This window comes from Diprion similis, chromosome 14 (assembly GCF_021155765.1).
Source record: "Diprion similis isolate iyDipSimi1 chromosome 14, iyDipSimi1.1, whole genome shotgun sequence".
Classification (NCBI taxonomy): Eukaryota; Metazoa; Arthropoda; class Insecta; order Hymenoptera; family Diprionidae; genus Diprion; species Diprion similis.
The window spans coordinates 10,623,253-10,838,534 of NC_060118.1; the positions used below are offsets into that span (position 1 = coordinate 10,623,253).

Genomic DNA, 215,282 nt, shown 5'->3' on the forward strand with positions numbered 1-215,282 from the left:
TTACACCGCACCAAATTGATTCCTTCCAATTTTACGACCTTCGCTCCACCCTCGCTGAGCGGGTCTCACGATCCAGAGATCCGTCTCAATCCCCGCGGTTTAATTTCCTCCTTCCACCGAATGGAATTCTTCATTCTTCCGAGCTTCGGTCCTGGCTCCAGATGGTCTCGGCCACCATCCGCAGCTGGTCCATCTGTCCGTTCCGCGGACTCTCGTCTCTTTGCGAATGTCATTTGTTTCTCCTCCTCAGCTGGCGGTAGAGCTGGGCACGGATGTATCCATTGTTTGTAAATGCGGCCTGTTTCCTCTCGAGACTGTTATGTCTCCGGCTACGATTCTGCTCCCGGCTTTGCAGCTCTGCGGTGCATTTCTACTGCGACGCATCAGGTTCGTTCTCCAAAGTGAGCCAGACTCCTTCCCCGATCACTCTTCCCCCCTCCCTCGCGTGCGCCTCCCGTTTTTTCCCATTTCTTTTTTTACTCTTCCAGTCGATGGTCTCCTCTTCCTTTTTCACTGCATTGTGTTTTTTCAGACCAGCAACGCTCCCAGCGAATGAGCCGACAATGAGCCGGCTGACAACCGAGAAACTCTCGAGTTTAACGAAAAGAATATGAGCGCTAGTGTAATCGGTGAGATTGAGATTCGGCCCAGATTGTGACGAGCGGATCTTCTAATCTTTGGACAGATCTCGATCGCGAGTTTATTATATGCAGTTGATTCGCAGAGCTGGAGTGAGAAAAATGTTAAGAGTAACGGTCGGAAATTACTCTTCAAAAGAAACGTCAGATCTGAAGTTAGGTTGGATTTCGTCGTATCGATAGTGAACGAAGCGGGCATTGGAGGCAAAATATAATGTAGTTGGGCAATACTTAACGGCTGTAAATTACATCGTATAGACAGACTTGGACTCGGACGTCTATACAGAGGTAGCTACAGTGGAGATTCATCTTTTATTGGGCTACCGCTGTAGCAGAAGCAGAAGCAGCAGCAGCGAGCAGCGAGCAGCCGCTTATCAAGATCGAGCAATAAGTAATCCCTTCGCAAGCGTTTCCCTAATGGTTCTGACAAATCGATTCCTATCATCGGTTGGTATTGCCCATGAGTCCCTCTGGGGATCGTGAGGATGGTCCACTAATCCAAGAATGAGACTATGCCCTGGAAGCCATAAATGCTAATTATCGCTCGACAAGCTGAGGTGCTTCGACCCCGAGTGGCTCGGAGATTCGTGTTCCAGTCTCAAGCTGTATCCGATTAGCCGGAGATTTTCATTTGAATAAACAATTTGAAAGTGAAATAGTATTATAAACGTAGTGTTCCAACGCCGTAGGCCGATCCCCCCGTCATTCAAGAGGAGGCTCTGTTGCTCTTGTACTTCCTCCAGCTCATGAATGAATTCCCCCAAACGAGTATGGCGGATGATCCAAAGATCCAGCTCTTTCCCTGATTCATCCAGCCGACAGTGGTCTTTCTATTGGTACCATAATAATGTGGGACCAATTTACGAGGTCATATCATCGCTGAAGTCCGAGGTGAACGACGCTTTGTTTTCCTCTGGCGCTGCTCTTCACCCTTGATACTTGGGTCATTTGCCCGCAGATGTGTTACGTATCGAGTAAGACGACGACGATGACGGAGCGACGATCCGGCGAGAATAGATCGAGCCTGATTGGACGCTTTGTGAAGACTCGCTCACGTCGAATCGTCCTGGAGTCAAGAGTGGTTACTCGTTATTACAAGAGGGACGTGGCACACCTGTCATTCCATCCGGTGAATGTGTGCACACACATCACTCGACCAACCACCAACCAACCAACCAACCACCCAGCCTGAACCAATGACAAAGGTTTGTATCAAGGAGTGTGGGTACGACTCTTTGTGCCCGCATGAAGAGAGGAGAATAAGCAGAAGACGGAGTAAAGGGTGGAGGGGGAAGAGGGGTTGGGGGGATCTGATGCCAGTGGCAAGAATCGATCGGCAGATAGGAGAATCGACGGAGTTAAAATTCAACGATGTTCGGAGGTAAAAACTGGTCGACGACGTTCGGAACGAAGCAAGCTGGATAAAATCCAGTCGTCGTCGCTCTTGAACAACGTATCGGAGAGATAAAAACAGCGCTACTGAAGCAGATTCGCAGCTCGAGTCAGAATTCAATAAAGGTTATACACCCCGTGCGTTCTGTAAACTGCGCATTATTTTCCTGCCTCGTTGTCCGAGAAGAAGAATGACAACGACTGGTTATTTTCTGGGTTTTGCTCACGCAGAAACCGAGCTAACTCGCTGCATTAACCCGCTACTTCATTCCATTGATTCTTTGCTCTGGATCGTCGGCTCAATTCATACGTGCGGGACGAATTTTTAGATTAAAAAAATTGAAATCGGATGTAGAATTCGTAGACTGGAAATGGAGTACAAAGTTTAAAACAAAGTACTGATTCGCTGGAGTCAAGGTACTATGGAGTCGATCGAGACATGAGAGCTGCTCAATTTAATGCACGTACAGCTTACGATCATAGTCAGTTAATGCCGATTACCGATCATCTCGCAATCGAACACTGTAACCACCGACCGCTGATCGTTGATCACTGATCACTGACCACCAGTCCATTACGCTTCGCAGTTATTCGAACGTGCCAATCCGCTGTTCAGTAGAGAAATTAGTCATTTGTTATGTGCCATGGCGATGTTCGGTCTACAGGGTGTCGAGAGAATTCCTAACGAATTGGCAACGCTGTCAGATGAAACTGAGAAGCATTGAGACTACAAAAAAAGGTGGCATCATTATGGTTTAGCAGTTTGCAGTCAATCCTCGGCATGTCTGCAAGCAAAAGGAATTCTAGTGACGTTATTGGTACCAAGAAAAAATGAACCTGAGGAGTAGAATTGCTGTGAGAAGGTTTCATCAATTCTCCCACTTGAGTTTGGTGAGTTTGGTCTCCTTATGTATAAGTCTCCACGTTTTGAAGCTAGTGGCATTCAGGTTTGGCAAATGGGTTTGTCAGTTCATAGTAATCCTTACATGCGAAGTTGAGGAGGAGGAGGAGGAGTGTAAAAAAGCGTTTCTTGAGGGTTTCGCAAGTCGCTTTTGGGCCGATCGTTATGGGCATGAACTCGGTGCCACCACCTACATTGAACGAGATTCGAGGAAATAAATACGCGAACGCGATCGCTAACAGGTTCAGCGAATAAAAATTGCATCACAGTTATATTTGGTCGACAGTACAGGCACAAGACGTGTCTCGAGGTGGTGTTCAGGGTCGAAGGAGGTTCTCCAGAGAAAGACTCACACCGAGTACACGTCTATATCCATAATCGCATAATCTATCGTGATCGCGAGATCCTGTAATTGAAATTATAACTCAGCAGTAGTGGAAAGAGATCTTAGTCATTCCCTCCTTCCATGGTCCTCCTCACATAGGCTTCGCAGCATCCACCATGATGCAGCACCATGCAGCATGTGCGTATGTATATGATCAATTACCCGATCCGAGGTAAGGATTTCAGGTTCGCGTAGGCGGCTTCATGGGAGAAAATTGTTCACCTCATGCAATATACATCCGTTGAAGTAACAGCCGTACAGGCGCGCCCACTTTTCCTCTTCTGCGGTCCAGCTCGGTTCCTTCTCCTTTTCTATTTTCTATCCCGCGTGTCGCTTTCCTGCATAAACATTCAACGAGTCACACACAAGAGCAAACGTTGTTGCTGGATCAGAGATTGCGGAAAATCACTTGTATTCCTCACGTCTTTCAACTCGGAGTAGGAAGTTGAGCAACCGATAAACCGCGCTACATACTCGGAATTAAATTAGAAAGTGAAATTGATCGGTGTTGGTCGTATGTCACCGATTTGTAACGCCGGACTGGTAAGAAAATTGGCGACGATTCTATCTCGATCGGTAGTGATCCAGAAAGACAATTGCGTATCAGCCAAAGATCCAAAGCCAAAATCCGTTAAATCCGGATTGAAGCTGATCAGGAAGGTCGTAAGATCCATGAAATCGCTTCCAACGTGTTTCTCCAGGGATTTTTCCTGACCCCGGTACTACGACCTGTAATTCGAGTAATTCGAGTCGCGCAATGGACTTCCAGGTCGATGACCAAGAGTGTCGATCTGCGATGAATCACTTCCCTTCCCCTCTCGCTTCTCCGCCTTACCTCGACTCGTTTTATTATGCAAATACTGAGTTTGGCCAGGTAAGGTTGCGTCTGGGTACGTCACTACGTCACACTCTCGCCTCGTCAATGGCCTTTCGCGGGGTCCCATATCCTGCACCACGTACATGGCCATTTAACAACCTCCGATCAATGGACCGCCGATCACGGTTCTCGAGGTTCCGTAGCAGCTTCCGATTTTCCAAGAATTTCGAGCCTCGATCTTCTTCCGACGAGCTGCGACTGGGTGTGGGAAGATCTACCATCGATATATGCTGAGAATCGAGCTGTGGGTGGAAGCTTATGGGCGTTTCATGCTTCAGTTTAAAGGACAAAACACATCGGAGGTCGTCGGTTCGCTTATACTCACACTTCTCTAACCGATCGTTTGGTCTTCGATATCGATTTACGTGAAGCCAGTGGTGTTTGATGATGAAAATTTCAATACTGTACCAACGGGATCATCGAAGTTGGTAAAAGAGTTTTAAATATTTCTGTTATCAGCATAGTCCAGGTTTATTAGCGTCGACAAAAACGAAGATCGGTTCGCGTACTTTAATGAATAGTAACAAATTTCTTAGTTTATATCTTTCTGCAGCGGATATAACCGATGCAACGTATTATGAGCTAATAGACGCTTGCGTGAATTAAATAAAGTGTTGCATCCACCGCAGAGATAAGCTCTAATGCATCGGCGGTTGAGATCGGGTATTAAAAAAAGTTGTGTAATTTATCGAAGTGATCGTATGGGAACATGAATACACGCATTAAACGTCAGTCATGTGCGTAGCTCCGCGTCTGAAACCGATGATGATGAGACTGGTAGCTACTTAAGCTTGGAATGATTGCCTTGCTGGAAGAGGTTGGTCTCAAGCTCAAGACTCGAAATAATTTCCAAGCACGAGTGAGTATGTGTGAGGAAAAAAAGGGAAAAGGTTATTGGAATAAAACATGCTCGTGAGCACGTAGGCAGGTATTAATAGGAAATTAAGACGGTCTTGACAAACAACTATCATCTGTTTGTTCTCGAAGAGTCGTAAGTTGGTATGCAAATTTAGGTGGAGAGGAAAGAGCAAAGAATAAATCGTGTTTCCTCTCTTTGAGAACGAAAGAAAAAGTTAAGGAAATTTCTCAATCTGTGTCTCCCGACCGACCGACACGACGTTCACGCACCCTGACTCTACTCATCAGAAATCCATTAGAGACTTTCGTGATCGTGACCACATATTCCGCCCACATAATCCTCGGCAGCCATGACCGAGGAATGAACCGCAGAGCTCTTCGAGTCACAGTCCGTATTTCCTAGGCTAGTTTCAACGAGCTTCCCCACGATATTTGCATAAGACACGAACTCTCCTATTCTAAAATGGTATTCTAATATGCATAACAGAGGAGCTATGGACTCCGGCACGCCGTTTTTATGATTAATCTCTTGCCCATCACCAGTCTTTTCACTATAACTCGAATACCGTAGAACCTCATACGTTAGGGTGGTTTAGAATCTTGTAATGCTGGTCGATAGAAGAAACATCGAATTTTTTTTAATGTAACCTTTTGGCCACAGTTTGGGCCCATATCAGGACAAATTTATTTATTTCATCAACCATCGGGTAAAGTTATTTAATATTTACAATGGACTTCGCAAGTAGAGAAATCTAGTGAAGAACTGTCTTCACTTTTTCCCTAATAACTTGATAAATATTAGATTTGGAAAAATTTTGAAAGAGATCTTTTTTGAAGAGCATTAAATTTCCCATAGAATAGTCAGAGGATATTTTTTTATAATTTTTAGTTCTAAAGTAATCAACACTTTTCTTAAAAACATTTTCAAACGCATGTATTTTTCAAGAAAAAAAAAAAATTTCCTCCTGGATGTGAATGATTTTGAAAGGGTGAAATTTCTTCCAGAGTGTAAACCGTGAAACCCATCGATGTGAAAAAGACTTTTACCGAAAATACCAGGGCGACTGTCTTTTACGGGGGATTTTGAGCCAGGCGTCAGGGCGAATGTTTGAGTCTAGCCGAGGGTGAGAGATTACGAAAAGATCGGTTCCGGGAAGGCTTGGCAAAATTTTCATTGTCCGACACGTTCCCCAGCAGGCTGGACCCTCTTCAAACTCGCTCGGTTGAATAAGTCGGAGCAAAACTGCATCACCAGAACTCCGTTGAGTGAAAATAAAATCGGCATGAAGATTTCCTGCCGCAACTGCGGTAGAGATAGATCGAGAATTCCATCGATCTCTCTGTATCTCGTCGCTCGATCGCATTGCCGGCGCACGCGTTCTCGTTAGGGAATTCCTTCAGGTTGAAACAGGCGCTTCATTTCCCCGATGAATGTGAGAGGCGAAGTTTTCCAAGGAAGATCGCGCAGGAGCCTTAGATGGAAGCTGGATCAGGAGCTGGATCTTGGAGGGTGGGAATCGGCGATTGAATCCATTTTTCGCTTTTCTCGAACGTTCTTCTCGTTCTTCGGACTTTGCGTCGAAACTGCGGTTGGATATTCATCAAGGTTGAGAGCCACTGATCCTTCAACGATGACACTGCGTAGGACTCAAGAGCTGAATAAAGTGCCAGCCGGCTAGGCTCTTGATGGAATGATTGAGGAAATCTCTTCGGGACCGCCACCGCCGTTTCAATATCAATTCCAATCTCGAAGCACGACGACGAATTGCTTCGGGACCACGATGCAATTTACCAATTTACATTCAAATCGGCCCCCGCGATTCCCTCCCTCTCTCTATCGCACTCTACCTATTTCCGATTACAAAGCGTTCCGATTATTCTGTCAAATCAGCCGAGACGAGCATTTAGACTTTCTTTTATTTTCTTTCTAAGGGAGGATTCCAGTGCAAGCGCTTTTTTTTTTTTTTTTTTTAACGTCTATAGAGAATTTTGGGATTCGGATTCTTGTAGTCAATAATATATAGAATTTTCAACGAACTTTGAAAAAAAATTTTATTCAAAAGTGAATCGAGAAGTTTAGAAGAGAAGAATTTTTTTTTCCTTTTTTTTTTTTTGGAAATTGCGGAACAAAATTGCGTTCCCCTTTCACCACGAGGTGTAAATCCTCACAGATTTTCAATCGACTCGATAATTCAATCGCGGGGATTGGAATAATCGTGCATAAAGCTATTAATACAGCTATTACTACAAATTTAAATACATATACATAATCAAGGTATGCAATTTGAGTGGTAATATCGACCGTTTATCACTTACCATGACCATTATCCGCGTGCCAAATCGCTGTGGCTGGATCAGGAGAGGTGGCAAAGAGGAATCTGCGCGATCGAGAGACTCTCAAGTCGCAGATAACGATCCGGTGAAATACTTATAGATTTATTACTCTCCGCTGTGAAGAAGAGAAATTGTTGAATGCTGCTGGCGCGAATCGAGCGTAAGTTTGCAGCGTTAATACCGTAAAAGTGTATTTTTTTTTTTTTTTGTGCTATTTTTCCAGCGAATATACAGAGGACGCTGGGAAGAATGCACCCTCAGTTTTAGAAAATGAGCAAAAACTGCGAAAAGAAGATAAATAAGAAAAACCATTCGACGCCAGATTGCGAAACTGCATCGAGCAACCGGTTTTTCTCCCTGCATGTATCGCATTTTTTTTTTTTTGTTTTTTTCTTTAAATGCACAAACTGCCGAACGCGGAATGCGAAATGGATTTTTCCTCTTTGGAAACTAAGAGGGGTTGAAATACCGAATTTGAAAAGTTCCGAAAGCGCCTGATTCAGAATTATTTACTGGCGAAACTTGATGTAATGAAATCAAACTTTGAAGACGGTTTGAAGTTCCGAAACGTAAAGTTCCGGTAGAGCTTAATTCTAAAAAATAAAGTTCCGATCGAGTAAAATTCCAAAAGTTGAAATATACACGCACAGCTTAGTTCACTCAACGAATGGGTGCAAAAAATGAGAAAAACCGAAAATCAGGATGATCAGGATTCTGGGCGTGAACATCCAATACAAAGTAAAATCAAACTGGTGAAATGTCACCAAGACAGAAATTTACAGAACTGAAAATCTTGCAAAAAAGTGATCTTTTTCAACTTTTTAGGAAAAAGGCCGCCATTTTGTCAATTTTGCAAATATCAAAAATCGTATTATTCATTCCAAAGCCATTACCATGCTGAATCTAAAACCGTTCAATTTTTTTGTTCGCGAAATCATCAACACCGTCGACCTACTTTTTTGCAGACTGATTTTCAACTACGATTTTCGTGTATAAAAAGTGTTAAAAATCGATAAAAAAATCCTTTTTCATATAATTCGAGAGTGTATTTATTAAGCCTAATAACATTCACAGTTAAAACTTATAAAAAAAAATTCTTGAAAAAACCCTTTTCTTGCTCGTCAGTTGTGTAGACCCCTTAAGTTCCACCGTCAAATAATTCTGGATTCGGTGCTTTCGGAAATTTTTTAATTCAAAATTTCAACCCGGCCTCTTCAAAACGATTCGAAGCGAGTGTCTATCCTCGTTGCATTAGTTGAAAGCTGGACCTGGGCCAGGACCGAGTGGCACGCCGACTCGGCCATACTTCATACTTGCTCAACGTTATTACGCAACTTGGAACTCCGACGTGACAAACTGTTGTATGCATATTACGCGTGCGGAGAACGTCGGGATCCGCGACGGCACGCGAGAAGCGGAAATAGATCCGCATCCGTGGAACAAAAGCAAAGCTCGCGCGTTTTCGACTGTGTGAATCGACGTAGGTATTTATATCGTCTTCAAATGTGAGTGTAAAATGTTATAACTTATGAAGAAGGTGGCGGCAGCAACGGGGCAGCACAAAATAAAAGGTAAAACGGCCGCTTCGTCAGGGTCGACGATTTGATTTCACGCTTCTCTGTTGTAAAAAGTCTCGAACGGTTTCGCAGACGGTTTAACCTCGACGTGATATACTGTCAACTTTTTCCTCAATAAACTGTTTGGAGAATGCCGAAAGCCCGGAATGAATTGGATCGACGTTTCGTTCTGGAAATGGGAAAAAAAAAAAAAAAACGGAGAAATTTATTAACGCAATCGCCTTGCGCGAATGACTGAGATTTTTGCAAGACCTTCGAGGAACCTCGTCATTCGAGTGTGAATTATTGTGTATATAAGGTATAATATATGTAAATGGTTTAGAATTGTATAGGTAGTATCAGATTTCTAAGCTACTCAGAACTTGGAGCAAATATAGTCACGTGCTATTACAGAGACGTGAGTAATTGACCGCACGGAAATTTTGAATACACGGTACAATGCTTCCGGAAAAAAAAGAAACTTGATTCCTTGAAAATGTTAAATCGTACTTCAAGTTAATCGTTATACAAATTTGATCAAAGAATTGAAATTCCGAACTTAATCTCACATCAAATGGCAAGCTGAAGGCAATTGGAAATTCAAAAAAGAGGAATCGAAGGCCAATCCAAGTTCTGATCGAATTCTGATCTAAATCCAAGAACTCGATTCAAATCCTGAACTGGACTGAAGGTATATGTATATAAGACTAATTCAAATCCTATTTTAACTGTGATATAAATTCGAATCCAAATTTCAAATTTCAATCCAAATCCAATCAAAATTCAGAAGCCTAACTCGAATCCTGAGCTCAAGCCAACTTGAAATTTTAGGCCTGAGTAAAATCCTAACGAAAAACAAAATTGGGCCGATCATTTCAAAGATGGAATCGAAGACCAATCCGAGTCCCAATCGAATGATGGAATAAGAATCCGAAGTAAGATTCCTAACCCTAATCCAAATCGAATGAAATTCGAAAGACAAATTGAAACTCTGAGATCCAATCCAAACAAAACACAAATGTATTGAAACGTATGATTTGAGATATTCGAGTGATTAAATGTAAGGCGCCAGGCATTAAAGTAACTTTTTGAGCATCTATACGTCGGTTGAATTATCGTGTAACACTCCTACCTTTACCGACCGAGCAAACTCGCCCTTTTCTCCCAATATTAAATAAACAAACGAACAAAGAGTTAAAATTTCGACGGTGCATCGCTCTTTTGTAGCTAAATTCAGGAAGGCTACTCCTGCTATTCCGGGAATCGTGAAAAAAGTGAGTTTGCTCGGTCGGTAAGTGCAGGGGTACGACGGATCCTTAAAGCGTAGAACTCAGAGGATTCGAGTCGCGGTCTGATTTGTAGCATAGAGAAGTTGCACAATGCGTATATAGGATTATAAACCCCGGTCACATTACAGCCTACGTGCTTCCTCCTCCTTCTCCTCGCGTCCCATCATCCGGTGACGTGTGTGGGAGGTGAAATTGCAGTAAATTGGTGCTAAAATCAGGAAATCGTAACTTAGCCGAGGACGACCAGCCGCAAGATCAGCTGACCTGATCCGTAATCGCGCTCCACACAGCTATTTATCCCCACAATCCTGCGCACGCATGTGCGCCAAGTTATCACCGAGTTCCGGTTACGCAAACGAGTAATAAGCATGTAAAGCCGCGTTCATTTAAGTCGCGAGTTCAAGCCGGAGATTTTTTTTCCCCCTTCTCTTCAAAAGCGCGAAATTATCCCTTCCGAGTCAGTCAACTCTCGTTATGAGAGCGGTCCAGGGGCTGTCGGATAAAAAGTATCGACGTGAAATCGCCTCTAATTAAATGAATATTATATGAACATAGACGTATGCGGTTTGAGCACCGAAAGTTGATGAATCGAAGATGAATTTTGATTTCTATCTCTTTTTTTTTTTGTAAAAAAAGAAGTATTCCAAGTCCGCGTTTGTTCGAATAAACCGCTTAATCACGCAGAATGCAAGGATGCGTCAGCACCTCGCTTAAAGTCACACAAACAAGAGACACGGTTATAAGTTATACACGCACAAACAAACTCGACGAGACGAGACGTCGTTTCAGATGTAGGTATATGTAAATATTATACCACTATGGTGGAGGCTAAATGCATAAGAGCAGCTGCGAAGCGCACGCGCGCTAAACGCTTGTCTTTCATTACTCATTATCTTACCCCGGACAATTGGCCCTTTTGTATATTCATCGCGCGCCACGTTGCTTGTATTTATTCAATATACGAACGGCTGAATCACTCTCAATATACATTTCAATTTATTTATATCCAACATGTATATATATATTATAAGTATGTATACATGTGTATATGGTAAAAACAATTGAAAGAAGAATAAAAAAAACACTCTTAAGTGCAACTAAAAGAAGAAAGGAAATAAATTTCTTTCGAAAACATCGACTTTCGAACTTACAGCGCGTTTTAATTATTCTTCAAGATTATAAAGTTTCACCTGTAATAACCCGAAAAAACTCGTATATTTTTCGATATCGTGTCCGCGCCAATTTTTTTTTTCTTTTTCTCCTCCCCTTTTCTGATCCCGATAGTTTTTAACTGTCAATATTTAAGGTGACGTTATACTCCTACCTTTACCGACCGAGTACACGCACCGTTTTTCTTTCTGTATTAAACAAAATAAACGAACGTCGAGTTTGCTCAGTCGGTAAAGGTAGGAGTACAACGTCACCTTAAGTTTTTACAAAACCGCGGAAAAAAAAAAGAAAAAAAAAAAAAAAGAAATGAATTTAATAAGAAGCAAAGGAAAAACAAAACAAAGTAAATATGAAATAACTATGTAAAGAAAGTGTAATTGATGATCAAATCATGATTCTGTGTCCGTGATCTAGGGCGCGAAGAGTTATTATAGCTCGAACTCGAGAGCGGAAGAGCTCGGTCAGCCGGTGACCGCAGGATGCGATAGCCTGTCGTATTGAAGGGAGATACGACACGGAGGTTTCATGTTTGCGCGTTTATACGTTCGAGGAAATACGGGGATTCCAGAGAGTCAGAATTGTACTCACTTGCCTCGGGATTATGAATCACGCGAATTAACTAACCGCGGCATAATTTAAAAAACATCGCTGATTAAATGGTTAGGTGGGGGGGGGGGGGGGGGGGGGGGGGGAATAGTTTTGCAAAGACGTAATATACGGTGTAAATTTCATCCTGCCATTTATGTATAATAATTCCGAATGATTTTTTTTCAAACTTTGCACAAACGCGTGGATTTTTTCCGATCGATTAATGGTTCTGCGAATGGATTTTCAAACTGAAACGAGGTACTAATTGACGGTAATTAACCGCTAACGGTTGCAATTAACTAAGAACGTGAAAAAGAAAATACCGTTAATTATGCAACTTCCTGTTGGATTCTTTCTAGTTTTTTTTTTTTTTTTTTTTTTTTTTGTCATCTCGTCCCTCGAGTACGCGGATCTTTTTCCTTACCGATCCTGAGACAAAAAATGTTGAGAATTATCAGACCATTTTTCGTATTCATTTCCCTGCAAAGGGAAAAACAAAAAAAATTTTGATTATTTGAGTAAAATTTTATATACCAATAAATTATCAAATATACTTGCAACGCGGAATAGCCGGCAGAAGAAGTGAGAAAACTGATCTAAAGATCATTGATCACACGGTGGAGTTGGTTTAATCGAATCGTAGGTAATAATAACGAGCTTAATTAAAATTAAATAACGAAAGCTGATGTACTTTGCGGTGTGAAGTCTGTTCAAATAGGTTCTAACGAGTAATCGAATAAATTTGAACGTTTGTGTGTGTAATCTGAAAACATGCTACGAAGATTGAAGAAAACTTCAGAGGGTGAAATTTAAATCAATCAACTAATTATCCGGGATTTAATTGCTTCGTTAAAATTTCATATATAGTTATAATAGGTATTATATTGTGTACATATAGACTCGAGCGTGATCTCGAGGAACGAGCACGTTGAGCCTAACTTTCTCTCTCCATCTCTCTCTCTCTCTCTCTCTTACAGTATTCCGACTTGTTTCACGCCACGTCTCGTTAGTTTCATCGTACAAATTAAATGCGACAAGCATTCAAGTACCTGCGCACGATAATCGTCGTACCTTCCAATTTCACGTTGATACGATAATGACACTTTATTATACCAAAGCGCAATGGGATTTATTTTTGACAAGGAATTTCAAGCAAATTTGTAAGAAGAAGAAAAAAAAAACACCATCAATTAAATATTAATAAACTTTTATAATATATAAAATATAATTTCAGTTTCAGTTGTCACTCCGGTAATAATAAAAGTTTACATCGTCGTTCAGGATATAAAAAAAAAAAAAAAAAAAAATTATCCGAGAAAACGAATCTCTGGGAAAAATGCATTTAATTTGCAAATTCCTCTTTTGCATTCGACTGAAGCGCGAGCCAAGGTCTTTGTGCGAATAATGCAAGTACGGACAGAGGCCATATCCTCGTCTCTTTATGTGCAACTAACTGTATAAAGCCAAGCCTACGCGAATCGGTATCCTGCAGGAAAATGACGTCGATTATGCCATGCGCGAGATGTGACGGGCGTCGGGGGGGGGGGGGGGGGGGGGGAGATAATAATGCAGCCATGTTATTGCATGCAAGTGTCGTTTGTGATCGTAGAGAAATGGCGAGCCGAGAGAAAACTACGTGTGATTGAAAGGCGAGCCAAATGCATAAATAATAAAGCTTCGTTTTTTGATTAAAAAAAAAAAAAAATATATATATATATACGTCATTTTGACAGTATTTTTATTAAACACAAATTGAATAATTATAGACGAATTTGTTACCACGATAATTCGCTTTTCGATTTTCACTCGACTATAATCCTCGGTAGAAAATATCGGGAGAGAATCGCCCTAATTGGGACCTTTGGAGGGTGAAGGAGAAGGACTTTGGCGAGTCCCTTGCGTAAGAATACTATTCGTTAGTCATGGTTAACGAGCCGTCGTGACGACGGAATCAATTTCACGCGTCGTCCATTCCTCCGCAGCTTCCAGCGCGTACAACGCCCTTTAAGAATGAAGAAGAAAAAAAGAGACGAAGAATTGAGGTAAAAAATTAGCCGGAAGGATCATCCTAGCGGTGAACCGTAATGAAAAAAACATTTAAAAAAAAATCTGCTCCATCATTTTTCGCTCGGAGTTCATCATCTCGAAAATATTTTCGTGTATATTAAATATAAATCTTTAATTTAATAGTTTCGACAGATCGTTGAACTGACTGTTTTTATTATTTTTTAGTATAAACTGCACATCGTTTCTCTTTTTTTTTTACGCAGTAATATGTGTATTATACGACTGTTCAATCATCGCTTGGTTGAATTTTTAGCTCTTAAAGATCGAATTTTACATACTTAAGAGTGAATTTCTAACGAACGAATGGTCCGTCGTTTGCTAAAATGTAATGCGCAGGCGCTAGAATTCGAAAGCAGTCGTTCGTCAGGGTGACCAACCGTTTTAAACGTAACCTAAAAAATTTTCGAGGTTGCGTAGATCGCGGCGAACCGTCATGTGACTTCAGTAGTTGGTAAGGTTACCGTAACGGTTCGTTCTGAGGAGGAAAAAACCGTTATTTCGAGATTTTGGAAGTGTTTAAAATTCACTAAACCATAATAAAATCAAAGATACTCATATTTAGGAATATAAGTTCCTCAAAAATCGTTGTAACAATAAGAGAATCGGTTTTTTTAACCCCATGTTTCGTTACGATACCGTTTCTAACTGCAACATCGCAGTTGGTCACCCTGACAAACAACTGCTTTCGGCTTCTAGCGCATGCGCATTAAATTTCAGACCACATTTGATGCGACGGTCCATTCAGTCCCTAGAAATTCACCCTGTATTACGTATGCTCGTGTAGAACCATGTAACCCATATAACCGCTATCCCATAACCGATTATATCTATATACACACGCTAAAAGATTTATAGACTCATTCTATCAGCCTTAATGGAGGTGGTGAAAACTGACAAAGAGAAAACGTTAAACTGGATTTTCTATTATAGTCATAGCCGGCACCTTCGCCGTTGGATGCCCTTCTTCTTTACAACTCTCTGCAGCCCATATCATCATTATCGCAAAAACTTTACTACCGGCCAGTCGTAATTCACTGGCCAATCAGACTAAACTATGAAAGGTAAAAAATCTTCCATCAATTTTTCACTCATCTACGTTCAATCAGTCGTTCTTTAAGATTATTTCAGAGATTCCCATTCTTTTTCTATCATCTCTCTTGTCGTTTATATCGCCGAGTTATATTACCGCAAGGAGAAAGTGGCCATGGAATACGGAAGAACGTATTACCAGGTAATAAAATTCGGCGACTAGATTAGACTGCGTAATAATTTTTTGATTCAGTGACGTTTCTCTTGGGTTGTTAGAATTTCAATTTGCGATCATGTCAGATCTCAGACGTTAAAATAAGTTCAAACTGTTAAAAAATGTCTCTCAAATATACATTGATGAGCCGTTTTTTATTGTCTGAAGAATATTTTTACGTAAAAAAATTTCTTTCGCCATTCTTAGTCCTCGTAAAATGGATCTTATAACGTTCGTTTCGATGATTTTTTGTTTTCTGTAACTGTTTGAGTAGTTACATCTCCAAGGCTACAAAAAACACGACAGACTCTCGATAAGAGCCCGTTTTCGGGGCTCCAGGGCTTAAGGGCTGCACCCAGTTTTATTTTCTTGAAAAAAATTTAAGAAACGTAGAAAACTCAACCCTCGTAAGCTCCTTGGATCCATTTAGCGTCCGCTTTAGCTTCGCCGGAATGAAATTATATACGAAAATGAAAAATGTTTACGAAGTTGCTCTCAACGAGTGGAACGCTCTTGATGGCGTCTCGATTTTATAAACAAACAGGAATGTAGACGCTTAAATCGGAGTGCAAGCTCGAGGTTAATTCTGTAACGTAGTAGTTGAATTTTCTGGGTGCTTTTAACCGACGCATCATGCGAATTATGCATCCGTTCGTTGAAGATTTTCAACTTTTCTCGCGCCCCGAAAATCGGACGTAAGCAGAGAAAATTCAAAACGACGAGAGGAAAAAGGAACGCGTTTTAAAAGGCTGAAAACTGTGTTAATACTCACACGTGTTGAAAAATCGTCAGCTTCAGCCTGCGACGTTTCAATGATGAAGTTAGGGTGCAGCCGACCCCGGCAACGGGATATTTATTTTTAACCTATTTCGAAATCTAAAAACAGGAGCTCAAACAATTCCGGAAGAAAGGAAACCGACGATTTATTATACCCAGAACGGAAACAGCACTTTTCTCTCGTTTTTTTTTTTTAATTAATCAATTTGTAGACGCATTTTCTACGAAATTTTCTCCCGAGAACGCAAAGTTTTGTTTCAAATACCAAAATTGATACCAGAATTGATTTTTCAATCTCCATAGAAAATGATTCTACTGTGTAGATCTAATTTCGCGATTGCCACAGAATCCATTGGATTGTTATGGAGCAAAACCTTTACTCAGTCCTTAAAAAAATATTTTATATTCTATGCGATGCATAAAATCAGCTTAAACTATTTGATTGTGAAAATAATATTGTTGCCAGAATCAAATTTTGGTCACTGGAAGAAATTTTTTTTTTTCAATTAGTTTCTGCGTAGAGGAAGTAAAACGAGCAAAATTTGTTGAACTGTAAAAGTTTTTGGATAATGAAATACGATATGAGTTTAGATCGAATCGAACCCACTATTGTCATAAACAATAATGAATTCCACCTTCTCACAGTCAGATTGTTTGTAATTACTGCACGGAAGTGCAGCAGTGATCCGAAAGAAGAAGAGCTTGCTTGAGGCAATCAAAGAGTAACGGAGGTGCTGGAAGTAAACAGTAAATGACGATAGTTAACATCAGTTTACGTAGAGTCTATAAATATGGCGATTCGGAAACCGGCGATCCAGCTGCCTGTTGAAATCCTCATGCAAGCATGATACGCCTACGATATATGAAGCATGTAACATACGGCTAGAAATACCTGAATAACAATTTCAAATCCTTGAATATTTTCATTTTTAGCATTTCGAATAAAATTAAAAAATCAAATTTTTCTCGCTTAAAATCTCTTCTTGAATATTTTTATCCTGGAAAAATTGCGATTGTTTGATGCTCGTCCGGTAGATGAAAACAAAAAAAAATCGTTCATACAAATTTTGCAACAATCAGAAAAAATATCGATAATTCTAATCGCTGATGATTGTATTTTATTTTTGTTATTTTCTTTTCCTTTTGTTCGGATTAAATTTCAATTTAATTTCACTAATTTTCTAGCAGCCTTGTTTAAAAAACGAAATTTTCTCTCCTCTGCAACAAGTTGTAACAAATTGATGTAGAAAAATGTCCCGCGTATCCTGTTACTACGTTTATTGTAAGTTTGTAACACAGCCATAAGATACGTATCAAAAGTAAAAGGAAGCGGAAATAGTTGGAGGAATTCACCCTCGAAGTTGAGGGCGCGATAATTCAAACATTACGGAGGTGTAATAAATTCAAAGACGCGATATCACGCGTGGCGCATAATATATATATGCGTATATATTATATATAGAATAAAGTTTACTCCTGAGAGAATTTAGACTTCCTGTACTGCTGCACTCGCTGTCCGAATTTAGAAAGCCCTCTTTCGGATAATCCAAACAATCGAAATTCTGATCTATATAGACGAATTTTAGTCGCCTTGAATTTGTTGATCAGGGATTCGGTTGAAGTTCTGAATTTGAAAATTTTTGAAAGCATCTAATTCCGAATTATTTTTAGCGGCAAAACTTGAGGGAAGAGATCGAACTTTTGCAAAAAAGAAAAAGTTTCCAATGAACGGCTCAGAGTTCTGAAATACGAGATACCGAAAATTCAAGTTACGATAGAGCAAAATTACAAAAAACTCAGTTTTCATAAAGTAAAATTTGGAAAATTAAAATATACTCACCACAGCGTAGTTTACTTAATGAGTGGGTATAAAAAATGAGAAAAACCAAGAATCGGAATGCAGATCTGAAAAACTTGGATCCCTTTGAATTTTGATGTGTCAGATTTTTAAATTTCCTCATTTTCGCAACTTTGATCATTGATGTTTTCGATGTTTCTCCCTTCGAAAATATTGTGAATTCTTCATTTTCTGAACTTCAAAAATTCAGAATTTCAACCCCGCCTCTTGGAGCCGCTGCGCTGATTCCGTGTTTCCGGGACACCCTGTAGAACGGGGGCGGGCATCGGGAACGAGAAAATATGGTGCAGCACGATACACACGCGAGTATGAAAGACTGCATTCTTTCGTTCCTTAGTCAGCACTGTGTGTGCAGTCCGTGGCGGTTTTTATCTGGGTCTGAGGCCCGATGCTTACGGACTCGAAAATGTTTCTTTCCCTCCCTCCTCAAAGTCCCTACGTGTCTCTCTGCACGCGTGCATGCCTGCCCTTATAGACTTAGACAAGGGTGCTTTTGTGGGGCACGAACCGCACGAAACGCACACACGAATATCTTCGTCTTCACTTTTATAACCGTCACAAAGCGGACGAACACTTCACCCCTTAACCATCCAGGACTAAATATTCCACTATATATATATATATATATATGTATTTTAGGGTGGCGCAAAAAAACCGATTATTTTTTTTTTTGTTGAGTCTCGTGTGACAAAATTTTAGTTTTTGATGTTTTGAGAGCCCACTCCAAAGGACAGTTAAAAAAAAATTTTTAAGAGGTGGCTCCAAATTTTAAAAAATGTCAAAAATCGTCAAAAAATTTAATTAAAAAAATTGTATATTCAGTATTTTGTTTGATTTTTAATTTATGTCGTGGTGTATTGTTATCGATTCTTTCTTACTGAATTGAAGAAAAAAAATGTGCGAAATTTTAATATGAATATTAAAAGGTCGCTCGAAAAGATCTAAAGAAATGCACCGAAAAATTGAAAAAAAATTATGAGCGACCTTTCAAAATTCAAATTTTGAACTGAAACTTATATTTTTTTTGTCTATAAAATTATACCATGACGATAAAAAAAATTTTAAAAAAAAAACCGATTGTTGACCATTTCTGACGTTTTAAAAAATGTGGAGCGACCTCTAAAAAATTTTTTTTGTCAACTGTCCTTTGGAGTGGGCTCTTAAAACATCAAAAACTAGCATTTTGTCACACGAGACTCGAAAAAAAAAAAAAAATAATCGGTTTTTTTACGCCACCCTAATATACATATATAGAATTCGTTAGTCACCGTAAAAATATCGTTCAAGATGACGAAAGAAAAAATCAAATTCCGAATTAATTAACACGCAATCAAAATTTTTCGAAAGAACGAAAAAAAGGTTTACCAGAAGATGAAAAAAAAATTCCGAAAAATTTTTCACGCGTAAAGAAATATTTCCACGTATCCCAAAAACTTCCGTGCATCCCGACTTTTCGGTGTAACGGATAATTTTAAAAGGTCTGTATCCCAGATGTGGGAGTCAAGAAAGAGGAGATTAGTTTTCTCTCTCTCTCTCTTTTTTTGTTGTTCTCTCTTTTTTTTTTTTTTTTTGCTTCGCTCTTAGTTTTTTCTTTTACACGCAGGCAGCAACTCCAAGGGGAAGTTTTTCCCTAAATATTTAACCAGCTGTTGCGATGAACCCTGACTCTAGCTGCTGCTGCTGCTGCCTGGCAAAGGTCTCTGGTGAACCGAAATTTGACCCCAAACTCGTGAGGCGAGTAAAGGGTGATGCAGAAGTGGGTATGTACTGTGTAGGTAGGTACGTTGTACACCATTAAACCGACGGCTTCAGTGTATAAGCCAACTTTAATAGCCCATCTCGTTCATGGGCGTTGAAAATAATCGGCATTATAATACGATCGAGAAGTGAAAATTTTTTAACTGAGTAAAACAGTCGCACGCTGGAGAAATTTTTCGTACACCAGTGTATTGAAAAAAATTATCAAACAAATAATAATTTTTTGTCGTAAGACTTGCTCGCGTTTTCCTAATTTTTTTTCAAGTAAATAATAATTCCAAGCTTACGAATATCTTGTTATTATTGTCTCGAATAAAAATTAAAGGAAGAAACCGAAGAAAAAAAAAAAAAAAAAAAAATGGTTATATTTTAGTTTTTTCAAAGTCTTCGTCTTTCTTACGATGTTGAATTATGAATTAATCCTTGTTTAAAAGTTCAAGATGGTGGATCCAATTCGGTGGACAAAAATTCTGATTCAGATTCGTAATCAGCGACCCGAAAACCCCCGGACAGAATTTCTTCTCTAGATTTTTATGCGAATTTGAAACTTTCGACAACCATAATTGATTCGCCATCTCGAATTCTTCAGATCCGATTTCAGATTCTTAACTTTGATCGGAAATGAATTATTTCTTTAATTTTCACGATTTATTTCAATCAACATATTTTTAACAATGATAATTCACACTGTTCGAATTGTCACTGCAATGCGTCATCTGGTAGAAAAAGATCAAACTAATGCAACCAGGCTGACAGCTGAGTGTTGACCATGTTTTTTCGAGTGTGAATAATAGAACAAGTATATTATTGATCACGTTTCATTAATTTACATGACATGAGTGATTTGAAGAGCTAAGAATTAGCATTTGCCTCCATTAAAATGAAAAACTGAGGTTATGTGGTGATAAAATGGCACGGAACACCAGGCTCTGACGTCACAATGACATTTTCCAATATCGCAACAATTACTCTCAAGTATTGAAGACCAATTAATTATACAATCCCGTCAGAAATATCAGAAACCCTCAAAGAAATAAGTTTTTACGTTATGGGCATTGAAAAGTCCACTTTTTGTGGCAGTTTTCGTTCCGTAAAGTGACGCTTTATACAGCAGCGAACAAAGTCGCGGAATAAAATCTTTATTCCGCAGTTTTGACGCGCAGTTCGAAGTGCGCATCCCAAACTGGCGAATAAAGTAGCTTCGTCGAACAGATCGCGACATAACCTCACTCTTCGTTTTGCTTTTCAATGCCCATAACGTAAAAAATATTGTACGTGGCATGCCCGTAAACCGTTTTTTGGCTCGGATAATTTCAGTACTCGCTTCCGGCTCGCTTCCGGCTCGCCTTTAGCTCGTCCTGAAATCTTTATCCTTGCCAAAAAAAAAGGCGGTTTACAGGCATGCAACATAAATAGCTATTTTAAAATTTATACCTACCACCATGACTCAGAGGGTCTTATTAAACACGTCGTTCGGAATCAGCGTGCCACTTTATTCCTCTCTGTAACACCTCGGCTCGGAAGGATTGAACAGGTGTTTTGTTAAAAATGGCGGAGACGCGCGGTTCGGATAATTACACAGTCGGAGCAATCAACGGCGCGTACAAATAGCTGCAGCCACGTGGATTTCTTCGGTGTTGGTTCACAGTCTACTTCTTCACTTGGCTGTCTCTGACCTTAAAATGTTAATTCTGACATTAGCGCGTCGTACGCGGACGGACACCGAAGTCTCGCTCTGTCGGCCATTTCTAGACGCGTTGTATACGCTTGGAATAATAATTTTAATTATTATTCACTCGGGCGCATTCGTATCGCCTGTGCAGCTGAAAACAAGCTGAATACAACAGCCGCGGAAATTTCTCTGCTCGTTAAATTATTTTTTTCTTTTCTCTTTTTTTTTTTTTTATTCTCTTCTAGCCTCTACACGGTAATTTAATTTTCTTACACGTTTTTCTTTTTTATCGTCAACTTTTAACAAATTGAATTATTGTACTTCTAGATTCGTGTATCTATAACACGATTATTTATATCAGTCTTGTTATTATTATTATTATTATTTTTATTAGTTGTTTGTTTTTTTTTTTTTTTTTTATTTTCTCTTCTTCCAGTTTTTGTGGCATGGAAATCGTTTTTGCGTCGTTTTAGATCCATTTTTTTTTGTTTTTCTAACGCCTGACCGAGTCGAGACGTAAAATCTTCCGACATTCAAGTGGAACGATAAATTGCGGTAAATGCAACGATGGTGGATATAAAATGGCGCATATATGTGCAGCCGCAGACGACAAAGGCTGCGGTCTAGGGAGAAGATATGTATTCCGATGCGCCACGAGGGTAATTCACATAACGTGTAATTCCTCCTACATGTATGTACATATATGTACATAATGCATATATATATATATATATATATATATATATATATACACATATATGTAGGTACAGTTGACTTTTAACGCAACGATGCAAAATACGAGAGACGGCGACGTCCGGGCGTTAAATAATTTACGTAATGTGTATATAGAATATACATTCACATACGTACATCATATATGTATTATGTGTATAGCTACGTGCAAAACGACGTGCAGCTTGTTCATGTATCGTACGAAAAACCGCGGTTACGACTTTGACCTGACATCGTAAAAAGCATTGCGTCGTCGCGAGTTTCGAGCGAGAAGAGTTAACTTGAAGGAGGAAAATAATGAAGAAGTGTTTTTTTGTTTTTTATGTCATAACCATTCATCGTTCACGACGTGGAAAATTAATGAAAATAATTTATTAGGTACATCTGTTTTACGTATTTTTCAACAAGTTTTATTAGAAGAAGAAGAAGAAGAGTAAAAATAAATAGATGAGAGAAAAAGGAAAATGGAGATAAAATTGTAAGGACCGTGAATGTCGTCGAGTCGTAAACGAAATTCCTTGGGCTAATTGCTGAATTTTTATTCGCGACACGAATGAAGAGTCCGAAGATCGCTGCATGGCTACGCATCCGGCCCAGGTACAACGTATTACGTGTATACCTATATACGTACAGGGACATCGTATCGTTGATGGTAAAACCGAAACTTTACGAGATTCGTATTTTTAGGCACATACCAATAAGCCCGAAATTCAACCTTGCGAGCCGGGTCAAGGATGGATTATTTAGGCATGTAAAAGGATGAGGAAGAGGAATCGTGACGATTCAGAAGCGAAAAGGTCGGGGAAACAGCTATTATTATTGCGAGTCTTTATTTCTTACGTTTACCCATTTAGGTATGTAATATATTAAACGTGGAGAAGATTTGGAATTGATATTAAATTTTGTTGAAGAGCAAAGTGATTGTTTCTTATTTTTTCTCGTCTGGTTCTTACTCTCGAGAGTAACGGTAAAAAATGACGATTACGTATTTCCTTTTATTCGTTTATTTATTTTCCTTGCGATCAAGTCTCGACCGAAGAAGGAATTCGTTTACATTTCTTCTTTGAATCTCAAGTACAAATAACCGGTCCGAGATAAACGTCAAAGAAACAACATTTGTCTGCACAGAGTATCAGATACTTACTCGCGTAATTATATGTATGAGTCTGAAAAACACAATTATAGATGAAATATGTTTAGCTAAACAGGCTTAGCAATGGCGATTGCATAATTCACTTGATATCGTGACGCAACGGTTACAAGTGAGGATTAAATTACTTAATTATTTAAAAAAAAACGAGATGAAAACCGAATCGTCACGATTTTGCGTAATCGACGTGTTAGAAAAGGATTAATTAATGAACCAAGTGTTATGATAGAAGATTGTTTTTTATTGCCTGATAAACATAACACTTATAACACTTTGGACCTAAGCCAGAAAAAAAAATATATTCTTACCAATAACACAGGTTTGCAAAAAAACATTTTTCTTCAGCTGAGTGGGAAGTTTTTTTTTTTTTTTTTGGTACGTATTACGTTTTCGAGTGTACTGACTCCAAAATTACTACCATTTTTTCATTCATTGCGTACCGTATTTTTGCAAAATGCGAATTGTTTGCATAAAAAAAAAGCATAACAGTAATGAACAAACAATAATGTCGTTACAACGAACTAAACAATGTTTTTTTTTATCAAATTAAACAAACAATTTCTTCATGGAATATACTCAACTTCATTGAGATTAAATGAAAGTAAGAAATCATTTTTGCATAGAATATTCATAATCAAGACTAGGATTCGGAATTTGAGTATTTTTCCATGCTTTAGTGAATAAAAAAAATCTACAAAAGTTTTTTGCTCGCTGACTTGCGTAATTCAATTTTTAATTCATATCACAATGTTAATGTATATATATATCATATATTATATACATATATTTGCAAAAACAACAGTCAATTTGGCATATCGAATCTATGACGTCATACTTATGTAGCTATATATCTTCTGGAGTAGGTATAAGTTCTGCGAATAGTCAATGGATCGTTGAGTGCAATTCGCGCAGCGTTGGAAGAGAGACTTTGAGGAGAATGAGAAGAAGGAGAAGGTTTGAGGTATGCGGCTGTTAGCCAGCTCTGCGTACCTCCTGCGTAATGGACCGTGTAGCTTACGTATATCAGGAACTAGGTAGCCTTGAGTAAGGATAGCCGACTGTGATGTTAAGCAGAAGTAAAAGAAGAGATGATAAGGCCGGACCTTGCGAATAGCGCAGATGCATCTTCGAATCTCTTGCGCACATTACGTGGGAGCTTGGAATAGATGTGGAAAGATGGAGAAACCGGGAGACACTGTTGGCCGTTAAATTCCATGCGAGCCAGAAGCAGACGGAACGAATCCATTTTACTGTCCGTCAAAACCGAAGCCACTCATGGGCCATTGGAACGACAGATATTTAGAAACGTATTATTGATGTTGTGGATGAAAAATACAGCCACAACCTTGGCTTAGGGTTTAAGGTGCTTATGAAGACCCGTTGTACACCTCGAAAACGCGGGGAAGCAAAACACCTATACCGTTCAAAGCGATCAGAGTGGAACTTGGGCAATTAATGCCTTATTTTGGCAAAAAGTGGAGCGTCTTTTTACTTTTTCAAAATTTTGGAAAAAATTTTACAGATTTATTACCACCCACAAAAATTGGCCAAATTTTCACAGGTGCACTTGATGGATCTAAGTATCCGGTATGATGCCACTCGGCGGTGATGAAACACACATTTTGAGTCCGGTCCCATGAGATTTGGTAGTGAAATGACGAAATGGCAGCTGATCTGGTTTTCGATAATGAAGAACACCGAAATCTCATTTTGGCGATATTTGTTACCGACATTACGCGCATGCCGGTAATGTATGCGTGTAATGTCGGTAAAAAATTACCGGCAGGCGTGAAAGATGATCGGGTACCGGTCTGATCAGCATGATCATTAATTGTGAATGACTCATAGGCACCAAAAATTGGCTATTTCGACACGTTTATACTGCACTTTTGGAAACCAATCAACAGAACTCAGAAAACACATGCAAAATAGCCTAGGACCAGCAGCAGAGAAATGGCGATGAAAATCTGCAGTTTTTCGGCTGTAACTTTGCAGGTGTTGCTCGCAGCGTATCGGGACTGCGATTAATCGATTCCTCTCGCAAAATCACGTCGGAATAGTACCCTAAAGAATTAATTGCAGCACTTTTCAAAGTCGTCGAAATTTTCGCCAAAAATGCAAAGGGGTTAGCCTTGGATTTTTTTTGGCCGGAAAATCTTTTGTCTGGGAATCGATCCGTATGACGCTTTTTAGACTAATTCGACGCCCAGGAACTCAGAAAACACATGAAAAATAGCGTAGGACCAGCAGCAGAGAAATGGCGATGAAAATCTGCAGTTTTTCGGCTGTAACTTTGCAGGTGTTGCTCGCAGCGTATCGGGACTGCGATTAATCGATTCCTCTTGCAAAATCACGTCGGAATAGTACCCTAAAGAATTAATTGCAGCACTTTTCAAAGTCGTCGAAATTTTCGCCAAAAATGCAAAGGGGTTAGCCTTGGATTTTTTTTGGCCGAAAAATCTTTTGTCTTGGAATCGATCCGTATGACGCTTTTTAGACTAATTCGACGCCCAGGAACTCAGAAAACACATGCAAAATAGTCTAGGACCAGCAGCAGAGGAATGGCGATGAAAATCTGCAGTTTTTCGGCTGTAACTTTGCAGGTGTTGCTCGCAGCGTATCGAGACTGCGATTAATCGATTTCTCTCGCAAAATCACGTCGGAATAGTACCCTAAAGAATTAATTGCAGCACTTTTCAAAGTCGTCGAAATTTTCGCCAAAAATGCAAAGGGGTTAGCCTTGGATTTTTTTTGGCCGAAAAATCTTTTGTCTGGGAATCGATCCGTATGACGATTTTAAGACTAATTCGACGTCCAGGAACTCAGAAAACACATGAAAAATAGCCTAGGACCAGCAGCGGAGAAATGACGATGAAAATCTGCAGTTTTTCGGCTGTAACTTTGCAGGTGTTGCTCGCAGCGTATCGGGACTGCGATTAATCGATTCCTCTCGCAAAATCACGTCGGAATAGTACCCTAAAGAATTAATTGCAGCACTTTTCAAAGTCGTCGAAATTTTCGCCAAAAATGCAAAGGGGTTAGCCTTGGATTTTTTTTGGCCGAAAAATCTTTTGTCTTGGAATCGATCCGTATGACGCTTTTTAGACTAATTCGACGCCCAGGAACTCAGAAAACACATGCAAAATAGTCTAGGACCAGCAGCAGAGGAATGGCGATGAAAATCTGCAGTTTTTCGGCTGTAACTTTGCAGGTGTTGCTCGCAGCGTATCGGGACTGCGATTAATCGAACCACCAACAAGAAAATAGTATGAAACACGGTATTTATAAACCGTCAAACATCGATAGGAAAAATTTTTTATTCTCGACGATGCCAGGTGTCGTTTGAGGACGTTCTACGAGTCGGAAAGCTGCGATATTAGTGCCACTTCGTAAGCAGTAGAACAATATGTATATGAGAATGCGATCACGTGACGTATGAGTGATGTTTGTCTTATTTCGGGGCGGTATTGTTTTAAACAAAGTAAATGACTCGTGTTAGCACAACTGTCTACGTTTCTGGAGCACTCAAATACCATGGAAACGAGCACGTTGACATCGAACGTCAGGTTTTTGGAACGTTGTTACTGAAAGTATCGAACTGTGATGAAAAAAGTGGTTTAAAAATTCGTGTGAATTCAACACAGGTGCAAAAGATGTTCAAAAATGAATCTAAAAAAAAAACTTGGTTCTCCATGTTTTCGATTAAATTGCCAATTTCCTTGACCATTGAACGCGCAAGTGTTCTGTCCAATGGAATAGCAATAATTGCAAGATCCTATGAACCTGTTTGAAAAGAACTTCAGCATTCCCTTTATAGTGGCAGTGAAAGTTTTCTAAACCGGGACCCGCCCACACAAACGTGTCTGGGGTTTTCGTGTTATACCTACGAGGCGATAAATCGGCATGGAAAAAGAACAAAAGGGAGAACCAAGTGAACCGCATATGTGTGCCATGGGACCGAGAATAATAGGGCCCACTGTTGGTTTCCACTAAATTCCTACGACAGAGAGAGAGAGAGAGAGAGAAAGAGAGAAAGTCGTCGACAGACACGTGCGCGCATGGAACACGTGGAAATGCTTAAACCCGAGGCGCATGTGAAGCTTGAGGTAAATATGTGCATACGGTGCAGTGTGCAATATATGTATACTCGAGGCAGTGCATCGAGGTCCGGGGACCATGACGAAGGACGAGAGGCCAAGGACATGCGGTGGCAAAAAGGTCACGGGATTCCAAGAATTTTATATCCTTTCAGGTCCTCTTATTCTAGCTTCCTATCTCACTTCTTTTTCTTTTTTTTTTTGCTTTTTTTCTCCTTTTTTTTCTTCCCCAACATGCACTGTCAGCCGAAACAATGCCGCCGCCATGCGGATGGGTTTCGGAGTCTGCATGGGCTGATCCTGCGGTGAAATTTAATCCTTAGAAAAATGAATGAGAGCTGAGCTGAGTGATCGTCGAGATCGTCTAGATCGTTCCTAAATCCCTCGCGGACCGAGGGACGAGGCTGGCTCATAAGTAGGTTCTTATCTAATTCACGGTCATTTATTTTCCTCGATATTTTTTCTCTTTCTTTTTTTTTTGCATCACGTTATAGATGCCGAAAATGTCACCCTGTGTATACAAATTTCAAAATAATTTACGTGTAGCTGATTTTAGACCAGATCTGTCTTTTTTTTTTTTTTTTCGAATTGGTGAGTTTGTAGAAAATCAATTATTTCAAAACACTTCAAAACGTAGGTACCGAAATTGAACGATTCATTTTTTGATCTTTGACGAATATTTATCGTACGGTTTTCGAAAAAAAGTTTTGCAAATTTTTAATACAAATTCTGAAGGCCTTAAGTGTTTCCATTTTTTACAATAGTTAAAAAACATCGTTAAAAGAAGGTATAAATTTAATTTGGCCACTCATATTTCTTATAACTTTACGATAATTTGATGTTTGTTCAACAATAAATTCATGTTACGGCCTCACTCAATTAAAACGAAAAAATGTAGTAAACTCGTATAAGGAAACAGATTGAACGTTAAAATAACCATAAAACGTAACACAGTTCACTGTAATTAGACCGAATAGGGTGACTCAAATTTTCACACTCAGGGTGGCGCAAATTTTTAGGAGAAAAATTCCATAACATTGCCAGGTCATCCAGGACCCAGTTTTCCCTGGAATTTTTCCAGCTATCAAAACCTAAATCGTTCAATTTATTAACTCTATAATATTCGGTTCAAATTCAATTCGATATGATATCCAAAAACGTTAGTTTGATCCAATTTCCTTTCCCAACAAAAAAAAAAAGAAAAAAGAAACTTGTTACCAGAAAAAATGATTTCCAATTCCCATGATATAAAAATAGATATTTTTAGTTTTTTCCATGAGAAAATTAAGAATTCCAGACTCATTCATTTTTCCATGTGTGTTGGCACCCTGCTGGGATACTCCTCACCAGCTGCTGTGTAAAAAATGAAATTTATCCGATTGCGATCAGACCTTGGATCATTACCACGACGACGACGACGACGACGACGATCCGAATCGAGTAGCTGGTAGGATAACATTGCAGCTGATTCGATTTGACGTTCGAGTTACATCGCGATAATGCACCGCAGGTGTCAAGGGCTGGTGTCAAGCAGGAGTTGATATCTCAAACGTGTTACACCGCAGGTACGTGACGATCGTTCTTCCTTCGATCCCGGAGGTGTAGGTATCCGATTGTCGGGTGGTCTGCGGTCGAGGTCTGAGATATTATGAAGGTAAAAGGAACGGGTGAGGTTTTATCAATGGGCGAGTTCCTCGCCGAGTGACTCGCGAGCCGAGAAAGGCTGACAAAGGGAAATGGATCGAGTGTCGGAACGGTAAACAGAAAGGTGGAATCATCCGCTGCAGACCTCGTCCTGCACGCCTATCGCTCTCACGAGATGGAAGAGCCTCGGCCGAAATCTTTCATGCTTCGCGATGCAACGTGTTCCAACGATGCCCAACAAAACGGTGAGAAAATACCAGACAGATTGCGCAACTAGTGTTCAAAGTAGCTGATTCACGCATCTTTTGCACTTTACTATTTTATTATTTTTTTCCAACTGAGGACGATAAATTTGATTTTTCCTATCCAAACGAGTGCGGAAAATAATTCATTTTCACACTAGTGCGGAAAATAGTACGTTCCAATCACTAGTGCGGGAATCGAATCGCAATATATTTTCTGCGCTATTACCGTCAGCAACTCGACTATTTTTTTTAATTTTTCCCGAGGACTAGTACTTAAAAGTTGATTTATACGCACTATAAAACTATTTTTGCAACAACTAAACTAAAAACACACCCTTCAGTAGCTGTGGAAAAGAATAGTCTGAGCTGCAGGTGCGATATGAAAAAGACGTATATGTATAGAAGTATGCCTAGATCAGTTCCCTGAACTTGAGATGCCTCTGATGTTAGTCACTGAAAGTATATATACATGTATATATAGCAGACGCGTGCTATCGAGCTTCTCTATAACTGCACTATTTCACTCAACCATATTAACGTTTCTGTTTCTGTTTCTGTTTCTTTTTTTTTCACTCCAGTTTTTTATCTCCCTCGCCGCATTGTTCAGACATATTTGTGACAACGGAATTCCGTTGGAATAGAATTTTTTCTTTTTCGTTTTTACACCAAAGTGTTTCCCGACCAGCAGTACGAAAAAATAAAATCGACGGGTTACATCGTCAGAATGAAACCTCACCCTTATCTCGCCTCGAAACTTTTCCAATTCTTTTGTCAAAAATTCTTATAGAAATATTCATTTTTACAGTAGTTTTTGTAGTTTGTGATAAAAAAAAAAAAAAAAAACAATATGGAGAAGGAAGGGAGGGGACACAAATTCCATCCGACTGTCGTCGCGTTGATATTTTACATTGAAGTAGCCGCGTTTTATGCAGAGGTGCAGGCGAGACCTCGACACGTTCCTTAAGACCCAGCATCTTTCGTTAACTGCTTTTAATTGCCGTGTAATTAAGATTAATGCAAAGGCATGCGGGTGCCGCGTATTATAGACGTAAATACCTTCACCCACACGTGTGTGTGTGTGTGTTTGTGTGTGCATAAACTATTTGTCTACATTAAATATATATATATATGTAATATTGGACCGCATCTCGCGTGATATCACTTCGACCGAATTGAACCGAACCGAAGCGTTGTATTAATTCTTAAGCCGAGAATGCAAAATGATGCATCGGGAGCGAAGAGAATTTTTATGATTAGAAAATGGAAAAATATTTTTCTTATTCTTCTTTGTTTTTCCCGTTGATCATCAGAACGGAACGAAATAACGCGATAAGCGATTCGAGCACGCTGCGATATGTTTAAAATTACGGGTAATTGTTAGAAAAATTGTCAGTTTTGACAGTAAAAATTTTTGCTGGTATAAATAATGCAGAATAATTGTATGTAATTGTGTTTTTAGGATTGTACGATTGTATATAAAAATAAATATACAATCTTACGAAAACTTTGAATCATTCTCAAAGCGGGATTAAAACATATTTTTATTTACTGCAAAAAGAATTTTGGAACAACAATTTGAAATTAGATTAGGCATCGATCTTGAAATCAAATCTCTACTGTAAAATCATCTATTTTTTTTTTCCGTGTTCAAATGAAAAATTCTTTTTCAAGTATCGTTGATGAAGCGAAAGAAATTTATCGTTTCAAAAATCGTTTTCAGTACTCTCGATAACTTCTAATCGAATTTTTTTACTTCGTCTGAGATTTTCGTGTTCCCGAAAGTGGAAATCACTCGTGAAAATCCAATTTGTAAAATAATTTCTGCGACAAATTTCTACGTTATGATATCGAATGATCGAATCAGGATCGAATTTATGCGGAATCGATAAGGTTTGAGTGACTAAACGATCGGCGCTGGAGGCTCGACGTTTGCCAAGGAACATCCCATCCCATCCCATCCCATTCCACATTGTGTGTATACACCTGCGTTACTTTAACTCTATGATCGGTTATGAGAGGGAAATAACAGAAGCATGACGAGGTAATAAACCGGCAAAGGACTCGAGGGCATGAGGATGCGCGTTCTGCCATCACAGCAACACAAGGATCACCGATGGTATCCGGATAGGCGGATACACCGGAGATGCTCGCGTAGTTTTTTGCTGTCGGACGGAGAAAAGAAAAGCAAAAAATGCAAAAGATCAAAGAAGAAATAAATAAACAAATAAATAAATAAGCAAAAAAGCAGACTCCAAATCGGAGCACAAAGAAGTGAAACGTAAAAAAAGAAAAAAAGGGGGACGAAAGGAAGTGAATGGATTTGGACTACGCGGATGATTATTACTTTTTTTTCTTTGTTTCTTTTTCATCTTCTTCTTCTTCTTCTTCTCCGAATTTCGTCTCCATTTTTGACGTTTATCGAATCTGTCATAATAATAATTATAACGATGACAGTAATTATAACGAGAATAATAATCAGAGTAGAAATTTCGAGAGAACGAGGTAAATGAAAGTGAAAAAGTCGATGCGAAGGCAAATTTGAGAGAAGAATTTAAAAAATGAAAATAAAATTAACGAAATAACGGGAGATAAATGCGGAGGAATGTTATGCCGAGGTATTGTGTTATGCACTCGTTGCATAAATGAGACATCACGTGTCTCCTCCTCACTCAATGCCTCGTACCACCACTACCACCACCACCACTACTACTACTACTACTTTCTCTGGATATTATTCGTCTGCTATTGACGATACGGTATATACACATGCATAGATATATGTTTATAAAGATAGGTATATAGGGCATGGACGTACATATACGCGTATGCCGAAGGGGCCAGTCAGTTGAATCGCATGCCGGTGAAATTGCTCCATTATTACTTTATCCATTCGCCTTTCGAAGCGCAACTCAATCTTATGTATTATATACATTAGGGTGGCGCAAAAAAACCGACTATTTTTATTTTTTTTTCTATTTTGAGTTTCGTGTGACAAAATGTTAGTTTTTGATGTTTTAAGAGCTCACTCCAAAGGACAGTTGAAAAAAAAAATTTTAAGAGGTCGCTCCAAATTTTTTAGAATGTGAAAAATCGTCAAAAAATTGAATTAAAAAAATTATATTTTCAGTATTTTGTTTGATTTTTAATTTATGTCGTGGTGTATTGATATCGATTCTTTCTTACTAAATTAAAGAAAAAAAATTTATGAAATTTTCATATGAATATTAAAAGGTCGCTCGAAAAGATCTAAAGAAATGCACCAAAAAATTGAAAAAAAATTATGAGCGACCTTTCAAAATTCAAATTTTGAACTGAAACTTTCGGAAACTTATTTTTTTTTTTTTGTTTTTAAAATTATACCGTAACGAGAAAAAATTAAAAAAAAAAATCGATTTTTGACGATTTCTGACGTTTTAAAAAATGTGGAGCGACCTCTTAAAATTTTTTTTTTAAACTGTCCTTTGGAGTGGGCTTTTATAACATCAAAACATCATTTTTAACAGGTAGTTGGTGCTGGGGAAATAGATTAATTTTTGTGAACTAGTTTCACCGCGAAGAAATAGTACATCTGTAATTTCAAAGAGCGTGTGGAAAGTATCATTTTACCAAATTCTGGATCGATTGATTATAATACGCTTATTCGAACAGGAAGGGGTTGAAATTCCGAAAAACCCTAATTCCGAATTATTTGATGATGAAACTTAACGTGAAAAATCAAACTTTGACGAAACATCAAAGTTTCGAAAAATAAACTTTCTTGTTTCTCAAAAATTTTCAGTTCTTTCCTTCAAGTTCCGCCACCAATTAATTCGGAAGTAGACGCTTTCAAAAGAACAAATATTCATCCCGTTAAATTCCAACGGCAGTTCGGAAGTTGTGTCTGGCTGTGTGGATCCTGAATCGATCCTAACTGCTACATAGCGGATTGAAAATAACGTCCGACTAATTAGAAATAATATCACAGGTTGTTCAACCGTCGATATAATGCCGTAGGGAAAGCTGATTTCACACGGCCAGACCGTCCCGAGCAACAAGTTAAACGGCGCTAATTACGAAGCGATAATTAATTATCGCTCTTTAATATATATATGTATACATGCAATATGTATACCTATATGTATTGTATGCACTTGATGCGCGCGGATAACTCGTCGCTAATTATCTCCTCCCTTCCCTCAATTTATTTTCCCTCAACGAGGGGCAGTCGCTGTAAAATTTCGCGACCTTTTCTGTATTATTGCATCGATCGTTGATCGATTATCGATCGCGAAAAGTCAAAATCAAGCGGCGTTTGATAATAATTTTAAGTAACGATTTTCCTTCAGACATCGTTATGGGAATGGGGGGCGGGGGAGGGGGGTGTCACTGCTAGTCTACGTTTCGATTTTCGGGATTTGCACCCCGTTGCTTCAGTCGCCATTTTGAATTTATTGAATAACTCATTTATTTTCAATTTCACACAGAAAACGGTAATCATCAAAGTAGTTTGGAATTAAAATTCTTACAATTTATCCCCGGGATCGATATTTTTCGATTAAGATCCGAAAAGTGGGGGTGAATTTTTTTTTCTTTCCAAATGAATTTTTTTTATTGTATTGAATATTTTATTGTCGAGGTTCAAAATTATTTTTCAGTGCATATAATACCGTAACCTAAAAATTGGTGGAAGGATTTTCTTCTAAAATTTTTTTAAGTCGTAATAAGATTTAAAAATCCGATTTTGGTACAAGATTTCACCGAAATCCCTTCTTAAAGGGTCTAAGGATGAATAAATCGGATCGTCCGAAGACCGAATGAACGGTTAGAAAAAGTAAAAAGCCGTTAATAAAGATCCCCAACGTTTTTATAAATTTCCATCCAGATGATGGGACTGATTCGTCCTTAATTAAACTGTTCCAAGTTTTCATGTTGAACGAGTGTTTCTTCTCGTACTTTACAACGAGGCTAAATTTAATCAGAAACGTTAAGGTAAATGAGTGACGAAATAGTGGGAATAAAAAAATCAACATTTTACACTTTAATGCTAAATTACAGCCGACTCATTCCAGCAGAATAAGATCGATCTGTTCATTGCCGTTACCAAATTTCTTATTTAAATACAATCGAACCGAATTTCTCGAATCGACCGAAACAGAATACGCCGTAAGACTTGCAAAAAACGGCGATTAATTCATCTCGGTCGTTTTTCTCTCTCTATCTCCTTTCCTCTCTCTCTCTCTCTCGTCTTCGTTACTCCACTTTCAAGCTTGCTCTTCGGCAACACCTTTTCGCTTCCGAATCCTTGCAGGATTCATTAATTAACTGGTTGCGTGCTAGTCTCGGTCTCTATCTACCCTATGAATATCCGTGTTGGAAGCTGGTTTTTTTTTTTAATTCTCATTTTCATTTCACTTTTCTTTAGTATACTTTGCCTATTTTTTTTTAAATTTCATTTTATATTATCCCAAGCCCTGAGTTATCTCTTCGTACTCTCCAATATAATTTAATTTCCTTTTTTTAGTTTCTATTTTATTGTAATGCTATGCCAACAATTGCTAGAAATTTGTCCAACACCGCTACGGACACAATATCTATTAATTTGTCTATCAGTCTATTTGCCTATCTGATTATTTTTCTATTGTCTATTCGTCTCTCTGTCCAGCTATCTACGTATCTATCTATCTATCTACCCATCTATCTATCTATCAGACTATTTGCCCTTCTGTTTATTTGTCTATCGTCTATCTGTGTACCCGTCAGTGGTCTGCATGTTTGTCTATCTGTGTATCCACCTTTTTAATCCATCTATCTGTCTATATATTTTTCTATCTATCTATCAATCTATTCATTCATGTCTATCTATCTATCTATCTATCTATCTATCTACGTCTATCTATGCTCGTGAATCGTAATCAATAACTGATTTAGATAGATTTTTAACAAAACAAGTTCCCCCCCCCCCCCCCTGCCTCCGCCCGTCTGTCGGCAAGTTGGGAATAGTATGTATGCATACCTATCAGTGAAGTTTGCGAATCATGCAGCGGTGATGTGATGCGACGTTGTTGTTGTTTTCCGACTAATGAGCCCTCGGTGAACAACTTCCCTCCGTCGCCCCCCCCCCCCCCGCCATTTTCTTTTACCTTTTTCTCTCCCCCCCCCCCTCCCCCCCAACCGTCCCTCCATCGCCTCACGCATCGTGTCGAGAGATGTAAGAGAGGCTCACACGCGTCGAACAGCTGTGTGTCGAGCCGCGTAGAATTCGGATCGGCTCGGAATCCTCGGCGCTGATCGTCGTCGTGTATGAGGGCGACTAGCTAGCAGCCGTTCGCTCCCTCCTCCGTTCCTCCGTTTCTTGCTTGTTGCTCGCCTGCCGCTTTAGTATCGCCGTGACCGTCGCGCGAGGCGAACGAACGAGCGAATCGCCGATCGAGCTACCTGAACGAGCTCACATTTACTTACAGCTCTCTGACGTTTCTTCTATATATGCGGTTTGTGAAGAAGAAGTGATTTAATACGCACGCACGCACGCCCACTTCGGAATACGCGAATATTCGAGCTTCCAGGTTAACGATTTCGAAACTCAAGTGCACATATCCAAACATGGAAGTCCCGGGTTTCTCGTGGAACTGAAATACTACGATGGGTTTTTTGTTTAAATAACAAGTCACGGATATCTGTCACCATTTGAGTGTTTTTCTTGAGAATTAACTATAGAATCGCGCTTCGATATTTGGAGATTTGTATACGGTACTTCGAAATCGATCGAAACATTCCCCCCTCACCGCAATTTTTGTTGTTCTTAGCCTTGTTTTTTCTGTGCTTCGTAGTGTTCGGTAACGATCTTCTTTTTTTTTTTTTTTTCTATCTCTCTCTCTCCAATGATAAAACAGATCAGGTGACAAAAGTACGTTGAGAAGAAACACGTGAAGTGAGTGGGTGCTTCTTCGATATATCGATCGGAGTGTTTTTTTTTTTTCCGACGCAACACAGCGTTACTCGGTTGTTTAAACCGCGGTTCAAGTGCGGACAAGTTCACACACGACACGTATTATATGTATCGTTTCTGATATTCTCCAATCACGAATTAAATCGCAATTCTACGGATATAGTGACACACACGATATATAACTAGTTAATGGATATTACCATCGGATTACACTGATTCATCGAGACTCTTCCGCTGCTGTTGGTTACTGGAAAACGTCATTCAGGTAAGAAGTTTATTTACTTGTTAGTCGGTCTGTGATACAACGTCGATTAACTCTCGGCAACTTCAGGTGGGTCGAAAAGTATTAAAAATAAAAAACGATTATCGTTATCGTCATCTGTTCATTGATACTCGCGCTGTTTTACCGATGAAGTAGGTATTTAAAAAAATCACTGGCAAATCAAGGATAATTATATTACACAATATACGGTATACAAAATTGATTTCATTATTATTATACGAAGCGATAATCTACGAACAAATCAATAAATATATCTTTTTGTTTAGCAGGCTGAAGTTAGTAACGAAAAATTGGGCTTACAGTTACTTTGAGATAGTTAAGTTTTCAAAATATTTCTTATAATTTAATGCATTTCACTATAAATGTATAAAGCTAATCATTGCAATAACGTTACTAATTTCAGCCGCATAGTTATTTGCCTTCTTCTTTTACGTATATATATATATATATATATATATATATATATATATATATATATGTATACGTAAATACCTACATGCGTAAGTACATACATCGAGGATAAACATACATCCATGGATGCATGGATACCAACAGAAAGAGACGAGAGAACGGCTTATCTTTTCCTCTCTCAACTTCTCTCTCTCTCTCTCTCTCTCTCTATCTCTTTTGTAAGCTCGTGTGATCGTAAAGTACTCCGACTTACTTTGGAGTCGTAACAACGTATATTCACGTACGCATAACAATAACACACGTTTAACATATAATTGTTGCTTCGTACGTTATATCATCGCGTTTTGTTGCAACCTTACAATGATGATTTATATTTTCAGATCCTTTTTTCTATTCATCGCGTTGGCACTACTTTTGTTACAAGCTTTGTTATTGCTTGGTAGGTACTAAATACTACTCCGGTATGTAATACTCTTTATCGAGCGCCAGTCATCATCGAGTGTGTTATCGTATATCGTTGAAGAACGGAAGTGACCGATCCACGTGGCTTCCTTACTCCCTCCTACCTACTTCCTTTATATTCCAATCGCGTTTAGCGTATTCCCCCGATGCTTGTATCAAGTTCGTGACGTTAAGGTGACGAAAAATGAGGGGAAAAAAGAATGTTTTTTTTTTTTTTTTTTTTTTTTAGCAATTTTAGTCCTTTTCTTTTTGTTTCTTTTTATTATTGTAATTTGTGATTTCGTTTCGTTTGTTAATTTCATTGAATAGAAATGAATGTTGCCAGTGCGTTTTTTTTTTTCAACGGTTTCTTGAATTTCTAATCGTTACATTAAAGTTACAATTTTCAACTCATTGAGATTCTGAATGTGATTCGTGATATTGACGATAAATTCTTATCATTTATTTTCAGATTAAAACTTGAATGATGATTGTTTTATGATTTGTGATTGGATCAATATTAACACTCTGTATGTTGTATTTCATTTTCAATCTCATAGATTCGATTTCTGAATCTAATTCCGAAATTGAGATATCTAAACGTCTTTGACTTGAAATTTGAATTGAAAATTTGGTTAAAAAGTTAAACAGTAGAGAAAAATGGTGATTTGAATTCCCACAGTTATATAGCTAAAATATTTGGATCGCATTTTTTTCAAGTTATTCAAAATTTCAAAATTTTCTAACTACCGTTATTATATCTTTAAAGCATACGATTAAACAGAAAAATATTCCAGACAAAAAACGTTTCAGTTTTACATAAACTCTTTGAAAAATTTTGTTTTGTAATTTTTCGAGTTGAAAAAATAACCATTTTCATTAAAAAATCGAGCCATCCAAAAAAAAAAAAAAATAAATAACCGTCCATTGTACACACTTCAGAATATATTCTGTGATTTTTCTTAGATAAATCGAAACTGATATACCGACCGAGAAAAATTATTTTTCCTGAAAATGGTCATTTTTTGAACTCGAAAAATTACAAAACAAAATTTTTCAAAGAGTTTAAGTAAAACTGAGACTTTTTTGGCTGTAAAATTTTTCTGCTTATCGTATGCTTTCAAGATTTAATAACGGTACTTGAAAAAATTTGGAAATTTTTACAAAGTCAAAATAATGCTATCCAAAAATTTTGAAAAAATTCAAACTACTCTTTTTCATATAATTAAATAGTTTGACAAGTAAATTTTAATTTTTTGAGAGGGTTTTGATCCTTTGAAACCGCATGGAATGCCTTATACCTATAGCGTAAATTATATAAATTTTTGTAAGTTAAGGCAACGAAATTGAAAAAATGTCTCATCTAATTGAATACGAGATAGTGTGTATTTAGTTTTTGATAAAGAACGTTCTGCTTGAATTCGTTGGTCGGTGTTGTTATATATATATATATATATATATATATATATATATAATACTCCCGCTCTCTTATCGGCGCTCTTTTTCCGTGAATGAACCTCGCTCAACTTCTTCGTCGTTTTCGTCGTCTTCGTCTTCTTTGCTCGACTTTCCACCGCAGTTCTAATCCGACCAACCGACTCCTACACTTTAAGCTCAGAGAGAGACTCGTCGAGTAAGAGATAAGTGCAGACGCCCCGCAGGCGACTCCTCCTCCATCTTTGTTTATTTATTTATTATCTCTGCTGTCGATGCTGCCTGTGGAAAGACTGCGAGACACGACTGACTTTAAAAATATTTCCTCATTTATTCAGGGTTTTTAATATTCATGAAAATTTTTTAATCAAGGAATTATAAGGGAATTACGATTTTACAAACAATTAGACACCCTGTATATAGATAAAAAATAAATTGAATTCAATATTTCGATCCTTTTTATCTATAATAAAATATATCACAGAATTATGTTTTTAAAAAATAATTTATCACAATTTTTTTTATCAATATTTATTTATTTATTTATTTATTTATAAATTGGTCCCGTCTTTTCTGCCTTGTCGTGGGAAAAAGCAGGAGAAGCACATCCTTTCTTGGATTGTCGGAGGCCAGCCTACCGCAGTCAGGCCACGTGGTGATTTACGCCCGTATTTATGACGCAACGTAAAATCATGCAAAACACGTCATCCTCGTCGAGTTTTGCCGTCTTTGCCGTTATAGCTCACAGCTCATTGTCAGCTAATCGTGAGCTCGGCGATGCGATGGGGGAAAATAGTCAGGCTAGATAGTAATAAGTTAGTTTTGCTCTATCCTGCTTGTCACTTTTTAAGACCAAATACCTCCGCCATCGTAATTCGTATTAGTCGTAATAACGAGTAAAAACTTGTTCCTTAATTGATTTTCGTAATGAATCTGGTATTTAAAGACCGTAAATTGTTTAAAACGAATATTTAATATAGTCGATAAAATTATTTTTTGTATACACATTTTGCAGGTATATTTAATCTTACAGATTTTACGAGGAAATAATTTATTTTATAAAAATAGTGCAAAATTGATGAATTTTGAGTTTGGTTTTCGTTCCTTGTTTGTTTTTTGTTTTTTTTTTCTTAAGAACAATCGATTTCACCGTTAATTTTCATTTGAATCGACAGGAAATTAACGACAAAAAAATTTACAACTCAGCTTGCCAGCTGCTTCGACTTACTCTTAGTTTTCAGCAATTATGCGATTTCGCATTTGTTTCGCACACGTGACTGCGTTAATCTAATCTCGCGATAAAAATATATGTATACGTTACAACGTCGATAATAATCGCGGGGAAAATCCGACCGTATTAACAATGTCAAGTTCTCTGTTAATTATTTTATCCGTCAATTGATACTCATCTCTTATATATATATATATATATATTATGTACATATGCCAAATCCTTTTATAACATATTATTATCGTCTCTTTTTTTCTTATCCGATTCTTTATCCTCTGATCAACACGTGAATTTCAATCTCTTAATTACTGCAAAACAAATTTTGAAACAGTGCGAGACAAGATTAAGAATTAAAAAAAAAAAAAAAAAAAAAAAAAAAAAACCTGGCACGAAAAATTTGACAAATCATTTTCACACGCGGACGAAACGCTAAATATTAATTCTTATATTAGCTTTGGTTAACAATAATCGAGATAATTTAAATGAGGAGAGAAACTGATAAAAAGAGATGAACAAAAAAAAAAAAAAAAAATCATTCCACGTTATTTCGGAGAAATATTCAGACAAAATTCCTGCTTCAAATTATTATATATATATACATATATATATGCACAAATAAATGTACTATGCATATATTTGTACACTTGAGGTACTCCTCCGCATCTCACCTCACGTCCATCCTTATCTTTCTTTATTCTTACCTACCTTGCCTTACCTTACCTTACTTAACCTTACCTTACCTCGCCTTGCTTCCTTCCTCCTTCCTTCCTTCCTTCCTTCCTTTCTGTTGGTCCTTTTTTGACACGGCGTCTGTGTCCTAAACTAACATCGAATCACCTCATCGCGTGTCTTTTTCTACTTTTCTACCCGAAGGCGGTGTGATATACACAACGATATTGCTGCCGGGTGCCTCCACTATGGAACTGCTGGTTCGTTGGAATTTTAAGCAGTTTCTGGTGACGGGTTTGAGGGGGTGAAGAAACGAGGAAGAGGAAAAATCGTTGGGAAGAAAATAATTGGAATTGAAAAATAATTGCGTCTAAATGTGAATAAGCTTTGGGGAAGGAAGGAGGGGGGGGGGGGGGGGGGGTAGCAAAACGGGATACCCTTAAAAGTTTATAAAAACATATTTTGTATTTCACAAGATTTTTTTTTAAACAGTCAAAAATTTCTTATACAAACATTATTGAGCATTGGTTCTTGTATTTTTTTAAATTATTGACAAAAAGGTTTTTTTTTCACACCTTTGCATCCAATAATTATGTGAAACGTTGATTTTTTTTTTTTTTTTTTTTTTTTTCTCGTTTTCTTGACCTAAATCACTTACAAGGAAATTTAATTTTATCAAATTCATTTTTATTTCAGAATTTTTTTTCATATATCTTTCCTTTTTGTTTTTGTCTTTTTTTTTTTTTTAACTTTATTAGGAGGCACCCCATCTTGCCCGAAAACAAAAATAATAATTTTCCTCTCCCTGACGGCTGAAAATTATTTTTATTTTCTTTAGTTACAGTTAAAAAAAATTTGCCCCCCCCCCCCCCCCTTCTCATTTCTCGACATTTGGAAATGCAATGTTGATTATTACCGGATTTTTTTCGCTATTTACGCGTAAATATTTATATATTAATTGTAGAAATCGTATCATTTGGAAATGGTTTTTTTTTTTTTTTTTTTTCAATAACTATATTTTTGCGCTACTGATTCTATCTAAGAATTCAGAATATGAACCTACGTCTCGTATTTGGAATAGAAGAAATTCTGTTTTGGTTTTTTTTTTTTTTTCATTTTTCAATTTTACTTCAGTAAAACGTAATTTACGTTACGATTACGTTGCTAACTTCAGTTTACTAGAACGAAGAAGTTTCGTCACGTTGAAGCTAGTGACGTAATGGCGACGCGATGGTTTACGTTGACGAGTATCGTTGTTTGGCAAATTTATCATTCATTCACAAGTTTCGAAAATTCGTTAATAAATAATTCACGACAAAAACTCATATTCTGAGAACTCGGCTACTCGGAAGACGTTCCAAAGTCTTCTATTTATAAATACAAATATTCACCGTTGCGACAACCTTCTTAACCTCAAACTCGTCTAGTTTTCTTGTTCGGGTTTGCGCGCTGTTCGTTTCTACCGCTGGTAATAGGTAACCTTGCAAGGCCTTGGTGCAGCCTCCCGTTGCAAGAAATAACCCGCTAGAATATAGTCTCAATGAAAGAAGAAGAAGAAGAAGAAGAAGACGACGAAGAAGAAGAAAAAGAAGAAGAAGAAACCGAATAAGTGGAAGAAGTGGAAGAAGCCAGCTTTGCGTGCCATGCAAGAGAGGATGGATGCTAAATGGACCTTTTCCTCCCTCCCTCCCTCCCTCCTTCCCTCCCTTCTCTCTTCTCTTTTCCTCTTCTATTTTCTTTTCTTCTCTTCTCTGCAGCGGATATAATATTGTACCTACCTACCTACCTACCTACCTACCTAGGTATATTATAGCAAGCCGCCGCCGCCGCTTTTGAGCCCGCGGTGCGTTTCTCTCTGTATTATAGGTACATATGTACATACGTGTGCATAGGTGCAAACCGGCTGAACCGTTAAACCGCCTCAATAATAAAATTGTCGGTATACGGCGACGTAATGTGGATAATGAGAAATTTTTTTTTTTTTCTCACCCTCTTCCTACATATATCATCAATTAATCAAATACTATAGAACAGGTGAGGAGAAATTGAAAAAAAAACTGCCGCGAGTGAGACTTTTTTTTTTTTTTTTTTTTTTTTTTTTTTTCTCCTTCCTTCACCTTCGCAAAAATTCTATTACACCTGATCGTTGTTGACGATATCGTGAAAAATTGAAGAGGTGTGTCGTAAGAACGGAACCAAAAAAAAAAAGAAGTAAAAAAAAAAAAACGCCGCGAGTGACATTTTTCGAATGGAAAATTTTGCAAAACCGATAGAAAAAAAAAAAACAAAAAAAAAAGAAACATCATTGATTGTATTGTAAAATTGAAGAGGAGAATTGAAAAAGCTTGTAAGTGACATGAGATTGAATTCTATGCATTTTTGGGTCTATATATATATATATATATTCTTCATCGGTTTTTTTTTTTTTCATACATTCTTCTTTGGTTTGGTTACTTTTTTTTTTTTTTTTCCTCCTTACACAATTCACGAGGCTCCGAGGCACGTGCAACAGCAGCAGCCTGGCATACCTTGTATGTTATATAATATGTAAAAATTGTTATGCAACTTTACGCGTAATTTTTCCGCCCGTATATTATAATACCTGTACAAATCGTACCTCTTTTTTTTCCTCTCTCTCTCTCTCTCTCTCTCTCTCTCTCTCTTTCTCTCTCTCTTTCCCTCTCATCCTCAGGGTTTATTTAGTAATCTGTCTCTTTCGTCTTCTTCTTCTTTTTCTTTTTCTTCTTCTACTTCTTCTTCATCTTCTTCATCTTCTCTTTCTAATTAACTCTTACCCAGAGTCTTTTATATACCGCCGGCCACTATAAACCTTATTCAACATTCGTTACGTTTCAATATTGTCATCGCTCAATGTATATATATATGTATATATATATACAGGTGTGTAACACACACGCGCATAATATATTTTTGCGTAAAACATAATATATTCCCGCAAAGATCGAGGTGAAATTTTTTACCCAACAATTTTCTTCTGAGAAAATTTTTACAATTATTTCCCGATTATGAATAACATTCCCGAATATGCAGGACTGCGTCACTAAAGATGATAAATAGAAAAGAATTTACGTAAAAAATCAAAAAATCGAAAAAAAAAAAAAAAAAAAACCAATCCTCTTTAAAAAGAAAAATACCAGAAATTCTTTTTACCCGCAGTATAATATCCAATCGCATTTACTATATTCAATCAAATTATAAGGGAGGGGGGATATAATAATAATAATAATTATTATTATTATTATTATCGATTTGAAATTTTCCAAGACGATCTTACGACGAAATCTTTCTAAATCGTGATGATTTCGGTATATTTTATGGATTCAGAGTTTAGATCGATCGTTAATTAAATTAGGTACCCTAGAAATATTTCGAGATCTAACCGTTTCTCCATTTACACATGCATACATACCTTACATACATACGTGTGTATGCGTATATATATGTAAATATATTTACATATAAATATATATAATAGTCGTATATGTAGGTATTATATATTTATGTATAAATATTTCGTAAACCTGTTGCCTTAAATTTTCTCCGCACTGGTACTTTGCTCACACAGGTGTTACACTGTATGTAACGCACACACACACACACAAGTAAATAAATTTATATACAAGAATATTATATATATATATATATATATGTATAAGCTGCAGCAGGAGGGGCGAAGTAAGAAAGATTTCACGAAGGCTATAAACATTGTTCAGGACGCAGCTTATATGTATATATGTATATATTTGGATTTGTATAAATTATATACTTGTGTGTGTGTGTTTGTATATACATATGTACATTTATAAATGTGTGTGTATATATATATATATATATATATATATATATATATATATGTAAGGCAGGAAGAAGTTCATGCAGTGCCACAGGGATCAAAATTTACGATTATAGGTTCAGGCAGCAGGCAGAAGAGACGCAGGACTATACGGAATTGAAGAATAAGAAAAATAAGAAGAAGAAGAAGAAGGATATAATATATTTTGTTTCAAGTTTCTGATTTCACGTTATTTTTTTTTTTTTTTTCTTTTTCTTATATTTGCTTTCTACACAATTTTCACTTCTTCTCCTCTCCTCATCTCATCGTCTCCCTCCTCTCTCCACCTTTCTCTCTGTCTCTCGCTCTTCTCTATATTCGTTTTCACAATAGATACCTGTTTTCTAATTTTCTAAATTTCGATTTCTTTCACCGAACGCAATTTCAATTGTAATAATAATCATAATAACAATAATAAATAGTATCGCCCTTAAATGAGAGAGAGAATAAAAGTAGGCATGTAGGTATCAATAGACACGTCTTTTCGTACCGCTTCTTGTTACACGATACCTATATACTATGTTCTACATTCGTATGAATCAAAAAATTTTTTTTTTTGTTCTCATTATTCACTTAAAAATACACCCTATACGTATACATGCGTATAGATTATACTTCTCGTTATCTCTGGAAATCCGTTGCGATTTTTTCTTACATTATTATATGTATACATAAATGTACGAGTGAATAATTCTCTGCATTTATGCTTTGGTTGTTTTTTTTTTTTTTTTTTTTTTTTACAACTTTTTTCCAACAGAAATTTGTGAAGAAGGAGAGCCAAAAAAAAAAAAAAAAAAAACAGACACAAAATAGAAACGAAAGGAAAAAAAGAAAGAAAGAAAGAAACGGAAACAAAAAAAAAAAAAAAGAAATAGCAAGAAACGTCGCGTTACCTATTTACATATGAATTATTCACAACCGAATGATCAATCATGCTTTGGAATTCGTGAATAGGAGAGGCAATCGGCTATCGCGTATACATATATACATATATACACACTTTTTATGACGTAGTGACAGGTTGAAGGGAATTTAAAAGACCCCGGTGCGTTGCGCTATCACCTAAGAGAGTTTATAATAAATCGTTGCACGCTGCAATCCGGTGCGCGCTCCACTGACACAAAATTCGAGGAAACTCAATATCTCAAGGTGTTCTATTGTACATATTATAATCTCAAAAGGGTTGATCAAAAAAACGATCAAACGAAGATGAAAAAAAAAAAAAAAAAGAAATAAAAAAAGGAAAATAATCTAATCGCAGGTGCGAAGTAAGTAAAATATTACGTGCGTGTGTATTTTATTTATTTCTTATATCTTAAAGAAATGTCTCAAGAAAATATCTTTCAAATAATAAGAAAAACAACAACAACAACAACAACAACAACAACAACAATAATAATAGTAATAGCAACAGTAATAATAATAATATTACGTTTATAAAAAATTTTTATCGTCAATTTTCTATACCAACATCACATAGAAATTTTGTCTTATTTCGAATCCTCCCCCCCCCCCCCCCCCCCAATGAAACTTTTTTTTCGAGTTTTCACGTAATACAGATGCTACTGTTATAAAAACGATTGAAAATCAATGAAACGTAAATGATACAATTGTATACATGCAATGATGATTACGATATAATGTTCGTAAAGAAATGAAGTTTGAAGGAAAAAAAAAAAAAAATATCTACACGCGGTTTTTGGAAAGGAAAAAAAAAAAAAAAGGAAGAAGGAGGAAAGAAAATAAAACAACTACGATAGGGAAAGAAAGAAAAAAAAAAAAAAATCAAAGTCCCCTTAGTAGAGATGTAATTTCAGTTACTGATAACAGTTCATTGAATTTTCAATGAACGCACTATGCGTACATCACTATATATATATATATATATATATATCTACATTTATGTGTATGTACATGTATATATGTTGTGTATGGATTTGTTATCGGCTGCATTGAGTCGAGATAGTCGTCTTTACCTTGAATTCTAACGCTGATAATGATAATTTATCACCGATCAGTAGGGAGTGAGTTAAGTTTGACAAACACCAACGTCCCTCTCCATCTCTCTATCTATCTATCTCTCTCTCTCTCTCTCTCTCTTTCTCTCTCTCGCTCTCGCTCTCGCTCATTCGTCAATAAAGATGATGACGCGCGGTGACGGACGGATATTCTAACAACGATTTATTGTACGTTACTCACAACTCGATTCACACTGATAAACGCGTTGCTTAGGTCAGGATAGGAGTGCAAAAATATATCCGTTCATACTTGAAAAAAGTAACTTGCAAAAATTGATTCCTTTGATTTTTCTGAAATTCGTTCGTCTTTTTTTTTTTTTTTTTTTTTTTTTTATACTACTTACTCATTCATATAAGAAGTTGAAGCGTCTACAGAATCGAAAAGTACTGCAATTTGTGCAATTTTTCTCCTTTCGATTACTTAATTTAAGGGATATAAGCAATTATGAGGTAGAAAAAAATTGAAATCAAAAGAAAAAAAAGAAAAAAATTAGTTTTTTCTCAGTTTCACTTGTTTGTTTGTTCATTTATTTATTTATTTCTTAATTCCTGAATGCAGGCACTTGCAGTATTTTTTTTTTCATTCTCCTCTACGATCGTCATAGCCAAAAAAAAATTATAAATAATAAAGTGATTTTTCGTTTTCGGAATATTTTCATATTTCATGTATTATTTATTTATTAATTTATTTATTTTTTTGTGTAAGTTTGACTTCATTTTTTTTTTTTTTTTTTTTTTTTTTTTCTTATCGAAACGGTAAAACTTTTTGACGGTGATTCGAGAAAGTTTAAGAGAGAAAGAAACAGAAATTGCAAACATGCCAAATTCTAAGGAGTGAGAGAAAAAATCTTATTCTTCGAATTTGGATAAAATTTCGCGAAACTTTATAGTTTACATTATTATTTGCTCGTATAATTTTGTTCGATCTCTAGTAAAAAAATTTATGCCGATCGAATGAATAATTAATTATTCTTTTCATCGCGATGTGATTTTTTCGAATAAATTCTTTTTCTTCTCATGCGAATGCAGGAATTAATAATACTTAAAAAAAAAAAAAAAAAAACAATAAAAAAAAGAAAAATTGATTTATTTTTAAAACCTCTAACACGCGACGATTTTCTGTTCAAGTAGGTATAATTAGAGGTAAGCCAGTGACTAACGCTTCGAGCCATTCTAACTTTAGAAGTCAGAATTCTGTCATAATAAGCACAGGTGGTGGCGCCGTGCTCTGGCAATTACTGGTTTTTTACTATTTTCTCATATTGTTGTCTGTTTTTTAATACGCTTTGTTGTTAAACGCTTCGTTTCCTCGTTTCTACAGCGTTTCGAATAATTATTCGTTTGACGCAAATTTCTTTCGGTTATCGTTTAAATATTTTGATCAATTTTAATTTCCAAAAAAAAAAACTTGACATTGAATTATAGATGGAGAAATAATTTTTGATATTATATATATATATACATAAAGTTGTTGATTGGAAAATTGGAAAACACATAGCTTCGAAAAAGTTTCACAAATTTCTTTTCTTGCTACGATTTTCTTTCTTTTTTTTTTTTTTTTTTTTTTTTTCATTTCTTCTGCTTCTCTTCTTTCTTTTTCATCTTTTTTAGTAGCTGCTGATACTTGAATTTAATGAGCGCGTCTTTTTAACGATTTGTTTACGCAATTTACTTTCAAGGCTATAATTTATTTCTTGAAACTTTAACATCGTGTGTAAACAATCGTTTACTTTTATAGATAATGTTAAACGAGGATCCAGCGGTATAAACGTTAGGTGCAATCGAAATAAAACTTATCTTATATCCAAGGCTTGAAAAACGTAATTTATTGGAAGTCTCGTTTGAAATTTATTTTGTCGTATTTCATTGAAAAATAGGACAACGAAGGGGGGGGGGGTGGGGGGTGGAAGGGATAAACAAAAAATCGTAAATCTTAAATAAACAATTGAAATGGAAAGAAAGAGAAACTAGAGAGAAAAAAGAAAAAGCGACGGAAGAAGCAAAAATAAAATACGTTCGTTGAAGAAAAAAAACCTTGGCAACGCGCAAAGAAAGAAGAAAGTGAGGAAGCGAAAGAAAAAAAAAAAAAAAAAAAAAAAAAAACAAGTGAAAATTTATGATTTTATCCTTGTAACAAAAATACTTTTCGTACGTGAAGTGAAGTTTTTTTATATTTTTTTTTTATTTTTATTTATTTTTTTTATATTCTCCCAGCTGCTTAATTTGTTTTGTCTTCTCTTTTCAATGAAATTGCCCAATTGAAATTTGACATTGCTGGACTTTAGTGCAGTAGTAGCAGCAGCAGTAGCAGATGATCTCAAAGAAACTGGATTTTATCACGCGACCTCTTTTGTTGCGTTTTTTCCCCGTTGTTTCGACACATTTGTTTAGACTGTATACCAGCCACATACATGATGTGTTTATAGTATAAAGTCACCGTGTATGCATGTATATACAATATATATATATATATATGAGTGACTAGAAAACTAATCTCGTCTCGAAACGCTTATCTTTACAGAACAACGCACGCAGAGCTAAAGTGGAGGATGAACTCAGAGAGTCGGACTGTTGCTGTTGCTGTTGCTGTTGCTGTTGCTGTTGCTGATCGTGAAACTTGTGAATGACGTGCCGTGGATGAGGAATAATAATGGAGGCTGAGGCGGTGCAGGAAAGCGCCTCAGAACCGGCCAAACTCTGCTGCAGTGTTGACGGTGGTGAAAAGTGTCTCGCGAATTGTAGAAGAATAATCGATAATCCTAATCACAATTATCATTATCATCATTATGATGACGATGACGACGACGACGACGACGACGACGACGACGACGACGACGACGAAGATGATGGTGGTGGTGATGGTGGTGGTGATGGTGGTGGTGGTGGTAGTGGTGGAGTGAATAATCGGTTGAAAATTGTGGAAAATTGTGAGGAAAACGAGAAGGATTTTGACCGAAGAAGAAAAGAAGAGATTTTGTTCGTTCAGGGGAAGGATCACAACAAGGATTACTCACGGATCAGTAAGGACATGGATCCTTATCGTGAACTCGAGTTGTACCTCGAAAAAGTAAACGTGAGTCTTATTTTTCAATATATATTATTATATTATTATAACAATTTTCACAGGATAATTATTTTTCACCGTATAATTGAAATTTGTTGAAAATTATTTGTTATATATGATCGCTGTTTTACAATTTATCGTTATTTTGAGTTTTTTTTTTTCTTTCATTTTTATTTCTCTCTCTCTCTCTCTCTCTGTCTCTCTCACTTCAACAAATCCGAAGAAGTAGATTTTCCAAAATATTTCCGTACGTATTCTGTTTTTTTTTTTTTTTTTTTTTTTTTTTTTTCGTTGTTGCGTCACAGCTTATCGGAAATCATAATCAACGATTTTGAACGATTTTTTACCGAGCAAAATTTTAGAAAGATGAAAATAAAATGATTTTTGAGATAGTCGGGGCTTAACACTGGGGTCGAGTTGGCGTGGAATATCCCATATACAGATACATTATTAATTTATTATACATGCGACAAGTTTTCTCCGTTAAATACCCAAACGTTGTTTACCTGCACTAGTGCATATATTAAATATTGGTAAACATACATAGGTATATATATATATATATATATATATATATATATATACATATAGATATTGCGTTTTTTCTCATTTTCTTTACAAATTCTTGAAACGATCTTTTACATGCGATGATAGGTATTCAAGTATTATACATAGTACACGTCGATATCTACTTTTACGATGTTAAAACTATGTATATATATATATATAGGAGACAAATTTGTAAATTTTGTTTTTTCATTTCGTTCGGAAAATGAAAAATTTGAAGAAAGAACAGAAAAAAAAAAAACGAAACAAAACAAAATGAGTAAAAATTTTCTGAATAATTCTGATTATATTTTATTCAATTTATTCGTAAATTTCTTTTTTTTTTTTCTTTTCTTTTCTTTTTTGTCGCTCCAATTTCTGTAAGTATTATATTCACAAGTGTTTGTGCCTAGTTTGTTCCACCAATTTTTTCGACAATTTAGTTTGTTGTTTTTCTTTTTTTATTCCTCTCTTTATTTCCTCGTTTTTAATTCTTTGTAAATCACGACACCACTAAAGCGCAGCAGCAGCAGCAACAGCGTTTCAAGTATTTTCTAATATTGTACAATACTTGTGTATTATAGCTATACATTATACATATATATATATATATATATGTATAGCATGCAGCAGCATATATATGTATAATACACGAGAGCTTTGCTTAGCGGGAGATTTTCTCTACTACAGGCTTTTTACACTATAAATAAAAACGTCGCTGATCGCAGCTTTAGAACTCTCAGCAGCAGCAGCGGCATTGCGACTCTCTCTCTCTCTCTCTCTCTCTCTCTCTCTTTCTTTCTCTCTTTCTCTCTCTGTGTTATAAACTGGATATCGTTATTATACACGTACCTACATACTCGGCGAGCGATGAGAAGAAGAGAAGAACGGAAATAAGTTTTATTCCCTCCCCCCCCCCCTCCCCCCCTCCCCCTTCCACCCTCATTATGTCTCTTTTTTTTTCTGTGGTAAAAATCTTAAGTTTCACGATTTAAGTTTGTATAATTTATTAATTAATAGAAGATTCTTATTATTATGTACACTCTTATTTTTCTTCTTCTTCTTCTTCTTCTTCTTCTTCTATTTCCTTCTTTCAAATTCACTTCGCGTTTCGTTCATATATATGTATATATATAAGTATTGTGTAACTACTTTTTACTCGAAAGCCAAAAAAAAGGAACGGCGGGGGGGGGGGGGGGGGGGAGACAAAAACAACAATAAAAACAAACAACACGAGATTCTATGCTCAAACGATTTTACAAACAACGTGAAAAGAAGTGAATAAATGAAAAAAAAAAAAAGTAAAAATAATAAATAATCACCCCAGAATTAGATTCGTTGTACAAAAACGTTATGATTATCTATTTATTATGCAATTGTTGTTGAAATATACATATATGCACTTGTTTAAATAATACGTAATGATCATAACTTCCACCAGGAGATAAAAGTAAAACAAATAAATAAATAATAATAATAATAATAATAATAATGAAACGAGGCAGAAAAAAGTAATGTTTAAAAAAATGACAGACATTCGACTTCAGAACCTTTTAAGAGTTTAGAAACGCGAGAATCTTAAAACACTAATTGTAAATTTTTATTTATCATCGTCAACGAGTTTGTTTGCCTCGCGCCTCCTTCAATGCCTAATTATTATTTACTCAAAGTTCTCTTCTTTTTATCTCTATCCCTCTCTCTCTCCCTCTCTCTCTTTCTCTCTTTCTCTCTTTCTTTCTCTTTCTCGCAGCTAGGCGCTCTTCAGATTCACCTATTCATCGACATAATACTTGAGAATTGACCGATAGAAAAAAAAAGTAAACAAATAAAAAAATAGTCTCGTTATTGCTTAAAAGGTTTTAAAAAGACCGCGATTTTTTTTTTCTATTTTCTTTTTTCTCTCTCGTCGTTATCTCGTCGGTCGTTTCTTTTCTCATTTTTTATTCTCTTTTTATTCGATTAAATACTTTTCGATTTTCTATATTTTCTCACTTACGCCAAAATATTTTGTAATTCCGCGATGATTAATAATAATTATTACACGCTAATGATTTATGAAATTTTGTGTTAACCGACGTTCTACTTGTTATAAACAATCGCCTGCTTTCCGAATATATATCTTTTTTTCCTCTGTTTCGTCTTCTTCTTCTTCTTCTTCTTCTTTCCCTTCTTTTTCTATATTTCGTCATCTTTCTCCTCAACGCTAAACTATACATCAATTTATAACACGTCGATCGCTGATGGTATCGATCATTCTCTAACCTTTCAATAATAATGATCGTCGTACGTATAGATCAGGGGATAAAAACTTATTCAAATACATATTCAAATTCGAATTCAACGCAACTGCCCAAGCATCTATCGAATAAACTTTATTTTGATAAAAGAATATTTTACTTGTTATTACGAGACGAATATCTACTATATATATATATATATATATTTATTTGAATTGAAAAAATTTTAGTTAATCTAACGAATGAAATTAATTCATTAAAATCTGCAGAGAAGAAAGAAACTTTCAGTGAATGATCGTTATTATAATCTACTTGGCTTTAATAAAAATGTTTGAATGTTTGAAATAAATATATCTTTAACTTCGACGGTAAATTTTTTTAACTAAATTTTAACTGTCGAAATATTTCGTCACGTTGGTATTCGGAAAATAATTAATTAATCGTAATTTAATCTGGAAAATTTTCACAACTCAATCAAACTCTTGACAATTTTTTTTGTCTTTTTTTTTCTTTCTATATTTTTCAATCCTTGTTTTCCTCAGTATTTTTCTCTCTTTTTTTTTTTTGTAAATTGATTTTTCCTACAAAAATGGTCCTCTGGATATGAATGCTCGGATTAATATTTCTCGAGATATCGAACTTTGACTAATTACTTGTTGCATAAAATTTTTATATTGGTTTATTTTTAATCAAACATTTTAAATTATTGATATAAATTGGAATTTTTATCATTATATTTAATAGAGAAAATGTATTATTATATTTAGCGGAGTTACAGTTTGTGCATGAAAAATATTTTTTGCAGTATATACACCTATATATGTATATATGTATACATGTATAATACCTGAAATAATATTTTTTCTTTAATCGTGTATTTATGCGGCGATGTTATTCTGTTTATGCGATACGTGTGTGTCCGTGTGTGTGAACATATATATATATATATATATATATATCGTTGATGTAGAAATTTGTCATAGCGAAAAATTAATTATAAATTTGCACGAGAGATCTGAGTAATTCATATTTTTTCTAATTATTGCGATATAATGTAAATTACTGTTGTTAGAAAGAAATTGAGATTGAAAAAAAATCGTGAAAATTGAAGGAATATTCGATTTCCAAAAAAAAGTTATCTTTCTATATATGTATACATCTTTTGCAAAAATTTTGAGCTTACTGGTTGGTGATTTGGATTTGAAAAATTCAATATAGCCGGTGAAAATTTAAAATCTGATCGAATCCGGAAAAAAAAACACGGTTCACAGTTTTTTGGGGTCGCTGATTACGAATCTGAAATCAGGTTTTCGAAATTCAATACTTCGAAGTCAATTAGCAACCCCGAAAACCTGTGTTGGAGGTTTTTTTCTTTTCTACCATCTTCGACGAAGTTTGAAATGATCGTTTGCCATATTCGATCCACCATTTTGAATTCTTGAAATTTGAATATCAGATTCGTAATCAGCGAGCCGAAAAACCATAAAATATACTATCGTGACAATATAAAAGTTGACTCAGCACAAAAACGTGTGCGATTCAAAGGGATAAGCAGAAGAGCAGAGGAGCAGACGACGTTTTCAAAGAGATGAAACTGATGAGACAGGCACGCCTCTCTTATGCTTTGCCTGCAGAAAGACGTAATTTGACTTCCAAATGTAGACTGACAACAACGATGAGACTGAGAATGAAAAAAGAGGATGGAGGAAGGAGGAAAGATTCTTCTTCTTCTTCTTCTTCTTCTTTTTCTTTTTTATTCTTTCTTTCTTTTTTTTCTTGTCTTTATTTTCTTCGTTCATTGTTTACTTTTGTTTATATTATACGTACGTACCTCGTGGAACTGTATGGAAATATCAGAGAATTTAAAAGGTGTGATATGAAAAAAGTGTAATTTTCACGGGATTTTTAATTTGTTGATGGAAAAAAATTAAAAATGTAAATTTTCTATCATGGGAATTAGAAATGATTTTTTTCAAGGTGAAAAAGTTGACTTTTTTTTTTCCTCGAGAAAAGAAATTGGCTCAGACTGACGTTTTTTCTTTTTTTTTTTTCTTTTTTTAAGTTATAATTTTTTTTCGATTCGTATCGAATTTTTATTTTAACCGAATATTATAGAGTTTATAAACCGAACAATTTAGGTTCTAGTAAATTATTGAAACTTGGAAAATTTCAGGAAAAACACTAGGTTTTAGGTCTTGGAAAAACTGTCAGTCTCGTGGAATTTTTTTTTTTTTTTTCCACAAATTTTTTGACACCTTGTCTTTATACACGTTTCCATCGAAAAGTTTTTATCTTCTCTGATCCTCTTCTCGATTCTCATTTCTTATCAGATAGTGTCGCCTGATTTTTGCAATTTGAAAATAAAATAACAGTATTTGACGATAATTCTGTTCCAATACGTGCAATGGATTCATATTCTAGGTATAATATCCATCATCTCATGGGAGTCATGGTTTTGGTCCATCGTCAAGCTTGATCAAAAATTCGTCAAGTTTTTTAAAAATATTTTCCTCTCTCTCTCTCTCTCTCTCTCTCTCTCTCTCTCTCTCTCTCTCTTTCTTTTTCTATCTCTGTGTTTTTTCTTTGCTACTCTTCTTCTTCTTTTTCTTTATCTATTTTTGGTTATTAATTCGTACGTACTCGAGATTGGCTCAACGTTTAGCTAAGAAAATGAAAAAAAAAAAAAAAAAAACGAGAGAAGCAAAAAAGAAAGAAATTTGAAAATAAAAAAAAAAGAAAATCAGTGTCGATTTAACAGAGTTGCGATTCTACGTAACCCGTCGATGTGTAATTGTATACATGATATAGCTACGTGCATGTATGCAAGGCACACCCAACCGGATGTGCGCCAGTCCTACACTTTGCCTCCTTCTCACCCACGCGCTGCCTCCTCCACCTCCTCCACCTTCTCGTTGCATATAATATGCCTTCCTACCTACCTATACAATGTCTATCTATGTACGTCTTGATCACGTCGTCGTCATTCACTTGTTTTAAAAAAAAAGGGCCAATTCCAAATACAAGACATACAATAATAATATCTATATATATATGTATATGTATGTATAATGTATATATAAATATGTTGAATATATGTATGATAACATCGTATCAATAAAAGAAAATCGATTCTTGATTGATACGCGTGCGATACGTGAAATTGTTTCAAGTTACGTTTGACGAAATTATTGTGCAACAAGTGAATAAGTTTTTATTATTTTTTTTTTTTTTTTTTTCTGTCATATCTCTTCTTTGTTCAATATTTTTGACGTATGATTTTTTCTTTCATTTATTTCTCTCTCTCTCTCTATCTATCTATCTATCTATCTCTCTCTCTCTCTATGTCTTAATTCATCGTCAAACGATTATTCAGCATTATAGTATAATTACTAGCAGCATAGTCAGATTTTAATTTATACACGACGAAAACTAAAGTAATAGAAAATAAATTTTATACATTCACGATATGAAATAGAATGAATATTATTTACACATATTGATTGGCAAAATTGATTTTTTGATGGGGTTTTTTGGCTCTTAGTTGGTACTTATTTATTTATTTATTTATATATATTATTAATATATTTCGTTGAGACTTATCTTACCAACTTCAAACTTGCAACAAACTTACCACGTGAGACGAAATTAAATGTTATTAATAATGTAAAATTAACAGTAAATTTTATACCATATTTTCCCCCTTCAACTTTACCATCGTAAAAAAACAATAAATTGTTTTATATTATACACATACACGTATACATATATATATATATATATATACCTTTAAAATATAATATACATATATATATATATATATGTATGCATATATGTATAATATATGCTAACGAGGCGTGCGACTTTGACTAATTAGCTTTACAGACGACAATGGCTAATTATCGCTAATTAACTCGTACCGTATTCTCTATTGAAAAGGTAATTGAAATTTCTTTCGATCGCTTCACGAGTTGTATTGCATTATGTGCAAACACAGTGCATAATTATAATTAATGTACCTCGTGCGGTTTTGTCCCTGCGGATTTTACTTATTGTTGATATTCAAAATTCAAATCGTGCCACACTTTCCACTTATATATAAATATGTGTCACGTGTATGTATATAAATGTTAAAGGAATTGAGGAATTAAATAAATAAATAAATAAATAAATAAATAAATAAATACAATCAGGTTTTTTTTTTTTTTTTTTTTTCTTATTTTATTTTTCTCCGATACAATGAGATTGTCGAAATTGATTAAATAGAATTTTCACATTTAACTATTATGTTATATGTTTGTAAGTTTTGAACTTTGTTTTTTGTTTTTTCGTGTAAATTTTGTTCACGTGTTAATCTCTCTCTCTCTCTCTCTCTCTCTCTCTCTCTCTTTCTATTCCTCATTGACGATTGTTTATAATTTTATATCGTTGATTATTCTCTTTCTTCTCGTCAAAATTTTGTTAATCCTCAATTAAATTCGCATATTACGATGTAGCTGTACATCGCGTAGCAGAAACGAGTGACCGGTTTTAAACCCACTCGCCTACTTTCATTACGTATTGCTAATATCTTTCAATTCAAAAGGTTTCACGAACCAATCAATCTCACTGCATATGTCTATATATATATATATATATATGTATACATATATATATATATATATATATATACATATATATATATATATATATATATATATATATATATATATATAAATCAGCTTCGTAGCTTCGGTTCGGTCGGTCAGTCAGTCAGTAAAGATGATGTTATGTCATCGCTATGCCACGCATACCAACCATTACGTACATACGTTGTATGTATAATTATGTAATAACTATGTATGATTCATTCCGCATCATGTATATATAATACAATATGATCCTTATAATAGTCACGAAACATTAGCCGGAGTTCAGAGAAAACTGAAAAAAACATTTTACCATATAACCGGGTCGACATTTAACTAAACCGTCCCCTTAAAAAAATGAAAATATATTAAACTAATTACACTTAATTGATAAAGAAAAATAAGAATGAAAATTAAAAAAAAAAATAAAAAATAAATAAACAAACCACACACAGTTAAAAATATAAGTAATCTCGTACAGTAGAAATAGAATAATTACGATTTAATTCAAATTATTATTTAGTTGATATATAATAATTATTTATTTATTTATTTATTTTTCTTTCTTTTTTTTTTTATCGTTCACTTTGAATATACATACATACATACATACATACATACATACATACATACATACATACATCGAGTTAACAAATTATTATTATATACAATACTCCTAAGTAATTTTCTTAATCTCCGTATAGTATATTACGAATCAAGGTTTTTTACTCGGAGCTGTTATTATACGAGATATATAATGTGATCATAATAATAATAATAATAATAATAATAACAACAACAAGCTGATAATTATTTATTCAGCGGTTTGCCCACCTGTTGCTGCCCCACCTTTACACATATTTTCACGTATATATATATGTATGTATACATGTATACATGTTAGTTACGTAGAACGTTCCACTTTCCTCTCGTGGACGCAGTGCGATGATCATAATGATAATAATAATAATAATGATGATGATGATGATGATGATGATGATGATAAAATAATATATGTTTCGTAGTTGAATTTGATATTTGACACCGTGCTATGAATCCCATGGAATTCTATACCTAAACATATTACATACACGCGTGTATATATATAATACATGTTAAGATACGTGAGCTGTGACTCATTTTTTCTTCTTCTTTACCATCACGGTATACTTATATATAAATATATGTATGTATGAGAATGTATATATATAGAGAGAAAGAGAGAGAGAGAGAGAGAGAGATTTTTCGGTTTCAACCTATAATTGGTTTTGTACATAGATTTAATTTTAGAACTTACTTTTTCTTCTTCTTTTTTCATCAGGCTTTATTTTCACACAAGATATATATTTTTAATTACATATCGGTTATTTTACATTATATATATATACATATATATGTATATGTTCGGGCGCTTAGAAAAAACAAAAATTCTGGCGAAAGATGAGCATTTTTTTTTTTTTTTTTTCATTTGGATTTTATCAAATTGTTTGATGGATAATTGTTAGTAAATATTTGTTTTTTTTTTTGGGCCCAGAGCGGCCAGTGGATCAGTTTGTGTCTTAAACGAGATGCTCCCGGAATTTTAACACTTTATTTGATGTTTTATAGGGACGTTTAACGAATTTTTTTTAATTATTATTCAATCAAAACACATAAAAAACATTTAACGAAATATTAACCAATTGACTCTTAATATGATTAATAATAATTAAACTTGATTACCTCCAAACTTAATTTTAATGTAAAATGTTTAAGTATAAGAATAGAAAAATTGAAATCCGAGTGAAAAAATGTTTTTCATTATCTATCATAAATTCGATAATAAGGGGGAAAAAAAAATATGAACAATCAAATACCAATCTTTTGCGAGAATTTTTGTTTTTACGTAAAATAACTATTTCAAGTGTGGCACGATGAAAAATCAAATTTTTTTTTGGTTTTTTTTTTTTTCGAACACTCTTAATATATATGATGTATATATATATACATTGTATAACCTATAGATGGAAAAATTATTATACATTCATGTAATTGTGCATGTTTTTGAATTGTAAAAAGCGACAATTAGTACTTGGATAATAATTTAATTTTTTATAACCGCGAGGAGAATATGATCTGAAGCGCGTTAATGTAAAAGATTATGGAGGATTTTTTTTACATCTATAGGTACGTGCATCGTCGTATAGTGTACTGTGTATAATCCGTTCCTTGCCTCGGGTCTTACCCACATTTATATGAACGTAAATAATTGATCGATCGCACCTGCATGCACCCAGCCACCTTTACGACACCTTGGCACACAATTCACCGTCCTCCATATATATATATATATATATATATATGTATACACATACGGAGTTTTCTTCTTATTTTATTTTTATTTTTATTTTTTTTTTCTACCACAAAAAATCATGGAGTAAATTTCTGTCAATTTTTCTTTTTTCGGTGCAAAACCACGAATCAAAAAAAAAAAAAAAAAAAAAAAAAACAACAGACGTTCAAACAAACATTCATCATTTTAGAATCGTGAGGAAAAGTTGCGTTCTCGAGTTCCTGTTTCGAGACTACGAAAAGTTTCATCGATTTGAAAAAAAAAAAAAAAAAAAAAATGTCCACCATCACGTCAAGGATATATATATATATATGTATAATCGAGTCGCTAGAATTTTGCAAAATTATTGAAATATTTTTACACGCATCATTTTTCACCGAATGAAACCGAAAATCCATTTAGGGACTTCGGTATCCCGGAGGTGTCGGGTCAATGACCCGTTGGTTTTTTTTTTTTTTAAGTAGAATGCCCCCTATATATGTATATATATATATATGTGTGTGTATGTGAACTACAAGGTGGATGTATCTTCGCTGATGGAAGGCGACGGCGGCGGCGGCGGCCGGGCGGGTGGGGGGGGGGGGGGGGGGGGACGTGGGTGCGGTATATAATTGCACGTATTAGTTATTACACCGAGTTAACAAATTGCAAGATTAATACGAACGCCAGGTGCACCAAGCTTTTCACCAGGAAAGGAGATGGAAGAGGAGGAGGAGGAGGAGGAGGAGGAGGTGATGGAGGCGTGATACGGTCTCTCACCCCCTTACAACCAACCTTTCACTATATATATATATATATATATATATATCGTCTGCAATAAATGCAACGCTTTACCGCACTTCGTCGTCGTCTCGTCTATCGTCGATGCATTGTCAAAAAAAAAAAAAAAAATGGGATCAGAAAAAAAAAAAAAAAAAATTTAACCAATTTTTTTTTTTGTTCTCTTCTTCTTCTTTATTCACTTTCATATGATAGGTAGTATAAAGTTTTCATCATTTCTTCACGTCGTGTAAAGGATAACTTTAGTCGATATTTTTCCACGTCGAATGTCGTTTTCTTCTTCTTTTTTTTTATCTCTGTTTCTTACAATTTTCCATTCATCCGTGTTTTAATTTTTTTTTATTACAAAGTTGTTGCTGCTGTCGTCGTCGTCGTCGTCGTTGTCGTCGTTGTTGTTTTTCTTATTGTTGTCGGCGTTTCTGTTATTGTTGTTGTTGTTGTTATTGTCCTTTTTTCTTATTGTTGCCGGCGTTTCTGTTGTTATCGTTGTTGTTGTTGTTGTTATCGTCGTTTGTTGTTTTCGTTGTTGTTGTCGGCGTTTCTGTTTCTGTTCTTGTAATTGTTGTTGTTTTTGCTGATGCACCTGCTCCCGGCGGGCTGATTATATGTCTTATAATTTACGTATAATTTGTTTGACGTGTTTGTAAATGCAACTCGAGCCCGTATCGCGTTATTATACCTGCATAATCTATAATATATCGACTCCCTGTCTGCTTGCTTGCCTGCCTTGAAGCAGCGGCAACGCAACGCGGTAGAATCGTGCGGCAAATTGACCGATTAGAACTTGGTTGGCTAACTGTTATAACGGGCTAACAGCACAGCCGTGCACCTCTTTATATACATATATATATATATATATATATATACACCCACATATAGCCATGTGTAATGTATACATATGTATGTATATTGGACTGTATAAAAAAAATTGACTATTTTTTTTTTTTTAACAGTATACTGAAAATATTGTTCAAGATGACGAAAAAGAAATACCATAAAAATTTCAGATTTTAATATTGATATTTAGATGTGCCTCATCGCGATTTTCTACTTTCCGTAAGAATAACATGGCAAAAATGGTGTTCTTGCTCCTTGCGATTTTTATAACTAGATAACGACCCGTCGTAGAGAAAATTCATAAACACTTTTTTGTAGGAAATTGAACGTTCTACAAAAAAGGTCTCTTGTCATTTTACGATAAATCGATTCTTTCAAAAGTTATTTGAGGTTAAACATCAACAAAGGACCTCGAATAACTTTTGAAGGAGTAGATTTTTCGTAAAATGACAAGAGACCTTTTTTGTAAAACGTTCAATTTCCTACAAAAACATGTTTATGAATTTTCTGTACGACGCATCGTTATCTAGTTATAAAAATCGCAAGGAGCAAGAACCATTTTTTCCATGTTATTCTTATGGAAAGTAGAAAATCGCGATGAGGCACATCTAAATATCAATATTAAAATCTGAAATTTTTATGGTATTTCTTTTTCGTCATCTTGAACAATATTTTCAGTATACCATTAAAAAAAAAAAAACAGTCATTTTTTTTGATATAGTCTAAATTGTATATATATAAATATAAATAATAATATTTAAGGGATTTATAAAACAATAGCTTAGATGATATCTATTGCTCTGTTTCGAAATAGGTATAATATCTTAAATATATATATGTAATATTGTTGAAAAAATTTGGAAGATTTTTTGTTAACGTTGCAGTCTTTCGAAGGAATGTGATGAAATTTTTTTTTTTTAACAACTGTGTTTAAAACGAGTTGAAACGTAGCAGTGATGTAATAATTAATTGTATTCTTGTATTCTATTCAATCAGATTTCTACGCTAACTTACTATTAACGGATTTTTTTCCGCCGCGTTTATAATTTATGTATACGGAGAACAGATCGAGGTTAATTGATTTTTATTCGAAAATGAGGCTGCAGATACCTTTTTATACACCTACTATACATTGGGACTTGGGTTTTACCAGATTTCGAGCTAATTTCCATTTCCGTTTTATTACCGTGTTACCGGTGATTACGTTTCGTCTAAAAACTAAGAAAAAAAAAAAAAAAAAAACTTTCCATAAACTTTCAACTTTCTTTCTTCAATATTTTCTCTCTCTTTCTTTCTTTCTCCAATGAAAGTTCCCTTTTCTTCTCAACTCACGACACTCATTTCGAAATAATGAATATTTACGTTAAAACTACCGATCGATTCAAATTTTTTTTTTTTTTTTTTTTTTTTTTTTTTATACATATATATCTACACCACAGAGTTTATCATAATAATAACAATTGATTGCAACAAATTGCAATATTATTTAATACAACTTTGCCTTTGACGACTTGAATTTTGACGACTTTTTCGTTGCTGCAAGTACCTACCTATCGCAGATTACGTCAGAGAAAAAGAGTGAAAAAATTAAGAATATAGACACATATCGAGATGTTCTTTTACAGAGATGTGTTATAGGTATATGTTATTACGATGCGACGTATCGCTATAAATAACGTTTGAATATCCATGTGAATTTTTTTTTTTTTTTTTTTTTTCTTCTTTTTCCTCTCTTTTCTTCATCTTTTTTTTCCTACCTGCATAGTTATTTTACATGTATAGGTTGAAAATGTTTCAACAAACCAATCCAAGGACAAATGCAGAAAGAAACAAACGCGCTTAGACACACGGTGTATGTACATAATTCTTATTTATGCAATGGAATGGCGACGCCTTATTGCGTCATAGCGGACACAAAAATCTCTCTCTCTCTCTCCCTCTCTCTATCTATCTATCTATCTATCTATCTCTTTCTTATTCACCCCTAAAATATACGGGGTATTCCACGCCAACTCGATCAGTGCTAAACACCGACTATCTGAAAATCATTTCATGTTTTTTTTTTTTTTTTTTTTTTTTTTTTCTTTTTAACGTTCTACTCGGTAAAAAATGTTCGTTTCTTTTAAATCTGAAAAAAAAAAAAAAAAAAAATTGTACAGAAATTTCACCACGTAATCAGTCACTCGATGAATTTCCTCTCAAGAGGGTTATAATAAAAAAGAAAAGAATTTTGGATACTTTTGTTTCAAAAATTTTTTTTTTCTCTTCATTCTTAATTTTCTCACAAAATTTTCACGATCATTATTATTATTATTATTATTATTATTATTATTATTATTATTATTATTATTATTATTATTATTATTATTATTATTATTTGTTTTTACCGTACGTGCAACGCACTCTTGAGAAATGCGTGCATGCATGTGTCTCTTTAGGAATGCAACTTCCATTAGGCATCTCGTTTTTGTCGTAACAGCCTCGAGACTTGGCGGAGAAATCAGTCGCGATCCTGCGGGGCTTTAACTTCGCATTTTGTTGAAGAGAGAAAGAGAGAGAGAGAGAGAGAGAGAGAGAGAGAGAGAGAGAGAGAGAAAGGGACGGTGAAAATGGATGCTGGATGACCAGCCGATGATCGCGACGCGCAGTCTCGACTGTCGACAACGAAGAAATATGCAATAATTATTCATGAATATATATATGTATATATATATATATATATCTGAAGCGAACGCATCGATGGATGTTATGGTTGGTGAACGACATAACGACGTAACGACGATTTCGTGTGAAGGCAAAATAACGGTTGTAAAAAAATTTATAACAACGCGTTATTGAATTTAATGAAAAACAATGTCGCTATTTTCTTTTCATTCCTTCTTCTTCTTCTTCTTCTTTTTTTTGTTTCTCTTCTTTTTCCACCTTCTCGGTTCTTAACTCGGTACAGTTCACTTAATTAATTTCAAACACAATCCACCGGAATATGCTGGCGAGCAATAAAGATTGTTGAGAAACTCAAAAAAAAAAAAAAAAAAAAAAAAAAAAAGATTCAGAACGTGAGAAACTTGAAAACTCTTTTCTTTTTCCCTCTATTTTTCTTCGAACTCTGTTGAATCCTCGAACTTGGTTTGTTCTTTTCTTTATTTTTCTCTGTTTTATTTTATTTTTTTCATGCTTTTACCGATTTTTTTTACAATTTTCCGATCATCCAAAATAATATATATGTATATATGCAGAAAATAACGAGATTACGTTTGACATTATTTTCTAATTTCCTATAGCTTTCTAAATTCTTTGATGATTCTAACGAGGTTTTTTCTTTCTTCTCCCTCTCTCTCTCTCTCTCTCTCTCTCTCTTCATTCATCCTCTCTCATTTACAGCCGCCTACTTTTTCCATCGCCACTTTATTTTATACCTACCAGCGGCCGAGTCTCACGGAATTATCGCGTCTCGCGTAAAGTAAACGAGATGGCGCGAGCTACCGGAAATTCGCCGCATTGCACTCAGTCGATATTCAAGGAAACTGCAACTTTTTCATTCATTTTATACCTCTACACCTATATACAACATGTAGTACCTGTCCCGTAACTAAATAGTCGATCGAAAGACGATGAATGGAGTCCGGGAAGTTAGGAGAGGGAGAAAAGTCGAGATTCAGGATCGATTCTATAGATCTCTTGCACACCATAATAACGAATCATTTTATAATAATCTCAATTAATTTTCTCCTCTCTTATACTTAATTCATAAATCAATTATATTATCATGCATTTTTCCTCCATGAATAGCTGTCGTCATTCATTCATTCGTTCATTCATTCATTCGTTTAGTCTTCATTCATTCGTTGATTCATTCATTGACAGGCGAGTTTCTATCATTGTTCTTTGTAATAACGAGCCTCGATTTCCATTCTTTCATTCGAGAGGTCGTTAGTCGTTATTATATTTATCACACACTAATTGTGCGATAGGAGAAACAGAAAGAAGAAAGAAGGAAAAAAAGTAGTTAAGAACATTTTACACGATCTTTATGTAACATGTATAAAATAAATTCATTGACTATAATTCGAATAAATTTAAAACTAGTATAATTACGACAAAAGTGTAATTTTCTGACGACGAGAAAAAGAAAAGAAGAAGAAGAAGAAGAAGAAAAAAAAAAAAAACATTCTCAAATCAAAAAAAAATTTTTTTTCTTTTTTGCTGTTATATCATATGTTTTTCGATATTTTAATTTCTTCTTCTTCTTCTTCTTCTTTCAATTTATTATACAACACGGTACGCGTGAATTATTTTATCATTGTTATAATATCATCATCATCATCATCATCATCATCATCGTCATCATCGTGATCGCGAAGCTGTTGAAATATGCGTTTTATATAATCTTTGAATCGTTGCTGCTGCAGATTCTTCTTGTGAGAGTATAAAACCTTCCCCGGCGTGTGCAGTTCAGCCAGCAAACAAGCCGACTTACCGTATTAGGAATGAGCCTCTCGGATCTCGTCGTCGTCGTCGTCGTCGTCGTCGTCGTCCTCGTCGTCGTTTCGCTTATACATACTTAAATACTTGCGGCGTGTATAAAGTTCTACAGATAGAATGTTCAATGAGTTTTGTAGAGTTTTGTTTACCCCGGGGGAGCGATTTCTTGGCGATGGGGAGGGGGGTAAAAATGTTGAAAGATCAAGATTAAATAATCTCGCTGAAGGATCGCTATATCGAATTTTTTAAAAAGACAAATTTTCATTTTTATATAAAATTTATAAATGCAGAGGGTCAAAAATTTGGAGAAGTAAACAAATGCAAAGGTCTTAATATATAGAATAATTATAATAATAATAATAATAATAACAATAAGAACAATAAAGGTTTTAATATCTGAATATCAAAATGTAAAATCGTCGAATTTTTATCGATGATACAAAATCTTGTAAAGATTCTAGTTTTTGCCGTTCTATATTTTTTTTTTCTTTTTTTTATGTTCTTTTTCTCTCTCTGTATTTCGACTTTCTACATTTTGTTTATTCTACAAATTTCTGCATTTTCCCATCTTTCAAAGATCTTCTCTTAATCGGCTGTTCTAATTTTTTACCACCACCGAGTGGTAATAAAAGTTAACATTTCTTATTCGAAACCATTTAAATATGAATTGTTTTATATGTAATATAAAAATTCACGGCTTTCATCGTTTAATGTACATACGGCATTCCATGCCAATTCAACCTGCGTCTCACTTTCGATCTCTCTAATTTTTCCTCGCGATTTTTTACACGATTCATCTGACTCTCGGTTTCTTTCTTTTTTTTTTTTTCTCCTCTTTTGATAAATTTTTTTCAATCGATTTCGAATTTTCAACGATTTTTATAAACGAACATATTCGTCGACACAATTTTTGAATCCGTAGTAATTGTGAAAAATCCTGTGTTCTGTATCAATCGAAATTTTCTTTCCTGCTTATTTTTTTTCTCGATCTCTTTTCCGTAAAAAACAAAATTCCGTTTCAAAGTGGAAAGAAGAAGAATCATTTTACTATAGCCTGTTGTTTAAAAATTCTTAAGTTCATTTGTTACACTCGATTCTAACCCTTTTAGTTACAGAAAATTTAGTTTTTCTTTTGTCTTTGGATTTTCAAGTGACCGAAAGGGTTGAAGAATTTTTTTTTTTTAGATTTCTCCGACTAGATTTTTCCTTCTTTAACATAAAAACATTGCGAATAAAAATTTAGTATTTAAAGAATCTGAAGATAATTTTTCAAAAACGTTTCTTTTTCTTTTCTAAAAAAAAAAAACAAAAAAAAAAAAAACACCGTTCAAATCGAATTCAAAGCTGAAAAATTTTTATACACCGACGGATGATTTTTCAAAATTATTTCAGATTTAAAATTTAAGTTACCTCAAATCGATTCGAGAAAGTTCGGAAAAAAAAAGAAAAAACTTGAGTGCCTTCGAGAGTCGGAACAATTCTGTAAAAAAATCGTTGGCCGAGTCAGTGAAGTCGAGGTTCAGACCTTCAGTTTGAGTTGGCATGGAATGGCCTATGTAGAGAAAAAAAAAAAAAAATACATACATCCAACGTGCGAAGGGGATTTTGCCACCAAATTTATCACCAAATTTTAATGAGACAGCGAAACGACGTACTATAAATATATTTATAAGCATAACAACAATGTAACACGGCGATGGGGAGGAAAAAAGGGACTGATGGGAATAAAAAACAAGTTTGAGAAGAAAAAAAATAAATAAAAAAATTCTCAATCTCCACATGCGATATACGTGTTTCACCTTCGATGCATGCGTGCAGCGTTATTGCGCATATATAACATATATATACATATGGGGAATTCCAAGTGAAATCGCGAAGTCATTTGACTCATGTCATCAGATCCTTGCATAACTTTTTTTTTTTGTCTTGATTCATTCCAATTCAAAAAAAGCCTAATTTTTTTTCAAAGACTATGGAAGAAACGGGGGGGGGGGGGGGGGGAGGGAGAGAAAAGTAAAACATGTCTTGAAAAATTGGGATGTTTTGCATATTTTTCGAAATAAATGAGAAAAATCTTTTTATCCTTTGATCTTTTTTATTGCAAAAAAAAAAAAAAAAAAAAAGACAGATTGTTCTCATTTATTTTGAATAATATGCAAAAAATATAAAAATTTTCCAGGATATGTTTTATTTTGCTCCTTTCTTTTTTTTTTTTTTTTTTCATTTACCGCTTCTGTAAGGATTATCAGGATTATTCATTGAGAAAAAAAAAAATTTTCTTTCATTCTGGAAACTGAAAGAAAAATGTAAAAAAAAAAAAAAAAAAAAAAAATATGAGGATATGACGACATGAGGCAAATTACTCCTCGATTTCACTTGGAATGGCCCATACACTTACTCGAATTTTTTCCTGCCCATTGTTTCGGGGGCCGGTTTCTTTTTTCGTTCAAGATGGCTGCACGTATGCTTGGATAAGGTTTGAGTATATAATACGTTACAATACTAACCGAATCTGAGATTATATTTATCGATCGTCGATTCTGATCCCATATTCTCGCAGCTCGTAAGCATTTCGGAGTGATTTTACTCAATGCGATCGCGATTCGAATCTTATATATGTATATATGCAATTTAGGGTGATTCAAAACGAAAAAAAAAAAAAAAAATTTTTTTCGCCCGCAAACAAGCTCAAAAGTTTCGTTTAGTTGTAAAAATAAAAATTATAAATAAAAATTTGAGCTTTCAATATTAATATTAAGATTGAGATAACTGCGTGATTTTTATTTCCTCTTCGTGGAAAAATTGAATTTACTGCTTTTTTTTTCTTTTTATCAGGGTGTAAGAAAAAATCAACAAACCTCGCCGAGCTCGAGAAAAAAAAAAAAAAAAAAATGAAAAAGAAAAGAAAACCGAAATTATCTCTTGATGTTATAATTATCGCACAGGGTATAAGCGGGACCAAAAAATTCAGAAAAAAGCCAAACGTAAAAAATTAACCTGTGACAAAAAAATCTTTTCACGCTTAGACTAATTTCATTCGCTTTAATTCGATGCAATTTAACGTTTCGTCGATTATTTTTTTTTCTTCCATTTCTCGTCGTTGCCTTTTTTTTTTTATTTCGACAGCTTATTTTTACACGGTGATTATTGTTATTATTGTTATAGTGGTTTGATGATATTTATTCAAATGTTCTGTCCAGGAGAAAAAAAAAAAGAAGAAAAAAAAAAGAAAAAAGAAACCGCGATCAAAAATATTCTTAGATTACGTTGTAACCAAACCTCGAAATTCAACTCTTAAAAAATAAATGCGTAATATTTAATACTTAAACATAATTACTTGAATCGTGCTGATTCTGATCTTTCTAATGCTCTAAAAATAATATTGTCTGAGTTTGTACCAAGTAAATAATTGCTTAATGTTCATTTCAATCTGTACGATCATTATGCGAGAATGATTAATGGTCGAAGATGACGCGCGTTAGTTGTGTGAAATTTCATCAAATTACTTTATTGTAGTATCGTATCGCTGTCATAACTAATCGCTGTCACATCGCTTAAGTGTCGAAATTGATAATTCGATTATACAATAAATTCATTCAGAATGAAATTGCTGTGACCTGATCGCACGATTATTGTTATTATTGTATCTCTTTAGAGTAAACGGAAATTGATTAATCCCGAATGATGAATTTATAACGTGAAAATAAGATGTCGTGAAGAAAACTGAAACAAAAAAAAAAAAAAAAAGGGAAATAGAAAAATTAACACGCGATTGAAAATAACTCAAACAAGAAAAACTCGATTGGAAAAAGTAACTTTTGACAGAAATGACCAAAAACAAAAATATCACCTGATCAGTTTTAAACGAGGGAAAAAGTAACTTTTGACAAAAATAACCCAAAACGAAAATGATACGAAACAATTAACAATAATTAACCCAAGACAAAAAGAATATGAAAAAAAAAACAAAAAAAAAACAAAACGACCCAAGAGAAAACAAATTGGAAAAAACATTAGATTACGTGACATTAAATTGAACTTATTTAATAAAAATTTTTAATTTCATCATATCTTTTATGCGTTACTTTTGTTTTGTTTATTATTTTTGGATTATCTGGTCCTAGTACCGTATAAATATATATATAAAAAAAAAAAGACATATTCTCCACAAACAAATGTGATAACGATTTTGTAGAAAATCCGTTCCGTAGTAGTAAATACAAAAAGAAAAAATGCGTCGATGATTGTGAATGCGGAGTTTCTATGCAACGCAATATCTTCATCGCATATTTATAATACACTTTTGAAGCAAGTGCATCTAGACGAATTGCATGAATATAGAATCATAGCCACGCGTGCTCCATACCACCACCACCATCTTGGTTCATGCGGTAGGTACAGTGGTAAAGACCCGTTTCTCCTAAAGAGGCGTCAAGCATCGACGACACCTAGACAAAGTTCTCTTTCTCTCTCTCTCTCTCTCTCTCTCTCTCTCTCTCTTGCTCTCTCTTTTTGTCGATGCAAAAAAACGTTTAACAAACACACGGACAAGCAAATAAAACAAACACCAGACGAAGAATGACGCGGTGGTCGAGATTCAGCTTCGGAAGATCTTGATCCAATTTGGAATCTCGCGATACTCTCTCGATTCGATCCATAATTGGCGACTCGACTGGTTGGATCGCTGCTTTATTCACGCCTTACAGTTTCCCCCTCTTATTTTCTCCTTATTCACTTCCCTTCCCTTCTCTTCTCTCTGCACTTTTTTATTTTCAATTTTACTGCAGTGCAATTGCAATGCTCAAATGCAACGGATTTTTCCTACTTTTACGTTGTAAAACAGCAACAGCAATCATTCTGCTGCATCCTTGTGTGTGCATTACACATAGTCTGATTGATGCTTGTTGCAAAGTAGTTTGAATAAATGAACAATTTATTGATCTGCACCACGTGTTGTCGTTCGTTTGCTGTGCGGATTATATATACATACCTATATATATATATATATATATACGGCTAATATCCTCGTCATCATAATGAATTTTAATTATTATTGTGCGGCTAGCGCACGTGAAATGGGAAAACTTGTTATGAATATTGTGTAATTTCGGTGGGGGAAACATATTCAATCCAACGTAACTACCAAACTATTCATATATACAATATTCATATATGTACCTATAATATTCAGTGAACACGAGATAATTTAATTAACCGAGCTTCATGTTGTAAATTGTTTAATTATTGTTGTGTAAATTTATCAGGTATATTGATATAGTATGACTTATTTATATCGGAAATAATAATTGCGCAATTGTCTCGGTCAAAGTTCTCGGTTTAAATTTAATATTGACGTGGAAAACGATGGATTTTTCTTTCTTTTTTTTTTCATCACGAGCTCGAAGTTGGTAACTTTATAGTATAGGTATACGACGAAGGGAAAAATATATCTATTTTTCTTATTTTTACAAATCATTTTTAACGTACTAACAATTAAGAAAAATATCGGTATATTTTTTTTGAAACTTTGAATCGCTTCGGAAACAGTTTTTTTTTTTTTTTTTTTTTCTCTTTCACACGAATGTGACAAATTTTCCAAATTACTCACATCTTGTTGCAATTTTTGATAGAATTGCGATTAAACGGTGAAACCGTTTATAGAAATTCAGATACTTGACAGCAAAAAAAAAAAGAAAAAACACAACAACAACAATATATAATTATTGAAGATCGATGGATCGCGATTTTCTATGACTAAACATGCGAAAATGAATTTCGACCTCAGGAAAAACTTTGAAAAAAAAAAAAAAACAAAACAAAACAACAAAAACAAAAACAAAAATACAACTGATTTCGTAGAAATTTGAATGTCGCTTTTCTCCGTGCGTGATTGCATTTTGAGAAAAGAAACAAAACGAAGAATAAAAAAATATTTCCAATGATTTAGCCAAATCGTTATTGTATAAAAAAAAGTAAATCGGAGCAATAATTCATCGTTGAAAAAAATCGATTTCAGTTACACACCGAGATTAAATGTGAAAATTTTTAATCCACTTAGTCTGTCTATATTTTTATAAATATATTATTACCGTTATCTTTACTACTAAAATTATTATAATTATTATCATTATCGTTGTTATCATCATCCGTTTCAAACCAGCGGAGAAATTAAGCCTCCGTTGGTGTAGACTAGACTAGACTAGACTAGAATAGAATAGACTAGACTAGACGAGGCGAGTGTCAGGATTCTGTCATGCATGGCTACGGAGTTTTGAATGTGGTTATAACGTCCATGGCGTTTCGGAATTGTTGTTACAACGGAATGACTAAACTGCGTTGGATAATTAATTATCCACCGTAACACCCGGTATAATACTTACTCTAAAATACATGCGTAAACCTTCCTCCTCTCACACGTACACGGTTCATTTAACTCAACTGAAACTTGGGCGAATGGCGTGCGTGCGTGCGTGCGTGCGTGGATTATTCACGTCTTCGTTTTAGGTTGTAGGTTGTAGGTATGTACGTATGTACGTATATACGTACGTACCTTAATGTGGGCAGTCTAGGCACTCCTTATCTTTGTGATTTACGACGCTAAGCGAAGCTGCTTTCAGACCGTTTGATTGATTCCGTCAACTTTATATATCCCACTTATACTATATGTATAGTACATTCCGACTCTTCGTCGTCGGTATAACACCTAAAATTTACGAGGTGAAACTTTGGCTTGATTATGTTTTATTTTTGTCCTTTTTTTTCTCGCCTCGTATAGGTATGGGAGGTATAGGTATGTATGTAGATACTTATGGTGGCCGGTTAAATCAGTGCAACTTGAACTTTGAACTTGACGAGGAAATTAATTTTTATATTCTTAAAGTTGGGCGATTTACCAATCGATGTTTATATTGACGTCGTTGATTATTTTTGGAGACGATGAAAGGATTCGAAGGTTTATGGAGGTAGGCGCGAAAAAATTCGTCCTTTTTTTTTTTTCTGATGGGGTTGAAGTGCCGAATTTGGAAAAACTCAATGAGATACTGATTTAAGGAAAGAAATCGGAAGTTTTACGAAATGAGATATTTTTTTCGAATGGTTGAAAAACCGATGGATCAAAGTTCAAGTTACGATTTTGCAAAGTTGCGAAAAGTTAAGATTTGGTAGAACGGAAATTAAAATATACTCGCACGGTGTAGTGTGTGTGTGAAAAATGAAAAAAAAACGATAATCAGAATTACCAGAATTCCGATCGTGAAGGAAAAAAAAAAAAAAAAAAACGAAAAACTCAAAACAAAGAAAGATCAAAGTGGCGAAATTTCAGCAAGAAAATTTTTTATCATTCGTAATTTCGATGTTAGACATTTTCAAATTTTCTCATTTACGAAACTTCGACTTGTGTATCGTTGATGTTTAATTTCTTCACTTCAGCTTTCCCCATCAAAGAAATCTACAATTTAGCATTTTCGTAATTCTTGAATTTTGAAATTTCAACCCTGCCCCGATTTTTTTTTTTTTTTTTTTCCCCTTCTTAAAACTCAATTTTAAGTACAAAGAAAATACTTAGTTACAATTATCACAGCGTTCATTACTTTTCATCTAATACTGATTTTATTCTCCTATTATATTATTATTATTGTTATTATCGCTATTACAACATCGTTTTCATGTCGTTGAGGAAAAATAATTCCCACGATTGTTTTATAATACGAACATGTCTTGTATAATAACACGAGAAATACTTACAGCAGCCGATACGTGAAAATATGTTGCTGCAGAAAAATGTCGTACGTATATACATGTATATATATATATATATATATATATATATATAATATATCTTTACGTAATGATTTATCGAAGATATTTACGGACGATTATAAATAAATAACGAAAGAACCGACTTTCTATCGACGTAGAATAACGGGATGTATCACAACATTAATCACGTATGTACGTCAACTCGCGTTATGATTTTCGCAAACTTTTTTCTTCCTCCCTTCAATTTCCCTCCGGATTTTTAAAATAAACACAATTTATTCATATCCCTCGATACGTGGAATATGCGTAACACGCAGACTAGACGATAACGAAATTTGAATTTATTCTTCTCGAGTACCGTTTTCCATTAACGGATTATTCTAATAAATCGATAACGATCTTTGCCTCGCGGCGAAAGTTCGTAATTCGTGATTCCAACAGCGTCATCTTTTTTCTTTTCTTTTTTTTTTCTTCATACTTTTCACATCGTTCTTTCATCTGTCCGTCTTTAGTCTATCCATTTCATACTTTCACGTCTGTTGATTTTTCTTCAGATGAATTTTTTTTCTTTTCTTCTTCTTCGTTTTTTTTTTTTTTTTTTTCTACTTCTTCTAATCTTATTCTATAACCAAGTCCAAATGTGAGAGACGAAAATTAAAGGTTGCCCGAAACGGTATTTGGGTTGGGGCTATACGCTTGACTTTTTCTTTTTCTTTTTCTTTTCTTCAAATGTACTCTGTACCTTTTCTTTTTTATTTTTATTCTTCTTCTTTTACTGCGCGGACTCAAATGAAACTTGTATTCAAAGTGGGGTTAATTGGGTTGAAAGGTTTTGCGGTAATTATCGGCTGTGTAAAATCCGACCTTCGCTTTGCGGCGTCGATTATACATATAATACAAGTCTCTCACTTTGTTTTTTTTTTTTAGAAACTTTTTTTTACACACTTAAGGATAATTATCACACCTCCGAATTTTTTTTTTTTTTTTTTTCAGTCGATTTATCGTCAGTCTGCCCGAAATTATCAACGAATAATTTCTCATCGAATCGACATATTTTGCAAAATATGTACTTAATAATAATTGTCATTCTGAAAACGAAAAATGCCTCTTTTAATCAGGGATCGAAACTTTTTTTTTAACAGATTTTTAAAATAAAAGTTTTTCGATCAAATTGCTTCAATTTTTGCCCGGGCGCAATTGATATTGAAATGAAAAAATTTATTTCAATTCGTCTATTCGATCGTCGAATTGTTTTTGTGTTTTTTTTTATCCTCACTTACTCCAGAGTGGTTGAATTATTATTTATATCGTCACCGTTTCGCCGCCGCGGCGTTTCTGCATTCGTGTTCAAAGTGACTGTACACACTCCTTACTTCGCTGTTTCTTGCCCGAGGAGACTGCAGTCGCGTATGAAATTCGCAGAGTCTCGATCGAGTCTCTTGAGATCGCGTCTCGCGATATCTGAAACGAAAATCTTTTACGATCCGCGGTAGATCGGACCAATAGTTTTCAACAAGGAATTTAAACAAATTCAAAACAATTAATGTGACACGAAGTGCAAAATCATCGCGAATAATCCCATGTACAGTTATAAAATGGATTTGAAGTTGTTATTTTTTTTTTTTTTTTTTATTTGAGATTAAATTTTAGTGCGTAATCGTAATTCGTTATTCAAATAAAATGAACAATCAATATCAATTTGAATTTTAAACAAATTTGAAATTACCTGAATATACAAAGTGATGTTAATTTAATTGAATGATTGAATTGTTGCTTCAACGAATCTAATTTTTTCAAGTGAATTAAACGATTGTTTTCTGAAGAATGAAAAAAAAATATCATCGTTAATTGAATTCTCAAAATTTTTCATCGTTTTCATCGACAATTTATGTGGGAAAAATGTAAGAAACTTTCGGATTCTAACACTATTTTGAAAATATCTTATCAATACAATTATACAAAGTACACAAGTATCAATAAAAAAAAAAATAAAATAAAATAAAAAGAAATGAATAATTCAATCGATTCCGAAATCCGTTTCATCTTTTTCGTTCAATGAATTAAACATATTTCACGCAGATCTAGGTATTATATATATATATATATATATATATATATATATATATATATATATATATATATATAGATTTCTGTTTCTCGATCGAGGCAAAGAAATCACCACCGGAGGCAACTCACGTGTCTGAACTTCAACTTACGTACCTAGATATGGATCACCGCTGTGAGAATATTAGCATAAATTTACTTAACCGACCTAGACTGTCCAGCCGTCAAGCAGATCTTGATTACACCGATTCCAGATCGATCGCGAATCGGTTCCTTAAATTATTCGCGTTGTACATGCTGCACCGTGTGCCATTTTATTTACACAACTAATACGTCGCGTTTGTTGGTTGAAAATATATTTTTTTTTTACGAAATGACTTCGAGGTTATAGATAAGATGGAAATTTTAACCAACGTTTCGATTCATTTTAATTACATTTGCAATTACGTTACTGTAGAGTAATTAATGATTGTATAGAAAATTTTTAATTATATTGAAATCAATTCCTAAATACGATAGAATATTGTAAAAGTAATCGAAATAATTCGTAAATACAAAAGAAAATTGTAATTAAACATCGTAGTGATTAATAATTACAAAAGAAAAATTTTAATTATACTCAAGATAACGAATCATTGCATAGTAATTACTTTGTAATTATTAATTGTTTCGAGTACAATTTATAGAATTTTTCTCTTGTAATTATTAATCATTTTTAGGATAATTACAATTTTCTTTATATAATTAGTCGTTTATAATGGATAATTAACCATTTTTGCAAGCCTGACTTTGTCTCGCAGTGAATTTTGTAAAATAAAACAAAAAAAGTTTTACATATTTTGTGTGTAAATAAAACGCAATTATTTTATCTATACTGCACAGTACGTTATATGAGAGCTGTGTTGAGCCTAGAATAACCGAGTAATTCGTATTAAGCCAATTGAATATCATATAAAAGCAGAGTTCTCGAACGATGACGCAGTCGAGTAATGCTAGTTGTGTGTTGTAACGTCGTTTTATTTTCACTTGTTAGGGGTGCAAAGTATAATTGCTTTCGGAAAAAGAATTCTTCCTGTTTTCATACTTGATCTGGAAACTTGAACGAGGTAGAAATAAAACAAAAACAAGGAATGAAACGATTGTTAATAACTTAACTCTTCGTGGAATTTGCAGAAAATTTTTTACTCGATAAATACTATCCGGTTTTGCAGTCTACGATATAAAATAGTTTGATCCCGTCTACGTGCTGCAGGTGTAAAATATATATGTATGGGCTATTCCACGTCAATTTGACCAGTGTCAAACCCCGACCATCTCAAAATCATTTAATGTTTTTTTCTAACATTCTGCTCGGTAAAAAACGCGTCCTGAATTCCTGTCTGGGGTAAATATTCAAATTCGGGTTTAAAAATTTTTTAAGTCCAAATTAAGTGATTAAAAAATAGAAAAAAACAAAACGTCGGTGTTTTGTGTGATTCACTGGATTTTTGAGATTTTTTTCAGATTTAAAAAAATGGGCATTCGCAATTGACTTGAAATATTTATGAAAAAAATAAACGGTTGAATAAAGAAATTTGAAAACATTCAGGTCGCGTTTTTTATCGAGTAGAATATTAGAAAAAAATAGGAAATGATTTTCAGATGGTTGGGGCTTAACACTGGTCGAGTTGGCGTGGAATACCTCATATACACACACATATATATATACGTATAACACGTGGAGAGTTTCTTTGGATGTAAAACCGAAGGATAACTAGAAGTTGGTGTTGCTGCTCGGGAATAACTGGTGCTTGAATAGCTTGAGGCAGTTTATCACTCCGATCGAGCGTAACTAAACGGTGTATAATAAAATATAATGTAGCGATATGAAATAATGAATGCGAATTAAGATTAAACACATATGTATGTACCTTATGACTTGTGTTATAATAGCGCATCAAGATTGGTTTTAATTTAACAACAATTTGATTTGATTTCATGTTACAACCGACACCGTATAATTTGTATTTAATTTCCATTCTTTCTTGTGATATTTTCAGGAGGAAATCGGTGAGATAATCGAATCTGTACCGTCGAGGCGATCGCGAGTATCGATCTCCGATTCGTCAGGAATCACCAGCCGGAATTCCGGGACGAGATCCTTACCGGCGACTAATCGACGGGGTGGTTTAACGAGATTGGAATACGAAGGGACGAAGAAGGGTTCGTCGGAAGGACGACGCGATGACGTAGTTGTCGAATGGCCTGACGATATACTCGCGGATTTGAACTCGCTGATCGCAAACGAAATCGACGAGCTCAAAAGGAAGGAAGAAGAGGGATCGTCGAGGGTGCAGGACGATCGAAGGGTCGCTCTTCTTCCGCCTAGGGTGAAGGTGGAGGAAGACCTAAACGAGGTTGGTAGCAAAAAAGTGGACAGGGTCGAGTACAAGGACCTCCTTCACGAGTTCGGGATATCCGATAGCTGCAGCGAAGCCGGTTCCGAGGACAAAATCGAACCCCGAATCCTGGCAAATGGCTGCGACGAGAAGAGCCGAGGATCGCCGATCTACGGCCGCATCCTGAGGGGCCCGAGCCATCCGAATTCCGACTACGACGAGCCAAGGGATAAACTGGAACCGGAAGTCAGGAAAATCGGTAGGGACAGGAAAATCGGTCGGAATTTTTGCGGTTACGCAAGCTCTGACTACGACGAACCGGAAATCGGTGGGGGAAGTTGGGGGGTAAATCGTGAGACAGATTCTAGTCCGTTGGTAAACGGTGCGGGTGTTCATGGGAACGTTAAGAGCCAAATAATAAGTGTTAGTAGAGAAGGTGAAGCCCGGGGGGACGGCAGTTGCAACAGTTTATTAATTTTACCAAAGAATAATTACCTTTCCAAATTACCACCGAAGTACAACGGCGCATACAGGCGAAAAACGAGTCTTCCGATACAGCTTCAAGCCTGCTTTGATAAGCGGCGAAAAACCGATGCTAATCATCATCTTCATCATCCTCAACGACTTCACGTCAGGACGACGGCCCAGAATCAATCGTCGAAGTTCAACTGCGGTAGCAGCTTCGCCGACAATGATTGCTGCGGCGATAGTCAGCCGGAATACGACGACGTTGCTTTCAATGAAGTCAGTAAATCGAACGAGATGATATCGAGATCGAAATCATTGGAGAACAGCCTTGTACTACCTCCAAAATCGGCGCCAGTCACGCCAACGGAGGACAAGAAGCTGCTTTCGTTTTCAAAATTGCTCAGAAGACGGCAGCCGCCATCTATTGTGGCGAAAAATTTTCAGGACGCTGTTGTCCTGGTTAGGGTTTCGTCCTTGCCGGATCAGGACATTCTTCTGAACAATAACGCGGATCAGGGTCTCAAGCCGGGGAGAAATGTTCACCTCAAACATAATATCAGATCCATTTCGCCGATCAGTCTGAGGTCTGATCTCTCCGCAAAGAGGCTGTCGGAGTCTAACAGGGACGTTAGACAGATCAGTCCTGTTGAATTGAAGAAGTTTTCTAGTCTTTCCGGATCGGCGTCAAACGACGCCGCAGTTTCTTGCAGTTTTTCCAATGAATGTGACGGGGAAAATGCCGCCTATTACGAAGAGGAGAACGCCCGGAGTCAAGATCATCGTGACGAGAGGATGTGCGTTGCTCAGGAACACAACGCCAGGTCCGGATCGGTAAGTCGGATCGTTGTAACGCCGTTGGTAAAGCAGTAACCCTTACCGACAACTGTGTGGGTAAAACAGTGACCCTTGCCGGTAAAACAGATCAGTAGACGGTTTTTTTTTTATTTATTTAGCTGCCAATTTCCATGCAGTCGCTTCTTTCTCGGCTGCGGAACGGATATTCGTCTTCCTGCTGCCCCGACGGTGGTTCGAGTTTCGTTGAGAGTCAAGTACCGTGTTCAGAAATTGGCACCCAAACTTCACCGGCGCTTTCGCGATGCTCGAGTGTCGGAACTTGGGTCAGCGACTTTGAGTCACCCAGAGGTAAGTGGATTCGATTAGTTTTGAATAGATTTGGAAAACTTTCTTGATATGGCTCTCGATGAACTTTTCGCGAAATGAGGGAAAAATTATCTGCGTGTGTCATCGAACAGCCGAATCGACCGTCGACTCCCGATCACTGAGGGATGAAAGTACCCTTTATCCAGGTTCACCCCAGGACACCGTCGACGATGATAACAGGTCGTCCTCATCCTCTCAGGACCTCTTGCAGAGCATGGACGAAATATCGTCGGGCAGTTTGTCGCCGGAAGTTAACGATCCTGACAGGGCTTCGTCGCCATTAGAAAGCGGCATTGGAACCGCGAGTCCACCACGAAGCACCGAGCGCAGATTGAGCAAACGTGAGTATAAGGAATACAATGGAAAATGGAATACTTTTATTTATGTTCTTATGATGACTTCCAAGGACTTGGCTTTTCAAAATATCACTATGTTTTGTTTATTCGATTACTCGATTCACGACTAAGAACCGAATTTAAGCAAGTCTTGGCAACCATTTTATTCTACACTTCGTATACTCTATGGTTTGCAAATTGGTCTTCATACGTGGACGAAAGCACCTCTCAACCATTCGTGGCTAAAATCTCTCCAGATTAATCGTAATTATAATAATTGTGACCGCGATTCGATGAAACAATGGCGAAAATTTGTAACAAGGTAACCCAAACCAGAAAGAGAGGATAACGATCGCCTAATATTTCTCGTTACTTCGCGTACCCAGTTTTTATTTCAACCCCAATCCCTCTTCTGTTTTTGCTCGTCGTCTTGACCCGCCTTTTCCGTTCTTCTTCATCATCATTTTGTTAAACTGTTCGCCGGATCAGCACCAACCTATAACAAGTGTCACCGTAAAGAAACCTGGGAGAGAATACGACGCAGACCTTCAAAGGTCAATTCAAGGTCCGATAAGTACTTCGCTGCTGTTAACGATGACGTTTGGGTCCGCCGGGAAAGCGTTCACACCCAGACAAGGGATCAGGACAATTGGTATCCTCAAGAGGTCGTCGACAGTAGCAGCGGTCTCGACGATTCTTTGCCGAGGATGAAACCCTCCAGGCCAACCAATCTGCCTCTCGGTAATTAACGAATTTCGTATAAATTTTTGAAGAATCTCTTAAGCTTCTCGCCTTCTGCTCACTTGGAAAATGGACTGAAGACTTGACGATTGTGAAGCTTAAGTCAGCAGCCAAACCTTTCAAACTTTTACGATCTAGAAAAATGGAGTTCAGTTTTATCCTTATAGTTCTTTAAAAGTGTTGGAGGTTCGAGGTGTTTCACAGAATCTTGATTTTTGGACTGAGATATACCTTGTGCGAATGAACATCGAAACGTTTGACTGATAATTTTGGTTTCCAGCTTCAGCCTCGTGTCTTGATGATGATTTTCTTGCTCTTCAATTCAACGTGGGTTTCCATTTGTTATGATTGTATTTTTTTTCTGGGATCGACAGGCCTTTCGACAGCCGTAAGCAGCTCAATGAGCTCCGGTGAATTACTCGAATCACCACCCAGAGCACCGTCCTCACCATCGGCTGCTAGTTTGCAGTTGAAACCAGAACCAATGACCATCGAACTTGGTGGGAAAAGTAGCAGTGCTCCTTTACTCGAGAACGGCGACGAGGGAAAAGGAAAGGACGACAACATGGTGGTGAGTTCTTTCTCTATCTTAATTTTTAGTTCGACAATTTCATTCAACTTCGATAACTCGCACGATTTAATAGAATGAAACGAGACGGCTTTGATCGAATTCACTTACTCCGAAAAGATTGATTGATTTTAGTCACGTTCTATTGGCAATTCTTTCGATTTATTTATATATATATACTTATATATTAGGGTGGCGCCAAAAAATCGACTATTTTTTTTTTTTTTCTGAATCTCGTGTGACAAAATGTTAGTTTTTGATGTTTTAAGAGCCCACTCCAAAGGACAGTGCAAAAAAAAAAGATTTTAAGAGGTCGCTCCTAATTTTAAAAAATGTCAAAAATCGTAAAAAAATTAAATTAAAAAAATTATATTTTCAGTATTTTGTTTGATTTTTAATTCATGTCGTGGTATATTGTTATCGAAAATTTATGAAATTTTAATATGAATATCAAAAGGTCGCTCGAAAAGATCTAAAGAAATGCACCAAAAAATTGAAAAAAAATTATGAGCGACCTTTCAAAATTCAAATTTTGAACTGAAACTTTCGGAAACTTATTTTTTTGTCTTTAAAATTATACCGTAACGAGAAAAAAAAATTGAAAAAAAAAGAAAATCGATTTTTGACGATTTCTGACGTTTTAAAAAATGTGGAGTGACCTCTTGAAATTTTTTTTTTGAACTGTCCTTCCGAGTGGGCTCTTAAAACATCAAAAACTAACATTTTGTCACACGAGACTCAAAAAAAAAAAAAAAAGATAGTCTGCTTTTTTGCGCCACCCTAATATATATATATACACATTATTAGTCGCTCTTGTATGTTTTTCGGTATTTTATACCCACATATATTTTAAAATCATTCATCTATTCAACGGCAATGGATCCCTCGATCCAACGTACATCTATGTATATCCATAAATATGTATATAGGTCTCGATCATCGACCATCGAGCATATATTATATAGAAACACAGACAAACTGGCATACAGTATAATATAAGCACAGTGCATAGTCCTTGGCTTATATAAATAGCTAACTCCAGTCTTCGTCACATATAATATTTCCCAAGCTCACGATCAGTTCCAGTAATAATATCCAACAACCACCGCGTAGCCATAGAATTACGTCACACCAGCTTTGATTCAATGCAAGCTTTTTACTCTTTTTCCTTTATATTTTTATATACCTTGTGATTAATTATCATATACGTAGTTACAGAGATTATTTATCGCTTACAACGACGCGAGTTTGTATTTTATATTTATAGTATATATATGTATGTATAACATCGAGTGATTAAACTTTTCATCGGTGACGAATTTTCAAATGTATAATTATAATTATCGCTACCAAATGTTATTTTCATATTTACCTACGTATTTCTTTTTTTTTTGTTCTTTATGAGAGGGTAGATAATTTCGATATTGTTATAATTAATTTATTTTCTCAAACACGGGCTCGTAGTTTGGATTTATTTAGGATTGAATATCGTGCCACGCAATCGTAGTTTTTTTTTTTTTTTTTTTTAACATCAGGGTCATTCAAGTTCGTTAGTGATAAAATAGAACACGAACTTACGAAAACGGTGATGACAAAAAATAAAAAATAAAAAAAAAAGGTGTTATAAAATAAAAATTAGTGGATATCCGGTTTTGCTTCCGTTTCGCATGTTTCGGGCCTAAAAGTGAACTGAAAGTGATGCAGAAGATGAAAAATTCTTTTAGCAAATCGATTTATCGCGAGCTACGATGAGATGTATTATCTTTGAAAATCTCTATAAACAATATATATATTAGGTGATGTAAAAACGCTTCGATACTTTGAAAAAAACTATACATAATATCGTCGAGTTACGTATGAAGGAATTTTAAAAACTGCGAAGCAAACCGCGGATGGAAATCTCGAGTGATATCGATGTCTCGAAAATGAATTCCTGCATCTTTTTCTTCTTCTCGTTTCATCATATGCGACCTTCTTCTTAAACAACTTTGTTTTTCAATATTTACATGGTTTCTTTGCTTTTTTATATCTTTGATATCGACTCTGAAATAAAAAAAAAAAAAAGAATAATTTTTAAAACTTAATAAAAATGTACGGAAACATGAGGATTTCCTTCTTAATTCGCAGTTCAATTATTCAAACATTCAACTGATCGTGTCGAAAATTGTGCAAAAACTTTGCGGCTTGTGATTATTGTTGTTGTATTTCGTTTTTTTGAAAATTTATCTATGAATTTTGGTTCATAAGATAAAAAGAGAAAGAATAAAAATCGAATTTATGTATAGATATATATATATATATATATATATATATATATATATATATATATATATATATCGTCAAATCAAATAGAAATCGTCAAAAAATCGATTTTTTTTTTTTTTATTTTTCTTGTTGTTACGGTATAATTTTACAGACAAAAAAAAAAAATGAGTTTCCGAAAGTTTCAGTTCAAAATTTGAATTTTGAAAGGTCGCTTATAATTTTTTTTTCAATTTTTTTGTGCACTTTAGATCTTTTCGAGCGACCTTTTAATATTCATGTTAAAATTTCATAAATTTTTTTTCTTCAATTTAGTAAGAAAGAATCGATAACAATACACCACGACATGAATTAAAAATCAAACAAAATACTGAAAATATAATTTTTTTAATTTCATTTTTTGACGATTTTTGACATCTTTAAAAATTTGGAGCGACTTCTCAAAATTTTTTTTTTTTTATCTGTCCTTTGGAGTGGGCTCTTAAGACATCAAAAACTAACATTTTGTAACACGAAACTCAAAAAAAAAAAAAAAAAAAAAAAAAAAAAATAGCCGGTTTTTTTTGCGCCACCCTAATATACATACTATATACATATACATAATACCGTACAGTGTTGTGCTGTGAGGTTGGCGGTGAGCTTTTACCTACACATCCCTAGAGGCGGGCTGCCGGGCATCGGTCAAAGCGAAAAGGGCAGCGAGCCGCGTTACTCGAATTATATTCGCATGAAACACCTCAACCCTTTTACCGACTCCAAACACGTGGAGAAAACAAACCCGTTTTTCACTCTGCGCGTTGCAAGCTCGTTCCAAGTTAGGCTAGATTGACCAAGGTGAGCCTCCCTCCGACCCTTTCCAAAGAGACGAGGGAGGAAGAGAGAGAGAGAGAGAGAGAGAGACGGAAAGCAGCGGGGAGGGGAAAAATGACTGACGAAATAAAGGGGAGGGGGATGGAAAATGTGTAAAGAAATGATAAACATTTTTTTTTTTCTTTCTATTTTAATGTTCGCGGGGGTGAAAATTTGAGAATATCGGAAAGCAGATGAGGCACATTGATATAGAATTTTTTAATTGGAATACGGGAATTTTGTATTGGTTTATGTAATTTTAAATTGAAAAAAGTCGAATCGTCAAAATTTCGAGGATTCTAAATTTTGCTTTACTGTACCTTTCGATTTTTCGATGTTTTGAGATTCTGTCCGAAACGCGATTCTATTTTTTTTTTTTTTCTTTCTTAATTCTTCTCAAGTTTTTGTGTCTTTGAAAATTCGATATATTGCCAACTTTCTGTGTACATTGATACTTCGAAATTTTTTTTTTTTTCAACTTTTCTTCTGCCTACGTACTTCGATTTTCTACTTTTTGAAATTCTTTCGGAACCGTGATTACTTTTCACTTTTTTTCTTTGTTTCCTATTTTTGAAAATTCGATATTCTGTGACTCTTTTATTTTCTGGTATATATATATATATATATAACATCAAAAACATTGAAAAATGAAGTAGAAAAAAAAAAAAAAAAAAAAAAATTATATTCGCTTTTGTCGTTGAATGATTAAATTTGGCAGTGAATATTTTCTCCTCTTTTCTCACTTTTCATCTCTTTTTGGTCCTCTTCCTCCTTCTAGCTTCGTCCACTTTATCTTCGTCTTTTCTCTTTGGATGCGAATGTTTAGATATCTGTCACGCGTTTGAATGATTTTCCTGCGAAATTTTTTTTCACGGAAGATTGAGAGACCATTGAAAGGTATTGAAATTCTTTCCGACGAGGCGTTTGCTCTCTTCACATTAAAGCTTTACAGATAATCTTTAAAAATAACCCGAAAAATATCTTGCGAACAAAAATTCATTCAGTTACACTCAAAAATGTTTTTGCAACACGAAACATCGAATTCCATTGATATAACACTAAAGAAAAAAAGGAGAAAAACAAAAACAAAGAATCTAAAGCTGGAAAATTCGAAAAATATATGCAACAGATTTTTGTGTGTATCAAAAATACTCGGAATATTTTCAAAGCAGCTTGCGGACTTTTTATTGTTAACTTAAAATTCCAATTAAGGGATTTTCGTGATTTCTTCATTTCTGTAAATCGCGTTGTTGTGTTTTTATTATTATTATTATTATTATTATTATTTTTTCTTATCGAATTTATTTATTTGATTTTCTTTTCTCCATATTCTACTTGTTATCAATGTAATTCTCTTTTATCAGCGTACTTTTTCTCAACAGTTTTTCTGCTTCTTTTCCTTTCAGGTCATCCAGCAGCCTCGATCACAGTCCGAACGTCATTTGTCAGGTGAGTTTTTATCCATATAATGTTTAATATTATCAATTTATTACATATAAGTACGCGATAATACGATGTATTATGAATTGTTAACTTTTTTTTTTAATACTGAACAGATATCTTTTGCGCTTTTATTATCTATTTGATTTTGACGATTTTTACCGAATACATTTATTAGCAAGCATTCGAGAATTCTTATGCTATTTTTCATTTAAATTTTCAATTCGAATTCAATCTTCATTTTACATTTGTAAAATAATACAATTGAGGAAGAAGTGAAAATTTCATTAGATTTAATCGTCGTACTATTGACATATTCGCAATTGTTATTATATATAAAAGCTAGGACGTTTCGGAATAGAACAAATTTGCGATTTTCTACAATTTTTCCCGCTAAAAAGTTTTTTCGATATGAATTTTTAATTTAAAAGAATCAGATTCCCCGATGATATATCGTTCTGTTATGGATCGTGATCCATGGATTGAACATAAATATCAGGAAAGAAATTGGCGTTCGTAATGCTACAGCCAATAATTAACTGTTTCTTCACAAATTCGAAAAAATTTGTGAAAACGGTAAAAAATCAAATAAACGCAATTTTCCACATAAAGTAGAACGATCAGCTTTTCACAGAATCTTTCTTTTAACCTTAAAAAAAAATTTTACTGGGTTCCACGGTGTAAAAATGTCAATAATTTTTTTTTGAAACACCCCTAATAAATATATATCTATATTTTTTTTTCTCACCTTTCACTCCCCGACGGTTTTCTCTATCCCCCCCCCCCCCCCCCCCCCCACTTCACTGCATTTCAGTTTTATATCATTAATTATTTTTCTCGTATTTTCTAATCTCTCTCATTCAGCGCTTGATTTCACATCTAATTTCACACTCTCTTTATCTTTCTTTCCCTCTCTCTCTCTCTCTTTTTTCTCTCGCCCCTAAAAACCCGTGACAATCAGAGAGCTTTATAAATTTTCGCCGCCCGTCACCCGTTATTCGGTAGATTTTTTTCTTTTTTGCCATCCAGACTCTAGACCCGTGGAAGAAGAAAGTGAAAGGCAAAAAGCTGAATTAAAAAAAGAGAAGGAAAAAAAAAAAACTTCGGGACTTTTTTCTCATGCCTCTTTCCCTCAGTACATATGAAAAAAAAAAAAAAAAAAAAAAACGAACATCGAAATACGTGACGAGGGAATTTGGCTTGTATAACGACAGGGAAGGTAGAAAAATGTAATAAAAAATGAAATACGTTGGCGGGGGGGGGGGGGGGGGGGGGGGGGGGCGAAAAAAAACACAGACGTAGGTAAGAAAAAAAAAAGACAATTAAGTAAACTTTGACCCTTCCCTCAAATTTTCTTCAAAAAAAAAAAAAAAACACCCCCCGCGATTATCCTCAGATTATATTCACCATATCTGCCGTATATCGTGCAACGATCTTACGTGTGTGTGTGTGTGTGTGTGTTGTGTATTGCTATACGTACACCAGATGCGTGTATAAATAACAGGTTAATGCGAGTTAGCAGCCTAACATTTTTTTTCTGTATTTCGTCTCGTACCGTTATTTTCTTTTCCCTTTTTTCTCATCTCTTCTTCTGTTTCCCTTCCGTTGCTTTTTTCTCACCGCTTTTCACGTTTTTCTTCAATTTTTTATTTTTTTTTTTATTTGCCTTTTTCTTCTTCTTCTTCTCTTTTTTTTTTTTTTTTTTTTCTTCTGATTCTCTCCATTTTTTCCCTTCGCTTTCGACTTTTGCACTTGTATTTGTTTGCGTCGTTGTTGTTTTTTTTTTTTTTTTTTTTTTTTTTTTTTTTTTTTTTTTTTTTTTTTGTCGTTCGGTTTCTCGTATACATATATATGAACAATATATATATATATATATATATATATATATGTAGGTATACTGTAATTTATGTATATACAATGCATGCCGTTGACGCGAGGGCTTAAAATCGCGTCTCGCAAATTTTCTCTGCAGCCAGTGTGACTTTATTCTTGCTTTGCCATCGAGGTCGTTTCATCTCCTCCTCCTCCTCCTCCTCCTCCTCCACCTCCTCCTCTCTTCGTCTCTCGTCTCCCTTACACTTGCCAAAGTAGCCTGCATTTGTTGATTTTTCCTTCAAATATCCCAGCTGTTGAGAGACGGAATAAGAGAAATACTTATATATATATACATATATATATATATATATATATATATTTACGTATATAAATATATCTCCGTGTATATATGTATATGTATACATATATTTATTTATTAAAGTGAACGAAGCAGAGGAGAAAATTAAAATGGAAATTAAAAGACGTGTCTCGAAATTATTCATATGCAATATATATGTATATATATATATATATATATATATATATACATATTGTAATATAGATGTATGAATAATCTGCTTCTGTTGTTTTTTTTTTTTGTTTTCTCATTTTCTTTTCTTTTTGATGAGTTTTCTTTTTTCCGTTCATTTGGAAAGAGAACGAAGTGATTTAAAAAAGGAGAAAAAAAAAAAATTAAGTATAAAACAGCGGTGATATTAAATAATAACATAATATCGATCTTGATCCCCCCCCCCCCCCCCCCCCCCTCCCCCCACAATCGATGATTTTTATTCTCGATTCTGTCCGTGTAGATGTAATTATATTATATCCTTTAGATCGACGAGGAAGACGATTATCGTCCTCGATCTCGATCGCGTCGATCAATTTGCGATTCTCAGCGTTTCGCTTTATGCACCAGTATTTTATAAATATAGATATACATAATTCTATATATTATTAATTTATTATTTGCTACTTTTCTTTGGCCATTTTTTTTTTTTTTTTTTTTTTTTATCTCTGAGAGAGAATAAATACGTATGGGATATAGTTTTTTATTGTTTTTTTTTCCGTTTTGTTTTTTTGCTACCGGAAAAAAATAAAATATCTGCTCAGTTCTGGGCGTAAAATGGAAATAATTTTTTTTTTTTTTTTCTACTCGTCATAACCAAAGTACTCTTGTAATATTAAACCGTTGAATAACAAATGATATTGTTCTCAGTGTCACGCGATAAAAGTTTTTTTTTTTTTCTTTTTTCTATGATTTCTTATTCACGTCTCTCTCTCTCTCTCTCTCTCTCTTCTTTTTTTTTCATTTCGTTCTTCAGGTCGCACTGTTTTTTACTAAGCGTTGCAAAAATTTCGCAAAATCGGCGTTTTTTTAACTCTGGCAAACTACGCTTCGGCGTTGTTATATATATATATATATTGTGTCTAGGATTTTGTTTAGACGTCGTCGGTGTTGAAAGTCGATTTTCAACGCAACGTGTGCAAGAATTCATACACACACAAACACTTATAACGACAAGAAAAACAGCAACAACAAAAACAACAACAACAATAATAATAATAATAATAATAATAAAACACAGAGTGGGTGAAAATTTTACTCACACAGCACACGTGTCCGATGCATGGGTCGAATTTAACGAGCGAATTTTTGACGATCCTTTTTACGCTCTTCTTCTCTACGTCTACGTTTTGTTCTTCAGTCGGTGTGTTTTTATTTTTATTTTTTTTATTTTTTATTTGTGTTTGTTGTTTTTTTTTGGTTATTTTTTATTTTTTTATTTTTATTTTTTTCTTGTTATTTTGTTATCGTCAAATTTTACAGCTCGCTCGGACGAAGTGTAAATATTTGATTGTTTCCTTCCAGCAAAACAAACGCGACTGAATTTTTTTTTTTTCCCTTTTTTTTTTTTCACGTCTATTCTCATCCTGGCCGTCTATTTTCAATTTTTTTTTTCTCTTATAGTTCGCTTTTCGTTTCACGTTCCTATATATATATATATATATACATTTATACGTATATACATATGTATATACAAATATACATATTATTGCATACATACGTATATATATATACACCACTGTATGTACAGAAAACGCGCGAACGGCTTGTTATATAATGCCACAGTTATAATATTTCTATTTTTAATATCCGTTGATAGCGCCGCTTATTTTTTCTCTTCTTTTCTTAAACTCTCGGTGTTGGGAGTGCGTGTGTGTGTGTGTGCGTGTGTGTGTGTTTTTTTTTGTTTGAAATTTTTTTTTTTTCTTCTCCTCCCACTTTTCGGAGTTTTTTTTTCGTTGAATTTTTTTTTTTTTTTTTTTTGCCCTCCTTCCTCTAACTTTCAAACAAGACGAGTGTATTTAGAAGGAAAACTTGGTGGAAGAAGAAAACAAAAAAGCTAACAATAAGAAAACACACACACACACACACACACACTCGACCAGCCAAACAATTCGAATGAAAACACATTTTTGAAATTCCTAGTTTTATACACGGCGTCGATTAATATTATATATGCGATGAATATGAACCTTGCATCATCATATGTGTGTGTGTGTGTGTGTTAATCGCTGTGTGCTATGATAATCGAGGCGTCAATATCCAAGCAATTTGAAAGATAACTTTTTTCTTCTCTTCTTCTTTTTTTCTTCTTCCTCTTCTTCTTCTTCCAAACACTCAATTTCAAAAATCTTCGCAGGAACCTTCAAACGATCGTCGTTGTTATTACATATTATATATATATATATATATACACATATATGTATGTGTTATATTCCCTACGTACATATTTTATATATATGTACGTATAAAAGTTATATCGGTACGATACATAATAAGTTGGGCAAATTTTTTTCTCTTTTCTTAGACCAGCTTTTTTAATCCGCGTGCGTGCCAATTGCCACGTGGATGATTTATAATCGGATTGATGAAGGAAAAAAAAAATGGAAGGAAGGAAGGAAAGAATTGTATCTTTTTCGAAATTATGGGTAATTATGTACGTAACGACGTGCAGAACACTTTGATCGAGCGATATTCGAATTGATTATCAGATTTTGATAACAAAAATGAAATTCAATAATAATAGTAATAATAATCATTATGTGAAATAAATAAGTAAACGAATGATGAAAATAAAATCGATAATTTGCGAAATGTTTAATATTCTTGTTTTGTCGTTTCTCATTAATTATTATAAACACGCGAAACGAAAAGAAACGATCGAAATAACGTACCACGAATTTTGAACAGTATATATATATATACATATATATATATAAAAAAAGAAGAAAAAAAGAACATTCGATTGATCAGACGCGTCTTCAAATTGAATTCCACGTTGCTCGTTTTGATTTTTATCAAATTTTTTCACTTCTTTTCCTCTTCAAACGCTTATAACGAATGCGATAATAATTCAAACCTGCAAGATAGATTAGAATTTTGTTAAATTTTGATAAATATGAAATTTGAAAATGAATAGTAAAAAAAAAAAGAAGAAAAAAGTAAACCCGTACATAAAAAAAACTTTCCATTCTTCTTCTTCAAATTTGCTGTATGATATATTTCGATGTGGGGCGGGGTTGAAATTCCGAATTTGAAAAGTTCCAAAAGCGGTTGGTTCCGATTTTTGTTTTTGTCTGCAAAACTTGAAGCAAAGATATAAAATATTGACGAATTATCAAGGATTCGAATGTTAACGAATTTTCATCTGTCTATCGAAACTTTTTACGCAACGTTTGGTAACTTTGCTAAATCGTAACTTGAATTTTTCAAAATTTTACGATTCGGAAATTTGAACTGTCGTCGACTTTCCGATCACATTCTCAAACTTTACTTACCGTTTCATCAGGGTTTGATTTCTTTTTCATTCAACTTCCAAGTTTCGCCAGCAAAATAATTCGGAATCGGGAACTTTTGAAAATTTCAAACTTCAATATGTATTAAAATTCGTATTCATCGTCGTTTCTCCAAATTGATCTTTATTTTTTTTTTCTTTCTTTCCTTTTTTTTTTTTTTTTAGTATCTTCAACTTTTACCGTGATCTTGATACGTTATCCTATATATCATACTAATATACATACATATATATATAGACGCCACGCAGCGATAAGGATTTCGGACGCCTGCGCCTTGCGAAGGTTTTGGCGCCGTGCGCGCGATTTCTATATGGCAGCAGTGATCGTCGGTTCCTCCGGCACGGCGTTGGCAATCAGAGGCGTCGCGACGCCTTCGCCCAGTCTACGTGCAGCGTCGTTCGCGATAACCCCGGATTTTCGCGCGTTTATTAACAACATGCACAATTACAAAAACTGATAAAGCGATTATATTTCCGGGTATCGTGTCTTCGTTATTTGATTATTCATGCGTCATGCGTCATGCGTATATATCCACGATCGTTATATTATCGTGATAATTGATAGAATTTTTTTTTTGTTCTTCTCTCGTTTGTTTCTTTTTTTTTGTTTTTGTTTTTTGTTTTTTTGTTTTTTTTTTCTCTACCTTTTTCGTTAACGTACGATTCATTCGTGGTTAAAGAAAAAAAAAAAAAAAAATAGAATAACGACTGAATTAGAATTATATTAGTGCAATGAAATCGTGAAAGATAAAAAAAAAAATTTTTTTTTATCCTAAAACCAATTTTTTTTTTTTTTTTTTTTTTTACCGATAATCGAAGATACACGGAAAAGGAATGAGAATGAGAATAGAGGAGAAGAGAGTAGTGAAGATTTTTGAAATTCTCTGAATTGATGATGGTGATTTCTTTTTTTCTTTTTATTTTTTTTTTCATCTCGTTTCGAAAAAAATTATATAATTCGCGTTTCGTTTTTTTTTTTTTTTTTACAATATTGCGGTTGTTGTTCGTTGACGATGCGTGTGAAATCGGGTGTGGAGAAGAATAAAAATGAAATACATATCTTTGATGAAAATTTATCGTTATAATATCGTATTATTATTATTATTATTATTATTGTTGTTGTTGTTATTGTTATTGTTAATGTCGTATCCGCGATCAGGAGGTTAAATTTTTTTATCCTGTATACGCTTATATACATACATATATATATATATATATAATATACAATATTGTGATATCGTTAATGTTAAACAAATATTCGTCGGCCGTAAATGGAATAAAGAAAAAAGTGTGTGTAACTACAAAGTACAAATGAAATGAACGAAAAAAAAAAAAAAAAAAACGAAACAAAAAGAGAAAGAGAAAGAAGTAATATACGTGAATCAAGATTAAATATGTATATATATATGTATATATAAACCAAAGGGAAAATTATAAAGAAAGCGAGAGAGAGAGAGAACATTTAAAAAACAAAAAAAAAAAAAAAAAAAAAAAAAACTACCGCAGACAGACATAAATTCTTCTAAAAGTATCAAGTTTAACAAAGATATTTACCGTACGTTAGATAAAACTGAGATTATTTTATTTATTCATGTGTGTACAATTGATACATTATACGCATTGATCTTAAGTATAATATCGAACGTTGAGAAAAAATGCGGTCAAGGTGCGATTCTTCTTTTTTTGTTTTTCTATTTGTACAAATTGTTTTTTTTTTTTTTTTACCCCCAAACTCGTATTAAAATCTGACTTCTGACAATTTTTTTTATTTTATTTATCCCCCCCCCCCGCCGCCGCCGCCGACTGACTTTTCTCAAATTAGAATTTATGAAAATGTGTAAAAATACAAAAGAGAATTTTTTTTTTTTCATAATGATTTGAATATTGGCATTTGCTTTTTCTTGCTTTTAAAATTTTTTCTTTCTTTACTCGGCGAAGAAATTTATCGCAATTCTTACATTCATACAAACATTAAATTTCAATTTCAACCTCTGACTCATTCATTACGCACCGTTCTATATCTACATATATTTCGTATTATATGTACACATGTATTCAAATGTAGGTAACGAATGTAAATTGTAATTAAATGCTTTAGAATACGGTTTCTGTTCGCGTCAATCAAGATTCTAACGGTTAGATTGTAGATATATGTATATGAGGCGAATTTATAATTGACTTTTGCGTGATCTAATTTAGCGGGTAATCAGATTTTATCGGTATAATATTGTATTATTGTTAAATCGCAATTTTTTATTTAACGTGATTGTTGTTATCTTTTTGAGAACAATAGAAAGTCGTTGTTTTTCGATGAGTGTAAAAAATGTCGAGGAAAAAAAAAAAAGAAAAAAGAAAAGAAATCCAGAGTCACGTTAAACGTAATTGTAACTATTATCGTTACGTCGTCATTCGTCGGAGGATTTTTTCTTAATTTTTCTTCTCGCTTTTTGCCCGTATTCAATTTTTCTAATATACCAAATCTCACGCTGCATGCAGCTTGAAAGTGGAATAAATTTAAAAAGCTAATATTATTATTCTCGATGTTTATAACGCGTTTAACGTTTAGTTTTTCTCAAAAATTTACGAGGAATATTTACAATTTAAATTACAGTGACTGGTGAATTCTATGAAATAAAACAATTACCGTAAAAAATTATGATTCAAATATTCCTTGGAGCTGTGAGAAATCATCGGAAATTTTTTTACAATCAGACATTTTTTTTTTTTTGATCCCATCTCATTATTATTCTTATTGCTAATTGTCACTTAAAAAAAAAAAAAAAAGAATACCAATAAAAGTAAGAAAGAAAATAAAAAAAAGAAACGAGAATATTCTCTAGAACCGTGTAGTTGGTGTAATTGTATGTTTTATAAAACAGAAAAAGAAAAAAAAAAAAAAAAGGAGAAAAGGAAAGAGAAAAAACAAACTAAGAAACAAAAAGTAATTTTCTCTACGCGATCGCGATCTTGAAAATTTTTTTCCAGCGTATTATAAAACACTGTGCGTGAAGCAACATGTGAGAGATAAAAAAGAACGGCGGCGTTTCGAAGGCGGGGGAACTTTTCGTTTATTTGCTCTTGTCGGAATCTAATAAAACGGGAATATTCGTGTATAGTTGAGCAATTCTCATCCTCTTTTGCCTTCTCTTACTTCCCCCTCTTATTCCTTTTCGTTTTCATCTTCTTAATAACAACTCCGCAGCACAATTGATGGCTTTATTGCCCATCTCGTTTACAAAAGAAAAAAAAAAAAAAAATTTGAATATCTTTTTGCTACATTTTTTCTTTTTTTTTTTTTTTTTTCACCTTCAATAATCTTTGTGCGAATTATATCGTAGAGAGAGAGAGGAAAAGAGAGAGAAAAAAATAATGACCTTCAGTTTTCTCTTTGCGAAAAGAAATTATTTCTTTGGTATTTGGTTATACTGATGATATTTTTTTCGCGAAACTATCGGCGACGAGTTTTACTCCGTTGTATTAGCCATGAATCTTGCAGGCCTTCCTGGCCGTATTACGAGAGCTTTGCAATTCCCAAGAGCCAGACCATCAATTCAATCCTGCATTAGCGGTTCTTACGTTGAGAAAAATCTGAGGAAAATTCTATGGTGAAAATCTGTTTCGCACGCGACGATGGAACGGGGTTGAAATTGCGAATTTTAAGTGTTTCGGAAACATTGAATTCCGAATATTTTTTGCCGGCGAAACTTTGAGTAAATAGAAATAAAATTTTTGCGAAACAACAGCGGTTGGAATGAAAAATGAAAAAATTTGAAAATTTTTGAAACATCGAAATTCCGATGATCCAGAATTTTCACTTCCGTGAATCTTTGGATTGGTGAAAAATTCCACCATTTTGATCTTTCTTTGTGTATTTGAATTTTCGAAATTTTCTTCTATCGGAACTTAATTTTTTCAAACTTTGCTAAATCGTAACTTGAATTTTTGTATTTCGAAACTTTGCTGTTTCATTAAAGTTTAATTTCTTTACTTCAAATCTAGCGATAAAATAAAATTCAAATTTTCAAATTTACGACTCTAAACCACCCCTCCCCCCACCCCAAATATTTGCAAAAACTACCAAATATACAGAATCACAAAATTTTACGATAAAAAAATTTTTCAAACAAATTCTCTTTCGGTAAAAATTTTTTCTTACCTCCTTATCTTTTTTTCTCTCCATTTCTGCCTCGATATTAGATGATATATTTATTTTATCCCCGAGGCAACGGCTTCGCGCCTCGATTACTTTTGAGAAATAATCATATATACACACAATATATACGCATACATACCTATATACATTCATATATTATGTATATATATATATATACTGAGAAACTATGACCTCGGCTATTTTTTTTCCAACGAAGATTTGCCCGCCAGTCGGGAAGTAAACACGTTGCACGATGGTCCGAGGCGTTTTGCGGCCAGATGCTACGGGATTTATAGGTAAACTGTTTTTCCCGCCAAAAAATTTAATCCCACCGCCAACCTCGCGAAAGATTATTAGTCGCGTCTTACACACGCGTATAATACTTATACAAATACACGCGCAGATCGCAACAATCGATAAATAAAATAATAATAATATCGAATTTTTGCGATTCCAACGAATCTTGGGCAAATTTTTTTTTTTCCGTTTTTTTTTCTCATCATCATCATTTTCTTCTTCTTACCTTTTTTTTTTTTTTTTTTTTTCTCAACCGTGGACACGATATACGAAGAAAAAGAGATTTGAAAAACCACAAAAAAAAAATTATAATTTTTTTCAAATTGCAACGATTCTGACGATTTTCTTTTATTTTTTCTTTTCTCTCTCTCTCTCTCTCTCTCTCTCTCTCTTTCTCCGAGGAGAAGAATTAATTTTATTTCTTATTCGCTTGTTCGAATTTTGACGATATTGTCGATGAGTATTTTTTTTTTTTTTTCTTAAAATTTCTTTTTTTTTTTATTCTCGAACTTTGCGCAGATATTAGAGAAATCGTGAGAAATTCAGCGTTGAAGAGTTGTATTGGAAAAAAGGCTGTGAAATTTGGTTACTTTTAAATCGAAAATAATAATGACAATAATAACAATAATAAGGATATAAGACGGTTGAGATTTTTGTATATCTATTGTTTAACGATAAGGAAATCCTTGTGTGACGCTTAATCGAAAGATAAAAAACTGTTTGTTAATAAAGGAGAGGAAAAAACAAAAACTAAAAAACAAATAAACGAAACTAAGTAGATGTGTTAAAAAAAGGGGAAAGAAACAAGAAGATCGTATCGTATCGAAAACATTTGTAAAAACATCTGACGTCAATTCATTTTTTCCTTTAACTTTGTTGAGAGTTACTTTCTAGAAAAAAAAAAAAAAAAAAAAATACCAATTTACAAAAAGAATAAAAAACAAAAGAAGCAAACAACAAATAAATAGAAATTATAACGAAGTAATCAAAGAGCGTGAAGGAAGAATCCGTATGAAAAGCGAGCGACGAGGAAGAAAAGAAAACAGAAAGTTGAAGAAAGAAAAATCGTCGTTAGAGACGGGGAAATACTCGGGGAAAGTGGGATGGGAATAATAATGAATTTCAAGTGAAATGCGGAGATGAGGAAAATGGAAGTACTGTTGGGTACAATATTGCGAATGTAATGCAATATTATTGCGTCGAAAAACTCCAGTGCAGTAGTTCGTCGATGACGTTGAACGATATTGGAATCGCAATACAATTCCGATATCGAGAGTTTGTCATTTCATTATATATTACGTAAGAATTGTGTGGGAGGATGGGAATCGAATTGAATCGAATAACAATAAAAATATAACGCTGTTTTTTCTGTTTTCATAATTATATTATCTATAATCATTCCATGAGTCGTGCGTCGTGACAAATTTCCCAAAAATAATGAAAAAGAAAAATATTCGACGCGTCGAAAGACGGTGATTTAATTAATTAATTAATTAATTAATTAATTAAAGTGGTTAGTGATATTGTTAAACACGATAAAGAAAAAAACAAACAAAAAAATAAAGAAATAAGTTTGAAAAAAAAAAAAGCGAGAAAGAATAAAATCATGGCGGCTGCTTCTCTCGAATCTCAATGCGCCGGGTCAACCGGAACTTCGGAAAATTCGGGCAACGGAAATGGCAACGGAACGAACGGAAGCGGAAGCCGAAGGATGTCGCAGGTCAAGGAGTATAAATTCTTTCGCAGCTTTAGCGCGAAGGGCGGCAATTGGCCGATGCGAAAAGTCGAAGCTCTCTGGCGGCGAATGCGCGAAAGAAAAATTGCAGGTACGGAAAAGATACTCGTTCGATTTAGATTTCTTTTTTTTTTATTTTTTTTTTATTTTTTTTTTTTGTAACAAAACTAACGTCACAGCTATGAATAACTTCGCTGTGAAGGAAAAAACAGAAAAACAAGTATTTTTGGTTTTCTTTTTTTTTTCAATTCTCGGTCATAACCATTTACAGCAGTTTTTAATCCTATTCTTCGGTTTGCTAATTTTTTTCTCATTCTAATCGCGATAGTCGTCACGTATTTTTTACCGCCGCATTAGGAAGAAAAAATAAAAACGGGGGTCAATGAGAAGGAAAAAAAAAAATTGTTGAATCGAGAGATGAAAAGGAATTTTTTTGATTGTTTTAATCGTTTCTTCTCGAGAATATAGAAACTGATTTGCGATTTTTCATACATGGAATTATTTGAAAACTTTGTCCAATTTTAGATAATTTTTTTTTTGAAAAATAAGCAATTTTGTCAACGTATTATTTTTTTTTCAACTTCATCATTTTAATTGTAAAATGAAGACTAATTTCCTTGATAATCTTTTTATTTTTTTCTTTTTTCTATCTTCGTGATTTCGACTTGTTGTTACGAAATTTTCGTTCGAGGCTACGTTTCAATTTGTATACCCACATTTATTGTTTTCAATATTTTATTATAATGCCCTTACGTCGTAAATTGAACGACAAAAGAAAGGCGGATTTTCAATTTTCTCTTCTGGCTTTATGATTATTCGATATTCAAGAAAGATACAACGAAACGGCAACGAAGTATATATATATATATATATATTTTTTAAATCTAGTTAGACGTTGAGAATTTTACTCTTAAAAATCCGTAAAAGCCACTCTCGACTTTCAATTCTATATACCTTTCGTCAAATGTGAACGGTTAATATGTCAGAAACAGAAATGTTATTACAGTTCTATTGAACTTGGAATGTATTCTATAATTCGTTTCACTTCTTCCGATCCCCAACAGTACCTATATTATATAAACAATGTATAACATCCACGTGAATATCCCTCGGTTATATTTTTATCGTGGATATATATATATATATATATATATATATATACATATATTCATTTTTCTTAGCAAAATATGCAATTATTTATCACAGCGTCGAAGCTTCTCGTTCGCTTTGATGTTGAAAATAACGCTGCATCCGTTGCCCCGAGATGTTGGGAAAAGTAAAAGTTCCTTTGACAAGTAAATGTTGGCCAAATTTTTATTCCATCTTCTTTTTTTTCTTTTTTCTTATTCTAATCTGCACATGATATAATTAATCGTACTTTAAATAAATTTTCACGCTTCGCTCCACTGTTCTATTTGGATTTTGGAGACGAGTAGAAAAAAAAAAAAAAAAAAAAAAAAAAAAAAAAAAAAAAAAAAAAAAAAAAAAAAAACCTTTCCAAGAAACTTTTGCACGGTATTGATTAAAATTTTAACCGATTTTTCCAAATTCGTACTTTAGATAAATTTTCACCGTTCATTTTCTTGTCCTGCTTGGATTTTGGGGGGGGGGGGGGGGGGGAAACTTTGCGAAGAAATCTTTTACACAGTATCGATTAGAATTTCAATACCGATATATCGGTATCATTATACGTACATATAACATTGAATAGAAAAAAATATACCGTCTCAAATATTTCTTTAATATTTTTTAAAATATTCAAGACGTTGGCTATTTTTTTTTTTACATATATTTTTTTTAATGTTCTCTTTTTTTCTCCTTTTGTTTTTTGTTTTACGCACAACGTCCATCTATCTTTACGCTCGCTTATCGTATATACATACATCCTAATCGAGTGGGTTGGATTGAAATTATTTGCGTTTCAAGTATAAAATCTGCGTAAGCAAAAGTAAGTAGCAGCAGCAGCAGCAAAGCCCCAGAATTTGTCGTTTGTTCATTTTTTTTTTTTCTTTTGAAATCTTTCTCCGGATGAAAGAAACCGTTTCGAAAATGAAACCACGCTGTTGTTTCAGAAAAAGATTCAAATTGTTTCTTTTTTGCCACGTATATTTCCTTCCGATTCTTTTTCCAAAGTCTTATTTCTCATCGGAAGACTTTCTTCAAATATTTCTCTCCTCTTTCTGTTTAATACTGTAAGCCAAATTCACGATTCAAATGCTCGCGACAGTTTCGCGTAATTTTTTCTCTTCTTCTACATTCGCTTCAGCTCAATTCTTTTTTTCTTTTTTTTTTTTTTCCTCATTATTCTCTCGAATCCTTAGAGGTATAAAAATTTTCAAAACACACCGTAAACTCGAGGAAAGGAATTATTATTGTTTTTTTTTTTCCTCTCTTTTACAAGTACGCAGGAAGAATTTATATACATGATTATACAGGATTGTGTAAAAGTGTAATTATTACAACGGAATCGAACAATTTTTTGACGTCATACGTTTCCTTGACTATATATACATTGTATTGTAATAATCAACTTTAAACAGCGTTAAAATTATCCGACAAATCGATTGTCGCTATTAAATTTTTAGAATTAATTGTTTGAAAAAAAAAAAAAAAAAAACAATTCAAATTTTGCGACATTTCGAAAACATATGGAAATCGTCAAAAAATTGATTCCTCATTCAAGCGAAGCTGTTTCGAGTGAATACTTTCATTTTAAAGTGGACGGATTAAATTCTTCCATTCTAATCTGGGTCGTTCCTGTTTTTTTTTTTTTTTTTATATTTTTCCTTCCACTTTTTGTTTTGTCGTAATGAAAGCCTGATGCACAGGAATTGCTTGTACATATAGAGGGTCTACCTATCGCATCTTCGTTTAATTGAAAACTATCGGTTATTCTTCACTCCTCGCATCGACTCTCTGTATATATGGATATAAACATATGTGTATATGGGGTATTCCACGCCAATTCGACCAGTGTTAAACCCCGACCATCTGAAAATCATTTCATATTTTTTTTTTCTAACATTCTGTTCGGTAAAAAACTCGACCTGAATTTTCTCGAACGACACGAAACAACCCCGGTTAAGGAAAACGTTGGCCGAATTTTTTTTCTATCATTTTTGTAATCACCTGATTTGGAAAATTGAAAGTTTTAAACCCAAAATTAACACAGGATCAAAAAAGGGTTAATAATCCGCTTGCAAATCTTCGGTTTCACCAATTCGACAACTCGCCATTCTAGTTACTAAAAAGATAATTTTGGGTTTAAAAATTTCAAAATTCCGAATCAGGTGATAAAAAAGTAGAAAAAAAATTCGGCCCGCATTTTCCTTAAACGGGGGATTGTTTTGTGTCATTCACTGGATTTTTGAGAGTTTTTTTTTTTTTCAGATTTAAAAAAATGGGCATTCGCAATCGACTTCAAATATTTATAAAAAATAAACGGTTCAATAAAAAAATTCAGAAAAAATTCAGATCGCTTTTTTCACCGAGTAGAATGTTAGAAAAAAAAATATAAAACGATTTTGAGATGGTTGGGATCACACACTCGTCGAGTTGGCGTGGAATACCCCATATATTTATGCCTGCAGAGTATGCGTATCGAAATTCTTTTCCATGCATACACAGGCAAAACGGTGTTACATGTAATCAAAAATCCTATTGGATTATATCTAGAATCCGATTGTCCGGACATGCCGACGATCTCAGGCTATGTATATAGACAATAATATACATACATGCCTTTACATATGTGTATATATATATGTATGTACATTGTACATACATCGCGGGCTCTCGATCGCGTGCCAATTTTCGCAAATGGTTTTCCTGCCACACAATCACTGGAGCCACTTTATTTGCCATATTGCAAGTCACCAGTGCGCTGATTTTTATTTTTTTTTGGGGGTTTTTTTTCGTTTTGTTTCTTTATCTGATCAGAAACTTGTGAAATTTCTTCGCCAAAAATTTTTGCAACGATACTTTTTTTCTCTCTGTTAATTGAAAATTATTTTTCTTCGTTGAAATTTCTTTAAGATATGAACGAAAAACGGAGAGAAAAATTGATGGTTACTTTTTTGTTTGTTTTTGTTTTTATTATTATTATTATTATTATTATTATTACACTACAGAAGGAAGAGTCTTAAGAAATTTAATTTTAAATTCGAAATACGCAAATATTTGGATTTAGAATTGTGATTGAAATTGTTTCAATCACTGCGAAAAAAAATGCGATTGACAATCTATGGACGTGAGTTGTCGTAACCAAATTTCTTTTCCTTTTATTTTTTTCCCCCTCTTACGCGGAAAAACACAAACTCGCACGTAACGAAAAATTTTGGCGGCTTTGGCTGGTACATGAAAAGAAAAGGAAAAACAAAAGAAATATTCTCGACACTTCGATAAAAATTGTATCAACGTGTATTTTAATTTTCAATCATTAACTCGAAATCGCCTTTTGTGAATCATTTTTTTTATAGAGGAAAATCTATTTTTTCCGTTCTTCATTATTTTTCTGGAAAATAGGAAAATCGTTATCAGGCATTTCTAAATATTATTATTATTAATATCTAAAAATTGTACGGCATTCTGTTTTCGTCATTTGAAACTATAATTTTAGTATAACTAGGTAAGAAAAAAAAAAAAAGAAAGAAAGAAAGAAAAAAAAATTGTCGATTATTTTATACAGTCTAATATTATACGTACGTATAATAGGATAGAACTATCTATTCTAGCGTTATAGTCTATTCAAATTCTACACCTGTTCGCCAAAAATAACCAGCATCTTCCATTATACAATCGAGCTTGTATTCCGGTATTACTGCGCCAAAAGATTGCAGAGTTTTTTCCTCCCTCTCTTCTCATTTCATTTTCATTTCTTTTCCTTTTTCTTTTTCCTCTTTTCACTTTTTTTTTTTCCACCTCCCACCTCCCGTGTCTACGATAATTTTCCTTGTTTTCGAATTCACACTGTACCTACCGCTGAAACGTTTTTTTTTTTTTTTTTTTTTTTTTTTTTTTTTTTTTTTTTTTTTTTTTTTTTTTATCTCAACCACGATACTGTTTCACGCATAGAAATCTACAAGCATCGAGCATTATTGCCCAAAAATCTTTCTTCAGGTGTCTGTAATTCTTTTTTTTTTTTTCTTCTTCTTCTTTCTTTTCTTTCTCTTCGTATTTTGTCACTTTTTGTCATACATCGTTGTTGAAAACGTGAGGAAAAAAAAAAAACATGTTTCGTAAAAATAGACAAAAGAAAGAAAAGATACGATTGATCGTTCGAAGAATGAGAAAAGAAAAGAGAAGGAAAGAAAGAAGAAAAATAAAAAAATAAAAAAAACAAAGGAAAACGGAAAAACTTTCTCACGATCATATTGAAAAAATCGAGAAAAACTGAATTAAAAAAAAAAAAAAGAAAAAGAAACAAAAACTTTTCATCTTTCTTATATTATAATAGATTTACCTAAATGATAGTCTAATTTGACGTTTGCAAACTGCAGACTGTTCTGTCCATATTTTCCTTTATATTTCTTGTTACGAGCTGTTGTTTCGACTCGCCCACATCGTAAGGTTCGTTAATTTTTTCTTCTCTCTCTCTCTCTATCTCTCTCTCTCTCTCTTCTTCGCCGACACGGTGTGTTTTATGGGTTGTATGTTTCACATTCCTGTGCAAGCAGAAAGATCGCGATGGCATGTGATCGCATGGTTTCGCTGGCGCCGAAGCTCCGGAGAGTTCAAGACGACTTTGCCCGCTTTATGCCGTTCATATACGTTATATGTACATACATAGATACGCGATATTATATTTATGTACGTATATACGAAATTAATAGTTACACTCTATGTGTATATACATATAATATACCCGTAATAAGAACCCGACGTCATCGGACTCGGATCTCTCACTATTACATGTAAAATATGCAGTATGTGTATATAACTATATACATGTATGTATGTATATATATATATATATATAGACTGTGTGTACACATGCACACGTGACCCTGGAGTAAATATAGGATTTATTTTCACCGTATGTCAGTATTTTCATTTTTATATTCAAAACGGATAATTAATTATAATACGTTATGTGCGTACATATATTATGCGAACTCGGAGGTGTGGAAAAAACAGAAACAAAAATAATAATAATAATAATAATAATAATAATAATAATAATAATAATTACGTGTAATAATATTATGCTGATTATTAAGACTTCAGTCAGATTTTCAAGTTTTGTAAAAGTATTCGTGCGGACAATTAACGTCCGCATTAACGGATATAATTGTATAAAAATACATACGTCGAGATTCGACGGATTCGTTAAGCTTGATTGAAAATCTTGTACTATATGGATATATTTTTTTTCTTTTTTTTTTTCTCTCTCGTTTACGTAAAATCGGCAAATCAAAATCTTTCCTCGTGCCATTAGCGTAGTTTTAAATTTTTCCAGGATTTTTCTTCCAGTGTTGAAGTCTGTTCTTATAAACACTGTAATGATTTTTGGTTTTGAGAGGTTTCTTTTTTTTTTTTTTTTTTTTTGACTTTTCGACTTTCCGAGTCGTTTCTAAGTTACGTATACACTATCGGTATTAAAAATTACTTACTTAACCGAATATATGATTTTATCGATAAAATTAGATTTAAAATTTTATCATCCAATACAAGGATTTTTCATCGATATTGAAAATGGTTAGAATGTTTCTTTTGTTTTACGTTATTTTTTTTTGCTTCATTCGTCTTCTTTTTTTTTTTTTTGTCCCGGTACTATTCAATTAACAGGCGACGATACATACTGCGAGAATTTATTATCAAAATAAAAATTATAAAGAGTAACAAAAAAAAAAAAAAACCAATTTCCGGTGTTATTTAAACGAAAAATGAAAAATCGCTGACAGGCACTTCTTAATATTAATATTGAGAGGTCAAACTTTGACAGAATTTTTTTTTTTCCTCATCCTGAAGGATATTTTCACCGTGAATAAGGAAAAAAAAAAGTAATTTTTTTTGCCCACCATAATACGTGTATTTAAGTATAAGTATATGTAAACGCAACGATGACCAAAGAATCTTGACGGGGGGCTTGCGAGTGTGTCTAAAATAAACGCAGCCGAGTCGTTTAGGTGCCGTTGCAGTTTCGACAGGGTCCGCGATTTCAGATGTACATACATACATACATACATACATACATACATACATACATACATATAGGCGAACCCCAGAAGTGAACCAAGGACTACTCGACTACTTAAGTAGAAGTCAGTGCCGGGCAAAAGGCACGTTTCTTTTGAGAAACAAGCAAACGATCTATAGACTTGAGAAATTTTGACCAAACTTTTGAAAGTTTGCTTGACGAGTGCGGGAAATTTGCATTCGTGAAACAGGGTTTATATTTAGGTCTATTAAAAGCTCTTCTTGACTTCTGTAAATAAATTCCATCGCAACACCGCTTTTGCACAATTGGCATGATCGTCTATATATTTAGCTACTTTGCTGCTTATTATATCTCGATGCACGTTTGCGTGAAACTGAGACAAAGAGAGACAAGAAAATTAAAAATAATATGTATATAACAGTGCGAAAGAGAGGAGAGAGGAAATAAATAAAATAAGATTAGGAAAAAAGATGGTATTTAATTGTGAAAAATATATGGAATTTGGATTTTTTAATCCGATTGTAATCCTTGATTTCTGTCTTGTTTTAGAAATTTTTAGTAAAAATAATTATATATTACAACATTTTTACAAAAATATTGAAGTTTATGGTTTTTCGGGTCGTTGATTACGAATATAAAATCAGATTTCAAAAATTCAACATAGGTCAAAAAACTGAAAGTTTGATTTCAGATTCGTAATCAGCGATCGAAAAAACTTTTGGACAGAATTTTATCTCCAGATTTGATAAAGTTTCGAATTTTCGTCCGGCATGTTGGATTCGTCATCTTGAATTTTGTATATCCTTAAAAAAAATACTTACAACTATAACTGAAAAGGGTTAAAAAGAAGTCGAAAGAGTTTAGCACGGAAGTGCGAAGTTAAAACGTCGAATTTATTCTGAAATTTTTCTTTTTTCTTCGTTTATACCTTGCAAATTTCATTCCTTTCGCCGAAGAAAAGTATCGATAACGGATACGAATACGGCGCGGTTAGAGCTGACCTTTCTACGAATATATACTCGCGAATTACCCTATTTTGAACGTTTTACGCGCCGCCTACGCGCTCTATATTCTATAGCCAATCAACATTTACACACGCGTTGCTTGATTATCATACACTCGAAACGTTCTGCTGGGGGATTTTTTATTATCCTGCAGGCGACCCCGAGTCACGATTAAAATTCACGTTAAACCGTGCTCGCAACTCTGAACTTGAATGAACAGTTTCAGGATAACCTAACCTAACCTGACCTAACCTGAAAAACTCATATTATTTTAATGACAAATTGAAAAACCAGATCTTATATTGTACATTTTTTTTTAAATTTTTTTCATTCAAAGCGGCTATTTTATTTTATTTATTTATTTTTTACTCATGTATCAATGATCGTTATGGATCAACGATTATGAACGCGTACGTAAAAACTTGAGGGATTCACTATACGAATTTGAAATCAATAAAAAATAACTGCAGGTCGTTATTTTTTTTTGTTTGTAGTTTTTCTGTTTTTTTTTTTTTTTTTTCGATAAAAATTTTTAACCTCGCAAGATGTAACATAAAGCAAGGAAAAAATGAAAAACTTTTTTTTTTTACTGCAATAAGTGAAATCCTGTTTGACAACGAGTGTGAAAAATTTACGATTTATGATCACCCTAAGATCTGCCAAATTCTGTTTTAAATACCTGAGAATTGGAGTCGCTTGCAGTAACGGGTTTTAATTAACGTTTTAAACAATGGGTTGGAAATACAAATGATGGGAAATTTCCTCCGGGTGTTATATATATGCGAGAGTCGAGGGTTACTTTTATATGTTTCTCGTTTATCTCCTTTATCGTCATGGGAATTATGCCTCGGGCACTCAGCGAGAACTCTTTGTTCAATTTAATACCGTTTCATACGTGATGAAAATTAACTTTAGCACCGTTGACGGAGAGAGAGAGAGAGAGAGAGAAGGGAAGGGAAGAGAATGCAATAAATTATCGTTATTATCCAATCTCGTTGTCTCGATCACCCTGTCAAACAATTGCAAGCTGTTTCATGCGAACGCGCCAATTTTCACTGATAACAATTTAAAAAGGCATCGATTATCAAGATTATAATTTCCCGGGTGTCTAATTAATTTACGAATATTATATGTATATATAAAACAGAGAATATTATATTTTTTAACATATATTGAGAAACCTTTATCTCGTCAATTTGTCGTTAATGAAATTTCCTCAAATTTCATTACTGTAATCAATTTCCGTATATAATTTATCCGTAAAAATATTTAACAAGATCTTTATTACGATTAATATTGTTTATCATAAATCTAATTATCCTCCCACGAATTTTACTCAGCTTTAAAAAAATTTATCATATGACAAATTTAGAAAGTTTATTCTATTATTCTCATAGCGTATATATTTCCGATTATTTATTCATTTCTTACATTTCTAATTATTCAAAATTCGCGGGATTTTTTTTCCTTCTTCTTCTTCTTCTTCTTCTTCTTCTTTCCTTTTCCTATTCTTTTTTTCTTCTTCCCTCACCTCGAGTTTTACTTGTACCGTAAAACGTAGACGAATATACGATTCAACGAGCAGAATTCTCGTTAATTTATTTATTTCAATACTTCGACGAACTGATTTTTATCTCATTTTTTCCAACGACGTGTGTACAAAGCTACTAATTACAGTGATGGATTTACTGTCGAGATGTCAGTTGGAATTTTATTACGTTCCATATATATAAATATACATATATATGTATATACAGAGTCCGAACGGTGATCATCGATTGATTGAAAAGATTTTTTTAACACTCCGACTCTGCGAGTAATTCGACTCGCCTTATACGGATTTGTTTTGCAGATGTTTAATATCAAAAAAACTTTTAATTAAACATATCTCGTGTCAATAATGGAACGATGCTTGGAGAGGGGGAAAAAAAAAAAACTTGTCTAAAGCCAAAGAAAATTGTTGGGAAAAAAATCATTATCGAAAATTCAAACCTCGAGTTTGTATGAATTTTTTTCTTTCTAATAAGATTGGAAATCATTTTCTCAACAATTGATCAAAAAATTTGCGTAATATTTGAAAAATTCTTTTTTTTTTTTTTACAACTGACTGAAAATTCTGAGCACCTTGTTTGATTCCAGCAAAAATGCAGAGCCTTCAGCTACAGATAAACGTGTTTGCGAAATGTTGCTGCGTTAATACGAAGGCGCTCCTTGTTTGCCTAACTTTACGAAATAATTAAACGCTGTGTTTCAATTTCCCCACGCTTCACGTATTTCAATACATGTACGTGTATATATATATATATGTATATATATATATATACAGATATATATTATATATATATATGTATATACTCGCGTACCGCCACTCGGTTAGCAATTTCCTCTCTAAAACGGCTTTCAAACGCGTTGAACATCGATTCATTTTCAATCTGTTATGTTGCGTTATTTTAGTTACCTAGTTATTTTACAAAAAGTGAAAGGAAAAAAAAAAAAAAAAAAAAACCAGGGAAATAGAAAAAAGGGAAAATCATTGTTTTACTTTATTTTACAAAAAGTAAAAAATAAAAAAACAGGAAAAACGCAGAAATTCGACCACATGGAAAAAAGAAAAATAAAAATCAATGTTCTACTTGATCTTACGGAAAGTGTAAAAAAAAATAAATAAAATAAAAATAATTTGAAAACAAAAAAGAAAACTTACGTCGAAAAACCGAGAAATAAAAAAAGAAATGGCGAATATCACGAAATTAGCTCAGCCTAGATTTAGGCAACACGTTTCACGTCGGTGTATATCGAGATGCTCAGATCTAGGATGAACCGCTGAATCAGTCTGCCATCTTCTGGCCGTTACTACAACTTTCTATCGTTCGTTATTCGAATTTAATTAAATGCAAGCTAGCTGTTATCCGGCGTTTGTTATATTTTATATTATTTTAAGGTCCACTTTAATTTTTTTTCAGACTAATGTTTATTTTATTTTAATGTTTTAATGTTCGAATCATTCTTTGACTGTATATGATCGTTGTGAAATTTTTTTTTTTATATCTGAAAACAAGTGAAGAAATGTTTTTAATCACAGTGAAAAACGTTTAAATAATATACAATATTCTTCAAGAGTGAATTATTCCTCGAATTTTTCTAATTTCAGCAGATTTTCAAGTTTTCAAACCTCTGAAATACGGAAAACAGGTTTTTAGAAAAATGTCGTTTTGTCCGACAAACTCACGCGACGATCTCGGAAATGGCTAGATGAAAAAATTAGAAACTTACAGGATCTTACAATCAAATTATGGGCATGAAAAATTATTATATTCCGTTTAATTCGAACTTTGATTTCTACCGAAAAAAAAAAAATCGATTTTCAATTTTTTACCGACAATCATATATATATCACTTTTTTTCTTTTCAATAAACGGTCACGTTTTTCTCAATCGACGTATTCATTAATAAGAAGAAAAAAAAAATCCCAAACTATTTCTTTCTCAACATCTTTTTTCTCCAATTTTTCTTAAAAAAAAATTTTTCACTTCGTTGCCAATTTCTATCGATTTCAAATTTTCATACAAAAAAAAGTATCCCGTTAAAAAAATACTTTTCCCGGCTTGTTTTTACCGCACAAACATATCAGTTATAGATTATTCTTTTTTTTTTTCTTCTTCTTCTTCTTCTCCATTGCCTCAGGCTATACGATTAAAAGTTCCTGAGACGATATGAAATCTTTCGCTTCTATATACGCGATTAGTGAAATTATCTTCTTCACGTTCGTTCGTCACCCAATACCTAACCACCACCACCAGCATCGTTTCATTTCATCAGCTGCACGCATGCCAAGCGAGCCGAGGTTACGCAGGTAACTTAACACCTTGTAATCTCTGCGTGCAGAGTGATGACGGTCCTGATGCTGGAAGGTGAGAGCATCGCGTCCTGCCGACTTCTCCTCACGTCAAAGTCCATACTTCATACCCGTCAAATTCCTCGGCATGTGTTTAATTTTTCTCGCCTTCGTTTTTTCTCTCTTTATCTCTCTCTTTATTTCTTCAACGTCATAGTTTCATTTTATTTATTTTTCAAACTCATCTCTTTTATTCTTTCTCGACGCAGTTTCCGATTTAAACGCTATACCTTGCGATGATCGCAGGTGATCGTTTTTTAGAGCTGGAAAAATTTGCTTCTCTTTTTCTTTTTACTTTTTTTTTTCTATTCTTTAAACTCTTTATATCTTATAATCATCTATACACTGTTTATTTGTATCGATTTAGATATACATTTTTCGGTATAGCAATCGTGCAAGCTTAGTAACTGTTCTTCGGATAGTTGAAAAAATTGCAAAAACAAAATTGGGAAAAAGAATACAAAAAAAAAAAAAAAAAACAGTAATCACCTTACGTCTCGTTTTTTTGATTAACGATTAGAAATTGTTGCATTACTTATGAAAACTAGTTCGGTCGGCAGAACATTTACACGCAGAATTCGGTTTATTTTGTATCGAAAGTGAAAAGGAATGAAAATCTTGAATTTTTAAATTATATCAGTATAATAAAATTGATCAAATTTTTTTTTTCACTTGTTTAAATATTCGAAATTGTACAATAATATTCTTCGCATTCTTGTTCTTGATCATGTGAAATGACGTGGTTTCAATATTATTTATCGTTAAATGAAGAATAAGAAAATAAATAAATAAATGAATAAACAGGGAAAAAAAATTGGTTCTCACCGAGCTCAACGAAATTCAAAATACAACGTTTAAACGACGAATCGATACAATTGATTAAATTCTTATATCGTTATCATATATTTTCTTCTCATTAAATTTCGGCACGTTTTTCTCCGTTTCTTTTCTTTACTTTTCTAATCCGATACGCGCTTGGCGTTATACATATAGTTAAAACTACAAGATAACAATCCTCTCTCTCTCTCTCTCTCTCTCTCTCTCTCTCTCTCTCTCTCTCTCTCTCTCTCTCATCTCCCTTTCCCTCTCTTTCGGTAAACGTATGTGCTTCATTTTACGCGGTTGGTGGATATTTCGAATACAGACTAAACTGTTCAAAAGCGTGTCTCGTGCAGCTGGTGCTCTTCATTAGGCCTCGAAAGTTTTCACCGCACGTATGTAACGTGTATACATATGTAGTGTGATGTGTATATACTTGTGTTGGTACGTCACGCTGGGATTAACGAGGTATATTAACTCGCAGAATCGATATATGTGTAAACGAACTAATTACTTGCCATTTAGTTCGCAAAGTATCAAGCTCAAAAACAATGAATAATTATTTTTCGTCAATCAATATGAAAATATCGTTTAAGATGACGAAAAAAAAAAAAATTCCGTACACGATCGAGCTCTTAATATTAATATTAAGGGTGCCTAATTGCGATTTTCTAATTCTTGTTTAAATAATTCAGAAAATTGAAAAAAAAAAAAAAAAAATTCTTCTAATATTAATATTAAGAGCTCAAATTTTTACAGAATTTTTTTCCTTGTCGTTATCTTGAACGATATTTTTACGGTGACGAAAGAAAAAAAAATAGTCATATACATATATATATATATATACACATGTGTGTGCGTGTGTGTATATATTTATATAGCGCAATTTATGTTCCATAATTTTGCCGGTAATGCAATCGTTGTATGAAAACAGTCTTTCTTAAAATTATGCAAATATTTCCACATTGTAGGAATATAAATTCAATTACCTGCCAATAAGTCTCACGTTCAAGATTAATAAAATATTTAGTCTACCGTCGTAAAGTCTTCAAGATTACTTTTAACCTTACTGTTTAGATGAAATTTTCATTTCGCTACGTATATTATCATACGTACATAAAAAGACATACAAAAATATTATATACATATATATATATATATATATATATATTGTAGGGATTAAGGGTACACGTAATAACCTCCGTTTTTCTTTCTTCTGTTTCAGGTGAGCCAAAGTTTATTTTTTTTCTCTCTTTTCTTTCTCCATTACTCCTACAATTTTCAATTAGACACGGAAAATCAGTTATACAACTTCACCGGGTGAGTATATGATTCTCATACTTGTTATTATCTCGTAATATTTTTCTCACCCCACATTTTCTTCATATTTATTACATTGATCCGTCACATTGATCCCTTGACGGATCGAGGTAATATCGCTTGTTAAAAATTTGAGATAGAACGTCGAATCTAGACTTGAGCAAACTTGTTTTTTTCCTTCGATTCTTGTTCAAACTTTGCTCATCAGCTGTACTCGATACCTTTTACCTTTAATGCATAATTTTTTACCATCTCCGGATCAAAATTAAAGCCTCCAATCAACCTCAAATTCCCCTTATATGTATATATTATATATACGAGATTAGATTCGCGGAAAATTGATTAAAATGAATATAAAATAGAATAATAATAATAATTACAGTAATAATAACAACAATAATGATGATAATAATAATAATAATAATAATACAAATTCACTCGACACTCAGAAAAAATCCGATGTTTATAGAAATGTGCTTGGAAAGTGTTAATTAGTAGATTAAAAAAAAAAAAAAAAAAAAAGAAAGAAGTAATCGGAACGAAATAAAAAATCGTTGCTCAACAATTGGGGGCAAAAATTTCTCCGCAAAGATCTGATCACTGTCGCATGTAGTATATATATATATATAGGTTTATGTGTGTATGTGAAAAGTGATTCGTTGACGTATGTTTTAACGTCTCAAGGCTGGAGGTCTGCGAGCTCTGAGGTCGCACAGCGCGTCATTCCTCCATAAGTTTATGCTTTTTCCTAGATATAGTAGAAGAGGAGGTTTAATTATCTCGTTGTTGTACGGAGAAGAGAGTTGTTTTTTTTTTTTTTTTTTTTTTTCTTTCAAACTCTGTTCCTCGGAAGCCAGATGCGGCGGTAAAAAACTTTTTGCCAAAGTTTATATATATATATATATATATACACCTATATTTGCAAAAAGTTAGTTTCTTTTCGTACCTTCGTACCAAAAATCTCTTTTCAAATAGTTCTCGGAGCGAAAATAATAGTCTGGTGTCCGGTTTTCTTTCACCGTTTGAAAAATTAAGCAGGATTAAGCAGGCGTTTGCATACTATGTATTAACTAGGTCAGAATTGTTTATTTCACGAGAAATGTTTCTCCGCTTCGGTCAAGGTAAATTTCAAGTTTATTATATCGGTTTATTTTATTTCTATTTTATTTAGCCTCCCGAGTCTGAATTCATGTATATATATTTTTTTTGTATAAAAACAAAAACTGCAGATTTTTTTGATTTTTTTTATTCTGGTTTTTCTTCTCTCTCTGTTTCACATCCTTAAACTATGCGATTGATAACGCCGCGAAAGTTTTCGTTTCAGAGAGTTTTCTTCTATAAGGATTCAAAATTTGAAATCATGTGATTTCTTTTTTTTTTTTTTTTTTTGCCGAATTTTTTGATAATTCTAAATAAATGAATAACTTTAGAATAATTCTAATTTCATTCGGGTACTACGTATTAATTGTAATTCAAATTAATTCAATCCGATTAAAAAAAAGAGTGTCGGTTTTTCAATTTCCGTTCTTTTTGTATTCCAAAGGTTCGAAGTAAACAAAAAAAAAAAAAGATTGCTGGAAAGTAGGCGTTTTCATATTAACTAGGTCAGAATTGTTTATTTCTCGAGAAACATTTCTCTGCTTTGGTCAAGGTAAGTTTCAAATTGATTATATCGGTTTATTTGATTTCCATTTTATTTAGCCTCTCGCGTTTGTTGAATTCCGATCAAATTTTTTCCTATTTCGGAATAGTACATTGTATATATGCATAATATATTCTTTGCATAAAGAAAAGACTGCAGTTTTTTTGTTTTTGTTTAATATTGTTTCTCTCTCTCTCTTTCGCTTTCGAAAGAAAAAAAAAAGAAAAAAAAAAAAAAGAGTTTCACACGTTTTTTTTGAAAACAACTTTCAACGCTGCTACCCAGTTTAAAAAATTTTTCTCTTCTTCGTTCGTTGTATGTACGTTGTTCCGTTCTTTCGGCATTCCATCGGTATTGAAGAAAAAAAAAAACTGCTGGATCATATCGATCGGTCCTCGATCACCTGGTCATGAATATATACGGGTGGCCAACCAGCCAGGTGACTTTGGCTCAACACCACAGCTGTGTGTGTCGTTGATACACAACACCGCGTTACTACAGTAGTTTCAAACCGTGTCTTCCAATTTACGAAAAGTGAAAATTTAATCACAACTATATCATTCAAACGTTCGGAAAACGAAAGAAAAGAGAGAAAAAAATATGAGTAAAAAGTATAAAGTAAAGGTACCGGAAAAACATTGGAAAAGAAAAAAGAAAAAAAAAAAAAAACCATCAATAATTATTTTTTGTTCAATCTCGTTTCTGGTTTGAAATAGTTTTTTGCTTTTTCTTTTTTTTTTTTTTTTTTGTTCCATATTTCGTATCCACCTCGAGGTTCCGTAACTATAATAATGAAATTGCAAAAATAAATTTGACACCGTTTCACTTGTAACTTCTACACGTGAATAAAAATTCTGCGCAATTTCCGTACTTGTAGTTGTTTTTTTTGTTTCTTTTTCTTTTTTTTTTTTTTTCTTTATCACCAGTTTGTCTAAAAATTCAAACTGACAGTGAGAAATAATCTCAACGAATTAAACATATCAGTGGACTTTTTGATCTTCATCTCTTGGCAAAAATAGATCTGAAAAATCTGTAAACGTCTGTATCAATATACATTTATATAATATACATACGTCTATAGTTTGTAGGTATGTATATATAAATTTGTGTCTGCGGTAATAGTTTTCATCTTTTACCCCCCCCCCCCCCCCCCCGCCCCCCCCCCCCCGCCTCGCCACGCCGCGCCTCTGTTTTTTCTCTTTTCTTTTCTAACGTCTATCAACATTTCACACTCAATGTTTGAAAATCTAACATTCGATTCTTATATTATATTATTTAAATGTAACGAATGATCGATCGATATTTAATCGGACACCCTGTAATATCGTGCAGGGCTTGTTAGGCTGCCGTTGCGTTGCGTTGCCCTCGTAAAGGGAAGGGGAAAAACGTTACATATATACGGTGTGCATTATGTCTGTATGCACGTGTAGGTATACCTATACTTTTATGTATCGTTGGATCGTTTATAAATCTTCGGAATGATTAAAATAAAATAAAATAAAATTGAACGAAATGAAATAAAATCGTTCTTTCTCGTTCTTTTCATCTTTGCATGATTATTCCGTCTGGATATCGTTTGTAATAAAAACAATTGCCCCAAGTAATATGATATATATGCAGTATAACACGACGATAAATTACAGACTACTTTCAACCTTCTTATTGAAAATCAATCAGTCTGTGGAGTTCAATTCGAGTATAATACAACTGATTTTTTTTTTTTTTTCTTTCAACAATGTTAACGATTGTTGGGATGGAATTTCAAATACACGCGATACACTCCGATAATTACTTTCATACGACGTGCGACGGGAGAAGGGGAGGGAAAAAGCATTTCTTTTTTTAAAAGAAAGGAACAGCTGTAGATATTTTTATGACATACCATATATTTTCGAATATGTGGAGCATTCCAGGTCAATTCGACTTGGCGGGTCTGATCATCATTCTTTTGGAATTGGTCCGTGATTTTTTTTACTGTTATCCCAGCTTTGAAATGCATTAGAGATCTTTTTTAGTTTCTTCGAATTTTCTCGAATTAGTTTTGTATCCTGACAGTGATTGCGATATTTTTGAAAATTGTCAAACGGATAAACATAATTTTTCTAACCAAAATCAAAAATATTTCAACCAAAAACAAAGTCGGCAGGTGAATTTTTTTATCAATTTTTTGACGGGTAATTGATGATGTTATTTTTTTTTTTTTTTTTTTCAAGTGATTTTGATTCTTTTTATTTTCGAATTCTCAGGGTTAAATTTATTTTTCATAATGTAACTACTGTCTTGAAATTTTTTGTTGGAATTCAAAAAACAATTTTGAGTTTTAAATATGCAATTATTTTTTAGTAATTTTAATTTGTGATTGTAGAATTTTGACTGAAATTTCACGACGGTTGTTGTGTCAGGAAAGCTACATTTTCTTCGAAATCGAAATTACTAAGAAAAGAAAATTAACGTCTGGCCTACATATTTTCTATTATGGTCATAAAATTTATGTTATTTTTTTAATAACTTCAAAAATGTCACAATCGCCGTCTAAGTATCATAATTCAAGGAGGTTTGGGGCGTTGGAAGATTTTTAAGAACGAAAAAAATCTGTTATGATTCTTAAATCGTAAGAAAAAAAAAATGAAAAAACGTGGACCAAATCCATGAAGGTTAGGGTCAGACCCTGGTCAAATTGACGCGGAATGCCCCATATATAATGTAATCTCATTCTCTCGCCAATTCGCTTATACCTCCTTGAATTATCAACTCCGACGTTTGAAAAAACTCGCGACAATAATTACCGCAGTGCATAGTCGAAGGACGGATCTATAACGAATCGATCGTTGGAAATCGCATGTAAAATTTGGATCGTAATATACCATATACGACGTACGCAACGGCAACGATACACATAAAAAGTACAATTCGCCTTTGTCATTTGCTCAGAATCCCTGCTTATACGTACGGCAATATCGTACCTAACCTCGGAACGGTTTTTATGAAAATCTGAAAAGCTTGTAGAAGTGGAACACGTCTCAAGGGAATCGCTGTAGAGTCTCGCGCCAAATAGAGAAAAAGATAATAAAAGCTGACGAGTATCGTTTCGAACTTCTACAATATCATTATACAGGGTGAATCAATTGAAACGGCGAGAATGGGCGGAGCTTAATTCTTCTGATGATTTTCGTGATTTCGTGATTTTCCTTCGGAAATCGTTGGGTAGGGGGGGGGGGGGGGGGGGGGGGGTGGGCGTCAAAGTCGTTTGGGATTAAACTTTCTACAATTTTGGTTATTATAAATTTTAACCCTAAGATCGATATTTTTCGATTAAGATCCGAAAAGAGAGGATGAATTTTTTTTTTTTTTTTTTTTTTTTTTTTTTCAAAACCATTTTTCATGTGAAATGAAAAATAAACGTAATTATGGAATAAAACAATTTTACTCCCTCTTTTCGAATCTTAATCGAAAAATATCGATCCTAGGGTCAAAATTAATAATGAGAACCAAAATTGTAAGAAATTTAATTCCAAACAACTATGACCCCCCCCCCCCCCCCCTCCCCCTCAGATCGCTAGTTACAAATTTTTTTCCGGGTTAAATCCTGATTCAACTGGGTTAAACTGAACTCCTCCCATTCTCGTCGTTTCAATTGATTCACCCTGTATATACAGATATGCCTTTACGTAGGTATACACGAATTCAAGGATGCATTTTTCTCATTCTCTATGTCACGTATTATACCGTATTATTTTAATAGTGATATTATAGTTATACGCGATAGAGTTTAATATAAAATTTGGTTATAGTATAAGGAAAACGGGAAGTAAATGCGGAAGTAATTGCGGCTGAATTGTAAAATTTGACTCAGCACAATAAAGTGTGAGTATAAGGGTAAATTTTTTCGAATTACATCTACTTGGAAAGAGAAAAAAATTGATGATATAAAGATAAGAAAGTAAGAAAATTGAAGATGTATAAACGAAGTTCGTATATTACAAAGTGAAAATAATTCCAATCCGACATCCTTCGCTGGATGTAAATAATTTCAATATATAGCAAAAAAAAACAAATCTAAAAATCGTAAAGAATTTTAAGATTTCCAGATAAATCGAAAAGTGCTCTTTAACAAGGCAGTTTCTCGTTGTACGAAATGAAAAATGAAAATTCTTCTCTCATAATGATATCGCGAGTTTACCTCTTCGTCTATAATCGCGTACATGGAGAAAACGAGACGATGAAAAAGATGAAGAAAAATGAAGAAAAGATAGAAAGAAAGAAAGAAAGAAAAACATAAAACGAACTAGAAAATGAAGAAGAAGAAGAAGAAGAAGAAGAAGAAGAAGAAGAACTACTTCTCGGCCTTACTCTCAAAGACTGAACCTTATAACACGATCAGCTGCACGCACAATACACGCGTTGTTCGTCGCATTCCAGAGACGCACGCAAAGAGCAAACGCGTCTCCCTCCTTGTACATCCCCGGTTTATATATGCTTATACGTACACGTACGTGTAACTCAAAAAACGTACAAAACGAGATTCAACGGCAGCAGCAGCAGCAGCAGCAGCTAGCGTAAAACACGCTCCTTGGCTCGACGATGCAGCCTCGTTTGTATATGATAATGAAGAGCGGCGTGATAGGATACAGTGCGTATACATATATGTATATAATCATAGGTTGAAAATGAATTGACAAAACTGAACTGAAGTGATTATTTTATTTGAAAAAACAACTCATTTCAGTTATTTTACTCTGTTTATAGTTTGTTTGTTTTTTTTTTTTGTTTTTTTTTTCTTCTTTTAGGCAAATTCATTTCTTAAGATTTTTTCTTCTCTCACTGTTTTCAATCTTTTTCTGGTGAAAGAAAAAAAAAAAAAAAAAAAAAAAAAAGAAAACGTCAAAAAAAACGAAAATACATCATTGCTGAAACATTTTCAAATGTCGTAACGGATTTTTGAAAATTTTGCAGTTTTGTCGGTATCATTTTACGATTTGCGATTTTTTATTTATTTTTTTTTTATTTTTTTTTTCCACTCAATAACAAAATCAAGATCAATCTGGTGTGAAATATGAAAATGTTTTAGCAAACATTCATAGTAAAATGACTCCAGCTTCTAGTTTGTTTGAAGTTTTTTTTTTTTTTTTTTTTTTTTTTTCTCTCGGAAAAACCACGACGAAAACAGTGAGAAAAAAAAAAAAATCTCTCCACTGTGGCTCTAAGTTTCAGAATTTTGATACTTGAAACATGATTTTTCAGAATTTTTTTCACATTTTTAAATTGTGTCGATCAATAACGTGGTTTTGAAAAGATGTAAAAAAAATTCGAAGCGTGTCGAAAAAATTTGAAAAAAAAAAGAGACAAAAAAAAAAACTGGAGCTTTTCGAAGTGACTAGAATCGTATAAAAAATTTCGGGCAAAATCCAAAAATTCAAGGAGTGTACGTAGGTCAAAATGAACTGGAATACCCTATATATATATATATACACCCTATATATATATATTTTTATATTCATATTTATTATCTGCGATAAAAAAATTATGCATGATGCATCTCTCGAAAGAATTCTGAACTCTTGTCACACGTTGAGAATCGTGAAAAATATTGTCCATAGGATGTTTTTTTCTTTTTTTTTTTTTCTCTCTCTTCCTCTTTTCGGCCACCTAATTAGAAAAGGAGGAGAGAGAGCAGAGAGATCCGGATCTTGGAAACGGAATAAAACATGACTGCTGTAGCGAGAGGTAGAAAAAGGGACTTTCATTTTCACCGGTTAATTTATGCTTCGTTAACGAATCGGGCAGCGATGCCTTGCGACGAAGATACGATGGGACTTAAGGGCCTTACAGGGCGCGGTGCGGCGTTACGATCGAGAAGGCATCGCTTTAACTGGGGCGTAAATTATAAGAGGTAATCAGCCATTGTCATGCGGCGTATTGAAAATCTCAATTTTCCTCATGCCCAATGCGTGACAAGAAATAAATATCTAGGTATTACCGTAACGCTGATGTGCGGGGTCTTTAAAGTTATGGGAAATTTTGAACTCTCGATTTATTTTTATTAATAATAGGAATTTTTATTTATCCGCGATTGTGAGTAAAATTATAATTATATTCAGCGAAAGGTGGATTTTCCATTGCTCGGAAGCTAGTTTAAAAATAAATGGCAAAAGAAAAAGAAAAAAGAAATTAAAGTAACAATCATTTATCATAAATAAAATTCTACATTATCAACTCTTTATATTTTATTAACAGTAAAGAAAATTTCTTTGCTCGTTTTACATGCCTGATTATTTTCTTTGTTTCGTTTTAAAGCTGGGATGATTTAATCCTATAATCGTAAATCAAAATACAGGTAAAACTCGATAAGATATTTTAACGACGAACGAAGATGCAAAATAAATCTAAGGATAAGGTATCGACGACGCCTTGGATGTAATAAACAGTAATAAAACAACACGTTGATTATATTTTACACGCGTGAAATTCGCATCAAGTTAAATGAAACTTGTGATGATCAATAATTAAATTAAATTTAACTTTCGCAGGTTGAAACGGTGTCTGTGTATCTACTTATCTATTATAGTACATAATAGATGTTCCTATGATGGCTAATCCTGCGATGTGCTTATCGACGTCAAAGTCTGTTATTACGTTGTAAATTTTTTTCCCATATTTTTCTTTCACTTTTTCTTCATCCTAACATCGTGGAAACAATTTTCAGCCTCATCACGTCGTCTCATCACTTGACGGCTTTCCGTTTGCGATATGAAAAACAATATAGAAACGATATTATATGTATAATTAAATGACCTGTGAGCCAAAGTGACACATACATATGGGGTATTCCACGCCAACTCGACCAGTATTAAACCCCGAACATCTGAAAATCATTTCATATTTTTCTAAAAAATTCTATTCTTTTCAAATTTTCGCAAATTTTTTTATTACACCGCTTATTTTTTTTTATAAATATTTGAAGTCAATTTCGAATGGCTATTTTTTTAAATCTGAAAAAATTTCCAAAAATTCAGTGAATCACACAAAACACTCCTGGTCGAGTTGGCTTGGAATACCCCATATATAAAAATAATAATTTCATTCTCACAGTGTTCATGAGATTAAGTGGAGTTTTTATCTTCGTCAGTTTAAACTCCTCGAACCGAATAATTCCGGAAACTTAACACTGGATAATAGAACCGCTTATCGTTTAACGAATTAAACGCCAAGCTTATGTTGGATTTTGAACAATGCCGGGAGTCACTGTTCGACCGAACGCCTTACTTAGTTTCGATCTTAGTCACCCCTTGGCCCTCTTAATTCTTAAACCATCGTCCAAAGGCGATCTTGAATTTTCTTATCGCAACGAGTCACGTACCGTGAATCACGTCTCGTTATTTTACTACCGCAACGAATTTTAAGAATTTAAATTGTAAGACCGAAAAACAAGGATAATGTATTACAAAAATTTTCTGCAACAACCATCACGAACCAGGTTTTCAAATCTCAACAAAAAAAAAAAAAAAATGAAAGGAAATGAAAAAAAAAGAGTCGAATATCGACTTTTTAAATTAATAAAAATTGCAAGGGCTTGCGAAATTAGATTTTCATGGTCACCCTTTCCATCAATGGGAAATATGGTCGGACTGGCAGGACGAGGTGTGGCCTGATTAATTATGATAATACACCGTGGCGGTTCGAGTGGAAGAATTATTGAGAAATCTGGCTCGATCTTACCTTTTACGGTGATCGAAGGTCCTTTCAATCGGCTGCGAGGGTCTTGACTTCAGAGATTACCGTAATCGCACGGATTATATGTTTAACTTAATTACACGTTTGTTCGTACCTTCCTTCCTTCCTTCCTTCTTTCCTTCCTTCCTTTTCTTATCCATGCATCGCACGGTAGATCAAACATCGTCTATGGAGGCGTTACAAAAGTGGAGACCCTCGATCCTCGTCGAGTAAAGTGATTCGAAATTGTTCCCTCCTTTCGCTCCTATAATGACGAATCCATTTTGTAACCGCGAGAAAAATTGCCAACCTTCAATTCGCTCGAATTAGGTACTTTATACCTATTTTTCTTTTTTATGTAGGCGAGTCGAGCGGTGAATTTTTTTTTCATCGTCACGTTGCGTTATTATAATAATCATGTTGTCCGGTGGTCCTGGAAATCCTTGGGGTTCTGGATACGTCCTTGAATTTTGCTTGACTTTAAAAACTCCTGAAAATATTCTATTTTTAACTTTTGCTTCTGTTCACTGAGTAACTGTTTAAAAGAAGAAGAAAAAAAAAAAAAAATTCCCAAATGTCCTTAAATAACCTTAAAATGCCCTGTAAATGTCCTTGAATTTGCTACGGATTTTTTTACTTGACACCGTGTTATCACCCGCCAGTTGTAAAATGTGAGACGAGCCTTACCATTCCTGTTTTTCTTTTTCTTTTCCTTTTCTTTTCTTTTCTCTTTTTTTTTTTTTATTTCACTTTTATTTTACTGGTCCGACACTTCCTTTCTTTCGAGTATTGGCAAACCTGGTGAGTGAAGTGGTCTGCTAAACCAAAGTCAAACAACGTTCATATACCGTAAGATCCCGAATTTATATGCCTGAGTAAATAAACGAGAGACATTCGTTCAATTTATTATCGTCACTCCGACGACGTGACTAATTTGTTCGAGGTGTGTCACTCTGGGTAGTATTAGAGAAGGTAGAAAGAGAGAGAAAGTCTCAACGAGGATATCCAAGGTAATGGTCAGTTACAGGGTGCATAATGAGCTATGCATCTCCCTCCATCCCCCCCCCCCCCCCCCCCCCCTCTAAATAATCGTTGACAAATAAATGACAAATGACACAGTTCGCTTAGCACAGTTTTTACGTTATTTTCTCTGTTCCGTTTCCTTTTTCGTTCTTTGTATTTTTTTTTTTTTTTTTTTTTCTCTCTAATACGTTTTTAATTCAGCAGCACGTGAGAAATAACGCCGATGCTAAACCGTCGGTGATAAATTGAATTTATAAAGCCTGCGTCATGTGGCTACGATTATTATTACTATTTTTCTCTTTTTTTTTTCTCAATCGTTTTTGGGACCTCCTCTTCGATGTATATTGTTGTGTTATTATACACACACCGGCTTATATAAGCGTAATCCATTCCAACAGCCATTCTCTCTTCACGTTTCTTTTCCCTTTTATCTTCTTTTTTTTTTTCTTTCTTTCTTTGGTTGTTAAAATAGCACTAAATAAAGTATCGCTTGATGGATGGCGTGCAGCAAAGGAAAAGATCGTAGATCCGTTATGGTTGAGAGTAATTTTATTACCAACAAAGTTTGATGGTCGATTAGACAATGGACAGGGTGGATAAATATATAGGGGATGAAAAATTCAACGCAGCTGGGCTTTTCTCTGTTTCTTTATTTCTCTTTTCTCTCTCTTTATGCCTTCGAATCTAATCGCGTCGATGATCGATTCGTTCATCTCAAGTACACAAAACGCGTCTACTCTTATTCTTCTTTTTCTTATTCTTCATCATCACTTCCAAAGGGTTCATAGGGATCGATTGACAGTCATTGAAGGATGAGAAAAGGCCCTCGTGATACAGGATGAAGTTGGGCGTGGATGATGCACCTTCGGATCTTCAATATCTTCGATCATTTCTCGCACAGACTTCATATACCCAATGATCTCGACAATTTCCAACCATTTTTCATCAACTTAGGTAATCGTTGTTAGGTTAAGGTAAGTGTACCAGTTATTGACCCTTTTATTTTCCCAAATTATCCCTACAAGACCAATTGCTAAAAGTTCAAACGTTAGAAATTTATCTTTTGGTAATCGTAGATCCAAGGATTAAACAGATCCAACCAAAAATGGGCAATAATTGGGACAATTAGTCAATAACTGGTACACTTATACCTCAATGTGATCTGGTGCTCGAGGCTTCTATGAAGAGCACTTTGTCCTTTCTGAGCTTATCGTTATAGTCGAACGATAGTCAAGCAGCTATACGATGCTGCTCGGTACTGACCATCCCAGCGATGACAAAGCTTGAATACGTTATGAAACTCATGGGAACCCGTTGTACTGTAACCGTCAGGAGATGGTCGGTCATCGAGATGATCACCTCGACCTTTGATCCGTCAGGGAGTTGCTGGAGTGTCACTGTGTCAGTCAGCTCCAGAGATACTGTTGCCTCGTAGCTCGATGGAACTGCTCGAGTCCCAGATGGATTGACCAGAGAACGAAGTGCGCGACCATTCATCGTCTTTATGTTCTCGTATCCCTTTGCGGACTGATCGTTTCGGGGTTTATATGTGGTGAGGATGATGAATGGAAGCCGATCGTATACATCCAATCGAATCCTGCGGATAAACTTTTCGATGAACTAATAAATTCCTCCGACAACTCTGTGCTTTCATTGTCCTTCAGCCGTGAATGGCGAACGCTTCGCGAATCTCTTCAACTTTGTTCTATTGTTATATAGGTATATCGATTGCAGAGCGGAATATCGAAGGCGGGTACTGCTTTGTTCAAGTTCTTCTTATGTCGCTGACAGATTTCATTCAGACAATCTACCTTTCAATGTCACTTTAGGCTCTTTCGTTGCCGATATTCAATTCCAAATGGTATAGGGTTTTGGTATATTCCATTCCAAGCAGCATTGAACCTCGTAGAGTTTTCAGCTTTTTAGTGTTCCTACTATTTCTTAAAAGTCTGTAACACTTGGTGTAAAGCTATGTACATACATACCTCTTCTGAATATATATCACTCGAATTCAAATTCCTCTTTGAGTTCTGACGGATAAATGTTATTCTATACAGATACAGGGATCCGGATTACAATAATTCCTGGGTATAACTCGAGGCGACGACGTGACGATCAGTAACGAGAAACTCGAAACCGATAAATTCGGCGAAACGCGGTGGAATGGGATGTACGAAAAGCTTGCTCAACCTGAATAAACTCTGTCTTTCTCTTTGCCGCCTCGATTCGCCCCCCAGTTTTCATTCACCCGGTAATAAAAGTTTGAAATGTAGGATGTGATGACGGAGGCGGGAACGATTATTCGACGTATATTTTCACCCCTCGTAATTTGATTTGTGTTATTTATTATTCCGCTCGATATGGTTGTGACAACGTTTTCCCCGCGCACTGGGTATACCTACATATGCCATGTGTACATGGGTATACAGGATTATGTAGTACCATGAGAGATGGTGAACTTTGGTTAGGCGGGGTTAAGTGAGTTGACTTCTGAATAGAAATGCATTGTTGTCTCTCATCTCTCTGTGTGTTGCATAGTTTGTTATTCAACCAGCAGCAGCATGCAGTGCGATACTATCTTACCAGGACAAAACAACATCATCTAATCTCCCACGAGGTTGCTACGTTGGTTGATTCCAATTCCCAGGAAGCTAAAAGGACACACCGTTTGACCAGTTCCTCCGTGAAACGGTGAATAAAAAAAATTTTACCAACAATGTTGGTATCCTTCTCCAAGTGATCCGAGTAGGTACCGAACGACTGTACGTCCAGGGTTCACTTACCCGGCTCTTAAAGCGGCGTCGAGTGCTGTAGCACCCGTTTCAATTCTATCTCTGGCCTTAGCGATTCTCGGAAGTGAAATTCACCCGGTGTCAGAGAGAAGCCATCGTCGAGAAGCGTCGCAAGAGCTTTCGAGGACAAGATGAGAACGCCACGGGAAATTCCCAAACTCTGTTTTAACACCACTGCACCACCGAATAACGGTGAGACTATGACAACGCGTAGAGCTCAGGGTGAAACGGGAACAAAACAAACCCGAGACGTTTGCTACGCGTCATGTGTTATACCGCCGTCACTGCTGTCTTGGACAAAGTGCGTCCATGGAAAAACACCATAACGTGGTTTATCGTCGTTAAGTACCTATCGCACCCGCAGGTGATGAGGAGACCCATGGAAATGGACCATTCCAGAGTTTGAACCATACCGTGACTTCTTCGTTCTTCAAAAGATTAGAACGAGATCATGGACGACGACGTTACGTCGCCTCAGTTTTCTCCTCTTCATCATCGGAACCTCTCATCGCCTGCAGGGGTTCAACGAGTCATTACTGCCTCCGAGATGGATGGACCTGAAGTTGAAGACCCATGTATCAGCGCGATGCTTCTTTATCCAAGGGTTCAGATTGACGCCGGCATCGACGAAGAGACTCTCTGGTTCCGTTATTTTCCATTTTATTGCTTTTGCTTCAAACCAGAGGGACTGACCTCGTACCAATACACAGCAGCATCTGGTCAGTTTGCACAGGATAAAAGGCACGAGAGCCTTCTTCGCTCGAAACCCAGGGTGCCAGAGCAAACACTGATTGAGCGAAAATAGTCTTCTGAGATAGTCGGGAAATTGCAAAATTGGAACAGCTTTTCTGGATGGAACTAAGAAAGCATCCACGCGAGTTGACAAAACAAATTCACAAGAATTTCTCAACATCTTGAAACGGGCATCGCGTTGTCGTTCTACCTGCGTGTTAGACAAGGTCATCATCCTTCAGCCTTACCTACTAGATGAGGAAAGAGAAGGAGGAGGTTTTTCTCTCGTAAAAAGGTCCTCCTGAATACCGATTATCGTTGTACTATATACTATCCGAAACTGAGGAGGAGCTCGAAGGCTCAAAGATCCCGACAAATATCTTCACGCTGTCGCACCCAGCTTGATGAACGGCCCATGTTTGTCTCTTCTCCTCCCATCCCCATCCTCTTCCACCTTCACGTCCCATCCGAAGGTGGAATCCAGGTTGTCCTAGGCTTCTCGAACCCTCTAGGGTCTCCGGCGACTATTGCTCCTTGCACCAACACCAATTCCACTACTCCTCTACACGCAAATGACCCCTTCTCTTACCACACACACATACGTTATGTGTTTTAGTATCTGTATGAGTATAAATTCAGTTGTGCATAGCCGTGGCACGAGCGTCGGTGATGCGCGCGTTTCAGCCACCGGAGGGAGCACAAATCATTGCATTCATATTCAAAGATCGTTTCACTGCTCTCGCACATACTGCCTGCCGCTTTTGCTTCTGGTACCTACCTACTTCGTTGGTTGGAATTACTTATTGCCGCCTCTTTCGCTCACTCTTTGGATGTTCGCCTCTCTTCTTCCCAGAATTATCATCATCGTCGTCTTCGTCGTCGTCGTTGTCGTTATATTCTCTCAGCACTTGATATGGTACAAGTACTGCAGCTGCTGTATTGTCAACTGATTCAATCATCGTTAATACTATCGTTGCCAATTATTCGAGTTGCTAATTAGCCGATCTTGTGACTGGACGGACATTTTGTTTTTTCTGTTTATTTTATTCTGTTACACTTATTATTTGAGGAACGAAACTGTGGATGGAAGGGCACCTCGAAGGTCAGGTGAAAAGAAAGTGTCTATGGTAGATGATATATAAAGGCATATGAGTACCTACCTACCTACATACATAGAAGAAGCAAATAAATTCCCCGCGGCTTGCCTGGATCCGAATTTAATTAACGACCGCGTAATTAAGTTGGTAAATTTATCGCTTTCTATCTTAGTAGGAGAAAAAAAGAAAAAGAAAAAAATTAGTAAAAAGCCATTTAAATGGATTATAGATTGTAGAGAAAATTTGGCCAATTAATTTTTGTTACACGTACAGAGTGGAGAGGAAAAACAACACGAAGCGACAGTCGGAGAGAAGGACGAGGAGATGAGATTACACAAATTTCAAAGGGACATACCACCATCGTTTCGGGTATCGCGTTTCACAGGCGTATATGTATATATGTATGTACAACAACAACAACGTAATACAGTGTGTATACTGTATACAAGAGCGGTATTTTTGGTGGATAAAAAGTTGATGAAAAATACTCGGTGTCCTCAAGATTGACTCGGTTCTAATTCGAAAAGCTTGTACGAGGCAATTAGCTCCAGTCCAAATAACACCGTCGTAACATTGTCGTCCCCTCTTTTCCCCTCCGCGTTCCATCTTCTTCATCTTCACCCTTTATCTCGTAGCTTTTAATTATTTCCACTCAACTCTTCGGGGCGTTAATTTATTCGCGATAACGCCCCTCGTCCATACACGCAAGGTCCGTAGCTTCTTGTTCAGCACATCTTACGGACTCTTCTCCTGCAGCTGTTGGGTGTCGTTGGAAAGAAGGAGAGGCAGAAGAGACCGCGATATGCAGAGCAGATCGACGATTAGAGCAATTGGAAAACAAAATACGCATCTCGACTTCTCTATGCATGTTTAATCCGGGCTTTTTGTTATTTGGTAGGGTTACCTTTTTCTCAAACTCCTTACAACCTCAAACGCAGCTCGGTACGACCCTGCAACGTTGGTTGGTTGGTTGGTTGGTTGGTTGGTTGGTTGGTTGGTTTGTTGGTCCAGCCAACCTCGAGCTGAGCTGCACCATCATGCGTCACAACGACGTCAGATCAGGGCTTGCGGTCGACGACCGACGCATCTGAAGAGCTATTTTAAACCCAAAGCTTTCTCAAATTGCTATACGCACCTGCACACAGGGTTCGTGGTGTAGGTATTCGTGTATGCATGTACCTACACATCCATCCTTTTGCAGAGCGTATAATATACAAACGATTTTTTTCCCTTGTTGTTGTTGTTGTTGTTGTTTTTGTTGTTTTTTCTTCTCCTCTCTTTACTTCACTTCTTCTTGTAAACCCACCGCGTAACCTAGTTCACGAATTTTATAACCTATGTTTATCGGTTGAAACAATCGTTAGACGATCGATCTCAAGTAAATATTAACCGTAAAAACTCGGTTTTTGCGTCACGTGTGTAGATGAGAATCTAGTCTCTTATCCCGATGTAGGTGAATTTTGAAAAAGGATTCAGACGCACATCATATGCACGGAAAGTCTGTAACCGTAGAAGATCACGAATCGGTCCAAAACAGTCTCGTCTCATTCAATCGCATGACGAAATCCATCGAGATGAGATACACGTTTACGGTGATGCTGAATACAGAGAACGCGATTACTAGAGGTGTGTCCGTGCCATATTAGTCCGGCAAACAGTTGCGGAGCCGGAATAATGGTACCTGCTCACGCACTTCGGTTCAACCGCAATAGATAGTCGAAGAGAGGATCAAGCGATATAATCAATTGTGTACAATTTGAATGCGTCACAGTCAGTAGTGAAATGAATTGAAGTTGTGGTAGTGGTGGGTGAGTGGGAGAGAAGGAGAGAAGAAGAGAGGAGAAAGTGCAGGTCGTGTGGAGGTTTTCACACGGGTGCAGAGATGGGATGATGAGGATCGATTCCCATGGTCCTCTTTTTAAAAGGAGAGGCAGAAAATAGTGACATATTCGTCCATTAACAAGGTAAACATTTATAATGTCACCTCTCAGGTATAAAAGTCCAAAGTATAAATAAAAAATCATATGTATACACATTCGATTATTGGTATTGTACACATGACACCCGAAAAATTTTCTCTCTCTCTCTCTCTCTCTGTCCTCCTGCTCCTCCTCGGTATATGCGGGTACAAAAAGGGAAAAGAAAAACCAACTTCTCAAATAACCTCCACGTTCACTCTCGCAGGCTGTGCACACCGAACGCAACACCTATCGTCTGATCATCAGACAAGTATATGATCAAGGTGTACGTCGTTCAGAGACGATCATTTCTCGGTTTTCAACGATAAGTGAGGTGGAAATACAGGTTGTTGATTTTTTCGGAAAATGATCTCATCGTGATGCTAAAGACAGTGTGTGAGTGGTTTTGAACTTTAAACACGAAGTAGTCAACGATATCGTCAACGTATCTATACAAGACTACAAGTTTCCTCTAATGGTATCCTCGACGAGAGTCAAGGTGATCCTATACCAATTCGGCATTCCTTATATTATGCCTACCGATGCAATCACTCTCTATATCTCTTGCGTTGCGGCTTATTCACGCATTTCAGATGTACATACGTCATTTGGAGAACAATACGGTGAATTGCCGCGATTGGTATCTCACACTGATCCCAACTATTTGCTAGGATCAATCAACGAATTGTGCAGCGCAAACGTGACGTTCGAAATTCGCAGCTCTTGCTGCTAGCTGATTAGCCCCAGAGATAAAAGAGACCTTAAATTTCCTGGCTGAGACAATGGAGTCTGGCTTCATTCGAAAATCTCATTTCGAAATATTCAATTTTACTGGTACCAAAATAAATATGGTTTTGTAATAAGGGTCGATAGGAGTTTAAAAATTAGTAAGCAGCTTTCTTGTTACAAGATTTTTTTCGCTAGTGTTATTCTTCGCCGTTTCTCATATATACAGCCAGTTGGATATTGGAGAAGGTATTTAAACGGCGACGCGACGTGGGTGGTTCGAGAGGCTTTAAATTGGATCTTGCTACTTCGTCTTGGATTAATCTTTGTAAATATGGGAGCTTGTCGCTACATTCAAATTGTGAAGGTATTTGTCCAGTGATGGATACCAACACCGATTCGATTCAACACATCGGTCACCTGATCGGCGCGATTATTATTCTCGATTTGCTGATCGATCACCGTTGATCCTGGGGACTTGGTGTCGAGTTACCACGTGACGGAATTTGTCGGTATATTTATCTCCTCGGCGATAAAAAAAAAAAAATTGGAAGGAATTATTGTAGAAGGAAAATGTAAAACGGGGTAAACTGTTCGGACATTTATTTTCTAGTATCAACCTTAAGGTAAACTATCGTTTCCGTTTTTGAGCAATCTCGAAATTGTTTACGTCGAGAAAGAAGAGGAGGCCTGAAATGTCAAAACTGTACCCACGAATAAGTAGAATTATCTAGATAAAATGAAGAGAAATTTGATAAAAACTAACGAATTGGAAACAAAACTTTTCACTTCGTGTCTGTGTGAAAGTTGTCTTAAAATGCGAAGCATTAAATTTCTTCACGATATCGTTCGTTTCGAACAAACCAGCTTTGAAGATCTATGAAATAATAGGGCGAAGAGTGAAGGTGGGAACGTTCGTCTGAATATTTATACATAATATACATAGCATAGGTATTTGTGTATGTATAGGGTGTGCTCAAAAGCCCGAAATAGATATATATATATATCTTAACAGAAACAATAAACCGGTGTTTATAAATGGGGTTGATGCATTGTTGGGAAAATACACCTTCCAATATCTACGATAAAAAACTATACATCACTAGTTCCTCTCTCTCTCTCTCTCTCTTTTTCTATTTCTCTCCTTCGCATTTTCTGTCTCTTTCCACACACGCGATCATTCGGAATACGAGCATTCGCGCTTGTGACGTCAGCGAGATGCACACGAGCCAGATATATCTACTACTGGCATCGTGCACTTAGACGTCAGGGGGAAGAAGAGCAGAGAGGAATAGGAATAGGAATATGGAGAGAAAAAATAGAGCAGAGATAGGCTGCAGGGAAGAAAGAAGAAAAGAAACGGAACGAGATACCAGAACGAAGAGAAGCAGAGGAAAGAAAGAGAGGGAAGAGATGTTTGTTTGGGATGGAAATACGCGCTTCCATCTTCTGGTGATTATTTTATTCCCGCTTCTGCATCCTTATTGATCGTTCCTTTTTCATCTCTCTCGTTACTTCTTCATATATGCACATTCAAATATTCTCACTCTATCATGATCACGATCAGTGTAGGTAACTACTTTTTCTACAACTCCATGACATGTGGAGCACCTTAACTATCCGTGAGAGAAGCAACAGTAAAAGGGGCTTTTTAATCAGTAGGTACCGTTCCACGGTGGCTGAAATGGACCAAAGTGCTTTGATCAATGGAGGTCCCATCGGTGAACATCAAACCTCCTTGATAAAGATCTGTTTGCGACACGGCGATACCTTAGATGTCGGCCGAGCGCGAACCGCTGACACTCTCAGATTGTCAGAGAGGCGCCTACGTTGTAACAAGAGATCTCTTCGCCAGTCTATACCCTCGCCGTGATCTCAAGGTGTGGATATACTCGTCATTATCAAATGTCGTAACAGTCTTTTTGTCGAAACTCTTTCTCTCTCTCTATATATATATATATATAAATAAATATTGTATTATATATATAAGGGTGGCGCAAAAAAACCGAATATTTTTTTTTTTTTATGAGTCTCGTGTGACAAAATGTTAGTTTTTGATGTTTAAACATCCCACTCCAAAGGACAGTTAAAAAAAAAATTTTTAAGAGGTCGCTTCACATTTTTTAAAACGTCAGAAATCTTCAAAAATCGATTTTTTTTTCTTTTTGAATTTTTTTTATCGTTACGGTATAATTTTATAGACAAAAAAAAAAAAATAAGTTTCCGAAAGTTTCAGTTCAAAATTTGAATTTTGAAAGGTCGCTCATAATTCTTTTTCAATTTTTTGGCGCATTTCTTTAGATCTTTTCGAGCGACCTTTTAATATTTATATCAAAATTTCATAAATTTTTTTCTTCAATTCAGTAAGAAAGAATGGATAACAATACACCACGACATGAATCAAAAATCAAACAAAATACTGAAATAATAATTTTTTTAATTGAATTTTTTGACGATTTTTGAAATTTCAAAAATTTGGAGCGACCTCTTAAAATTTTTTTTTTCAACTCTCCTTTGGAGTGGGCTCTTAAAACATCAAAAACTAACATTTTGTCACACGAGACTCAAAAAAAAATAGTCGGTTTTTTTGCGCCACCCTAACATATATATATATATTCTATATGGGTGCATAATCGAGCTGTGTAGGTACTGTTATAACGGTTGTTAACGATCTTGTCAGCGTTTTGAAAAAACTTTGAAAGGATCGATAGAGAACCAACGACCAATCTTCTGTACAGCAGTACATGGAATGGATAGTTTTGTTGGACCAAAACTCACCTCGGGGTGCGGATATTTTAGGACAACGTTGGCATCTGGAATCTTTTTGGAAACGAAATCGCATACTATAGGACTTAACGAGTTCTCTTTGGATTGTCTACGAATTCTAGGTCTGTTGTACCGACAGGGTTCGATCCGTGTACGAAGAAGCATTGATCGAAACTATCGGAAGTAAGTAAGTGACAACAGGTAGTGGTTAGTTTTCATAAATTTCTGTTCGTTTGGAAAAGCGTTTGTACAATTAAAAAATCTGAGGCTTGAATTGTCGGTAATTAGATGCTCAGGGTTGAGGATAGCGTGAAGCTAAGCGACGACATGTTTGTCGGGAACAAACTGTATGTGCGGGCACAAACGATTCCAAATTCCGAAACGCGTTGCTGCGAAGCTTGGAATGGATGTGTGTCTCTGATTTGAGTGTGTTTTGGAAAAGGATCAGAGAAGAGAAAAGAAGAGGAGAAAAGAGAAGAGAAAAGATTGCTGCGGTAATAAATTGGCGGCGTTCTCGCCCTCGAGTTGAGAACGAGAAGCCTGCTACTCATCGATGGAGGAAAGGAGGATCTCGGTCCACGGATTCCTGGAGATCTATACTCACGGCGAACAGTGAGTGCTTTGACTGCACATCGGGTGCTTTGGAATACACATTTACAGAAGAAGATGAGAGAGAGAGAGAGAAAGAGAGAGAGAGAGAGAGAGAGAGAGAATTGAGTGTAGAAACAGGAAAGAGTAAAACTTGATTGTTTGTTGATTCTTCGGAGGTGTTTACGAGCCGTTGCTTCGGTCGATCTATCGGCACCATCAAACGTGCAACGCAGAAGAATACCAAGGAGAAGGAGAAAGAGAAGTGCGCAATGCTTTTTCATCCGAGATCATGATGTCGTTTTTTGAACCCCGGAGCAATGGAGCACTTTTGTTCTGGAGACTGGACTGGATAACTCAAAGATGATTGAAAGTAACTGCTCGTCCAAGACAATGGATTTGAAATTCAAATCCATCGGAATTTTGTCAAGTTAACTCAGCAATTTTCTTCAGTATTGAGATCCAGCTCTGGTTTAACTCTTCGAAGATAGACGATGATGTATGTTACACGTTGAGGAACTGCCAAAAAATTGAGAATACCAAGATGCAAAATGGAGTGAAACATTTTTGTATTTCATATATATATACATATTAGGGTGGCGCAAAAAAACCGACTATTTTTTTTTTTCCGAGTCTCGTCTGACATAATGTTAGTTTTTGATGTTTTAAGAGCCCACTTCAAAGGACAGTTCGTAAAAAATTTTCAAGAGGTCACTCCACATTTTTTAAAACGTCATAAATCGTCAAAAATTGATTTTTTTTTCAATTTTTTTCTCGTTACGGTATAATTTTATAGACAGAAAAAAAAATAAGTTTCCGAAAGTTTCAGTTCAAAATTTGAATTTTGAAATGTCGCTCATAATTTTTTTTCAACTTTTTGGTGCATTTCTTTAGATCTTTTCGAGCGACCTTTTGATATTCATATTTAAATTTCATAAATTTTTTTTCTTCAATTTAGTAAGAAATAATCGATAACAATACACCACGACATGAATTAAACATCAAACAAAATACTGAAAATATAATTTTTTTAATCTAATTTTTGACGATTTTTGACATTTCGAAAAATTTGGAGCGACCTCTTAAAACGTTTTTTTGAGCTGTCCTTTGGAGTGGGCTCTTAAAACATCAAAAACTAGGATTTTGTCACACGAGACTCAAAAAGAAAAAAGATCGGTTTTTTTGCGCCACCCTAATATATACATATATCTATTATTATTTCCTTTTTTCATCTTTCACTTTGACTTGTTTATGTTATTGAAATGGGTACAGTCTGAGTGAATTTATTTCCTGTCCACGAGCCAGGAGTTGATGTATTCCATGTACCTAGTGACCTCGATATTTGAGAAAAACCCGGTGCAGTCCGACTGGTAAGCCTGATACGTCATAAGTGAGAATTTTCAGTCTAAAAAATAGAGTGACACACGCGTACACGTTTTAATTTCAAAAATTTCGACATCGCTTGGTGTATCGCGAGAAGAAGAAGAAGAAGAAGAAGAAGAAGAAAAAGAAGAAGAAGAAGACGTTTTTCTTCCTGACCTAAAAACCATCGTACCCACCACCTTTCGATCAGAGTTTACAGATGCCTTCGGAGCATCTTCGATCTATCGTTTTATACCTTTTCTCTTCTACACTGGATCTAAAAATTCACCTCTATCGTTTGTTTCCTTTCCCTAGCTTCTTAGATTTCAATCTTGCGCAGTTATTCTCGTTTTATTTATTTATAAAATGTTTTTTTTTTTTTTTATTTTTTTTTTTTTTTTCCACACAGACCAAAATTAAACACCTGCATGTTTTTACCGGGTTTATTATATTATCGTCGTCCACAGGATTTCACATCGTCGATTATTATCAGAGCACCGTTATTAATCTCTTATAGGGGAAATAATCACTATCGCACATTTGACAGAGAGAAAGAGAGGAAGAGAGAAGAGACTGCCAGCGGATCCTAGAGGCTCTACAGAGCGATGTGCGATCAGCCGTGTAACGATGAACAGGGACCAACCTTCTCTGCCTCTCTTTGTGCCTACGTTAGGCTGAAGGCATGATTGATTTTCAATAGGTCAATCGCTAAAGAACCGGAGATAAAGTCAACGGAGCGGGTGTTACATTATATATACATATATATATATATATATATATATATAGAGATATATGTGTATATCTATATCATATAAACACACACAAACGCTTACATTGCATACGTATATTCTTATTTTACTCGATTATTAACAATATCGGAATACATTTTTCATCGCAAACGATTAACAATAGTTGATCAAAAAAAAAAAAAAAAAAAAATAATAATAATAATTAATTCTGTCGCAGTAACGAAAAAATTGTTTTTTTTTTTTTTTAATAAAATACTTTATGAATCGTTTAATACGTACATGTTTTCTTTTTTTCTTTTTAAAGTGATTTATATGTAAAGAATTCGATATACGAGCTAATGAAAATTGTGAAACACAGAATGTGAATCGAACAAGAGTTCACGCGGAGAAATGAAAGGAAAATTTTTCTCAGGTTTCATCTGATTATTTACGTTATAAGTGGTTGAAAAAGAAAACTGCGCGACCTATTCGAGTATACATAGGAAAAAAGACATACATATGTATATACCTGCAGTGGGATACACTTTGAACTTGCGTATCACACCGAACGGAGATGATAAATATTGTTCGAATCATCAGCGGAGCGAAAAATTTTCCGTCCCCTTTGAAAATTTTTAACGGAAGGCTTGTCAAAAGAAATACACGCGTACAACGACGTATGTGTATGTAAATATGTACGTGTGCATGAATAACCTACGGTATCGGCCTGACTTATGGGTATAATATTTATATGGGGCATTCCAAATGAAATCGAGGAGTTATTTGTCTCATGTCATTAGATCCTTGCATAACTTTTTTTTTTTTTTTTTTTGCACTGATTCCACTTCAAAAGAATTTATATATGTATAAAATATGTCTTGGAAAATTTTCGATATTTTGCATATTTTTTTAACAAACGATAAGAAGAGGGATTGAAAATTTTTATTATTTCGAAGAAAATATTAAAATTGAAAGAAATCTTTCTATTCTTACGTTTTAACGTTTTATTAATAGCTAAATTTGACCTATTTTGACTATATTTTGAATTTAATGTAATTCAATTATAAATTTTCTAGTATGAGAAGAAAATTTCAAAAATGGAAAAAAATCGGTGCAGTTCAATATTGACGTCAGCAGTCAGAACGAAAAAAAAAAAAAAAAAAAAAAAAATATGGAAATAACTGTAAGGTGCAGTTAAAAAGTTGTAAACGTTTTGGAATTGAGGTCCGGACTGACAGTTTTGTTAAGTGAATCGTAAAACGGATTGCAGGTAAGCCTGCGTAATGGTCTATATATGTACAGATGAGCAGCGGGTTTCGGTGCTTGCGTTTAGAATTCTAGAAAAGCATTTCAATCGTCGTCTAGAAGCTAGAACTAGGCGATAAATAAATCTTTGAAACTTGCTCCGCGTTCCCCAGTGTGCCAGTAACTATAATCTGTGCCAGATGTGAGAGAAGATTTTTTACTGAGTTGGAAAAATGTGCTGAACACGTGTCGAAATTGCTTATTTCATCATTTTAGTCACATATTAATGTGCCGAAGCAACTTTTGTAATAAAATAGAATTATTTGTTTTTTTTCAGGCCGTTGATTAAGAATCTGAAATCAGATTTCTAACATTCAAGATAGCGGATTCATTTTGGCTGACGAAAATCTCAAACTTGATGAAAAACTCTATTTAAGGATTTTCGGAGTCGCTGATTGGATTTGCTAAAATGAATTTTCAAAATCTGATCTCAGATCTGTAATCAGCAACCCCGAAAACTCCTTTCGAAAGAGTTTTTTTCTCCGGATTCGATAGAGTTTCAAATTTTTATCCGCAAAAAGGGTTATTAATCAAGAATTTTTAATTATTACAATTTTTTTGCAATTCAATCAGATCACACGTGTGTGTTTAACACACGCATCTGCGATCATTCTGCACGAGTCGATCCTTATTATAGGTATACATATTGATTTTATTTATGCCTGCCTCAAGTAGCGGCATCGTAAATTCGTAATGGCGATGATGATTAAGCGATTAGAGATGGTATTAGGACGCGTTTCAATAAACCTTTTGAAATGAAAATAGTACGACAGCTTACACTTGCCCTAGACTCTAATAGGTTTTATGGTGGTACCTACGTCTAACCATCATACAACGTATAACCTGTACAAACACCGCACTTCTTTTCAGGTTGGTAACTTCTGGGGCTATAAATAAAATAAGAAGAAGAAAAAAAAAAAAAAAAAAAACACATATTCTTACCGACTCATCGACTGCTGCTTTTTATTTATTAATAATTCGGGGACACAAGAATGGAGAGTAAAAAATTATATCTAACAGAGTTTCAGCCTGTATTACATTCTTACGAATCGATATTGTATATATTAGGGTGGCGCATAAGAGCCGACTATTTTTTTTTTTTTTTTTTTTTTTTTTTTTGTTTCTCGTGTGACAAAATGTTGATTTTTGATGTTTTAAGAGCCCACTTCAAAGGACAGCTGAGAAAAAACAAAATTTTAAGAGGTCGCTCCAAATTTTTAAAAATGTCAAAAATCGTCAGAAAAATTGAATTAAAAAAATTATATTTTCAGTATTTTGTTTGATTTTTAATTCATGTCGTGGTGTATTGTTATCGATTATTTCTTACTAAATTAAAGAAAAAAAATTTATGAAATTTTAATATGAATGTTAAAAGATCGCTCGAAAAGATCTAAAGAAATGCACCAAAAAGTTGAAAAAAAATTATGAGCGACCTTTCAAAATTCAAATTTTGATCCGAAACTTTCAGAAATTTTTTTTTTTTTGTCTATAAAATTATACCGTAGCGAGAAAAAAAATAAAAATTAAAAAATCGTTTTTTGACGATTTCTGACGTTTTAAAAAATGTGGAGTGACCTCTTGAAATTTTTTTTTTTGAACTGTCCTTTGGAGTGGGCTCTTGAAACATCAAAAACTAACATTTTGTCACACGAGACTAAATAAAAACAAAAAAATAGTTGGTTTTTTTGCGCCACCCTAGTATATATATATATATATATATAAGGTAGAAGAATCAACAGTGCGGATAAAAAATTTTCTAAATGGGACAAACGTGTGTCTTGGAAAGTGACGAAAGAAGGAAAAGAAAAATAAAAAACGACAGGAAAAGAAAAGAAAATACAGATGAAAAATTCCGAGGAGGTTATACGTCAGTCAAAATGCCTGAACACACTGTCTTGTTGCAATCGATGACCTTATGCTGTAGAAATTTATTCTGTACATTGAAAATTTTCGTAGTATAATATATTAAGAACAAGCTGCTCGAGACATGAATTTATTATTCCCTGATAGGAAGAAGAATAATGATAATTTTGAAAAAAAGTGAACAACTAAAAGCTACTAATTTTGTTCATGGATGAGTTCCTTGAAGTTTATGATTATTTATAAACCATCCCATTCATTGTAACAATAATTTGACAAGAATATAAACTCATCGTGAAATTTATTGCTTTGATTAGATTCTCTTGATATAGAAAAAAAGTTGTTACACAGTTTTAATTATCATTATCTTTTACAATCTTCGAAATATTCTGTATATAAAAAAAAAAGTACACTTTTCACCTACACATATTTCTAAAAATTACAATTTGACATCTTAACGAGAAGTTGGTCGTTTGGTGAAAAATTGTATTATCGTTTCACAAATACTTTTCCATCTTTTTTTATATTTTTTAGTCTTCAGTTTCACTGAACCGAAAATATCGTTAGTGACGTTGGATTCTGGGAGCTGAAATAAAATTACATCGAAAATCGTTTTTCACGAAAATCACTTCCGTTGATGAAGCCGGAAAATTTCCGAACCGTCCAGAATTCTTTAACAATATATAATCGGTAGTAAAATATTTCTCTGAAAACTAAAACACTTGACTCCCTTCACGCAAGAGGAAGAGGGGGGGGGGGGGGGGGGCACCACCACCAACACAAACACACACACACACAAACGCGCGCAGAAAGTAATAAAAACCATTAGAAATTCTCTGAATTCCTCTGCACCAGAGATCAGAGAACCTGCAACCTCTTTTCCTCTTCTCTTCTCTTTTCTTCTCATCTCATCTTCTCTCGAGACTTTAAACTCTTCTCTCTCTCTCTAAAGTCCACAGATGCATTTCTTCTTCATCTTCTTCTTCATCTTCTTCTTCATCTTCTTCTTCTTCTTCTTCTTCACTCCAAAAGCCGGTCGTAAAGTCTTCGAAACGGATATAGAAAAGCAAGAGAAGCCAGCTCTGTACTTACTTCCATATAACATTTTACGTTCCTAACCCTTAACAGTCTCAATTTTTACCCCTCTTGTAAATTTAAAATTATACTATACTCTAAATCGATTACCGTTGTTATAGTTTTCCACGAAATTTCATCGCTGATTTGATTTAAACCAAGCTTTAACTGTGTCGAAAGATAATAAAACGAGAAAATCGAAGAAATAAAGATAGTTTTTTGAAAAAAAAATTTCACGATCATCATTGTTATCATTATTGTTATTATTTATACTTATTCGTGGCGTGATTGGCGCGTTTTTTAAATATACATTCGTACAGTCTATTATATACTGTAACGAAACGCGTGTGTGGTCCGTTTATTATTACGGTTGCTATTATTATTATTATTATTAGTATTGTTAATATTATTATTATTATCATACGTCCCGGAAGCAATAACGCGCGACGCGCGTTTGTCGGCTGATTAAATTTGACGCACCGCTGACTGCTGCGCTTAGTATATCTGTATATGTATGTATATATATGTATATGAAATTTAATATACATTAAACTCGTTGAAAATTTACCCATAATACCTGGTATGTTATTAGCATCTGTTACAACAAAGGCGATGAAATGCGCCGGGATTGACGTTGGAGTGCAGTGATTAAAAATTGAACTCGTTTCACTTTGCGAGAATATAAATTAATATAATTATGTGCCATGTGAATTATTGTCGTGAAATTTGAAATTTAACGGGAGTGAGTATTTAATGGGGTTTATTTATTTACCCTTGAAGAAGTGTGAGAAAACGAAAGATAGGAAAAAAGTAAGAAAGTAAAGAGAGAAAAAAAAAAGAAAAATTATACTTCCACTTTTTAAACATCAGTTCTTCCTTCTCTTCGTTTAATTTCTTCTTGATAACGAGCCAGATAGGAATAAATCGTTGACATTATATACGAAACTGAAAAGTCTTAAGACCTCTTTGGGGCAGAGACGAAAAGAAGAAGAAGAAGAAGAAGAAGAAGAAGAAAATAAAAAAGCGAAATGTGAATATTTAAAAGTGGGAGAAAAAATCGCTCAAGTTTTCTGCCTCTAAATTCCAGTTGAAATGTTCAAGTTTTTCATTTTTACATATATGCATATGTAAAAAGCACATTATGCACGGATTTTGGTAAATACCAATAAACTATGTTTACTATATATACATATATATATATATATATATATATATACAAACATAAATATTATCTTAAATTTCCTAATGCATTTATAGATATTTTATATTATATACGTAAAGAGACACACAGACATACGTATAATATTTATATACATATATGTATATAAGGACAATGCTAAAGTTTCAGAATTACTTCCGGTATACTTTCGACTTGTAAAACTTTCTAAACTTTCGTACACTCATAGATCACGCCTATTCGTATAACCTTATGGTACCGTATAGTTACGGTTTATAAATGCCTTCTAATTGATCATTGTCATTATACTGATAAGATCATCTTTCTCTCCAATTACAAGCATGAAATTACCACATACGTGTATATATATATATATAAAAAAAAAAAATAATAACTATTTTCTTTTCATTAGCTCCCGTGAAAATAACGACGAAAAAAAAAAAGAAAAATTCTGTAAAAGTTTTGTAGGAAATTGAACGATCTACAAAAAAAGGTCTCCTGAGATTTTTTCGTAAATCTACTGGTTCAAAAATCGATGAAAATATAAATTTTGTACAAAAGTTTACGTTGAAAAGTTATTTTTTGTTGAGTAATATCGGAAATTTTGTGAAAATTTTGATGTTTGAGTAAAGAATGTAACATGAAATTTAAGAAATATTATATTTTTATCATTTTTCAATCCTCATTTCATAGTGGAAATGCAAGAAAATCGTGAAATTTGATATAACTAATTTTTGATCTTAAATAACTTTTGAACCAGTAGATTTACGAAAAAATTGCAGCAAACCTTTTTTGTAGATCGTTCAATTTTCTACAAAAATATGTCTTGTTCTTTACGATAAGCCAATCCATTGATGAGTAATAAATTTCCAAAATAAGATAGCAAAATTTCCTGTGTTATTTAAACGTGAAATGAAAATCGCAAAAAGGCATCTCTTGTGTTAATATCCTTTTTTTATTTGCACGTTTGAGGCTCACGGTATTTTTTATTTATCTATTCATTTTTTCTTTCATCCTCCATCTTTGTTGTTTTCTATAAAAAAAAAATTGCATTACATGTAGTAAGAAATTTCAAGCATATTTCAACGAATATTTCTTGCCATCGATGACGCGAATCATAAACTGGAATCTGGCTGATCATCCGGTCCAAAAATTGATTTCGTTGAAAGTTGAATTTTGGCTACACTTGAGTCGAGTGGACCAGATCGGCCCTCGATTCTCTGTATAACAGATAAAAAAAAAACGACGTACTCGATCGTAACTGACGCCAATTTCCGGTTCATTCCGAACGGTCATACGCGCGAGTTTTTTTAACCCAAATTTCCAAGTTTTATCCGGTTATCACAACTGATGATAATATTATTCGATCGTTGTTCGTTAGTTGAGTAGAATTTTCTTGGACAGAATTTAAGATGGATTTAAAAATTGATTTCAATTAATGGAATGAAAGAAAGATGAAGAAAAAGAACGAAAGAAAAAACAACTAATAATCACGAATATATTTAGCAACGATCTTTTGATTAACGAGTCAGTTTTGACGTACGTGCTATATTTAAATAATATATATATATATAGTATATATTATTATATATTCATAACTTTTACATATTTTAACTGCGTTAGACGGCAACGATTCTGCACAAAGTTTGTATTACAATATATCAAAAGAATTAACGTTGATCAAGGTATAAAAAAAATTTATTCAGATGTACGTTCATTACGAAAATCGGAAAGATAAGAGAAAGAGGATTAAAACTATCGTAATAATATATTTTATTACATTTATTATTTCTTATTTTTCTTATTCCCTGTCTTATTCCGCTTGGAAATAAAATCTGGATTACGTGATCGGTGAGAAAATTCACGTGAATTAGTTGCTGGTTGTAAAAGTTTTTTTTTTTTTTTTTTTTTTTTTTCATTTTCTTTTCTCCTCTTCATTGCACGAGCACAAATTTTTTTCCTTTCATTTTTGTCTATAAAATATATATATTTCTTCTCTCGTAAACCCTCCGTTTCCACCCATGATACACATACATTATATATTATACGAGGGATAATCCCGCGCCTCTGTTTTTAGACCTGAAAACCGGAAAAACAGGCCTACGTGTCAGCATCTCCTCTCCTGTAGCCTACGTGACAAAACCTCCGTAGCATTTCCACTTCACCTATATATTCAACCGTCATTTTAGATCGCTCTTAGATCGATTATACAGATTTTATACCTATGAGTATAATAATAATAATAATAATAATAATAATAACAACAACAACAACGCGTTACGGATGGAATTAAGAACGATGTGCGGACAGTTCGGCTTTTAAACTTAGGCTTGAGGGAAATAAATTTTCGCTGAGTGAAACGTTGCGTCATTGGTTAAACTCGAACGAGATATAGAAATTTTCCACACATTATATACACCGATTTCGAATGAGAAGTAATTTTTTTTTCTCTGCACTTAGTTTTAAGGAGGATGATAAAAAAACGAATGTTAAACACTTTTTTTTTATCACCAAAGTAACGAAGAAGATCAGAAAAAAAAAAAATAAATAAACAAAACGAGAAACAAGTATCGCGCTCTTATTATTTGCCAATTTATTCAACATTTCTGAAAAATTTATGCACATTCGCAGAATATCACAGCTGAGAGAGCTTTGTTATACTCCTTATCTCTCGTGTAATATTATATACCGCGTTCCCGATTCAAATCCTCCCATACGAGAATTCATCTCATTTAAATAGTTGGGTAGGTACGCGTATTGCAACCAAGCTAACTTTATACACACACACACACACACACGCACGTAACATAGGCGAGAGAAATGCGTAGAGCACGCAACAAGATCGCGAACAACCCGGTAGTCAAGCCTCAAGCCTAGCTTCCTTCGTCGTCTCCGGCTAATGAACTTAATTACTTATAATATATTCACCGCGGAATTAGCATACGCGGTTTATATGTTGCTGTTGTCGTTTTTTGTTTTTCTTTTTTTTTTTTTTTTTTGTCTCATTTTATTTTCTTTGCTTCTTTTTTTACTTACTCACCTCGCTATTTGAATCTATCGTTATTTTCTCCACAAGTAGTTGATCGGTTAATTTTTCTTTCGTACCTACTTGATCACTGATTTTTGCAAATGCAAAAACTTGTGAATGAATTTTTTTTCAAGATCACGAAGGGGAAAATATTGTATTGCGAAAATACACCGATGAATCGAGAAGATGATTTTTGTCTGATAAAATGAGATAATTTTGATAAAATTAGCATCGAGTCGACGGATTTTAAAAATTCCAAATTCTCAGGAGACTTCTTTTGAACTTTGATTTTTGGGAAATAATTTTTTTCCTCTTTTTGTTACCGTTCGCGATTTTTATTTTAGCAACTTTCATTCTTTCATACCTTCAGACTCCGTACGCTTTGTACGTTCGTAACGCCGAGTGTTCTGAAAATACTTATTTTCGGATAAAAGATCGTTCGGTTAAACGAACTTTCGGGAAAACAGTTGTTATAACGGCCTGACTTATCGAAAATCCCGATTCCCGATCATTCGCGAATACATATTTGAAAATTCGTAATTCGAAAATTTCGGGTTTTTTCCGATCTTCGAAAATTTTCACTTCCAACCCTTCTTTGAATAATTCTATTCTCTCTCTCTCTCTAAGAGATTCAATTAATTATTCTCACCCTAAAACAAGCCAGAAAAAAAGAACCGTGGAAATTTCTATCAACTTATAACTTAACATACCGAGAAACGATCCATCGTTGGAGAGAAATTGGAAATTGGAATTCAATATAAACTTGTACCAGCGATGACGCCGTGTAATCCTTCTTATTCGTGTAATCGACTCTCGCACGTCGCCCTGGAGGCTTATGGGAGTCGCCGTTTGCGTGCCGTCGCGGAGTTAATTATCCGATTCTTTTCATTCGGTTAATTGATCGCTAGCCTAGATTATGTTGTGTGCGATCAGCTGTATTTCCTTATCCCCCACGAGGTTAACCGCGTATATATATCTTGCTGACAAATTGCGGATCCTGGGGTTGGTTCGTTTGGAATTGGTTCATCGTGTTATCGAGCTTGCGGGCAGAAGCTTTTTCCCACAACCTTCGTTACTTCCTTTTTCTTCTTCTTCTTCTTCTTCTTACGCCTCTTCCGATAATTCCTTTCCCTTTTTTTTTCCTACTTTATAATGGACGGAGAGAAACGCGAATCTCTCTTTTAGCACTTACTTACAGGTATCGATTTCCGGCTGTAGTTGCAATAATAAAAAACTTCTCTACTTCTCTGCCGTAAATATTAAACCACGTTTATATAGATCAGAAAAGAATCTCAGGTGATAATTAGAGTTGCAAAAAAAAAAAAAAAAAAAAAAAAAACATTTTCCACAATATCACTAACGTGGAAAGTCAGAGACTCATCACGATAAGGTTTTTCGTCGTCAAATTGCAGTATTCAAATTTTTCAATGATTTTCTGTAATATTTAAAAATTTACGATACGTTTGATGAAAGATTTGACAAAAGGTAAAATAAAAAAAAAAAAACATTGTGCTAAATCGATTCCTAGAGTCATAGAAATATTTATTCCATCAAAAAACGATTAGTATGCAACGAAATTGAAATTAGTCGAACATGTTGGCAATCAAAAAAACTGTGAAAACAAGAAAAAAAAAAAACTTTACCCCAAATTTTTTGAGATATCATAAATTTTAAGGTGCCCACTTTGCCCCCGAATTTTTTCTCAGGTATCAAAAATTTTAAGGTGCCCACTTTGCCCGAAAATTTTTTGAGATATTAAAAATTTTTAAGGTGCCCACTCTGCCCCTAGGGACCCACTTTGCCCCCAAATTTTTTTAGGTATTATAAATTTTAAGGTGCCCACTTTGCCCCACCCTCCCTTATTCGTTTTTCTAGTGATTGTGGTACATTTCATTCCTTCATCTGAAATAAATTTTCAAAATTATAACCTCAGTGGTTAATCTTGATGAAAATTTCAACTGTACTGTTATACAAAATTCGAACCATACCAACCCTTGATAACGAGGGAATTTTTATTTCTCCTTCATTTTTCTCGGTCACGTCGTCAAGTTATCCCGGCATAATAATCTGAAAGTCTTTCACGAACCTCTACGGTGTCTTGGAAAATCCCAGACGGCTTCTATTTTTGCTTCAAATACATTTTTGACGCAATTTTTTTTTCTTTTTTTTTTTTTCTCTATCTCCCTCTACTTTCGCTCACGGCGCACTTATACCTACGCAGAAAAATCGTTGCGGAATATTCGGCACGGGGTTTCCTTTCTCGAGAGATCTTCTCCTCCATATTCATCGGCGTTGGTTGCAGTAACATCTTCCAGAGTCCTTCGGCTTATTCATACACCTATACTTATATGTATACCTGCAATACATGAATATGTATATCTATATAGTATACGTGACTATGATATATTGTACGTGTTGTAACGTTTACACGTAAGCCTTCTTGCGGTGACAAACGACACGCCTCTATACCTTAAAATCGCACGACGAATTCAATGGCTCCGTTTGTATACCCAAAGTATATTAACTTCGGACCATCTCAGCGTGAGACGACAGTTTTTACCCCTTGGGCTCGCTCTTCGACCACCCGTCGAGTTCCCTGATGTTTTGACTTTTGCAGCGACGCGGCGACGAGGAACGGATGGAAAGCCGCGATCGTTCTTTCCAAGAAATGCGAAAACCAGAGACTCACAATGGACCCAAGTGTCGTTAATTTCTTTTTTTATCCCCTCTCGTTTTTTTGATTTCATTTTTTCTTTTCCTCGTCATCGTAAAGATGAAAGAAAATACTTGAGGAATCTTCTTCAAAATCAATCGATGCACGATTTAGTCATAATTAGGCACGATTTTTCCGATCAAGAAAATTATTATATGGGGAATTACATGCGAAATCAATCACCATCCGATCTACACCATTTTTGATTTTCTTCAAGATTTTTTCTGCAATTTTCCTGACTATGAAGGAGTACCTCGAATTTTTTCAGATTTTTCAATCAAATGATTGATCGTTTATATATATTGAGAGTGATTTTGAAGGGGACACTTTTTACAATTCTCAAAAAATTCTTAAAAACTGTCTTTTCTTTTCCAAACATTACAAGACCGGGCCCATCATAGGCAAATTTTGTTTTCCCAACTTCTTGAGTGCTTTCAATTTTTTTTTTAATTTTTCATCAACTGGAAGATAATTTAAATGGTCCTGAAAATGTCCGAAAGAATTTTCAAAACTTTGATTTTTCACTTGGAACATTTCTAAACCGATTCGATTATGCAGCCATAAATGAAAAATGAAAGTCTTGAGAATCTTTTGGGAATTTTCAAAAAAAAGGGTCTTTTTCAAAATCACTTTTAATATTCATAAATAATTAACTAGTTCAAAAAGGAAAAATCTAAAATATTTCAGGTTATTGTTTCGCAGTTGGAAAAATTGCAGAAAAATTTTTCCTTTTTAAACAAAATCAAAAATTGTGAGAGTCAGACGTTGGTTGAGTTCACATCCAATTCTCCACGAACAAAAAGGGTGAGAATCGAGGCGAAAAAAAACTGCATCGTGAGGGAAAAATTTTATCACGTGGCTTAACACTCCATTCTTATGACAGAAGGTCGGCACGTGTTCGTTGTTAAGCACACATTGCATGTACGCTAGATATTGTAACATTATACAGAAGTCAGCACCATTGCACCTCGAGTCCTTGGACGGGGTATAAGGTTGCCTTAAACCACTGCGGTGCGTCAATTGACGAGGGTATTACACAGTCTCAAGGGTGGTCAATTCTTTCACCATCAGTATTCCTTCTTTTCTTCAATTTCGTGGTTTTTGTTTTTTCTTTTTTTTTTCTCTTTTCTTTCCGTCACGACAAAAGCTAATAACATTGACGTACCTTCGGTAGAAGAAAGAAAAAAAAAGTAAGAAAAGAAACGAAAGAAAAAGCAAAGAAAAATTATCACGGAGAAAAGTTTAAATAATTTTTTTATACATATATATATATATCGTTGAAACGAAAAAAATTATCTCCTTGCTGCAAGAAAGAAAGAAAAATAAAAAAAGAATATAAATATTTCACAGCTGACGTCGATTAACGAATGACAGAATTCACGAGAATGTCTAAAAAAAAAATTGAGTTTTTCCCCCCTCTGTTTTTTTTTTTTCTCTTTTTGTTTTGTAATTATTTTTTTCCTTTTTTCTATTTGTTACTCTCTTTGGTAATAATTTTCTCGGCTAAACGGATAGACTCAATCGTTCCACCGCGATAAACGAAGATCTGCATCGACGTCGAATCAGTAGCGAGACTTCGTTTGTAATTATTGTTGATTTTTTTTTTTTTTTTTCTTGTTTTCTTTAACTCTCTGAAAATGATACGTTTCAGGGGGCTGCGCAAGCTCGTTAGCTGCGGCTGAAAGAAACCCCAACAATCATTGGCGTCAATCTCTTCGGGCCCCGAATTGAGGGACTGACCCTTTTTGCGGTCGCGGTTGATGACAGGCCTGTGATTTTACCTGTCTCGAAATATCAGGGTAACGCCTCCTATCTTCCTACCTGAACTAAACGATATTCGAATTTCAGTTTAAACAGCGTCCGCATAACTTTAAGGGTCGTTTGTAAGGAGCTGATTGTGAAATACCGCGTTCTTTCGACGATGAAGGTTGTTTGTATACTTTTTTTTTTTATCGTTTGTTTACGATTCTCAGGCCTTTTTACGTGTTTCATTTTTTTTGGGCGGTTGGGGGGGGGGGGGGGGAAGGGAAGGATTTTCAGATTCCACCACGAATTTTCTACCCTCCCGTTTTTTTTTATCTATTATTTGCGCGGAAAAACTTTTGCCGTTTATACTTTTCGCCGGGGTGATTTCGGTTTGCTTTTTTTTTGCTTACGGATGAAAATTCTTTGTATGGTGTTTTTTTGTCCAGAGATATTTTCGAAATATCGGAAATTCGAGATCGTCGAGCGATACGTTATATTATTTTACAACCGTTCGGGACACGATTGAAATTTAAAATGTCGTTTTGTCAAATAATTGGGGCATAAAAATTGAAATGAAAAATCGATGATAAAAGTAACAGTAAAAGTAAATGGAAGAGATACAAAAGATGAAAATTGATTGGAGAAGAAAAATGTCGAGGGTGATGAAGATTGAATAATTTTCCGAAGTCACGATACGCTGCAAACACAAACGAACAGAAAAAGAAAAGAATAAAAAATGCATTACGTGAGCTCCAGATGGATACAAAAAATGGAAATATCGAATAATTGTAATCCCTGCGCGTAGCAATTACAAAAATACTCGGAACAATTGTCTCTGAGTCTTAAAATTCTATGTTTGAATTAACGATTCTGATTTCCGGACTCTGGAAACTCAGAAAACGGAATAAAAGGAGATAGAGAAGAGAATGGAAAAATAATCTCAAGACAACAAAATCGTTGCAAATTTCTTACGTCTCTTGATCATCTGAACAGCTGATCGATCGCGAGTGGGTGAAAAAATTGTTTTAGAATTTTCTCTTCACCTTCGATCCCAATTTTTTCAAACTCGCTGTTTATTATTATGATTTTTTTTTTCTTATCTTTCTTTCTTTTCTTTTTTTCTTGTTCAAGATTTATTCTTTTAAGGCACAAATCCTCCCCCGGCCTCGGTGAAGATCGAGTGATTGTTCGCAGAACTTTCTCATCTCGGTTCCTCTAGCAAATACGCCCGAGCTGCTAAGCCCGGGTTTTATTACTCCTGTATCCTTACAAGGATATTTTATCTCATTATCATCCACCCACAAGATTCTCGACCAGCCTCCACGTTATAGCACCATAACCGCAGTAATACTCTGGCCTCACTTCGCCTCCATATATCCCCTTAGCTAAACAAATTGCGAACGTTATTCTTTATTTTCACTTCGTTATTTTTTTTACAAATTTACTGAGGTTCGTCGTCCAAGCGTAATAATAATAACAATAATAATATTAATAATAATAGTACTGACAATAATGTTTATAATGTAATTAAAACAACTTTCAATCTTCGATTACGTGATTCTTGTAAGTTTTTTTTTTTTTTGCTTTCTTTTTGATTCCGGGATTTGCAAAGGTTAAAAATCAGGAATGGTTTTCAGGCTGTCTTTGTTGCAGATGTAAAAATTTTTCCTTTTTTTCTTTATTTTTTCTTTATGTTTTTTTGGTTTGGTTTGGTTTAGTTTTTTAAATTCACGCGTGGGCGAAACTAATTTCGGTTCGGATGTAATGCGTAGCCGAAATCGGAGCCTAATTTCAGCCACTTAAGGACGAACCTTGATTTACATGACGTCTCATCTCGCCAATCTGCATATAAATTTTTGATCCTTCTCATTCTCTCTCTCTCTCTCTCTCTCTCTCTCTCTCTCTCTGTTTTCATTCTTTATTTCTCTTTCGCTCCTTTCCCGGTTGAATATTCAAATTTTTAGCTGTCAGTTCGCAGATCAGTTTTGTGAAATAACGAACGCGTACGTAAATGTAACCTCGTATAATTTGCAGTAATATGACAAGCGTTGGCGTTGGCGTTTTTTTTTTTTATTTTTATTTTATTTTTTTTTTTATTTTATATACCTAAACTGAAAACGTACGCATGTAGTATAATATATACGAGATTCCACGATATGTAATATCGGATCCATTATTTACTACGTAATTGATAGATCGTAGACTAATTCTGTTCATTGATCTGTTAATAAAAAAAGAAAGAAAGAAAGAAATTATTAAATTAACGAACGGACAACTTTTGGATAAAAATCATCAATTAACCGATTCAAAAATAGTATTTTTTTTTCAAACCATCGAAGACACTCGGTAGAAAATTTTTGAAGTCGGATTTTTGAAAGAGGGGAAATTTTTTTTTTTTTCTTCTTTTTCTTCTAAATAAACAAACAACTAATCATCGTCAGAGTTTTGAAAAATAAAAAAAAAACAAAAAATAAAAAAAAAAACAACTAATCATCGTCAGAGTTTGGAGAAATAGAAATTCAATAAATTTACGCCGCAGTATTAAACTGAATAATAAATTTTCCTAATCACTCGAGTCTTCTGCGAATTAAATATCAATTTCAACCAACGTTGTTGAAAATTTTTCCTCTACGATTCTTTTATATCGGACACGATATATATATACATATTTTTTTTTTTTCTCCTGTTTCTCACACAGCAGTTTGCAATTCCGCGTAACTCAGTCGTTTGCAATCAGCTCAGTCTTTCACTTCTCCGTCAAATATCTGAAACTAAAGGTGCAAACTGCACTCTAATACGCTGAGGTTTGACAGTTTATTACCTTCGGGCGTTGTTAGTAGGCGTTTACCGCCCGGGTTTTGTAATATACCCACAGAGGCTAGAGGCGGGCACCCATCAACCCCAGCAGGACTTTAATTGCGTAATAATATTATTTCAGCATCGGGCTAGAATTGCTCTGGCATTCCTGTTGAGTAGGTCATGGATGATTGTTCTTATTATTTTTATATAACTTTCCTACTACGCTGTTCTCTTTACGTTACACGTATATTGTTATATCACACGTATAGTAAAGAAAATTAAAAAAAAAAATAAAATAGAAAGAATGAATTGTCCACTATTAAAATAGGTTTAAAATTCTTTAACTAAATAACAGTTTTTCATAAAGATAGGAAAAAATATTGAAGGAGAGAATTAATATAAAAAATGCGATTTTATGCTTAAAATTGAAAAAAAAAAAATAAATAAATAAATAAAATAAAAACAGTTTGAATTAAAACACGAATTATTTTCAAAATAATCTCAAAAGAAAGATTATTTTAAAACAAAACTTTTTAGACCCTCATTCCTTTGAATCGCTTTATTTTTCAGTAATTTATAGTTTTAAAACGAGAAAAACAAAAATTGACATTTTTCAAAGAATCCTAATGGCTGCATTTTTGCTAGATAAAAAGTTTGACAAAAAATCAGGTAAGTTCCTTATCACGAGCTTGAATCTTGAAGCTTTATTTTTGCCGATTATTGTAATACATATTATTGTTATTAGAATTTATCAAAATATCTTATTCATATTTATTATCAGAATTGATCATAGATTATTAGAAGCGTTTACCCTAAGATTTCCCGAACTCTTGACATCATCGTGTAAAATATCCGAAGCTAAAAATAATTTATATATTATAATCATTATTATTATTATTCTTAACGTATACCGATTTCCGTACCGAAAAATCGTAACTAGATTGGGAAAAACCGCCCGTTTATTGTTCTACGTATCATTTATTATACATTTATTTTCATCTTTTACGATTACTAAGTATCAGAAGAAAACTATAAATGAAAAAAGAAAAAACTCTTAAGTTCCATTATCGTTGAGGTATTCATTAACGATGAGTAAGCTCCTCTATTGTATCTATTTATCTATCTACCTATCTATCTATATATATATCTATTTATATGACATAGGTATATAGCCACAATTAAGCGCTTGTGTTATTATACGTTTGAAAACTGAGACGGATACGTGACAAATCCGCGTTTTCAGTGAGGTGAGATAGAGAGAGACGGAGATAGAGAGAGATAGAATAAAATACGGTGAAGGACCTCGACCTACCGCAATCGAATCGTACCTATAATATTCTCGAGTGTCGTTATCAGGCTACGAAAATTACGATAGAAACTAGGATATTATCGTTCATGTAATTTAGATAAAAATTGGGAAATATCTGACGCTCTTTTGAGTTTGACTAAAAAATTTACCGCTCAGTCTGTTCTATACTATACTTATATGTTGAGGATTTTAGATTTTCCTTTTCCACTGATCCTGATAAATGAACTTCTGTTATTTATTTATGACTAACTTGAAACAAAAAAAAGAAAAGGAAAGGACAAAAGAAAACGAGAAAGAATCAGCGGAGGATCGAGGCAGAAGGAAAGAGAGAAGAAGGAAGTCGAGAATAGCCTATTTAAATTATTATACATTCGAGATTGCCTAAGTCGATTTTCAGGCTCTCTTCCAATCCTCAAACGTCACTTCAGGCCATTAACTGTATACTGATTAAATTACGTCCGTGTGAACCTTAAGACTTGTTGATTATCTTTGAAAACGATTCTCGACTTCCATAATATGACCAGCGATGATATTCTTTTTGCTCTCTCGCTCTCTCTCTCTCTATCTCTATCATTTAATTTAATTGAAATTAATCGTCGAATTGTCGAAAAATATGGCGAATCCTTCGACGTGTGAAAGATTGTTGATAAAAAATGTGAAATCTCAGTAATAAAAATTTTCTGGTGGAACAATTTGGAGGTAATAAAATTGAAAATTTTTCGTTTCAACTTTGATAGATACTCAAAATATCGAGAGAGAAAAAACAATTCCGTTTTAGGTTGTTGGTTGAAAATTTTTTATACTGTTTAAAAAAATCGTTGGTGTAAATTACTCTGCGGACATGAAGAAGTCTAAAACGAGATGAGAAATTTTATTTTCCGCAACGAAATAATATCGTTTTTTCTGAGGCACACAGGAAATCGAATCGAGACACGAATTAGCGATTAGAAAGACGCCGCTGGCTTAGAATCACAATGAAGTCCTGATTCAGCCTCCAGACTTGAATCGTTTATTCATTCGATTTTAAACCAGCTCGAAAAATTTTTCCTCCAGGCTTTTTTTTTTGTTGGTCTATAAATTAAGAAGCAGAGATTAGTGCCAGATAAACGTGAGAATCTTCCAATGGCTTCGGACTATCTTTCCTGTACATAATTTGGAATTGAGAATCAGGAGAAAACAAGAGGATCCGTACATTAAACATCGACAATGAACTGCGCTGGGAGTTTTATGTCGACTCATTAAACACTATCTGATTGAATTTTTCCTTGTACTTCACCAGATTCTTCCGATGCTTCGATTCCTTTGCTGCTTTTTTTACGGTTTAGAAGCCTGTTGATTGTGTTTAGTTGATTCTTTTTACTGCTGCGAAGCTTTTCTTCTTATCTCGTGGCGTGAAGGACGTTGATGAATGTATTCATCCCCTCTGATCACTTTATAAGATCTAACTTTTATAAATTTTTACGAAGGTAATCGAGTAAGGAATTCAGCAAGAAGGTATCCATCGTTTGAAGGAATGTTAAAAAGTCTTATTTTGCTTTGGAGATTATAAAAGACTTGAGTTTTTTCTTTTTCAGACTTTACAAGCTTCATGAATTTGCGATTATTCAAATTTACAAAAGTTTTGAGACGAAACTGATTGGCAAAGTTATCTTAAACCACGTACCTAATTCTTAGATGGAATACTTACTTTTGACGACAAAAATCAAGGTGGATAACGATTTTTAATTTTCCTGTACATCCTTTACGCGGTTGCCACAAATTCAACAATGGAACAAGAGCAATTCGACTTTTTATTCGAACTTATAGAGTTTAAGTTTCTAGAAATTATACAGACGATTTTGAACGGCTTAAAAGTGACTTTAAACTTTTTCAAACCGTCTTAAACTGATTCAAAGTTGTATCAGACTAATTTCAAGCAGTTTCAAACGATTCTAAACGGTTTCGAAATAATTCCAAACAGGTTCAGACTGATTCAAGGTATCTTCAACGATTTATAAAGAGCTTCAACTATTTTCAAGAAGGTTCAGAATGTTTACAAACAGTTTCAAACTGATTTCAAGTAGTTTCAAACGATTCTAAGCGGTTTAAAAATAATTCCAAACAGGTTCAGACTGATTCAAGGTATCTTCAACGATTTATAAAGAGCTTCAACTATTTTCAAGAAGGTTCAGAATGTTTACAAACAGTTTCAAACTGATTTCAAGTAGTTTCAAACGATTCTAAGCGGTTTAAAAATAATTCCAAACAGGTTCAGACTGATTCAAGGTATCTTCAACGATTTATAAAGAGCTTCAACTATTTTCAAGAAGGTTCAGAATGTTTACAAACAGTTTCAAACTGATTTCAAGTAGTTTCAAACGATTCTGAGCGGTTTAGAAATAATTCCAAACAGGTTCAGACTGATTCAAGGTATCTTCAACGATTTATAAAGAATTTCAACTATTTTCAAAAAGGTTCAGAATGTTTACAAATAGTGTCAAACTGATTTCAAGTAGTTTCAAACGATTCTAAGCGGTTTAGAAATAATTCCGAACAGGTTCAGACCAATCCAAGGTGCTTTAAACAGTTTCGCAGTAGTTTCAAAAAATTTCAAGAGGGTTCAGTACGATTACAAACGGTACGAATCTAATTTCAAAGAGTTTGAATCGATTCATTAGTGATTTGACTTGATTTCAAACAGTTTCGAAATAATTTCGAACAGTTTCAAACTGATCCAAGATATTCTCAACGGTTTTAAAGTAGTTTTAATTGGTTTCAAACTGGCCTGAAGCGATTTCGGAGTGATTGTAAACGAATTAAACAAATCTCAAACGATTCCCAAGTGATTCTAACCAAAACTGATCCACGATTCCGACGAGTAAATATCCTCCTGTTGCAGACACAGTGCACGGATGATCTATCCGATCTATCTATCGTATCCTAACGAAGATTAATTCAACAAGGAAGAATTCTCTGTCTTACTCGATGGAGTGCAGTTACCTATACGTAGAGGTACTCTATGCACCTTATCTCTCCCTCATTTTCACTCTGTCTCTCTTTCTCTGAGAATAGACATTGCGACTATACTGTCTGATCGATGCATTCGGGCAAATATATGGTTCAGCTTGTATCGACGCTGAATTTCATCTCTCCATCCGCCTATAAGTCTCTCTCACTCTCTCTTTCTCTCTCTCTCTCTCCCTCATGCCTAGATATTCAATGGCAACGCCTCTTCGTTCTTCTGATCCGCTGCAGAGCCGTTCACAGATCCTGAATAGAGATAATCAGTGAAGCAAATTGTTGCAGAATCAGCGCGTAGATTTATGCTCCATGGATTATTATTATTATTATTATCGGTGTTTTATTTTTATTCTTACCTCAACGCAGCTCGTACGATGACAAATTTTTAATTCCCGTCTTTTTCTCTTCTTTTTTTTTTCAGAAATCGAAGCCCAAGAAGCGTGCAAGTGGTTGAGAGCCGCTGGATTTCCTCAATATGCTCAGATGTACGAAGGTAAGTCAATTTTTGTTTTCTTCTTCTTCTTCTTTTTCTTTCTCACTTATTTTCTTTCTTTCGACTTGTTTATCACATTTTAAAGGTCACGCCTTACCGCTTTGGACTACTATGGATATATATGTTTTACAATAATTGTACTCCAACACTTTTGTACATGTAATGTTATATTCGAATATCAGAATTTGACGGTCGATGTTGAGAAAAATAGCTAACTATTTTCGGCTCTGTCCTCATACCTCACATTAATATATATGTATATACATATATATATGTATTATGTATATTCTATATTGTCGTGATTTTAGGAGTAGGAGAATGTTCATTTTTTTTTTTTTTTCTTTTCTTTGCTATTCACGTTATACAAATATATCTAAAATAATCGTAGGCTTCGATTTTCATCTTAAGAAATTTGTTTTTCGTCGTGTTTTTTTGTTTTTTTTTGATTTTGGTTTTATATGCATATATATGTATATAAAATGTAAGGAGATAAAAAAAAGGTTTTTTTTTCAAAGGATGATTTTTTTGATACCTACAAACTTCTTACACTGATACTTTACACTTTGCTTCTTCAATTTGTTTGTTCGCGAGTTACGTAACTCGTGTGTCTTATAATGGTACAATCTTTAATTATAATAAGAGTGAGATTTTCTAAATAAGGAATGTATTTTGATGTATCCTATATACTTTGTATCTACACGCGTTACGTTACGTAATACAACACAGTCACGAGTTGTAAGTATATTGTCTGTTTGTAATATTCAAGATTCGGCGGTGAACGATACGTATTTAAAGATTATGATATATACATGCTGAAAAAGTGGAACGTAGGGGAGAAGAGAGAAGAGAACGAAGGGAATCAAACAAATTAACAATAATCGTGTTCCACTTATTATTCTACTCATATACCGTCGCGCTAATTGTGTAATATGGAATTTTATTCATTGTTAATCGATACGAGATTAATTCAATCACACGTCATCGTTCGGACTTCGATAAACTAAAACAAATATAAAGAAAAAAAAAAAAAAAAAATTAAACAAAAGAAGAGAGAGAATAAGAACAAAGCTTGTGTGACAATAAACGATGATTGCAATAATGTATTAACTTAAGAAAAAAAATTATTCAAACGAATCACCGACCTTCTAATTATTTGTTTCTTCTTCTTCTTTTTCTTCTTCTTCTTCTTATTTTTTTAGTTTAAATTGTATTCTTAATTCGAAGTTTATACAGAGAAATGGGGAAAGATTACCTTTCGTATTTGTATTTAAATGAAATTTGAATGAGAATGCGATAGATCAGTCCTAGAGATAGAAGATCTGAGATGGATCTAGGATTTTACCTCCTCCTCCTCATCTTCTTCTGTCTATCCGTTGACGTTGTCCTCGGAATATCGCCTCGCGAGAATCAACAAGTAGGCAATACAGCTGCCTACTTCATTTCAATTCCGTGCTCATTTCCATCGACTTTGTTTTCTTTTCTTTTCTTCTCTTTCTCCTTTTCGTTTCCCTTTCTTTTTTTTCTGTTTCATTCGTTCTGTCCATGCACACTTGGCTCGTGTAACATTCGTACGAATACCGGAAATCCTGGAAACGACATCGCTCTCTTTTTTAAACAATATCTCGAGAGAAAATTCTTCGCTTACTCTGTACCTTCCAGTTTCGCATGATTCATACTCTCCTCCATTGGCATGAGGTAAATGTACCCACCTGGATTCTGCGAGCTGCATTATTTGTGTCACACCTTGTCAACTCGCGGCTCGTTTAGCCGGCGTTAAACACGCCAACTTCGATCATTGATCACGTCGATTAACGATAAGCCAGTTTTTATGCCTCGACGATATATTGTTATTTTTTTCATTTCTCTTTTTCTCGTTTACACGTGGATGATGGTAAGTGTTGACGTTGCGAATTGTTCCTGCAAATTCAAAACTAAATTTCGAACGATCTATTAGTGATGATCTATCAGACAAAACGGAAACAAGTTCGAAAAAACTTTTGCTGTATTGTAAATAACAAAGAAGCTAAATCTTTTGCAATTATGCTGATCCACTTTGATCAACGTTAAGAGCGGGCGGCGGGGCTGGAATTCTAAATTTTTTAGTCGCGAAACTGGAAAAATCAAACTTTGAGGAAACATCAAAGTTTCGGAAGTGCGAAAATGAGAAAGTTAAAAAATCTGAAACGTCGAAATTCCGAATGATCCATCATTTTCAGTCCTGTGAATTTCTGGCTCGGTGAAAGTTCATCACTTTGATCTTTCTTTGTTTTCGATTTTCAATATTTTTACGTTTGAATCCTGGTCATTCTGATTTTCGGTTTTTCTCATTTTTTACACCCACTACGCTGTGCGAGTATATTTTAACTTCCGGAATTTCACTTTACCAAGACTTTATTTTCCAAAATTTTGCTCTACCGGAACTTTGTTTTTTAAAACTTTGCGAAATCGTAACTTGAGCTTTCGGAATCTTGCATTTTGGAACTTTGTTGTATCGTAAAGGTTTGATTTATTCACCTCTTGTTTCGCCACTAAATAATTTGGAATTAGGCGCTTTCAAAATTTTTCAAATTCGGATCTTTTCAAATTCAGAACTTTTCAAATTCGGATCTTTCCAAATTCGAATCGTTTCACATTCGGATCTTTCCAAATTCGGATCGTTTCACATTCGGATCTTTTCAAATTCGGATCTTTCCAAATTCGGATCGTTTCACATTCGGATCTTTCCAAATTCGGATCGTTTCACATTCGGATCTTTTCAAATTCGGATCTTTTCACATTCGGAACTTCAACCCCGCGCTACCGTGAATAACGGGCAACATCCGTTATTCCGTGCCACATAGATCCTTCATATAAATCGATAAATAATCAAGCAGTTTTCATCTGTTTTACCGACGCTCCGGCGTCTCGACTCCCCTGGTTTACGTTGTCACACGGATCTAGAATACAGCCGATAAATCCATACACAAATCTCGTGCAATTTCGTCGACGTCGACGATCCGCATTTTGGCTTCGCATCGATCAAAGCTCGTGACGATTGTCAACAGGTTTCCAACCCACAAACGTATTTATTTCTTGCGATGAAATTGATCACCCGCTCGAGCAGAGCACGTGGCATTTTGCACAAGCATTTCGTTGTCTTTTATTGTTCTCGGGAGGCGCGTTTGGCGCATGCAAAATAATTCGCAATGGGTTGCATGCAGGCCTCACGTCGCCCGTCTGCCACGTACATACATACCTACAATTGGCAATTGACGTATCACGAGTCCCTTGACACGTACATCCCGTATTCTCAATCGCAAGCGCGATTTATATGCATCGGGAAAACTGCCAGGTCCGCTGCTGCTGCAAGCGTTGATCGATCCCAAACAATGAAACACGATTAACAACGCCGTAATATGTGCACTGTTAAAAAAAATTTAACTAAACATAACGTCCACTTTATGTTAGAATTATTTTTTACATTTCTGATAATGAATATGACAAAAATTACTGTAATTTTGACGTTCAATTTGTACTTTGTACTATTTTTTCACGCATTTTCCTCACTGAGTAATACATTAAAAAAATTGTTAAATCAACCTAAAAATTTTGGTGGATCTGCTGGGACATTTTTCTTCTATACTTACTTGATTTTCTGGGATAAAATAATCGGATTCAGCTTCGAATCTTATTTTTAGCCGGTCACGATAAGTTGGATTGTTTATTTCTCAACGATTGGGAAATCGATCGAGGCACGTGGCATCTGGGCAATGCGTTTCGAATATATATACATATATATATATGCACACACGGTACATCTAGAAACAGGTAATATCGTCCACCACCTACTTTAAACTGGGCTCAAAACGTGCATGCGTTACATCACTTTTTTGGGTTAAGGTTAAATTGCGTCCCGCGGATTTCCGGACGGAAAACAGATACTCTTTATAATTTACATATATATATGCATTTATTTATATCGTGTTTTCGTCCCTATTTTCAGAAGACCTCGAAAGTCCCACGATCGTATCTTACTATTATCGGATCTCGAATTCTCGTTTTAGGCCGTTTAATTCGGTCATCTGGAAGAAATTTCACTACAACTTGTTAAAAATTAAAATAATCGATGCCAATCACCGTACGATTTTAAATAAATAATCTAAAATTTTCTCGCGCATTCGCATTTTCCACCACCTATCCTTTCGTTTCGATCCTACTTAAAGGAACATAAAACAAGTAGAGTATATTAATAATAACAACAACAACAACAACAACAATTTATTTTGATTTCTACGTTTCGTTATTTCCGGAATATATATACCTACAAAAATTTTCTTTTTTCTCTCATCCTTCAAACTGCATTGATTAGACTTGAGCTGTAGATTTATTTCTTGTCAGATAGAAACAAGCTGGATTTTTCAATGATTTTTGGTGACTCTTGCCCCTTTCTTTTTACCTCGTTTAAACATATTTGCAGCAGCAGCAGCATATTGTATTTATTATTAAGCCCAGTGTGTTTGAAAACAATGTCTGGCGCAAATATAGAACGAGCGAGTGAATTTGCAGCACTGGATAGAAAAAAAAAAAAAAAAAAATCACGAAAAAAGCGAAAACATAAGCAAAAAAAAAAAGAGAGAAGGTAAAAATGAATTTTTTTTCCTCTTTTAAATTTTTAATACCTACAATTCTTTTATTTTTAAACTCGTTTGCACTTATGATCTATACATATATATATTCATACATTTTTTACCTGCGTGCGTTATAGCGTCACGAATACAAATGGCTATTCATTGGGCGCCGCTTGTCGTAATGCAAATGACATTGAACGGTTTTTTTTTTTTTTTTTTTTTCTTCGTTATGTAATTTGAAGAAAATATAATAATAAATAAAAATAAAAAATTTCATCCTTTTGTCGATCTTGTGGATATTTTAGAAGATCAAAAAGAACGATAAGAATAAGAATAAGACGAAGACGGCTGCGATGAAACGAGTTTTTTACACATCAATCGGCAAGCTTCGTTCCATCGCGTATCGATTACATACAGTAACTTTTATTATTTTACAGTGGTGCTAATCTGCAGACTGAAAATCGGAAAAACTAGGCCAAGGCCAAAAATCGCATCATTCGGCCAACAGATCGTAGCTGGAAAAACTGGCGTTTATTTTATTTATTTTTTAAATATTGGCGGGTTATCAGCAGGATTCGTACTCGCGGGGGAAAACCTGGAAAACTTACGGTTGAGGAAAGTGAAGGAGTTTCGAAATTTTGAGTCTGTCGAAGAATTAAACTCGTTCTTGTACAAATTACTATCGATCTTGGAGAAAAAAAAAAAAAAAATCAAAACAGAACACTTGTAATTTTTTTTTTTTTTTTTCCAAAACCAGATAATATTTGAGGTATTGGTATTAACGTTTAAGAAAAAAATGAAAGGTTGCTGGAAAAATTCTATTTTCAGTCTGCAATAGCTGGAAAAAAAAAGTGAGTGAATTTGAGATTCCAAAAAAAGCGTAGGAAGCCTGAGTTTGGAATTTTCCTCGTTTATTTAGAACGCAATTCGCGTATACGTACATTGTTGCATGTTCGTAAATAAATGTCAAGAACACGGGCAAAAGCGGGATGAGTGTTATATTTCGGAAAATAACAATCTGCAGACACTTTGTCGCCGTTCCCATTAGTTTGTCAACGCTGTACGAACAGCTGATTCTGCTTACATACGCTCGCGGTGCTCGCGTGTTTAGTGTAATTGAATCTTTGAAAGAAGAATCTTTTTTCATTCCCGGATTTATCATTTTTTTTTCTCTCTCTTTTTGTATCTCTTGTCTTCTTTTTCCCCCGACGTTTCTCGGAAACAGCAATTTCCGAAATAAATATCGTTCTTTTATTTACACGAGACACTTTAATTTCGCGGTTTCACCTTCTGGATACATGTGCGAAAATTTTTTACCCTACACCAAATGTGCAACTTTTTTCTTTTCACGGTACCGATTCCATTTTTCATGAATAAATGAAAAAAAAAAAAACTTGAAATTGCTTTCATTTCACAAAAAAATATATTATCTGACATTTTTCTGTTTTTTTTTTTTTTTTCTACATTTGCACAAAAATCTCAAGCCACACCGCGCGTTTTTATAATTTCAAATAAGAATGAAGAAACACACGAGTATACACACACACACACACATGTATCATCAGGTGTGATAATCTTTGAAAATAACAAAATTTCGGTCGTTGGCTGGTGAGGCGAATAATATAATCTGTGAAATAAATTTAACCTCTTTTCATTTCTTTTTTTATCCTCCACGCGACGGTGCGGATCGTTTGGCGTATTCTTTTCTCTCCTCTCCTCTCCTCTCTTCCTCTCTTCTCTCGTCTCTCGTCCTCTTCTCCCTCCCAGTCCACTGATACCTCTTCTTCTTCAAAGATTTATCTCCGTCGTCCAGAAAGCAACCGCGAAGATCGTCGCGCGCGTTATTAAAAACCCAAAGTGAAAGGAATAAAAAAAAACAACAAAAAAAAAAGAAGCAGCAACAACCCCGCGAAAACTGGAATAAAAAACAGAACGACTCGTTCACTTGTTGGCTAATTTATTACAGAGAAGAAATTTCTTCCATCCGGTTATCCTCTCGCTCGCTGTAGACTGTTTGACGCCACGGTTAGCAGCGATTCGCTTGTGCAGCGGCATGTTGATACATATATATATATATATATATATATATCCCCGGGGACAAGAGAGAGACAAAAAAATTGTTGATGAGTTTAATTTTTAGTTTATAAAAACACCAGTCTTATATGTACAGGCAGCTTTTACTAGCCTCCTTAGGTTTTATCTCCGTGTGTGTGTGTGTGTGTGTGTGTGAGTCGTGTGTGTAAAACATTATAAATAACATTTTACTGGTCAATAAATATTACCACTTATATATAAATTCGACGATGAAGTTGATACCCAGGTCTGAATTAGAGCGAGGCTTGGTGTGTATCATTTGTCGCAGGAATGCAATCTATTGCCAAGTCATTCTCAGCTTAATTTTGAAAAAGAGCAAAACGATATTTTGCCCCCCCCCCCCCCCCCCCCCATAACCCTTGACCGCTTGAGCAAAGGCCAATATGTATTGATTGCGTAACGATTTTCATTACGTAATTTGCTAAAAACGGTGTGCATCGCTGTCTAGTTTCAAAGTCGCGTGATTGAGATCAACTGAGCGTGACTAAAACCCGTCGTCGTCGTCGTCGTCGTCGTCTCAAAGCGACTCAAACTCCTCCAGCAGCAGTGGAGCAGCGACTCTTTGATGTCGTTCGACTCTTTGGTTAAAGAATGAGAAATCCTTGGCGCCAATTCACCGCTGACTAAATCACCCTCCGGTTATCTCAAGTGGATACTACTACTACGACGACGACGACGACGACGACGACGACGACGACGAAGAAGAAGAAGCAGACGACGTAGACAACCATGTACCTACTATAATATACCGTCGTCAAAAGTGCGTCGTGGAGGACGTACGCAACGTCATTCAGTGGGTATAATCGTCCTCCGTCGTTGCAGTGAAACCGAGGTCAAGTATATTTTCAAGTCTATGGAACCGAATCCGGGACTTAGTCAAGTGCGTTGCAGCCGACGACTCTTCTTCCCGATGTATGGAAGCTTCAAATCCATGGAGAACTTTCAAGTATTATATTCACATACTCACCGCTTACTCACAGACGGGGACACAAGGGGGTTCATTTTCACCCCAATTCCATGGTCAAAAGTCTCCTTGTCGTCTGATCAAGACTTTTTTTTTTTTTTTTCTTTTCTACTTGGTAGAACAGACTCATTTCATTTCATTTCTGTGCAACGTTCAATAGTTCTGAACTTGGCTGTGATGATAACCAGAGTTCAGTTGTGTCAATTCGATTCTTAGCATTCTCTGATGTCAACTACGTAGTATCTGATGCTAATTCACCACAATCCAATGTCAATCCAACACTAAGTGATGTTAATTTAATACTATCTGATACCAGAGTTCAGTCGTGTCGATCTAACAGTAAGACTGACTGATGTCAACCTCATACTATGTATCTGATGTTAATCCAATATCCAATAATTGGATATCAGTTCAATGTAACTTTACCACAATCCGATGTCAATCTAATCAAATCCGACATCAATTTCACTTCATCGAATGTCAATATCTAACGCTATCTCATCACCAGCTGATGTCAAGTAAATCTAAAACTATGTGACGACAATCTAACACTGTCTGATGTCAATCCAACACTATGTGATGTTAAATTTCTAAATTGACGATTCTAGGCTTCCACTTTCCATCTTCGTTTGGAAACATTAATCGTATTCTCAGCTTTCTTTTTGACTTCCTTGTACCGCGTTGCTAATTAGTCGTCTATCGTTAATTAATACCATGTAAACTCTCATACGTGCCGAATATAATTCTAAGGAGAATTCTAGTTGTGATGGATCGTTTATTCCAGCCGCTGGCACCTGCGGCGAGTTATGACACCCGGTTCCCTCAGTGTATTTTGTCATTTCTGGCTAACCGCGAAATAGCGCGAGACACAGAGCTTCTACTTGTTCTACTGGTGAGAATTCCTATCCTTGCAAAAGTCTAAGAATCAGTCAGTCTATCGTCAAGGAGCACCGAAGCATTAGCTCGAGCTCGCAACTCCAAGATCTTCGGGAAAACTCTCCGCGTAATTTTCCGACTTTTGCGCTTGCGGGGTTTATTTAAAGCTGTGACATTGAACGCTTGGGTGAAAAAGGAACGAGGAAAGGTGCAGGAAAGTTGGAAGGAAGACGAGGAAGAAGAAAAAGAGTAAAAAAATTGTAACAAAAACGAAAAAGAAACAAGAAAAGACTTAAAAAAAAAAAAAAAAAAGGGACAAACGAATCGGGCGAGGGGAACGAGAGAAAAGTAAGGCCGAAAACCAAACGGTTAAATATACTCTGCTAGCTGGGAGGACAAGACGAGACGTCTGTCGACCCGAGACTGAAATACTAATTTTCTATGTCCAGGCTAATGAATTATTATCCGCGATAAATTGTCCGCATGACGCGCCAAAATCCTGAAGTCCGATGTGTGTCTGAAACTTTATCCATTCTCTAAGCGACTTTACAATTCTATCTTCGACGTTTAATTTCACTGTAAACAGACCAGATGGGGTTTTTATCCCGTCAGGAGGCGGAAAAAAAACGATTTTTTAAGGATGTTTCGGTAAGAAACATTTCAAATTATTATTATAAAAGTATATATACATATTGGGGTAACATTGAAGTTCATTCTAATATTTTTTATTTCCAAAAATAAACATTTTTAAAGCTACTATATAGCCGATCTTCGGAAGCACCTGAAGAAAGCTACGGGATTTGAAGAATCATCTGAAATGAAAAAACAAGAAAGACTGAATTAATATGAGGTATTATTTGGTCCTTAATCGAAGGATTAAGCCAAATATTAATTTTTAACAAACCGGTGACTTCACAAAAAGAAATTTTGTTTTTGCATAAAAGTTTTCGTCGTCATTTGTTCATAAAATGGAAAATGTTTATTGGTGAGAAGAAGCCTTCGATCAAGGACTTCAAAGTTTGTTCATAAAGTTCGTGAAAAATGTTTAAAGGTTCAAAAAATCTTGCTTACCGACATTGAGAGCATTGTTTTGAGAAAAACGCGTTCAAAGTTTCAAAAGTACTGCACTTGTTAACGCCATTAGGGTGTCTTTGCGAATGTGCACGTAATTTCAAGAATATTTATTGAATGAAATGAAAAAGGAAAAATCGATTCATGGAAAATCCTGACTGGGTATAAGCTCCAGTGTTTGGTGAAAAAAATGTACGCGCTATGCTCTAAGCTGAATTTTAGTTTTTCCTGTTATCCGTCAACTCGTTTCATTTCCACAGAAGCTGTATGTATAAATACCTGCGACGACCGAAACGTGCTTGCCTCGCGATAAATTCATCATATTGAGTATCGTTAATTAGTTCCGACTAACGACGGTATCTGATTCAGTAATTTGACACAGTGTACCACCAGGCATATAACGAGTCCGGCTGTGGTTGGTTAACTCGCGTGAAAACATATGTGGGAATTGAACTCGAAGGCCAAGTCAACGCCACGCCGCTTTCTACTCTCACTCCCATATATCAGCAGGTTACGTCTGCGGATGAATAATTTTGGCAAAATTTATGGGGATTTGTTGCAAGCTATTATCTATCCCCAGTCTATAACTAGGCTGTTACTTCCACACATCGCGTGTTAAGCATCATTGTGAGGGTTTTAAAAATAATCAACGTCCTTGTTAAAAATTACTTCATAAAAATTTATTTTTATACTACCAAGATTCTAAAAATATCAACATATTCTCACACGTGACGTTTCCGTCGATCCACAATCGTCAGGTGATTTTCCCCGAAGTGAAAATTGGGCATGTTACCAAATCCTTCTTGCACGGATAAGACTTTAAGACTGGCGAGATAGGTGGAAGCGGTTCTGAGCTTTTCTCTTTGATTAATCGAAACTTGCTACATCCGAATCGGCCCCTTTATGGATTGGACTCTGTCCAAATAACCAGGTTCGGACTGCAACGCCATGCATGTTACCACTGCAGACCAAAACAAAAAGGTCTTTGACACATCTGTTGGTGCTCTGCCAAAACCAACCATCAAACCCTGATCCAGGGTGCGAGGTACCAACACTCTTGCTTGGTTCCCCTTTCTCGAAATGCGTCGATGGTAACCACCGATGACGAGGAGGTGCTGGAAGTACATCGTGACTAAAAAATCCCACGAAACTCCGGCCTTCGAAAAATTTGACTTGATCTCGTTTTGGGTCAGTGGAATTCGGGTAATTAGGGTTGAGGACTTGCTAATATTCGTGGCAAATCCTTCGTCCGTTTCTGTTTTCACCTCGTGAACGAAGTGTGCGGTTAGACAATTGACGAGCTTCGATGAGTTTCGATAATTTTTTTGAAACCTGACCAGCTCTTTTTTCCATCCATCTCTGATTAGTAATTGAAAAATTAGAGCCTCATGTGTCTGAGATCGGTGATCACGAATGAGCAGTGGGATCCATAGGACGATCGAGGTGCATTGCCGGGATCATTGGCTGCTCGCAGTCGTTCTCATGTACATCGTGGTTCGCCTTTACTTATCTCCCACCACAAGCCAAGCGTCTAGCTGGTTTCCCCCACCCATCCTCAGTCGGTTTCACAAAGTCCTCATTTATGCTCGCCCAAGCTGGCCGATCGCTAGTTGGAAGCTAACCGCTAACGTGCCGAGTACGACCGCATGAAGTTGAAGTTTTGGTCGCGTTATACATTTTTTCTGAAAACCAAATTTCAACTTTGCCAGAAGTTTTTTGCTCCGATTAGGATCGCGACTGCGACGACATCGTCCGACTTTATCCAATATCTTTAAATCCTACTATAAAAGTAAAAAAGGACTTTTCTTGCAAAGAAGAACGGTTTTACAACGGTTATTCGTCGACGACGAGCACTCAGCTGTGAAGTGAACCCAAAACAAACTCTGTGTGACTTCTGGGTACTACTTGTACTAGGACTTGTTGTTCCATGACAACAGTCGATTCGGTGACACTGACAATAAAGTGAGGAATAGTCGACCCGGCAACGTTTACACAGTAAGGAAACAGACTTACGTGTTTAACCGGTCAAACAAATCGGTGCCCTGTTATTGTTGCTCCTGAAATAGAAGATTGACTGTTATTACCGAAAAGTGTACACGGTTTTTGTGACACGGTGTAGATAAGCGAGGGACTGACTGGTTCTGTCCTATCATTCGAAAGTTCGGGACGGACGGTAGCTGTCAGAAGTTCGTTTACCCATCGGTAGCAGAGTTGGGAGTGATAAGGTTATTGCGTAACTGACATCACCCGATTAACCACCCTCGGTTAGTAACATCAGGGTCGGAAGCAAGCATCGTCCGCTTATCATCGAGCGACGGAATGTCTTCGATGTGTTATTAATGTTTGCTAGAGATTACCGATCAGTCCTTACTTAAGCCGTGATACGTTTTTCATCAAGAATAAGAATCGCTTTGCCTTGTGGTTAAGTCGTCTGCCGCTCTGATGATGACAACAATGTGTATGAAAGAGAACTTTTTTGAAGTACCTATAGAAGAAGAAAAAGAAGAAGAAGGAGTAGAAGGAGATATCTTCATTCACATGTTCGTTCCTACACGTTGATGATAGGACAATCAACCGACGACTGTGTGTACTGAAAAAGAGACAGACATTTTAAAGAAGAGACACGAATGTGCCGCAGGTGTGAAGGCGTTACAATGAGAGGTAAATTTTCTTTTACTACCGATCTCTGGTCCTCATCTCTTCGACGATTTTATCGCAATAATGGAATCGGTATTCGATTGGCGAAATCGACGTGCCCGCGTATCTGGACACATGTAATATCATCCTCTCAGATTCGGAGAGGTGTTTCAGAGGAGTAAACGTGGGACGTAAGGATGGACTGACTAGTTTGAGTCGTAACTCGATATGTCGGGATATTTTACATTATGCAACTCGTCACCTTGATCCGTCACCATAGACGAGATTCAAGGATGCAAGTACCGGTGTCTTGCAAAAGTTCCACCGAGCATGTAATATTGCAGATTTATAATTTATCTGCACGACAAATTTATCGCCCACGAATTGAACAATTGTGTTGTTGTTCTTGTTATTTACAGCCATCGATTCTCTCGCTGTGAATTTTTACTTGTTTGCTTTTTTTTTCTCTCTCCTCTATAATTATCGCGCTTTGCACTTAGTGACTTTTTGCAGATTACACTGTCGCGAATAGATAAACGGCGCCAGTGGTTATTTTGCTAATCTTAATCGCAGTAGCTGGGTTCAAGTGTCACAGTATCGTGGTGAAAATAGCAGACAGTTGCAGACAGAGAAGATTGAGGAGAAAGAGGGGAACGAAAAGCAAAAATAAAATCGGCAGAGTCCATTTGAACTAATGGGAGGACACGTCGAATTTCGCAGTTGTCACTTTTGCGAAAAATAACGATAATGTATATATTGACCTCCGAAACGTGCGCAAATGTTTCATATTTATAGACACGGTATCGGTTTTTTTTTCTCAATCGCTCTCTCTCTCGTTTCTTAACACAACGGCACTCGTTTTCTCACACGGTTAATTGCCAGTCATAAGTCAGGCACGTAATCGAACGCGTATACTATGAATAGTCACCAATTGACCTAGTTGAACCCGGGCGCCCCCCGCGCCACAAGGCCCGATATAAATATATACATATATATATAGTATATATATCTCTGTGCAATATAAATAAGAGACACGATCGTGTACGTATGAACCGTACTCCGTGGATTACGTACTTGAACGTCTGGCACTGAATTATACTTTTGGATCAAAGAAACGAGATTTATTTATGATAGTTTCCTCATCTTCTTCTTCTTCTTCTTTTGCTGTTTCTTCATCTTCTTCATAATTCTCTTCGATTTAAGTTCGAGAGGAAGGAAATAACACGTCAAATCATTTCGTATACGTCGATTCGACTACCGTCGGATATATCTATGTATTAAGAAACACAACGTTCGATTCGTCACGTAGACCAGTAGATGGTGATAAAAACCGTTGATTTGATAGTGTGAGAAATGTTTTATTTAACCTTCTCCAACACCGCGGGTGTAGGAGACAAATAGTCGTTAATATTATGCGGGGTAATTACATTAAAGTGTTTCATTCCGAGCGTAAAACGACGAACCGCTCTTACATCCTGGCAATGGAAAATAGCCGAAAATTGAATGTCTGGTGTTTTGTAGTTTCAAGAACAAACCTACCAGATACGAAGTACCGCTGATGTTTTAATACATTCAAAAAATAGTAAAACGCTCAGGCTTCATCCATGCTCGATCTTTCGATGATTTCTCGATCCCTTATCAGGTTTTTCCCGGGGCACACTCGAGCTCTCCAACTGTATAACGGTGCTAATTGATTCGTTGAACGGACGTGAGACTAGAAAATAAACCAGTACCTGAAACCCCAATTAGAATCATCCTCTGTAGGTAAGGCACGAGCCTTGTTCCAGGAGATTGCGAAGGCGCAGAGTTATTACTTACGGCTAATTATCGTGGTCGTTGTCCGTCCTCACAATGAGCTGGTAGTATGAGGAAGGTAAAAAAATTAGCGCTAAGTGGGCAGGAACAACGGGGAATCGGACTCCTCGTTCCGATACGGCTCGGGTCATGACTGATCGCGCACCAAGATCATAGATCAAGATCTGGATCACAAGATCTGGGTCGGCACAGGGCTGCACTACTAGGCGGGTTGCGCAAGTCGACCAACACAAAAGACAGACTACGTTCGTTGGGTCGCACAGCCTGTCTAGGACTGCCCGAGCGATCGCATCCGTAATCGGAGATGACGGTGTTCCTGACGTTTTTCAAACCCCACGTTCGTACATCGTGATCCTCGCACTGTCGGACTGTCCACAATGGACGATCTGTGCCGTACTCTCTATGAATCAAAACCAAATTGCTCGGAGACTAAAGGAACACTTGTCTTCTTGTCATTGTTACAGATTACCAGTTTCCGATCGAGGTTTCTGGAGTAGCCAAGGACCATCCTTTCCTCGATGCCGATTCTCTGCAGAGTCTCTTCAGGAGGTTGCACGCCTTGAATCGCTGCGCCAACATGAAGCTCGACACTCATCATTCGCACCACCATCATCACACCACCAGCCACAGTAAACCGGTGAGTTAAGAAATCGGTTATTCATTTAGCGACGTTGTCTATGACGGGAAAACCCTGAATTCATTTCTCCACGCCACTCGTCGACTTCCAATGACCATTCTAATCCTCGACTTACGCTGCCAAAACCGTACTTTTACTTATCATTTCTCAAACTCGACTTGATATTCGTTCAAAACTACGTGAGTCACTGTTTACACGGTCCCGGCGCTTGGGACTGCGACATTAAAAATGGTCGTACGGAACCTTTGACAAGAGTTGAGGAAGCACCAGGTCACGGTCAGAGTTCAGGTGACTTCCGATATCCATTTCAAGTCCCCAAATATTATCCTCAGGCCAACTTGCATGTTGCCGTATCTTTGTAACGCTTAATGCGCACTTCCTCTGGCGTTGTTGAAATTTTCTCTTATCCGAAAAAGGAACCTTCTACGCGGTGTTTAAAATATTCTCCTGAAAAGAACTTGAGGTATGCGATCTTCCGATGGGATGGGGTCCTAAATACACCTAAAAAAGAAGAAAAAAAAAAAAAATGTTTGAATACCGGAGACGGTGGAAATGCTTCTTAGAAGTTATTCCCGAGGTTGGCAAGGCCGTTCGAAGTGGCCCTGCAGACTAATCGCGACTGGATTCCCTAGATCCGTACTCTTAGATTAACATGAATGGTGAAGAGTGGCGAGTGCTCGAGGGTTTCTCGCCTCTTCCGAGGACGGTGAAGAAGAGCGACGCTGTTTTACATACGCCTATTATTATCGCCATCATCCTCCTCGCCTTTTTGAGGCACGACTTGCTGCACTCGGCGTACCTCCACATCTACTACCTGCGCAGCCACTTGGTATGCAATCGAGTCGAGGGTCTTATGACACGTTTGAAAACATGGTCATTGTTATGCACACGGTGAAAGCACACACCGCGCAGCTCAACGTACGTTGCGGGCTATTCTTATTACGGGGATCAGCTTCGAGAGGGATCGTCGTCAACGACGATGCAGTTCCCGTCGCTTTGAATACCAATCAAACATCATCACGTGATCGGGGTTGCTCAGGGTTGATTACGGCCACTTGTTGCTTGTGTGCTGGAGGGCACTCGCGTCGCGTCGTCCTCTGTCATCATGGCGTTGATAAAACGGAATCATTCCACATCCAGAAACGCATCAACTTACGGTTCACCATGATGATGATGATGATGACTCGATCATCGCCTGGTACGACACCAACATCTGTATGCCTTACGGCGATAATTTGGAATTACTGGGAATCATTTGGGCTCGGATCGAAAACCGGTGATTGCAATTCGGGGGAACCTTTCGACTTAACTTTCATCACCATAAATGGTTTTCACGTATGTTTCGAGCTAAAATACATTACGTGTTCCTCAATTTTGTACCATTCGGTCGTACGTGCAGGTGTGATCGGTTTCCTTTTACGTTACATCTGTAATAGAGCTCCGTCATCACGGAAGCGAGGCGATGATCTTCGAAAATCATTCGTTATACCTGCCTCTCTACACTGTCGATACTTATTCTACACGTATATCACTTATATTTTCTGCATGCCAGCAGCCGTTGCAGTCGCCTCCGGCTATTCTATGAAATTGTCAGTTACGCGGTAGTCGCGAATGAAATAAGCATAAATCCTCGCTTGTCGGACATTCTATCAAGATTTTTCACCCACTTTATTTTCAATGGAAAATAAATATATACAAGTCAGTAAAATTACGAAAATGATCCTTCTTCCTCGTATTATTTATTTTCTAACCACAATTCTCGATCCTCTGAAGATCCCCGCAGATCTCTTTACTCGTGGTTAAAACGAGCCAGCTTCAGGATCCAAGGCTAGATGCAGTCTCACTTTTTTTCAGTCCATTCGTCACGCCCAGCACTGCGGCTCTTTCGCGTCAAACCTTCCCAGTAATTACGCATCTCTCTCTCTCTCTCTCTCTCTTCACGTATACGTTTTACGTGTACGTGTATAGTTTGTACGTAGCAGGTATGCGTAAACACCGAACAGGTTGAAGCCTTGTGTGACAAGAGCGGCAGACAGCGCGGCTCGGCGTGCAGCAGCACCTGTATTTTGCTCGGTTTAAGCCGCGCTTACGACTTGAATAGTTTTCGATCGAAGATCAATCAAGAATCGATCAGATCATTCTTGTCAAAACCATTAGGAAAGCCTACAGGCTGGCGTGATGAAGATTTGAAATTTAAAACTCAAATTATCAATTTCGAGTACAGCAACACTAGCTATTGTCTTTTTCTCTTTTCGTATAAAAATTGTGGAAGATTAATTTCAAAACAAAAATTATCAGCTATCGTTATATTATTCACAATTCGAAGGGTACTTGTCAAAAAAAATTTCGAAGATCTTCGGGGGATAAATGTATTATTAAATTTTATTTTTACACGATAATTTTCGCTCGGTTTTATTATACATAATATATATAAATATGTATAAATACTTGCGAGCGGCAAAACGGTGCGAGGTTGTGGAAAAGTTGGCCGCGTTGACTAGTGTGGCGAATTGATTTGTTTCGCGCAATCTAGCGAGGCGTGGGCAGAAACTGTAAGTAGATTTGAAACCTGAGCAACGGCCATCAGAGATTTGCGGTTTTTCCGGCGTTTGAAATAATGAAATAACAACGGACCGGATCTTTTTAACGTGATTATTAATAACGTGATGATTTTTACAATACCGCAGTACAGTGCTCGGCTTTGATATATAGCGCAAATCGACTTGAACTCAACGGAGGAATCATACCTGCATTCTATCTATCTCTTGCTGCCGTTACTGATGGCGGTGGTGCACAGGTTAACAGGTTCCCTACTAGGGGAAAAAGTTGGTTAATATTGTAAGCGGTAATACCGGTATCTCGGAATGTTGAATGTATGCTGCAGTTCACGTCCCGCCTGCGGAAAAACCGTCTCTGAAAGACAGAAAAAACGTAAAAAAGAAAAACCAAAAGTTGAATGTCGTTAATATGTAGCTAAATTTTTTTACTATTATCAATGATCGATAATTCATAAAAATCAGACGAGAATTAGAAGAAGAAAAAAGTCAATGTTGACCCGGCGAATCCGTGTTAAACGCGAAATTATACGTCTAAAACAAAAAAAAAAAAAAAAAAAAAAAAAGTAAAGAGAAAAGAAACACATCACGGAAATGGTGGATTTTTCTTATATTTATCAATTCACCGCTCTCAGGCAATTATTTTATATTATAAATTATACCTACACTCGGATCGCGCAAAGTAAGCGGTGTCCTGCGGTTCAGCCGGTTTTAAAATCGCAGGAAACGCACGCGCGGATCTCGTTAACGATCGGGTCTCGGTAGATTTCTCGATTTCGAATCGAGCCACCGCCGCCGCCGCCGCCGCAGCTTTTATACTTATTGCTTGTATTCTTTCGACGGCGGTTCTTTTTGCGTTCACTTTATTCCCCCTTTTTCTTCTTTATTTCCCTTTCTTTTTTTTTTTTTTTTTTTTTTCTTATTCTTCTTCTTTTTCCTTCGATCGAACGCCGTGTGCCAAGCAGTCTGGCGAGTCCGGTATTCAATATCTCGTCATCGTCTTGCCGGTCGGTAGCGCTGCAGTTTTCTCCATGTATGCACCACGTCCATGTATATATACCTGCATGTGCATGTGCATTTATGATCTTGTGCAGTCAGCTAGTTAGATCCGAGTACTCGCAAAGTTACAACGCGGATGCCGACGATACCGCGTATATCGCACCTCTCTCGTCTTATATATATTTATTTAACATCCTACCGGTCATAAAGACCGCCTTTTCCCGATCTCTATAAGATTTCACTCGTGTATCTCTCCCGACATCACGTGTCCAGTATCCTCTTCTATACAGACCCAATTCGACGATTCTCGCACCTTTTAATACTTATATTAAATATTTTTACACAATAATACTTATTCATCCACATTTGTTATCTGCATTTTTGTCCGTTGCAACGATTTTTTACACCGATCGTATACGTTAGGGTGGCACATTTTTTAACTTTTTTTTATTTTTTTTATTTTTCATTAAGATGTTATTCGAAAAATTTGTCACAAATGTCGGAAAAAAAAAAAAAAAAAACTACTGTAAAACCTGGAGGAGGTAGGAAAATTTTTCCTGTTATCTTTTCATTCCTATTCATTCTTCCGATTACGCGTAACTCGTAAACTCGATACGAAATCTTAACAAATATTTTATACTTTTCGGAGTATCTATACAGTAATGCAATAATATCAGTAAATTGGAATAGAGTAAAAATTGCTTCGAATTGAAGAAAAAAAACTGATCATCATCGAAAGAATTGATTTCCTGCTCCTGGTACATTGTACTTGCATTTTTCGATGCGCATCAATCGGTTGAATGACGAAGGCTCGAACAAATCGTTAGAATGATTATAAGAGAATCCGATGCATAGGCGGTATATGAACAGGGGACTGGTTATAACGGTACCGGTTAGAAATGCATCTGCGACTAGAGTAATCTCATTCCATGGCTAATAAGTGGTTATCTAACGTCGCTGCTTCGCCCAGAGCATGTAACAACTCGACGACAAGTACACACAAGTACAGTGTGGAGTAAGACTTCCGTCGTACACGATCATTGCCTCGAGATGAAGCACATCCAACGAATCTCAAGGATCGTCCCCGCGGGTTGGTTGCGGCTGTGTGAATTCGAAAATTGCAACGTGGACACCACGATGATAAAGTAGACCAAAGATGAAAAAAAAAAAAAAAAAGAAACCAACACAAACCATCATCGACCGAATCGTGGGTGCAATATGGATTACGTAAGACTTCTTCCTAACGAGGCGAGGAGAGAACTGTTGCTGATGGACGTGTGTGGGTCGTCACGGTTAAAAGGTCTGTTTACAGGCGAAACCATGGGGGAACTGTAATTACGCCGATGAGAAAATGGAGTCGGGGTTGAGGTTTAGGATGTACTCAACCCGCATCATTTGTCGGTGCATGGGGGCTGAATTTGTTCGAAAATAGGCTTCTTTCTAAAGGGAAATAAAGATCGACGCTCTGCAAGTCGCCGGATGTTAAACGTTCGTGTGAATTTCAATTCATACAGTTATTGGTGAAAAATTTTTCACCCAAATTCTTCAAATTTTCTTGTTATTTCATCATTCAATCAGTTTCTTTTGCTGGAAATTATTGTTTAAATAGCTATAATAAAAAAAGGAATATTCATTTCGTACTTGGTACTAGTTTTTTTTTTTTTTTTTTTACAACGAATAACTAGAAACTGTTACATAAGAATTCTACAGTGAACAAAATCAGAGAAATTTTCCTCTTTCTATATATTTTTATGGGAATGTGACGGAGTGTGTATAGGATTTTTTTTTTACTCATGAATAACTAAAAATACGGCATGCAGTAGTTGTGTGTAAGTGGAGGAGGAGGAGGAGGCTTAAAAGATCGCGTTGGTCCCGTTGCGAAGAGCTGCGAACGAAACTCGTAGTGAAATTAAAAAATGATAGGAAAAAAGCGAAGAGAGAAGAACGAAGTGAAAAAAGAAAAAAAAAAACGACGACGACCAATTCCCTCAGAGGTTAGTGCGCTGCCTAAATTGGTCCACATCGAGCTATTAACCCTCAAGCTCGAGTGACTCGAGTTTCTTTTGCATCCGCCGGTAATTGAGGGAACTGTACTATGCAGTGTACAACCGAAGCGGTGTGAAAATAGGAAAAATGATGCTTTTTCATTAGCCGGTTTGTTATTCTGAGGCGAAAAAACTCGCGTGTGTTTGTTGATCTTACTTTTACCGTTTACCAAATGAAAAAGAAACGTAATTTCTTATTGTTAGTAAATTTATGGGGCTTAAAGATGCGGTAATCAAGTACATCAAAATGTACCGGAAGTTTAATTGTCTCAACTTGGACCATAGATTAAACCTCGAGATCGAAGATATGACGGAAGTTAAATACAGGAATTATTCCTTCGTAATATAGACTTCTGTAAAAAATTGCTAGAACGTAAAAAAATCATTTCGCAAACATTTTAACAGAAATTTAGTTACTGCTTAGGCTCAGGTTACGACGTGGCGGTAAAAAAAACGTCATTCAGCGAGTTCAATGCTTCTATATTCGTTCAATCTACAAACCCATCACAACTCAGTTGCTCACCTATCCATTATTTGTATCCTGGATCGTGATCAATGAATTACATCAGGGTGCGGGCTGGATGCAGTTGGTCACTCGTTAATGATAATTGTACCACGCGGTAGTACGAAGCTGTTGTTCGTTCGAGTCGAACGAGCGGAAGTGACGTCAGTCGGTCACCGGGAGCGTTCTTTTGTTCGACATGCTGCGTATATATCGAAAATCGTGAGTTAAAAAACCCTGTCTTTCAAATCAGAAAAAAAAGGGGACGCGGTAAAGGATAATAAAGCAAATGAAAATCCTTAGCATCGGAAAAGGACAGACTACGTCATCGTTGTGAAATCCAAAGACCGTGAACGACCGTTGGATGCCCATCCACGTGGGCTCGAAATAGACGGTGGTGTTTGGTATAAGGGCCACACACGAACGAATAAATTGTCAAAAAAGATTGACCTGGAAAAAGCATCGAAAATGGTTAACCCGTGACGTAGGCACGCCGCGAGGCGTGAGTTGCCAGTTCTTTTTCGGTACGGATTTTCGAAACCTCGTGCGTTGCGGGTTTAAATCGGTCGTCAACCGAAAGAAACCGAACGACCGACGACGTTGGTTACGCGTTAAGTAATCGTTGCTGAAGACCGCCGCAACTGACACCCTAAACGCGATAATTTTAAGATAAGCTATTAATAGGAGGGTCGAGGTCTATTTTTGCGGGCCCAAGCTACTCCCTCGATCGCTGCATCTCGGACTTGTTCTTCTTCTTCTTCTTCTTCTTCTTCTTCTTCTTCTTCTTCTTCTTCTTCTTACTCTTCTTTGCCAGGTTTCTCTTTATCGCGTGAAGTCTCAATGGTGCAACTCATTGCCACCCGCTGCTGCTGCTACTGCTTCTGCTGCTGCTGTTGCACTGATGCAGTTTCCGCCAACGAGGACTATATTTAAACGCCCTACTTTCCTCCTCTCTTCTCCACTCTTTTCTCATCGCTTCTTATTCACCGATTCGTTCACTTGTTCTTGACAGTCGATTTCTTTTCGTAAACTGCCAATTTCGAACCCTTTCCTCTTAAGATGATCGCCCACCTCCGACTCCATTCCCCAGGAAACCGTTCTGATCTCCATTGTGTACTTGAAGGTTTCGATTCAGGACGTTCAACGACCTGGAAACATCGAAGAGTCTCGATAGAATACTAATAAACTGTCAGGCCATGTGTTTCAGTCCATTGTAAAACAACGGTATAAACTTGTAACTCAAAGCACACTTTGATACGAGTATCAGTTCCAACCAATGTGTGTAAACAACGCTGTTCCCACTCCCATTGATTACATGTTCAATATGTTGATAAAATTTGTAATATCCAATTGAGATAGTAAAGAGGTATGTAGCATAGAATAGCTATTTATGTAGCATGCCCGTAAACCGCCTGTTTTTTTGGCAAGGATAAAGATTTCAGGACGAGCTGAAGGCGAGCCGGAAGCGAGCTGGAAGCGAGTACTGAAATTATCCGAGCCAAAAAACGGTTTACGGGCATGCCACGTACAATATTTTTTACGTTATGGGCATTGAAAAGCAAAACGAAGAGTGAGGTTATGTCGCGATCTGTTCGACGAAGCTACTTTATTCGGCAGTTTGAGATGCGCACTTTGAACTGCGCATCAAAACTGCGGAATAAAGACTTTATTCCGCAACTTTGTTCGCTGCCGTATAAAGCGTCACTTTACGGAACGAAAACTGTAACAAAAAGTGGACTTTCCAATGCCCATGGCGTAGAAAGTCATTTTCGCCTCTAAAAGTAATGAAATATATTGCTACTTATAAAAACCCATTGATGTCAAATGCGCCAACTTTTGTTACTGCAACTTTATGATATTATATGTAACATAAGGACTGATGGTCGTATCTTCTTCTCTTTCCGGCATCAAGAAGTCCTGCGAAGATAGTCGGTGTTAATTAATCCTCAGTAGTACCAAGCAACTTACATACTACACAGGCACAGAATTTCTCAAGTGGCGCCATTGCGTACGATGATAATTAAACAGTTTGAAAGATACACGTCATGTTCTACCACGTATTGCGCGTTCTAATTGGTACGAAAAGCACAAGTCGTTAAAGTTTGGGGTTTGGTAGCGATTAGGGACCAGCTGTGACCCGCCTCGTTTGCCCTCGCGTTTACTCCACCAACCCTTTCCCCTTCCAACTTTTTCTGTAAACACCATGACGTCACTGGAGTGGGAGAATCGGTCACGGGTTTGTAAACTAAAGCACACACGCGCAATCTACCACAACACGGTGAGTCACAGCGATAGTCTGTTGACCGTTACGAATTATTTGGCCAAATCATCGTTGGCCATTTAATGTTTGCATACTCAAGAACGCCAAAACAACTCTCTTTCTATCCGCTGTTCACAGGGTGGCGAAGACTCGGACGAGGACAACCAGTGCGCCTTGAGCGAGAATTGGACCTTCGAAAAGAAGACGAGACGGTGGTCAAGGGTTGGTGATGTAACTCAGGCCAACGTTGACAAGCTCCAGGCAATTGTCGACGAGAACGCGAGGCCAGAAGACGACGACGACTCTCTCGAGGATCGGTTAGAGGCCGAAGAAGCCGAGGATACGATGTTGGACACCCTCAAGTACGGCAGTCTTCCACCGGGTCCGGTTCCTGACGAGCTGGGACCCCGATTCAGGCGGACGGGATCCGAACGGCTCAAGGACAGTGCCAAGGCCTTCCTACGCAGGGTCGAGTCCCTCAAGTCGAGGAGGCGGAAGCGGCAGAACCGCGACGGCGTCGTGATCAGCGGTCCTCAGGTCCTCGACGTCATATCCATGCAGCAGAAGATGAAGGACCTCAACTGCGTCGACGTTTCCCCTACCGGCCCGGCCCCGATGTCCTTCAACGACCTTGTGCCCCCGTCACCCCTTCACCTTCCACCGTCACCGCTGACTCTCCCGTCGTCACCTTTCCATCTCCCAGCTTCGCCACTTGCCAGCAACCCCAGTCCATTCGGTGACGACTCTTCGAGCTACTGTTCCGACGGTTCCCAAGGTGGTGGTCCCGTACCAACGCCCACCAGGACGAAGCTGAACAGGCCCCGTCGGTTCCTACACCGTGGGACCCGGGAGGACCAAGGCGCACTTAGTGACTCGGAGTGCCAGCCGACCAGCTGGAGACACAGGTACTTCAAGGACGCCAACAGCAATCACACCAAGGTGCTGGAATACGTCTCGACCCAGCCCCAGTCGCCGAAGGATCAAACACTGGTCGGCAACAGAGGGGGGAGTCTGAATCTGGGCAAAGAGTCGCAGAGGTACAGGGACAAGTTCAACCAAAGTCAGGAGGAGAAGACAGCCTTGACTACGACCGGTAAACGCGATGAGAGGTTGTACAAAAGCTTTAGACGCGGCAGGGAGGATTTGTATCGGGAAGAAGCGCCTTTGGCGAAGGACGTTACTGTCTACAGAGAGAAGTCGAGGTCCAGGAGCTCAGAGCTTGCTGGAAGCCAGGAGAGCAGCTCGACGGTTGCCAGCAGGGATTCAGACCAGGAAGAGGAGTCCCCGAGACACAAGGGGACCGTTGTAAGGTGGCACAGCTTTCAGAGGGGATCTCTGTACCCTGAGCCCCTCGATCCTCTCTGCTCTCGTGCCATGGCCTCCATGTCCTGCGGGCAGCTGTTGGTCCTCAGAAAGCTGGCGCTCCTCAAGCTCACCGCCTGCATGGAACGCTACTGTCCTACTCATCGGACCGGGTGGAATTGGGAGCTTCCAAAGTTCATACGGAAAATCAAGACCCCAGACTACAAAGACAAGACTGTATTCGGTGTTCCGCTGCTACTGTCACTTCAACGCACCGGTCAGGCGCTTCCAAAGTGCATTCAGATCGCCCTGAGGTGGCTCAGGGCCAATGCTCTTGACCAGATTGGGATATTCCGAAAAAGTGGACTCAGGTCCAGGATCCAGACGCTCAAAGTTATGACCGAGACACAGGGTGACAGCATCAACTTCGACGGGCAACAAGCTTTCGATGTTGCCGATCTTGTCAAGCAGTACTTCAGGGAACTGCCCGAGTCGCTGCTAACGAATAAGCTGTCCGAAACTTTCATCGCCATATTTCAACGTGAGTTTTCATTCAACGCTGATGACGATGATGGCTTGTTTCACCTCTCTCACCTCTGACATTCTTCTTTTATCGTTATTTCCAGATGTTCCGGCGGAGATCAGACCGGACGCTGTTCAATGCGTACTTCTACTTCTTCCCGATGAACATCGGGAGGCACTTGAGGCGCTTCTTGACTTCTTGAACCACGTGGCGAACAACTCGCCTTTTAATCAGATGACCGCCTCGAACTTGGCCGTTTGTCTGGCCCCCAGTTTGTTTCACTTCAATCACACTATGACCAACGTTTCTAACAGGTCTAACAGCGTTTCTCCGAGGCGAAGGAAAACCGTCGGTATACCCGATCAGAGAGAATTGTCCGAGAACAAAGCGGCGAACGACTGTCTTCTGTACTTGATTAAGACACATCGTGAACTATTCATGGTAAGTGAAATATGTTTTGTCGATAGTTTTTTACTCGGCGATATTTAATAATAACTCCTTACGCTATCGGAACGGTGACTAATCAGACAATATTCTTTTTTCGCAATGCTCAGGTTTCTTCAGACATGCTTACTCAGTGTCGTTTCAATTACATGGAAGAGAGTGTGCCCGTCGGTTTAGAGGAACTCGGTTCAGAATTCAAACAGGACTGGAGAGGCTATCTTTACGCTTGTACAACCGCACTGCTGAAGGAGGCTCGCGAAAAGTGAGTAGTAGTAGTTTTGAGCTTAGGTAGTTTCGTTCTATTCCAAGAGACTGACTGTACTCGAGGTCGATGCTCCAAGATTCGATCAACGATTGTGTCTCACAACTCTTGGAAATAAAAGTTGTCTCCGGATTTTGACGAACTTTCTCTTTTACAAATGAACAGAAGCCGAGGTTGGGTCAGCATAAACAATCCAGCTGATCCGGGCGTCGAGGTTGCTTACAAAAAAGTCGGAGACGGACACCCTCTCCGATTGTGGCGAGCTTCGACGGAAGTCGAGGCGCCTCCAAACGAGTTGCTGCACCGCGTTCTGAGGGAAAGACACATTTGGGATCCTCAACTCCTGAAGTACAGACTGGTCAACAAACTTGACGCTAATGTCGAGGTCTTTCAGTACGCCACTGGCAACATGAGCCCACTTCCGGCCAGGGATTACTGCGTTTTAAGGTAAAACATGACTCCGCTGTTACGAGAGACCCGAAACTTGTAGTTTACCGGTTCTAACCATCCACTTCGCCCCTTAGATCCTGGCGAAATGACTTGCCGAAGGGCGCTTGCGTCATCGTTGAAACTTCCGTCGAGCATCCGGAAGCACCGGTAATGCTCGGCGGTACGCGAGGAATCGTTTTGGCATCGCGTTACCTGATCGAGCCATGTGGCAGTGGGAAATCGAGGATAATGCACCTTTCGAGAGTGGACACAAAGTGAGTAGAAATTCGAGAGATATTCCGCGTTTTACGTTCTAGCTACTTAACAGTTTCCCCTAATTTGCTTCTTCTTCTGCTGCTTAAAGGGGACGGACACCCGATTGGTACAACAAAAGCTACGGTCACATATGTGCCCTGCATCTCAGCAAGATTCGCAACTCGTTCAAGCACACAACCGACGGGCCCGAAAGTAAGGTCTGAGAAAAGGCCACCGTGCAACAACGGGGAACGTTGTTGCATGGCGGTTCGTCTGGTCAACAAAATGACCGAAGAATCCTGATGGATCTACGGAGGGTTGAGCCGGCCATTGACGAGGAACAGTGAGGAAAGTTCAATGATGGATCGGTCACCCTTTTTATCCAGACGGGAAAGTGTCACGTGGATGAATGAATCTTCCGTGCCGTAACAAGTCAAAACGTATGTGCTAATTTTTTTTTAATTGAATCTGAATCTTTTATTTCGTAAGTTTTAAGAAAATGGCAATCTCGTTGGATTGATCTGCGAAAATTTTTTTTTTCAATAAATAATCAAATTTTTCAACGGGGTAATTTTAACGAGCAGATTTTTTAGACGCTTTTTACAAGTGGTGCAAATACTCGAATGAAAGATATTCTTTCCGGTTAGTAGAAACGGTAAACAAGAAGAAAGCTAAAAGAAAACCGAAGGGATACTGGGCAGAGATAATAATTGTTAAGTTGTAAATATTATGTGTGATGGGGAGAAGAATAAGAAAAAAGAAAAAAAAAAAAAAAAAAAAAAAAAAAATACACTTCGTACAAGATATTATATATTATTATATAATCTGAATGTTATAAATGAAGGAATATAAAATTTCAATATTGAAATATCATCAAGTTTTATTGTTACAATATAAAAAGTAACAATTATTGATAATAACAGTGAATATATTAGGCGATATATAATACATTGTGAAAGAGTTATATATATATATAATATATATATATATACACACATATATATTAAATATCACTCTAAAGAGTTTTATACATGAATATAAATATAAATGAGAATATATATATAAATACATAAATAAATATATATATATTTTTTTTGGACCAAATGCCATTTTTAACTATATATGTATACACACATACACACAAATAACAAAGTATACAAATCACATGACGCACGCAAGTATACGCAAGTAATATGTGGAAAACAAAGTAAACTATGCATCCATATATACGCACGCATACAGATGCACAAATTACTATATACCTGTAATACACGTTGACGTTTTTAACCATAAGATAATAATACTTATAATATACATATACATGAATGTATGTACGTATTAATGAATGTACCTCATTTATGGTTGAAAATTTACCTCCAAACTACGATACGCTCTACAGTTGTTATAATATTGAAAAGTGCTACAAAGCTGCTACAAGCATGACCAATTATCACAATACGACAATATTTCGATCTTAAACAGTTTATACGTTTGTTCATCTTTTCGTTAGTTCGTGATTGCTCGTGATTTTTTCCACAGAAACAGAATTCACATTTACAAATTTTGCGATTGATAATTATTTTGTTCCGGAAAATTCTGGAAACTACATAGTCTCGTTGAGAAACTGAACGTTACTGTCACATTACATAATCATTTGGGTGAACATATTATAGCTTTATCACGAGATTCTTGCAACTGGAGAAAAATTTATACCATTAGTTTTTCAACGTTATGAAAATTTGAATTTTAAAGAAAGGAATTATATTCTTGATTCATTTTCGTCGGGAAGGGATCTGAAATTTAGGGACCACGTTGTTCGGTTGGACCCGGGTATTATAAGCAAATTCGCATAATATTGTATTTTTACGCGGTACATTATGATGAATGTTTTCTAACTAAAACTAGTCACTTACATTATATATGATTATAGAACTACGTATGCATTCAGAGAAGGAAATGTATCAAATTTGTATTCCATATATATGAATATATATTATATGTATGATATTGTTATATGTTACATTATGATAATATTGATAAAATAATATAAATTACGTACATATATATTAACACGTATAATATTTATAAGTAATGTGAGATATTTTTGTGTCTACAAAAGCCAGTAATGATACAAAAAGAAGAAAAATGTGTCTTCATGTTACAATATGAATGAATATATCGTCTTTGATCAATACAATTCGTGTCTTGATAGGTTGTAAATATGTATATTGTTATGTTATAACGAATATATATGCATATATTCATTAAAAACTGATTTTCATTACTTCTCAATGTTGTTATTACTTCTGATTTTTGTTAAGTTCAGTCATTCTAAGTACTACATACAAGCGGTTATAAGATGGGCTCAGTTTCGGTTACCTGAAATGACATACAGCACGATTTTGGGAGAATCAACAAAGACAGTCAACACCGCAAGCAAAGTGAGCCAGTAATTCACTAACAATTCGGTACTTTTCTTGATGCTACTTTCTGTTTTGGGAGATGCGTTTGGTTCGGTTTCTGGAGAAACAAACATGCGTACATGTGAACGTTGTGGTTAACCCCTTCAGTCAAGCAATTCAGTTTCTTATAGACTACTGAAATAGGGCATGTGAATATATTATTCACAAAGAGTGACTGGGCAAGTAAGAAGAAATAGAAGAAATCATGAAAAATATGAAGAAACACGGCAGATGAACCAACCGTGAGCTTAATCAGCTGCTGATTGATTAACCGTTGAAAGAAAATTTCATGTGAATTCATTCCAATCCTGAATCGGCGTACTTCTGAAGAAAATGAAAACTGTGCACAGTAAACACTCAATGCGAGCATCAGATTATGAGTGACAGCCAAAAGACTGAAAATTTCGTTCGAATCGTCTCTGCTGTTGGTCCTACGTTCTTTTTAGTATGTTTTCTGAGTTCCTAAGGGACCTATAAGCTAAAAAAACAGACCGAGAATGATTCGAAAGCTATTCCGAAAAAATTTCGCGCTAAAAATCGATTGACCGTAATCTCAATACGCTGCAAGCAACACCTGCAAAGTTACAGCCGAAAAACTGCAGATTTTCATCGTCATTTCTCTCCTGCTGGTCCTACGCTATTTTTCATGTGTTTTCTGAGTTCCTGGGCGTCGAATTAGTCTAAAAAGCGTCATACGGATCGATTCCCAGACAAAAGATTTTTCGGCCAAAAAAAATCCAAGGCTAACCCCTTTGCATTTTTGGCGAAAATTTCGACGACTTTGAAAAGTGCTGCAATTAATTCTTTAGGGTACTATTCCGACGTGATTTTGCGAGAGGAATCGATTAATCGCAGTCCCGATACGCTGCGAGCAACACCTGCAAAGTTACAGCCGAAAAACTGCAGATTTTCATCGTCATTTCTCTCCTGCTGGTCCTACGCTATTTTTCATGTGTTTTCTGAGTTCCTGGGCGTCGAATTAGTCTAAAAAGCGTCATACGGATCGATTCCCAGACAAAAGATTTTTCGGCCAAAAAAAATCCAAGGCTAACCTCTTTGCATTTTTGGCGAAAATTTCGACGACTTTGAAAAGTGCTGCAATTAATTCTTTAGGGTACTATTCCGACGTGATTTTGCGAGAGGAATCGATTAATCGCAGTCCCGATACGCTGCGAGCAACACCTGCAAAGTTACAGCCGAAAAACTGCAGATTTTCATCGTCATTTCTCTCCTGCTGGTCCTACGCTATTTTTCATGTGTTTTCTGAGTTCCTGGGCGTCGAATTAGTCTAAAAAGCGTCATACGGATCGATTCCCAGACAAAAGATTTTTCGGCCAAAAAAAATCCAAGGCTAACCCCTTTGCATTTTTGGCGAAAATTTCGACGACTTTGAAAAGTGCTGCAATTAATTCTTTAGGGTACTATTCCGACGTGATTTTGCGAGAGAAATCGATTAATCGCAGTCTCGATACGCTGCGAGCAACACCTGCAAAGTTACAGCCGAAAAACTGCAGATTTTCATCGTCATTTCTCTCCTGCTGGTCCTACGCTATTTTTCATGTGTTTTCTGAGTTCCTGGGCGTCGAATTAGTCTAAAAAGCGTCATACGGATCGATTCCCAGACAAAAGATTTTTCGGCCAAAAAAAATCCAAGGCTAACCCCTTTGCATTTTTGGCGAAAATTTCGACGACTTTGAAAAGTGCTGCAATTAATTCTTTAGGGTACTATTCCGACGTGATTTTGCGAGAGGAATCGATTAATCGCAGTCCCGATACGCTGCGAGCAACACCTGCAAAGTTACAGCCGAAAAACTGCAGATTTTCATCGTCATTTCTCTCCTGCTGGTCCTACGCTATTTTTCATGTGTTTTCTGAGTTCCTGGGCGTCGAATTAGTCTAAAAAGCGTCATACGGATCGATTCCCAGACAAAAGATTTTTCGGCCAAAAAAAATCCAAGGCTAACCCCTTTGCATTTTTGGCGAAAATTTCGACGACTTTGAAAAGTGCTGCAATTAATTCTTTAGGGTACTATTCCGACGTGATTTTGCGAGAGGAATCGATTAATCGCAGTCCCGATACGCTGCGAGCAACACCTGCAAAGTTACAGCCGAAAAACTGCAGATTTTCATCGTCATTTCTCTCCTGCTGGTCCTACGCTATTTTTCATGTGTTTTCTGAGTTCCTGGGCGTCGAATTAGTCTAAAAAGCGTCATACGGATCGATTCCCAGACAAAAGATTTTTCGGCCAAAAAAAATCCAAGGCTAACCCCTTTGCATTTTTGGCGAAAATTTCGACGACTTTGAAAAGTGCTGCAATTAATTCTTTAGGGTACTATTCCGACGTGATTTTGCGAGAGGAATCGATTAATCGCAGTCCCGATACGCTGCGAGCAACACCTGCAAAGTTACAGCCGAAAAACTGCAGATTTTCATCGTCATTTCTCTCCTGCTGGTCCTACGCTATTTTTCATGTGTTTTCTGAGTTCCTGGGCGTCGAATTAGTCTAAAAAGCGTCATACGGATCGATTCCCAGACAAAAGATTTTTCGGCCAAAAAAAATCCAAGGCTAACCCCTTTGCATTTTTGGCGAAAATTTCGACGACTTTGAAAAGTGCTGCAATTAATTCTTTAGGGTACTATTCCGACGTGATTTTGCGAGAGGAATCGATTAATCGCAGTCCCGATACGCTGCGAGCAACACCTGCAAAGTTACAGCCGAAAAACTGCAGATTTTCATCGTCATTTCTCTCCTGCTGGTCCTACGCTATTTTTCATGTGTTTTCTGAGTTCCTGGGCGTCGAATTAGTCTAAAAAGCGTCATACGGATCGATTCCCAGACAAAAGATTTTTCGGCCAAAAAAAATCCAAGGCTAACCCCTTTGCATTTTTGGCGAAAATTTCGACGACTTTGAAAAGTGCTGCAATTAATTCTTTAGGGTACTATTCCGACGTGATTTTGCGAGAGAAATCGATTAATCGCAGTCTCGATACGCTGCGAGCAACACCTGCAAAGTTACAGCCGAAAAACTGCAGATTTTCATCGTCATTTCTCTCCTGCTGGTCCTACGCTATTTTTCATGTGTTTTCTGAGTTCCTGGGCGTCGAATTAGTCTAAAAAGCGTCATACGGATCGATTCCCAGACAAAAGATTTTTCGGCCAAAAAAAATCCAAGGCTAACCCCTTTGCATTTTTGGCGAAAATTTCGACGACTTTGAAAAGTGCTGCAATTAATTCTTTAGGGTACCATTCCGACGTGATTTTGCGAGAGGAATCGATTAATCGCAGTCCCGATACGCTGCGAGCAACACCTGCAAAGTTACAGCCGAAAAACTGCAGATTTTCATCGTCATTTCTCTCCTGCTGGTCCTACGCTATTTTTCATGTGTTTTCTGAGTTCCTGGGCGTCGAATTAGTCTAAAAAGCGTCATACGGATCGATTCCCAGACAAAAGATTTTTCGGCCAAAAAAAATCCAAGGCTAACCCCTTTGCATTTTTGGCGAAAATTTCGACGACTTTGAAAAGTGCTGCAATTAATTCTTTAGGGTACTATTCCGACGTGATTTTGCGAGAGAAATCGATTAATCGCAGTCTCGATACGCTGCGAGCAACACCTGCAAAGTTACAGCCGAAAAACTGCAGATTTTCATCGTCATTTCTCTCCTGCTGGTCCTACGCTATTTTTCATGTGTTTTCTGAGTTCCTGGGCGTCGAATTAGTCTAAAAAGCGTCATACGGATCGATTCCCAGACAAAAGATTTTTCGGCCAAAAAAAATCCAAGGCTAACCCCTTTGCATTTTTGGCGAAAATTTCGACGACTTTGAAAAGTGCTGCAATTAATTCTTTAGGGTACCATTCCGACGTGATTTTGCGAGAGGAATCGATTAATCGCAGTCCCGATACGCTGCGAGCAACACCTGCAAAGTTACAGCCGAAAAACTGCAGATTTTCATCGTCATTTCTCTCCTGCTGGTCCTACGCTATTTTTCATGTGTTTTCTGAGTTCCTGGGCGTCGAATTAGTCTAAAAAGCGTCATACGGATCGATTCCCAGACAAAAGATTTTTCGGCCAAAAAAAATCCAAGGCTAACCCCTTTGCATTTTTGGCGAAAATTTCGACGACTTTGAAAAGTGCTGCAATTAATTCTTTAGGGTACTATTCCGACGTGATTTTGCGAGAGGAATCGATTAATCGCAGTCCCGATACGCTGCGAGCAACACCTGCAAAGTTACAGCCGAAAAACTGCAGATTTTCATCGTCATTTCTCTCCTGCTGGTCCTACGCTATTTTTCATGTGTTTTCTGAGTTCCTGGGCGTCGAATTAGTCTAAAAAGCGTCATACGGATCGATTCCCAGACAAAAGATTTTTCGGCCAAAAAAAATCCAAGGCTAACCCCTTTGCATTTTTGGCGAAAATTTCGACGACTTTGAAAAGTGCTGCAATTAATTCTTTAGGGTACTATTCCGACGTGATTTTGCGAGAGGAATCGATTAATCGCAGTCCCGATACGCTGCGAGCAACACCTGCAAAGTTACAGCCGAAAAACTGCAGATTTTCATCGTCATTTCTCTCCTGCTGGTCCTACGCTATTTTTCATGTGTTTTCTGAGTTCCTGGGCGTCGAATTAGTCTAAAAAGCGTCATACGGATCGATTCCCAGACAAAAGATTTTTCGGCCAAAAAAAATCCAAGGCTAACCCCTTTGCATTTTTGGCGAAAATTTCGACGACTTTGAAAAGTGCTGCAATTAATTCTTTAGGGTACTATTCCGACGTGATTTTGCGAGAGGAATCGATTAATCGCAGTCCCGATACGCTGCGAGCAACACCTGCAAAGTTACAGCCGAAAAACTGCAGATTTTCATCGTCATTTCTCTCCTGCTGGTCCTACGCTATTTTTCATGTGTTTTCTGAGTTCCTGGGCGTCGAATTAGTCTAAAAAGCGTCATACGGATCGATTCCCAGACAAAAGATTTTTCGGCCAAAAAAAATCCAAGGCTAACCCCTTTGCATTTTTGGCGAAAATTTCGACGACTTTGAAAAGTGCTGCAATTAATTCTTTAGGGTACTATTCCGACGTGATTTTGCGAGAGGAATCGATTAATCGCAGTCCCGATACGCTGCGAGCAACACCTGCAAAGTTACAGCCGAAAAACTGCAGATTTTCATCGTCATTTCTCTCCTGCTGGTCCTACGCTATTTTTCATGTGTTTTCTGAGTTCCTGGGCGTCGAATTAGTCTAAAAAGCGTCATACGGATCGATTCCCAGACAAAAGATTTTTCGGCCAAAAAAAATCCAAGGCTAACCCCTTTGCATTTTTGGCGAAAATTTCGACGACTTTGAAAAGTGCTGCAATTAATTCTTTAGGGTACTATTCCGACGTGATTTTGCGAGAGGAATCGATTAATCGCAGTCCCGATACGCTGCGAGCAACACCTGCAAAGTTACAGCCGAAAAACTGCAGATTTTCATCGTCATTTCTCTCCTGCTGGTCCTACGCTATTTTTCATGTGTTTTCTGAGTTCCTGGGCGTCGAATTAGTCTAAAAAGCGTCATACGGATCGATTCCCAGACAAAAGATTTTTCGGCCAAAAAAAATCCAAGGCTAACCCCTTTGCATTTTTGGCGAAAATTTCGACGACTTTGAAAAGTGCTGCAATTAATTCTTTAGGGTACTATTCCGACGTGATTTTGCGAGAGGAATCGATTAATCGCAGTCCCGATACGCTGCGAGCAACACCTGCAAAGTTACAGCCGAAAAACTGCAGATTTTCATCGTCATTTCTCTCCTGCTGGTCCTACGCTATTTTTCATGTGTTTTCTGAGTTCCTGGGCGTCGAATTAGTCTAAAAAGCGTCATACGGATCGATTCCCAGACAAAAGATTTTTCGGCCAAAAAAAATCCAAGGCTAACCCCTTTGCATTTTTGGCGAAAATTTCGACGACTTTGAAAAGTGCTGCAATTAATTCTTTAGGGTACTATTCCGACGTGATTTTGCGAGAGGAATCGATTAATCGCAGTCCCGATACGCTGCGAGCAACACCTGCAAAGTTACAGCCGAAAAACTGCAGATTTTCATCGTCATTTCTCTCCTGCTGGTCCTACGCTATTTTTCATGTGTTTTCTGAGTTCCTGGGCGTCGAATTAGTCTAAAAAGCGTCATACGGATCGATTCCCAGACAAAAGATTTTTCGGCCAAAAAAAATCCAAGGCTAACCCCTTTGCATTTTTGGCGAAAATTTCGACGACTTTGAAAAGTGCTGCAATTAATTCTTTAGGGTACCATTCCGACGTGATTTTGCGAGAGGAATCGATTAATCGCAGTCCCGATACGCTGCGAGCAACACCTGCAAAGTTACAGCCGAAAAACTGCAGATTTTCATCGTCATTTCTCTCCTGCTGGTCCTACGCTATTTTTCATGTGTTTTCTGAGTTCCTGGGCGTCGAATTAGTCTAAAAAGCGTCATACGGATCGATTCCCAGACAAAAGATTTTTCGGCCAAAAAAAATCCAAGGCTAACCCCTTTGCATTTTTGGCGAAAATTTCGACGACTTTGAAAAGTGCTGCAATTAATTCTTTAGGGTACTATTCCGACGTGATTTTGCGAGAGGAATCGATTAATCGCAGTCCCGATACGCTGCGAGCAACACCTGCAAAGTTACAGCCGAAAAACTGCAGATTTTCATCGTCATTTCTCTCCTGCTGGTCCTACGCTATTTTTCATGTGTTTTCTGAGTTCCTGGGCGTCGAATTAGTCTAAAAAGCGTCATACGGATCGATTCCCAGACAAAAGATTTTTCGGCCAAAAAAAATCCAAGGCTAACCCCTTTGCATTTTTGGCGAAAATTTCGACGACTTTGAAAAGTGCTGCAATTAATTCTTTAGGGTACTATTCCGACGTGATTTTGCGAGAGGAATCGATTAATCGCAGTCCCGATACGCTGCGAGCAACACCTGCAAAGTTACAGCCGAAAAACTGCAGATTTTCATCGTCATTTCTCTCCTGCTGGTCCTACGCTATTTTTCATGTGTTTTCTGAGTTCCTGGGCGTCGAATTAGTCTAAAAAGCGTCATACGGATCGATTCCCAGACAAAAGATTTTTCGGCCAAAAAAAATCCAAGGCTAACCCCTTTGCATTTTTGGCGAAAATTTCGACGACTTTGAAAAGTGCTGCAATTAATTCTTTAGGGTACTATTCCGACGTGATTTTGCGAGAGGAATCGATTAATCGCAGTCCCGATACGCTGCGAGCAACACCTGCAAAGTTACAGCCGAAAAACTGCAGATTTTCATCGTCATTTCTCTCCTGCTGGTCCTACGCTATTTTTCATGTGTTTTCTGAGTTCCTGGGCGTCGAATTAGTCTAAAAAGCGTCATACGGATCGATTCCCAGACAAAAGATTTTTCGGCCAAAAAAAATCCAAGGCTAACCCCTTTGCATTTTTGGCGAAAATTTCGACGACTTTGAAAAGTGCTGCAATTAATTCTTTAGGGTACTATTCCGACGTGATTTTGCGAGAGGAATCGATTAATCGCAGTCCCGATACGCTGCGAGCAACACCTGCAAAGTTACAGCCGAAAAACTGCAGATTTTCATCGTCATTTCTCTCCTGCTGGTCCTACGCTATTTTTCATGTGTTTTCTGAGTTCCTGGGCGTCGAATTAGTCTAAAAAGCGTCATACGGATCGATTCCCAGACAAAAGATTTTTCGGCCAAAAAAAATCCAAGGCTAACCCCTTTGCATTTTTGGCGAAAATTTCGACGACTTTGAAAAGTGCTGCAATTAATTCTTTAGGGTACTATTCCGACGTGATTTTGCGAGAGGAATCGATTAATCGCAGTCCCGATACGCTGCGAGCAACACCTGCAAAGTTACAGCCGAAAAACTGCAGATTTTCATCGTCATTTCTCTCCTGCTGGTCCTACGCTATTTTTCATGTGTTTTCTGAGTTCCTGGGCGTCGAATTAGTCTAAAAAGCGTCATACGGATCGATTCCCAGACAAAAGATTTTTCGGCCAAAAAAAATCCAAGGCTAACCCCTTTGCATTTTTGGCGAAAATTTCGACGACTTTGAAAAGTGCTGCAATTAATTCTTTAGGGTACTCTTCCGACGTGATTTTGCGAGAGGAATCGATTAATCGCAGTCCCGATACGCTGCGAGCAACACCTGCAAAGTTACAGCCGAAAAACTGCAGATTTTCATCGTCATTTCTCTCCTGCTGGTCCTACGCTATTTTTCATGTGTTTTCTGAGTTCCTGGGCGTCGAATTAGTCTAAAAAGCGTCATACGGATCGATTCCCAGACAAAAGATTTTTCGGCCAAAAAAAATCCAAGGCTAACCCCTTTGCATTTTTGGCGAAAATTTCGACGACTTTGAAAAGTGCTGCAATTAATTCTTTAGGGTACTATTCCGACGTGATTTTGCGAGAGAAATCGATTAATCGCAGTCTCGATACGCTGCGAGCAACACCTGCAAAGTTACAGCCGAAAAACTGCAGATTTTCATCGTCATTTCTCTCCTGCTGGTCCTACGCTATTTTTCATGTGTTTTCTGAGTTCCTGGGCGTCGAATTAGTCTAAAAAGCGTCATACGGATCGATTCCCAGACAAAAGATTTTTCGGCCAAAAAAAATCCAAGGCTAACCCCTTTGCATTTTTGGCGAAAATTTCGACGACTTTGAAAAGTGCTGCAATTAATTCTTTAGGGTACTATTCCGACGTGATTTTGCGAGAGGAATCGATTAATCGCAGTCCCGATACGCTGCGAGCAACACCTGCAAAGTTACAGCCGAAAAACTGCAGATTTTCATCGTCATTTCTCTCCTGCTGGTCCTACGCTATTTTTCATGTGTTTTCTGAGTTCCTGGGCGTCGAATTAGTCTAAAAAGCGTCATACGGATCGATTCCCAGACAAAAGATTTTTCGGCCAAAAAAAATCCAAGGCTAACCCCTTTGCATTTTTGGCGAAAATTTCGACGACTTTGAAAAGTGCTGCAATTAATTCTTTAGGGTACTATTCCGACGTGATTTTGCGAGAGGAATCGATTAATCGCAGTCCCGATACGCTGCGAGCAACACCTGCAAAGTTACAGCCGAAAAACTGCAGATTTTCATCGTCATTTCTCTCCTGCTGGTCCTACGCTATTTTTCATGTGTTTTCTGAGTTCCTGGGCGTCGAATTAGTCTAAAAAGCGTCATACGGATCGATTCCCAGACAAAAGATTTTTCGGCCAAAAAAAATCCAAGGCTAACCCCTTTGCATTTTTGGCGAAAATTTCGACGACTTTGAAAAGTGCTGCAATTAATTCTTTAGGGTACTATTCCGACGTGATTTTGCGAGAGGAATCGATTAATCGCAGTCCCGATACGCTGCGAGCAACACCTGCAAAGTTACAGCCGAAAAACTGCAGATTTTCATCGTCATTTCTCTCCTGCTGGTCCTACGCTATTTTTCATGTGTTTTCTGAGTTCCTGGGCGTCGAATTAGTCTAAAAAGCGTCATACGGATCGATTCCCAGACAAAAGATTTTTCGGCCAAAAAAAATACAAGGCTAACCCCTTTGCATTTTTGGCGAAAATTTCGACGACTTTGAAAAGTGCTGCAGTTAATTCTTTAGGGTACTATTCCGACGTGATTTTGCGAGAGGAATCGATTAGTCGCAGTCCCGATACGCTGCGAGCAACACCTGCAAAGTTACAGCCGAAAAACTGCAGATTTTCATCGTCATTTCTCTCCTGCTGGTCCTACGCTATTTTTCATGTGTTTTCTGAGTTCCTGGGCGTCGAATTAGTCTAAAAAGCGTCATACGGATCGATTCCCAGACAAAAGATTTTTCGGCCAAAAAAAATCCAAGGCTAACCCCTTTGCATTTTTGGCGAAAATTTCGACGACTTTGAAAAGTGCTGCAATTAATTCTTGAGGGTACTATTCCGACGTGATTTTGCGAGAGGAATCGATTAATCGCAGTCCCGATACGCTGCGAGCAACACCTGCAAAGTTACAGCCGAAAAACTGCAGATTTTCATCGTCATTTCTCTCCTGCTGGTCCAACGCTATTTTTCATGTGTTTTCTGAGTTCCTGGGCGTCGAATTAGTCTAAAAAGCGTCATACGGATCGATTCCCAGACAAAAGATTTTTCGGCCAAAAAAAATCCAAGGCTAACCCCTTTGCATTTTTGGCGAAAATTTCGACGACTTTGAAAAGTGCTGCAATTAATTCTTGAGGGTACTATTCCGACGTGATTTTGCGAGAGGAATCGATTAATCGCAGTCCCGATACGCTGCGAGCAACACCTGCAAAGTTACAGCCGAAAAACTGCAGATTTTCATCGTCATTTCTCTCCTGCTGGTCCTACGCTATTTTTCATGTGTTTTCTGAGTTCCTGGGCGTCGAATTAGTCTAAAAAGCGTCATACGGATCGATTCCCAGACAAAAGATTTTTCGGCCAAAAAAAATCCAAGGCTAACCCCTTTGCATTTTTGGCGAAAATTTCGACGACTTTGAAAAGTGCTGCAATTAATTCTTGAGGGTACTATTCCGACGTGATTTTGCGAGAGGAATCGATTAATCGCAGTCCCGATACGCTGCGAGCAACACCTGCAAAGTTACAGCCGAAAAACTGCAGATTTTCATCGTCATTTCTCTCCTGCTGGTCCAACGCTATTTTTCATGTGTTTTCTGAGTTCCTGGGCGTCGAATTAGTCTAAAAAGCGTCATACGGATCGATTCCCAGACAAAAGATTTTTCGGCCAAAAAAAATCCAAGGCTAACCCCTTTGCATTTTTGGCGAAAATTTCGACGACTTTGAAAAGTGCTGCAATTAATTCTTGAGGGTACTATTCCGACGTGATTTTGCGAGAGGAATCGATTAATCGCAGTCCCGATACGCTGCGAGCAACACCTGCAAAGTTACAGCCGAAAAACTGCAGATTTTCATCGTCATTTCTCTCCTGCTGGTCCTACGCTATTTTTCATGTGTTTTCTGAGTTCCTGGGCGTCGAATTAGTCTAAAAAGCGTCATACGGATCGATTCCCAGACAAAAGATTTTTCGGCCAAAAAAAATCCAAGGCTAACCCCTTTGCATTTTTGGCGAAAATTTCGACGACTTTGAAAAGTGCTGCAATTAATTCTTGAGGGTACTATTCCGACGTGATTTTGCGAGAGGAATCGATTAATCGCAGTCCCGATACGCTGCGAGCAACACCTGCAAAGTTACAGCCGAAAAACTGCAGATTTTCATCGTCATTTCTCTCCTGCTGGTCCTACGCTATTTTTCATGTGTTTTCTGAGTTCCTGGGCGTCGAATTAGTCTAAAAAGCGTCATACGGATCGATTCCCAGACAAAAGATTTTTCGGCCAAAAAAAATCCAAGGCTAACCCCTTTGCATTTTTGGCGAAAATTTCGACGACTTTGAAAAGTGCTGCAATTAATTCTTTAGGGTACTATTCCGACGTGATTTTGCGAGAGGAATCGATTAATCGCAGTCCCGATACGCTGCGAGCAACACCTGCAAAGTTACAGCCGAAAAACTGCAGATTTTCATCGTCATTTCTCTCCTGCTGGTCCTACGCTATTTTTCATGTGTTTTCTGAGTTCCTGGGCGTCGAATTAGTCTAAAAAGCGTCATACGGATCGATTCCCAGACAAAAGATTTTTCGGCCAAAAAAAATCCAAGGCTAACCCCTTTGCATTTTTGGCGAAAATTTCGACGACTTTGAAAAGTGCTGCAATTAATTCTTTAGGGTACTATTCCGACGTGATTTTGCGAGAGAAATCGATTAATCGCAGTCCCGATACGCTGCGAGCAACACCTGCAAAGTTACAGCCGAAAAACTGCAGATTTTCATCGTCATTTCTCTCCTGCTGGTCCTACGCTATTTTTCATGTGTTTTCTGAGTTCCTGGGCGTCGAATTAGTCTAAAAAGCGTCATACGGATCGATTCCCAGACAAAAGATTTTTCGGCCAAAAAAAATCCAAGGCTAACCCCTTTGCATTTTTGGCGAAAATTTCGACGACTTTGAAAAGTGCTGCAATTAATTCTTTAGGGTACTATTCCGACGTGATTTTGCGAGAGGAATCGATTAATCGCAGTCCCGATACGCTGCGAGCAACACCTAAAAGTTACAGCCGAAAAACTGCAGATTTTCATCGTCATTTCTCTCCTGCTGGTCCTACGCTATTTTTCATGTGTTTTCTGAGTTCCTGGGCGTCGAATTAGTCTAAAAAGCGTCATACGGATCGATTCCCAGACAAAAGATTTTTCGGCCAAAAAAAATCCAAGGCTAACCCCTTTGCATTTTTGGCGAAAATTTCGACGACTTTGAAGAGTGCTGCAATTAATTCTTTAGGGTACTATTCCGACGTGATTTTGCGAGAGGAATCGATTAGTCGCAGTCCCGATACGCCGCGAGCAACACCTGCAAAGTTACAGCCGAAAAACTGCAGATTTTCATCGTCATTTCTCTCCTGCTGGTCCTACGCTATTTTTCATGTGTTTTCTGAGTTCCTGGGCGTCGAATTAGTCTAAAAAGCGTCATACGGATCGATTCCCAGACAAAAGATTTTTCGGCCAAAAAAAATCCAAGGCTAACCCCTTTGCATTTTTGGCGAAAATTTCGACGACTTTGAAAAGTGCTGCAATTAATTCTTGAGGGTACTATTCCGACGTGATTTTGCGAGAGGAATCGATTAATCGCAGTCCCGATACGCTGCGAGCAACACCTGCAAAGTTACAGCCGAAAAACTGCAGATTTTCATCGTCATTTCTCTCCTGCTGGTCCTACGCTATTTTTCATGTGTTTTCTGAGTTCCTGGGCGTCGAATTAGTCTAAAAAGCGTCATACGGATCGATTCCCAGACAAAAGATTTTTCGGCCAAAAAAAATCCAAGGCTAACCCCTTTGCATTTTTGGCGGAAATTTCGACGACTTTGAAAAGTGCTGCAATTAATTCTTGAGGGTACTATTCCGACGTGATTTTGCGAGAGGAATCGATTAATCGCAGTCCCGATACGCTGCGAGCAACACCTGCAAAGTTACAGCCGAAAAACTGCAGATTTTCATCGTCATTTCTCTCCTGCTGGTCCTACGCTATTTTTCATGTGTTTTCTGAGTTCCTGGGCGTCGAATTAGTCTAAAAAGCGTCATACGGATCGATTCCCAGACAAAAGATTTTTCGGCCAAAAAAAATCCAAGGCTAACCCCTTTGCATTTTTGGCGAAAATTTCGACGACTTTGAAAAGTGCTGCAATTAATTCTTTAGGGTACTATTCCGACGTGATTTTGCGAGAGGAATCGATTAGTCGCAGTCCCGATACGCTGCGAGCAACACCTGCAAAGTTACAGCCGAAAAACTGCAGATTTTCATCGTCATTTCTCTCCTGCTGGTCCTACGCTATTTTTCATGTGTTTTCTGAGTTCCTGGGCGTCGAATTAGTCTAAAAAGCGTCATACGGATCGATTCCCAGACAAAAGATTTTTCGGCCAAAAAAAATCCAAGGCTAACCCCTTTGCATTTTTGGCGAAAATTTCGACGACTTTGAAAAGTGCTGCAAATAATTCTTGAGGGTACTATTCCGACGTGATTTTGCGAGAGGAATCGATTAATCGCAGTCCCGATACGCTGCGAGCAACACCTGCAAAGTTACAGCCGAAAAACTGCAGATTTTCATCGTCATTTCTCTCCTGCTGGTCCTACGCTATTTTTCATGTGTTTTCTGAGTTCCTGGGCGTCGAATTAGTCTAAAAAGCGTCATACGGATCGATTCCCAGACAAAAGATTTTTCGGCCAAAAAAAATCCAAGGCTAACCCCTTTGCATTTTTGGCGAAAATTTCGACGACTTTGAAAAGTGCTGCAATTAATTCTTGAGGGTACTATTCCGACGTGATTTTGCGAGAGGAATCGATTAATCGCAGTCCCGATACGCTGCGAGCAACACCTGCAAAGTTACAGCCGAAAAACTGCAGATTTTCATCGTCATTTCTCTCCTGCTGGTCCTACGCTATTTTTCATGTGTTTTCTGAGTTCCTGGGCGTCGAATTAGTCTAAAAAGCGTCATACGGATCGATTCCCAGACAAAAGATTTTTCGGCCAAAAAAAATCCAAGGCTAACCCCTTTGCATTTTTGGCGAAAATTTCGAAGACTTTGAAAAGTGCTGCAATTAATTCTTTAGGGTACTATTCCGACGTGATTTTGCGAGAGGAATCGATTAATCGCAGTCCCGATACGCTGCGAGCAACACCTGCAAAGTTACAGCCGAAAAACTGCAGATTTTCATCGTCATTTCTCTCCTGCTGGTCCTACGCTATTTTTCATGTGTTTTCTGAGTTCCTGGGCGTCGAATTAGTCTAAAAAGCGTCATACGGATCGATTCCCAGACAAAAGATTTTTCGGCCAAAAAAAATCCAAGGCTAACCCCTTTGCATTTTTGGCGAAAATTTCGACGACTTTGAAAAGTGCTGCAATTAATTCTTGAGGGTACTATTCCGACGTGATTTTGCGAGAGGAATCGATTAATCGCAGTCCCGATACGCTGCGAGCAACACCTGCAAAGTTACAGCCGAAAAACTGCAGATTTTCATCGTCATTTCTCTCCTGCTGGTCCTACGCTATTTTTCATGTGTTTTCTGAGTTCCTGGGCGTCGAATTAGTCTAAAAAGCGTCATACGGATCGATTCCCAGACAAAAGATTTTTCGGCCAAAAAAAATCCAAGGCTAACCCCTTTGCATTTTTGGCGAAAATTTCGACGACTTTGAAAAGTGCTGCAATTAATTCTTTAGGGTACTATTCCGACGTGATTTTGCGAGAGGAATCGATTAGTCGCAGTCCCGATACGCTGCGAGCAACACCTGCAAAGTTACAGCCGAAAAACTGCAGATTTTCATCGTCATTTCTCTCCTGCTGGTCCTACGCTATTTTTCATGTGTTTTCTGAGTTCCTGGGCGTCGAATTAGTCTAAAAAGCGTCATACGGATCGATTCCCAGACAAAAGATTTTTCGGCCAAAAAAAATCCAAGGCTAACCCCTTTGCATTTTTGGCGAAAATTTCGACGACTTTGAAAAGTGCTGCAATTAATTCTTTAGGGTACTATTCCGACGTGATTTTGCGAGAGGAATCGATTAATCGCAGTCCCGATACGCTGCGAGCAACACCTGCAAAGTTACAGCCGAAAAACTGCAGATTTTTATCGTCATTTCTCTCCTGCTGGTCCTACGCTATTTTTCATGTGTTTTCTGAGTTCCTGGGCGTCGAATTAGTCTAAAAAGCGTCATACGGATCGATTCCCAGACAAAAGATTTTTCGGCCAAAAAAAATCCAAGGCTAACCCCTTTGCATTTTTGGCGAAAATTTCGACGACTTTGAAAAGTGCTGCAATTAATTCTTTAGGGTACTATTCCGACGTGATTTTGCGGGAGGAATCGATTAATCGCAGTCCCGATACGCTGCGAGCAACACCTGCAAAGTTACAGCCGAAAAACTGCAGATTTTCATCGTCATTTCTCTCCTGCTGGTCCTACGCTATTTTTCATGTGTTTTCTGAGTTCCTGGGCGTCGAATTAGTCTAAAAAGCGTCATACGGATCGATTCCCAGACAAAAGATTTTTCGGCCAAAAAAAATCCAAGGCTAACCCCTTTGCATTTTTGGCGAAAATTTCGACGACTTTGAAAAGTGCTGCAATTAATTCTTCAGGGTACTATTCCGACGTGATTTTGCGGGAGGAATCGATTAATCGCAGTCCCGATACGCTGCGAGCAACACCTGCAAAGTTACAGCCGAAAAACTGCAGATTTTCATCGTCATTTCTCTCCTGCTGGTCCTACGCTATTTTTCATGTGTTTTCTGAGTTCCTGGGCGTCGAATTAGTCTAAAAAGCGTCATACGGATCGATTCCCAGACAAAAGATTTTTCGGCCAAAAAAAATACAAGGCTAACCCCTTTGCATTTTTGGCGAAAATTTCGACGACTTTGAAAAGTGCTGCAATTAATTCTTTAGGGTACTATTCCGACGTGATTTTGCGAGAGGAATCGATTAATCGCAGTCCCGATACGCTGCGAGCAACACCTGCAAAGTTACAGCCGAAAAACTGCAGATTTTCATCGTCATTTCTCTCCTGCTGGTCCTACGCTATTTTTCATGTGTTTTCTGAGTTCCTGGGCGTCGAATTAGTCTAAAAAGCGTCATACGGATCGATTCCCAGACAAAAGATTTTTCGGCCAAAAAAAATCCAAGGCTAACCCCTTTGCATTTTTGGCGAAAATTTCGACGACTTTAAAAAGTGCTGCAATTAATTCTTTAGGGTACTATTCCGACGTGATTTTGCGAGAGGAATCGATTAATCGCCGTCCCGATACGCTGCGAGCAACACCTGCAAAGTTACAGCCGAAAAACTGCAGATTTCCATCGTCATTTCTCTCCTGCTGGTCCTACGCTATTTTTCATGTGTTTTCTGAGTTCCTGGGCGTCGAATTAGTCTAAAAAGCGTCATACGGATCGATTCCCAGACAAAAGATTTTTCGGCCAAAAAAAATCCAAGGCTAACCCCTTTGCATTTTTGGCGAAAATTTCGACGACTTTGAAAAGTGCTGCAATTAATTCTTTAGGGTACTATTCCGACGTGATTTTGCGAGAGAAATCGATTAATCGCAGTCCCGATACGCTGCGAGCAACACCTGCAAAGTTACAGCCGAAAAACTGCAGATTTTCATCGTCATTTCTCTCCTGCTGGTCCTACGCTATTTTTCATGTGTTTTCTGAGTTCCTGGGCGTCGAATTAGTCTAAAAAGCGTCATACGGATCGATTCCCAGACAAAAGATTTTTCGGCCAAAAAAAATCCAAGGCTAACCCCTTTGCATTTTTGGCGAAAATTTCGACGACTTTGAAAAGTGCTGCAATTAATTCTTTAGGGTACTATTCCGACGTGATTTTGCGAGAGGAATCGATTAATCGCAGTCCCGATACGCTGCGAGCAACACCTGCAAAGTTACAGCCGAAAAACTGCAGATTTTCATCGTCATTTCTCTGCTGCTGGTCCTACGCTATTTTTCATGTGTTTTCTGAGTTCCTGGGCGTCGAATTAGTCTAAAAAGCGTCATACGGATCGATTCCCAGCCAAAAGATTTTTCGGCCAAAAAAAATCCAAGGCTAACCCCTTTGCATTTTTGGCGAAAATTTCGACGACTTTGAAAAGTGCTGCAATTAATTTTTTAGGGTACTATTCCGACGTGATTTTGCGAGAGGAATCGATTAATCGCAGTCCCGATACGCTGCGAGCAACACCTGCAAAGTTACAGCCGAAAAACTGCAGATTTTCATCGTCATTTCTCTCCTGCTGGTCCTACGCTATTTTTCATGTGTTTTCTGAGTTCCTGGGCGTCGAATTAGTCTAAAAAGCGTCATACGGATCGATTCCCAGACAAAAGATTTTTCGGCCAAAAAAAATCCAAGGCTAACCCCTTTGCATTTTTGGCGAAAATTTCGACGACTTTGAAAAGTGCTGCAATTAATTCTTTAGGGTACTATTCCGACGTGATTTTGCGAGAGGAATCGATTAATCGCAGTCCCGATACGCTGCGAGCAACACCTGCAAAGTTACAGCCGAAAAACTGCAGATTTTCATCGTCATTTCTCTCCTGCTGGTCCTACGCTATTTTTCATGTGTTTTCTGAGTTCCTGGGCGTCGAATTAGTTTAAAAAGCGTCATACGGATCGATTCCCAGACAAAAGATTTTTCGGCCAAAAAAAATCCAAGGCTAACCCCTTTGCATTTTTGGCGAAAATTCCGACGACTTTGAAAAGTGCTGCAATTAATTCTTTAGGGTACTATTCCGACGTGATTTTGCGAGAGGAATCGATTAATCGCAGTCCCGATACGCTGCGAGCAACACCTGCAAAGTTACAGCCGAAAAACTGCAGATTTTCATCGTCATTTCTCTCCTGCTGGTCCTACGCTATTTTTCATGTGTTTTCTGAGTTCCTGGGCGTCGAATTAGTCTAAAAAGCGTCATACGGATCGATTCCCAGACAAAAGATTTTTCGGCCAAAAAAAATCCAAGGCTAACCCCTTTGCATTTTTGGCGAAAATTTCGACGACTTTGAAAAGTGCTGCAATTAATTCTTTAGGGTACTATTCCGACGTGATTTTGCGAGAGGAATCGATTAATCGCAGTCCCGATACGCTGCGAGCAACACCTGCAAAGTTACAGCCGAAAAACTGCAGATTTTCATCGTCATTTCTCTCCTGCTGGTCCTACGCTATTTTTCATGTGTTTTCTGAGTTCCTGGGCGTCGAATTAGTCTAAAAAGCGTCATACGGATCGATTCCCAGACAAAAGATTTTTCGGCCAAAAAAAATCCAAGGCTAACCCCTTTGCATTTTTGGCGAAAATTTCGACGACTTTGAAAAGTGCTGCAATTAATTCTTTAGGGTACTATTCCGTCGTGATTTTGCGAGAGGAATCGATTAATCGCAGTCCCGATACGCTGCGAGCAACACCTGCAAAGTTACAGCCGAAAAACTGCAGATTTTCATCGTCATTTCTCTCCTGCTGGTCCTACGCTATTTTTCATGTGTTTTCTGAGTTCCTGGGCGTCGAATTAGTCTAAAAAGCGTCATACGGATCGATTCCCAGACAAAAGATTTTTCGGCCAAAAAAAATCCAAGGCTAACCCCTTTGCATTTTTGGCGAAAATTTCGACGACTTTGAAAAGTGCTGCAATTAATTCTTTAGGGTACTATTCCGACGTGATTTTGCGAGAGAAATCGATTAATCGCAGTCTCGATACGCTGCGAGCAACACCTGCAAAGTTACAGCCGAAAAACTGCAGATTTTCATCGTCATTTCTCTCCTGCTGGTCCTACGCTATTTTTCATGTGTTTTCTGAGTTCCTGGGCGTCGAATTAGTCTAAAAAGCGTCATACGGATCGATTCCCAGACAAAAGATTTTTCGGCCAAAAAAAATCCAAGGCTAACCCCTTTGCATTTTTGGCGAAAATTTCGACGACTTTGAAAAGTGCTGCAATTAATTCTTTAGGGTACTATTCCGACGTGATTTTGCGGGAGGAATCGATTAATCGCAGTCCCGATACGCTGCGAGCAACACCTGCAAAGTTACAGCCGAAAAACTGCAGATTTTCATCGTCATTTCTCTCCTGCTGGTCCTACGCTATTTTTCATGTGTTTTCTGAGTTCCTGGGTGTCGAATTAGTCTAAAAAGCGTCATACGGATCGATTCCCAGACAAAAGATTTTTCGGCCAAAAAAAATCCAAGGCTAACCCCTTTGCATTTTTGGCGAAAATTTCGACGACTTTGAAAAGTGCTGCAATTAATTCTTTAGGGTACTATTCCGACGTGATTTTGCGGGAGGAATCGATTAATCGCAGTCACGATACGCTGCGAGCAACACCTGCAAAGTTACAGCCGAAAAACTGCAGATTTTCATCGTCATTTCTCTCCTGCTGGTCCTACGCTATTTTTCATGTGTTTTCTGAGTTCCTGGGCGTCGAATTAGTCTAAAAAGCGTCATACGGATCGATTCCCAGACAAAAGATTTTTCGGCCAAAAAAAATCCAAGGCTAACCCCTTTGCATTTTTGGCGAAAATTTCGACGACTTTGAAAAGTGCTGCAATTAATTCTTTAGGGTACTATTCCGACGTGATTTTGCGAGAGGAATCGATTAATCGCAGTCCCGATACGCTGCGAGCAACACCTGCAAAGTTACAGCCGAAAAACTGCAGATTTCCATCGTCATTTCTCTCCTGCTGGTCCTACGCTATTTTTCATGTGTTTTCTGAGTTCCTGGGCGTCGAATTAGTCTAAAAAGCGTCATACGGATCGATTCCCAGACAAAAGATTTTTCGGCCAAAAAAAATCCAAGGCTAACCCCTTTGCATTTTTGGCGAAAATTTCGACGACTTTGAAAAGTGCTGCAATTAATTCTTTAGGGTACTATTCCGACGTGATTTTGCGAGAGAAATCGATTAATCGCAGTCCCGATACGCTGCGAGCAACACCTGCAAAGTTACAGCCCAAAAACTGCAGATTTTCATCGTCATTTCTCTCCTGCTGGTCCTACGCTATTTTTCATGTGTTTTCTGAGTTCCTGGGCGTCGAATTAGTCTAAAAAGCGTCATACGGATCGATTCCCAGACAAAAGATTTTTCGGCCAAAAAAAATCCAAGGCTAACCCCTTTGCATTTTTGGCGAAAATTTCAACGACTTTGAAAAGTGCTGCAATTAATTCTTTAGGGTACTATTCCGACGTGATTTTGCGAGAGGAATCGATTAATCGCAGTCCCGATACGCTGCGAGCAACACCTGCAAAGTTACAGCCGAAAAACTGCAGATTTTCATCGTCATTTCTCTCCTGCTGGTCCTACGCTATTTTTCATGTGTTTTCTGAGTTCCTGGGCGTCGAATTAGTCTAAAAAGCGTCATACGGATCGATTCCCAGACAAAAGATTTTTCGGCCAAAAAAAATCCAAGGCTAACCCCTTTGCATTTTTGGCGAAAATTTCGACGACTTTGAAAAGTGCTGCAATTAATTCTTTAGGGTACTATTCCGACGTGATTTTGCGAGAGGAATCGATTAATCGCAGTCCCGATACGCTGCGAGCAACACCTGCAAAGTTACAGCCGAAAAACTGCAGATTTTCATCGTCATTTCTCTCCTGCTGGTCCTACGCTATTTTTCATGTGTTTTCTGAGTTCCTGGGCGTCGAATTAGTCTAAAAAGCGTCATACGGATCGATTCCCAGACAAAAGATTTTTCGGCCAAAAAAAATCCAAGGCTAACCCCTTTGCATTTTTGGCGAAAATTTCGACGACTTTGAAAAGTGCTGCAATCAATTCTTTAGGGTACTATTCCGACGTGATTTTGCGGGAGGAATCGATTAATCGCAGTCCCGATACGCTGCGAGCAACACCTGCAAAGTTACAGCCGAAAAACTGCAGATTTTCATCGTCATTTCTCTCCTGCTGGTCCTACGCTATTTTTCATGTGTTTTCTGAGTTCCTGGGCGTCGAATTAGTCTAAAAAGCGTCATACGGATCGATTCCCAGACAAAAGATTTTTCGGCCAAAAAAAATCCAAGGCTAACCCCTTTGCATTTTTGGCGAAAATTTCGACGACTTTGAAAAGTGCTGCAATTAATTCTTTAGGGTACTATTCCGACGTGATTTTGCGAGAGGAATCGATTAATCGCAGTCCCGATACGCTGCGAGCAACACCTGCAAAGTTACAGCCGAAAAACTGCAGATTTTCATCGTCATTTCTCTGCTGCTGGTCCTACGCTATTTTTCATGTGTTTTCTGAGTTCCTGGGCGTCGAATTAGTCTAAAAAGCGTCATACGGATCGATTCCCAGCCAAAAGATTTTTCGGCCAAAAAAAATCCAAGGCTAACCCCTTTGCATTTTTGGCGAAAATTTCGACGACTTTGAAAAGTGCTGCAATTAATTTTTTAGGGTACTATTCCGACGTGATTTTGCGAGAGGAATCGATTAATCGCAGTCCCGATACGCTGCGAGCAACACCTGCAAAGTTACAGCCGAAAAACTGCAGATTTTCATCGTCATTTCTCTCCTGCTGGTCCTACGCTATTTTTCATGTGTTTTCTGAGTTCCTGGGCGTCGAATTAGTCTAAAAAGCGTCATACGGATCGATTCCCAGACAAAAGATTTTTCGGCCAAAAAAAATCCAAGGCTAACCCCTTTGCATTTTTGGCGAAAATTTCGACGACTTTGAAAAGTGCTGCAATTAATTCTTTAGGGTACTATTCCGACGTGATTTTGCGAGAGGAATCGATTAATCGCAGTCCCGATACGCTGCGAGCAACACCTGCAAAGTTACAGCCGAAAAACTGCAGATTTTCATCGTCATTTCTCTCCTGCTGGTCCTACGCTATTTTTCATGTGTTTTCTGAGTTCCTGGGCGTCGAATTAGTCTAAAAAGCGTCATACGGATCGATTCCCAGACAAAAGATTTTTCGGCCAAAAAAAATCCAAGGCTAACCCCTTTGCATTTTTGGCGAAAATTTCGACGACTTTGAAAAGTGCTGCAATCAATTCTTTAGGGTACTATTCCGACGTGATTTTGCGGGAGGAATCGATTAATCGCAGTCCCGATACGCTGCGAGCAACACCTGCAAAGTTACAGCCGAAAAACTGCAGATTTTCATCGTCATTTCTCTCCTGCTGGTCCTACGCTATTTTTCATGTGTTTTCTGAGTTCCTGGGCGTCGAATTAGTCTAAAAAGCGTCAGACGGATCGATTCCCAGACAAAAGATTTTTCGGCCAAAAAAAATCCAAGGCTAACCCCTTTGCATTTTTGGCGAAAATTTCGACGACTTTGAAAAGTGCTGCAATTAATTCTTTAGGGTACTATTCCGACGTGATTTTGCGAGAGGAATCGATTAATCGCAGTCCCGATACGCTGCGAGCAACACCTGCAAAGTTACAGCCGAAAAACTGCAGATTTTCATCGTCATTTCTCTCCTGCTGGTCCTACGCTATTTTTCATGTGTTTTCTGAGTTCCTGGGCGTCGAATTAGTCTAAAAAGCGTCATACGGATCGATTCCCAGACAAAAGATTTTTCGGCCAAAAAAAATCCAAGGCTAACCCCTTTGCATTTTTGGCGAAAATTTCGACGACTTTGAAAAGTGCTGCAATTAATTCTTTAGGGTACTATTCCGACGTGATTTTGCGAGAGGAATCGATTAATCGCAGTCCCGATACGCTGCGAGCAACACCTGCAAAGTTACAGCCGAAAAACTGCAGATTTTCATCGTCATTTCTCTCCTGCTGGTCCTACGCTATTTTTCATGTGTTTTCTGAGTTCCTGGGCGTCGAATTAGTCTAAAAAGCGTCATACGGATCGATTCCCAGACAAAAGATTTTTCGGCCAAAAAAAATCCAAGGCTAACCCCTTTGCATTTTTGGCGAAAATTTCGACGACTTTGAAAAGTGCTGCAATCAATTCTTTAGGGTACTATTCCGACGTGATTTTGCGGGAGGAATCGATTAATCGCAGTCCCGATACGCTGCGAGCAACACCTGCAAAGTTACAGCCGAAAAACTGCAGATTTTCATCGTCATTTCTCTCCTGCTGGTCCTACGCTATTTTTCATGTGTTTTCTGAGTTCCTGGGCGTCGAATTAGTCTAAAAAGCGTCATACGGATCGATTCCCAGACAAAAGATTTTTCGGCCAAAAAAAATCCAAGGCTAACCCCTTTGCATTTTTGGCGAAAATTTCGACGACTTTGAAAAGTGCTGCAATTAATTCTTTAGGGTACTATTCCGACGTGATTTTGCGAGAGGAATCGATTAATCGCAGTCCCGATACGCTGCGAGCAACACCTGCAAAGTTACAGCCGAAAAACTGCAGATTTTCATCGTCATTTCTCTGCTGCTGGTCCTACGCTATTTTTCATGTGTTTTCTGAGTTCCTGGGCGTCGAATTAGTCTAAAAAGCGTCATACGGATCGATTCCCAGCCAAAAGATTTTTCGGCCAAAAAAAATCCAAGGCTAACCCCTTTGCATTTTTGGCGAAAATTTCGACGACTTTGAAAAGTGCTGCAATTAATTTTTTAGGGTACTATTCCGACGTGATTTTGCGAGAGGAATCGATTAATCGCAGTCCCGATACGCTGCGAGCAACACCTGCAAAGTTACAGCCGAAAAACTGCAGATTTTCATCGTCATTTCTCTCCTGCTGGTCCTACGCTATTTTTCATGTGTTTTCTGAGTTCCTGGGCGTCGAATTAGTCTAAAAAGCGTCATACGGATCGATTCCCAGACAAAAGATTTTTCGGCCAAAAAAAATCCAAGGCTAACCCCTTTGCATTTTTGGCGAAAATTTCGACGACTTTGAAAAGTGCTGCAATTAATTCTTTAGGGTACTATTCCGACGTGATTTTGCGAGAGGAATCGATTAATCGCAGTCCCGATACGCTGCGAGCAACACCTGCAAAGTTACAGCCGAAAAACTGCAGATTTTCATCGTCATTTCTCTCCTGCTGGTCCTACGCTATTTTTCATGTGTTTTCTGAGTTCCTGGGCGTCGAATTAGTCTAAAAAGCGTCATACGGATCGATTCCCAGACAAAAGATTTTTCGGCCAAAAAAAATCCAAGGCTAACCCCTTTGCATTTTTGGCGAAAATTTCGACGACTTTGAAAAGTGCTGCAATTAATTCTTTAGGGTACTATTCCGACGTGATTTTGCGAGAGGAATCGATTAATCGCAGTCCCGATACGCTGCGAGCAACACCTGCAAAGTTACAGCCGAAAAACTGCAGATTTTCATCGTCATTTCTCTCCTGCTGGTCCTACGCTATTTTTCATGTGTTTTCTGAGTTCCTGGGCGTCGAATTAGTCTAAAAAGCGTCATACGGATCGATTCCCAGACAAAAGATTTTTCGGCCAAAAAAAATCCAAGGCTAACCCCTTTGCATTTTTGGCGAAAATTTCGACGACTTTGAAAAGTGCTGCAATTAATTCTTTAGGGTACTATTCCGACGTGATTTTGCGAGAGGAATCGATTAATCGCAGTCCCGATACGCTGCGAGCAACACCTGCAAAGTTACAGCCGAAAAACTGCAGATTTTCATCGTCATTTCTCTCCTGCTGGTCCTACGCTATTTTTCATGTGTTTTCTGAGTTCCTGGGCGTCGAATTAGTCTAAAAAGCGTCATACGGATCGATTCCCAGACAAAAGATTTTTCGGCCAAAAAAAATCCAAGGCTAACCCCTTTGCATTTTTGGCGAAAATTTCGACGACTTTGAAAAGTGCTGCAATTAATTCTTTAGGGTACTATTCCGACGTGATTTTGCGAGAGAAATCGATTAATCGCAGTCCCGATACGCTGCGAGCAACACCTGCAAAGTTACAGCCGAAAAACTGCAGATTTTCATCGTCATTTCTCTCCTGCTGGTCCTACGCTATTTTTCATGTGTTTTCTGAGTTCCTGGGCGTCGAATTAGTCTAAAAAGCGTCATACGGATCGATTCCCAGACAAAAGATTTTTCGGCCAAAAAAAATCCAAGGCTAACCCCTTTGCATTTTTGGCGAAAATTTCGACGACTTTGAAAAGTGCTGCAATTAATTCTTTAGGGTACTATTCCGACGTGATTTTGCGAGAGGAATCGATTAATCGCAGTCCCGATACGCTGCGAGCAACACCTGCAAAGTTACAGCCGAAAAACTGCAGATTTTCATCGTCATTTCTCTCCTGCTGGTCCTACGCTATTTTTCATGTGTTTTCTGAGTTCCTGGGCGTCGAATTAGTCTAAAAAGCGTCATACGGATCGATTCCCAGACAAAAGATTTTTCGGCCAAAAAAAATCCAAGGCTAACCCCTTTGCATTTTTGGCGAAAATTTCGACGACTTTGAAAAGTGCTGCAATTAATTCTTTAGGGTACTATTCCGACGTGATTTTGCGAGAGGAATCGATTAATCGCAGTCCCGATACGCTGCGAGCAACACCTGCAAAGTTACAGCCGAAAAACTGCAGATTTCCATCGTCATTTCTCTCCTGCTGGTTCTACGCTATTTTTCATGTGTTTTCTGAGTTCCTGGGCGTCGAATTAGTCTAAAAAGCGTCATACGGATCGATTCCCAGACAAAAGATTTTTCGGCCAAAAAAAATCCAAGGCTAACCCCTTTGCATTTTTGGCGAAAATTTCGACGACTTTGAAAAGTGCTGCAATTAATTCTTTAGGGTACTATTCCGACGTGATTTTGCGAGAGGAATCGATTAATCGCAGTCCCGATACGCTGCGAGCAACACCTGCAAAGTTACAGCCGAAAAACTGCAGATTTTCATCGTCATTTCTCTGCTGCTGGTCCTACGCTATTTTTCATGTGTTTTCTGAGTTCCTGGGCGTCGAATTAGTCTAAAAAGCGTCATACGGATCGATTCCCAGCCAAAAGATTTTTCGGCCAAAAAAAATCCAAGGCTAACCCCTTTGCATTTTTGGCGAAAATTTCGACGACTTTGAAAAGTGCTGCAATTAATTTTTTAGGGTACTATTCCGACGTGATTTTGCGAGAGGAATCGATTAATCGCAGTCCCGATACGCTGCGAGCAACACCTGCAAAGTTACAGCCGAAAAACTGCAGATTTTCATCGTCATTTCTCTCCTGCTGGTCCTACGCTATTTTTCATGTGTTTTCTGAGTTCCTGGGCGTCGAATTAGTCTAAAAAGCGTCATACGGATCGATTCCCAGACAAAAGATTTTTCGGCCAAAAAAAATCCAAGGCTAACCCCTTTGCATTTTTGGCGAAAATTTCGACGACTTTGAAAAGTTCTGCAATTAATTTTTTAGGGTACTATTCCGACGTGATTTTGCGAGAGGAATCGATTAATCGCAGTCCCGATACGCTGCGAGCAACACCTGCAAAGTTACAGCCGAAAAACTGCAGATTTTCATCGTCATTTCTCTCCTGCTGGTCCTACGCTATTTTTCATGTGTTTTCTGAGTTCCTGGGCGTCGAATTAGTCTAAAAAGCGTCATACGGATCGATTCCCAGACAAAAGATTTTTCGGCCAAAAAAAATCCAAGGCTAACCCCTTTGCATTTTTGGCGAAAATTTCGACGACTTTGAAAAGTGCTGCAATTAATTCTTTGGGGTACTATTCCGACGTGATTTTGCGAGAGGAATCGATTAATCGCAGTCCCGATACGCTGCGAGCAACACCTGCAAAGTTACAGCCGAAAAACTGCAGATTTTCATCGTCATTTCTCTCCTGCTGGTCCTACGCTATTTTTCATGTGTTTTCTGAGTTCCTGGGCGTCGAATTAGTCTAAAAAGCGTCAGACGGATCGATTCCCAGACAAAAGATTTTTCGGCCAAAAAAAATCCAAGGCTAACCCCTTTGCATTTTTGGCGAAAATTTCGACGACTTTGAAAAGTGCTGCAATTAATTCTTTAGGGTACTATTCCGACGTAATTTTGCGAGAGGAATCGATTAATCGCAGTCCCGATACGCTGCGAGCAACACCTGCAAAGTTACAGCCGAAAAACTGCAGATTTTCATCGTCATTTCTCTCCTGCTGGTCCTACGCTATTTTTCATGTGTTTTCTGAGTTCCTGGGCGTCGAATTAGTCTAAAAAGCGTCATACGGATCGATTCCCAGACAAAAGATTTTTCGGCCAAAAAAAATCCAAGGCTAACCCCTTTGCATTTTTGGCGAAAATTTCGACGACTTTGAAAAGTGCTGCAATTAATTCTTTAGGGTACTATTTCGACGTGATTTTGCGGGAGGAATCGATTAATCGCAGTCCCGATACGCTGCGAGCAACACCTGCAAAGTTACAGCCGAAAAACTGCAGATTTTCATCGTCATTTCTCTCCTGCTGGTCCTACGCTATTTTTCATGTGTTTTCTGAGTTCCTGGGTGTCGAATTAGTCTAAAAAGCGTCATACGGATCGATTCCCAGACAAAAGATTTTTCGGCCAAAAAAAATCCAAGGCTAACCCCTTTGCATTTTTGGCGAAAATTTCGACGACTTTGAAAAGTGCTGCAATTAATTCTTTAGGGTACTATTCCGACGTGATTTTGCGAGAGAAATCGATTAATCGCAGTCCCGATACGCTGCGAGCAACACCTGCAAAGTTACAGCCGAAAAACTGCAGATTTTCATCGTCATTTCTCTCCTGCTGGTCCTACGCTATTTTTCATGTGTTTTCTGAGTTCCTGGGCGTCGAATTAGTCGAAAAAGCGTCATACGGATCGATTCCCAGACAAAAGATTTTTCGGCCAAAAAAAATCCAAGGCTAACCCCTTTGCATTTTTGGCGAAAATTTCGACGACTTTGAAAAGTGCTGCAATTAATTCTTTAGGGTACTATTCCGACGTGATTTTGCGAGAGGAATCGATTAATCGCAGTCCCGATACGCTGCGAGCAACACCTGCAAAGTTACAGCCGAAAAACTGCAGATTTTCATCGTCATTTCTCTCCTGCTGGTCCTACGCTATTTTTCATGTGTTTTCTGAGTTCCTGGGCGTCGAATTAGTCTAAAAAGCGTCATACGGATCGATTCCCAGACAAAAGATTTTTCGGCCAAAAAAAATCCAAGGCTAACCCCTTTGCATTTTTGGCGAAAATTTCGACGACTTTGAAAAGTGCTGCAATTAATTCTTTAGGGTACTATTCCGACGTGATTTTGCGGGAGGAATCGATTAATCGCAGTCCCGATACGCTGCGAGCAACACCTGCAAAGTTACAGCCGAAAAACTGCAGATTTTCATCGTCATTTCTCTCCTGCTGGTCCTACGCTATTTTTCATGTGTTTTCTGAGTTCCTGGGCGTCGAATTAGTCTAAAAAGCGTCATACGGATCGATTCCCAGCCAAAAGATTTTTCGGCCAAAAAAAATCCAAGGCTAACCCCTTTGCATTTTTGGCGAAAATTTCGAGGAATTTGAAAAGTGCTGCAATTAATTCTTTAGGGTACTATTCCGACGTGATTTTGCGAGAGGAATCGATTAATCGCAGTCTCGATACGCTGCGAGCAACACCTGCGAAGTTACAGCCGAAAAACTGCAGATTTTCATCGTCATTTCTCTCCTGCTGGTCCTACGCTATTTTTCATGTGTTTTCTGAGTTCCTGGGCGTCGAATTAGTCTAAAAAGCGTCATACGGATCGATTCCCAGACAAAAGATTTTTCGGCCAAAAAAAATCCAAGGCTAACCCCTTTGCATTTTTGGCGAAAATTTCGACGACTTTGAAAAGTGCTGCAATTAATTCTTTAGGGTACTATTCCGACGTGATTTTGCGGGAGGAATCGATTAATCGCAGTCCCGATACGCTGCGAGCAACACCTGCAAAGTTACAGCCGAAAAACTGCAGATTTTCATCGTCATTTCTCTCCTGCTGGTCCTACGCTATTTTCCATGTGTTTTCTGAGTTCCTGGGCGTCGAATTAGTCTAAAAAGCGTCATACGGATCGATTCCCAGACAAAAGATTTTTCGGCCAAAAAAAATCCAAGGCTAACCCCTTTGCATTTTTGGCGAAAATTTCGACGACTCTGAAAAGTGCTGCAATTAATTCTTTAGGGTACTATTCCGACGTGATTTTGCGAGAGGAATCGATTAATCGCAGTCCCGATACGCTGCGAGCAACACCTGCAAAGTTACAGCCGAAAAACTGCAGATTTTCATCGTCATTTCTCTCCTGCTGGTCCTACGCTATTTTTCATGTGTTTTCTGAGTTCCTGGGCGTCGAATTAGTCTAAAAAGCGTCATACGGATCGATTCCCAGCCAAAAGATTTTTCGGCCAAAAAAAATCCAAGGCTAACCCCTTTGCATTTTTGGCGAAAATTTCGAGGAATTTGAAAAGTGCTGCAATTAATTCTTTAGGGTACTATTCCGACGTGATTTTGCGAGAGGAATCGATTAATCGCAGTCTCGATACGCTGCGAGCAACACCTGCGAAGTTACAGCCGAAAAACTGCAGATTTTCATCGTCATTTCTCTCCTGCTGGTCCTACGCTATTTTTCATGTGTTTTCTGAGTTCCTGGGCGTCGAATTAGTCTAAAAAGCGTCATACGGATCGATTCCCAGACAAAAGATTTTTCGGCCAAAAAAAATCCAAGGCTAACCCCTTTGCATTTTTGGCGAAAATTTCGACGACTTTGAAAAGTGCTGCAATTAATTCTTTAGGGTACTATTCCGACGTGATTTTGCGAGAGAAATCGATTAATCGCAGTCTCGATACGCTGCGAGCAACACCTGCAAAGTTACAGCCGAAAAACTGCAGATTTTCATCGTCATTTCTCTCCTGCTGGTCCTACGCTATTTTTCATGTGTTTTCTGAGTTCCTGGGCGTCGAATTAGTCTAAAAAGCGTCATACGGATCGATTCCCAGACAAAAGATTTTTCGGCCAAAAAAAATCCAAGGCTAACCCCTTTGCATTTTTGGCGAAAATTTCGACGACTTTGAAAAGTGCTGCAATTAATTCTTTAGGGTACTATTCCGACGTGATTTTGCGAGAGGAATCGATTAATCGCAGTCCCGATACGCTGCGAGCAACACCTGCAAAGTTACAGCCGAAAAACTGCAGATTTTCATCGTCATTTCTCTCCTGCTGGTCCTACGCTATTTTTCATGTGTTTTCTGAGTTCCTGGGCGTCGAATTAGTCCAAAAAGCGTCATACGGATCGATTCCCAGACAAAAGATTTTTCGGCCAAAAAAAATCCAAGGCTAACCCCTTTGCATTTTTGGCGAAAATTTCGACGACTTTGAAAAGTGCTGCAATTAATTCTTTAGGGTACTATTCCGACGTGATTTTGCGGGAGGAATCGATTAATCGCAGTCCCGATACGCTGCGAGCAACACCTGCGAAGTTACAGCCGAAAAACTGCAGATTTTCATCGTCATTTCTCTCCTGCTGGTCCTACGCTATTTTTCATGTGTTTTCTGAGTTTCTGGGCGTCGAATTAGTCTAAAAAGCGTTATACGGATCGATTCACAGACAAACGATTTTTCCGTCAACAAAAATCCAACGCCCACACTATCGCATTTATGGTGAAAAATCCGACTACTCCTCTACATAATGGGAACATACGATTCAGGAATGATTCCGACGAGAGTTCACGAGAAAAATTCATCGAACGCAGTCTGAATACGCTGCCAGCAAGCGATGAAGATTTACGATCGAAAAACGAGGTCACCCCAACGTCTCATTTCAGCCTGCTGTCGCTTGCTGTTCTTCATGTTCGTCTCGCATTCTCGAGGGTGCGTTCAGCGTTTAGAACATGCGCAATAATCATGCCTCACCTCATGAAGATTGCTCGCAAGGTTACATTTGGACTATGTCAAGTTTGCGACCGGTGTTTGGCAAGGTAGGGAAGAAAAGTCACATATTCCTAGTTCCATGGCTTAGTTTATTCAATATGTCCTAATTCTACTACAGGTGTTCAAGTGTCAGTGTGTAGTAATTCAACAAGATGACACATAAAATTATACGTTGATACAAATGGACATTAATAGAAAAGTTTGATCATTGGACAAGAAATATGATCGTTATATCGTAAAACAGAAATGCAATATACACTATCCTAATTATCATATGAGTAAGAACAATTTTACACTACATGAGTTTTATCATACTCTATACATAAACTTGAAGTTCCAGTTAGCGTATAAATGCAATGTATGTCAAATTGTTATTATGCACCTAACTCTCATTGAAAAATACGAATTTCTTCTTATTAGACTTGTGAAAGCCGACAGAGTTTTGCATCTTTCTTACACAATACACTTTTTTGTATCGGTCAATAATAGTGCTTATCGAATTAGAACCTTTGGTCTATGACGTTCTCACTGTTGTACCGCTAGACTATGCACATTAATAAATATAACTATATATGTATACATTATAGTTATTCCATTATTGTCATCAA

The 215,282-nt window shown here is 36.5% G+C and overlaps 1 protein-coding gene across 3 annotated transcripts; it reads left to right on the forward strand.

Moving 5' to 3' along the window:
- Positions 1-49,431: 49,431 nt before the first annotated feature.
- Positions 49,432-181,851, forward strand: LOC124414529. 3 transcript variants are annotated; one of them, XM_046895489.1, is made up of 15 exons: positions 49,432-49,569; positions 77,261-78,898; positions 79,021-79,210; positions 79,321-79,569; positions 80,083-80,304; positions 80,679-80,875; positions 85,390-85,432; positions 155,040-155,111; positions 169,640-169,812; positions 178,312-180,016; positions 180,102-180,439; positions 180,553-180,704; positions 180,870-181,151; positions 181,229-181,408; positions 181,498-181,851. In XM_046895489.1, the coding sequence occupies exons 1-15, from the start codon at positions 49,525-49,527 to the stop codon at positions 181,610-181,612; spliced, it is 5,601 nt and encodes a 1,866-aa protein (XP_046751445.1). In that variant the 5' UTR covers positions 49,432-49,524; the 3' UTR covers positions 181,613-181,851. The 3 variants fall into 3 exon arrangements, with proteins under 3 accessions (XP_046751445.1, XP_046751446.1, XP_046751447.1); XM_046895490.1 differs by having other exon boundaries at positions 79,375-79,569; positions 80,053-80,304; XM_046895491.1 differs by lacking the exon at positions 155,040-155,111 and having other exon boundaries at positions 80,053-80,304.
- The last annotated feature ends 33,431 nt before the right edge of the window (positions 181,852-215,282 follow it).

Excerpts from the sequence above, each read along its gene's own strand:
- LOC124414529 (XM_046895489.1), top strand. The coding sequence starts at position 49,525 with ATGGATCCTTATCGTGAACTCGAGTTGTACCTCGAAAAAGTAAAC. Across the intron at positions 169,813-178,311 it reads CCACCAGCCACAGTAAACCG|GGTGGCGAAGACTCGGACGA; the intron begins GTGAGTTAAGAA and ends CGCTGTTCACAG. Across the intron at positions 180,017-180,101 it reads TTTCATCGCCATATTTCAAC|ATGTTCCGGCGGAGATCAGA; the intron begins GTGAGTTTTCAT and ends CGTTATTTCCAG.